This window comes from Phacochoerus africanus, chromosome 1 (genome assembly GCF_016906955.1).
Source record: "Phacochoerus africanus isolate WHEZ1 chromosome 1, ROS_Pafr_v1, whole genome shotgun sequence".
Classification (NCBI taxonomy): Eukaryota; Metazoa; Chordata; class Mammalia; order Artiodactyla; family Suidae; genus Phacochoerus; species Phacochoerus africanus.
The window spans coordinates 174092588-174336380 of NC_062544.1; the positions used below are offsets into that span (position 1 = coordinate 174092588).

At 36.6% G+C, this 243793-nt stretch overlaps 1 pseudogene; it reads left to right on the top strand.

The window, feature by feature from the left end:
• Positions 1-84831: 84831 nt before the first annotated feature.
• On the top strand, positions 84832-241455 carry LOC125110782 (gamma-secretase subunit APH-1B-like; annotated as a pseudogene).
• The last annotated feature ends 2338 nt before the right edge of the window (positions 241456-243793 follow it).

Consider the following 243793-nt stretch of genomic DNA (forward strand, 5'->3'; position numbering starts at 1 on the left):
AAAGCGAGACTGTGGATTTAGCACACTGTATATGTTTTGCTAACAGACTAAAAGGTTAAACAAATTTAAACTGTTGGAATGAAACTAGTCCCCTAAGCTATTTCAACTTAATTTCTCTGGCAAGGCCAAAGAGAACAAAAATGCTAGGCAATTCTTTCTTTCATTATATTAGTACCTTTGCATTTTTGTAGATGTTGATTCCTAAATAGTTGTTATTTATTCTTTTTTTTTCTTTTTTGCTCACCCCTAGTATCCTGATAATGTTAAGCTATTCATTCTATCAGATCTCTATTACTTGAGATGGGAAAACACTCAGAATTCAAGTAAAGGAGATTTTATATTTTTAGAATTCTAGAGATAAGGTTTTAAATTTTCTAATAGAAAACCTTTATTTTGGATCTGTGTGTTCTTTTTTTCTGAACATTTTTATCATATTTTTATTTTTATAAAATTTGCACAAAATATTCCTTCCATTTTATCAGTACAAACTGTCCATTGACTTAATTCATTAGAAGTGCTATTCTCTGAATTTTTGCTTATTTATTCCATATGCCTCATAGAACCAAACTGTGACTTTTGGGATAATGGGTCAGCTTGAAGAATTATTATAGAGTAAAATTTTGTCTCCAGCAACCTAATCTCCTTTATCTTCACTCTTTCTTCTTTTAAGCATTCCTTTCAACTCCCTTCCCCCAACACACACACTTTCCCAACTATGTGCTCCCCTTCACGTAGACAATGTGTAAATGAATGGGAATAGTTGTGTTCCAGTAAATCTTTATTTATAAAAACAGACTGTGAGCCTGATATGACCCATAAGTCATAGTATGCCAACCTCTTCCATAGACCCTTGGTGATATAGCCAATTAGCTGTGCTCATTCATTCACTCATTCAATCACTTACTCATTCAGTAAATGAATATTAGTCACCTACCATGTGTAAGTTACTTGACAAGGCTTATTACATATTGATACAAAGATGACTGAGACAGTCATTTCTTGTATGGCCTCAGAGTCCCAAGGGAAAGACAGATTTGGCAAAAAAAAAAATCATAAATTGATGAGGTAAGTGTGTATCATTTTATATCTGTTGTTTTTGTTGATAGGAAACGTTTCCCAAATGGGTTTAAGCAGAAGATATCCTATTGAGTCATGTAAACTAAACTAAAGAAAAATTTGATAAAGGGTTCTAATCAGGGCTCATTTCTTATCTCTACTTTTCTGATTGGACTCCATCTTCAGGCTCCATGTGGGATCTCAAAAAGATTCAAAGTCATACCACCACCACACTTCATATCAGAAGAAATAATCTGGTTTTATGATAACATAAAGTTCTGGGTTTAAGTCTTCTTGGCTCTCATAAAATAATTTGAGTGATATGCCTATTCTTAATCAATCACTGTGGACGTGGATATGGAATATGCTGGCTGATTTAGTTTATGTCAGCAACCTGGAAAATTGAGGAAAGCTTCACCCAGAGCACAGGGAATGAATGGAGAGGGCTGATATGCCCCAAGTAGAATTGGGTACTTTTATCATAGCATATGATGTTATGTGGCCAAAACAGCCGGTGTCCACCTCAAAGTAAAAATTTAGCATGGGCAAAGAGCTGTTTTTTGTCATTCTGCTAGGATGATCATTGCCTTCTTCTGGGCAACTAGGATACTGACTTGTACCCAGTCCACCAAGAATTAGATTCTTTCCCTGTCCTTTGTGCGACTGTTCACTGCAAGCAGTTTACCTTCCCAGACTCTCTGTGGGTGGGACTGCTTCTCTTGACTTTAGTCCCATGACTAGGCTATTGACATACTCTGCCAAACCTCCCTGGCATGAGTTGACTGTTGCCCAGCATCCACAATTGACCAAATCATAGTCTGTCCACCTATTGGGATGATTATTCACCAGGCTGGATGTCCTTAATTGTCTGATCCAAAGATGATGTAAAACTGACATGATTTCTGGCCACTCTTAGCCCTCTGTGGCCATGCCCCATCTCCATAGTCCTAATAGGGACAAGTTACTAATGTATAATTTCAGACATCCATAAAAGTAATTTAATTGGCAGGGGAAAATCTCATCTCAGTAACCAGTATGTTATATCATAGATGCAGCTCCTCAATTATATGTGCATAGCCCAGTCTTTTTTTTTTTTTTTTTCTTTTTTTCTTTTTAGGGCCGCACTTGCAGCATATGTAAGTTTCCAGGCCAGAGATCAAATAGGAGCTACAGCTGCCGGCCACAGCAATGTGGGCAGGATCTGATCCATATCTGCAACCTACTCCACAGCTCACAGCAACACCCGATCCTTAACCCACTGAGTGAGGCCAGGGATTAAACCTGCATCCTCATGGCTGCTCATCGGATTCATTTATGCTGAGCCAAACGGGAACTCCTTTCTTCTGTTTTTTTATTGTTTTTTGTTTTTTTGCTTTTTAGGGCCACACCTGAGGTATATGGAAGTTCCCAGATGCATAAGCCCATTCTTAATCATAGAATTAATGTCAACAATGTAAACGTAACAGTAGTAGTATGTCATTAATTAACTGCTTACCCAGGTTAAGTTCTAAATGTATATGTTAACTCTTAATCCTCACGACAACACTGCAGATATGATATTACCCTTACTTTATAGATGGAGATCCTGGAGTAGAGAGTGTTTAAATACCTTACTTATCTAGAATGGGCACAGTCAGGATTTGAACCTAGGCAACATGAGTTTTATCTCTGTGTTAGGATTCTGCCATTGATATATTGTAGGGCTGTGTTTCCAATCTTTTGTGAAACCACAGTTTTGCAGCTTTAGCATCATGTATATTTTAAGAGATTCAGGATCACCAGCTGCAGAGTAAGAAGTAAACCCCCTTTTGTTCAGAGATTATGCCCATGTCTAGTTGTCCTAAATTCTAACAGCATTTTCATAAACTGTGCTACATCATGCCAGGGCATTTCAGTTTTCTCTCATGCCTTTATGAGCAACTGTTAAATGGGAATAACTATTCACCTACCTTTAAAAAAGACTTTTAATTGAAAATTAGAATGTGATATCTATCTGTAATGTAATTTGATTATTTTTTTCCATGGTGAGTTTACAACTATGCTAAATAATTGTATTTATAAATCAAGCGCCTAATAGGAAATGATAGTGCCTCTGAATTAGGTAAAATTCAAATCTAATTTTTCTTCTATCTTACTTGTAAGGATTTTTTTAAAAGGGCTTATGGTTGTTTTTTGAATTTTAACAAAAAAAAATAATGCAATATAAAATGCCATCTTAAAAAAATTTTTTTTAGTAAATAATTATTCCTGTAAATTATAGTTGAAAGTAATTTGTGGCCTGGCTTTTAAAAGTGTGTATGTGTTTGTGTGTCTTTGTACATGCACACACATTTGTGATGTCTTCTGTGGTTTGGAAATGTAAGGGATTTTATTTTTATAAAATTAAAATACAACTTAGTAGGAATAAAATATCCTTAACAAAACTATTGAGTAATAATTCTACCAAAGCACACTTGGAAGTTTTTGCTATTAAATTACTCATGTTGTTTTTAGTTTATTCTGCTCCAACATGAATATCTTTTCACTTTGGACTTTTTAATGCTAGAATTGCTTGATTGTATTTCATATATCTCTCACTGTTTTCCTCTTCAGTAGGGCATTCAGATGAATATTAAGCAACTGTAGAGCAGGAATGAATCCACCATTCATTTCTAAATGCATATAATAGCCGAAGATTTATGAGAGTATAAAGAGTTAGGGGGGTAGTATTGGCCAATGAGGGTGGAATTGTTTCAATTTTAGGAATTTTCTTTTTATGTTTATTGATTTTTCTGTTATCATAATAAAACTGATGCTCATAAAAAAGGTGAAATAGTACAAAACAAAGGTTTTTTTTGAAAAAATAGATAATCATTTCCAGAAAACATGGAAATATGAGTTAATGCACCTTTTATCCAGTTTCTGGTTGTATATATTATTAAAACCTCTGCTTTCCTCCATTAATGCAGGCTAATTGAGAATTACACTGTCTTATATGCTATTTTCAAAAATATATGTTAACATGAAATGTCTTCAATAAGCTTTTTACTCATAATACCAGCTAGTGTTTGAGTTTTTAATAGTCACTATTCAAAGTGACTAACAATGATTAGTCACAGTTTTACGAGAAAGTTACTGTTATTATTCCTGTTGTTTGGATGGGGAATCCGAGATACAGACTGGGAAAGTAACTTACCCAAGGGGCATACAGCTACTAGGTGATAGAGCTGGCTGAGAACCCAGATAGTCTGACTCCAGAGTATACATAACAATTCACTGTTTTGCACCCATCAGAGAGAATTCTGCTGAAAAATTAGTTGAAATACTCTTATTTCTGGAGAATATTTACAGTATAGCCATAGGGTTCATGCAGCTACTTTACTGCTCTGCAGTTGATATCACACTGATCAAATAGCAATATCTATTAAGCATTAATCTTCTTCAGTCTTTTTCTAATATAGTACTGATTTCTTTTCTTATATGTGCCTCCTAGGATTTGCCCTTACACATTTAAAGATGATAGCACAATTCCTATTGAAGTTCATAGTTATATTCATAAAAACACTCTTGGAATTCAGTCCATGTCCACTATTGTGCAGAAGATATCCCTATCTCAAGTCCTAGACATAGCTGATTATACCAGAGGTGGTCAAATAATAGGTGAAATCATAGGTTATGACCTACCCTGGCAAAAAAGCTCTGCCCATAAAGGGATGAAGGAAACTGAATGAACCAAATAGATTTCATTTCATGCATTCGAATGTGAGATACAAGCATGCTTAGTTTGAGGAATGGGAAGGCTTTTGAGTTAGCACCATATACAGCTTCTTATTCAAAATTCCAAACCTGGTTTATTCAAGGTAGCTCAAAAACAGTTTTCCAAAACTTTGTACCCTATTACCCATTTTAAATTGTAATATACTGTTTCGATGATAAATTTAAATAGTTGCAAAGGATACATTTTCTAGCATTTGTAAATATTGGAATTTAAAAATAAGAAGTCTGTCCTTTAAATGAAGTCAAATCTCAGGCATGATTATGAGGAACCCTGCATATCACAAAGGCATAAGATAAAAATTCATTAAAAAAAAGTGAAAACAAAAAACCTCCTAGGATTCTGTATTATTCAGGAGCTGGCATGTAACACTCACACAGATAGGACCTGTAACTTGGGATATCTGTTTTCAATACAAACACTGTTCTAGCTCAGGGAATTAACTTTGCACATTTGTGGGCCTAGTACAGCCCATGGAAAGACTGCATCTCAATGTCATGAAAGCTCAGAGGATGTGCTGTTATTGATGCCTGAGCCAGACACTGCTTTGGAGAATAGGGCAAATTTGGATAGACAAAGTGCTTAAGTAAGAGAAGAACAAATTAATTAATTTATCAAATCCCTGTGCCAGATGGCATGGCTATAACATATTCTTGTAAGAACAAAGTAATATTTTCTATAGAGTCAAATGCCCATTTTCTTGCCTTTATTTGATTTCTGATTAAAGCAATATTCAAAAGAGTTGCACGTAGTAGCTGAGGATTATTTATCAATAATAAACAATTCATCTTACCTTTGTATTTGCATATATGGATATCTAGACCATTTTTTTTTTGCACTGGCAGCTAAATGGAAATTGAGTAGTAGAAGTGCCAATGACTTTCTTTTCATATACATATTTAATAATGTAATTCAGTGTTCAAAAATTAATTTTAATATAAATGTTTAACATTCAGTGTTTATAATCTATACATCTAATTTTTTTTTTTGTCTTTTTAGGGCCACACCCATGACATATGGAAGTTCCCAGGCTAGGGGTCGAGTCAGAACTGTAGTTGCTGGCCTACGCCACAGCTGCACCAGTGCAGGATCCGAGCCATGACTGTGACCCACATCACAGCTCACAGCAACAATGGATCCTTAACTCACCTCATGAGCAAGGCCAGGAATCAAACCTGCATCCTCATGGATGCTAGTCAGATTCATTACCACTGAGCCACAATGGGAACTGTTGTACACCTAATTTTAATGAAATTTTTGAATATTTAAGTAAAATAACTATTCAAAAACATGTATTATTATTGTATTAACATAGATTTTATAAACATATTTGAAGTTTTATGAACTTTGATTATAACTATTTTATCCTTAATCTCTGGATTTTTATCATCAATAAAATACAAATTATATGAAAATTTTGAATAAGACAACATAATGAATTATTTACAAAATAGGGGCAAAAATGAAATTTATGGAAGAACACATAGCATTTATATAATCTGTACATTTTTATTTTTTTATGTATCCAAACACAGCTAATTCCCGAACGCAATACCCAAACATGCCCAATAATAAAGGTATTCAGTCCTAATAAACATTTCGCCAACTTTGAAATCTATAAAAAACAAAATTTTACATATTTGGTTTTCTGTCACATTGACAGTACATTATTTAAGATAAAATGGAGGATGGTTTACTTTAAATTCTTTGCTTAACTTGTAACTCCTAAATATTTAAGCATGTAATAGATAGGCCTCTATTTGTTCTATGGTCCAGGCACCACTAATGTTTGGGGCAGCCCAATTGGAATGTGTCTGATAGAATCTAACTACCATAGTGATTTTTTTTAAAAGAGAACTCAGAGTTTATACATGATAAAGATGATACTACAAATAAAGGGAAAGAGAATTACTTAATAGATAGGATTATTTCACTAATTGGAACAAAGATCAGATCTTTTATTAGTTTGCTTGAGCTGCCTTAACAAAATACCACAGACTTTGTGGCTTAAAAAACAGAAGTTTACTTTTTGCAGATCTGAGGCTGAAAGTCCAAGATCAAGATGCCAGCAGGGCTGGCAACTGATGAGTGCTCTCTCCTTGGCTTGTGGATGGCTGTCTTCTCGCTATATCCTCACATAGTCTGTCCAGTGTGCTCACATAGGGGTAGGAGTGGCAGAGGAAGAAAAAGTGGGATGTGGGTGGGGGTCATGCTCTGGAGTCTCTTCCTTTTCTTAAAAGGACAGCAGTCCTTTTGGATTAGGACCCCACTCTAAAACCTCATTTACTCTTAAGTACCTCCAAATATAGTCACATTGGGGGTTAAGGCATCAACATGTGAATTTTAGGGAGACACAATTCAGTTCTTAACACGTTTCTTTCTCACACCATATATAAAAGTAATTTACAGATGGATTAAAGAATAAATATTAAAAATAAAACTGCAAGATTAATAAATGAAATGAAGATCTTTCTGATCTTGGAGTGAGAAATTCTTTTAATTTTTTATTATAGTTGATTTACATTGTAGTGCCAATGTCTGCTGTATAGCACAGTGTGTGTGTGTGTGTGTGTGTGTGTTTGTGTGGTGTGTGTGTATACCCACATTCTTTTATTTTTAATCCATTGTGGTCTATCCCAGGAGATTAAATACAGTTCTCTGTGCTGTAGAGTAGGACCTTATTGTTTACCCATTCTAAATGTAATAGTTTTCATCTATTAACCTCAAAATCCCAGTCCATCTCATTCCCTCCCTTCTCCCCCTTTTCAACAACTAGTCTGTTCTCTATGTCTGTGAGTCTGTTTCTGATTTATAGATAGGTTAATTTGTGCCATAGTTTAGATTCCACATATAAATGATATATGGTATTTGTCCTTCTCTTTATGACTTCACTTAGTATAATAATCTAGTTGCATCCATGTTGCTGCAAATGATATTATTTTGTTCTTTTTATGGCTGAATAATATTTTGTTCATATATGTACCACATCTTATTAATCCATTCATTTGTTGATGAATATTTAGGTTGTTTCCATGTCTTGGCTATTGTGAACAGTGCTGCAATGAACACTGGGGTGCATGTATCTTTTTGAATGAAAGTTTTGTTCAGATATATGCCCAGGAGTAGGATTGCTGGATCATATGGTTAATTACCATAGTGATTTGATGCTCACCTTTTACCCATCTTAAAAATTAATCATCACATTTTTCTTAAAGGGTCAAAAACTATCATTGTTCCTCTCTTTGTGCTCAGATTTCTATTTCACTGCCCCACAGTTGTTTATCTTAATGCAATATTCCTAGTAAATATATTTTTACTCAAATGCCTGTTGTTAGCCATTCTATCAATCTTTTCTGCAAAAAAAAAAAAAAGTACATAAATTGAAATCATTTTTATAATCTTGTGGCCTTAAGACTTCACAGGTTAAAAACACATTTGTGGGAGTTCCCATCGTGGCGCAGTGGTTAACGAATCCGACTAGGAACCATGAGGTTGCGGGTTCGATCCCTGCCCTTGCTCAGTGGGTTAACGATCTGGCGTTGCCCTGAGCTGTGGTGTAGGTTGCAGACGGGGCTCGGATCCTGCGTTGCTGTGGCTCTGGCGTAGGCTGGCGGCTACAGCTCTAATTCGACCCGTAGCCTGGGAACCTCCATGTGCCCCGGGAGCGGCCCAAGAAAAGGCAAAAAGATTAAAAAAAAAACAAAAACACATTTGTGAACTGAGTGTTACTACTATCATTATTAATATAAAAATTATGAAAGTCCTATCAAAAGTTTTGATAAAGATATTGAACACAAAAATATATCGCTTATGTGGAGACATTTTAATTAGTTCATGTATCCATGGATGCATATTACTTGTTGCTAGGATAGAGTTAGGTTTTAGCATCAACTCTATTCTATGTTTTCATTTTTTAGAGCAATAAGTTTTGAGAGACCTTCTTTACATAAATAAGTAGGGGGAATGGAAGAAGATTTTAATTCTCTATCAACCATATCTGCCTTCAGTTTTCTTGAGAAGAAAGGATTTGAATGTAACAATTTCTTTCTGCTACCACTACCCTGGACCACCCACTAATCCCCTCTTGCCTGGATTATTACAACAGGATCTTAATGGGTGTCCCTGCTTCCATCCTTGCCCTCTGTCAATACATACTTGTCAATATATATTATTTTATAACACTTATCATGAATCTGTTAAAATAAAAGTTAGGAGTTTCCTGGTGGCCTAGTGGTTAAGGATCTGGTATTGTCACTAGTGTTCACATTTGATCCCTGGTTCAGGAACTTCTGCATGCTGCAAGCTCAGCCCACCCCCCCCCCCCAAATTCTCTGTGGTAAACAAAGGAAAAAATAAAGTCAAATACTATCACTTTCTTGCTTAAAATCTCCTTTGGTTCCTCATGTCACTCTGAATAAAAGGCAAAAAAAACAAAAAACAAAAAAACAAACCTTCAAAGCTCTGCATCATCTGCCTCTGGTCTCCTTTTCCCTCTCAGACCTCATCTCTTACTCTCCATCCTTACCTAGTATACTGCATGGCCGACATATACCCCCAACCCTCTACCTGGTCTCTGACAGTATGGGCCAGTCTGGGCCAGTCTGAGTTTTCCTCTCTTCCTTCAACATTGTCAGTTACCTTCCTCGGTTTTTTGTTGTTGTTGTTTGTTTTTGCTTTTTTTTTTTTTTTTTTTTTTTTTTTTTTTGCTTTTTAGGGCCACACCTGTGGCATATGGAAGTTCCCAGGCTAGGTTTTGATTCGGAGCCAGCCTACACCACAGCCACAGCAAAGCGGGATCCAAGCCACATCTGCGATCTACACCAGAGCTCACGGCAACGCCAGATCCCCAACCCACTGATCGAGGCCAGGGATCGAACCAGCATCCTCATGAATATTAGATTCATTTCTGCTGAGCCACAATGGAAACTCCCACCTTCCTTCTTATAAGACCCTACTTCTAGGTAAACTAACCTTTCAATACCTCTCTCCACCCATCTCTGAACTTCCAACAAATCATTTCCCATTTTCCTACTTGAATTTTTTTCTAACAGCAGTCACTAACATGCTAGATATTTTATATTTTAAATTGTTTATGGTTATTCTACCAACTAAAAATAAGTCTTATGAGGGGAGAGATTTTGGAAGGGTCATTAAAGACTGTCAGTGTCTGGAATATAGTATATGCTCAGTAAATGCTTTTTGAATTGATTGCATTGGTTTTCTATGCTGTATAACAAATTACCACAAATGTAGCAACTTAGAACAACATAACATTTATCATCTCAGTCTCCTTGGTTTGGGAATCTCAGCTGGCTTAACTAGGGCCTCCACTCAAGGTCTTTTCAGACTGCAGGAATCTTATTAGATGTCAGCAAAGTAGCATTATTTCCTGAGTCCCACAGTCCTTTTCTGAGGTGGTGGTTGGCAGAATTCAGTTCCTTGCAGCTTTAGTACTTGGTTGCTGGCCCTTAGCTCATAGATGTCCACAGTTCCTTGGTCCATGTTGCCCTCACAAGCCCTCTCAGATCATGGCAAATTACTTCCTCAAGACCAACAGGAAAATCTCTCCCTCTGGTATGTTAAGATAGTTCTAACATACTGTAATATAATCTTGGAAGTTGGCTATCCCATAATAGCTTACTCTCTCCAGGGGAGAGAATTATACAGAGTGTTGTATTTCAGGGGTTGGGAATCTTCGGGACCATCCTAGAATTCTGCTTACCACAAGGTCTGAATAAAAAAAGAAAAGATAACCTTTATCTTACAGTGTCTTGATTAAAAAGACTTTAAAATACCATTCTTTTAAGTTTCTCTATTATTTCAAACCTGGAGGCTTCTGTATCCCAAAAGAAGTTTGGGTGGGAGTAAGAAGGAGAAGGACACTTGTGAAAGAAATAGGAGAACATCTTGACATAACTCAGACAGAGCAGTCTTGGGAAGTGTACCCATGAAAATTAAAACACTGGAAACTGAATTCCCTTAAAACTGTCTGTGTCCCTGGAAAGTCTCTGTGTACTCTCCAGACATAAATACTCTTTGTTTTGAAGACTACTGGTACCATCTATTTTAGATGTGTCACTTGTGTAAAACATTGACAGTCACTTGACCTCATGACTTGCCTCCAACCATAAACTACCTTGAGCTACTGTGACAAATTGTAGTTGCTCAAAGGAAAGGACTTCTACCCACCCACACCTGATACCAGATTATCTCTGCTTCCTAATTCCTTGGCTGTTTTGTTGAAAGCATCTTAATTGCTTACCAAACTTTCATCTTATCTTTCAGCATACATTTATATCCTTCCCCCTCTTTTTATTTTTTTGCTTTAGTTTTTATAACAGATCCAGCACTATCATTTTTATATATCTTGTCAGGCATTAAGGGTCAAAATACATGACAGAAGTAAAAACTGAGAGTTGGAAACTACATTTTGCAGAATCCACTCATCTCTGATGAGGAGTGTGATGGAGAAAGCTCATTGGCCAAGTGTTAAAGTGATGTAGGACTAACTTTCATTGGCTGAAAACACATGAATAGTCATATCATGAGGAAATATAAATAGATGTGAATGTTCTCAAATGAACATATAATCAATCTATTGTGTTGGAATGTTTTCATTAGGATTTATGCACATGCACACACACACACACACACACACATTTGTGTGTGGGGGGGTGTCTGCATGTGTGTTTGAGGAATAATTTGATAATAGTAACGTTATAGCAAATCAGGCTTGCATGGGTGGTATTAAAATAAGTGCTTGTGTTTAGGGGGAAGGATAGTTGAATTGGAAGTGGCAAATGATAATTAGACACACAATGGGGAAAAAGATGAAGCTTGTCACATTAGTGGAGCAGTGAGGAAATCCAAAAGAAGAGTACATGAAGCTGAGAAAATGTCAGAGCTACCTGATCATTAAAGTTAGTCTGAAACCTGAAAGATCTTACAATTCGTAAACACTGGTGCCATGGCCCAAATTCTGGTTGTTCTATGTTCTGGAAGGATTTGCAGCTCCCTCACTTCTATATGAATCCTTAAAATAAATTCTCAGGTTTGAAAGTAACTTCCATCAATTTCTCTTCCTTCTAACAAGGATATTGCCTTAGAGTTTTAGATTAGTTTTAAAAATAGTATTCTTAATATGCTTTGTTTGTACCAATATAGCAAAATTTTATTACTGACTGTATATTTTAAATGATTAATATCTTAACCTACTTAATAGAAATATGATTTCATTTTTAAAAATTTGTGTTTGTGTGTATGGAAAATTGTCTGAAAATATGCCAAAATTTCATCCATAGTTAATTCTGGGATTATGAGATTTTTTTTAACAGAAGCATTTCCCTTTTTTGCTATCTGTATTTTTATTTATTTACTTATAACAATAATATCTTCAGTTCTGCCTGAAAATCATACCTGTGTGATTTTGAAATGAGAAGTTATTTTAAAAAGCTACTCATGAAAATATCCAGAAGTACTCTGTAAAAATATGCTTCAGAGAGAAATTATGTATTTTAAAAAAACATTCTAACAATAGATTTATCCCATTAGATTGTAAGCTTCCAGCAAAAGGTCCTCTTCCATGCTATTCATCAGTGTGTTCCCAGTATCTGGAAAGATACTTGGCACAAAGCGGTTGCTTAATGAATATTTGTTGCATGAATAACTCTCCTCACATGAAATAACTGAAATATTAATATATCTACTTATTATTACCACAACTGCACATCTCCTTTTAATTTCTAAATAATTTGAGAGGAAAGACTAGTATAGAAGGACTTTTAATCTGTGTCTTTGTATTCCATTCTCAAGTATGTAATGCAGTATAGGAAACAATCTCAAATAAATAAAATATAACTAATAGAAATCCTTAATTAACCACTCTCTTGTGTTCTAGTTTATGAAGGCAATCTTGGTAAGAAATAAGTCAGTAATAAGGCTACATTTCTCAGGACTGCCTGTCATTGTCCATAAAGAAAAGGGTTTATTATGGACAGCATTGTGTAGACCAGTTTGTGGGCCACTACATCTCAGAATGATTTAAACAAGAAATTAAACATGGGAGTTCCCGTCATGGTGCAGTGGAAAAGAATCAGACTAGGAACCATGAGGTTGCGGGTTCAATCCCTGGCCTTGATCAGTGGGTTAAGGATCCAGCATTGCCATGAGCTGTGGTGTAGGTCGCAGACACAGCTCGGGTTTGGCATTGCTGTGGCTGTGGCATAGGCCAGTGGCTACAGCTCCAATTCGACCCCTAGCCTGGGAACCTCCATATGCCACAGGTGTGGCCCTAAAAACACAAAAAAGACAAAAAAAAAAAAAGAAAGAAATTAAACAGAAAAGGACTACCCATTGTTTACCCAGAAAAATCATGAACAAAACTGTTAGGGAAACTCCACACATGATAATTAGTTGCCATTTTGAAGTCCTAAGTGTAAAGGATGATGGCTACCCACTATATATAATCTTAAAGTTTATCAAACATTCTATACTATCCTATTTCATAAACCAGCCCTCGTTGAAAAAGCTTGTTTGCCTCGGTTTAGTTGGAAGTGAATATGAACACTTACCTACTAGGAGAGTGGTTCTTAACTCTGGCTAGATATTAGAATCACAGGACTAAAAAATACTAATGCCTAAGCCCCATCCCAGACCAGTGAAACCAGAATCCTGGGGGTGTGAGCTGAGGACTGTGCATTGTTGTTTTTTAATCTCTGCTATAATTTAGTGTGTAGCCAGGATGAAGAAGCTCTGTGAACTATTAGCTTCTTGATCTTGTGTACCATCTCATTTGCCTTTTATTCTAATGCCTGGTATGCATTGGATTAACTCATAGTGCAGTTTTAAGCTTTAATAACTTTAGAAGTTTAAATGACACTGACAGGAAGCATCATTTGAAAGTTTAATTATATTTCAGTTTCACATACACTTATTTCTAGGACATGGTCAATAGACTTTAAAATTTTTTGCTTTAGTCCTTTCAAATTAAGGTGGCAAAAGTTGTCTGAAAATTAATTAAGGTTAAAAAATAGATTTATTCAAAGCGTAATTGATTTTGAATAAATTTGATTGATTTAACAAAATCAAATAAGTATAGATGAAATAAAAGTAATTAATCTTTTCAAGTTTTCTTATTTGTAAGTTTGTAGCATTTGTATGTGTGTGTGTGCATAAATATTAAAATTTTACATGACACTAAAACTTCTGGAACTACACTAAAACTTTTGGACTATGTTACATAGAGATCAGTAATTGTACAGTAGAATTTGTCTGGAAATGTTGAAAACTGCTATCTATTAAAGGTCTTGTTTCAAGTCTATTCTCATGTAAATGTAGAAATGCTTTTGGATACAGCTAGAAGAAAATAGTGGCTTAGAGAGAGAGAATTTGTCTTCACCTAACAAAAAGTCTGGAGTTAGGCAGCTTCTGATGTTGATTTAGCAGCACTCAGCCTTTCCTGAGGACAGCAAAATGACTTTCATAGCTCCAGGCTACACATGTAAATTTATGGCAGAAAATGTGGGGTTTAGCGTACTACCAGGGGCTGCTAGTGACTGATATTTTTATTAGGAAAAAACATCTCCTTTCCTAAAATCCCCCCAGCACATTTTCATTTAGGTTTTATTAGCTAAGACTATGACATGCAGCCACCCTCTAGTTACAAGAGTTATTGGAATATTGAGTATTTAACTTTTTCATCTTCTATTTTTTTGGCAAGCAAGAGAGAAGGGTTGGACATGGTTAGCTAGAAAAAAGTTTCTCTTATCCCTCATCTTATAATGTATTTTTCACTTTCTTTCTTCCATGAAGTCAAAAACTTCTAAAGCTGATGGTCTGTCAATTATTAGATAGTATTCTTGTTTCTTCTAAAAAAAGTAAAAAATATTTGGAAAGACAGAACTTTTCTTTTAAGACTCCCTTTCTTAATAGTAAATTTTGCTATTGAAATATGCTTTCTCAATTCACAAAGAAAATTTTATTCTCCTCTAATGATCCCCAGCACAGTGGGTTAAAGTATCTGGCATTGCTACAGCTGTGGCATAGGTCACAACTGTGGCTCGGATCTCACCCCAGGCCTGGGAATTCTGTGTGCTGCAGGGTGGCCAAAAAGGGGAAAAAAAGAATTTTGCAAAATTACTAATTTTCATTCCTTATTGGGAATAGATAAATTAGTTGGTTGTTGAGATTTCTAGTTATCTAGGTGAAAAGTGAGAGTTACTTGGACTGAAGTAGTAGCCATGAATACATGAAGAAATGAACAGATGCTTTGGAGACACAATTGACAGGTCTTGTTGAAAGACTGGAAGTGACTATGAGGAAGAGACAGGAATGACCATTGACTATCAGGATTCTTGCTTGGGGAGGTCAAAACACCTCTTGAAAAAGAGATCAAGAATTTAATTTTGGGAGTTCCCATCATGGCTCAGCAGAAACAAATCTGACTGTATCCATGAGGATGCAGGTTTGATCCCTGGCCTTGCTCAGCTGGTTAAGGATCTGGCATTGCCGTGAGCTATGGTGCAGGTTGCAGGCACGGCTCAGATCTGGCATTGCTGTGACTGTGGTGTAGGCCAGCAGCTACAGCTGTGATTTGACCCCTAGCGTGGAAACCCCCATATGCAATGGATGCAGCCCTAAAAAGACCAAAAAAAAAAGGGAATTTAATTTTGAAAAAGGGAGCTAAAACACTTAATCCGTGCAACCTCTTGTAACTTATATATCAAAATTGGAATAATGAAAATATTAGGATGACCCTTTTGCAAAATAAATAGTGTACTAAAAAAGTAACATCAAGTGCATTACTTTATACATAAATTAATGCAAGTCTCTTACAGAGGATAAGATACCAAATTGGGTTAAAAAACAGTTATCTGTTATGTACTACAAATATACTTAATGTGATAAATAGAGTTAGAAAATATAAGCATGGTCAAAAAGATACTAAGAAGTTCAAATTAAAAATCAGGACTGGAAAATGTTAGTCAACATGAAATATAAGGACAAATAACTAATTAGGACAGAAAGACAATAAGTTATGATAGAAGGAATAATTATGAACCAAATATAATAGTCATAAGCCCACAACATAGTAACTATTAAGACACAGAGACCAGACAAAAATATTTTATTACATCTGTATTATCTATTCAAGAAAATCTTATTCAAAAACCAAATATTACATGCACTGCTTGCACTCCTCCAGCAAACAAGCTCCAAACAGCCTGAATCCCTGACCTCATCTGACTTACTTTGTCCTTGGACAAATACAGACAGAAGGCATTGCCTACAATCCACTTCAGGATTCAGTGGTATTACCAATTATTTCAATGAGGGAATATATTCTAACTTGTTTTGTTAGCTTTCTTGGAGCAGAAACCAAGGACCAAATGACATCAAATTATAGTTCTTAGTTCATTTGAGGCCAGTTCAATGGTGACATCAAATCATGACATCCTTAACCTCATTTGTGTGCCAGAACACAAAGTTTTTTTCTCTCTTCTCTAAAATAAACTTCAAGTAGCAAATATATATAATTGGCTAGACAAAGAGATTTCCCACTGGAATTTGTAATATATGGAATTTGTCTTCTATCCTTGTTACAGTATGTATAAATCATCTGTGGGAAATGAATGAGAAAAGGGCATGGGGTCTTTTTACAATTTGGTTATTAGTCACAACTTATTAATACCATATTCTTCCCAAGAGAGATGAGTAATGCCATAGCACTTTGGTATCAGAGCCTAGGGAGGGACTTCTGTAACATAGAATACTGCAAGTAGAATAAAAGGAACTGAGCTTTGTGTACCAATGAAGGAGAAGATGAGGGGCTATTCATAATCCTATCATGCCACATGCATAGCATGTTTTCTTTTTCTCTTATAATAAAAGGCCTTAGATACTTCCCCCCCACCCATACACTTAAAAGAGCTTTAAAAGTGGGAATCATATCTTACTCTAGTTAATCAGTGTTTAGTGAGTGAATGAATGAATAAATGAACTTTTATTTTTGTGTGGTAAAAATGTTTGAATAGAGATTTTTCAGTTTACACGTTTTAAATATATATTTTTATTACCTTATTCTTGATAGAATTAAATGACATAATTTTAGAGGAAAAAAGTAAGATAATGATAAAGTCAAGATATAAATCTAGGTCTTTTGAATCCAATTAGTTGACATTTTTATTCTGTTATTTTGTGTCTTTGGAAGAAAGAGAAATTAGAGCAGAGATGTCTTAGGTTAGAGAGGAATGATGTTTATTAAATCATCCATGTAGATCATTTAATAAGGCGGCTAAAGTCAGTGGAAGCAGCAATAAAGGCAGCTAAAGTCAGTGGCCAATAAAGGCAGCTAAAGTCAATGGAAGCAGCAACTCATTTAGCTAAACCCCAACTATGGTTTTCTTCCTCTTGGTCCTGATGCTGCCTCAGGCTCCAGGGGCTATATGACTTCTGAATCCATATGCCCAAAATCTGACTACCTGTTGTGTTATCCATTCTATGACATGAAGACTTTGGTTTTCTGATTGCCTGACCTGTCACCTCATAAAAATTCTTAAGACCTTGTGCAAACTCGTATTGTGCAACCTACATATCTAAAGCCATCCCCAATTCTACCTTAAAGTAAGAAGAATACCTGATTCCATGTCCCTAGGCCATTCCTTACTATTATTGCCTGTAATTATAACTGCCAAATGTTAAAGACCTACCTGTGTTCTAATTATTGTGCTGATTCCTTTAAATGTTTATTAATTCTCTACGATGCCTCTGGCATTTATATGATAATTCCCATTTCACTATCAAAGGAACCAAGATCAGAAAGATAAGGTAATGTAGTTATAGTCGGTGACTCAGCTAATTAGTGTTGGCGCTGCATTTCACTTGATCTTAGCCAAAAGTCTGAGAAGCGATGGAGCTGCATTTCAGTCTCAGCTCGAACTGATGACAAAGCCCAGGTTCTTCCATAGCATTAGACACTTAGTACAATTTCAGGAGTCTTTCTTACCCCCAGTGACTCATGGTTCCTATCCTGCCTTGTTTTTCTTCATAACACTGATTATTGACATATTGGTTTGCTTATTATTTGTCTCCACTGACTATAACTTACTCTTACAAAGAGCAGGGACTAACCATTTTTGTCCCCTGCTGACTTCTCTGGTATGTGGACCAGAACCTGGTAATAGTTGTCTGTCAATGTTTTTTTTAATATATGAATGTACAGTTATATAGAATACTCATTCTTCACTTTCTAAGTATACTTAATATTTTCTCTGCAAGAATAAAGGTAAAATTACACAGAAAAATTGAGAAACAATACCAGAGGCAATTGAAGCAATGCTGAGCAAAAGGAGAATTAGCCAATGTTTTTGACATTGTGCATTTATTTACATGTAAAGGTATTCCAACCCTGTATTACTGACAGATTACTAGTCAGCTTATAATGCTGCAACAAACATTCCCCCAGTTTCAGTGGTTCACAATGACAAACACTTGTTCACCTTACAGGAAGGCTGTAATCAGCTGCAGATCTGCTGGTATTGACTTAGTTCTACATATCTTCACACTCTAAGTACCAGGCTAGAGGACAGCCACTATCTGGGATATGATGTTCTCATAAAGAAAGCAGATGCTCACAGAGGGACACAGACAGTCCATACAAGCAAGCATGTTCAATACCATGTCTACTCACATTCCACTAGGCAAAACTAATGATATGGTCAAGTCCAATGTCAATGGGAGACACAATGCCTATAGGAATTCAGGGCATGGTCAGGGAGATAACTGAGTAACACAATACACAAGTATTATATTTCTATATACTGTTGCCTATCTTTCCTTCATATAAGATCTTTTCCTCTGCTATTTATACACATTTTCAAATGACCCATCTTATGTTTTTTTTAAAACGATTTTTATTTTTTCCATTATAGTGGGTTTACAGTGTCCTGTCAATTTTCTACTCTACAGCGAAGTGACCTAATCACACATACATGTAATACATTCTTTATCTCACACTATCCTCCATTATGCTCCATCATAAGTGAGTAGATATAGTTCCCAATGCTATACAGCAGGATCTCATTGCTTATCCATCTTATGTTCTTTGAAGTTTTTTTTCTTCCCTATGTAGAATATACCTCATTTATTTCTACTGAATGTTTTCAGTTTTTTCAATTTAGTACAGACATTGTAATTTTTCATGTATATTTCTAAGTCACTAACTTTCAAAATTAATTGTATTGACAAATGTAATCTTTTTTTTTTGTCTTTTGAATTTTTAGGGCCACACCATGGCATGTGGAGGTTCCCAGGCTAGGGGTCTAATCAGAGCTGTTGCTGCTGGCCTATGCCAGAGCCACAGCAATGCCAGATCTGAGCCGCATCTGTGACCTACACCACAGCTCATGGCAACGCTGGATCCTTTAACCCGCAACCTCGTGGTTCCTAGTCGGATTCGTTTTGGCTGCACCACGAAGGAAATTGCAACAAATGTAATCTTATTCAGTTAAGTCCATGACAGACCCAGGTCACTAGAATGACCCTATTTTGGTGAACATAAAAATCTCATGATATGATTTTTCTGTAAAAAAAACAAAACAAACATAATATTTGAATCTTTAGTAGTAAAATACCTTATCTCTTTAGTCAGAGAAAATACAGTCTTAAAGATTTTGTTAAGTATCATATCAATTTTGCTGTTCTTAGAAGAACTTTATCAATATTTCATCATGATACTCTTCTCTGTAGGAGAACCTAAGAAAAATATTCTATTAATCATGATGATATTAAAGCTGTCACTTGTAGCATGCATATGCAATAAAGTAATCAGATAAAACTGATATCAGAGACAAATGGCCCACATTAAAAATGTCTGCTTGAAGTTCTAAAATTGCTCCTTTTTATGATGATCTCAATAACTAAACCTCTCAATTTGCAAATGAAGGTAAATGCTAAGATAATTCTTAAACTCTGAACTGTGAAACAGGATAAAGAGAGGCTAAAAGTATAACAGCTCAAAGAAATGCTTTAGAACATTTTGAAACAAATATTTTTATTACTAGCTATTTTCTTGGATATTGACTTCAAATTTTCAAAATTATACTAAAAATGAAACTAATGGAAGCATAAATGTGAACTTATACAAGTTTATTACATATTTGGGTTTCAGTTCTTTTAAGTGTATATGTAAAGAGACTAGAATCAGTGTGTCCCATATGTCCTGAGAGATAGTCCATTTGAAAAAAAGGAAGGAGTTGGATGAGGGAGACATCAACAATATAAGTTAGACAATGCTACATGACAAACACTGTTATTTGCCTCATGATATCCATACTTTGCAAATTCCCAACCAATGAGATCCTGATTTTGTTCAGAGTGACAATGTTCCTGATTTAAAATCTCAAAATCTCATTTCCACAGACAGCAAACTTCCTGAGAGCATATAACCTAATTTTTGTATGAAATTTAAGTAAAACCCTACTGGGTGAGACATCTAGGAAAGCAATTGTAATGCAATGCCTAAAGATGTAGGATTCTTCCTAAAAACTTTAGGTGGAAAAATCACCCAGTAACATTGGCCAAGCAGGAAGATAGAAGGAGCTCAGGATGTGAAGACTTACTGAAGCCACTGAGTCAGGCCTGGACTGCCTACCCTAGACCCGAGACTTCTTTTTATGTGGGGGGAAAAAATCTCTCTTTAGTTAAACCAGTTTAATTGTATTTCTGTTATGAGCAGCTGACCCAACCCCCTCAATCTTAAAAACCTTCTCTTTGCCATTTGTCAATTCATTAGCATAATAAAAACTCTGAAAAACCCCGCAATAAGGAAATCCACTTAACTTTAACACACAATTTTTCAAACTTACTTGATCAGAAAATACCTGATAATCACCCTATGAATCAATATCCTAATGCTACACACTTTAGTAAAGTGCCACACTCGCAGTAAACACTTGACTGAAGATCTCAAAAGGCATGTAGAAATATAACATTCCATAATTACATAGTTAAAAATATAAAAGATTATGTCCATAGCCATAATTGCCCCTGAATCCCAGATATATTAGGAATCATTGCTACCAGTAACAACTATTGACATAAGCTGTTACTCAGAGTTAGCATCCCCTGTCTCCATAGGTGTTGGATACACCAATGACTTTAGAGGGCTTAAGTTAAAAAAACTCTGAAAATTGTCTTTCTTGTTTACTCTGATTTGTCCAGGGGTGACTGCTTGTAAAAACTTGAGGCAGATGATTTAATTCCTAAAGAAAAAAATAAATGAGAGAGAATTAAATGCCATTTTGGAATTCGGGTTATGTTCCCCAAGTTACAGTGTTGTGAGCACTTGGTCAGCATCCTCTTACTAGTATTTGAGTTCTCTCTCCTTTCCCTCTGCCTTGCAATCAGTGGAGAACAGTTATTCAACTTTCTCTTTCATATATGTGAAAGCATTTATGTCAATCTAGTAACCATGATTGTTTTAAACTAATAGACTGAAGTAGTAAACACTGGAAATGCTTTATTCATCTTAATGCTTTTCAAATAAGTATCTGCATCTAAGAGTGAAGGTCATCATCGCCATATATCACAGATACCCTCTTTTCAGAGTTCTATATTGATTACAGATGAGCCTCAAAAGAGGTAAAGGCTTTGACTCTTATTCTGTTTTCTAAATAAAGAGAAGTGCATATACAAAAGTAATTGGGGAAAGTGGTGCTTTATCATTTGTTCTTAGAAATGAATGGTAAATTTCTGATTTTTATAACTTCATATTGCTTCAATAGTAGGTTTTTTAAAGAGAATTATATTTAAGCCATTAGTCTTTCAGAATATTTACATTCTGACAAGGAAATAGACTGGAAATAGGGTAGTTATCAGGATGGTTCTGAGCATAGCCTGATTATTATTATTCCCTTTGTCCTTTAAGCCAGACCAGCCTGTACAAGCTGTTGCCTGATTTCTAGGGCTAAGGAGTTGCAATAAAGAAGGAAGTAAAACCTAAAAGGGTAAAAACCAAACTGCAATATAAGACATTCACTATAATGGTTCTACTTTCTGCAACAATGGGAGATGGGCCCAATCACTGCAGCAACAATAGCAAGTTGCTTGGCAACCGTGCAAGAGAGTACACTTAGCACATAGAGCAGGATCCTTGATGTGGAGATTCAGTAATCTCAGGATACACCTGAAACAGCAGCAGAATCTTTAGTGCACATGGTCAGCAAAGTTGCTACTTTGGAGTCAGCAACAAGAGGGACTATCAGCACCACTAATAAAGGAAAAAAGGAGAAAAGGGATGTGTAGGTCATTCAAGACAATCTCCTGAATACATGTGAGGAATCTGAAGGGGATTAGAGTTCTTGGAGGATTATAGGTTTGTAACCTTGTTTTTACTCTAAGAACCCTATGGTGTAAAAAAAAAAAAAAAAGTGAATAATACCAGCAAAAGACACAACAATATATCAAAAATAATTTTTTAACAAATAGATTGTGGTGGTCTTGGGAGTTTATAGACGTTATGTGAGGCTGTGGTAAGGTCAAATTTTCCAAAGAAGTTGATTAGACATGGAAATAAGTAGAGAGGGATAAAAAAGAGAGTAAATCAAAGATAGATAGATAGATACTTATCAGAAGCATAAGTCCATTAAGGCATTTCCATCACTGGAAAAAGCTATGATCAAGTGATCAAAATCTCATAAATGCCTATAAAGCACTTTCTTTAAATTCACACTAGACTAAGCACTACAGAAGCGCAAATAAAAGACAGGTACTTTCTTCTCTAGCCTTATGGGTGATAGCTGAGGCTGGTTAAAGTTTCCTGAGGAGCATACAGACTAGAAAGCATGATGAAACAGGGCAGATTACAAAGAGAGTAAAAATAGAAAAGAAAAATCTTGTCACAGTAAGGTCAGGAAATATGAACTTCAAAAGATAGGAAAGATAAGGTATTCTTGAAATATATAGACCTTACATATAAATAGTTGGGAGCTTTTTGTTGTTATTAAATATCGACATTCTTTTAGTCCTTTTTATTCCCTATCTAAACAAATGCATTACTGAGTCACTATATAGCTCAAATATATAAAGAGATATCTGACAATTTGAAGACAAGTTGTATTAATAAGCTTTCTAATAGATAGGTAACAAATTAAATATGAAAAATATAGAGTGGTTAAATTTTATATGGCATAAAAATTATGAGGAACAAAAATAAAATCACAAAGCAATTATTAATATCCATGAGGAGGACTGAACTTTGGGCAAACTAACAAAGATTTATTTCAAAAGTTCTGTCAATCTAATTGAATCTCCTTTTATAAAAGTACCTGGGTTTTGGGGGGTTTTGAGTTTTTTTGGCGAACATTTGTTTTAAGTTCAGCAAATATGTTTTTGGGCCTTTTAAAACAGGATTGGCAACCCCTAAACTGGTGTGGTAAAATTGTAGTTCCTGACTATAGTACATTGGAACCAAACAATACTTTCAAGCATAATTATGGTATTTTTAAATGTTAGAGTACACAATATATTTCAGCTTCATGACCTCCTTTAAATGTACAATATGTTTTTAAGTAGGCAGCCCTATCCTTCCCACTAACTAGGTGGAGCAGGAATTTGAGCTAAGCCAAACTCTAACCACAGAAACCTAGAGGCGTAGTCTCTAATCCCTCCACACAGGGTCACCCTCACAAAGTAATGAGGATGCTAGTAAGGCAGGCAAACTCTTCCTCTAAAAACATTGGCTCATCTCTAAAATACTCTCTATTTTTCTTTTTACATATTTCTGTTTCAAACGCTCTTTTTTATTTTATTTTATTTATTTTTTGTCTTTTTGCCATTTCTTGGGCCGCTCCAGCGGCATATGTAGGTTCCCAGGCTAGGGGTTGAATCGGAGCCATAGCCGCTGGCCTACGCCAGAGCCACAGCAACGCGGGATCCCAGCCGCATCTGCAACCTACACCACAGCTCACGGCAACGCCGGATCATTAACCCACTGAGCAAGGGCAGGGACCGAACCCGCAACCTCATGGTTCCTAGTCGGATTCATTAACCACTGCGCCACGACGGGAACTCCCTCAAACGCTCTTTTAATCGGATTTTATTCATTGACACGTCCCTGATGATGGTGGAGAAAACTCTACTTTGTTTCCCTTTCTGCAAAAAAGTAAATGTATATTATCATCCCATTATAAAAGATTTGTAGAGAATCTTTACAACATCAGAATAAAGCCCTTTGTAACTAAGAATCTTCATAAGCCCTGTGGAGTTAACTATATCCAGCATAGTTAATTACTGAGAAGTTTCTCCTATTGTTAGCCACTTTAAGTCAAGATTACATTAGAGTGAATTTGTTGCAATTTCATAATTTTTTCAATTTTTTTATTTAATTCTTTATTAAATTAACAAATGGATTTGGGTTATTACATGGGAGCTTATATTTTGTAACTATACTTTGTAAGATTTCCTATCACAGCAGTCTTATGTTTTCAAGAAGAGAAATAATGTTACTTACAATGAAAAAAATAATTAAGATTTTTAAAGATTTTCCAATGCATTTGAATAATCCTCTAACATTGTTTTTAAAAATCACATTTTTATACCTCTAGTATAAAAGATGGTACTATCCTAGAAAATAAAGAGAACAAGCAATATACAAATTTTACTTTTAATAAACATAGGCACTTCATCTGTGAATCAGAATAACAATGATATGAGTTAGAACTTTCAAATTTAGAGAAGGTAAAATAGTGGGAGGTAATCAAGGAAAGATGGATACTTGTGGCTGCAGATCTCAGATTAATTTGGCCGAATTTTGAAATGAGTAACATAAGTCAACATCTCTCAACTGAAACATAAGAATGTGTATGCTAATGACTGTGGGAACTTCCATGAACTAATATGGCAACAAAAAATCAAGATAAGTAAGGCTAACCAAAGAATCCCACTGATATGCCATATTTTCAGGAAGCATTTAGTTGGTGAGGCAGAGCAAAAGATAATGATATAAATGGAGGTACACCCGCAGCTACTTATTTATGTTGGATGGAAAGAAGAACTACCCAACAACACTATAAGCTGTCCAATCCTGTAATTAACTTCCTATAAATAAGTGGTGCAAGATGGAAACCATACTCAAATGTAATGCATCATCAAAAACTAATCTGGGAGTTCCCGCTGTGGTGCAGTGGGTTAAGAATCCAACTGCAGCAGCTCAGGTCACTGTGGAGGTGCAGTTTTGATCAAACACTGGGGTTAAAGGATCCGATGTCATCACTGCTGTGGCATAAGTCACAGCTGTGGCTTGGATTTAATCCTTTGCCTGGTAAGTTCCACATACTGTGAAAGTGTGGCCATAAAATTTTTTAAAAAAAGAAAAAAAAAGGAATTGGCATTGCTTCCTATCAAATATAACATTATATGAAGAAAGAAAGAAATAGGAAAAGCAAGTAGCAAAGAACACTCACCAAATAATTTTTCTGTAGAGCAGATGACCAAAAATATTGTCATAAATAAAAATATTTAAAGTGGTTAGATATGTAAAGCAATTACCCAAATAAAAAGCAAAAAGATCACAGAACATGAGACTGTAGAAAGATATTAGGAAAGTAATAGAATAGAAACTAAAACCATCATAGAAATGAAGGCTATGTTGGCCTTATCACATAGGACAACATTCTCAAGGAACATGGAGCATAACATTGAGACAAGCAAACAAAATAAAATGGAAATGAAGAGTTAAAGAGGAGTTGCTTGCACCAAGATGACAGAGAAAGAAGACTGTGAGCTCACCTCCATCCACTGGCACACCAAAATTACAGTAATTTAAAGAGCAACTATCAGTGAGAATGACCTGAAGACTAGAAGAGAAAATTTTCCACAATTAAAGGCATGAAGAGGGAATCATAATGAGACATGAATGAGGGTACAAATATGGTATAGTCAAAATCCATATCTCAGGTTAGGCAACCTACAAATGAGTGGATAATCACAATTGTAGATGTTCTCCAAAAGGTCAGGGGTCTGAGTGCCACATCAGGCTACTTAGCCTAGGGAGCTTGCACCAGGAAGATGAGCCTCCATATCTGGCTTTAAAGGCAAGGCAAGTGGGGTGGTGGGAGGGCTTGTGTTCTGGAGAGCCAAAGGGCTGTATAAAACAAAGACCTCTTAAAGAACACATGAAAAATCTCTCATGCTCTGAGACCCACCCCAGAGCCAGTAATTAAAAAAAGACTTCAGGTCTTACTCGCTTGCTGATCTTGGAGAGGCAGGAGGTAACTGGAGCTCTCCTAGGGATAAAGACACTGGTTGCAGCAGTTTTGGGAAGATTGTTCTATCACAAAGACACTGGTATTAGTAAGTGCTATTATGGAGACTTCGCTGTAGCCTGTTGGCACTGGCAGCTTATCTGCCCACCAGTGGTCCAGCACCAGTCCTTGCACTCTCTGGGCTTTGCAGCCAGGTGCTCAGAGACCTGGCTTCCCACCAGTAGTTTGTCATCAGTCCTAGACACCCATTCTTAGGTATATATCTGAAAATGATGAAAACATTAATTTTAAAACATAAATGCACCCCAATATCTATAGCAGCAGTATTTGCAATAGCCAAGATATGGAAGAAACCAAAGTGTCCATCATTAGATGAATGGATAAAGAATCTGTAGTGTATATATACAATGGAATATTACTCAGACATAAAAGATAATGAAGTCTTGCCATTTGCAGCAACATGGGTGGACCTAAAATGAGTCAGACAGAAAAGACAAATGCCATATGATTTCACTAATATGTAGAATCTAGAAAACAAAACAAATGAAAAACATATCAAAACAAATAGACTCATAGATAACAAAGAGCAAATATGTAGTTTCCAGGGAGGAGAGGGGGGAGGAGAAGGAAAGAAACAGGTAATAGAGATTAAGAAATACAAACTTATAGGTACAAATTAAATGAGTCATGGGGATGAAACCTACAGTGTAAGGAATATAGTCAATAATATCATAATAACTTTGTATTATGACAAATGGTAATTAGATTTACTGGGATCATTTTGTAATGTACAGAAATATCAAATCGCTATGTTTTGCACCTGGTAGGAACATAGTGTTTGGGTCAATTATACTTCAATTGAAAAAAAAATCAGACAGAACATGTAATGACAATATGCTAAAAAGCTTTGCAGTGAACAATATTTACATTGTTATAATGATGGAAGCACTAATTATGATATAATTAAAGGTGTGATAAAATTTCAGGAAGAAGATGTAGAAGTATTAAATCTTTATCTCTATAAATTTAAAAATTACTTTCTTATTATATCTATGAGATGATAAGTATTTTCTAGACCTCTTGTATCTTTTTTGTCATTATTCTAGAAGGTGGATCAAAAAATATGTTGCTGGGATTTATATCAAAGAGCATTCTGCCTATGTTTTTTTCTAGGAGTTTTAATGTATCTGGCCTTACATTTAGGTCTTGAATCCACTTTGAGTTTATTTTTGTGTATGTTATTAGATAGTGTTCTGTTTTCATTCTTTTACTTGTAGCTGTCCAGTTTTCCCAGCACCTTTTATTGAAAAGACTATCTTTCTTCCACTGTATGTTCTTGCCTCCTTTGTCATAGATTACTTTGCCATAGGTGCTTGGGTTTGTTTCTGGGCTTTCTATCCTTTTCCATTGATCTGTATTTCTGTTTTTGTGCCAGTACCATATTGTTTTGACAACTGTAGCTTTGTAGTGTTATCTGAAATCAGGAAGCTTGAATTCCTCCATTTTCATTTTTCTTTTTCAATATTGCTTTGGCTATTTGGGTTCTCCGGTGTTTCCATACAAATTTTAAAATATTATATTCTAGTTCCGTGAAGAATGTCCTTGGTAATTTGATAGGGATTGCATTGAATCTGTAGATTATCTTGGGTAGTATAGTCATTTTGACCATATTGATTGTTCCAATCCAAGAGCATGATATATATTTCCATCTGTTTATGTCATCTTTGATTTCTTTCATTATCATCTTATGGTTTTCAGAGTATAGGTCTTTTGTCACTTTAGGTAAGTTTATTCCTAGGTATTTTATTCTTTTAATGCAGTGGTAAATGGATGATTTCTCTGATTTCTCTTTCTGATATTTCATTGTTAGTATATAGAAATGCAATTGATTTTTTTGAATTAATTTAGTAGCCTGCAACTTTGCCAAATTCATTGGTAAGTTTTCTGGTGCTGTCTTTAGGGTTTTCTAGGTATAGTATTATGTCATCGGCAAATAGTGGTAGTTTTACTTCTTTCCCAATTTGGAATCCTTTTATTTCTTTTTCTTCTCTGATTTCCATGGCTAACACTTCCAAAACTATGCTGGATAACAGTAGTGAAAATAGACATCCTTGTCTTGTTCCTGATCTTAGCAGAAATGTTTTCAATTTGTCACCATTGAGAATGAAATTAGCTGTGGGTTTTTCATATATGGTTTTTCCCTCTATGTCCTCTATCTGGAGCGTTTTTATCAGAAATAGGTATTGAATTTTGTCAAAAGCCTTTTCTGCATCTATTGAGATGATCATATGGTTTTTATTTTTCAGTTTGTTGATGTGGTGTATCACATTGATTGATTTGTGGATATTAAAGTATCCTTGCATCGCTGGGATAAATCTCATTTGATCATGGTATATGATCCTTTTAATATATTTTTGGATTCAGTTGCTAGTGTTTTGCTGGAGATTTTTGCATCTATGTTCATCTGTGATATTGGTCTGAAATTTTCTTTTTTCATGATATCCTTGTCTGGTTTTGGTATCATAAACCTTCTTCACAGAATTAGAATATAATATTTTAAAATTTGTATGGAAACACCAGAGAACCCAAATAGCCAAAGCAATATTGAAAAAGAAAAGTGAAAATGGAGGAATTCAAGCTTCCTGATTTCAGATAACACTACAAAGCTACAGTTGTCAAAACAATATGGTACTGGCACAAAAACAGAAATACAGATCAATGGAAAAGGATAGAAAGCCCAGAAACAAACCCAAGCACCTATGGCAAAGTAATCTATGACAAAGGAGGCAAGAACATACAGTGGAAGAAAGATAGTCTTTTCAATAAAAGGTGCTGGGAAAACTGGACAGCTACAAGTAAAAGAATGAAAACAGAACACTATCTAATAACATACACAAAAATAAACTCAAAGTGGATTCAAGACCTAAATGTAAGGCCAGATACATTAAAACTCCTAGAAAAAAACATAGGCAGAATGCTCTTTGACATAAATCACATCTTGTTTGATCCACCTTCTAGAATAATGACAAAAAAGACACAATGACACTTAATTAAACTCAAAAGCTTTTGCTCAGCAAAGGAAAAAACAACCCACACAATGGGAGAAGATCTTTGCAAATGATGCAACAGACAAGGGCCTAATCTCCAAAATATACAAACAGCTTATACAATGCAACAACAACAAAAAAAACAAACAACCCAATTGATAAATGGGCAGAAGAGCTAAATAGACAGTTCTCCAAAGAAAACATATGGATGATGAACAGGCACATGAAGAAATGCTCAACATCACTAATTATTAGAGAAATGTAAATCAAAACTACAATGAACTACCACCTCACACCAGTCAGAATGACCATAATTAACAAATCAACGAATAACAAATGCTGGAGGGGGTGTGGAGAAAAGGAAACCCTCCTTCACTGTTGGTGGGAATGTAAATTGGTACAACCACTATGGAAAACAGTAGGGAGATACCTCAAAAAAATAAATACAGAACTACCATATGACCCAGCAACCCCAGTCATGGGCATATATTCAGACAAAACTTTCATTCAAAAAGATCCATGCACCTGTATGTTCATCACAGCACTATTCACAATAGCCAAAACATGGAAACAACCTAAATGTCCCTTGACAGATGAATGGATTAAGAATATATTGTATATACATATAACAGCCATAAAAAAGATATACTAATGCCATTTGCAGCAACATGGATGGAACTAGAGACTATCATACTAAGTGAAGTAAGCCATAAAGAAAAAGACAAATACCATATAATATCACTTATTTGTGGAAACTAATGTATGGCACACATGATCCTATCTACCAAAATATCAATAGATCACCACCAAAGAGAGCAGACTTGTAGTTCCCAAGGGGGGTGGGGAGGAAGTGAGATGAATGGGCAGTTTGGGATTTGGGGATGCAAACCATTATATTTGGAATGGATGGGCAATGGGGCTCTACTGTACAGCTCAGGGAACTGTGTGTGATTGGGTCATTTTGCTACACAACAGAAATTGAAGAAACATTGTAAATCAACTGCACTTTAGTTAAAAAATAAATTAACTTATTGTGGTAATCAGTCCAGGATGTATGTATATCAAACATCAAGCTATATACCTAACACTTACACATTGATACATGACAGTTATTTCTCAATTAAAAAGGGGGGAGTAAATAGCTAAAGAGGAATACAGAAAAATAATTACTATGGACCCTAACATATAAATAACTGGAACCCCTAAAGATGAGAATCAAAACAATGACATAAAAATATTTTAAAATATAATGGAAAAAAATTTTCAGAAATTAAAAAAATAATAAATACAGAGATAGGGCACAGCATGTACCAGGGGGAAAAAAATGGATATAAAATATCCAATTTTATTATGGAATGGTAAAATCACTTGACTTCAAAGGCAATAAAAATTCCGTTAAATTATAAGTATAAACTTCAAAATACAGATAAATGGTAAAAGTCAGGCTAGACTCCAAAAATTCCACAGGAACAATAGGAGATAGTGGAATAATGCTCACAATGTTTTCAAAGAATGAGATTGAAACTCAATTTTATACCCATTCAAATTCTCACATAAGAATAAAAGCAACAGGAGATGGGATTAAGATGATGGAATAGAAAGACTGGAGCTCAACTTCTCTCCTAAAAACAAAATTTACAACAAAATCCTGAGCAAATCTTCAACCAAATGGACCAGAAACTTTCAAAAAGATGTCCTAATCCAGAAGACAAAGAGGAGGCCACATCAAGAGGTAGGAGGTCCAATTATGTGATATAAGCAAACCCATACCTCCCGGGTGGGAAGCCCCACAGACTGGAAAGCAACTGGCTCACAGAGACTCAACTACAAGAGTGAGAGTTCTGAGCCCCACAACAAACCCCCACTCATGGAGACCTGGAACTGGGAGAAAGAGCCCCCAAGCATCTGGCATTGAAGGCCAGTGGGGCTTGTGCACAGGTACTCCATGGGACTAGGGGAAACAGAGACCCCATTCTTAAAAGATGCACACAGACTTTCACGTGAACTGGGTCCCAGGGCAAAGCAAAGTCTCCATAGGAATCAGGGTCAAACCTTCCCAGTTCTTGGAGGACCTCCTGGGAAAACAGGAATGAATGTCGCTTGTTGTCAGGGAAGGACATTGGAAGCAGACTCTTGGGAATATTCATCAGCATGCCTTTCTCTGGAGGTGGCCATTTTGGGAAAATCTGTCCCCACCCACCAGTGCTGAGAAGACCCAGGCCAAACAACAATCCAGGTGGGATCACAGCCCCACCTCTCAGTAAACAGGCTACCTAAAGACCCCCCAGGAACACAGCCACCTCTAATCTCACTGAGAGACAAACCCCCACCCACCAGAGGAATAGGAATCAGCTCCACCTACCAGTGGGCAGGCATCAGGCCCTCCCAGGAGGAAGCCTACAGCAAGCCCCCATACCAACTTTAGCCACAAAGGGGGCAGACACCAGAAGTAAGAGTGGCTACAGCTCTATTATCTGAATAAAGGTCACCACACCAAAAACCTATAAAAATGAAAAGACAGAGAACTGTAACTCAGATAATGGAGAAAGAAAAAAAAAACCAAAAAACAGGTAAGTGATCAGGAGATTCTCAGCCTCCAGGAAAAAGACATTAGACTATTGATGCTGAAGATGATGCAAGACATTACATCTGGAGGTAAAGATGGATAATTTACAGGAAACACTGAGCAAAGAGATACGAGATATAAAACTTAAGAAGAAGAGATGCAGAATACAATAAATGAAATTAAAAAATTCACTAGAAGCAGCTAACAGCAGAATACAGGAAGCAGAAGAACAAATAAGCAAGGTGGAGGACAGATTAGTGGAAATCATGGATGCAGAACAGAAAAGAGAAAAAAGATTGAAAACAAATGAAGAGAGTCACAGAGAACTCTGGGACAACGTTAAACTCACCAACATCCGTATTACAGGGGTGCCAGAAGGAGAAGAGAGAGAGAGAAGGGGACAGAAAAAACATTCTAAGAGATAATAACCGAAAACTTCCCTAACATGGGGAAGGAATCACTCACTCAAACCCAGGAAGCACAATGAGTACCCTATAAAATAAACCTAAGGAGGAATACCCAGAGACACATATTAATCAAAATATGACCTAAAATAAAGACAAAGAGAAAATCTTGAAAGCAGCTAGGGAAAAGAAACAAATGACATACAAGGGAACCACGATAAGGATATCAGCAGATTTTTCAGCAGAAACTCTGCAGGCCAGAAGGGAGTGGTATGATATGCATAACATGATGAAAGGAAAAAACCTCCAACCAAGATTACTTTACCCAGCAGGGCTCTCATTCAGATGTGCAGGAGAAATCAAAAGCTTCACAGATAGGCAAAAGCTAAGAGAATTCAGCAACACGAAACCAGCCTTACAACATATACTAAAAGAACTTCTAAAGACAGAAAAGAAAAGGCCACAACAGAAACAAAAATACCACAAATGACAAGGCTCACCAGTAAAGGTATATATACATTACAGATATGAAATCATCCAAACAAAATCATGCCACCAAAATCACAGATTGTGAGAAGAGGAGGGTACAAATGCAGGACACTGAGGATACACTTGCAATTAAGAGACCAACAATCTCATAGATAGATAGATAGATAGATAGATAGATAGATAGATAGATAGATAGACAGACAGACATACCAAAACTGCAGAATAACTGCAAACCAAAAATATACAATTGATACACAAAAAATTAAGACATAAGCTCAAATACAACACTAAAGATAGTCATGAAACCAGAAGAGGAGAGAACAAGAGAAGAAGGGAAGAAAAAAGAGCAACAAAAACAAATCCAAAGCAATTAATAAAATGGCAATAAGAACATACACATCAATAATTACCCTAAATGTTAATGGACTAAATGCCCTAACCAAAAGACATAGACTGGCTGAATGGATACAAAAACATAGACTGGCTGAATGGATACATATATATGCTGTCTTCAAGAGACACACTTAACTTCTAGGGACACATACAAAGTGAAAGTGAGAAATTGGAAGAAAATATTTCATGCAAACGGGGATCAAAAGAAAGCTGGAGTAGCAATACTCACATCAGACAAAACAGACTTTAAAATTAAGAATATTATAAGGGACAAGGAAGGACATTACATATGATCAAAGGATCAATCCAAGAAGAAGATATAACAATTTTAAATACGCATGTACCCAACATAGGTTCACCACAATATATAAGGCCACTGCCAACAACCTTAAAAGGAGAAATCGACAATAACACAATCATAGTGGGGGACTTTAACATCCCACTTACAGCAATGGATAGACCATCCAGAAAGAAAATCAATAAGGAAACACAGCCCCTGAATGATGCATTAGACCAGATGGACTTAATGGATATTTCTAGGACATTCCATCCAAAAGCAACAGAATACACACTCTTCTCAGGTGCACATGGAACATTCTCTAAGATTTATCATATCCTGGACTACAAGTCAAGCCTTGGTAACTTTAAGAAAATTGAAATCCTATCAAGTATCTTTTCTGACCACAAGGCAATATGACTGGAAATCAACAACAACAACAACAAAAAACTGCAAAAACCACAAACACGTGCAGACTAAACAACATGCTACTAAACAACCAATGGATCAAAGAAATGAAAGAGGAAATTAAAAAATACCTAGCTGCAAATGACAACAAAGATTCCACACTCCAAAACCTGTGGGATGCAGCAAAAGCCGTTCTAAGAGGAAAGTTTATAGCAATACAAGCCCACCTCAGGAAACAAGAAAACGCTCAAATAAACAAGCTAACTTTACATCCAAAGCAGCTCAAGAGAGAAGAACAGACAAGACCCAAAGTTAGTAGAAGGAAAGAAATCATAAAGATCACAACAGAAATCAATGAAATAGAAGCCAAGACAACCAAAGAAAAGATCAATGAAATGAAAAGCTGGTTCTTTGAAAAGATCAACAAAATTGATAAACCATCAGCCAGACCTATCAAGAAAAGAAGAGAGAGGACTCAAATCAATAAAATTAGAAATCAAAAAAGAGAAGTAACAACGGATATCACAGAAATACAAAGGATCATAAGAGACTACTACTGTATATACATGCAACTGTATATACCAATAAAACGGAAAACCTAGAAGAAATGGACAAGTTCTTAGAAAAGTACAATCTTCCAAGACTAAACCAAGATGAAATAGAAAAGATGAACAGATCAATCACAAGTACTGAAATTGAAACGGTGATTAAAAAACTTTCAACAAATAAAAGTCCAGGACCAGATGGCTTCACAGGCGAATTCTACCAAACATTTGGAGAATACCTATCACCTATCCTTCTGAAACTATTTCAAAAAATTGCAGAGGAAGGGATATTCCCAAACTCATTCTATGAGGCCACCATCACCCTGATACCAAAACCAGACAAAGATACCACAAAAAAAGAAAAATACAGGCCAATTTCACTGGTGAACATCAATGCAAAAATCCTCAACAAAATACTAGCAAACCAAATCCAACAATATGTTGAAAGGATTGTACATCATGATCAAGTGGGATTTATCCCAGGGATGCAAGGGTTCTTCAATATCAGCAAATCAACTAGTGTGATACATCACATTAACAAACTGAAGAATAAAACCATATGATCCTCTCAATAGATGCAGAAAAAGCCTTTGACAAAATCCATCACCCATTTCTGATAAAAACCCTTCAGAAAGTGTGCATGGAGGGATCCTACCTCAACATGATAAAGGCCATATACAACAAACCCAGAGCTAACATCATTCTCAATGGTGAAAAGCTGAAAAAATTCCCACTGAGATCAGGAAGAAGACAATGATGTCTGCTCTCACCACTACTCTTCAACACTGTTTTGGGAGTCCTAGCCACAGCAATCAGAGAAGTAAAAGAAATAAAAGGAATCCACATTGGAAAGGAAGAAATAAAACTATCACTATTTGCAGATGATATGATACTATACCTAGAGAATCCTAAAGACTCTACCAGAAAACTGTTAGAGCTCATCGATGAATTTGGCAAAGTCGCAGGATACAAAATTAATACTCAGAAATTGACTGCATTTCTACATACTAACAATGAAAGATCAAAAAGAGAAATTAGGGAAGCAATCCCATTTACCATTGCATCCAAAAGAATAAAATACCTAGGAATCAACCTACCTAAAGAGACAAATGATCTGTACTCGGAAAACTATAAGCCACTGATGAAAGAAATCAAAGATGACACAAATAGATGGAAAGACATACCATGCTCTTGGGTTGGAAGAGTTGATATTATCAAAATGATTGTACTACCCAAGGAAATCTACAGGTTCAAAGCAATCCCTATCAAATTACCGAGGACATTTTCCACAGAACTCAAACACAATGTTTTAAAGTTTGTTTGGAAGCACAAAAGACCCAGAATGGTCAAAGCCATCCTGAAAAAGAAAATGGAGCTGGAGGCATCAGGGTCCTGGACTTCAGACTATACCACAAAGCAACAATCATCACAACTGTATGGTACTTGCCCAAAGAGAGAAATATAGATCAGTGGAATAGGATAGAAAACCCAGTATTAAACCCACACACCTACATCCAACTAATCTATGACAATGGAAGCAAGAATATACAATGGAGAAAAGACAGCCTGTTCAATAAATGGTGCTGGGAAGACTGGACAGCCACATGGAAAAGAATGAAATTAGAATACTCCCTAACACCATACACAAAAATAAACTCCAAATGGATTAAAGACCTAGATGTAAGACCAGACACTATGAAACTCTTAGAGGAAAACATAGGCCAAACACTCTCCAACATAAATGACAGCAATGTCTTCTCAGATCCACCTCTTAGAGTAATGACAGCAAAAACAAAAATAAACAAATGGGACCCAATCAAACTTAAAGTTTCTGCACAGCAAAGGAAACCCTAAACAAAATGAAAGGAAAACCCACAGAATGGGAGAAAATCTTTGCAAATGAATTGACGGATGAGGGATTCATCTCCAAAATTTATAAACCCCTCCTACCACTTAATACCAAAAAAACAAACAACCCTGTCAAAAAATGGGCAGAAGATCTATACAGACCATTCTCTAAAGAAAATATATGGATGGGCAAAAAGCATATGAAAAGAGGTTCAACATCACTCATTATTAGAGAAATGCAAATCCAAACCACGATGAGGTACCACCTCATACCAGCCAGAATGGCCATCATCCAAAAGTCTGCCAACAATAAGTGCTGGAGAGGGTGTGGAGAAAAAGGAACCCTAGGACACTGTTGGTGGGATTGTAAACTGGTGCAACCACTATGGAAAACAGTATGGAGATTCCTCAGAAAACTAAAAATAGAACTACCATTTGATCCAGCAATCCCACTCCTGGTATCTATCCAGAGAAAACCAATACCATGATTTCCAAAGACACATGTACTCTGATGTTCATTGTAGCACTATTTTCAATAGCCAAGACATGGAAACAACCTAAATGTCCATTGACAGAGGAGTGGATCAAGAAGATGTGGTACACGTACACAATGGACTATTACTCAGCCATTAAAAGGAATGAAATACTGGCATTTTTAGCAAATGCATGGACCTAGAAATTATCATGCTAAGTGAAGTCAGCCATACAATGAGACACCAGTATCAAATGCTTTCACTGACATGTGGAATCTGAAAAAAGGACAGAATGAATTTCTTTGCATAGCAGATACTGCCTCACAGACTTTGAAAACTTATGGTTTCCAAAGGAGACATTTTGGGGATGGGGGGATGCGCTGGGGGTGTGGGATGGAGATCCTATAAAATTGGAATGTGATGATCATTGTACAACTATAAATGTAATAAACTCATTGAGTAATAAAAACATAAAAAGAACAAAAGCAACAAACTAAAACTGCAAGTACTCAGGATATATAATGCATATGAATTCTTTTGAAGAAAACAATTCAAGAGTAAATTTAAGCCAGCTAAGAAGTAAGTTATGAGACAGTGGCAAAATAGACTGGTGATGAATATTAATTCCCTGTAACTCTAGGACCAAGACTTCACAGTTATAGAGAACAGAGTTGCAGACAAAATATGAAAGTTGTCCATCCTGACATGATTCTTTCACTTGCTTGCACCCTGTATTAAATAAAAGCATGTCTTCCATCTGTAGAAAATCCTATACATCAACGATGAAGAAGCAGTGAGATATGTTAAGATAGAGTTATAAAGAGGTCATGTTCTGTTTAGATCACCAGAAAGGAAATAAGGTCTGTAGGGCTCAGTTTGGAAGCTGTTACCATAAATAAAGCCTGCGTATTTGTTGGTTGTCCTATGTACTTTTTCTCAGAAACTGAGCCTGGTGACAGGTTCAGGGGGTAAGGTCCCCTTATAAAGGAATTTTGTAGAATACAACTTGCTCAGTTGTGAATATATGCTACTAATGGTTGTCTCCAGGGCTTAAGAGAAAAAATATTCTAATTTACTAGGGATCCAAAATTAAGTGGCCACTAGTTGCATAAAATGAAGTTAATATAGTTAAATATAATTGAATCCTCTGTTAAAACCACATGATTTTAAACATCAATTTTTAGTAGTTTTTAAAGTTATATTTATGAAGAAGTCATGAGGATAAATATTTGCTGATCCTAGACTATCTAGGAATTTCCTAAGTTTTTAAAATTAATGTACACTGTAAACCAGCTATGATGGAAAAAATAAAAATCACTTAAAAAATAAATAAAATTAATTTACTCTCAGCACTTTTTTATGTATCAATTTTTTCCATTGCAATATGAATCTTAATTAATACATATATTCATTATCCTGATAATGATTATATTTATCAAGCATTTGCTATATGCCATGCATTATTCCAAGTGTGTATATGAATTATTTCTGTTAATTCTCTTCTTTGTAAACCCATTTAACAGATGAGGAAAATGAAGTAAAAAAAAGGCATAGAAAAATGTGGTATACAGGGTGAAAGTGTATATGAAAACAATTTTGAAGAAATTGTTTAAACTGAGCTTTCAGTAGCGTTAGTTATAAAGTAATAATAATGATCATTATGTTAATAATGATAATAAAAATCAATGTTTTGAGGATTAACTCACATAATCATAAAGCATTATACTAAGTTATCAACAATTATTGTTAGTAATAGGTGGTAAAAATTCTCTATTTGGTCATCTTATTTTTAATTAATATTATGCATGACTTTCACATTTTTAAACTCAACAGGGTTATACTGTTTTTCAATATAACTAAAAACCACTAGTTCCCTTTTATAACATGTATCTAAAATTCTGGTTTCTGAATGTTCCATGGAATGAGAGTTCAGATTACCCTCTTAAGGGATCTTTATCTCAGAGATGTTAAGGACTGTTGATAGTGGAATGAATTGCCTAAGCAGTTGTCGGAGGTAGTTTTTAAATCATAGGAGCTATGGATTTTAAAAGCATGTGCTAGCAAATTCAGATTTATGTTATCTGCATTGTCTATTCGTCCCTTGACTTTTCTCTCTTTCCTAAAATAACTAACTGTATGGACCTAAGAGCAACCCCAAGCATAAATAATTCAGACCAATTCATTAGAAACTGTTTCTCATGCTTACATTTTGAGTCCAAAATATTTCAGCAGGCAAGCTTTTCAAACATTTTGTGGTTTCAATTTATGAGATTTATAGGAGTTTTTTACCTTTGTTTTGAAGAATCATTTATTTTTCTCTTGTCTCCTAAGATATCTTTCTTTAAAATGAAGTCATAATTCTAGATAAATTTGAGTGCTTCATCCTTTTTTCCTGCTTAACTTTATTCTTTCTTAAGCAGGTATTAAGGGGAAAAAGCTTGCTTTTCTGGGAGTCGGGGGACGGGAGGGGGGAGCGACAGCACATAAGATTTCCAAAAGCATTACTAATACAGAGTGGATTTAATAACTGGGAGGGATAATTGTAGCATTGCCTGTCAAGCCTGCAAATATTTAGCAATAACAAGCAATGGAAGGGTAAGACTCAGGCTCCTTTGTTCTGAGAAACTAAGTCTACATCTCTAATGTGATACTAGCTTCACTTTATTGTATTCCATCCTCATGATTTCATGATTTAGATTATACAGCTTTGATCTCTACTCTTTTTCCCCCCCAACTCTTGGGTATATCTTATATGGGCATAAAATCCCCAGACAAACACCCTTTTAGTGGCTGACTGCCAGGACTAGTTTTCAAACCCTTGAAATTTTTTTTCCAGTCTCATGCTTTGAATTTGGAAGTGAAATCCAATTGTTTTAGCTTGTTCATTTGTTTTCATTGGCCTGATACAGCTTAAGTGCCATTAAGTGTTTCTGTGATGCCTAAACAAGAGGGAAGAAGAGAAATGTAAGACACATTACAAGCAAAGAGGGAAGAGTAGTGTCACAGAATTCCAGAATGCCATCACACACATCATACCTAATATATTCCTCTCCACTGTTTACCATGTACCTTCAACTCCTTTTAGGACATGCCCAGTTTTGCCTTCACTAATGGGTTCTTATTTATTTCTAATTAAAATAAAAATATAGGAGTTCCCATCATGGCACAGCTGAAACTAATCCAACGAGGAACCAGGAGGTTGAGGGTTTGATCCCTGCCCTTGCTCAGTGGGTTAAAGATCCAGCATTGCCATGAGCTGTGGTGTAGTTCACAGACGTAGCTCAGATCTGGCATTGCTGTGGCCGTAGCACAGGCTGGCACCTGTAGCTTGATTAGACTTGTAGCCTGGGAACTTCCATATGCCACAGGTGCAGCCCTAAAAAGCAAAAAATAAATTAATTAATTAATTAAATTAAATTAAAATATAATGTTAAAATATCTATCATAGCAAAACTGGCATCTTAATATTAGAGAAAATTTAAGGGCTTTCTTTTTTATAATTAGAATTATCATCCTTATTCTATTAAGATGAGTCTTACTTAAAAACCTAATATAAAATGTTCAATAGATTGATTTCACTAATACCTCCAATTTTCACCTCTCCTTTCATTCACCCTCTTTGCTTTATTGACTTTGCATGTCTTCCCTCAAACAAAGGTGAAATAGATTTCCCTACCCCTTGATTCTGAACTCAGCTGTTTGATTTTGCTTTCCTCGGCAGGAGGCTATCAGCGATGGTACATTAAAGCCTTGAACAAAAAATCACTTAAGTGCTTGCTCTTGCACTTGTACCATTATGAATATAACCAGGCTAGTTGCTGGTGGTGAAAGACATGTGGAACAGGACAACACTACCCTAGTATTTACAGCCAAAGCCATCACACATCAGCCAAAACCAGTTCATCCCCAACATGAGAGTGAGCAGTTATGATAAGCAGAGCTGTCTTGTCACTCCGCCTGATGGCAGGTGTACGAGCCAGCCCCGCCAAGAGCACCTGAGCAGGTTAGTGTGAGATAAAGAAATGTGTATTGTTTCATTACCTCAAGGTGTCATAGTTGTTCGTTATGCAATATTTTTGTAATGATATATAATTGTTGTGTAAAGACATAATATATACACATATATAAACATATGTATACATTATAGTATAAATACTTAGGAATGTGTTGGAGGGTATAAATATGTTTCTGAATGGTTACGTACAACATTTATGTATATGTGAATAAATTTTATTACAGATTTAGAAGTTTATGGTCATAAAAATAGACCATATTTTCTAAAAAAGTACCTAAAACTCCTTTGCCTAAAAGGAATTTTCCAAATATTCAAACCCCCTTTCAATACATTTGGGTATATTTGAATGATTTATTTTTTATTTTTGACATTATGAGAAATTTTTAGTATTTTCATTATTTAGGTCTAGGAATACTTTTGTATTAATTTTTTATACTTAATAAATACTAGATTTATAACACTAGAAAAGATGAAAATATTTTAAGGTGTTATTTTATTTTTTATTTTTTTCAATTTTGAGTATACACTTAGCTAATCAGAAAAAGAGTCTTCTTTCATCAGTTAAAAAAAAGACTAGCAATCAAATCCACCCAATAATACTCAATGGAGAAAAGCTGAAAGCCTTCCCACTAAAATCTGGGATAAGAAAAGGATGCCCACTCTCAGCTCTGTTATTCAACACATTATTGGAAGTCCTAACCACAGCAGTCAGACAAACAAAAGAAATAAAAGGCATCCGAATAGGAAAAGAAGAGGTAAAACTGTCACTGTATGCAGATGACATGATACTATATATAGAAAACCTTAAGGACTCAACTCACAAATTACTTTTAAACTGATCAACAAATTCAGCAAAGTAGCAGGATATGATTAACATTCAGAAATCGGTTGCATTTCTGTGTACTAACAATGAAATATTAGAAAAGGAATACAAAAATGTAATACCTTTTAAAATTGCACCCCCAAAAATCAAATACCTGGGAATACACCTGACCAAGGAGGTAAAGGACATATATGCTGAGAACTAGGAAACATTCATCAGGGAAATTAAAGAAGATGTAAAGAAATGGAAAGATATTCCATGCTCCTGGGTTGGAAAAATTAATATTATAAAAATGGCCATACTACCTAAAGCAATCTACAGATTCAATGCAATCCCTATCAGATTACCCATGACATTTTTCACAGAACTAGAACAAACAATCCAAACATTTATGTGGAACCACAAAAGACCCAGAATTGCCCAAGCAATCCTGAGGAACAAAAACTAAGCAGGAGGCATCCTATGAATTGTTTTGTAGTTCTTTTTTTTTTTTTTTTTGCCATTTCTTGGGCCGCTCCCACGGCATAAGGAGATTCTCAGGCTAGGGGTCCAAACGGAGCTGTAGCCACTGGCCTACACCAGAGCCACAGCAACACAGGATCAGAGCCGCGTCTGCAACCTACACCACAGCTCACAGCAATGCCAGATCGTTAACCCACTAAGCAAGGGCAGGGACTGAACCCGCAACCTCATGGTTCCTAGTCAGATACGTTAACCACTGCGCCACGACGGGAACTCCTGTTTTGTAGTTCTTAACCCTGTGTTTCTCCATGGAATAAATCTACTGAAACATTTTAATCTCATGTCACATGCTTTGAAACTGAAACATCTTTAATCTTTCAAAAATGAAGTATTTCAAATTAAGTAGTGTTTTAATTTTTCAAAACAGATACAATGGGAAAAGAAATAAACAATTATATAAAACAATCCTAACAATAAAAATGCTATAATTATGATAAACATGTACTATAAATATTTCTAAATACATTAAGCATATTGAAAATAAACTAAAACTTAGTTTTCCTTATCTTGTCCTTCCACCATCAATGTGTTCAAGAGAACAAGTTGGGAATTAGAAAGAATTATGGACGTGGTGCCATTTATGTTCAGTTAATGTCAGAAAATACTAAAATGTGATGCAAAACAGAAAGGGAACAAAATAAGTCCTTAACTAAAAGCTCAGGTAATTATTTCACAACACACACACACACACACACACACCCTCCCTGGGAAGAACACAAAGTTCTCTTGTAAATTAGACAAGGAAATATATAAATTCATTCTTTTTTGTCAGGGTAAATAGAAAAGCCAGCTGATGCCCCTATTCAGAACCCTGTAATCTCTCTTTCCTTACTGTGGCTCTTCATGGGGCCAGATTGTTTCCACAATGGAAAACTCTTCTAAACTATAAAATGCTGTAAAGGTGTAGCTTTTTCAATTTGCATTGGATTATGGATTATGAAATTTAACCCTAAGGTACTTTGAGCTTTCCTTCTCCTGAGGGATTGGTACAATATTGAAAATAAGAGCAGAAGCACCAGTAAGTGTTGGAAAAACAATTCCACTTAAGCCCATGTTACATGGCAGCGTGGTCTGAAATACTCTCATCATCTGATTGAAAATGCTCATGAAAGGTATACTAAATGGCAAAAATATATCCAATATTATGAAAAATGAGGCTTAGAGAAAATAGCCCTGAGATTGATTCTGGGGAGTTCCACCAGATGAAGTATATGTAGGGTTAGATTGAAAAAAACACAACTGAGCCAGGAAGCTAACTGAGGCCGTGCCAAAGAAAGAGTGCTACAGCTCTGTTGTAACAAATCAGGCATTGATGGAGTTGATAGGCTTTCCAGGTAGAATTACTGATATAAATGCTAGAATATATTTGGTTACACTCCCCACTGTAGTAGACAGTGCTCACAACATGCTTCACTAGTGCCACCCTATCCTGTGTGAGTGGTTCTGCAATTCACATAGCCACTGGCCTATACCACAACCACAGCAACGCAGGATCGAGCCATGTCTGTGACCTACACCAAAGCTCATGACAATGCCGGATCTCTGACCCACTGAGCGAAGCCAGGGATCGATCCCACGTCCTCATGGATACTAGTCAGATTCGTTTCTGCTGCACCAGGATGGGAGCTCCCAAGAAACTAGATCTTAATTGTTCTCACCACAGAAAAGAGATGATAATTACATGACCTGATAGAAGTGTTAGCTAATGCTGTGATGGTAATCATACTGCAATATAGAAATGTGTCCAATCAGCAGGCTGTATAATGCTGTATGTCAATTATATCTCAATAAAATAAAAAAGAAGACAACAGAGAGGAAAATGACTAGAAAGAACTAGGGAACATTTTTTCTCACCATGAAAACAAGTAAAAAGGACTTTTAAATATATTTTGAACAAGACTTTAACCTTGTGATTACCTCTAACCTTAGTGATTAAGACTAACACCATATAAGCAATGAGTGACAGAAAGATTGTAAAATAAAGGATAATTTCAAGTAAAATAAATACTATGTAATATTTAATACATCAAATAAATTACATAGTTTAAACATAAATAAGTAGGCAGTTCATTAATTTAAAAATTAGGCCCTTTCCTGTCTCCATGAAATAAATATTAAGCAAACATTTGAAAAATATTTATTTGAAATGATAATAAGTCATTAGCCTGTTCAATGAAGTGCCATCTTCCAGGAAGACTCTCGGTGTAGTTCTTGACTAAGCATGTCCAAACCTCTGAACCAGGATAGCAGCTATGACTGTAAATAAGGTACATGTATTTAAAATCAATAAAATACTGAGATCCTATCTTTTTTTTTCAATAACTATCTCTAGCTCAGGAGTCTTGTGGTTGTTCTTGCCACAAAATAAAAATTTTTAAAAATCCTCTTTCCTACATGGGTGGTATTTTTAAAACTGTCATTCAAAGCCTATAATCACTCGGGTACATAAATAATAAAGGTGTGAGCAATTTTTATCTTGGGATATGGAGTCACTTAAAAAAAGTGTTTGCAAGGGCAGAATAAAAGCTTATATGGATGGAACAATTATATAAACAAACACCCAGACAAAATAAGATAAATATAATCTAGGCACCAAAATTAAGGCAAAGATCTGCTTCACACAATGGCCCTTCCAAATAAAAATCTGAGAAATGAAACAGTCAAGGGGCCAGGGATAGGGCTAGGTTGCTGCAGTCATTATATATGTTAGCAAAAATAAAATAAGATATAAATAAAAGTAAAATAAGCCTACATGACATCTCATTGTTCAGCTATTAGAAGCAGAGAGTCAAGGGAAAGGGAACATTAGATGGAAAGAAAAGATATGCTTCTGAAATGATTTATTCAATGTTAAGTTTAAAATTATGTTAAACTTCTTGGGAAATCAGAATTGTTATTGCTTTGCATAGTGAATAATTGCTTAGAGTTACGTAGTTACCATTTTGTTGCTTTTCATCTCTTCCTCATTTCCATGTTTCTATTTGGAATCATTTCCCTTTAGTATTGCACACTTTATTTCTTGTAGTGCTGGCCTCCCAGCGATGAATTCCCAGAGTTATTGACTACAAATATTTTCATTTTACCTCTATTTTTGAAGAAAGAATAATTCTATGTTGGCAGTTTTCTTTCTTTCAACACTTTAAAGATGTCATTCCATTATCTGACTTGTGTTGATACTCTTGAAAAGTTAGTCATTAGTTTTACTGTTGATATTGTGATGGTTAATATGTGTTTTTGTGTCGCATTTCTCTGTTCTTTATATTTTTTCCCTATGCTTGATTTGAAACAGTTTTACAATGATGTATTTGCATGGTTTTGTTTTGGTTTGGTTCCCAATTTATCCATGCTTTGGTTTATAGCTCTTCATTAATCTTTAGCCTGATTAACTCTTATCACTTTTGAAGTATTCTCAGTCATTCCGTCTTCTAATCTTGCTTCTGCTCCATTCACAGTTTCTCTTTCTATTATAAAAATTACATATATAGGAACTTTTCATTGCATCTATGTAGCTATGGTGCTCTTTTTATATTTCCCATTATTTTACTTTCTATATTTGTCCTTCTTGGCATATATCCTTTTGTCAGTTGTGTTAATTTGCTGTTAAACACACCTATAGCATTTTTATTTCAAATTATATGTTTAGTTCTACAATTTTCATTTATGGATTTCAGTTCACTGATTATATTGCCTGTCTCACCCTCTATTATCTCTGACATATTAATTATCATAAATTTAAAGTCTTGGTTTTCTGTTGCAAAGAGCCTGGATCAGCCATAGGGCTGATTCCTATTGTTTATCTTTCCTCTTAGATATGTTTCTTGGTAACTCTGGAAATTATTTTGGAATACAGTAATTGTACATAAAAAATTCTAGAGGCTCTGCATGGCAATATTTACCTCCAGAGATTCTTACCCTCATTTTCTGGCAGCCAGCTAGAGTAATGGTAGATTGTCTCAGTCTAGGTGACTTAAGGCTGTATTTCATACACAATAAGGTTTGAACACTATGTACTAGCATATAAAACAACCACTCCTCTCCCCAGAGGTTCTTTACTGAGAGTCTAGGGTATTTACCAAGGTTTTTCCATTTGGGATATTCTTAACTCCAATTTTTGTCTCCCCAGCAAAGTGAGATGACTGAAATCTTTGCTTGATTTTTAGTGTTTGCTTAGTTTTGGATCTCTTGCCTTGTGTAGTTTACAAATCCACAAATACCTGAAGGGCAATAGCCCACTGCTCTCTTAGCGCCTTCTGAAACACTTCCTTGTACCTCATTTATCTCCAGAATTTTGAACCCTCAAGTCCTGGCCTCCCTCACATATCTGTACTTTTATTTTTGTTTCCTAAACCCCATGAGATTGCCAAAAGTCCTGCTGGTTTTGGTGCCCTTGGCATTTATCCTCAGCTTCTCACTCTACCAAGCTTAAAAAATGACACATGGACCAAGAGTATTGCAACATACAGAATTTGATTGGCTCACATCATTAAGTGTTTTATCTCTGAAGAGCTCATGACAAGTCCTTGATTCTAAGAAGCTTTACAGAACCTTTAAACAGGTTGTATTTTGAATATATGTATAGGTGTTGTATTCATTTTCTGATTCTTCTCAGTGGGGCATTCATCTGCTATAAATACCTCCATAATAGCCAAAAGCTGAAGTTCCAGATTTCTTGTGGGAGGTACTTGTGACACAAATTAGAGGCAAGAGAGAATGTGGATGGCTACCTAAAAACTGTGCAAAGGAAAGAGAGGTATATGATAGCAATTTCCCTCAAACCTCCTACCCAGTGGTGAAGATTATAATCTTTGATGTTACGTTGTGCCATATCAGTTACTTGACTGATGGGCCGATCCCATCAATTAATTAGGGATTTCTGATTTAGGTATTTGTCTGCCTAAGTAAACAGCTGGAACAACAACAACAAAAATACCTCCTAAACTCCCTTCCAACTATGAAGTGTGTTAACTAATGACGGTTATTTAATAAATTTTAGTAAAACTACTACACATGCCATATGCTAACAATTTTAAGATCCTTGTTGGGAGTTCCTGTTGTGGCTCAGCAGGTTAAAAAGCTCCCGACATAGTGTCCGTAAATATGTTGGTTTGATCCCTGGCCTTGCTCAGTGGGTTAAGTATCTGGTGTTGCCACAAACCCCAGCATAGGTTGCAGATGTGGCTTGCAAAGGCATTGCCATGGCTGTAACATAGGCCCACAGCTGCAGCTCTGATTTCAACCCCTAGCCCAGGAACTTCCATATGCCACAGAGGCAGCCATTAAAAAAAAAAAAAAATCCTTGTTAATCAAACTATGTAACAGTGAGGAAAAATCTCACCTGCTCTCTTGACTCTTAATACTTTATTCATGCAATAGGAAATTGTCTCTAAGTGACATGCTGTGAGGATGCTTATTTATTATTTTCATGAAAGCAGCTTTATTTTCAAATAAGTGGGAATAGAAGAGCTACATTTTTAAAAAGACAAAATTGCATCCATTTTGCAATTTTGTGGTGGAATTATAATGCTTTCTTCAAACAGCTGTCATGTAACCTAGATTCAGAATTGCTTCATTCATTCAACACTTTGAAAACAAATTTCACTAAGTAACCTGTTACTCTCTGGTAACTTAAGACATACATTCACCCAGTCAGTGGAATGATTAGTGGAACTATAACCATGAAATTGAAATTATATATGTAAAAATATGAACTTCTTTACAAGTTTTATCACTGCTCTGGCACTTGTAATCTACTAAGCTATCAGGAGTGTCTTTCTTTTTTCGCTCTTGCTGCCAGTAGTATCTCACTGAGATACTTTCATATTTTCTTGATACTATACATTGTCAGATTTTCCTATACTTTTATTTAATGTTTAGAGAAGTATGTTTAGAGAAGTATGAAAGTGCCTATCTAAGTCTTATGAGGAGATATAAAATAGCTCTTGGTGTTTTAAGCATGGTTCAGATATCTTCCTTTTTCCTTCATCTGTAAAAGTCAAAGTCATATATTTGTTTTGTCAGATAATATAATGATGCTCTCTACTCAACAGCTTACTCCCATCACCTAAATTTGCCCCTGCTTTGGCTTCATTTTTCAACAAAGAGAAAGGGCTTACTATTTCATACTCACTGAGCATGGACACGACATTTCTGAATTTTTCAAGATCTCTATCCTAATTTGTCACTAAACACATAAAAGTGTTAAATCTGTTGACAAAAAATCAATAAACAATCAAGTTAAGTAAAAAGGGAATTTTATTTGAGCTAAACTAAATATTATAACCCAGCAGATAGGTTCTCAGAAAATTCTGAGAACTATTCTGCCTGTTAGAAGTAGAAGGCAACAGGAGTTTCTGTTGTGGCTAAGTGGATTAAGGACCCAGCATTGTTTCTTTGAGGATGCAGGTTCCCTCCCTGGCCTCATTCAGTGGGTTAAGGACCTGGTGTTGCCACAAGTTTCAGTGTCGGTCACAGATGCAGCTCAGGTCATGTGTTGCTGTGGCTGCGGCATAGGCCATAGCTGCAGCTCTGATTCAACCTCTGACCCAGGAACTTCCATATTAAAAAAAGAAAAACAGAAGTAGAAGCCAACAGTTATTTATTTTCAAAGACTAAGGATTGTACATCAAAATGACATATTTTGAGGATGTAAAGTTCACTGAGGTTACATAGTCCAGATAAGCACATACTAACCAAGCAGCAAGTCACCATTACTCACTGCAGAGTTGGGAAAGAATCTTATTCTTTTAAGAAGTTACACTGCTAACATCAGAAAAAAGAAAAAAAATTATCTTGACTGTTGAGCAGGCACTCCCATCTTCAAGGAGTTCTGATTATTGTGTAATTCAAATGTACACTGTACACTAGAAAGTTAGGGAGGAGGCCCAAACAAGCACAGAGAGAATTTTATGTTTAAATTTTCTTTTCTTGCCTTAAAATATAAATTTTATTTCATCTAGCAAAAACTTCATCATAACCACTGCACACCTATTTGAATGGCCAAATTCTGGAACACTGACACTACAAGGTGCTAATGAAGATGTAAAGCAACAGGAACTCTCAAACATTGCTGGTGAGAATGCAGAATGGTACAGATACATTGGAAGACAGTTTGGCAGTTTCTTTCAAAACTAAAATGGTTTTACCAAACAACACAGCATTCATACTCCTTTGTATTTAGGAGTTGTTCCAAGGAATTGAAAACTGCAGATAAAAGCCTACATATGGTTGTTTATAGTAGCTTTATTCTTAATTGCCAAAGCTTAGAAGCAACCAACATGTCTTTCAGTAGGTGAATGGATAAATAAACTGTGATACATGCAGACATGAAATATTTGGCACTAAAATGAAATAACCTATCAAACTATGAAAGGATGTGGAGGAAATTTAAGTGCATATTACCAAATGGAAAAAAGCCAATATGAAAAGTCTACATACTAGCCTATGATCCCAACTGTATGACATTCTGGAAGACAAAATGAAGGAAGCATTAAAAACATAGGTGGTTCCCAGAGGTGCTGGGGGCAAGAGGGAGATGAGTAGGCAGAAGACAGAGGAGTTTTAGGATAGTGAAAATAATTTGGATGATATTTTAATGATGAGTATATGTCATTATACATCCAAACCACAGAATATAAAAATCAAGGGTGAATTCTAAGGTAAACTATGGACTTTGATTGGTAATCTGTGTTAGTGTAGGTTCATCCTTCATCTTCGGTAAAAACCACATACCATTCTAATGATGATAATGAGTGGTACTATGCATGTGTGGTGGCAGGGGGTACATGGGAAATCCTCCCTCCCAATTTTGTAATAAACCTAAAACTTATCTAAAAAATATTCTTTAAAAAGTGCACTATACTATCTTTTTAACTGGTACACTATTAAGCTTTTATGTTTCTAATCTTGCCTTGTACCATTGTCAATGAATATTTTAACACTGGTTTTATTTTTTTTTATTTCTAGCAATAGGATATATTAGATTAAAAAAATTTTAATATCCATCCTATATGTGTTAGAGGAAAAATAGGTTTATAGTAAATATCTTTATAAATATAGAGCTGAGATCGTAGGAATGTAATGGAAAATCCCCAAAAGCCTAAAATGAAGAGCTAACTGCAACCAGAGTGATAAGCACTGAGCTTAGGTTGCAGGTATCTTTAGGAATTTTATTAGCTATAGTAATGAGTTTAAGTCCTTACCAGAGCTAGAAACAAGACAGAGAGCTAGAAAAAAGAGTCCCCATAAAACTGAAACCCCTCTCTCCCTCAAAAGTTGTGTCTTCAGTGAAAGAAAGAATGAGAGAAAACTCAACCACCGTTATAGGGAGACAACAGGGAATTTTACCTCGGCAAAAGGAGATAAAGCCTCCTGAACACTGAACATCTTCAGTGCTGTACTTCATGCAGTTTTGAGATTCAAATACAAACTATCTGCCAACCAAGAAAGCGACATAAAGACTTGGTACTATTTTAAATAGAGTTTTCATCTATGATCTCATTGAATGGCACTCAGATAAAGACTTGAAAAAATTAAAAGTGAATCCATGGGATACCTAGTATGTTAAAGTTAGAGAAACAAGAACTCAATCCCCTGAGTGACCTAGAGCCCACAATGAGTGAGGACTGGGCCATCATCTTCAGACCACTACACTGAGGGCTTCCTTCTCACTTAACATCTTTTGCCCCACTTTTGTCTTTCAGATGTGTAACAGGTCACTCACTGGCCCATGGAAAGGAATACTGGGGAACCAAAGAGCATATGAAAGTTGGTGACACCAGACTCATCAACAAACTAGAACTGGGACATCAGATACCAGGTTTGGGCTGAGTATTACCAAGACAAGACTGCTCAGCAGGGCAACATCTTCTCAAAGCACACCACCCATTTAAGCATTGATTCAAGCCCTTCAGCCAGGTCTGTTGTTATATTCAGAGACACAGAACACAATGAGGTGTTCTAACATTTGTCTCTCAGGAGCTGAATTTTGAAAATATAGAGAAAATGGCAAAAGATGATATTTGAATGTCTGAGAGCTTCTGAAAATTGATTAGGCATAAAACCATAGGTCCAAGAAAATCAATGTCAGGAACTGACTAATAATAAATTCAAACCCAGATGTGTAGTTTAAACAGTAGAGTACCAAAACCATAGAGAGAAATCTTGAACAATAATGATTTCAAACAGTCATTCACCTTGCTTTAAACTGACAAATAGTTGTCATTACTTAATAGTAACAACTAAACACTCAATCCTGAAATGCGTAATTGTTCTCAACCTGCATCAGTTCTGTCTGAACTTATTTTTTGCCATACCCAACAAGTACATCTACTCAATTCCTGAGTGTTTATATCTCATATGTATTGTGAACTTTGTCTTCACATTTGTCTTCTTCCAGAGTGCCCTGTTCTCTGTCATCATCACTTAAAGTCTTGCCCATAGTATAAATCATAAGGTAGTCTCACCTCCACCTTGGAACCCTCCCTGATCCTGCCAGCCCACATCTGTGCCACTCACTATGTCACATAATTACATAATACCCAGCACTGTTCCTATTTATTATTTATGGATGTGTATCTCCTTGCTCTCCTTGCTCAGTTGAACTATTGTCTCTCTCTTTCTCTGTTTGTTTTTTTTTTTCTTTTGGTCTTTTGTCTTTTTAGGGCTGCACCTGCAGCATATGGAGTTTCCCAGGCTACAGGTCCAGTTGGAGCTACAGCTGCTGGCCTACGCCACAGCCACAGCAACGTGGGATCCAAGCCACGTCTGCAAACTACACCACAGCTCACGGCAACACCACATCCTTAACCCACTGAGCGAGGCCAGGAATTAAACCCAAAACCTCATGGTTACTAGTCAGGTTCGTTAACCACTGAGCCACTACAGGAACTCCTGAACTACTGTCTCTTAAAGGATATGTACAATGACAATGGTTTAAAGCTGTAGTTCTCTAACTCTTAGAGCTAACATATTTATAAAATTTGGAAGGGTATATAGCATTTCCAGCTCTTCATTTTGCTGAGAACACTTTAAAAGCCATCATATACTATCCATGCCATATCATAAGAGAAAGGACATTTTAACAACAAAAATATATTAAATAGGATGTAATGTCATGTAAATTTAATAAATTTATCTTAAAATGAAATTCACTAGATTGTTATTAATTTTCATTAAAAATAACTAGTAAAGGAGTTCCCATTGTAGGTCAGCAGAAACAAACCTAACTAGTATCCATGAGGATGTGGATTCAATCCCTGGCATCACTCAGTGGGTTAAGGATCCAGAGTTGCCAGGAGCTGGAGTATAGTTCACCTCTGGATCTGGCATTGCTGTAGCTGTGGCATAGGCCAGGAGCTGTAGCTCCAATTCGACCCCTAGCCTAGAAACTTCCATATGCTGCCCCTGCGACCCCCCCCAAAAAAATTAATAAAATCTTGATCAACGGCAGCCCCAATTGATTCTAGACTAGTATTTAGAAATCACTGCTCTACTTTGAGTTCTCTCCTTCCTACCTCTAGATTCATAGTAGAGAAATGATAAATATTTGAATAAGTAACCAAATTTGAACTATCTTTATTTCCTCACATTTTCTTATTCTCATTATGGATCTTGTCTATTTCTTATTCTACATCCCCAGTCATATACTTGAGAGTTTTGTTGAAAAAAGTTACTAATGCAAAAAACCATTTTGTCTTAGAACTTTTAACTGAAAGATTTCTGAACATTTTTGTTGCAGAAGCAGTTTTTATTTGTGATTCTACTAAAAGTATCTAAAAGTAAATGTCAAATCTCTTCTAGTTTCCCTTTATTGTCTTTTATATCGACCATTATTTCTTACTTTTTTTATTGTAACTTCAAATTTATTTATTATTTTCTACCACTCTTTTTTCTTTAAGTTGTCCAGGTTTTTACCTCTGTGCTTTTTGCAGCCATACTTAGATGCTTACATAACTTTAATCATTTATTTCTATCCACAATTTTCTCATTTACAAAAACATTTTCCCTTATGCACTAAGAATGCATTATTTTTTGTTAATTTAATGCATTGTTTTTAAGTTAATAATTTTTAAGTTATTAATATTATTAAAGCAATATTAATTATAGAATATTTTAATTTTTTTTCTTTTTAGGGCCACACCTGCAGCACATGGAAGTTCTCAGGCTAGGGGTCAAATCAGAGCTATAGCTGCTGGCCTACACCACAATCATAGCAACGCAGGAACCAAGCTTCATCTGTGATCTACACCACAGCTCAGGGCAACAATGGATCCTTAACCCACTGAGTAAAGCCCTGGATAGAACCTGCATCCTCATGGATACCAGTCAGGTTTGCAACCCACTGAGCCACAAGAGGAACTCCCTAACATGTTTTTAAATGAAAGAAAATCATTCACAAATCTTACTCCCCAAAATAACTATTGCCAACCTTTTGATGTATTCCTTATATTCCCTCTTCTCTTTTACTGAGTGTTAACACTCTTCTCTTTCAGTAGAAAAAATATATATATAAATAGATACATATATATAAATAGATACGTACATACATATAGACAGATAGATATAAAATAATTGACAGAAGGATATTTAGAGGTCCTAGATGGAAAATAATACAAAGAAAGAATGTATTTGCCTATAATATCTACCATTGTTGGTGTGTTGCCACCATTAGAAAATTAGATAAAAACATCAAATCACACTATTTGAATTTTGAAGATGAAGAAATGTATGGCCTAAGGTCCTTGACAATCAAATGACCATTCCCTTGATCTATACAACTCTGGTTTTGAGGACAGCAAAAGAAATATTTTTGGCTTAGTAAGTTTCCTAGCAGTGTCCCTACCATGAAAATAATTGTCTATTGTTATGAAGTGCACCACCATATCACAAATTATTAATTTTAGAGGTTGCAGTCAGTATATTTGACAAGGCATTTGCATGCCTTGTTATTAGAAAGTCTGCATCCCTGTGGACTCTTGTGGGGGTCATGTAACCCACCTACCATTCCCTTTGAACACATGTCACACATATGTCTCACCAGCCACTGCTGATAGGACCATTTGCTAGCACCAGAACTCAAAGCCAATACATAAAGTGGCTTTCTTGGTTTGTTTTTTGATTTTTCCTAGAAATTGGACTTAGAGAATGAGTCCCACCAGGAGTGGAGGCCAAGTAATCATGTAGACTCAAGGGTGGAGGTCTCTACTTAGGGTTTTAATATTGGACCATATGCAGAAATAAGCAATGACAAAAGAGTAATAATATAGCCTTAGAAAGAGAAATATCTTTGTTTTCCTTGACTGATGACTTTCTGTTACTAGACCCAGTCTCATCTGCATGAAATCCTCCTTTTTTCCCTATCTTGGATTTCCATGCTCTGAATACCATTCACTTCTTTTTCGTTACGGAGCTATTTTCATTGTATTTTTTTATCCTTGCAAGTAATGACAAGGTAGGAAAAGGGTAAGAGTTTCTATCTGGTTTGTAGAAAAATGAATAGGCATTCAAGAAACTATTTCAAGGAACTGGCAGAAGGGGGTAGGGTTGGGGGAGACAAGAAGAAAAGAAACACTTCCTACATAGGTAAGCTTTGCCCTGGACTAATAACTTCAATAAGGAAATACCTGCAAGTTTATTGTTGCTGTTTGTTTGTTTGTTTGTTTTAAGCCAGCAGTTAGTTTGGTTAAATACAAAGTACAAAATTCTGTTTCCCTTCCGTGGGTAGCATCTTAAAATTTAAGTTCAGTTCAGTTCTTGCAGCCCTAGCTGAGCTACCAGAGATTTGGACAGAGTTATACATAGAATCTGCAGCTCCCTCTTTCCAGCTTTCTCCTTTTTTGATATTTTCCTCCCTATATTCCAGTGGCTGCAGTTAGTCACTGAACCCTGTCTTCTGGTTCTTCAAAAAAGTAAAATTGTACGTTTTCCATCAGTTTTAACTGTCCTTGGAGGTGCAAACTGGGACATGCACCCAGGCTAAATGTTTTATAAATAAGAAATTCAAAAGAATCCTTTCTCTTCCTTCATATATCATCTCTCCTCCAATTTTTACCTATTCAGGCCATCAAGTAGTTGTTTCATTTATGGTTTTCAAGAGTTGATAGTTTTTATCCATCCCAGGAGAGCTGGTCTGGTAAGAGCTACTTGGCCCAATGGAAAAGGAATGCAAGTATTTTTATATATTTTTATATTTTTTAAAATATTGAGTCTTTCTTTTATTTTTAACCTCTCAGTCAGATGAAGTACCCCTTTGAGTAATTTTTTTCATCTCACACACACACACACACACACACACACACACAGGCTCACATACACAGATATATAGATAAAAAGAGATGATAGATAGATAGATAGATAGATAGATAAATAGATAAATAGATAGATAGATAAAGGAAGCACCTTTTCTGAATCTCTGTATGCCAGAAATATTCTGTTCCCTTCCAACCCAAAAAGCAACTTGGCCAGCTAAATGTGTATGTCATGAACTGGCACTGAGTTTTGCAGAGGAGAATATTAGAGAGTTAGACAACAGGATAGGAAAAATTCCTATTTGATTCTAACAAAGCCATACAATATGGAAACAATAAATTCAAGCTATGATCTGGAAATCAGAACTGACTGACACATTTAAAGACCACGTCCAAGGAAACTCCACATATCCTTTGACTGCTCTAGATAGATCACTTCCCTATCAAGAATGAGGGGAAAAAATAGTGGAAAATAAAATCTGAAGTGAAAGCTCTACTAATCAGGACTCAGAAAAGAACAAACAAATAAAACTTAACATAAGAAATAAAAAAAAAAACTTGATGAGGGGATTGTTTTTCCAAGGTTTGGGCAGGGAGAAGAGATACGTACAAGGAAGGATGTGGCAAATCCCCAGGGTTCACCACCTTCGGGAGCCATTTGTACAGACCAAGTCTGAAGGGAAGAGTTCTTAGAATCTAGAGAGGGTAGCCTAATGATCAGGTCCCTCCCAGGTGCTGTGCCAAGTCTCAACAAACTAGAAGGAATGAAGATAGGGAAATAAATATTTCAATCTCATTGTCTTTCTGACCTCCAGTCTCCTGCAGGTGCTCCCATTCGTTGAGCTCAACTGGAAGCCAGAAGACTCTCCAGTCTGTTGATGGCGTCTATACATATTAACTTCACAGTGAGTGCCCACAGGGGTAAAGGAGGGTGGAGGGTGGATTTAGAGGGTCAACTTGAAGAAGACCCCGGTGAAGAACTTAGGAAAAATTTACTGCAGATGAAGGGGGAAAGAACTTCATCCTAAAGCAAAAATGAAGTGCAGACATCAGAAAAGCGTATGAACTACATGAAACTATATAAACTAGCATAGTTTTTAAAAATAGGTTTGGTATTCTCAGTAGGATATAAAAAGAGGCAATCTCTATAATCAGATGCAGAAGGCTTAAAGAAACAAGAACAGATTAAGATTTGTTACATAAAATAATGGTTTCTTTTAAAAATTAGAGATATAGAAGCAAAAGAAGTAAGAAGAAATACTGATTTGTTAGAAAATTAAATGAGTTCTAGTGAATCAGAAAACTCAGCTGAAGTAGAAAACTTCAAACATAGAAATGACATATTAACATTATATTGATAAAATATAACCAATAAAATTTAAATTCAAGGCCAAGCTTAGCAGTAAATGAGAAATCCCTGGTGCCAGAAAAAGAGGAAAGTGAAAACTGAAGTGCTCCATAGAGTATATGGATTGAATATCTGCCTAAGTGACTGGATTTTAGACTCAGCTTCACCAAAATGCTTGTGGTGGCCGTGGGCCTGGTGTCTCGGAGATGGAACTGAGCTTCCTAAGGAAGGAGAAGAATCTTCATGAGCTGTCCTGTCTATGCTAAAGGACCAGAGAGACTACCTGATGGACTTAGGATATGGAAAAGTGCATGGAATCTCCATGGATCACTGGAAGAATAATTGGAAACTGAGGGAAAGAGAAAACCCAAGATTGTGGATATGATGTCTGAATTTGCACATTTACTCAATACACAGAGGGAAGCATAGAGCCAAAACATTTCCCTAATGGCTGAAAAGGCCTCCTCACACTTTAGGCCACTCAGTCCTCCAAAAGGAAAATAATTTCCACTGACCGGAGTTCATTTGTATAAAATTCATATCCCATAAATCCCTTTAGACACATCTAAAAGGATATGTTATTAAACAGGATAAGCAATGAGATCCTACTGCACAGCACAGGGAACTATGTCCAATTTCTTGGGGTAGAACATGATGGAAAATGGTACAAGAAAAAGAATGTGTATATATATAAATATGGATGGCTGGGTCATCCAATTTCTGATGCTATACATCAGAAATTGACACAGCACTGTAAATCAACTATACTCTAATAGAGGTAAAAAGTAATAAAAATAAAAATAAAATATTCATAGATTAAAATAATATTATCAAAATTCAAGAATAAACATTATAAGGAAAAGAGAGGAGTCAGATATAAAGAAGAAAATATCAGTTCTAGAGTTCAATAATGTAGTTCATTAACATTAAAAACTCAAATGTTTAAGTGGTTTTGTTGGACACTGCTAAAGAAAAAAACGATAAAATGAAAGATAAATATAAGGGAATCACTGAGACTGAAGCACAGCCAGATAAAGGGATGGAAATGTGAAAGATGAGATTCAAACCAAGAATGAGATATTCCAACTTATTTCTACTAAAGTTCTAGGAGAGATTTCAGAAAATGAAGGGAGGAGTTCCTACCGTGTCTCAGAGGAAATGAACGTAACTTGTATCCATGAGGATGTGGATTTGATCCCTGGCCCCTCTCAGTAGGTTAAGGATCCAGCATTGCCATGAGCTGTGGTATAGGTTACAGACATGGCTTGGATCTGGTTTTGCTGTGAGCTATGGTGTAGGCCAGCAGCTGTTGCTCCGATTCAGCCCCTAACCTGGGAACTTCCATATGCCATGACTGTGTTCCTAAAAAAAAGAAAAGAAAAGAAAATGAAGGGAAAGCAATATGTAAAGAGGTAATGTTGGAAAATTTTCTTCGAGTTGACGAAAGGTTGAATACTCATGTTAAAAACACTTACCAAATCCTAAGTAGGATCATTTAAAAACAAATCCACTTACATAATAACATGTCATAAGGAAACTACAGAACATCAGAGATGATGAGAAAATACTAAAAACTTAGAGGATACAAATCATTTCTCAGTAAAGATCAGCAGACTTCTCATGAGCCAAACCCAAAAGGAGTAATATCTCCTAATTGCTGTGGAAAAGTAACATCATCCTTCTAACCCAAACTCAATTATTATTTAAAAGTAAGGGTAAAATAAACATAGTTCAGATACAAACCCAGTAAGAGACTTTATACTTATAGAAAATACCATTTCTGAAGAAAGTACTTTATCAGAAAAGGAATTGAATTGACAAGGAAGGAGTTCAAACACAATATTTTAAAGTTGTCATCTTCTTTGAGCCAAAGCTATGGTGTAATATTAAGCTTTGTTAAGACATATGTGTACATAAAAATTTATAGATAATCTTTAAAACAATGGTCTTCAAATGGGAGTGAGTTTCCCCCCATGGGATATTTGGCAATGACCCGAGACATTTTTAATTGCCATAATTCTAGGAGAGGGTAGAGGTCAGGCATGCTGTTAAGAGGCATCCTCAGGCTCTCAAAGCAAAGTAGTATCCATCCCCAGAAGTCATTTGTATTGTCGTTGAGAAACTCTGACTTAAATAAACAGAAGAGAAAGTATAACTTTGAAACCAGGAGCAGAAAAGGCAGAAAAAAAAGATGTTATGCAAAGAAGGAATGAGCCAAAGAAGTGAAGGACTTAACATGATCAAGGAAAAAATGGTAGGAATGTAATCATAGTGAATATAAGCAAAATGAACTTATTTAAAAGGCAGATATTCTCAGGTTGAATGAAAAGTAAGAAAACTCAGATATTTACAAATTCATATTTAGAACTTAATGGCATAGAAAGTTTTTAAATGGAGGAATAGAAAATGATGCTAACCAGGAAAAGTAGTACCAATTAGAGTAACTAGAATTCAGTTAAAAGCATTATTATATATAAATATAGACATTACTTGATGATATAATAATTTTAACCTATATTCAACTAAAAATATGAACTTAATATATAAAGGGGAAAGTATCAAGTATATTTCATAAGAACTGATAAATTTAGCAGATAAAGTGAGTAAAACTGGGGATAATATACTTAAAAACTTGATTGATCACCTATAAAGATAAAAGAAAGAAGTAGCCTGTGCCCTAGCTCTATTGACATAACAACAATATTAAATATTTATAAATATGTATGTCCCTGGACTATATAGCAAAGATCCGTGTCTTTCTGCTTTGCAACTGACAAGATTTTCCATTTTTGTCTGAGCATAAGAACACTGCCTGGAGCCAAAACCTAAACCTAGGATGTGTATATGTGTGTGTGTGTTTAACTCCAAATACAGTAGTTTTTCTATTCTACTATATAGTGGATATTAGAAAGGCACATATTTATCACTTTAAAGGCTTTTGTAAGACCTCTATGTTTCTTCAAAACGAATGATTAAAATTTTCAGTCCAGTTCTCTGAGACTTAAACAATATATGTAAAATAATTGCTGTAAATTGTATGATTAATCCTCCCCCTTTCTCTCTCTAATTCTCCCCCAAAACTGTAATACTTCCTTGCTTAAATATAAAATTAGACTTTGAAGAAAACTGAATTACCACTTACAGACATTGTAAAAAGTTGATTGTGGTTGAGGAAATTTACTCTGGAATCCTAAGTAAAATCAGCGTTCAAATATTTCCTGAGGAAACTGGAAAGTACCATAAACCATTTTCATGCTTTCCCCAATTTTAAATATATTCGTATAATGATAATTAAAAAGTTATGCCATGGAGTTCTCTTGGGCTCAGTGGGTTATTGTCAGTTCAGCGGCTCAGGTCACTGCTTTGGCACAGGTTCAATCTCTGGCCCAGGGACTGCCACATTACTGCAAGTTTGGCCAAAAAAAAAAAAAAGTTATGCCAAAGTTCTGTCAGGGTTAAGTATAAATTTTACATGATTTATATATGACTGTAAGACATGTTGATATGCCCACAAGCATTTTATAGCTGATGTCAGCACTCACTCAAACACTGCAGTAAGCTATTTAAAATGCATGTGAAACAAAATTATTGAATTGTTAAGTTTCATGTGAGGTGATAAAAGTAGACTAAATTTTAAATTAAAACTGTATAAAACTCCCATGGAAGAAAAAATCATGCTGAGAAAATTATTTTCCAAATAAAATAATTGTAGTTATTAATTATAATAATTTATAATAGCAAAATTCAATGAAATTGGAAGCTATAGTTGTTTGAAGAGAAAGATAATACTAAATACACTGAAAAGTAAAAGAAAATATAATAATGTGTATTATTCTTCCTTTATCGTTTGTATGATTGCTTAAAGTACCCAGTATATGTTTGGACTCCAAGGACAGAAAGTCATATTGAGTATTTTTACTAGTATTAATCACTGATACATCAACACTACTTCCTTCAACTGCAGCCACAGCATTAGAACACTGTTTACTATAAACTGAGGGGAGGGAGAGCTTCTGATACCAAAGACGTGTTTAAAATGTGACAGTTCGATCCAGTTGAAAGAGAAATTTTTTAATCGGTCCTGGAAGTTATAACCCTAAAAATCGAACAAAAACTGCACAAAAGAGTAAGAGAGGAGAAAATACTAAAAAACTGTACAGAAATAATATTTTAGCAGTATCTTCCAAGCAATATAGTATTTAAAAAATATTGACTCTATGTTCACATAATTTGAATATTGTAGCTTATCCTTAGTTATGTTGTAAGAATCCTTACAAATTTACAAAAATCCTCATATACTATGTTCCAGTATTAAAGTTATTTTACTTTCTACTTAAATTTCTTCAGTAAAATGGTAATATGCATTTTACGTGCATTTCTGAAGCATTGACGTTCTCAGGGGATATATGTGAATACCTTGGTGAATCCTTCAAATTTTAAGAACAAAAATATGTGTTATGGCTGACTTGCTTCTTTATTAGCACTTTGACTTTCCCCTGCACATCTAACACTAAAAATTAACTACATTTTACCAGCATCTTTTTCTTATTTAATGACCATTTTTCATAAAAAAGAAAAGTTTATAATATATCACATAGGATAATATAAAAAATAGGTAGTGACAAGTGAGCACTAAATTGTGTTGTGATTGCTTATTGGCTAGCTAAACAACTTGCTAACACACACCAGAATTTCAGTGTGCCAATAAAATCCATGAATTGCCAATATTATAATTCCTATATGCCCTGGAATTCTTAAATCCTAGTGGAAACTGTGAATGTTGAATCCTCAAGTATTAATTCTGTGTGTGTATGTGTGTGTGATACAGGTTGACAAATTTTTTTATAAATGTCCAAATAGTAGATATCATAGGTTTATTCATATACACACAAATATATGTATATTGCAATATGTATAAATATGTAGACTATATGTATGTACACAAGTATAACATACATTTATTGGTTTATGTGTCACTTTTCAAATATTTCAAAATTCTCTTTTCCCATATTATGTCATAGTATTTTAAACTAAACACTGAATTTTGAGATAATTGTAGGGTCACATGCAGTTGTTAAAAATAATACAGAGTAATTCCCTTTTCTCTTTACCTGGTTTTATCCAGTGGTAACATGTTGAAAACTGTAGTACAATACCACAATGTGAATACTGACTGATGCAATCAAGATACAGAACCATTTCTAACCCAAAAGGATTCTTCATATTGCACTTTTATAGCTGAACATACTTCCCTCTCAGCTGTAACATCTTCTTAAGCTCTGGCAAGCACTAATCTGTTCTCCGTTTCTGTGGTCTTGTTATTTCAAGAATCTTATATAAATGGAATTATATACCATGTAAACTTTTGCAATTGGTTTTTCTAATTCACTGTAATTTCTGTAGATTCATCTAGATTATTGCAGGTATCAATCATTTATTCCTTTTTATTGTTGACCAATATTCCATGGTATGGATGTATGGCAGTTTGTTTAATCATTCATTGAAGGACATTTGGGTTTTTACCTTTTATGGGTTATAAATATTCATGTTTAGGGTTTTATGTAAACATGAATCTTAATTTCTCTATGATAAATACCCAAGAATGCAATTGCTGAATCAAAATTTCAAGCTCAGCTTTTAAGAAATTGCCAAAATATTTCCAGAATGACTGTAACATTTCTCATTCCCACTATATGAGTGATCCAGTTTTCCCATATCCTCACCAGCATTTGGTGATGTTACTTTTTATTTTAACCATTCTATTAGGTGCATGGTGCTATCCTACTGGCTAATAATGTTGAACATCTTTGTATTTGCTTATCTGAATCTGTATATTCTCTACAGTCAAATATCTGTTTATACCTTTGCTCATTTTCTGTTGGATGGTTTCTGTTTTTACACTCAAGTCTTGAGAATTCTTTATGTGGTGGAGGTACAAGTTCTTTCTCAGAGAGACAATTTATAAATATTTTCTTCTAGTTAGTACCTTCTCTTCTCATTATTTTATCAGAATATTTCGAAGGGCAAAAAATAAAAAATTAATTGATATATAGATGATTTACAATTTTATGAAATCCAATTTATCAACTTTACTTTTCATAGATTATCCTTTTGGTATCAAATCTAAGAACATTTCACTTAGTTCTAGATCTGAGAGATTTTCTTTTATGTTTTTTTTAGTTTTATAGTTTTACATTTTTTAATTAAATCTGTGACCCATTTTCAGTTAATTTTTGTTTAAGGTGAGATCTAAGTTGAGTTTCAATTTGTTTGTTTGTTTGTTTGTTTTTTCTGTTCTGGATGCCTAATTGCTCCAGGGCCATTTGTTGAAATAGTCCTTTCCTCCATTTAATTGCTTTTACACTTTTGTCAGAAATCAGCTGGATATGTTAGTTCTATTTCTGGGTTCTCTTTTCTTTTCCATTAATTTATATGTTTTTCCCAATGCTAGCATTATACACTTGGATTGCTGTAGCTCTAGAGTAAACTTCACAAAATGAATTGGAACGTATTTTGTCCTCTTCTATTTTCTGGAAGAGATTGTGTGGAGTTGTTATCAGTTCTTTTTTAAATGTTGAGTGTTTGAGTTACAAATTCAATTTCCTTAATATTTATAGGGCCATTCCAATATTGAGTGAGTTGTGGTAGTTTAGGTTTTTCGAAGAATTGGCCATTTTGGTCTAAATTTTCAATTTATGTATGTAAAACTGTTTTTAGAAATTTATGCCTTTACTTCCCTTTTAATGTCAGCAGAGTCTCTGAACTGACACTGTTTCATTCCTGATATTGGTCATATATGTCTTCAGCTTTTTTTCTTTGTCAGTCTTCCGAGAGGTTAACCAATTTTATTCATCTTTCTTTGTCTCATTGATTTTCTGTTGTTTACCTATATTTGATTTTATTGATTTCTTTTTAAATAACTTCCTTTATATTATTTTAGGTTAGGTCTGCTGATAACAGATTCCTTAGTTTCCCTTAATCTGAAAATGTATTGATTTCCCCTTCATTACTGCTGTATTTTCACTGAGTATAGGATTCTGGTTAATAGATACTTATTTTCAGCGATGTTTCCAGTTCCTCTGGCCTCCATGATTTCTGATGAGAATCCACTGTCATTGGAATTGTTTTTCCCTTTTAGGTAAGGTGTCATTTTCCCTCTCCACTTTCAGTTTTTTCTTTGTCCTTAATTTTCAGGTGTTTAATTATATTTCTTGGCATAGATTTATTTGGATTATCCTGTTTGAGGGTCATGCAGTTTCTTGAATCTGTGGAGTTTTGTCTTTTACCAAATTTAGAAAGCCATTATTTCTTTGAGTACTCTTTCAGGGCCTCCTTGTTATTTTCTCATCTTCTGGGAATTTGATAATATGAATGTTAGATCTTTAATTATATTCCCACAGTTCCCCAAGTCAGACCCTATTTATATTTTTTGCAGTCTGTTTTTTTCTCTATTATTCAAAATGGATGATTTCTATTGCTCTGTCTTTTAGTCTGCTGATGGCTTCCTCTATCCCCTCCACTCTGCTCTTTAGTCCATCCACTGATCTTTATATTTCGGTTATTGCATTTTTCCACTCCAAAATTTCCATCAACTTCTTTACATCTTCTATTTCTTTGTTGAAAGTTTATGTTTCTTTGCTCAGGTTTTCCAATTTTCATTTATTTTAAACATTTTTCTTATTTTAGGGGAAACGTATGGACTCATGATAAAGGGAGATTTCATTTTTACACCTAGGCAGCAGACTTAGACAGTAAACAATCCTAACAATTTCAAGAGGATAGAGGATTCCAGAAGGAATGTGTCAAGAAAAAAAAAAGTGAAACCAGCAAATGTGTTTGAATGTATCATTGGGAGTTTTGTAGTTTTATAGTTCTGTCATAGAGTTGAAATAAGCTAAATAATTAGAAAACTAATTTTTAAAAGATAACTAAAATATCCAGAGAAAATAAAAATTATATACAAAATAAAATGTCTCATAATATATGACATAGCTCATCCATAAATGTGTATAATCATAGTATTGTCAATGAATATTAATTTCACTCAAATTATAACATTTAAAATTAGGGGAGGGTAGTGCGTATAAGGGATGGTAATTGGGGAAATTATCAATTTAATGGAGCTAAAGCTTCATTCTTCTTAGTGGTAAATCAATATATAATATCTAAAATGAAAATGGAAAAAGAACTATAAGCAATTAAAGGAAATTTGAAGGTAAATATGGAACAGAACTGTTCAGAGAGTTAAACGGGTTTGGCTCTTGAAAATAGAAATTATAGATGGGAAGGACAGAGTGAATATAGGACTGTGATTTTGTTCTTATTGTAATAAGCCTGTATGACTCTAATAAAAATGAAAATTACATTCTTAGAAACCATGTAGATTTTAACTCACATTTTAAATGTGCTCTCCCATTAGTGGAGTTGGTAACTAATAAACCTTTAGGTGGCCTAGAAGAAAGTTCCTTCTGTTGTGCAGTGGATTAAGAATTCCACTACAGTAGCTTGGTCACCGTGGAGGTACAGATTGAATCCTCGCCCAGTACAGTGGTTAAAGGATCCAGCCTTGCCACAGCTGTGGCATAGGTCACAGCTGTGGCTCAGATTCAATCCCTGGCATGAGAACCTCCAAATGCCATGGGTACGGCCATAGATTTTTTTTAAGTGGCCTAGAAATGTGTTGTTTGTACTTGGAAGGACTTCTGAATTGTGAGCCACTTTTCCATAGTTGCAAGTTCAACAATGATATTTATATTAGCTATCCCATAATATTCTGTAAACTGTAAGAAATTATTTGTATAATTTTTTAAGACTCTTCAGCTAAATCTTCAAAGTTTCTCTCCTCTAGTTTCTCTGGTATCAAATTGGAAGGAAAGGAGGAAGGGAGGAACAGAGGAAAGAAACTTTTAATGTAACAAAAATAGTTTTAATAAACTACATCAGTAGAAGATTGTCACAGGAAAAACTTGTGAATGTTTTAGAGATTTCCTTGTCCCATCTACTAGCTTCCTTTCCCTTGACTTAGTGTCCTCATAAATGCCTTTCTGATTTTTCTTTGCTTTTTTTCTGACAAAACCTGCTGAAAGGAAAGAAGATGATCTGAATCAGTCATACTTTAGAGTAACCAAGTCTTAGTAAGTTAAGTTCAGTTATGATAAGGTGATAAAGGCAAAATCTCAGTGGCTTGACACAGTTTCTTTCTCAGCACCACAAGGTCTGCTGTACGGTTTGGACAGTTCTTGAGAGCCGCTAGCCTCCCATGTTGTGATTCTGCATTCCAGGCCTCTTTAGACTTTTGGCACCACCACATCAGTGCATGCTTCTACAATCCCTAAAACAGAAAAGAGACCAGAGAAAATCGTGAACCAGCACATAAATATTTCTGCCTGGAAATGATAACTGCACTCATATTTTATTGACCAAATCAAGTTACAAGCCACATCTTATTTCAAAGTATGCCTGCAAGGAAAGGATTTCTAAAAATCAGCGTCAGCAATAATAATGTCCACTGCATAATGTTGATGCTCATAAAGTCATTTAAATTTAGGTATTAACGTTAGTGACGAAATGCAAGATTTTGCTCCCATTAAAAGAATTTCAGTCACTAGTGAGGAAAGAGGAAAGAGGATGTTTAGGAAAGAGACTTTGTCTGATGTTATTTAAAAATAAACATCCATGATATGTTCTGTCTCTGAGGAAGACAAGCACTTCAGAATCTGTGAGTGAGAAATTGTCCTAAAATTATATAATGTTTTTATTTGCAGTCTGTGTGTTGCAAACCATTGGGAGTAATATCTCACATTCATATTTTACCAAGAAATGTCCATAGTTTGGAGCAATAATACATCTTGAATTCGTTTGTGTTAATATTTTACAAATTATGAGTTTGTTTCAATGTTAAATTCTTAGCTACTTCATGACATTGCCTTAACTGGTGAGAGCTTTCTTTGGAGACATATCCCCCTATTATTGTTAAGAAAAGTTTAAATGATGCAAAAGATGGCTGCACATCCTTGGTTATTATGCTAATGATTATCTGGCAAACTCATTATATTTCCTTTCTAGGGAAGTATAAGTTTTGGGGGGCTTACTTTTTATTACTGATTATGGCTCAGACATGTAACAATACATTAAAGTTAAATTTCAATGTGTAGAAAAGTGATGAGATACAATTTTTTTTATGATAGCCCCCATAAGATATTTCCCAGATCTCCCTCCAGAAATGAAGTTCTTCTTACCCCAAAACTACCAAAAAACAGTCCTCAGTTGGAGTTCCCATCATTGTGGCACAGCGGAAACAAATCTGACTAGGAACCATGAGGTTGCGGGTTCGATCCCTGGCCTCGCTCAGGCTCAGTGAGTTAAGGATCTGGTGTTGCTGTGAGCTGTAGTGTAGGTCGCAGATGCGGCTCGGATCCTGTGTTGCTGTGGCTGTGGCGTAGGCCAGCAGCTGTAACTCTGATTCGACCCCTAGCCTGAGAAACTCCATATACTGTGGGTACAGCCCTAAAAAGAAAGAAAGAAAGAAAGAAAGAAAGAAAGAAAGAAAGAAAGAAAGAAAGAAAGAAAGAAAGAAAGAAAGAAAGAAAGAAAGAAAGAAAGAAAGAAGAAGAAAGAAAGAAAGAAGAAAGAAGAAAGAATACGAACTCCCTCCCAACACCCTCCATAATAAAGAAGAAAGACAAAGAAAGAAAGAAAGAAAGAAAGAAAGAAAAGGAAGGAAGAAAGAAAACTCAATTATGAGTCCACTTTGGGAATTGCCTCTTTGAAGAATACTGGCACTATGGTCATGCCTCCTCCCAAGAGAAAGCAGTTTCCTATGACTGGTCAAGTAATGTAAAGAAAGGGACATAAAAGTTTAACTTCCTCCTACCAGCTCAAGAAAACAGAACTGGATTAACTGAGCCCTCTCTAGAACAGGACCACAACTCAGATTCTTCTGCCCAATCATGCTTTCTTATCCTCTCTTCCATAGGTTAATTCCAAAATCATTCCCTAATAAATATTCTACACATCAAGTTTAACATTGGAAGTTGTTCCCTGTACAAAGTAAGTGACTTTGTCCAATAATGATAAAAGAAACTTCTGTCCAGGAGAGAAGGCAACTCCAAAAATTTTGTTTTTATTGCCTTCATGGAAGTAACAATTTTTGTATTGATTTAGCAATTTTATCCCAGAACCATATAAAGTTCTTTCAAGGACTTTATATATATAATCAGTTTCTGATATCATCCATTGAACCAATTTTGTCATCTTTTTTATTTCCTCATTGATAATTAACAGTTTGGCATGTTTACTATTTATTTGTATGAGAACTAGTTTTTTTTAATATTTTAAAGTTTATACTGTCTTTCATAAATTCTGTAACCTTTAGTCCAATGTTTTTAAGCCCTAGAAGCCTCAGTTTGCTCATCTGCCTCATAGAGTTTACCGCAAAGAATTTATTGTGATAAAGTTTATTGTAGAGTTATTGTAAAGTGCCTACCACACAGTAAAAACTCAATATGTAGCTGTCACCCATATTTTCTACATGAATTTTTGTTGTTTTTATTTCAAGTGAATAATAAAAATATACATACTATAATATGAACAATTAGAAGAGATATTTCATGCTAAATGCACATCTTCATACTTATAAAAGCTAGGAACTAAGGAGTAATTCTAGAACGTCTTATATGATGTAAAACTCCTCCTCAAACCTGTCTGAACATTCCAGTGAAGGAGAACTCATTATCACTCAAAATGTATTATTGAGACATTCCAACAGATCAGATTCTTATATTAGAAAAGCAAATATTTACTCAATTTACCTCCAAATGCTAATCTTTCCTTTCTTCCACTGCATTACAAAGAAGAAAGACAAGCTAATACTAATTGATCATGTGCCACGTACATCTCTCTGTACATACATTGTATATTTTCACTTTCATATCAACCCCCTGTATCAGAAGGGTTGATAATATTTTAAATTCTAGATGATAAAACTGAATTTAGAGAATTAGACAACTTTCCCAAATCACACAATTTAAAGCTAGGACTTGAATACAGGTGTCAAAGTCTTTGCTCTACTCATGAAACAGTATCTCCTCTTTTTTATATATTGGTTTTCCTTCTAGCAAACCCCTGCTACTGCTTCTTACCCATTCACTTCAAATCCCCAGTACCCAACAGGTAAGACCTCTCAGTCCCTTGTTTATCCCATGGTTCTGAAGCTCATAAACCCAAAAACTTCATTAAAATTTTCTCCCACATTGTACCCTTCAACATTTGAAGATAATTATTGTATCTCCTTCAATAATTTGTTTTCTCTGTGCAGACATCCTTCCATTATTTCATTTGACTTTCTATAACAAGATTGCCAAAACATATACTCTACTTTTTGCCTTCAACTTAGCATACTGCTAGACATAGACTGTACCTCTTAATCAGTACTCTAGGCTGAACATAGTCTGAAAAATATTTTAATGTCCTTATGATGGACTCTTATTCTGACTCTAAGACTCTGAAAGGTAGCTCAAATTCTTAGCTTTTTGGTGGAGAGGTCATGCTTAATAAATCATAGTGACCTTCCAGTGAAATGTGATGGCTAAGATGCTTTCATATGAACATCTGTTCTAATGGAGATTCTCTTTTACCTGTGCAGTTGATTTCTTTTTAAAAATTTTTTATTAGAGAGTAGTTGATTTAGTGTTGTATCAATCTCTGCTGTATAGCATAGTGACATAGTCATGTGTGTGTGTGTGTGTGTGTGTGTGTGTGTGTGTATTCTTTTTCTCATATTATCTTCCATTATGGTCTATCCCAACAGACTGGATATAGTTCCCTGTGCTATACAGTAGGACTTCATTGCTTATCCATTCTAAAGGTAACAGTTTGGATCTACCAAGCCCAAACTCCCCATCCATCCCACTTCTTCCCTCCCGTCCCTTTGGCAAACACAGATCTGTTCTCTATGTCCATGAGTCTGTTTCTGTTTTCTAGATAGTTTCATTTGTGCCGTATATTAGATTCCTCATATAAGTGATATCATATGGTATTTCTCTTTCTGACTCACTTCACTTAGTATGAGAATCTCTAGTTGCATCCATGTTGTTGCACATGGCATTATTTTGATCTTTTTTATGGCTGAGTAGTATTCCATTGTGTATAAGCACCACATCTTAATCCATGCATCTGTTGATGGATATTTAGGTTTTTTCCATGTCTTGGCTATTGTAAATAGTGCAGATATGAACATATGGGTGGATTATCTTTTTTTGATGAAAATTTTGTCTGGATATATTCCCAGGAGTGGGATTGCTGAATTTCTTGAAAAAAGTGCAAGATATTCTGTCATTTCCTATTAATTTTGCCTCGTCTGTTTTGGTCCATTTCTTCGGCTTGTCGCGATATCTCTCAGCCTTGATTCTGTTTTCAAATATGTCATTTAAACTCAAGCAATTTTGGATAGTAACAGTCTTTATTAAAATGTAGGTCAGGTAGAACTCTTAAAGTCTTACTGACTACCACTGCTGGCCTTTTTTCATGTGATAACACATATTTTGGGAGTATAAATTTTAAGAAAGCTTTCTATCTACCCAGATTTACTATCATCTAAGCTATATTCTTCTATCATACACAGTGCTAATACAATCTTTGGCAAATAATATGGGTCTAATAAATATGTCTTAAATAAATTAATGTATAAAGCACATCAAGAGGTATTTTGGTAAATGTCTCTCTGAAATTAATATATACTATTTCTAAAGAAGTTTGTTGTTCTATCCAGTTCAAAACTCTTGTCAGGAAATGTGATAAATCTGATGTGATTTGATCATAGAAAAACTATGCTGATCTTCACAGAGCTTTGCTTTTTCTAAGAGCTTACAAACTGCCATTTAATAATCCATTGCAGCATCTTTCCTGTGGTCATATGATGCATCTGTTCTAAAGCTTGTGGAATCCAACTTCTTAATTGTTTCAAAAATTAGGGTCTTTAGTCACTGTTTTCTATAATTTTTCAAAATAATTTTATGATCCTCCATCAATTTCTTCCAGCTTTACATGAAAATATTGACTTGTGGCTAAGATGTGAAGTTATTCTACACAGATATTTGCTCAATTTCTAGCTCCTTATGTATCCTGAACCTCAGTCTCTTCCTATAGGTTCTGTTTTTCCTATGATGTACAGCTTTTAAATTATTTTAATTAATTAGGAAAATGATAGCAGAACAAATGATTTCTGTTTTCTTCATGGAGTTGTGCTTTCTTTCAGGAATTTCTTAACATTTGTTTCCTTGTATTTTGTGGAGTGTGAGGTATGTGAGCAATCGGGATTGTAGGGCAAAGAATGGGTGGAGTTATTTAAATTATTTAAGATAATTTATGAAGTTGACATTTTGGATAGAACATAAAGACTAAAATTGGTTTACTCAAGAGGCCAGCAGACCATTTTACTTATTGCCATATGGGAGAGTAGAAAATAGAACATCTGTTGACTGTGATATTGTCATGATACCATCTCAGCTACATGGGCTTTCCAGTTGGCTTTGACTCATCATGAAGAAGCCAGATGAGTCCAGCACATATAAACATTCTGTGCGCTCGGGGTATTAATATCCAGGAACCAAGTCTTCAGAGATTATCTAGTCTAACTCTAATGTTATATCATTTCTTGAGGGCACCAAAGCAGCTATAGTCCTAGGAGAAAGAAAGAGATGAATAAATGGATGTGTCATCACCCCATACTCACAACTTGACTTGTTAGGACTTTCTGGTGTCCACTGATGTGTGACAGCCAAACTGTATTTATCCATGAGTTTTAAAATTTCCTCCCTTTACTTCCATTATCACAGATATTATCAAGCCAAAAAGAGACTGATTAGTTTTTGTTCTCCCCTTTCTTATGCTAGTTAAACTTTAATAAAAGGTAATTAATATTTATAGTCTGGCAAATGCCATAGATACATAAGTATGTCTACATATAAGTTATATAACTAATTCTTATAAGAATATGATTTTTTGTGTGTATTTATTTCCCTTTCAGAGGTAAAGAAACTGAAATACTTAGGATAGGGATGAGTAAGTTGATTAAGCCCACAAGCTAAAAACTGAAAGAGCTGGGACTTAAGCCAGGTCTATTGGATTCCAACGTGTTCTTTTAACTACCAAGACACATTTCTTAAGAGAAGCAATAAACAGCAAGAAAAACAAGTGTGGCAAATTGGCAGCAAATAAGAAATCACTGTGATGGAATAAGAATATTTATTTAACCAAAAAAAAAATTCTGGCTAATTTACAAAATAATGATCTTCAGGCTTTGAGAAATACAGAATCAGTGCACATGGGATATTGTGATATGATTTTGTATGATTTTAAAGTAATGTTTATTTGCTTGTTTATAAAGCTTGTAAGAAATATACTTTATTGTGTAATTTAATAAATACCTAAATATAAAGCAGTTTGAATGTGTCTGTGGGAGATTAACAAGACATAAGTACACAAAAATGACAATAAAAAATTCTGTCACCTCTATAACTGCTTGGCAAAAAAAGTTTGTATAATCCTACTTAACACATGACCATATAATATTGTTTATAACTGTTTTTTGCATTATTTTTTAAATTTTATTGAAATTTAGTTGATTTTCAATGTGTTAATTTCTGCTGTACAACAAAGTGACTCAGTTATTCATATATATGTATATATTCTTTTCCTTGTTGTTTATCCATCCTACATATGATAGTTTACTTCTGCTAATCCCGCATCTTCTTAATCCATTCATCTGTCAATGGACATTTAGTTTGTGTCCATGTCTTAGCTATTGTAAATAGTGCTGCAGTGAATGCAGGGGTGCATGTATCTTTTATAGTTTTGTCTGGGTATGTTCCTGATTGATGGATCATATTGCAACTCTATTTGTAGTTCTTTTAGGAAACCCCATACTATTTTCTTTCTTTTTTTATTGTTATTTCCCCAATACAGTTTTTTTACTACTGTACAGCATGGTGACCCAGTTACACATACATGTACACATTCTTTTTTCTCCCATTATCATGCTCCATCATAAGTAACTAGACATAGTTCTCAGTGCTACACAGCAGGATCTCATTGCTAATCCATTCCAAAAGCAATAGTTTGCATCTATTAATGTCAAGCTCCTAATCCTTCCCACTACCTCCCGCTCCCCTTTGGCAACCACAAGTCTATTTTCTAAGTCCATGATTTTTTTCTGTGGAAAGGTTCATTTGTGCCTTATATTAGATTCCAGATGTAAACGATATCATATGGTATTTGTCTTTTTCTTTCTGACTTACTTCACTCAGTATGAGAGTTTCCAGTTCCATCCATGTTGCTGCAAATGGCATTATTTCGTTCTTTTTTATGGCTGAGTAGTATTCCATTGTGTATGTATATCACATCTTCCTAATCCAATCATCTGTTTATAGACATTTGGGTTGTTTCCATGTCTTGGCTATTGTGAAGAGTGCTGCAATGAACATATGGGTGCATGTGTTTTTTTTTTTTTAAGAAGAGTTTTGTATGATATATGCCCAAGACTGGGGTTGCTGGGTCATATGGTAGTTCTATGTATAGTTTTTTTGTTTGTTTGTTTGTTTTTGTTTTTGTTTGTCTTTTTACCTTTTCTGGGGCCTTACATACGGCATATGAAAGTTCCCAGGCCAGGGATCTAATTGGAGCTGTAGCTGCAAGCCTATGCCAGAGCAACAGCAATGCCAGATCCAAGCTGAGTCTGTGACCTACAGGACAGCTCACAGCAATGCCGTATCCTTAACCCACTGAGCAAGACCAGGGGTCAAACCCACGACCTCATGGTTCCTAGTTGGATTTGTTAATGACCGAACCATGACAGGAACTCCTGTGTAGTTTTCTAAGGTACATCCATACTGTTCCCCATAGTGGTTGTACCAGCTTACATTCTCACCAACAGTGCTCCACACCCCCTCTAGCATTTGTTATTTGTGCACTTATTAATGATGGCCATTCTGACTGGTTCGAGGTGGTGTCTCATGGTAGTTTTGATTTGCATTTCTCTAATAATCAGTGAAGTTGAGCATTTTTTCATGTGCTTGTTGGCCATCTATATATCTTCTTAGGAGAAATGTCTATTCAGGTCTTTTGCCCATTTTTCAATTAGTTGTTGGCTTTTGTGCTGTTGAGTTGTATAAGTTGCTTGTATAATTTAAAGATTAAGCCCTTTTCAGTTGCATCATTTGACACTATTTTCTCCCATTCTATAAGTTGTCTTATTGTTTTCTTTTTGGTTTCCTTTGCTATGCAAAAGCTTGTCAGTTTGATTAGGTCCCATTGGTTTATTTTTGCTTTTATTTTATTTTTTTTGTCATTTTCAGGCTGTACCCACAGCATAAGGAGGTTCCCAGGCTAGGGGTCTAATTGGAGCTGTAGCTGCCAGTCTACACCACCACCAGAGCAATGCCAGACCTGACCCTCATCTGCGACCTTCACCACAGCTCACAGCAACTCCAGATCCTTAACCCACAGAGCAAGGCCAGGGATCGAACCTGCAACCTCATGGTTCCTAATCGGATTCGTTTCTGCTGCACCACAATGGGAACTCCTATTTTTGCTTTTATTTCTGTTGCTTTGGGAGACTGACCTGAGAAAACATCTGTCAGATTGATATCAGAGAGTGTTTTGCCTATGTTTTCTTCTAGGAGTTTGATGGTGTCCTGTAGTATATTTAAGTCTTTCAGCCATTTGGAGTTTATTTTTGTGCATGGTGTGAGGGTATGTTCTCATTGAATTGCATGCGGCTGTCCAAGTTTCCCAGCAATACTTGCTGAAAAGACTGTCTTTTCCTCATTTTATGTTCTTGCCTCCCTTGTCAAAGATTAATTGACCATAGGTGTCAGGGTTTATTTCTGCATTCTCTATTCTGTTCCATCGGTCTATATGTATGTTTTGGTACTGGTACCACACTGTCTTGATGACTGTGGCTTTGTAATATTGCCTAAAGTCTGGGAGAGTTATGCCTCCTGCTTGGTTTTTGTTCCTCAGGATTGCTTGGGCAATTCTGGGTCTTTTGTGGTTCCACATAAATTTTTGGATTATTTGTTCTAGTTCTGTGAAAAATATCATGAGTAATCTGATAGGGATTACATTGAATCTGTAGATTGCTTTGGGTAGTATGGCCATTTTACAATATTAATTTTTCAAACCCAGGAACATGGAATATCTTTCCATTTCTTTACATCTTCTTTAATTTCCTTGATGAATGTTTCATAGTTCTCCTCATATAAGTCCTTTACCTCCTTAGTCAGGTATATTCCCAGGTATTTGATTTTTGGGGCTGCAATTTTAAAAGGTATTATATTTAACTCTTTAACATATTTAGCAAGGTAGCAGGATACACGATTAACATACAGAAGTTGGTTGCATTTCTTATAGTAACAGTGAAATATCAGAAAGGGAGTGTAGACAATCACTTTTAAAATTGCATCAAAAAATAAACCTTACCAAGGAGATGAAAGACTTACATGCTGTGAACTACGAAACATTATAAAGGAAATTGAAGATTATTCAAAGAAATGGAAAGACAGCCCATGCTCTCAGATTAGAAGAATTGATATTGTTAAAATGGCCATACTACCCAAAGCAATCTATAGATTTAATGTGAACTCTATCAAATTACCCATGACATTTTTCATAGAACTAGAAAAAATAATCCAAAAATTTATATGGAACCATAAAAGGCCCAGAATTTCTAAACAATCCTGAGGAAAAAGAACAAAAGCAGGGAGTTTCCATTGTTGCTGACCAGCTTATGAACCTAACTAGTATCCGCAAGGAGGCAGGTTCAATCCCTGGCCTCACTCAGTGGGTTAAGTATCCTGCATTGCAGTGAGCTGTGGTGTAGGTGACAGACATGGTTTGGATCCCATGTTGCTGACTTCCATGCACCGCAGGTGCAGCCCTAAAAAAAAAAAAAGAAAGAAAGAAAAAAAAAAGGCAAAAAAAAAGCAGGAGTCATAACCCTCCCAGACTTCAGACCATACTGCAAAACTACAGTAATCAAAAGAGCATGATATTGCCACACACACACAAAAACAGACATATGGATCAATGAAACAGAATAGCGAGCCCAGAAATAAACCCACATACATGTGGACAATCAATTTTCAACGAAGGAGGCAAGAATATACAATGGGAAAATGACAGTCTCTTCAGCAAGTTATGCTGGGAAAATTGGACAGCTGCATGTAAATCAATGAAGGTAGAACACTCTCTCACACCATACACAAAAATAAACTCAAAATGGCTTAAAGAGGGAGGCAAGATGCTGGAAGAGTAGGGGGACACACTCGCCCTCTCCCACAAACACAACAACAAAAAAACACATCTATGGGATAAACGACTCACACAGAACAGCAACCAATCGCTAGCAGAAGAACCTAAACTCCAATATTGGCAAGAATTTCATGACATTATTAGGTAAAACAAGAGAAAAGAGGAGAGTGAGAGAAGGTGAATCCGAGCTGGACGGGCGCTCCTGAAAGAGGACCGCAGAGGAGAAAGGGATCCCACACCCTGAAAAGTCACCTACTTGACTGAAAGATCAACTGAACTGGAGGAATCTCCAGTTGCAGAGAAGAGTATAGCAGTAAGTCGGAGTTCTGAAAAGCAGATCGAGAACCAAACAGATCATCTGAACAACAGGCACAGTCACCAAAAATTGAGACGCCTGGGTGGGGGCTGGGCACTGAGACCTCGGCTCCGGAGGTTAGTCCCTGGGAAAGGGCAGGGTGGGGGGGGGGTGTGGGGTGGAGCAGAGACTGCTTGGGAGGTCTAGAAACTGGTCTGTCAAGTTTGATGGGCAGAGACTGACTGGGAGACTAGAAAGCAGAGTGTCACAGGGGGAGGGAGCAATACGCTAAGGGCTGGGAAGTGAAAAGCCACATCAGAGGGAACCTGGGAGAAGAGCTGGGTCTGCACCATTGTTGGGGAGAGGAGAGAAGAAGGGGTGGGCCCCCATAGAACACTCCCCACACCACAGTGAGCTTACTGGCCTGCTAGCTATCAGAAAGCTGTGCTTCAAAGTGCATCCCTTCCCCCCCACCACCCCTTATGCACATGCCAGACCTGGGGCTGCCTGCCATCCGGGAGGGCTGGCCTCAACAATTGCTGGAAGCCTACCACCACAGGGGTTGTCCCTGCCCTGGCCTGCTTGCCCTTTGGAGGGGCTACACCCCCACGGAGCAGCACCAAACACCACCAGCCCCCAGGAAAAGGCCTGCAGCCCAGAAAAGCTAGAACAAGTTTGACCGGGCCATGAAAAGATCTGCCTAATTCTCAGACAGTCCTTCCGAGTCGGGCTGCCCTGGGGAAGAGCCTCTTGGGTTCGCAGCAGCCCAGCTAGCTGCTCCAGCCCTCAGGGGGTGCTGCGCTCCCACAGAACAGCTGCCCAGCACCGTCAGCCCCCTGCAAGAGCCCCCACAACCCAGAAAAGCTAGAACAAGCTTGGCCGGGCCGTGAAAAGATCTACCTACATTCTCAGACAGTCCTTCTGAGTTGGGCTGCCCTGGGGAAGAGCCTCTTAGGTTCTCAGTGACCCAGATAGCTGCTCCAGCCCTTGGGGGGTGCTACACTCCTGCGGAACAACTGCCCAGCACCGCCAGCCCACTGCAAGAACCCCACAGCCCAAAAACACCAGAGCAAGCTCTGCCCGCCCGAGGGAAATCTGATCCCATCGTGGTGTGGACCTCCCAGTCCTGTCTGCCCTCAGGAAGTCCTCCTTTGCTTCAGAGAGACCCTGTTAGCCCCATCAACACTCCAGAAAAGCCACACTACCTCAAAAAAGACTGACCAACAACACCAGCCTTCAGGAAACATTCCACAGCAGTGACAAGGCAAACACTGCCCGGCCATGGAGAGTACAACTCCACCAGGAAAAAGAAAACAACAAGCAAGATGAAGAAGCTGAGAAACCACCCCCAGTTAAACCAACAGGAGAACTCACCTAAAGCAGTCAACAATGAAACAGATCTCTTCAGTCTGACAGACCTGGAGTTCAAAAGAGAAATAGTGAAAATACTAAGGAATTAAGAGAAGATATGAATGGTAATGCAGACACCTTCAGAAAGGAACTAGAAAATATAAGGAGGAGCCAAGAAAAACTAGAACATTCATTTGCAGAGATACAAACTGAACTAAGGGCAGTAAAAACCAGAATGAATGATGCAGAAGAACGAATCAGTGATATGGAAGATAGAATAATGGAAATCACCCAATCAGGTCAGCAGACAGAAAACCAAATCAAAAAGCAGGAAAGCAATATAAGAGACCTATGGGATAATATAAAGTGGGCCAATCTACGCATAATAGGAATTCCAGCAGGAGTAGAAAAAGATAAATGAATGGAAAATATATTTGAAGAAATTATCACAGGAAACTTCCCAAATCTAACGGATACTTAGTTCAAGATACAGGAAGCACAGAGGGCCCCAAATAAGTAGAACCCAAATAGACCCACACCAAAACACACTATAATAAAAATGGCAAAAGTTAGTGATAAAGAGAGGATCCTAAAAGCAGCAAAAGCAAAATGTTACCTACAAGGGAACCCCCATAAGATTATCAGCTGATTTATCTACAGAAACACTACAGGCCAGAAGGGAATGGCAAGAGATATTTAAAGTGCTAAAAGGAAAAAATATGCAACCTAGAATACTCTATCCAGCAAGAATATCATTTAAAATAGAAGGAGAAATAAAAATTTTTTCCAACAAACAAAAGCTAAAAGAATACAGCAATACAAAACCCAGGCTAAAAGAAATCCTGAAAGGGCTTCTCTAAAGCAAAAAGAAAAGAAGGAAAGAAAGGGAGGAAAAAGAAAAAAAAAAGAAGAGGAAGAACAAGGATTGAGGAAACCGCAATCAGAGAGCAGTCACTCAAATAAGCCTGCATACAGATTTAATCATGAACATATTTCAAACAAAATAAAATTAAAAAGAAAAAAAAAGAGTCGTAAAAATCATAAAATGTGGGCAAGGGATGTTAGGAAATAAATAGACCCTTTTCTTTTGTTTGTTTGTTTCTCTTCTTAATTTTAATATAGTAATGAAGTGTTTGAACCTACAGGACCATCAGGCTAAAACACAAAATTATAGAAAGGGGTTAGCATACTTAAAAAACAGGGCAACCACAAGCCAAAACTAAACATTGCATTCGAAAAAATTTTAAAAAAAGCAGATAATAACCAGAGACCATCCAACCAAAAAAAAGAAACAAAGAATGGAGAACCATAGAATCAACTGGAACACGAGGTTCAAAATTGCAATAAATAATCATCTATCAATTATCACCTTAAATGTCAATGGACTGAATGCCCCAATCAAAAGACACAGAGTGGCTGAGTGGATAAAAAGGCAAAAAACTTCAATATGCTGCCTACAAGAAACTCACCTTAGGACAAAGGATACATATAGATTGAAAGTGAAGGGGTGGGAGAAAATATTTCACACCAATAGACATGACAGGAAAACAGGATTTGCAACACTCATACCAGACAAAATAGACTTTAAAACAAAAGACATAAAGAAAGGCAAAGAAGGACACTACTTAATGATTAAGGGATCCATCCAAGGAGAGGACGTTACTATCGTCAACATATATGCCCCAAATATAGGAGCACCCAGACATACAACAAATATTAACAGACATAAAGGGAGAAATTGATGGGAATACAATCATAGTAGGAGACTTTAATAACCCACTCACACCAATGGACAGATCCTCTAGACAGAAAACCAATAAAGCAACAGAGATCCTAAAGGAAACAATAGAAAAGTTAGACTTAATTGATATCTTCAGGACATTACATCCAAAAAAATCACAATACACATTCTTCTCAAATGCACATGGAACATTCTCAAGAATCGACTACATATTGGGACACAAAGCTAACCTCAACAAATTTAGGAGCATAGAAATTATCTCAAGTATCTTCTCTGACCACAACACCATTGAATTAGAAATCAACCATGGGAAAAGAAATGAGAAAAAACCCACTACATGGAGACTAAACAACATGATACTAAAAAACCAATGGGTCAATGAGGAAATCAAGAAGGAAATTAAAAATACCTTGAAATAAATGATAACGAAGACACAACCTCTCAAAATCTATGGGATGCTGCAAAAGCAGTGCTCAGAGGGAAATTTATAGCGATGCAGGCCTTTCTCAAAAAAGAAGAAAGATCCCAAATTGACAACTTAACCCTCCACCTAAACGAATTAGAAAAAGAAGAACTAAAAAGACCTAAAGTCAGCAGAAGGAAGGAAATTATAAAGATCAAATAAGAAATCGATAAAATAGAGATTCAAAAAACAATAGAGAAAATTAATAAAACTAAGAGTTGGTTCTTTGAAAAGGTAAACAAAATTGACAAACCCCTGGCCAGACTCACTAAAAAGAGGAGAGAAAAACCTCAAGTAAACAAAATTATAAATGCAAAAGGAGAAATCACAACAGATACTGCAGAAATACAAAAAATCATAAGAGAATACTGTGAACAACTATATGCCAACAAATTTGACAATCTGGAAGAAATGGACAATTTTCTAGAGTCTTAGAGCCTGCAAAAACTGAATCAAGAAAACACAGACCAACTGAACAGACCCATCACTAGAAATGAAATTGAAGAGGTCGTAAAAATACTCCCTACAGGAGTTCCCATCATGGCACAGTGGTTAACGAATCCGACTAGGAACCATGAGGTTGCAGGTTTGATCCCTGCCCTTGTTTAGTAGGTTAATGATCCAGCGCTGCTGTGAGCTGTGGTGTAGGTTGCAGACACGGCTTGGATCCCATGTTGCTGTCGCTCTGGCGTAAGCTGGCAGCTACAGCTCTGATTGGACCCCTGGCCTGGGAACCTCCATATGCTGTGGGACTGGACCAAGAAATGACAAAAAAAACAAAACAAAACACTCCCTACAAATAAAAGTCCAGGACCAGACGGCTTCACAGGCGAATTCTATCAAACACATAAAGAGGAACTGGTGCCCATCCTCCTTAAACTCTTTCAAAAGGTTGAAGAAGAAGGAATACTCCCAAAGACATTCTATGATGCCACCATCACCCTCATTCCAAAACCAGACAGACATACCACCAAAAAAGAAAACTATCGCCCAATATCATTGATGAATATAGATGCAAAAATTCTCAACAAAATCTTAGCCAACCAAATCCAACAACATACCAAAAAAATTATACACCATGACCAGGTAGGGTTCATCCCAGGTTCACAAGGATGGTTCAACATACGCAAATCAATCAACATCATACACCATATTAACAAAAGTCAAAAATCATATGATCATCTCAATAGACGCAGAAAAAGCATTTGACAAAGTCCAACATCCATTCATGATCAAGACCCTCGCCAAAGTGGGTATAGAGGGAACATTCCTGAACATAATCAAAGCCATTTATGAGAAACCCACAGCAAATATAATCCTCAATGGGGAAAAACTGAAAGCCTTCTCACTCAAATCTGGAACAAGACAGGGATGCCCACTCTCACCACTGCTCTTCAACATCGTTTTGGAAGTCCTAGCCACAGCAATTAGACAAACCAAAGAAATAAAAGGCATCCATATAGGAAGAGAAGAGATCAAACTGTCACTGTATGTAGATGACATGATACTATACATAGAAAACCCTAAGGACTCAACCCCAAAACTACTTGAACTGTTTAATAAATTCAGCAAAGTAGCAGGATATAAGATTAGCATTCAGAAGTCAGTTGCATTTCTGTATACCAGCAATGAAATATTAGAAAAGGAATACAAAAGCACAATACCTTTTAAAATTGCACCTCACAAAATCAAATGACTCAGAATACACCTGACCAAAGAGGTAAAGGACTTGTATGCTGAGAACTATAAAACTTTAATCAAAGAAATCAAAGAAGATGGAAAGAAATGGAAAGATATTCCATGTTCCTGGATTGGAAAAATCAATATTGTAAAAATGGCCATACTACCCAAAGCAATCTACAGGTTCAGTGCAATACCTATCAAATTACCCAGGACATTTTTCACAGAACTAGAACAAACAATCCAAACATTTATATGGAACCACAAAAGACCCAGAATCGCCAAAGCATTCCTGAGAAACACAAACCAAGCAGGAGGCATAACTCTCCCAGACTTCAAGAAATACTACAAAGCCACAGTCATCAAAACAGTGTGGTACTGGTATCAAAACAGACAGACAGACGAATGGAACAGAAGAGAGAACCCAGAAATAAACCCTGACACCTATGGTCAATTAATCTTTGACAAGGGAGGCAAGAACATCAAATGGGAAAAAGACAGTCTTTTCAGCAAGCATTGCTGGGAAACCTGGACAGCTGCATGCAAAGCAATGAAACTAGAACACACCCTCACACCATGCACAAAAATAAACTCCAAATGGCTGAAAGACATAAATATACGACAGGACACCATCAAACTCCTAGAAGAAAACATAGGCAAAACACTCTCTGACATCAACATCATGAATATTTTCTCAGGTCAGTCTCCCAAAGCAATCGAAATCAGAGCAAAAATAAACCCATGGGACCTCATCAAACTGACAAGCTTTTGCACAGCAAAGGAAACCCAAAAGAAAACAAAAAGACAACTTACAGAATGGGAGAAAATAGTGTCAAATGATGCAACGGACAAGGGCTTAATCTCTAGAATATATAAACAACTTATACAACCCAACAGCAAAAAAGCCAATCAATCAATGGAAAAATGGGCAAAAGACCTGAATAGACTGTTCTCCAAAGAAGATATACAGATGGCCAACAAACACATGAAAAAATGCTCAACATTGCTGATTATAAGAGAAATGCAAATCAAAACTACCATGAGATACCACCTCACACCAGTCAGAATGGCCATCATTAATAAATCCACAAATAACAAGTGCTGGAGGGGGTGTGGAGAAAAGGGAACCTCCTACACTGTTGGTGGGAATGTCAACTGGTACAGCCACTATGGAGAACAGTTTGGAGATACCTTAGAAACCTATACATAGAACTTCCATATGACCCCGCAATGCCACTCTTGGGCAACTATCCTGACAAAACTCTACTTAAGAGAGATACGTGCACCCGCATGTTCATTGCAGCACTATTCACAATAGCCAAGACATGGAAACAACCCAAATGTCCATCAACAGAGGATTGGATTCGGAAGAGGTGGTATATATACACAATGGAATACTACTCAGCCATAAAAAAGAATGACATAATGCCATTTGCAGCAACATGGATGGAGCTAGAGACTCTCATACTGAGTGAAATGAGCCAGAAAGACAAAGACAAATACCTTATGATATCACTTATAACTGGAATCTAATATCCAGCACAAATGAACATCTCCTTAGAAAAGAAAATCATGGACTTTGAAAATAGACTTGTGGCTGCCTGCCAACAGGGAGAGGGAGGGAGTGGGAGGGATCGGGAGCTTGGGGTTATCAGACACAACTTAGAATAGATTTACAAGGAGACCCTGCTGAGTAGCATTGAGAACTATGTCTAGATACTCATATTGCAACAAAACAAATGGTGGGGAATAAATGTGTACATGTAAGGATAACTTGATCCCCTTGCTGTACAGTGGGGAAAAATAGTTAAAAAAATGGCTTAAAGACTAAAATATAAGACAGGACACAATAAAACTCCTAGAAGAGAACATAGATAAAATATTCTCTGACATAAATCTTACAAATATTTTCTTAGGGCACCCTCCCGAGCCAATGGATTTAAAAGCAAAAATAAACAGATTAGACCTAATCACACTTACAAACTTTTGCACAGTAAACTACAAACAAAACTAAAAGACAACCTACAGACTGGGAGAAAATATTTGAAAATTATAGGTTTGACAAGGGCTTAATTTCCAAAATATACAAATAGACAGCTCATATAAGCTCAATATCAAAAAAAAAACACACACAAAAAAAAACAATTGAAAAATGTACAGAGGGCCTATACAGATTTTTCTCCAAAGAGGACATACAGATGGCCAATAAACACATGAAAATATGCTCATCATCACTAATGATTAGAGAAAAGCAGATCAAAACAACAATAAGGTACCAACCCACACTGGTCAGAATGGCCATCATTACAAAGTCTACAAATAATAAATGCTGGAGAAGGTGTGGAAAAAAGTGAACCCTCTTATACTGCTGGTGGGAATGTTTCTTGCATTATGTTCTTTCTTCTTCTTTAAGTTCTTTGAGGACAAGATGTGATGTTATGTGTTGTGTTATGTTATGTTATGTTGTTTTGTGTTGTGTTGTGTTGTGTTGTGTTGTGTTATTTTTTGGCTGCACCCATAGCATATGAAGTTCCCAGGCCAGGGATTGAATATGAGCCACAACTGTTACTCATGCCACCGTTGCAGCAATGCCAGATCCTTATTCCACTGTGCTGAGCTGGGGATTGAGCCCATGCTGCTTCAGAGACAACAATGGATTCTTAACCTGCTGTACCACAGCTCTGAGGATGAGATTTTAAATTTCTTTCTTGGATTTCAGATACCCGGAATAGTACATGTCACATTTAACACCCTATTAATGATTAATATTTCTGATCTCTCTAGGGCATACAGTGCTAGTCATACTATAAATGTCCTGATTTGATGGTTTCTATGTATGAATGTTTCTGACTATGACATGTGGTACAGGTTATTGAGATTATTACAGCTCAGCTGCATGCTCTGTGATAACAGAATTTGACCTTGCAGATGTTTCCTCTTTGCCACCACACAAGACATTAAACATTGTCTATAGAGTATGCTAGAGGGAGATTTGGGAGAAAAGGATTTTCTTGGTTCTCTTCCCAGAGTACTTTTTTTTCCAATGCTTGCCCTCCTGTGCTGAGTTTAAGAAGAATACATCTTTCCCCAATATCTAGCTATAGTACACTTTTTATAGCTCTCAACTCAAGCAGTAGTGGAATAGCCAGGAACCCCAGGCAGTGCAAATTGATGCCCCACCTAGGTATACTGATGCCTAGAACCGTGCAAGTTTTGTCATCTAGCAACCCAGGCAGCTAACATTTATTTTGTCCAGATAACCTGAAAGTGCTCTGGTCCAGGCCACACACAGAAGTAGACTAGACTCCTTCTTAGGGCAGACTCCCCAATTCCAAGTTGCACCAGCATCTGGTGATCAGTGGTTAATATCCCCAGCAGCTTGCAAGTTGTGAGGCTTGATAGTTCTCTGTAAGCAGCCTTCTCGGACAAGCTAGAGGGAAGATCTGACAAGTCCTACCAGTATACATACCTCCACAGTGACTTTTCTGCATGTAGCAGCCGTCCCAGTCCCTGAAAGGAGGCATGGATCTCAGCCTGGGTGGGACGAGGGTCATTCCTTGGACACTGTATCTCACCCGAGAGGTGGTGGCCATTCCTTATATCTGCTACCCCTGTATCCTTCACAATTCTCTGTAATTTTCACAAATTAACTCTATGCTACTTCATTCAACTATTAATAATTCTTTGTATTAAACTTTCCTTGTTCAAAACACTTTGTGTTTTCTGTCTTGTGATTTGATGCTGATTAACACAGACAATCTTAGTCAAGAAACCACTTATGATGTGGGCCTTTTTTTACCAATTGAAAGTGAGAGAATAAATGTAAGTCATTTTTAAAAAGCCATCTAATCTATATTGTGTACTTATTACACATATGCATGATGCTAAGCACATGATGGACATTAGTCTCTTAACTCTCACAAGGTGGGCCTTATCAATGCTGTATCACAAATGCAGAAACTTGTTCAAATTCCCACAGCCAATGGTGGCAGGAGTAAAACTTGAATCCCAGTGTTTCCAACTGTAGAGCTCTGATTTTGAAAAAAACAATATATAGCCCTTCAAATTACATGGTATCTTAGACCAACATATAAAGTGTTCTCTTAAGTATTAAATGTTCCTTGTGATATTACATCCTAGATCTTAAAACATCCCAAATTTTAATAAATGAGGTTATTTTATTAGTATGCCTTGGCTTCTATAACAAAACACCATGGACCAGGTGGTTTAAGTGACAAACATGTATTTCTCACAGTTCTGGAAGCTGGAAATTCCAAGATCAATATGCCAAACAATGTGGTTAATTGTGAAAACCGTCTTCCTGGTTTGTAAACAGAAACCTTCCCTCAATGTCCTTACAAGGCAGAGAAAAGAGAGTGCACTCTGGTCTCTCTTCTTAAAAAGACACTATTCCCCCATGGAGGCCCTGCCCGCATGACCTTATCTAAACCTAATTACCTCCCAAAGGCCCCCATGTCCCAATTTCATCACATTGGGGGTTAGGGCTTCAACATGAATTTTGAGAGGATACAAACATTCAGTTCATAGAAGCAATGGAGGAATTAAACATTGATGTCATTTTTATACCAGTTCCTCATTTTTATGAAGTAATTTTTACATGATAGGGTTAAAGGAGAGAACTCAAGGTCATCTAGGTCAATGCCTAGATTTCAAGTTTAATAATCATATAATTCAGTAAAGAATTGAGAGTGTAGAATTGTTACTTTAGCTAGTATTTCTAAGATAATTTGCCTAATTACTCAGCAGTTATAAATCCTTATTTAGATTGTCCTATTGCTATTTATATTATACCCATGAAAAAAATAGTATACAAACTAACATTTATACGATATAGTGTAGTCAAACACAATTTTCTATATCTGTAAAATTTTCCCATTATTATCTTTTAATCTTCAAACTGATATTCTAATTGTAGAATTTTAAAATCCAGGATTATCATTCAAAAAGAGTGATGAATTAATTATCCTACGCAAAACTAGAAAGGGAAAAAGTACAATGAAGGGAAGAAAAATGTAAACTCTTCAGATTAATTCTCTAAAACTTATTTCTGTAAAAATAAAATGAATGAATCACAAAAGGTACTAGCCGATTCTAGTGTGTCTGTATGTGTATGTACAACTCTGCCAATTTCTCAATTCTACTTTCATTATAGGGATGTGAACTTGGGCAGATTTTTAAAGCCCCTTTAAACTTCAGTTTTCTTATCAATAAAATGAGTATAATAAAAACTATTTTGCAGATCGTTGTGGGTATAATTGATAGTAAATAGACACATGTGAAAACCTCAACAAATTTATCTCCTCTGTCCCCCTTCTCAGGAGACCAATGAAAGATGTACTCCACTTGACAAAGAAAAGGAAGACATGAGCTTCAGGAAACAAGAAATCCAACAAAGGAGAGAAGTAGATTCTTCTGATATGGTAAGGAAAGAACCAGAGTAACGACTGCCTCAAAGCAGGAAGATTGGAGAGGGGAAGGTGTGGAAAGGTAGCACAAACTAACCAAATCTGATAATTATCAGATATGTTTGAAGAAATCAGGATCACATAAATATGTGATTGATACATAGAAAAAGTAAACAAAAGTAATAGATAAGAATACTCAGCATTGTACAACAAAATAAAATAAAAATATGCCGCATGGCTCAGCTGTAAATAGTATTTATCTCAGTATACTGTCTAAAACAGTATTGAGCTAACCAGAATATATTAAGATAATGGGAGAAGGGCCATAAGAGAGATAATTCCTCACCTTCCAATAATGAGAAACCATGAGATAATATATAAAACGGAAAAAAGTCAAGAAATTGAAGTATAAGCATATTTCTTGATAATGGTGATAAATACCAGAAGAAATAGGTAGAGTCAAATCATTCTACAAAGTGTACAACAACAACACAACTACAGTCCCCTGCCCATCCATTCCTTTCCGTATCTCCCCTTCCCAGAGGAAATTACTTCTACATTCTTAGCAGTTTCATCTGGTATTTACCACCATGTTTCTACAAGTTAAGCTTAAGTTTGGGAAGAGACAGACTACAGGTTTATATACCTATCACAAGGTCCAGTCCATGGTAAGCAGCTACTCCTACTTCTGTGTAGTTGTTGCTATTACATGAAGAAAGCCATTGACGCTGTGTTACAAACATTGAGATCATCAGGAGACACACCATTAGGACCATCAAAGATTCCAAAGTGCTTCCCAAGGAGCCCTTTGCACTGGACTCATTGTTCTTTATCCCCCTAATCAAGAACAGAGAGGAAATTAAAAGTAAAGGGAGAAGGGAGAGTTGAAGAATCTGCACATTCTTTTAACTTAAAAAAGATCAGTAATCCAGAACTGTCCTTTAAAAAGAAAGAAATACTTTGGAAATACCTGCAGTATTTCAAGTATGTCAGAAAATAATAAGCAACCCTTACATTGGACTTATTATCAACCAGCACTATTCAAGAAAACAGACATATATTAATTCAATACATACAGACAACACTATGCTGTAAATATACTATTTTTATCCCCCATTTTACAGATGAGGAAATTGAGACACAGACCAAGTAATTTGCCTGAGTTTATACAACTAGTAAGTGAAAAGCCAGGTCTGAAACTCACACAGCCTGGCTCTGAGCTTCCTGCTTTTTACTACTCCATGAAATAAGGTTGGTAGAAACCCATGCCTGGGGCTGTGTCTTAGAACAATGAAAGGAGAAAGCTAGGCAGAGGAAGCTGGGTGTGGAACTCTGTGTATCAGGGAATGTCTGTCAAGGTTGGAGGTACTTGCTCTCTGGTAGAGGAGGGAAATCAGTGAGAATGAGCTGGTTGGTATCAGATAGCATTTGAGGTCACTGCTGTGCCAGTCATCTACCCTGGACCCAAAGTTACATATGAAAGGTCTATGCCATTCTTTACCACATTACCCCTTCCAGAAGCCTAAATGCCACTTCCCAGAATGGAGACCCTCTGTGACATGAAGAGGAAAGGAAACTATATCAGAGTCAGGTCTAGGAAGTAAGTTATTTCTTCTTAGGAGCAGGAAAACTAAACCACGGGGACTTCAAAGGCAGAGTGTTCAAAGCCAGCCAAGAATGACTGTGCTGAATGTGCCCTGCTCACCGAAAATTTAGATAATGAGAAGGACCAAAGACAGAACCCTTGGCAAGAAATGCCCTGAAAGGGGTTCAACTGTAGTGAACCTTAATGGAGTTTTAACAAGAAAAAAGAATTTCTGAGAAGTGAAAACACCTGTACTCAAAGAACTTGATCATTAGGGACCAGAGTAAAGCAGAACTTCCACAACTCTGTTCAGATTTTATTATCAGTAAAGCTGTTCCAAAGTTTGTACACCTCCCTAACTCTCACCTGAGGAGACTAGAACATGTTTTAAGGTCCCTGGAGAGTGACTCAAGAGTACATTTTCGACACCTTTGGAATACAAACAGGACTGGTTAGTGAAATATCTCATTGCAGAGCAGCTTGAATTCCTGCTCTTTCCCAGCTATCTCAGGCCCTTGGCTACCAGCAGAGATAAGAGTCAGAGAACCCCAGAGACCCTGAGTCATTGTGGGTCTTTGCTGAAGGGAGTTCATCTTTCAAGAAAAAGATAACTATTGTCTGAGCTCATCTAGTTTTTGTAAAACAAAATAAAAAATCACACAAGAATTTACTTGTCCTAGTTATTGAGCCTAAGGCCATCTAGGAATGTTGATATTGTTAAAGGCACTCGTGGACCCACTTCTGGGACTCTGTGGATCAGTCACAACCACTTTCTAGTGTGAAGCTTGGTTTGCCAAGATCAGCCTTGGATGCCCACCACACACAATGTCAGAGGCAGGCAGGCCCTGCTCCCTTAAGCACATCCCTCCACCCCCACATCTTTTCAAAGTGGAAAGCTCCTTCACTTTTTAAAATGGCCTTTGGTTATTGACATCTTTAGACACTAGTGCTTGATAGAAACTCTTCACAGAGGAGAGAAACCAGAAAATCTAAAGAGGACTCTATCTTCCAAAACCCATTTCAATCAGTAATAACAAGGGGGCAAGAAATTAAAACATTGCACTGGGCCTTTATAAGGACAGAGTCCTAAGGAACTTACTCTTAGGGTGTAGAAATGATCAAAGGAAAAACAAGCTATTATGATATCTTAATGTGAATGTTTTAAGATATGAGATCTTTTTTTTTTGGGGGGGGGTCTTTTTTTTTTTTTTTTTTGCCTTTTCTGGGGCCACTCCCGTGGCATACGGAGGTTCCCAGGCTAGGGGTCTAATCGGAGCTGTAGTCTCCAGCCTACGCCAGAGCCCCAGCAACGTGGGATCTGAGCCGCGTCTGCGACCTACACCACAGCTCACGGCAACACTGGATCCTTAACCCACTGAGCAAGGCCAGGAATCGAACCTGCAACCTCATGATTCCTAGTCGGATTCGTTAACCACGGAGCCATGACGGGAACTCCGACATGAGACATTTTTAATTCCATCACTAGGTTATGAAACACAGTTTTTGGCTGCTTTGAGTAATTAGGAGGGTTTTGTTCCTGTAAGTCACCATGTGTCTATAGTAAAAACATCTGTCCAACATCTGCCAAGAGAAAGAATGCATCCACTGAGGAAAATTGCTTTTGTTCATGAACAACAAACCTTCAATGTCATTTGACAAAAAAGAAAAAAGTCTAAGCTTTTATTTTGTTGAAATTATGTTTCTGATTTCTGGCATCACAAAAGTATTTAAAATGTAAATTGATTCACAGTGGTCCTGTTAACTGAGGCCAGCTGTGCAGACAATACCATACATCATTTGGTCTCATATTACCTGTGTTTCCCTTCCCTGGTTTCCTCCACAGCCACCCTCCCAGGGTGAAAATACACTCTACTATCTGCTCAGGTTGTTAAAGTGCAAACAAATGAAACTGATTTGTAATTTATAGATCCCTGGGAGAAATGCTTCCCATGTTTCATAGATGGGAGATCAAACTTTTAATCTATTAAAATTTTAAAAATGTATAAATCCTATGGCCCAGCACATTGTTCCTCATTACCTACCTGTGTTTCCTCAGAGAAGCAGAACCTCTAGGATATAAACACATATATTTGGGTTTTATCTAATGAAATTTTTGGAGCTTATTTCACAGTCGATGTGTGGTTGTTATTTTTTGTGTCTGGTCCTGGAGCATGAAATCCACAGGGCAGGCAGGCAGGAAGGGAGGATGGAAGTAACGTGGGGGGAAGAAAGAATGAACTGGAACCTGGGAGTCTGAGACTGAAGCCACGAGGAAGGTGGGAATCTGCGTTAGACTCTTAGCAACACCAAACCTCTCATTTGGGTGATTGGGGTGTCCTAAGGGAGGAGCCAGCACATGCCATCAAAGACTAAACATACACTTTTCCCAGGAGGTGGAAAAGCTAAAGCAGGTGGTCTGGCTGGGCTGGCCTAACGTGGCCCAGCTTCTATCCCAGGGCAGTCCTGGGAGCTGGAAGATAAGCTGCAGGGTACATGAGCTGAGGCAGTACCTGGTGCTAGAACTACTTTCCAACAGTAAAAACAATATGGCTCCTGCTAACTTTCACCTACCAAATCTCATGAAAAATGCTTTCTATGTAAGAGAAGGAATTCCAGGAAGTAGAATTCCAGCTTAGCAAAGGTTAAAAAATGTAAATCTCTTTACCCTAAAGAAATACACTCCCATACACCCAAGGAAGCAGACACAGAACATGCATGCTACATTGATTTTTATTAAAAATTGTAAATAATTTCAAGGTCTCAATACCTGAGCTATATCCATATAAGATATACTGCAATTCCAACAAATGAGGTTGAGGAATGCAAAATACTAGTAAAAAGTTTCATGTGTACCTTTGTTCATTTATTTAACACATATTTATCATCTACTATGTGTCAGATACTCAGTTAAGCACAAGGCACATAATTAAAAAAAAAAAAAAAAAAAACCCTTTGCCAGAGCTCTCATTGTGGCTCAGTGGGTTAAAGACCCGATGTTGTCTCTGTGAGGATGGGGATTCAATCCCTGGCCTTGCTCAGTGGATTAAGGATCCTGTGTTGCTGCAAGCTACTACATAGGTCATAGATATGGCTCAGATCCAGTGCTGCCATGGCTGTTACACAGACCAGGCCCTGCAACTCCAATTTCAACCCCCATGTATAGCCATAAAAAAGAAAAAAAAATTAAAAACAAAACCCTCTGCCCTCAAAGAGCTTACATTCTAGTTGGGGAGACAGACAATAAAAAGTAAATTAAAAAAAATGTCATGGCTTAGTTGGTGGAGAGTGCTACAAAGGCAAAGAAAGCTGATAAAAAGAACAATGCACATTGGGGGTGATTGCAAGTTTAAATGTGGAAACCAGGGAAGACCTCACTAAGATGATAATTTTTAAATAAAAGTTTGAAAGAGATGAGAGAGCTATCTGTGTGGATATCTAAGGTAAAAATGTTCTAGGCAGAGAAACTAACAAGTGCAAAAGCCCTGGGGCATGAATGTGGCTGGTGTGTTGGAGGAGAAATGAAAAGGAGGAGCAGAGTAACCTGTAAATCAAGTAAAGCAGAATCTTATAGGGCATAATACAGAACATCCTGGCTGCTATGTTGAGGCAAGACTGTAGAGAGACCAGAGCAAAAATGACACCAGTTAGGCAGCTGCTACAATAATCCAGAGGAGGCATGGGGTGGCTTGGAGCCAGATGGTGATGATGAAGTGGATGGGTTCTAAATACATTTAAAGATGGAGCCTGCAGGATTCTCTGAACACTGGAAGTGAGTTGTGGAAGAGGAGTCTAGGATGACTCTAAGCAGAGCTTCTTAGCCTGAGCAGCTGAGGTAGGGTAAGCCATGATAGGAGATGACCTTTTGGACTGGTTGAGTCTGAGACAATTACTAGATATCCTAATGGAGATATTAAGTGGCTTCTTGTCTTTTTGAAGCCAAAATATTCTTGTACCCATATTAAAAATAGGCCTGGCTTTTTTTGAAGCTGCGTCTCCTGATAGACACTGCTGCAACATTGAGTGGTTCATGTATAATCCCTTGAAGTTCAAAAAGTACTTCCAAGGCACCAAGGTTGTAAAGGAATATAGCTTACCTTCATTTTTTAATCTTCTGGCTTATATCATCCACAACAGAGCAAATCCAATATGCCACACAAATACTGGGAGAAAACTGAAATAGAATTTAGCTAATAACCTATTTGAATTAAATCTTTTTTTCTTTCTTGTTAAAGATAACCAGTTGTCTGGCTAAATTTTTTTCAAACGTTTTATTGTGCTGATGTAACTCATTTTTGGCTTTGTTTTATTAGACTTATATGGGGAAACAGTGATCTACAAACTCTGTACCATCGTTATCCTTTTATTTCACAACAATTGTCTAGGTTTGTGAATATTTCTTTCCTGAGATAAACTCACAGAAATTCACTGTGGAAGTAAATAACCTCTAGAAGTTTAGCACTTCACTTGGATGAATCTAATTTCATGGACACAGTACAAGGCTAAAATATCTTACTTTGAAGCATTTAAAAGACAGATGTTTCAAATATGGATAGGTGGTATGAATAACAAGAACATTTTTAAAAATCAGATTCTTATGTTACTATTTTTAATTTTGTGCTATAAACTGCTTAAACTAATTCATAGGCAATTGTTTCCACTCATATCAAAGAATTAGCTTATTTTCTTTCTTTTTTCTTTGATTCCTATGTATGAGGGACTGTGAGACTAAATAAATCGTTATATATTCCACACGCAATTCTCCTGCAACAGCCTTTCAAAAAATAATTAGGAAGCTTGAATATTAACGCTAACAATCCATGACTAGGATAAGGTCAGTTTCAAGGATAAAGACATTTTTGATTTGAGTAGTTGGTTACACTTGCATAAGAACAATTTCAACAATAAGGCTTTGTTATTGTGTCTAATTTATGAAGAAAGTCATTGCTCTCCAGTAACTTCACTTAAAAAGAGAGAAGGTATTATACATTCTCTCTCTACTCCTTCCTCTCTCTCTCCCTCTCGCGCTCTCTGATACACACGCGCACACACATATATCACTGAATTGAATGTCAGTGGCTTTTTAATTCAGATAAAACACACATTTTTATGGAGAATACAAGCAAAGCTAATCTGTTGGTAATGTTCTGAAGCCTTCCCTTGTGGCTTCTATTTTTGCATTAGTATTGATTTGCCAAATTTAAACTGTCACCATTATCAATGGCACAAGCCTTTATGTGAATATAATTAACTTATACTAAATTATGTGTTTCAAATCATAAGCCAGCCTAACTGGACAACTCTTGTTTGGACTATTAAAATTACATATATATTTGGAAGTGACAAATTGATTTTTACCTACCAATTTCTATGCATTTATTCATGAAGCCCCTATGATATGAATAGTTCTAAAAGTACACAGAACTATCATTGTTGTTGAGAACACATGATTATGTACTTAGTGTTGTTAGATGTGATAATGCATTTTAGTTATATAGCAGTATACCCATATCTCAGGAGCAGTGGAAAATTGTGATGTCTGGATGCTTTAAAATACTTCACAAAAAGGCAACAATAAAGCTCATGTGCAAAATCTTGATAATGGATGATGTGTATATGAAAGTTTATTTAACCATATTCTCGTACGTTTTGAAATTTTTCATAATAAAACAGAAAATCAGTGCACTTGCTTCAATCAATCAACTCCTTTTTTATAAATAGTAAAATGAAATTCCAAAAGCAGAAATGTGATTTTTTTTAATATTGTGGTCCCTATATTAATGAAAATATGCTGATATAGGCTGCATATCTAGGCTGACTGGATCCACAGAAAGGGTAGGAGAGCTAACAATCAGAGAAAGGTACTTTTTTCCGGTTACTTTAGGCATGATAGCATTTAACCCACATGACTTTCTGTAATTTCTATATTGCTGAGGGAAACACTGAGACCTAGAAAGAAGTTAAGTAACTTGCCAAATTCACATAAATAATAAGTCAGGATATGAATCTCGATTGGATTGCCTCTAAATAGTGTCCTCTCTTAACCAGATTTTTGGGTCTTTAGAGTGAATTTCTGAAGAAATTTCAATCACCACCAGAGATGTTAATTAAAAAAAAAACTAAAGCACAATTCTAATCCTTTGTCTTTGCTTCTAAAAGACTTAAATGCTTCCTTATTAGCTAAAAGAGAACAAAAAGTCTTAGAAGTCTTTCCATGTGTGCTCTTAAATGACTCCAGCCCTGCCCACTCAACTTCAATCCCCACAAGCCCCTCCATACACACTGCAATGTTAGTTTTATGTGTCAGCTTGACTGGGTCATGGGGTGCTCAGATATTTGGTTGAACATTATTCTGGGTGTGTCTCAGAATATTTCTGGATGAGATTAGCGTTTGAATCAGTAGACTAAGTAAAGAGATTGCTCTTCTCAGTATGGGTGGGCTGCATCCAATTCATTGAATGTTTGGATAGATTAAAAAGGCAGAATAAGAGAGAATCTGCTCTCTTTCTGAGTGTCTTTGAGTTGGGACGTTGGTTGTCTCCTGCCTTTGGATTTGGACTTGTACTGGAATTAAATCATTGGCTCTCCTGGCTCTCAGGAGACTAGAACCCTACCATTGGCTCTCCATGGTCTTCAGCTTGCTGACTGCAGATCCTGGGGCTTCTCAGCCTTGATAACTGTGTGAATCAATTCCTTATAGCAAGTCTCATCATACATTATTGGTTCCCAGACTAAGATTTGGGTACTGAGTAGTGGGGTGCTGCTATAAAAAAATGCCTACAAATGTGGCAGTCGCTTTGGAACTGGGTAATAGAGTCTGGAAGAGTTTAGAGGAGCATGCTAGAAGAAGCTAACATTGCCATGAAGGGTAATTATTTTAAGAGCTCAGAAGAAAAAAGGAGAGCTGGAAGGAAAGTTCCCTCCTTCTTAGAGAATATGTAAGTAATTATTAACAGAATATTATAGACATATGGACATTAGGGGTGAGTTCTGGTAAGGTCTCAGGTGGAAACATATTACTGGAAATTGGAGGAAGGGCAATTCTTGTTATAAAATGGCACACAACTTGGCTGAATTGTGTTCATGTTCCAGTGTTGTGTGAAAGGTCTAACTTCAAGTGATGAAACTGGATATTTAGCTGAGGAGATTCCTAAACAGAATATTAAAGTTGGTTCCTCTGACTGCTTGTGATAAAATGCAGGAAGAGAGAGGTGAAATGAAGGAGGAACAGTTTGTCAAAAAGGAACCAAAACGCAAGGATTTAGGTTCTTATCCTGTCCACATTGCAAAAAATGAGAAAGCACTTTCAGAAGAGAATACCAGGGGTCAAATTATCACTCAGTAAAGAGATTATGGGACTATATGAGAGGAACCTTGTCAAATTGGATTGAAGAAGATAGACAGGAAGTTTGTATCAATACTATGAGGGTTGAGGTCATCCAGAACCATGGAAGCAGAGATACCGGAAGCCTAAGGTATAAGATCCCTGCCCAGCAGACCTTGGAGGTGCAACCCTTGATGAGGAGAACCATGGGAACAGGACTGCTGCCCCAGTGATTGAGGAAGGTGGTTCCTTGAACCAAAGGGGCTTAATCTTGAGTCTTGGGAGGTGGTGGAGTTTACCTTGCTGGGTACTGAATCTGCTTGGGACCCATCACACATTTCTTTCTTATAATTTTTCCCTTTTGAACTGGAAATGTTTATCCTTTGCCTGTCCCACCATTGTATTTTGGAAACACAAAACTTGTCTGATTCCACAGTGTGATGTGATGATTTATACTAATAAATATATGTATCTTCATCCCCATTTCTGGCACAGAGCTAATATAATCCTTGGAATTGTCTGTGATAAGAGTTACAGATGTATCTCTTACTATGTTAATGAGGTGACTTTTGGACCACACCTAAGAATCAGAGGCCCTTTACCAGGGGAACAAACCCGGGGTAGAGGGTTAAAACTTTCAGTCCCACCCCCTGATTTCCAGGGAGTGAAGAGGGACTGGAGGTTAAATCAGTCACAGATGGCTAATGATTTAATCAATGCAGCCTAAGTAATGAAGCCATAAAAACCCAAAGGACAGAGTTTGGAGAGCTCTTGGGTTGGTGAAGACATAGAGATTTTGGGAAAGTGACACACCTGGAGAGCTCCATGCCCTTTCTCACATACCTTACCCTATGCACCTCTCTCATTTGGCTATGTCTAATTGGTGAAGACATCGAGATTTGGGGAAAGTGACACACCTGTAACGTTCTATGCCCTTTCTCACATACCTTACCCTACGCATCTCTCCCAATTGGCTATACCTAAATTATGTCCTTTCACAATAACCTAGTAATCTAGTAAGTAAAATTTTTTTCTGAGTTTTGCAAGACCCTGTGGCAAATTTGTTAAACCAAAGGAGAGGGGATTGTGGAAACCTCTAATTTATAGCAGGCCAGACATAAGTTCACTAATAATCTGGACTTGAAAATTGCATCTGAAGTCTGAGGAGGTGGTCATGGGAACCTCCAATCTGTAACCAGTTAGTCAAAGTCACAGGTAACAACCTGGGCTTGTGACTGGTGTCAGAAGTGGTAGGGAGCAGTCTTGTAGTAATGAACCTTTAAACTACCCCTCACACACACATATTGGAAATTGGATCTCAGAACACCTGTTTACCTAGGTTCACAGCTGGAGAAATTTTGCCTCGGGACAAATCATGCCTTGAGTCTCCTTCATGCCTGCTTTAGATAATGTTTAAATGAGACTTTAAACCTTAGACTTTAGAGTTGATGCTGGAATGAGCTGTTGGGATGAAATAAATGTATGTTGCATTCAAAAAGAATGTGTATTATAGAGGGCTAGAGGCAGAGCGTTGTAGACCAAATTGTGTCCCTCCAGTATTCGTGTATTGAAGCCTCAACCTTTGATGTGATGGTATTTGGAGATGTGGCCTTTGGAAGATAATTGAAATAGGGTGATACCATGAGGGTGGTGCCTTCATCATGGGGCTGGTGCTCTGATGAGAAGAGAAGGGCTCTTTCTCTGTCTCTACCAAGTAAAGACACAGCAAGAAGGCAGCCATCTGTAAGGCAAGGAAAGAGAACTCAGCAGAGTCTGATTATGCTAGCACCCTGACCTTGGACTTCTATTCCCCATAACTATGAAAGATAGAGTTCTTTTGTTCTTTTGTCTGAGCCATCCAGTCTGTGGTGTGTGTTATGGCAGCCTGAGTAGACTAAGACACCCATCTACCTTCTTGCCACACATTCTTTTGTTCCTCTTATACATGCTATCCATCTACTTCAAATGTCCTGATCCTCTGGGAAAAACCCACTCATTCCTCAAGATTCAGTTCAAATGCCACATTCTCTGGGAAGTTTTCTAAACCTCCCAGGAAAGGTTAAATGCTCCTGCCACCAGGTTACCATTGGCTCTGTATAACCGTGGGCAGAGTACTTGGCGCTTAGTAAGTGCAATCATATATTGTCTCTTTCTTTTCACAATTCTTATGATTCTTAATAAATCCAAGGATCTTTACAGTAAACAGTGTGGAGCCCATACTCCAAGCAAGAGGCCATGGAGGCCTGAATTGTGCTAATGCAGAGGCAAAGAATATAATGAACTCGTGCAAGGGAGGTTTGGAAAGGAGCTCACCTTTTAATCTTGTCCAGACATCCTTTTTCTGTCTATTAATTTAACCCACTACCATCTGGCTACTTGCCCCCACCTCTCCAATGATATGCTTATAAATGACCTAATTGCCTAATTTGAGTTTTTTGTTTTTTGTTTTTTTTTTTTAGTTTTTATCCTCCTCCATCTCTCTGCTTCATTTGACAATATTAAAAACCAACCTTCTCGAAAATATTCTTTTCATTGATTTCTGTTACACTGCAGGTTCTGGCTTTCCTCCTCTGCCATCATTTTGGATTCCTTTTACTTTGACCACACAAGGATTTCACCAGTATTTAGAAGTTCTTTTTGGGGGCGCCCATGCTTCTCTCTTCATAGTCTCTTTACTTATCTACCATCTTTGTTTCAGTCACCATCTAATGATGCTCACATCTGTCTCTCCAGCTTCAAACTCATAGATCTAGCTATTTGAATGTCCTGCAAACAGCGGTCTTGCCATGTCTGAAACTAAATTAATTAATAAAGCCCCAATGCGAATGCTACTCTTATCTATTATTTATCCCTTTTCATGGCCATGCCATTCATACCAGATAGAAATCTGTGTCACCCTTGATGCCATTAAGAATAGCAGTACTTCCCATATATCTGTCAGAACCTGCAAATATCAATCATTTCCATGATTCCTTCCTTTCCTTTACTCCCATATTCCATCAGCCTCAGTTTTTCTGATCTAAATTCTATGATCTAAAATTCTAAACACTTCTCCAGTCTACTCCTTTCTCTCCAAACCTAATAAATCCTTATTAAAAGAAAGTATTTCTGCTTTTTTAGCCTAGACCTCTAAATCCTCTCCTTCCTTCTGTCATTGCTCCTTCAAATAGACCTGTCACACAAACACCAACACGGATCAGTCTAAAACATGTATATAACCCTGCCTAAAAGTCTTCAATAACACCTCAAACTATAGGGGAAAATCCAAGTATTTTAGGATACTGTGCAGTACTTTCCATGATCTTGTCAAGCGGCCTTCAAACTTTTTTAATAAGGCAAGAGAAACATTTATATTATGACTTAGTACACATATGCATTTTAGTAACTGAAACCATTCTTACCTTTACTACTTTTGATGTTGATATCTATTCTATTTCTTTTTTGTCAGCCCATATTGAATTGAAAACCAGGGGTACTAGCCTACCTCTAAAGTCTCATTTTGCTACTTTCTGACACATATATGATTCTTGAGCAACACCAAATTGAGTGAATGGATGAATGAATGAATGATGAATGAATGAACAAATTAATGACCCTTCAGAGATACATAATATTTGAAGATGCTGAAATTTGATTATTTTGAAAAACCTAAGTTGGAAAGTGGAAATAAATAATTGACTTACCAAGGAGACTGAATAAATATAAAACTCACAATCAGGCTACACATCAAATATCTTTAGCCGTCTAACAAAATCATCCCAAATTTTAGGGACCAAAACAACATGATTGTTTATTTCTCACAAATCTGTGGTTTGGTTTGTGAGAACTAAAGGTGATTTCACCTAGGCTCACTCACACACGCTGCATTCAGCTGGGGGTTCAGCTGAAATACAAGATCTAAGATGACCTCTCTCAAATATCTGGTGATTGATTGACTCTTGGCTGAGGTGTTTTAATTCTTCTCCAGGTGGCCGCTCACCTTACAGTGCCTTCCAGTAAGCTAGATTAGCTTTTTTGGGGGGCAGGAGGGAGCGGTGCTGCAACCTGGGCATGTGGAAGTTCCCAGGCCAGGGATTGAATCTGAGCCACAGCTGCAATCTACTCTGCAGCTGTGGCAACACCTGATTCTTTAGCGCATTGTGCCAGGCCAGGATTGAAACCAAATCTCTGCAGCAACCCAATCTGCTGCAATCAGATTTTTATCCCACTGCACCACAGTAGAAACTCCTAGACTGGTTTTTTACCTGGAAATTTCATGGTAGCAGCTAAAACGGGAAAAGGAAGGAGTTGCAACTCCTTTTGAAGCCTGGCCTCTGAATTACATACAATTTTACTTTCCTCAAAGCAAATCACAAGGCCAGGGCAGATGCAAGGGGTTGAGTATATAATCTACCCCAGGCTCCTAAGTAATCAATTTACCAGTCCTCCTAGTCCTATTGATCATTCTCGTTTATAATCAGGTATCCTTCTCCTTTTCCTTTTGTCCTTTGCACTGTGGTGTGTATAATCTCAGAGTGAAGAGCAGGCAGGTTCTTGAATATGAGAAGATACAGAGAAACAGAAAGGAAAGGAAACTTCCTTAAAACAAATAACCAAACAAATAGAAACAAACACCATCAGTTGAAATCCAGTTTATCAGTTGAAATCCAGTTTATCTTAGATTTTTTTTTTTTTTTTTGCCATTTCTTGGACTGCTCTCGTGGCATATGGAGGTTCCCAGACTAGGGGTCGAATTGGAGCTGTAGCCGCCGGCCTAAGCCAGAGCCACGGCAACGTGGGATCCGAGCCGCATCTGCAACCTACACCACAGCTCACGGTAACGCTGGATCATTAACCCACTGAGCAAGGCCAGGGATCGAACCCCCAACCTCATGGTTCTTAGTCGGATTCGTTAACCACTGAGCCACGACAGGAACTCCTATCTTAGAATTTTTGATGTTAGAATTTGACACCCTTAATTTGGGGAGTACATGTCTGAGTTGAGAGACTGTAACCTTCCACAAACTGTGTTTGGTTTACATTCTCCTGGAGAAGAGTTAGGCCTTGAGCACTGAGGCCAAACTTCTTTGCAAGTATTGACTCCTCATTTCCCTTTCCTCATTAGACTGCCCTCACTTAGACCAACCTCATCAGTAATTGAGCTCACTTTTTGTCTTATAACCTGTCTTAATTTGGCCTCCACTAAATGTTGTACCTGTAAGGACAGTGAAGGAAAGTCTGTGCACAGTCTGATGAGGCCAGCCTCTCAGCACCTGCTAATTTTGCCTACAGCTGTGATTAAAAAATATATATATATATATATATATATTTTGCATAGATCTCTGAAAACAGAAAAAGCAAAATTTCTGTGCTTGCCAAGTACCTTCACAGTGATCACAGGTTATTTAACACTCCCTGTTTCAATCAAAGTCTCAGTTTCTGAAAGTGCTAGATTATCTGTTACAGAAGCATATCAGATATGCATAGTTGTGGATGCCTAATTCAATATTGATTTTACCCTTTAAATTAATTAATCTGCCAACTCAACTAGTTGCGATGCTAAACTCTCAATAAAATATGCATTTCCCTCTTCTTTAATGCATAAAGAAGAAATTTAAGAATCTAATACAAGTTTCAGAAAGCCTTTATGAATTTAGCTTTTATTTATTCAATAAACATTCATCTATTATTTATTTACAAAATTGTATATAGTGAGCACCTATTCTGTGCCAGGCACTGTTCTAAGTGGTTAAAGGAATAACCATGAGCAAAACAAAGTTCCTGCCCTCTTAGAGCTGATGTCCTATAAGAAAGACAGTGTAGGAGATACAAAAATAAATCAAGTTTCTTAGATTCTGGTCTTCAGGCACTTTCAGAGACTAGCTAGAGAACAATAAGTGCTATCAGACCAAACAAAATATGCTTTGGGGCTTCAGAAGAAGCAGTGATTTCTTCTAAGAGGCAGAACAAAAAAAAGATTCAAGCCTTTAAACTGAAATTGAAGAATGGATAAGACTCACACTTGCAAATAGGATGGAAAAAGCTTCCAGGACAAGAGAAGAGTATGAGCAAAGATGCAGAATTAGAGAGCTGACCCCTGATTCTGTGTGGCCGGCGACTGGTTCCAAGAAGAAAATAGTAGAAAAGGTCAGAAAGGTATGTTGTGGCCCAGGGCCAGTCACAACCTTTGAGGCCTTAAGCACTCAAAAGGAAATGATTCCCCACCCACCATGAAATAGATCATTAAGAGCAACACAAAAGGGAAAATTTACACTTTTCCCTTCAAAATTCTGATTTTTCCCATGAGGACTCCTATAATAAAGTATCTGATTCAATTTTTGATGCTTGATTACAGACAACTTTTAAGTTTTACCCCATCCCTCATACCTTCTGCCCCCCATCTGGGCAAGCTAAGAAAGCCCAGGTGCTCCTTTCTTTGGCACCAGTGGAAATATTCAAACCACACAGGAACCCTCAACTGGACCCCAACTGCTAACTGCCCCAGAGTCTCCAAGAGTCCTTTCCCTATTCTCTGAGTCATTTCAGACATGCCTGGGAGCTTAGTAATAAATACTTTGGGTGTACAGGGGGCATCGTCAGTCTTTACATCAAACCAAATTTTGGATGGAGCCCATCCTATGTCTGTAGAGTATCTACAACTATTTTGATGCTGTTCTAAAAAGGTAATATCTTTTTCAAAATAATTCAAGGCCTCTGTGCTGTTGTGCCCATTGAGAGACACAGCAATTTGAGGACAGATCATAGAAGGTCTTAGGCACTAAGATCATTGGAACTTTAAAACAGTTTTCTCTCTAAGTTCCACATTTCTTGCAGTTAGGTGAAATACTTGAATATTATGCCTAGTCTAAATACACAATAGACACTTAATGGAAGGCTATTTCAGCAATAGTTGTAATGCCAGTGGATATTTTGATAGCTTAAAGGAAATCTTAAAAAATATACAGTAGAGGAGTTCCCATCATGGCTCAGTGGTTAACGAACTCAACTGGTATCCATGAGGACATGGGTTTGATCCCTGGCCTTGCTCAGTGGGTTAAGGATCCAGCGTTGCCTTGAGCTGTGGTGTAGGTCACAGACACAGCTCAGGTTCCGAGTTGCTGTGGCTGTGGTTTAGGCCGGCAGCTACAGCTCTGATTCAACCTCTAGCCTGGGAACCTCCATATGTCGCAGGTGCAGCCCTATAAAGACAAAAGACAAAAGACTGTATATGTATATATATATATATATATATATATATATACACACACACAGTAGAGATATGCATTTCACCTAAAATGAGTAATAGTGAGGATATGAGAATTTTTTAAATTATTTAGTAACTGTTTATCAAGCATTTACCACTTGCAGTGCACTCTATTTGTCCCTAAGGATGCAGAAATGTTTTCAGTATTGTTGTTTTCTTGTAGTTACTTTATATGCAGGCCTAACACATGCATTCAAACAGGTGCACCTCAGGTGGTTAATTTGTTTAACCAAAGTTGAAATGACTCGATGAATGATGAAGATGAATTAATTGTCACTTAGCCCATAATTAGTCACTTATACACAAGCCATTCATGGGGAATTAAGCTCTATTCTGGAATGCATTTCATGTACAAGTTATTACTTGCAGAAAACAAACTGCCTTAAAAAAATTTCTAAAAAGCCAATGATTCTAGATGATGAATAGCATTTTTTTAAACTACCAAATAAAAGCTATTATAAGGCTACTAACATGATTCTCATAATTACATATATTTGACAGTCATACTCAGAGTATTTTATCATTGATATTATATTACATCTTTCTGAGAATTTTATGGTCTGTGGAATGAACTAATATCACCTTTTAAAATATGAAACACTTTAAAAATTCTTTTCTAATAATGTAATCTAGAAAATTAAGTATTATTATTTATAAACGTATTGTCAAAGGAAGGTTCTCAGTTACTATTAGAAAGAAAAGGACATAAGCTGAACAAAAAGAACAGGAAGAATGTGTGAATTAAAATATCAGAGATATTCACATATATGCCCAGGGATAATTGAAATAGATTTTTTCTTTGTGAATCCAAAGTTATTAAGTCATTATCAAGAATTAAAATTACTAAAAGATTATGCTAACCTCAATTCCAGAATAAGATATAAGCATTGAAAGAGAAGCCTAAATAATACCACCACAATGTGTAATAATAAAAGAATATTTACTTCAGAGTTGAAAGCTGAGATGCTCAACTTAATCAACACACTGGTACAAAAGATATTGTCAAATCATCAATCAGGTTTCCATCAGAAGTGGCAAATTTGGTCAAAACTGACTCAAGCCATTTGGCATGTAGTAAAGACTGAACTGACATAGAAAAAGCATGGAAGTAAAATGCCATTACCTCTTCCAATGGCGATACTAATTCTAAACATGGAATAATTGCCACCCAGTTTATGACAAATCTTTCTAATGTGGACATATTTCTTAAAAATAAGTGATAATCCTTTGACAAAATCTTCCTAAGTGTGGGTGTATTCTTGATAAAGATGCCTTAAAGGCAAGAAGAAATTGTCTTAAAGAGAGCAAGTTAGATAAAATGAACTGAACTAGGTTGAAAATGTGTGTAATCTTTTCTTATAGATGTAAATTGTAACAGCAAAAAAGCTACATTTCTTCAAGTAATTTCAAATTCCAAAATCAGAAGTCCCTTTTAAATCTAAGAACTATATTCAACTTGTGTAGAGGGACTCAAGGTCAAATATGAAGGGGGAACTCTGTTCCTGTGCTTTGGCCTTTAGGCAACAGTCACCTTACAAACTCAAAATTCATCAAATATTCTTTCAACAAATATGCTAAGTGTTGACTATGCACCAGCCTCATCCCAGACACTTGAAAGACATCTGGAAAATAGAATGACAAAGATCTCTGAACCAACAGCTTTCCCACTCTATGCAATGACTATTTCAATCTCCTCAATCTGCCAAGCCCCTCTTCCTCTCAGTGGGGCAGATTACCTCACCTTCTATCCCTCAAAACAATCAGAAACCGTGAAATATAAACTCCCTCAAATTCCTGGCACCAAGTATGTTCCTTCACTGTTTGCTCCTCCTTGCCTGCTATATCCCAGCACTTTTATTTTATTTTATTTTATTTTATTTTCCCACTGTACAGCAAGGGGGTCAGGTTATCCTTACATGTATACATTACAATTAATTTTTCCCCCACCCTTTCTTCTGTTGCAACATGAGTATCTAGACAAAGTTCTAAATGCTATTCAGCAGGATCTCCTTGTAAATCTATTCTAAGTTGTGTCTGATAAGCCCAAGCTCCCCATCCCTCCCACTCCCTCCCCCTCCCATCAGGCAGCCACAAGTCTCTTCTCCAAGTCCATGATTTTCTTTTCTAAGGAGATGTTCCTTTGTGCTGGATATTAGATTCCAGTTATAAGTGATATCATATGGTATTTGTCTTTGTCTTTCTGGCTCATTTCACTCAGTATGAGGTTCTCTAGTTCCATCCATGTTGCTATAAATGGCATTATGTCATTCTTTTTTATGGCTGAGTAGTATTCCATTGTGTATATATACCACCTCTTCCGAATCCAATCCTCTGTCGATGGACATTTGGGTTGTTTCCATGTCTTGGCTATTGTGAATAGTGCTGCAATGAACATGCGGGTGCATGTGTCTCTTTTAAGTAGAGTTTTGTCCGGATAGATGCCCAAGAGTGGGATTGTGGGGTCATATGGAAGTTCTATGTATAGATTTCTAAGGTATCTCCAAACTGTTCTCCATAGTGGCTGTACCAGTTTACATTCCCACCAACAGTGTAGGAGGGTTCCCTTTTCTCCACAGCCCCTCCAGCATTTGTTATTTGTGGATTTATTAATGATGGCCATTCTGACTGGTGTGAGGTGGTATCTCATGGTAGTTTTGATTTGCATTTCTCTTATAATCAGCAATGTTGAGCATTTTTTCATGTGTTTTTTGGCCATCTGTATATCTTCTTTGGAGAACAGTCTATTCAGGTCTTTTGCCCATTTTTCCATTGATTGATTGGCTTTTTTTGCTGTTGGGTTGTATAAGTTGTTTATATATTCTAGAGATTAAGCCCTTGTCCGTTGCATCATTTGAAACTATTTTCTCCCATTCTGTAAGTTGTCTTTTTGTTTTCTTTAGGGTTTCCTTTGCTGTGCAAAAGCTTGTCAGTTTGATGAGGTCCCATGGGTTTATTTTTGCTCTTATTTCTATAGCTTTGGGAGACTGACCTGAGAAAATATTCATGATGTTGATATCAGAGAGTGTTTTGCCTATGTTTTCTTCTAGGAGTTTGATGGTGTCCTGTCGTATATTTAAGTCTTTCAGCCATTCTGAGTTTATTTTTGTGCATGGTGTGAGGGTGTGTTCTCGTTTCATTGCTTTGCATGCAGCTGTCCAGGTTTCCCAGCAATGCTTGCTGAATAGACTTTCTTTTTCCCATTTGATGTTCTTGCCTCCCTTGTCAAGGATTAATTGACCATAGGTGTCAGGGTTTATTTCCGGATTCTCTATTCTGTTCCATTGGTCTGTCTGTCTGTTTTGATACCAGTACCACACTGTTTTGATGACCGTGGCTTTGTAGTATTTCTTGAAGTCTGGGAGAGTTATGCCTCCTGCTTGGTTTTTGTTCCTCAGGATTGCTTTGGCGATTCTGGGTCTTTTGTGGTTCCATATAAATGTTTGGATTGTTTGTTCTAGTTCTGTGAAAAATGTCCTGGGTAATTTGATAGGGATTGCATTGAATCTGTAGATTGCTTTGGGTAGTATGGCCATTTTTACAATATTGATTTTCACAATCCAGGAACATGGAATATCTTTCCATTTCTTTCCATCTTCTTTGATTTCTTTGATTAAAGTTTTATAGTTCTCGGCATATAGGTCCTTTACCTCCTTGGTCAGGTGTATTCCGAGGTATTTGATTTTGTGAGGTGCAATTTTAAAAGGTATTATATTTTTGTATTGCTTTTCTAATATTTCCTTGCTGGTATACAGAAATGCAACTGACTTCTGAATGTTAATCTTATATCCTGCTACTTTGCTGAATTTATGAATCAGTTCGAGGAGTTTTGGGGTTGAGTCCTTAGGGTTTTCTATGTATAGTATCATGTCATCTGCAAACAGTGACAGTTTGATCTCTTCTCTTCCTATATGGATGCCTTTTATTTCTTTTGTTTGTCTAATTGCTGTGGCTAGGCCTTCCAAAACTATGTTGAAGAGCAGTGGTGAGAGTGGGCATCCCTGTCTTGTTCCAGATTTGAGTGAGAAGGCTTTCAGTTTTTCCCCATTGAGGATTATATTTGCTGTGGGTTTATCATAAATGGCTTTGATTATATTCAGGAATGTTCCCTCTATACCCACTTTGGCGAGGGTCTTGATCATGAATGGATGTTGGACTTTGTCAAATGCTTTTTCTGCGTCTATTGAGATGATCATATGATTTTTGACTTTTGTTAATATGGTGTATGATGTTGATTGATTTGCGTATGTTGAACCATTCTTGTGAGCCTGGGATGAACCCAACCTGGTCATGGTGTATAATTTTTTTGGTATGTTGTTGGATTCGGTTGGCTAAGATTTTGTTGAGAATTTTTGCATCTATATTCATCAATGATATTGGGCGATAGTTTTCTTTTTTGGTGGTATGTCTGTCTGGTTTTGGAATGAGGCTGATGGTGGCATCATAGAATGTCTTTGGGAGTATTCCTTCTTCTTCAACCTTTTGAAAGAGTTTAAGGAGGATGGGCACCAGTTCCTCTTTATGTGTTTGATAAAATTCACCTGTGAAGCCATCTGGTCCTGGACTTTTATTTGTAGGGAGTGATTTTATGACCTCTTCAATCCCAGAACTTTTAAACTTCCTAGAAACTTAGGCCATTGATTTCCCTCTTTTTCCTGTGTCTAAATGACTCCCATCACTGAACACTTACTATGAATATTTATGTTTAATCTAAACTAAAATTTTCTCTTTTAAATGAGCACACAGGACCTCCCATTGTGGCTCAATGTGTTAAGAACCCGACATAGTCTCCATAAGGATTCAGGCTGGATATCTGGCCTTGCTCAGTGGGTTAAGGATCTGGTGTTCCCACAAGCTGCAGCTTAGGTCACAGATGCAGTTTGGATCTTGTGTTGCTGTGGCTGTGGCATAGGCCGGCAACTGCAGCTCCGATTTGACCCCTAGCCTGGGAACTTCCAGATGCCACAGGTGCGACCATAAAAAAGAAAAAAAAATGCATGCATACATATACATACACATACATATGCACATATACATGTACCAAGATCTTGTATCCCTTTTACCTTTAGCCACTGCCCTATCTTCTCCCAAAACCAAACTTCTAAAATTCTTACTTTTAATCTTCCTTATTTCACCAGTCCACTCATTCCAATACACTCATTGCTCTCTCCACATCACTAAAGTTGTTTTTATAAGCTCTTCAGTGACTTTTATGTTACTAAGTCTAATTAACATTTTTCATTTGTTATTTTACTCAGCTGTATTAGACATGTTTACTCTCTGGAAATCTTCTCTTCCCTTAGCTTCTGTCACATTATCTCACATCTTCTAATGTACCTCCTTCAACCTTTCTGCCACTCTTCCAATTTCACTTTCCTTTCTTACCTGCTCTTTAAATATTGGAGGTATTTGGAACCCAGTCTGAAGACCTTATTCCCCTCCTACTCTTTTCTACCCAGCCAAACTCACTCATTCCCACAATTTCAAATTCTACTCCTATAATATTGACCTCAGAAATTATAGTTCTATCCTGATCTCCCTATGAACTACAGAACTATGTTTCCCATTACCAACTTGGTATAGCCTTTTGGATGCCACAGAGGCCCTCAAATTCAGTGTATCCAAATCAAAGCCACAACTTTCCCTCTAAAACCTGCTCTTCACTCAGTACTCCTTCATTGCCGAAAATGGCACCACCATGCACCCTCTTATCATGACAGTCTAGTGTTAGCTCTGTCCTCTTAATCCTACCTCTTAGTAACTGCAAATGTGTTCTTATCTATTCATTTTCACTGACACAAGTTTAGTCTAAGTCACCATTATCTTCTTCCTGAAGCTTCTTATTAACCTTTCTGGAGACTCTTGTATCCCCCCAGTCCTTTCTTCACATTGCAATGGAACTCTTTTTTTCTTTTAAAATCCACATTTATTTAAGACATTGTCCTATATAAACCCATCACTAGCTTTACATTACTTTTACCATAAAGACAAATGTCTTAATCTAGCCCTCAACACCCATCAGGATCTGACATTTGACTGCCTTTCTCCCCCTTCTTGCACTGCCTTCCCCTCTTGCTGACTTCACTCCAGCCACAGAGACCATCCTGCCTCAGAGCATTTACACATGCTGCTGCTTCCATGTGTAACTCTCTGTCCATGCTCCTTCTTCTCTCATTCCTAACTGGATCTCAGCAGAAATCTTACCTTTTGTATAATCTTCAGCAAATAACCTAACCTCTCTTTGCCTCATTTTCTTTGTAAAGAAGGGTAGCTGTGAAGATAAGGAGAGTTAATACAAGTAAAATGGTTACAGTGGTGCCTGGAAAACACTAAATACTCAGTCGATGTTAGCATTGTTATTTTTAATATGGTTATTATCATTGCCATAACTATCTTGCTTTTCAAATACCTTCTCTGATTCCCCACACTATATCAAATCCCTTCAGAATATGCTTTCCTGGGATCCCAGACTTTTCCTTCGCTAGATTTAAGTCAACAGTAATCAATTAAACACTTGTATAATCCCCTTCAAATCCCCTCCAGACTCCATGAGGGCAAGTACCACATTGTTTTTTCATCACTGTGTAGGCAAGTTCGGTGTATGTCTGACAAAGAGTACATTTACAATGTGCTATAATGCTGAATGAATGAATGAATCACACTTCATTAATTTATTTTTTGTCTCAAACATCTTGGAGCACTCATAGCCTATTAATGTAATTGACTTAACCCCTAGGTAGAAGGCTAAGAAGTAATCTGTCTCCTTGGGTCCTGTGAATTGAATTGTGTCTCCTTAAAAGAAATGTTAAAGTCTCGATTCCCAGTACCCATGAATGTGAATTTATTTGAAAATATGATCTTAGCAAATATACTCAAGTTTAAGATGAGATCATAGAGTGGGCCCTAATCCAATATTACAGTGGTGTCCTTAGAAGAGGAAAAGTTGGACACACACACACACACACACACACACACAGGAGAACACTATGGTGAAGACACAAACATATAGGGAAAATGACCATGTAAAGACAGAGGCATTAAATTAGAGTTATGTTGCCACAAGCCAAGGTCATCTGGGGCTACCCAAAACTGGAAGAGGCAAGGAAGCATCCTCCTCTAGAGACTTCAGAGGAAGCATAAATCTACCAACACTTTGACTTCTGGCCTCCAGAACTGTGAAAAAATATTTTAGGTTGTTTTAAGCCACCCAATTTGTAGTACTTTGTTACTGCAGCCCTAGGAAACTAGTACAGTTTCTTCCAGAAAAAAAAAAGTAATTTAGAGGCAGAGGCAGGTAAACTGAGACCCCTGGGTAAGTGGACAGACAGCAGAATCATATCGGTTTGCCCCTCAGTGATTTTTCTTGCCTTTTTGTCCCATTATACATGAGACTCACTGATAAATGAGCCATCTATGGAGCCCACCAGGTCCTGTACCTGGCTCACAAAGCAATCAGGGATTTCATACAGGACAGCAGTCCTGGTAACTCCTTGAATAATGCCCAATCAATGGAGAAGGTTAGAATGATTCTTTTAAAAAAGTTATTTTTAGTAGGATATTTTGGGCATTGTTTTCTTCTTAGCTAAAAAAGAAATATGCTCTTATAATGTATTCAACACAGCTGATTATGAAATGACTAATTCAATATTAAACAGCATTCTTTCATTCTGCAAGTCAAAAGCCATGATGAGTCTGAAAATGTGTAAAAGTCCAGCTCAGAGAATGGTGTGTTTTTCACCTGTGTTTTCTAAAGCATGCAGCAATAATATACATTTAGTCAATGGATGGAAAGAAGGTGTTTGTCCTGTCAGCTTTTGCATGCTCAGTGATTACAGGACTGGCAACATTTTTATTCTTGCCAGCTCACATGACTGCTTGACAACCTCTTATATATTTGCATTTTTCAGTGATTTTCCAGTGATGTAATTGTGAAGCTTTACGATCACACAAAAGTGGAAGGCTAGAGAAATCTATGGATACAATCTATATTATTTTGAATTATTGTAGCTGCAGTCTTATTGCCACTGATAGGCCTGAATGCAAATATAATCAGAGCCATCCATTAAATACAAATAACATTGTATGTTTATGTATTTTGATAGACTTGGCACAATAGCAGTAAAATTGAAAAGTGATCTTGTTATTTCTACCCAAAAAAAAAAGAACATTAGAAATAGTCTTGTGATACCTTTTGAAAGTTTTTAAATAAAATTTTCATGGTATTTTCATTATTAAAGGAACAAAACAATAACTCAGTGTTAAAAATTAGAATTCTTTGTATTGAACCTTATATGAATAAAATATCTAATGATAATAAGTGAGTGAACTTCAAGAGCTCTAGAAGAGTCTGACAAAAAGACATTTCTACCCTAAGAAAACATTGAGCCACTTTCATCAGTTTTCTTCATAGGTCAAAATATATTGATCTTCTCCTTGAAAGAATAGGGTTCTGAAAGTCAGAAGTAAAAGCACCATTCCTCATGAAAACATAATACAATCTTAAAGAAATAAATGCAGTTCCATCCAATTCATATAAAATTAGGTCTTACTTGAAATTCTATTATCAAGTCCACAAAAGTGCTTAGATGTTTGGATTGGATAACTGCGTTTGTGAAAGCAGGAGTGCCTCCGGGAATTGTATCAACTCATTTGTTTACACACCTCTGCAAGTGGTAACTGAGCACACTCACTCAACTTTCCACTGCAAAATTAGCACTGTAGTGGTTCCAAACTTATGAATCTTTGACCCTAGGAAACCATTAATTTATTAAAACATATCTGAATATCCATATGCATCCAAGCATTTTCTGTAGTTAGAATAGATAGTCATACAAATGATGTTTCAAATGTAGATAAGCCTGCTATAGTTATAATAATTTTTTAAATTACATAATTCATAGCAGTTATGAGTTTATTTTCTAAATTCCCAGATTTAAAAAGCAGTTACTCTCCTGTAACTGTATTGGAATATCTCAAAACTACATGTAATTAATAATAGCTACCAATTATTGAGCGCTTATTATGTTTCAGAAATTATGTTAAGCATTCGATCATTATCTCATTCAGTTTTCACAGTAACACATTGTGGCATTAATACATCACAAATTATTGAACACAGCCAGAAGTGTTATTCTTCCAAAGTCACACTTCACAAAAAAATGGGGCCAGAATTCTAAACTAAGATCATCACAACCCTTCTCATGCACTGTTATCATATCATATAGCTGGAGCTGCCCTCATGGGCCTATACCAACTGTTAAATATCCAGCAACTTTGCAAGCCAGTTGTTAAAATCTGATAATTTGTACTTGGTTGTGGTGGGAATGTTTGCACCCCGGAAATCAACAAGCACTCTAAATAAGGGCTTCTTAGATTTCCTGTCATGGCTCAGGGGTAAAGTACCCAACTAGTATCATGAGGATATGGGTTCGATCCCTGGCCTTGCTCAGTGGGTTGGGGATCTGGCGTTGCCTTGAGCTGCGGTATAAGTCACAGACTTGGCTTAGATCTGGCGTTGCTGTGGCTGTGGTGTAGGCAGCAGCTGTAGCTCAGATTCAACCCCTAGTCTGGGAACTTCCATATACTGTGGGTGTGGCCCTAAACAAAACAAAACAAAACAGATGATAATAATAAATAAGGGCTTATCCCTTACCCTCGCCACCCCAGAGAGTTGTTTACTAGCACACCATTAGATATAGCAAAAGATTTTAACTATTATTCCACTTTCACTTTAGTTCAAATGGTTCAAAATAATATATATCCTCAAGAGTCTATTAAAATGGGGACTTGAAAGGGGTCATAGGCATATTTGAAAGTAAAGAAAATTTACCCGCAGTTATAAATTCCAATATCCCACCTCTGTGTTCTGCAATGCAGAGGGCTTTGAAAACACATTCCACCATTTCATAATGTCCACCATTCACCCACCAAAGCCCAATGAGTAAGACCAACACTTATATAATCTTCAAGTAACCTCAGGCCATAAAACCTACTCTATATATTTTCGAAAATTTTACTACTCTGCGTTTTTCCCCAGACTCAAAAAGGTTTTTTACCTCAGTCATAAATTATTTGAGGAGTTCCCATTGTGACTCAGTAGGTTAAGAAGTGAACTAGTACCCATGAGGCTGCGGGTTCAATCCCTGGCCTCGCTCAGTGGGTTAAAGCTCTGATGTTGCTGCAAGCTGCAGTATGTGTTGCAGATGAGGATATGATCTGGCATTGCTATGGCTGTGGTGAAAGCCGGCAGCTGCAGCTCTAGCCTGGGAACTTCCATATGCTACAGGTGCAGCCCCCCCCAAAATAAAAGAAAAAATAAATAATAATAAATAAATCACTAGGAGTTCCCATCAGGCACAGCGGAAATGAATCCAACTAGGAACCATGAGGTTGCAGGTTCGATCCCTGGCCTTGCGCACTGGGTTAAGGATTCAGCGTTGCCATGAGCTGTGGTGTAGGTCACAGACGCATCTCAGATCTGGCATTGCTGTGGTATAGACTGGCAGCTGTAACTCTGATTAGACCCCTCGCCTGGGAACCTCCATATGCCGTGGGTGCCGCCCTAAAAAAGACAAAAGACCAAAAAAAAAAAAAGATAGTATAAATAAATTACTTGATAAGGGTCAGAGTCTAGAATAGATATTTCAGGTCAATCATTTTCTCTGGGTTCCATGGCTGCCTTCTGCTCAGTTCTTTGTAAGTATCAGAAAAGTTGAAAGTAACCTGCTGAGTAGGGCCAATGTCACTGTAACATCAACATTTTGAAATCTTCCCCAAAGGTTCTCCCTCAGTCAACTCAATCCTTCTCTTATAGACATGCTTATTGTCAAAGAGACATTATTATTAAACTATCGCTTTATGCTACCATAAATTCCTGAGAACCATTTTGGTTTTAAATGAGATACTTCACTTGTGCACTCATCCGGTTAAAGCGAGATGCCCATCACAGCTCAGTGGGCTGGATAAGTTTAGCAACGTGCATCCTGTCCATCACTATCCCCGAAATCTACTTTCTTTTGTAGTTTTTTTTATGCACAAGCAATTTTTTTGTGATTAATGAGGAATAGCTTTAGCACAAATAAAACCTGCAGAAAACCACCCAGTCACCAGTGAGCAATATTCTTCAGCAGCTCTGTTGTTAAATAATAACTCACTTTCACAAGCAAAGGAAAGACATTATAGAAATTTAAGTGTTTATTTAGTGAGAGTACAGAAAAAATAACTGCTATAGAAGTCCCTGCAATAAGAATGAAGTGATCAATATATCCTTAAAACATGCTTTAATATGTTATGCTCTGATTCTTTCCCTAACCCACCACAAATATCTATTTAGGCTACAAATTTATAACATTAGTAGCTATTTTTTATAACTTAATCTAATTTTAACAAGACTCCCAATTTCAGCCATGATGGGGTTGACTGATCCTGAATTATACTTCCTACTGTAGTAACTAGAAAAATAGTTAAAATATATTAAAAGTTTTTTTAATATGCTAAACAGTAGGATTTTGGTCCACGAGAAAAAGAAAACAAATAAGAGGAACCCCCAAACTAACCCTATTTGCTTCACAAAAGCACTTCTAGAACAGAAGAGGACAAAGCAAAAATGAAGCAGAGTGGCCCCACTGCAATTAGGAGACAGAGATCAGAGGTAGGAGAGGTGAAGACACCTGGAATTGAGGGGCAAAGAGAGAGCCACACAGAGAAAGAGTCCCAGAAATCAAACTGAGTCCTCTTATATCTTTTATGAACACTAAGTTGCACATGTCTAGGGTGAGATTACATGAAACTAGGCAAAGAAGAACTAGTGGGGTACGAACAACTACCTGGAGCAATAGCCAGAAAAACCACCAGAACTGGCATAGGGCTGAGAGACATTTGAGTTCTGACTAATCAGATGCTTTTTAAACATCTAGGGTATTCAGAAGAGACTCCAGAAAGACAACTGCTGAAGAGTAGGGCTAGTTCAGCAAAATCTACTTTAAACTTGTCTCAACAGAGCTTAAAAAAGCCCCAGTAGGATCAAGCTGATCTTGAAAGATGTTAAATATCCAATGTACTACTCAACACAAGAAAGGAAAGAACATCTAGACCTTCATAAACACAGCATTCGCAATATCTAAGGTTCAATAAAAACTTTGTAGACATGCAAAGAAGCAGAACAAAATGACCCATAATCAGGAGGAAAATCAGTAAATAAAAATAGAACCAGAAATTACAAAAGTGATTCAGTTAACAGACAAGGACCCTGAAAAAGAGCATTATAACTATGTTCATGTCCAAAGCCTTCAAATAAAACATGAGCATAATGAGGAAATAGATAGACACTTTCAATAAATAAATACAAACCATACAAAAGAATCAACTGAAATTATACAGCTAAAAATATAAAGAAAATGAAAAATTCACTATAGGGACTTAACAGAAGATTAGATACAACACAAGAAAAAATACTCAATTTCAAAATCAGGCATGAGAAGCAGCACAAACTGAAGCACAGAAAGAAAAAAATGAATGTAAGAAATGAAGAGAGGCTCAGTGATCTCTGAGACAGTACCAAACAGTCTAATCAATATGTATTTGGAGGAGTTCCTGCTGAAGCACAGCAGGATCAGCGGTGTTTCTGGAGTGCTGGGATGTATGATCAATCCCTGGTCTGGCACAGTGGGTTAGGGATCCGGCATTGCTGCAGCTGTTGCATAGGTTGCAACTGCAGCTTGGATTTGATCCCTGGCCTGGGAACTCCATCTGCTGCAAGGGGGCCAAAAAAGAGAAAAACAAAAACAAAAACAAATCTCGTTGGGTTGATGAAAATGTTCTCTGTCTTAATGGAGTAGAATTCTGCATTTGTCGTCATTCATTGCACACTTAAGGACTATACATCTCTATGTATATAAATTATACTTCAATAATCTAATTCTACTGAGATTTTTTAAATGCCTCTATGTTCAATGAACACTTGGAAGGTATGGGGACAAATAATCTGAAAATATATACACACTCTGACCTTAAGTTTACAGTCATATGAGAAACAAACATTAAAACAACTCACCATAATGAAACTCAAAGTAGTGCTTAAGGATTAACAGCTTAAGGACAGAGTGCTTTTGAAGCACAGTGTAAGAAGTTTTTCATTCAGCTCAGAGGATAAGACAAGAATCATCTTTTATTTAGAGGAAACAAACATTTTTTTGAGCACCTATAATAAGTCATGTACTAAAAGTACAAAAATAAATAATATGTATTTTGTTGTTAATAATAATAAATACATGTAGCCAGCATCTACCATGTGCAGATACTGATCTCACTATGACATTATCTCACTATAGCATAGTAGTTACAAGTTAAGCAAATTTGGGCTCAAGTTCAGGCTTTGTCACTTGCTAGATATATAACCTTGGGAAAGTCACTAAACTTTCATGAACTTTAAATTCTCAGAGGTAAAGTGATGATAATAATTAAAATACTATATTTACTGAAATAGACAAAATCAAGACAACAAAGTCCTAAAGAATCCAGCAGGGGAGGCCTATAACAAATAATGTCATTAGTGTGTTCAATAGGACGTCATTGGTGCTATGAGCATACAACGAGGAAGCAATCTTATCCCAGGAGAAGTCTCGCTCAGAAAGACGCTTAATGGAATCCTAAGGAAAAACAAAATTATTCAGCAGACTTAGGGAATACATAAGCTCCAAGCAAAGGAAACATCATACACAATCTCAAAAGTAAAAATAAAAAATTATAATTGCAGAAATGCAAAACAACAAGGCATATAACATAGGATAGATTCACAGGAACCAAGTTTTATAGAAGGCTTTATATTGCATATCAAGGAGGCTGAGCTATACTCTTTAGGCTCATTGATCCACTGAAAGGTTCTAAGGGATAGCAATTTTGCATTTTAGAAACACAGGTGGCTCAATGGAAGTTTTATTTGAAATTGGCAAGGTGTAAGAGAGAGCCATTAGGAGGTGGTCACAAAATATGCACCTGTAGAGGAATGGAGATGATAGGAAAAATCTAAGAAATTCTAAGGAAGTAAAACTGGCAGGTGATGGGACATGAAGGGTGAGGGAGATAGCACTCAGATTTGTTTCCCAAGTGATGATACTGTGATAAAGATTACAGAAGGAGGAGTGCATCTGGTTTTGAGCATGTTGAATCTGAGATGCCTGTAGGAATCCCAAGGGGATATGTGTAACACAGATGAATTCGCATCTGGGACTCAGAGGAGGGTTAAGGAAGAGTGATGTGGATTGGAGAGCCATCAGATTGGGGATTTGGGGTTAACAGATGCAAACTATTGCCTTTGGAATGGATTAGCAATGAGATCCTGCTGTTTAGCACTGGGAATTATGTCTAATCACTTATGATGGAGCATGATAATGTGAGAAAAAAGAATGTATACATGTATGTGTAACTGGGTCACCTTGCTGTACAGTAGAAAATTGACAGAACACTGTAAACCAGTTATAACGGAAAAAATAAAAATCATGATAAACAAAAAAAAAAATTGCTGAGAGCATTTAAAAAGAAGACGAAAGAACAAACTGTGGTGAGGCAAGGATATAACCCCAGGATACCAATCAAATCAGTTGGTAAATGAGGAGACTGGCAAGAGGGCAGAGAGAAATAGCAAGCAAACAGAGAGAGTAATATCACAGAATAAAGGGGATCAGAATATTGGCCTTGGAGTGGAGAAAGAAGAGAAGGGTGTATTAGGTAGAACAAAAACCTGATAGTTCCACGCTTTGTTATGGAATCTATCCATACATAAAAAATACAGTGTGAAGTGAACTAAAAGGTTAGGATCAGCTCAGGGAGCATCTTGAAGTCAATTTTACAAAGTTCGGGTTTTATTCTTTAGTGTTGGGAAATTTTTTTCCAGCTTTATTGAAAAAAATTTCAATAAAATTTGTCAATTTTTATTGACAAATAAAAATTTTATATATTTAGCCTATGCACATGAGGCATGATGGTTTCATGTACATATACAGTGTGAAACTACTGTAAATCATTTAGGAGAGACATTACATAATCAGTTATTTATTTTAGAAATGAAACTTTAACCTTCATGTAAAAGAAAGACTGGAGAGAGAAGAGATGCTGGAAGATATTTGGGAAACACTTGGGAAGTATGGGAGTTGAGAGAGAGAGTCTGCATTAGGAGATGGGGAAGTAAAAACAAAGTCAAGCTCTTTCCTGGGGAGAACAGGCAAGTGGGGAGTTGTTAGCAGTGACGCAGGCAGGAAACGTCGTAGAAGGACCTGGTTTGGGGAGGCGATAACTGAGATCATCTGTGTCCACTTGACTTAGACAAGTCTGGAGACCACTTGTGTCAACATGATATAGTTCTTTGTCCAGAGAAAGATAAAACTGTACAGCAAAAAATAACTCCAATTGTCTTAGGAAATTTCTGTAGATAAATTTATTAAAGATAATAGTCTGTTCACCTGAGCATGCAGTCCACTTACCAAACAAAATTTTGCATATTAAGACTTTCTTCAGGAGAGTTTGTGCAGCCCCAATTTGTTTCATCTTGAGGGAACCACCTTACACTTAAGCCTAGATGCCAAAATTCTGTAAATAAATATTCCTCCTCTGAGACACTGCTAAGACTCTTGAACTCTGTCAGGTTCATGTTTTTTCTTGAAAGAAGTACAAATTAAGTTTTGCTTTATTAACAGCCCCACTGGTGATAATTTGGGGCATTCAATAGAGGGAATATGATGATTGCAGTGTGGGATGTATTTCGTTTGAAAGATCTGTGAGACATTGGCAGGCACTTGAATATTTTCACAGAGAGCTAAAGATATGAAAAAGATGATATTTAGTAAGGCTTCCAATAAATCAAAGTCATATCATTCAGATGAATTCAGGCCAAAAGGTTGTAAACTAATAATGATTACTCTTCTGGAACTTCCCACATCAAACTTCAGGACCACTTTTTCCTACTATATAAAGGCCTGTTGTGCCGAGCTCATTATCAGTTCCATGATTTGGTTCATGCTGCTTCCTCTGCCTGGAATAGTTTTCCTTTCCTTTCGAAGGTTTAAATCTCTTAGGGCCAGCAGCCTCCCTCCAGCCCTTAAAGCCTTCTCAGAGGCAGCTTTAATTCTCAGTGTTTGTTCCTTCTCTCTTCTGTATTGCATCAGCTGCTCTCCAGTCCATTCCCACATGTTTGTTTTGTATCCCAGAGCACACTGGAATCACTTTCAAGAGGGATCAGTTCTTAGACTTTATTTCTTTCGGCCCCCATATTATTCCTGGACATGTTATAAACCTTCAGTAAATATATTTATATATGTAGTATTAAACTCAGGAAATTTGAGGAAGTTGAAACATGTTTGTCTCTCCAGAAAAGAATATTTAACTAGCAGTTATTTAGTTAATACTCATAATTAATCATTAGCTTAATCATACATTTGTTTGATGCAAGCTTAAATTATGAGTGATTAGGAAAGAATGAGAAAGAAACCAGAAATTTTATTCAAGTGAAAAAATCTAAAAGATGAAACTTTAAAAAATTTGTTTCTGAAATACGGATGTTGAATGTTTGAATCGAATGTGTGTCTATATTTGGAAATATGTGTATGTATATATTTGAAAACACTATACACCTGTGTGCATGTCTGGGAGGATATAGACCCAAATGTTTATAGTTGGTTAGCTTAGGTGTAATGACAGCAGGAGAAAGGATTACAGGCAATTTTTTTTCTTTACTTTGATCTTAATTATTTATTTAATTTACTCAGGAGCAAACTGGTATTTGTCGAAGTTGAACAAAATTTTAAAATATTAGTGTGCATTGTCCAAGTTGTCATATGGAGTGTGGCATAAAAAGAAGCTGGCATAAAAATTCATCCTCAAAAGAAAACAGTGACTGAGTAGTTAGTTCTTTGTTCTGTCTGTTAGGCCAGAATTGTTATTGCTGAAGCCATCAACTCAGATGCTAATTATAATGATGAACTGAACATACTGACTCTCTGCAAATGCCTATGATACTGATACAAACCAGAAAGTCATTTTTATTGAGGGTCTTGGTGATCAAATAAAGACAAAATTTGATTTAAACTTGAGAACTTTAGATTTACAATTTAATATTCTTACTCATTATTTTACACCCTGTATTATCCAGTACCCAAGGTAGGTCAGTAAAATAGAATTGTTTTGGGACCTAAGATTAATGTGCACACACTTCCCATTCAATACATGTCTGATTGGCACATACATCCAAATTTCCATGTGTTAGAAGCCAACATGAACAGCAATTACCAAATATGAACTTGGACACACAATTTAAATTTGGACTTTTGCCCCTGAATATAAATATTGCTCTCACCATCTCCCTTTCCCACCCAATCACTTTTTATTATGAGCTTCTTTTCAGGCTAAAATTTTTTTCTCTAGTAGGAAATATCTTGCATGAACCTGACTAATTCCAAATCAGTATCTATAATGCTTTTATCACTTTAAGAAGTAAATGAATAGAGAGGCATTTGAGGGGAAAAAAGAAAGAAGAAAAAAGGCCTAGTGACAGAATATATTAGGCTAGTGTCCTACAGTTAGAAAAGCTTTCTACCATCCTCACATCTCAATTACATACAAGAGCAAAATCATTATTCTAAATAGCCACATAAGATGGCACATTGGTTTATCTATTTTTTGACTGACTTGACCATTAATGTTAAGTCAGTAGGGAAAAGTTAAGCTATACATATAGATAAGTTGTCATATCAGATACTGATTCTGTATTTCTTATGATCTATTTCGTCTTTAACTATTTTTCTGACTTTTTATTTTAGTAATACAATTGTTATTGTTATTCACTTATAAAAGTGAATGCCTGAAGTTGTAAATAAAATAGAAAATCAATTAGTAAAAAATTAGAAATTGGTATGTATACAGCACTGTAAATTTTCACTCTCTGCTTTATGTCAGTCTAGTTTGCCTTATGGCAATATAAGCCATAATTAAACTTTACTGCAATATAAATGTTAGCAAAATGGACTGTCGTAGTCAATCAATGTTTAGAAAAAATTAATCAAATCCAATTCCTTTTTCTAATGAACTTCTTCATGCATTACTAGCTCACACATCCAGTTCTATGTGAGGCTGAGCAGGTAATTTGAAAAAGCCCATGGATAGTAACAGTAGTTTTCTCCCTTTGTGCTAGAAAGATTTGGAGTTAAGAAGCAGATGAAAAACTAGCTAAGGGAGAAATCCACATACTTGGTAACTTCAGGAAAAGTTTTGATTTTAAGGGCAGTATAGCATGAGATACTTATATACCAGTGAAAAATAAGCATACTAAAAAAATATATTTCAGGACATTTTGGAAGTTCCTTGTAAACATTTTGTACATCAGAAGGAGGCTTGTTCAGCCCAATCCCTTGAACTATCCAGGTGGGAATGTGTTAAGAAACAAGCTTTAGGGAGTTCATGTTGTGGTGCAGCAGAAACGAACTCCACTAGTATCCATGAGGATTCCATGAAGATGTGGGTTTTATCCCTGGCCTCATGTGGCCCTAAAAAGAAAAAAATAGAAAAGAAACAAGCTTTAGATGCTAAGCCTGGCTCTGCTGCTTACAAAATGTGTGACCTTAAGCAAGCATTTAGCATTTCTGTGCCTCAAGTTTCCTCATCTGTAACATGGAGTTACAAAGCACACAGTAATTTTTTAAAGAAGATAACCATTGGCACACACAGACAGACAAAATATACATTCACAAATATATACTGCATTCTTATAATAGATAAAATTCTTGTATGTAATTCAAGAAGTCACTGATTTCTAAGTTGTTGTCAAGGAATTCCCTTAGGCCTTCCGTCTATACGTCTTCTAGAACCAATTTCCCAAAATTTCCTTCTTCATCTGCTGCAGATTCCAGACCTTGAGTTTGTTTTCCTATCATTTTCTGAGAGCTTTTCTTCTTCGAAGCTGCTACTGTGACTCTCTCAACTGCTAAGGCTGTGAGTAAAGTGCAAAAATCATCTTGCTCAGTTCCCCCAAGGGCCCTCAGGGCTCTTTTCTTTCTTTCTTTTTCTTTACTGCTTAACAGTTTGGAAGAAATTGACTAAGAATAACAAAAGGATATAAATGGGAGAAATTGCAAAGTATAAGGCATCTCTCAAAATCCATTTAGAAGCCGCTTGTTAAAAGGGGGTAGTTTGCATTTCTGAAACCACTTTACCTAGAATTCAGTCTTTGGTGATGTAGACATACACATTCACATATACCTACACACGAACACACATAAATATTACATCCTTATTTTTAAAAACCTTTAACTGAAATGTAACACCTTTTAAATTTATTACCATAGTAATAATAGCATTACTTGAACCTTTATCACTACATAATTTTTCCAGATATCATTTAATGCTTATTGCTACTCAGAAATTAGGGCAGCTAGTAGACCCACTGTAACTCTTATTGCTTGATTTTTCAATAGAAATTATATATATATTACAAATTTGGGTTATTAATATTTTTAATTACCATATTATTGGCTTCCTTTATAATTCTGTGGATTTGCTATATGCATATAAAAATTATACATTTAGTTATTATCTCATTTAAGCCCCACATTATTTTGCGTATGTGCCTTACCATTTTGTTTGCTTCGATTAAGACATGCCATGCAGGAGTTCCCGTCGTGGCATGTTAATGAATCCGACTAGGAACCATGAGGTTGCGGGTTCGGTCCCTGCCCTTGCTCAGTGGGTTAACGATCCGGCGTTGCCGTGAGCTATGGTGTAGGTTGCAGACGCGGCTCGGATCCCGCGTTGCTGTGGCTCTGGCGTAGGCCGGAGACTACAGCTCCGATTGGACCCCTAGCCTGGGAACCTCCATATGCCACAGGAGTGGCTCAAGAAATAGCAAAAAAAAGACAAAAAAAATAAAAAATAAAAAAATAAAAAGACATGCCATGCAGATATGTAGGCCATGATACAACTGATGATTGCAGTGCCTTCAACATGTCAAAATGATACTGAACAGTGGAGTTTGAAGCTAAGAATTTTAAAAAATAAACAATAAAAATGACTTTAAAACCTCCCCATTTAACTTTGGAAACTATTTCTCTAGAGAAAAAAAGAGAGGGGTATACAAATCTACAAAATAATGAGCTATACTATAATTGGCTCCTAGAGTCTAAAAGGCTGAGTACATAATCTGTGACCTGAACACAAAGACATAGTTCATGGAGTTTGCTAACTGAACTTCCCACTCTTGAAGGCATCCTGCTGTACTTTGACAAGAAACACCATGGGTTTTATCATGCAGTCATCTGGTCAAGACTTGCCCTATGTGTGCTTAGGTGCTGCTTCCCAAGCCCACACAAATAGAGTGATTTCCCTTTGTTTTGAGCACATAGTGACAGCTGCATGCTGTCACCATGCTTTTTAGAAACAAATCTAAGCTTTTTCAAAAATCAGAGCGTCCCAAAATTGATGATTTCCTATTATGTTGCAAAATTGCCTCCAAGCATTATTAATACTCTTCATACCCAAACTGTGGCTGCTAAGTAGGCTTTAGAAGGAATTTGGTCACAGTGCAGCAAGATAAAAATTTACTATTTCTCTCTTAAGGAGCTTACTAATGTGAGATAAACATTATATGCCACTCTGCAGAGTCTAAGGATGTTTGTTTACTCATAGAAAACCTTTTACCTGTGGGTCTCAAGGTACGTCTAAAACCTAGTCCAGCTGCCTTTAAATTTGGTCCAAATCTAGAATGTTCTAAGAAGACAAAACCAACAATTATAGTTATCTTAGTGAATAGCAAGTATTATGTAATGAAGAATTAATTCTACCCAAAGAGAGTCTATCTTCTGTCCTAGGCTCTTAGAAGGTAACCTCTTGGCCTCTGGCACATCCTGTCTGGTAGGAGCATTTGTTTGCTGGTGTCTTTGATTACCAGAAAGTCTAACACTGTGGTTTATCATGGGGGCTCATGCAATATCAATTTTGACCTCCAGACTAACTAGAAACTAAAGGTCTAACATCCAGGAAAGTCTGGAAACATAAGGTCAGCCAAAAATGGGCAACATGTTTGAGCCCCAATAAAAACTCCGTACACCAATGGCTCAAATGAGTTTCCCTGCCTGGCAATATTCTCTGTACATCATCACACATCACAGCCAGGAGAAGACAGCACTGTGCATAACTCCATAGGGAGAAGGTGACCAGAAATTCCGTGTTTGGATGCCCCAGACTCTGCTTTATATGTGCTTCCTTTGGATAATTTTAACCTGTATCCTGTCCCTGAATACTCCTAGTAGCTTTCAATGATTTCTGTGACTCCTTGTGGCAAATTATCAAACCTGACAGTGGTCATGGAAATCTTCAAATTTGTAGCCAGCTGGTCTGACATGAGTATAGAACTGGACCCTCAGTTTGCAGCTGGTGTCTGAAATGAGGGCTCTTGTGAGAACTATTTCCTCTAACTGTACAGTTTGGTTAACTCTGGGTAGGGATTAAGAAAGAATCTGTGCAAATTTATAATTTTATATAATTGTAATATTGAGCTTATTAAAGTGACAGCCTTATATTCCAACTTACATGGAACATTTGAGTTGACTTTTGATTTTAAGTAAACTCTTAATTAAGTTTGTTATTGACTACTTAGAACATTAAATTTACTATATTTTAGCTTTAATGTATTTGTTATATGAGTTATTTAAATATTAAGGTTTTGTTTTAGTCAGATATTAATGTACTAAGAAAATGACAGAACAATTAAGTTTATAGAGTTTAAACTGTTTTAAAATATGGGTATATAGTTTGCAAATGACACCAGAATTTATTTGAATACACCTTAAAATTGATTGCAAAAATTTTATATAAATGTAAATAAAATAAATGTCTGAACTAAACTTAAAGTCTCAAGGAGGATCTAGATTCTTGAATTTGAAAATTTAATTAATTAATTAGTCGTTTATAAAACAAGAGTATTTCCTGTCCTTTTAAGTCTATTGATGGAGATTATAATGCAATTTCTAAATTTAGGAAAGGTGAACTGGGAAGGGGCTAAGTGATTGTTGAGTACTAATAAAGGAGAGACAGGATTAATACAGGAAACATTCAGGAAGTTATATATCTCTAATGTCTGATCGATTGTTTTCCCCCTAAACATTTCCTAGATTTGGGAAAACAATATTTGAGGTCCTTTCATATATAAAGTTGTGAAAGCAAATTATATTTTTAGTTATCCCTAAGGGATAAGGGATCCCTTAGTCTTATTTGGAGGGATTTAGACTTAGTCCTCTAATTAAGAGGTTGAGTAGTACTGCTCTGTTGGATTGTGCGTAAGTAGTGAAGTCCAAGAAAGTTAGAAGGATGAAAGGTATCAATTAAAACTCTTTCTTTTGGTTACATGGGACAAAATATCCCATCTAACTGGTCTAAACATGAAAGGTAATTAAGGTGCTAGTGTAACAAATTTCCAGGCACAGATGTCTTCAAGACTCATATCTCAGTTCTTTTTTCTGGGTTGGCTTTCGCCACACATTTTGAAGGTTGGGCCTGCATCTTTCCATGTTTAAAACTAGCAGATGATAACATGCCTCTCCAAGGGGAAGCAGAATTGTCTAGGCAGCATCTCATTGGACCATGTGCCTATTTCTCCCTCAACCAATCACTCTGTGTATAAATCCAACTCTCATCCTTGAAGCAAAGAGGAGGTTCAGATCAGGAACTATGCAAGGAATAAGCGATTCCCCCAGAGGACACTCACCCTGGAGAATGAGTGGATGCTGGATGCAAGTCACTTATAACACAGAATGTTTACATATCCAGTCATTCTACTTTCAAAATGTCTCTCTAGTGGAATCTTTTCCGTTAAATATATAAGAAGTCAAGGAACTTAAGCAAGGGTTAATGGAAAACCTCATTTCTTTGTGGGACTGGATAATGGTGACGCCAATAGAATCAAACCAAAGATAATGTTAGTCTCCACTCATACCCCATCAAGTAGTTCTGTGACAAAAGTTACTTAGTCTTGCTGTTTCACAGCTTCCTTACATGTGAAATGAGGCTACAGATAGTGCCATATCCCAAGTCTTAACATTGATATGAGAATTAAAAGAGATAATTTGAAAAATAAGACTCAAAAGATTTTGTTTGTTTTAGGGCTTCACCCGTGGCATATGGAGGTTCCCAGGCTAGGGGTCAAACTGAGCTACAGCTGCCAGCCTATACCAGAGCCACAGCAACACCAGATCCAAGCCACATCTGCGACCTACACCACAGCTCATGGCAACGCCAGATCCTTAACCCACTGAGCGAGGCCAGGATCGAACTCGAAACCTCACGATTCTTAGTCAGATTTGTCTCTGCTGCGCCACAATAGGAACTCCATTTTTTTTTTAAAGATGTTATTTTAAAATTACAAAAGTTCTGTACAAACGAAAAGTATTAGCAGTATCAATAGTAGTACCATTGTTTTATGTACTATACTAATTGAATTTGAGTGTTACAAACAAGAAGAAGCCATTCTGGACCATTTAAGTAGAAATTTGACGAAGAATCAGGCAGTTCATAGACTTCTGAAGAATCAGGCTTAAAGGCTGTAGAATTAGGAGTAGCACAGGATGGCTCCAGAGGACACTAGGCCTGCATTCTGGGCACAGGCTTTGTACCTTGTCTTTCTAACATCACATACGGGAAGTTAGGCTATGCGCTGTTACAGTTTCTGAAACTGTCTCCCTGCCACCAAATTCATCATCAGAATTGAATCCCCCTTGCACTGCTTTCTTCACATCCCTCTCTACCAACCAGAAAGCTCATATGGTAATGTATGACTGGCAGCATCAAGGTCACATACTTGTACCTTTAGCTGCAATGAGCCTGGAAAGGTTTCTGGCCTTTATCTTCAGAACTGGGATTCATAAAGTAAAAAATTCACCAAACACAGGAAAAGGACTCAGTACATTCCAGATGCACATAAATATCTACTATATGCATAGCAATGCTTTAAGTCTTAAAACATTTAGTATCAATCTACAAATGCAACTTATAGAGCTATAGTCATAGCAGAACACATAAATCCTTTGGCTCTTAGTCTTCTTATGTTTAGGCTTCTTCATCATTTTCTAAAAATAACTGACAATTATTAGACCAACTTTAAAGCCAAAATTTTACATTTTTGTGTTTTTAAGTCATTTTTTGGAATAGCTCAAATGGATATCTCTAGAGTTTATACCTGTTTCAGTCAACCTCAGTATTTTTCAGAACCTTAAACTCAGCTGCCAATCAAGTGGTTGAAGTTACTCATTTATCTGTATCCAAGATAAAGACTCATCTTGTGAACCAAATGTCAGAGATTTTTTTTCTGGGAATCTACCAGAAAATCACTATATGGAAATGTTGCAGAATTGTTTTGAAGTTTGAACAAAGCATTCAACTTATATGTCTATGACAAGTAGAAATTATTGCTTTTTCTTTTCCAAACTGTGTTCTTGTAAATATTCATTATATTATAAGTTTCTCTACCAACAATAGATGTGTGAACAACAGAATGGGAATGGGAATTTTGAGCATTTATTACCTCTTCTCTAGTGAGACATAATACCATCACTTCTTATTGAGGAGTTTTCTTGCATAGCTGATAATGACAACTAGGTTTAAGGAGGTCAATACTTTAATCTTTGTTGTCCATTCCCCTGAAATACTGAGGGAAGATAGGAAGAGAGAATTTTAAATCAAGTCAAAAATATTTGTATAAACTATCTTAGTTGAATTTTTCATGATCTTTATGGGTGACAATGTATGTTTTATAACTCAGTTTTACCTCAGCTATTACTTTCTAATCCAAATTTTGTGTACAAAACCTAGGTATTACATTAAAATGTCATATTTTTGCACCTGAGTATGTGCATGTGTGAGAGAAGGGTAAGTGGGGAGGAAGTATACTGAGTTTCAGAAAGTGTGTGCACCTTGCTGAGAGGAGTGCAATGTATAAAATTTGAACTTCAAATCTGTTACTTTATTTTTACTCCCATTTGTTATCATTATTCCCACTTTGGCATTATTAATGCCAAAACAGAGTCTCAGAGTAACATTTAAATAAAAGTTAGCTTACATCTATAAATTATTTAAAATTTTATCTGGGAGTTCCCTTTGTGGCTTAGAGGTAACGAATCCAACTAATATCCATGAGGATGCAGGTTTGGTCCCTAGCCCTGCTCAGTGGGTTAAGGATCCAGTGTTGCTGTGAGCTGTGGTGTAGGTCACAGGCATGGCTCAGATCTGACATTGTTATGGCTGTGGTGTAGGCTGGCAGCAGCTCCAGTTCAACCCCTAGCCTGGGAACTTCCATTTACCATGGGTGTGGCCCTAAAAGGACAAAAAATAAAAATAAAAAACATTTCTCTGATCCAAATATAAAAAGTGAAAATATTAGCAATATATATCTTTTTAACTAATATGATCTTATGATTATCATTTTTAGTAGAATTTATAACACTTCTGTATTTCCTGTTTCATAATTATTTTATTTTACTAATTAAATGACTACAATTGACCTGTTATTCGATGACTTATCTAAAAGGGAGAAATAAATGCAAAAACTCTGCCATCCAATATGTTCTTTTAGCCAGCACTTCCAACCTGGCCTTGTGGCAGAAGTTGGAGAAGTTAGAGAACCAAAAATACACACCCATAGTATATGGAAATTCCCAGGCTAGGAGTCGAATCAAAGCTGTAGCTGCTGGTTTACACCACAGCCACAGCAACATGGGATCTGAGCTGAATTGGCGACCTATACCACAGCTCATAGCAATGCCAGATCCTTAACCACTGAGCAAGGCCAGTGATCAAACGTGCATCCTCATGGATCTAGTCGGGTTCTTTACCCACTGAGCCACAATGGGAACTCCCTTGGGTTATGTATAAATTAATATACTTCAGGTCATTTCTAGGGATAGCTTTCCTGGGCTAAATGGATGTTTTCTCCTTAGCATGAAAGCATGATGTATGAAGAACTGAATCAATGTTAATATTGTTAAGTTATTAAGAAAAAAATGGATACCAGTTCATTGGAAGGACCCAATGTACTCACTGAACATAAGCATTTTAAAGTGTCAAGAATATACACCTATGACTTTGGTTAAAGATAGCTGACTTGACTAATTGTATATACTTTTTTCCCCTTCCAAAATCTAATTGAAGTAAAAATAATAGACGTTAGCAAGAAAAAATAGAGAGTACCATGATGGGCAACATTTTTTTTGAAATTTATGGAAGAAATTTAGAATCAATAAGAGAGGGAGTGTTTAAAACTCATGCATACACAAACGCACACACATACAAATGCACACACACACACATAAAATGGAAAACAGGCAGAGAGGACTACTACAAAGATAAAAGCCATGCATTCCAATAATCCCCAGAGAAACTCCAAAGAAGTAACTCAATATTCCATAGGAAATCATCCAATTGGTTAATTAGAAGATTACAGAACGACCAAACCAGTTGTGCCCTGCTCCCTCACCTCATTCCCCATTATGCCACATATCCAAGTAATTTTCCCCTAGGCCAAGAACAGAAGGCCCTTTTTGAAGAAGTGTTGACTCTGTGGTGAAATGGGGGATACAGAGCAGGGCCCTAGATAATTCTAGACCTCTGCAATGGAGAAAGATAAAAAGGGATAATTGAAATAAATAAACATGAAATAAATCCACTTATAGAACCAAATCCAAATAATGCAAGACCTAAGTGGCCCTCCTTCCAAGATTCAATTGAACTAACCTGAGAGCAGAATTGACTTTGTTGCACTCCAGAAATACAACCCTTCCCACAAAGCAATCATTTCATGGGAAAACTGAGAAAACATACATATCACATAGGAAAATTTATTTAACTATCACAGATTATAATCATATGCATTTAACTGTTCTCCCTAAAGACACCATCCCTTCATTTACTTTCTCTCTTTTCTGGCTGCAAGAACAACACATTTTCTCTTCCTTTTTATTACATCTGTGCCTCCAGGATTCTTGCTGATTCCAATGTGTTCTTCCTTCTTTCTGTTTAAGTAATTGTACTGGTGCAGTATGTTTTAGTTCAAGCAACCAAACACAAAGTGCTCCCAAGTTCCCATAATCCTATAATTAATTATATCTCTACTTACAAATCCATTTCCAATACTTTTTGTCCTATGTTTTATTTAATTGAACCATTTCCCTAAAGATCATTACTAACCATTACTCTTAAACTATTACATTAGTCTTCCCATTATTTATTTATTTCCCCATAAAATGAGTCCACATTTGCCTTTCCAACATCTGTCTCTTCTCTGCAATATTTCCCACTACAACACAGGATGATTTTTTTCAAATGCACCATGCATTCTTTATCCTGTAAGACTCTTATACAAAAGGAAATGTAATACAAATTGGGTTCCCATATGGAAAGAATAAAGTGAATCTTTGGAGGTTTGTATGATTAGTCTCTATAAATCTTCTCTCCCTATGGTCCAGTTGACATGTACCATCCTAAGATGCTTTCCATCTCACCTGTCAGGCAGTTGTACATTAAGAAAAAAGCCACTTAATGGATTTGCCAGAATTCCAAGAAAGTTGCCTACATGACATTGATTGTAATAGATAAGTCAATAATACCAGTATGGCTTAATTAGAACTTATCAGAATGGCAGCTGGAAAAGTTAATTTCCTTGAGAGGTCAAATGACACCTTTAATGGCTTGAAATTTCCAGACCACTCTCTGCAATTCCACTATCCTGATAGAAGTGTGAAACCTAATTTATTTGTCTTGGCTAATTAAATTCTACCTGTGGCAATAAGTGCCACCACTGCTTGTCTGTAAATTAGAGATGTTAATTACATGAGAATATTCAGTGTTACTATGCTTGGGAAATCTATTACTACAGCCATGTTTTTAGAGGCTTGGCCCAAAGTCACTCTGAACTGACGAGTTCTAATTATTCTGCTGGAATATCAGTGAATCCTGTATATTCAAACCCAGAACAATTACCTGTTCATCTTCTATTCCCTAATTTGTACCTGATACATTAGCTTTAGTTTTCATATATAATACATAATTGTGAAAAACATCAGAAGTATATACCAAAAATAGGATACAAAAATTAAGAGCAGAAAAAAATAAATATCAGTTGATACTAAGACTAAGAGATCAAAGTAGAACAAATACAGAAAGTCCAGAAAGATACATGCATGGCTTACAAATTTAATTCTAAGTTTTTTTTTTTTTTAAATGAGAAAGAGCCCCTCTAAATGTTTCTGGTAGACACTGTTGGTTCCTACTCAAGATCTCTTCCTCTCTCTTCCTTATTAACAAAACTCTTTTATTCAAGTACTATTTAGATTGTGGGTAAATTCTGAATAATCTAAGTCAGCCATGGTCATCTCATTCCTCTGCTGTAGTTGTTCTACCAGTAGTCATTCTAGTTGAGCACCTAATCTGGTTCTGACTGATGAAATGGTAGGACATAACTTGGGGTCCTCTGGAGATGTTTCTTTGAAATTAGCTAGAATACACTGAGAAAGTTTGACATATGTTATTCTTCTGGATGTCACTGTGTGAGGATTTGACTCCTGGTGCTACTTCAACCATCTAACAGCCATGATAGTCTAGCCTGAGAACAAGCTTGACACTGAGGTACATAGATTAAAAAAAAAAAAATCATGAAGTTATGAATGCTGTGAATATCATTGAGTTGCTGAATTAATCACTCTTAAACCAAATTGTCTCCTACAAATTATTAACTGAGACTATACATTTATTCATGCTTTAATAATTGAAGATGGCATTGCAGATAATACTCATTTTCTATGAGTGGCAAATGCCAGTTTTTTAGGAGAAGAAAAAATTCTCTAGCAATTAACAGAAATTTTTCTAAAAACATTTTCTTGTGAAATGTTACAGGGAAGGCAATATGCCTTGTGATGGATAATGTCCTAAAACAACATTCCTACAGCCAATATAGTGGTAGAGTTTTTTTTTTTAATAATTTTATGAGGACATAGTACCAAAAAGGAACTCTATTAGAAGAAACTATTAGGGCTATGCAGTCTAGACATTGCTATAGTTTTCTCCTAGTCTGACTTTATTGCAAAATAAATTCTGACCTATCTAGAGGAGTTTTCCCAAAGAATTCATCAGAGCATAAAAAGTCATTTTAATAGAAACTATCCTGCCAAAAAAAAGGAGAAGGAAGAGTAGCAGATAGGAAATAAGAAATGCAAATGCAGAAAGAGAAAGTGAATGCAGAACAGTCAAATAAGTATAGGAAATTCTGGGATAACCATGTTAAACAATTTTGTGGGATTCCCCTTGTTAAGAACCTGACATAGTGTCCATGAGGATGCAGATTCTATCCCCCCCAGCCCAGGAATTTCCTTATGCTGCAGATGTGGCTGTAAAAAGAAAAAAAAATTCTCAAAGTTCTTGGTATATTCATGTGCGTTAAGAATGTCTACATGATGCATGTAGCATTTCCTACATTATTCTGACCTCAGACCCCCCCTTTATTCACAGATCATATGGAGGGAATATTTTTCTATATTTGTATCATCAGAATATAAAGAAAATCACATTCTATATATTATTGTATATAGATAAAACAATAGGAAACTAAGCAATGAGTATAGTAAAAATTGTCAAAATCATCACAGATATTATTGCTAGGTTTTGACCAGTGCACAGCTAGCTGTACCAGGATTTAGTTTCCCATATACTGTTTCATATGTTTCCTCTTGTAATTGAGACATTAAATTTAGGTAAATAGTAAAGATTATATCCATCTTATGGAAAGGGAGGATGAAAACTCTGCTAGACAGATAAATATCCATGTGTATGTGGCCTTTGAGCTGGAGGACTGGCAGGAAAATGCCATAATCAGCAATTACTGACCTTACTCTAATGTTTAACACCAGTGATAAACGTTTGTTCAAATTTTATTGAGGCAACTCGGGGTGCTCTAATTTCCTTCCTGCTGTGAGAAAAGAAGCAATTCTACTTATTTATTTACTTTATTGGTATCTAGTGGGAACACTTAAGAATGAATGTTATAAACTGGAAAATATTTACTGAAAAAAGCTTGTAACGAACTTTAATCAGATCATTAATTGAATAAAAAATCTCAACCAAGGAGTTCCCATTGTGGTGCAGCAGAAACAAATCCTACTAGTATCAATGAGGATGCAGGTTCAATCCCTGGCCTCACTCAGTGGGTCAGGGATCCAGCATTGTCCTGATCTGTGGTGTAGGTTGCAGACACAGCTCAGATCCCATGTTGTTGTGGCTGTGGTGTAGGCCGGCAGCTGTAGCTCTGATTCAACCCCTAGCCTGGAAACTTCCATATGCCACAGGTATGGCCCTAGGAAACAAACAAAAAAAAGAAAAAAAAAACAAAACTCAATCATATGGTAGAAAGGAGGAAAAAAAATGTATAGTTTTTTTCATCAACACTCCAGACAAATCTGAAAATGAGATTAAAACCTTAGACAGTCAGATGATTCAATCTAGGATGTTAATATGATTCTTTCTGTACCTCATTGTCTCACACTCCACCAATGTGAGTTTATTAAAAAGCTGCATATTTTAAATTGTGACTACAGTTGATCCTTAAACAATATGGGTTGATGTATACCCAGATTTTGTTCAATATAACACTTTACAGTACTACACGATCCTGATTGGTTGAGTCTATGGGTATGGAACTACAGATGTGAAGGGCTTGTGGTGAACTTATACATGGATTTGGACTGTGCAGTATCAACACCCCTAACCACCTCCACACCCCCATTGCTCTGGGGTCAACTGTAATTAGTTAGAGACAGGTTACTCTGAAAATATTGCAAATAATATGATTCATGGAAAAGTGCACTCTTTTATCTGTTTTCTTGGAAGTCTCTTTTGAATTCATTCAAGAAAAAAGCAGTCTATTGTTTTATCTCTACAGCTCCACAGCTAACCCTAACCTTGCTCATATGTCAAGACTGTTCATTCAATAAGAATGTGCTTAATAGAGCACATACTTAGTGCCAGATGCCATGACTGTTGCTGGCAGCACAAAGCTGGACAAGACGTTGTCCCTGACTTCAAGAAGCTCAGTCAAGTAAATCTTAGTATTTTTCTGCCAGAGATTGATGGGTACTTAACTGTTTATAATCCCATTATGATTACAGAACAAAGAGTGAAGAATCAGTAATCAATAGCAATTGCAGCAAAGAGGAGGTGATTCTTGTAATTGGTATGAGACATTTACTTTGAGTAATGAGACAAAGACTCAGAAATTGCATCTACAGAACACTGGCCAATTTGATCATTTGAATCTAAAAACTCTTCAAATTCAATGATTTTGATGTTCTGTCATTTATATTTACATCACGATGTTAAATATGACAAATAATATTGAGTATGTTCTATATTTAGATCCTCTGGTCTGAGTGGGGGTGGGAGAATAGTGCAAGAAGATAAAGATAGGAAGAATAAAAACAAAAGTAAAAAAGAGTTGTCTGAGGGCCCAAGAAATTTACAAAATAGTGGGTTGAATTGACATGTAAATAGTTAATTTTAATAGAAAACCATATCAAAAGGACAAAGAACAAAGTGGTATAGAAAAAGAAAGGAAAACAAGATAGGTGTGGGGTGACTGGAAAAGTTTTATGGCGTAAGCAGTATTTTGACTGGGTACTGAAAGAAAAGTGTGATGTTTATTATGGGTTAAATAGGAGAAGTCCATCCATCACCACAGACATTCTCTCAGCTTTAAGTGTTAATCTTCAGCTCTTCTAAAACTCTGCTTTGCCATCATTCTTAGCAGACATCATTCTTGTTCCACTGATGGGTCTTGAATTTATGGCACTTAGGTACTTATAAGGTTATCAGGAGGAAAGTTACTTTTAATACCAAATTTTCTAGGCCATAATGGGATTTGGGGAAAATCCACCTGTCATGGCAGTTATTTGACTTTAAATTTATATCAGTTCAAAGATGTTTATATCACAAACTCATTCTACATAGCCTGAAAAATAGAATCTATATATCAAACATGATAGCTAAAAGGTACACAGCCAGCATGATGTAACTCAAATTATCTTGAATTTAGAAATGAGAAAACAGGGATCAAAAAATGTTGAAGGAATTGCTGAAGATTACATTGGAATTTCTATAGAAGAAGTACAGGAAATTTAGGACACAGGTGATTTCATTGTTTTCTCTCCATCACACACATTCTTTGATTTTCTTGGATTCACCACTGGTTCAAAAATTCCCATTTGCCAAGCCCCTAGGCTCCACTAGAAGAGATTTGTTTGGGTGTCTATACTGACACTCTATATCTAGGAATTATTGTTGATGTGATAAAGCAGAAGATCGTGTCTTTAACTAGAAACTTACAGCATAAATCCAAAAATGCTTTTATCAGTACCCCATTGTCTTTTTTCACTTAGAGAAAATATACAACTCATATATATTTTCCTGTCAAAAGGAATATGCTTTATGCACAAATTAGCATCTGTCTTCTTCATGCTGAATCTGTGTAATCAGTATAATAACAAGAGAAATGGCTCCTAATTTTTGCCTTATTTTTTTTTCAATTTGATAAATTAAAAAGCAATGTCAAATTGCAGTTGTTGAAGATGCAGCTGAAAAGTATGTTTAACTGCTGCAGCCTCATACAGTCTTTATGGAAAGAAAAGCCACATCTGTTTCTTCTGTAAGCTTGTTCAAGGGATGATGACACTCATGAGGAAACACCAATTCAGGAATTCATGTGATTTTATGAACCAAACCAAATGACAATAACAACAAAAAGCCCAATGTCTTTGAAAAGAAGTGTCCTTGAAGAAAAATGATTTTTAGTTTATCTAGTCTGTGTTGTGTTCTCTGGAAAAAAAAAAAGATGGGCCAGATGATTCTAATTTAAACTATTTAGACTGTTTTCTGACTAATTAATATGCTTAAATATTAACAGTATCTCCATCTCAAGGATTTTCTGCAGAGGAGTATTAAGTTTCAATATTATATCATATGATTCTGTATTTAGTGTTTATAATTCTTATTTAATTTTAGAATGTAATAAGGACATATATGTCCTAACATATTAACATATAGTACCGATGTGGAGAAAATCATTGGGAGATGACTGTAGCTATGGGTAGAATTATAATCATTTTCATAAATATTATGTGATCATTTTTATTGCTAAGTGTGTATGGGCAGTACAGTGACAGAAGGTAGATAAACCCCTAATAGGAAGTATAATAAGAGACCAGAAAAATACATTGTCGATAGAGAGCTTTGAAAACATGAAAACTAAATAAGTCAGGTTGCTAAAGAAATAGCAATATCCCCCCCTGTAACTATGTGAACATATCTAACTAAATTCTTACATTTTAATGCTCTAATATGTGATGAATGATTTAAAACATTACATGTTATAATGGAACTACAATTTGTTCTTTGAATGACCAAACTGTGTGACCTGATTGTGAAGAATAATTTACTGCAATCTTTGGCTGCAATGCTAAGAGTATAATATTCAGAATAAAGGAGATCAAAAGCATTCAAAGCACATCAGGAAAGGCAAAACTGAGAACAGCAAAGCAGAGTGAGAGCCGAACAGATCATCTGCACCACTGCCCCAGACACCACAGCCTGAGACTCTCAGGTGGGGGCTGGGTGCTGAGATTCAGGCTCTGGAGGTCAGTCCCAGGGAGAGGACTGGGGCTGGCAGTGGGGAGATAGCCTCAGGGGCTAAGGAGCAGTGTGCCACAGGCGGAGGAATGGTATGCCATGGGCTGAGAAGGGGAACGCCACAGCAGAGGGAACCTGGGAGAAGGTCTGGACCCACAGGAGAGGCAAGGCACCATTGTTGGAGAGGGTGAGAGGAGGAGGGGCAGACCACCATAGGAAACTCCCTGCACCAGAGCATGCACATGCCCACAGGCTCTCAGAGGGCTGGGTAGCACTGACGCAGGCTATGAATAGCAAAAAGCCTCTTGCTCGTTTAGGGGAGACTGGGCACTTTGTGTGCAGGCTACTGGTGGCCAGGCACCTCTTGGGTGGGCTAAGGGCATCAGGGGGCTAAGTGCAACATGGTGCCTCTTGCATGATCTACAGGTGGTGGGGACAGACTGTGGCAGTTATCTCAGAGGCCAGAGGGAGGCGTGGCTTGCCACATTGGGGGCCTGTGAGTGGGCTCCACCTGAGAGCTTAGTCACCTCAGGGGTTGGCAAAAAAGAAAAAATGAGGGCACTGCAGCCAAGCACCATGAGCTGTTGCTCTCACTCCCCTGGGAACACACCTGCCCTGCAGGTGCCACTGCCAAACAGTCTGGGTGGCACCGAGACACTTGGTCACTGTCCCTTCCCAAGATCCTACAACTAAGAGCAGCTGGTGCAGCACCTCCTCCATGGGCTCAGTGGGACAAGGTGCTTCTTGCATGGTGTGCAGGTGGCGGGGGTAAACTGCTGCAGTTATCTCTGATTCCAGAGGTGAGCATGGCCCACTGTCACTGGAGATACCTGAACAAAAATCGCTTGCAGCCCCAACCACCTCAGAGGGCACCACAAAGAAGGACACTGCGACAGAACACCACCTGTTGTTGCTCTCGCTCCTGTGGGAGCATACCCACCCTGATGCTGCCACTGCCACACACTCTGGGCCCCTTCCCAGGAACCTGCAACTAGGAGCAGCTTGGCAAGCACCTCCTATGGGGGCTAAACAAGACCAGGTGCTTCTTTCATGGTCTACAGGAGGCAGGGGCAAATCACTGCACTTATCTCTAGCTCCAGAGGCAGGAGTGGCTTGCCACCAGTAGGGGTCCATGAACAGACACCACTTGTAGCCCCATTCACCTCAAGGGCACTACAGAGGAGGGCATTGTGACTGAACACCACCTATTGGTGCTCTTGCACCCGTGGGAACACACCCACCCTGCTGCTGCCACTGCCAAATGCTCCTGGCAATACCTGCATGCCTGAGCTCTGTCACTTCCCAGGATCCTGCAACTAGGAGCAGCCTGTGCAGCACTTCCTATGTGGGCTAAGTGAGACGGGTTGCTTCATGCAAGTTCTACAGGTGGTGGGGGCAAACCACTGCAGTTATCACTGATTCCAGAGGCAGTCATGGCCTGCTCCCACTAGGGATCCCTGGACAGGTACCACCTGTAGTTCCAATAATTTCAGAGGAGGGTGCTGCAATCCAACACAAGCTGTTGTTGCTCTCACTCCCCTGAGAACTCACGCACCCTGCTGCTGCTACTACCAAATGCTTTGGTCACTTTGAAGATCTCCCTAGAGCTCATTACCACTTCCCAAGGCCATGGAACTAGGAGCAGCCTATGCCACCTTCCTTGCTGCTGTTGAGAGCCCAATGACCAGGCAATGATGGCTGACTCTACCCATTGCCTCCTTCTCCCTGAAAACAGACTGAGCATCCTGGGGATAACAGCCTGCTCACACTGAAGAAAGAGACAGCAAATATTCCAATGCCCACACCAAAAATAAATAGTAACCCCCCCCCAAATACAAAGGGGTACTCTTGCATAGAAGTAGCCTTACAAGACTACACTTTGGCTTCCCCAAATTCACAAAAAAAGTAAAACTCAAGCAAAATGAAGAGGCACAGAAACCATTCCCAGTTAAAGCAACAGGAGAATTAACCTAAAGCAGTCAAAAATGAAACAGACCTCTGCAGTCTGACAGACATTGAGTTGAAAAGGGAGATAGTGAAAATACTAAAGGAATTAAGAGAGGATATGAAGAGTAATGCAGATTCCTTTAGAAAGGAACTAGAAAATAAAAGGAGGAGCCAAGAAAAACAAGAAAATTCATTTGCAGAGATGCAGATGGAGCTAAAGGCAATAATGAGCAGAATGAATAATGCGGATGAATGAATTAGTGACCTGGAAGATAAAATAATGGAAATCACCCAACCAGGATAGCAGACAGAAAACCAAATGAAAAAAACATGAAAGCAATATAATAGACCTATGGGATAATATAAAGTGGGGCAATCTACGCATAATAGGAATTCCAGAAGGAGACAAAAAAGAAAAGAGGATTGAAAATATACTTGGAGAAATTATGGCTGAAAACTCTCCAAATCTAAAGGATACTGATATCAAGATACAGGACGTAGGGCGGGCCCCAAACAAGTTGAACCCAAACAGGCCCACAGCAAGACATATTATAATAAAAATTGCAAAAGTTCAAGAAAAATAGAAAAAAAAAATAAAAATGGGAGTTCCCATTCGACTAGGAACCATGAGGTTACAGGTTCGATCTCTGGCCCTGCTCAGTGGGTTAAGGATCCAGCATTGCCATGAACTTTGGTATAGGTGGAAGACATGGCTCAGATCATGTGTTGCTTGTGGCTCTGGCGTAAGCTGGCGGCTACAGCTCCTATTTCTAGGGAGTCTGGAAACCTCCATATGCCATGGGTGCACCCCTAGAAATGGCAAAAGTTAAAGATAAAGAGAGGATTCTAGGAGTTCCCATCATGGCACAGTGGAAACAATCCAACTAGAAACCATGAGATTTCAGGTTCAATCCCTGGCCTAACTCAGTGGGTTAACAATCCAGCATTGCTGTGAGCTGTGGTGTAGGTCGCAAATGCAGCTTGGGTCTGAAGTTGCTGTGGCTGTGGTTTAGGCTGGCAGCAACAGCTCTGATTAGACCCCTACCCTGGGAACCTCCATATGCCACAAGTGCAGCCCTCAAAAAGACAAAAAAAAAAAAGAATTCTAAAGACAGCAAGAGAAAAGCAAAACATTAATTATAAGGCAACCCCCATAAGGCTATAAGCTGATTTCTCTACAGAAACACTACAGGCCAGAAGGGAGTGGCAAGATATATTTAAGGTGCTGAAAGGAAAAAAAATGCAACCTAGAATACTCTCTCCAGCAAGAATATCATTTAAAATAGAAGGGGCAATAACAAATTTCTCCATCAAACAAAAGCTAAAATAGTACAGCAATACTAAACCCATACTAAAAGGAATACTGAAAGGGCATCTAAAAAAAAAGTAAGAATAATTAGGATAGAGAAAACCACAATTGGAAAGCAGTCACTTAAAAAAGCCAGCATACAGGTCTAAACATGAAAATGTTAAAAAAGAGAGAGAGAGAGACTCAAAATCATACAATGTGGGGAAGGAAACTAAGAAAATATAGATTCTTTTTTTTACTCTTAATGGTGTGTTTGAGCCTATATGACTATCAGGCTAAAGCAGGCAGATATAGGAAGGGGTTAACATTCTTAAAAAACAGGGCAACCACAAATCAAAACCAAACATTACATTCACAGAAACTGAAAAGTACTCAATCATAAAATAAATGGAAACCATCCAACCAAAAGAAGAGAAGAAGAGAAAGAATCAACTGGAAAACAGGTTTAAAATGTCAATAAATACATATCTATCAATAATCACCTTAAATGTCAATGGAGTGAATGCTCCAATCAAAAGACCTAGAGTGGCAGATTAGATAAAAAAGCAAAATCCTTCAATCTTCTGTCTACAAGAAACTCACCTTAGGGCAAAGGACACATATAGATTGAAAATGAGGGGATGGTAAAAGATATTTCATGCCAATGGACAAAAGCAGGAGTTGCAATACTCATATCAGACAAAGTAGACTTTAAAACTAAGGCTATAAAGAAAGACAAAAAAGGACATTATTTAATGGTTAAAGCATCTATTCAAGAAGAGGATATTACAATTGTCAATAACTTTGCCCCTAATATAGGACCACCCAGATACCTCCAACAAATACTAACAGACATAAAAGGAGAAATTGATGGGAATACAATCATAGTAGGAGACTTTAACACCCCACTCACATCAATGGACAGATCCTCTAGACAGAAAATCAATAAGGCAACATAGATCCTAAAGGAAACAATAGAAAAGTTAGACTTAATTGACATTTTCAAGACATTACATCCCAAAAAATCAGAATATACATTCTTCTCAAGTGCACATGGAACATTCTCAAGAATTGATCACATCCAGGGGCACAAAGTTAACCTCAACAAATTTAAGAGTATAGAAATCATTTCAAGTATCTTCTCTGACCACAATGGCATGAAACTAGAAATCAAGAACAGGAAAATAAATGAGAAGAAACTGACTACATGGAGACTAAACAACATGTTACTAAAAAAAAACATGGGGTAATTAGTAAATCAAGAAGGAAATTAAAAAATACCTCAATGATAATGAAGATGCAACCACTCAGGATATATGGGATGCCACAAAAGCAGTGCTCAGAGGCAAATTCGTAGCAATACAGGCCTTCCTCAAAAAAGAAAAATCCAAATCATCAACTTAACCCAACATCTAAATGAACTAGAAAAAGAAGAACAAACAAAACCTAAAGTCAGCAGAAGGAAGAAAATCATAAAGATCAAAGAGGAAATCAATAAAATAGAGATTAGAAAAAGTCAATAAAACCTTTGGTTCTTTAAAAAGGTAAACAAAATTGACAAACCTCTGGCTAGACTCACCAAAAAGAGGAAAGAAAAAACCCAAATAAACAAAATAAGAAATAAAAAAGAAGTCACAACTGACACTACAGAAATACAAAAAACCATGAGCGAATACTATGAACAATTGTATACTAACAAGTTTGACAACCCAGAAGAAATGGACAACTTTCTAGAGACTTAAAGCCTACCAAAACTGACACAAGAAGAAATAGACCAACTGAACAGACCAATCACTAGAAATGAAATTGAATATGTCCTAAAAACACTCCCTACAAATAAAAGTCCAGGACAAGATGGTGTCACAGGTGAATTCTAACAAACATGCAAAGAGGAACTTATATCCAATCTCCTTAAACTTTTCCAAAAGCTTGAAAAAGAAGGAACACTCCCAAAGACATCTGTGGTGCCAACATCACCCTAATTCCAAAGCCCGACAAAAATACCACAAAAGAAAACTATAGGCCCATATCTTTGATGAACATAGACACAAAAATTCGCAACAAAATTTTAGCCAACCGAATTCAACAACATATAAAAAACGTCAAACACCACGACCAGGTGGCATTCATCCTAGGTTCAGAAGAATGGTTCAACATATGCAAATCAATCAACATCATATACCACATTAACAAAAGAAAAGTCAAAAACCACATGACCACATGATCATCTCAATAGAGGCAGAAAAAGCATTTGACAAAGTCCAACATACATTTATGATAAAAACTCTCACCAACGTGGATATAAAGGGGACATTCCTTAACATAATCAGCAATTTATGACAAACCCACAGCAAATACAGTACTCAATGGAGAAAAATTGAAAGCCTCCTCACTAAAATCTGGAACAGACAAGGATGCCCACTCTCACACTGTTATTCAACATATTATTGGAAGTCCTAGCCACAGCAGTCAGACAAACAAAATAAATAAAAGGCATCCAAATAGGAAAAGAAGAGGTAAAACTGCCACTGTATGCAGATGACATGATACTATGATACTATATATAGAAAAACCTAAGGACACAACCTAAAGATGACTTGAACTGATTAACAAATTCAGCAGAGTAGCAAGATATAAGGTTAACATTCAGAACTCAGTTGTATGTCTGTGTACTAACAATGAAATATTAGAAAAGGAATACAAAAGTACAATACCTTTTAAAATTGCACCCCCAAAATCAAATAACTGGGAACACATCTGACTAAGGAGGTAAAGGATTAATATGCTGAGAATTATGAAATGTTCATCAAGGAAATTAAAGAAGATGTAAAGAAATGGAAAGCTATTCCATGATCATGGGTTTGAAAAATTAATATTGTAAAAATGGCCATGCTACCCAAAGCAATCTACAGATTCAATGCAATCCCTATCAAATTACCCATGACATTTTTCACAGAACTAGAACAAACAATCCAAAAATTTATGTGGAACCACAAAAGACCCAGAATTGCCCAAGCAATCCTGAGGAACAAAAACCAAGCAGGAGGCATCACTCTTCCAGACTTCAGGCAATATTACAAAGCCATAGTCATCAAGACAGTGTGGAACCAGTACCAAAGCAGGCATATAGACCAATGGAACAGAATAGAGAATGCAGAAATAAACCCTGACACCTACGGTCAATTAATCTTTGACAAGGGAGGCAAGAACATAAAATGAGGAAAAGACAGTCTTTTCAGCAAGTATTGCTGGGAAACCTGGACAGCCACATGCAAATCAATGAAACTAGAACATACCCTCACACCATGCATGAAAATAAACTCAAAATGGCTTAAAGATTTAAATATAAGTCAAGACACCATCAAACTCCTGGAAGAGAACATAGGCAAAACATTCTCTGACATCAACCTGACAAATGTTTTCTCAGGTCAGTCTCCCAAAGCAATAGAAATAAAAGCACAAATAAACCAGTGGGACCTAATCAAACTGACAAGCTTTTGCATACCAAAGGAAACCAAAAAGAAAACAAAAAGACAACTTACAGAATGGGAGAAAATAGTGTCAAATGATGCAACCGACAAGGGCTTAATTTCTAGAATATATAAGCAACTTATACAACTCAACAGCAAAAAAGCCAGCAACCTAATTGAAAAATGGGCAAAAGACCTGAATAGACATTTTTCCAAAGAAGATATATGGATGGCCAACAAGCACATGATAAAATGCTCAACATCCCTGATTATTAGAGAAATGCAAATCAAAACTACCATGAGATACCACCTCACACCAGTCAGAATGGCCATCATTAATAAGTCCACAAATAACATATGCTGGAGCGGGTGTGGAGAAAGCTAAACCCTCCTGCACTGTTGGTGAGAATGTAAGCTGGTACAACCTCTATGGAGAACAGTATGGAGGTACCTTAGAAAACTATGCATAGAACTACCATGTGACCCAGCAATCCCACTCTTGGGCATATATCTGGACAAAGCTTTCCTTGAAAAGACACATGTGCCCACATATTCATTGCAAGACTGTTCACAATAGGCAAGACATGGAAACAACCCAAATGTCCATTGACAGATGACTGGATTAGAAAGATGTGGTATATAAACACAATGGAATACTACTCAGCCATACAAAAGAATAAAATAATGCCATTTGCAGCACATGGATGAAACTAGGGACTCTCATATTGAGTGAAGTAAGACAGAAAGAGAAAGAGAAACACCATATGATATCACTTATATCTTGTATCTAATATCCAGCACAAATGAAACTTTCCACAGAAAAGAAAATCATGGACTTGGAGAATAGACTTGTGGTTGCGAAGGGGAGGTGGCAGGAGCAAGATGGATGGGTACTTCAGTTTAATAGATGCAGACTATTGCCTTTGGAATGGATTAACAATGAGATCCTGCTATGTAGCACTGGAAACTATGTCTGGTCACTTATGATGGAGCATGATAATGGGAGAAAAAAGAAGGTATACATGTATGTGTAACCTGGGTCACCATGCTGTACAGTGGAAAATTGACAGAACACTGTAAACCAGGTATAATGGAAAAAAATAAAAATCATTATATTAAAAAAAAAGAACAATTGGTAGACAGTTGTGGGGGTGGCTGTTATTTGAATGTTGACTATATATTGTCATAGCAAGTTACATTCTTAGATGTGTTGATGGTGTGATGGTTATGTGGTAGCATGTCTTTCTTCTTATGGAATATATGCTAATGTATTCAGGGGCAATGTGTTATAATGTCAGCAACTTAATATCAAAACCAGGTAGAAACACATATATTTTTATATGAAAAGAGAAAAGCAAATGAGATAAAATATTAAATATTAAATATTTGTGAATCAACAATAACACAGTCATAGTGGGGGAATTTAACACCCTACTTACAGCAATGGACAAATCATCCAGACAGAAAATCAATAAGGAAACACAGACCCTGAATGAAGCATTAAACCAGATGGACTTAATAGATACTTCTAGGACATTCCATCCAAGAGCAACAGAATACACACTCTTCTCAAGTGCACATGGAACATTCTCTAAGATGGATCACATCCTGGGCTACAAATCCAACCTTGGTAACTTTAAGAAAATTGAAATCATATCAAGTATCTTCTCTAACCACAACGCTATACAACTAGAACAACAACAAGAAAAAATCTGCAAAAAACACAAACACGTGGAGACTAAACAACATACTACTAAACCATCAATGGATCACTGAAGAAATCAAAGAGGAAATTAAAAAATACCTAGCTGCAAATGACAACACAGATACAACACCCCAAAACCTATGGGATGCAGCAAAAGCCGTTCTAAGAGGAAAGTTTATAGCAATACAAGCCCACCTCAGGAAACAAGAAAAAGCTCAAATAAACAAGCTAACTTTACATCTAAAGCAGCTCAAGAGAGAAGAACAGACAGGACCTAAAATTAGTAGAAGGAAAGAAATCATAAAGATCAGAGCAGAAATCAATGAAATAGAAGCAAAGAAAACCATAGAAAAGATCAATGAAACGAAAAGCTGGTTCTTTGAAAAGATCAACAAAATTGATAAAACATCAGCCAGGCTTATCAAAAAAAAAAAGAGGACTCAAATCAACAAAATTAGAAATGAAAAAGGAGAAGTAACAATGGACATCACAGAAATACAAAGGATCATAAGAGACTACCATTGCAACTATATGCCAATAAAACAGAAAGCCCAGGAGAAATGGACAAATTCTTAGTTTTCTACAATCTTCCAAGCCTAAACCAAGATGAAATAGAAAAGATGAATGGACCAATCACAAGTACTGAAATTGAAACTGTGATTTTAAAACTTCCAACAAACAAAAGTCCAGGACCAGATGGCTTCACAGGAGAATTCTATCAAACATTTAGATAAGAGCTAACACCTCTCCTCCTGAAACTATTTCAAAAAATCGCAGAGGAAGGGATACTCCCAAACTCATTTTATGAGGCCACCATCACCCTGATACCAAAACCAGACAAAGATACCACAAAAAAAGAGAGCTACAGGTCAATTTCACTGAGGAACATCGATGCAAACATCCTCAACAAAATACTAGCAAACCGCATCCAACAATACATTAAAAGGATTGTACATCATGATCAAGTGGGATTTATCCCAGGGATGCAAGGGTTCTTCAATATCCGCAAATCCATCAGTGTGATACACAACATTAACAAACTGAAGGATAAAAACCATATGATCCTCTTAATATTCGCAGAAAAAGCCTTTGATAAAAACCCTTCAGAAAGTGTGCATGGAGGGATCCTACCTCAACATATAAAGGCCATATACAACAAACCCAGAGCTAACATCATTCTCAATGGTGAAAAGCTGAAAGAATTCCCACTGAGATCGGGAACAAGACAAGGATTTCCGTTCTCGCCACTACTATTCAACATAGTTTTGGAAGTCCTAGCCACAGCAATCATAGAAGTAAAAGAAATAAAAAGAATCCAGATTGGAAAGGAAGAAATAAAACTATCATTATTTGCAGAGGACATGATACTATACCTAGAGAATCCTAAATACTCTACCAGAAAACTGTTAGAGCTCATCAATGAATTTGGCAAAGTTGCAGTATACAAAATACACAGAAATCAACTGCATTTCTACATACGAACAATTAAAAATCAGAAAGAGAAATTAGGGAAGCAATCCCATTTACCATCACATCCACAAGAATAAAACATCTAGGAGGAAACCTACCTAAAGAGACAAATGATCTGTACTCTGAAAACTATAAGCCACTGATGAAAGAAATCAAAGATGACACAAATAGATGGAAAGACATACCATGCTCTTGGGTTGGAAGAGTTGATATTATCAAAATGATTGTACTACCCAAGGAAATCTACAGATTCAAAGCAATCCCTGTCTAATTACAAGGACATTTTCCACAGAACTCAAACACAATATTTTAAAGTTTGTTTGGAAGCACAAAAGACCCAGAATAGCCAAAGACATCCTGAAAAAGAAAAATGGAGCTGGAGGCATCAGGGTCCTGGACTTCAGACTATATTGCAAAGCAACAGTCATCAAAATCATATGGTACTGGCCCAAAGAGAGAAATATAGATCAGTGGAATAGGATAGAAAACCCAGAATTAAACCCACGCACCTACAGCCAACTAATCTATGACAATGGAAGCAAGAATATACAATGGAGAAAAGACAGCCTACTCAATAAATGGTGCTAGGAAAACTGACAGCCACATGGAAAAGAATGAAACTAGAACACTCCTAACACCATACACAAAAATAAACTCCAAATGGATTAAAGACCTATATATATGACCAGATACTATAAAACTCTTAGAGGAAAACATAGGCCAAACACTTTTCAACATAAATGAAGCAACATCTTCTCAGATCCACCTCTTAGAGCAGTGACAGTAAAAACAGAAATAAACAAATGGGACCTAAACAAACTTTGAAGTTTCTGCACAGCAAAGGAAACCCTAAACGAAACAAAAAGACAACCCGAAGAATGGGAGAAAATCTTTGCAAATGAATTGACGGACAAGGGATTTATCTCCAAAATTTATAAACACCTCCTACCACTTAATACCAAAAAAACAAACAACCCCATCCAAAAATGGGCAGAAGATCTAAACAGACAGTTCTCCAAAGAAGACATACAGATGGGCAAAAAAAAAAAAAAAAAAAAAAAAAAACAGATGAAAAGAGGTTCAACATCACTCATTATTAGAGAAATGCAAATCCAAACCACTCTGAGGTACCACCTTACACCAGCCAGAATGGCCATCATCTAAAAGTCTGCCAACAATAAGTGCTGGAGAGGGTGTGGAGAAAAAGGAACCCTAGGACACTGTTGGTGGAATTGTAAATTGGTGCAGCCACTGTGGAAAGCAGTATGGAGATTCCTCAGAAAACTAAACATAGAACTACCATTTGATCCAGCAATCCCACTCCTGGGCATCTATCCAGAGAAAACCAAAAACACAGGTACTCTGTGTAACATGTACTCTGATGTTCATTGCAGCACTATTTGCAATAGCCAAGACATAGAAGCAGCCTAAATGTCCACCGACAGAGGAGTGGGTAAAGAAGAGGTGGTACATATACACAATGGACTATTACTCAGCCATTAAAAGGAATGAAATACTAGCATTTTTAGCAACATGGATGGACCTAGAAATTATCATGCTAAGTGAAGTCAGTGAGGCACCAATATCTCACAGACTTTGCAAAACTTATGGTTTGTAAAGGAGACTTTTTGGGTGGTGGAATGATGCACTGAGGTTATGGGATGGAAATCCTATAAAAATTGTGATGATCATTGTACAACTATAAATGTAATAAATTCATTGAGTAATAACAAAGAAAGAAAGAAATAGTTGTCACATATGAGGTCTTTTTTTTTTTTTTTACTTAGTTGCTAAGAAAAATCCATGGAGGATGGATGCTCTTTTAAATGAGGTTTCAAGTCTAGAATAGCTTTATGCCACACACACAAATATTGACTTCTTGTTTGTACGATCTATCAAATTTTCTCATAATGAATCTTACCCCTTAATATAAATCCTAGTACTATAACATTTTTTTCCAGTTTTTTATTGAGGTATAATGCAGAAATAAAATGATTACAGTGTACAACATGATGATTTGATATACCTGTACATTGAGAAAGAATTATAATCAATTAACACATTCCTCACTTTATATATTTATCTTTTTTTTTGGTGTGAGAGTACTTAAGTTCTCCTCTCTTAGAAAATTTATTCAATACAGTGTTATTGACGACAGTCACTGTGTTACACATTTCAGACCTTATTAATGATTTTTGATACTTACGATGGAGAATGACAATGGGAGAAAAAAGTATGTATACATGTATGTGTAACTGGGTCCCCATGCTGTACAGTGGAGAAAAAAATGTTGTGTTGGGGAAATAACAATAAAATTTTTTTTTAATTAAAAAAAAAATTTTTTAAAAGTGATCTTTTCTAAACCAACCATGATAAGGGCAATAGCACTGGTCCTATTAAGTAGACTAATAATGATTTAATCCACAGGACTGAGGACCACCTAAGCCTTAAGTGATTTGTGAGACTACCAGAAATACAAACAAAGTCTGGATTTACATGGCCAGGAATAAATGAAGAGGAAATGGTACTTGAACAAGCAACCAACAGGGTCATGGACATATTCCCTATTCCCTCTGTTTGAAATCCCTTATTTTCCTTGACTTCCTTTAGAAGTCTTACTCATCTATCAGGATTTCTCCTTTGGAAAGCTTCCCTAAACCTACAGACTAAGTTACTTACTCTTCTTTGTGCCCACATAGCCTCTCATACATATCCACCTCATAGAACTCACCACATAGGATCATATTGACCAAAACATCTATTTCCATTAAACCGTGAATTCCTCCTGACAGGAATCTACTTACTCTACTCCGTGAGCCAGCACATCTCAGTACTATAGATCTTGTATGCTCTTTGTGAATATTTACAAAAGAGACAGAGAGAAAAACAGAAATCCAGAAGAAATAAAAGAGGAAGAAGGGAAACATTGAAGGCAGAAATTATAATTTTAACTGGTGTTTACATAGGCAGGGTATCAATATTTCACATAAGCATTGAGGATTACCTGGGCAATTTTATGAATATGTTCAACAATTCACAAATAAATACTTAATGCTATTTTTATGTACTCTGCTTTAATAATTCCTTTAATAACTTGCTCTTTGGCAAGGTCACAGTGGCAGTCTCCTCTCTGAAATAGTCCCACACAGAGGTGTGGCTGAGAGGGGTTTGGGTAACAGGGAGAGGAGTCTCCTCAGCTGAATATATTTTCTTTTTTTTTCTTTTTTTTTTTTGTCTTTTTGCTATTTCTTCGGCCACTCTCGCGGCATATGGAGATTCCCAGGCTAGGGGTCTAATTGGAGCCATAGCCACCAGCCTACACCAGAGCCACAGCAACATGGGATCCGAGCCGCGTCTGCAACCTACACTATAGCTCACGGCAACGCCGGATTGTTAACCCACTGAGCAAGGACAGGGACCGAACCCGCAACCTTATGGTTCCTAGTCAGATTCGTTAACCACTGCGCCACGACGGGAACTCCTGAATATATTTTCAAAAGTGCTACCTATGGGACAATGTTTAAGATACTATGTTAATACAGTAGTTGTTAGGATTGTGATAAAAAGATCTTAGGAAAAAAAAAAAAAAAGTATGAAAGCAAGACCATGAGGTATTTGGGGAAAACAACCAAAGCACAAAACCATTCTTACATTTGCTCTCGCAGTAACCAGTAGTGTAGTCTTCTGGCCCATCTCACCTCACCCCATCCCCACATAAGTTTAACCCTTGCTAGGTTTCTTGTTCCCCAAGAGCAACTCACTTAATAACTATTTGTATGCCTACTATGTGTCCAGCACTGTTCTAGACAAGTGGGATGCACAGCTACCAAAACAGAGATAGATCGTTCCTCTTGAGGGATTTACACTCTAGCAGGGGACAGTAAAATTTGGGAAGCAAAAAGATCTGCAGTTGTATCTTGGCGATAGATGACAAATAAACAGCACTAATTTCCAAGAAGAATTATACCTATTCTCATTACCTGGGCTCAGATAAAAGGCATTCAGGGTACCCGTCAATACTCAACCAGTGAAGAAGTATGCTAGCTAAGACAGAAGGGAACCCATCCATCATAATGGTCATTTCCTAACTTGATATTAGGCTTCCCTGAATATGTAAAATAGATGAAGTCATGGACTGTATACATCTGAGGAAGAAAAGATGGAAAAAGACAAAGAAATAAGGGAGTAAGAAAATTAAACAACAACAAAAACCAAGCAGATAGAGCAAGCCCACTTGGCCCTGTGGGAGATGGTATTCAGATAAACTGAGTGTGAGGTTTAACCTACTATATGTAGCTGTCTGGAGGAATATGTGGAAAGAGTTTCCTTCATGAGGACCACAAAAGAAACCCCTTGAAGTGGATTTAACTACTAATAGGTTTTTTGTTGTTGTTGTTTTGTTTTTCTGTGTATTTAGGCCCACACCTGTGGCATATGGAGGGTTCCCAGGCTAGGGGTCTTAATCGGAGCTATAGCTGCTGGCCTACACCAACGTAACAGAAACGCCAGATCCAAGTCGCGAAGTACACCACTGCTCATGGAAATGCCGGATCCTTGACACACTGAGCAAGGCCAGGGATCAAACCCACAACCTCATGGTTCCTAGTAGGATTCATTTCTGCTGCACCACAATGGGAACTCCCCAAACTACTAATGGTTTTTAATGTGATAACTACACATTGAAATCCATATGTAATATTTGCCCACAACTTTGGCATGATTATATATAAAGAAATTATAAATATTGTAAGATGGAATTTCAAAAGAATTTCTAGATCCTCCTCACTAGCTTACTAGCTAGGTAATTTGGTCTGCTCTGGCCAGAACAGATGTTTCTTCTTGCTGTGTTCAGGTTCTGCTCCTCGGCTTTCCACGGCCTCACACATCCAAACAACCAGGGGCTATTACATTAATTCACTTGGTCTCACCATCTAAAATTGCACTCACAGAGTTCCTGTTGTGGCTCAGCAGAAATGAATCTTACTAATATCTGTGAGGACGCAGGTTCAATCCCTGGCCTCGCTCAGTAGGTTAAGGATCTGGCTTTGCCGTTAGCTGTGGTACAGGTCTCAGATCTGGCACAGCTGTGGCTGTGGCGGAGGCCAGTGGCTACAGCTCCAATTTGACCTCTAGCCTGGGAAACTCCATATACTGCAGGTGCAGCCTTTAAAAAGACAAAAAATAAAATAAAAATAAATAAAATTGCACTTACCACCAGATCACTTTACAGATGGTATTTCTCCACTCTATTGCTAGGAAAGCTCTGTCAAGTGCCCACTGCTGGTTGCTTACTACAAAGCCTTAAAGTTCTCTGTATCTTTATCATGTTCATGACTAGATGCCTTTCATTTAGCTTGTGCTCAACTATTCTTTTTGACAGAAGGTTAATGAGGACCAACATGAAGATTTGTCTCTTCTTTAAAAATAGATTCCACTGCACTCCATGTATTCCTCTATCAAAGATCTCTTCTAGCTGCCTCTTCCCTCTTTAGCATGACCATCATCACATAAAAAACAGGATAATCCTAAACTTGGTGGATTCTGAATACAAGTGATGAATAAGGACAAACATGAGGCCAATATTAGAAACACAGCAACTGCAAATTTGGATGTGAGAGATTTAGAAGCATAGAGATAGGAAACAAGGCAGGGATAATCTAAATTTGCAAGTAATAGAATTTGCAAAATAATAAGAAATTTTATCTCATGTTGCTAGAAAGCTATTTAAAGTAAAATTTTCATTTTTACCTAGTTGATTTAATATTTTGTTCAATAACTAATTTAACAAATAGTAAATCAACAAGGTAATAAAAAAAAATCAGTAGCTTGTTGCCATGGGTAAAAAATACAGCCTTTCATATTCCCCCTAATATTTTAGTAGGAATTTAAAGCAGTAAAATCAAACAGATTAAAAAAGAAGTAAAAGTAGTGCCATCCATCAAGGACTTACAGTATGCCAAGCATTGTACTAAAATCTTAATATATTACCTCACTTTTCCTCATAATCATCCTCTGTGGTAACCATAATTAATTTTACAGATGCAGAAACTGAGGCCTGAAAAGTAAAATGCTTATGATGAGAAATCTCTTAGGCAAAAGAACTGGGCTTTGCCCCTGGCTGTCTGATTCCAAGGCCATGCTACCAGTAACAAGCTGTATCAAAGGCAGAAATTGGGAGTCTAAACAGCTGTTTTCCATCTGAAGCAAATCTCCACATTGAGAATGTAGCTCATTTGTGACACTAGAACTCTGACATCCTTAGCTGAACTTGAGGTGTTCTGTTTGTCATACATTTCCTTTTACAGTCAACTTGTCAGTCAGCAGAAACCATCCAACGTGAAAGATATCTTTCCATTGAGTCCAGTGTGTTGCCAAGCACACAGTGGGATACAGACTAAGTTGGAGGAGACTGAATTATGCATCAAAATCCTCAGTCTCTGGACTTTTAGATAAAGTGTTTTTGCCAGGAGAGCTCTGTTCTGTCACTTAGTTGTTCATGTTGGAATCGAGGTGAGTGCCCTACATTGCAGGCTGCCAAACAGCAGATGATGCTGTTTTTGGTCACTGTGGAAACCAGTCCTCTGAGATGAAGGACCCTCTTGGCACTGCTATATAAGCACACATCCAACTGTGGACTATTTCCCTCTTACAGAAATCTGATTTTCCAGAATTACATAAAGAACTCCAATTTTAAAATGTCAGTTTTCCAACATGCTAAAATAGATTATTCTGGATTGTCTAGGTGGACTCAGTGTAATCACAATGTGGGAAAGGGAAATAGAAGAAAAGCCAGAGTGATGTGATGGGAGAAAAACTCAACTCATTGTTGCTGGCTTTGATGATGGAAGCAGAAGATCACCAGCCATGGAATGTGGTGGCATCTAGAAGTTAGAAAAGGCAAGGAAATGAAGTCTTCCCTAGATCCTCCAGGAGAAACATAGCCTGGAACATCTTAGCACAGCCTTTTAGCCCAGTGAGACCTCTGTCAGACTTCTTAGTATAGAACTGTAAGAGAAGAAATCTGTATTGTTACCAAAAGATAATATTAGTGAATACTTGAAGCCCTGTGATTTTGTGAATTTAGAAGTTGTATCTGGGCCAAGACAGCTCCATGGTTAGAAACAGGCATAGGTGTACCAAGGTCGGGACAGAACAGAGAATAACCCTGGGATTAAATAGCACTCTGAAAGCTGATTGAAGGTTTAAGAACAGGGCTTACTCTTCCATGTTATCAGTTTCAGTTACTTGAGGAAATTTCTAAAATTAATATGGATTAGTTTTATTTGAATATGGAAATAATGGATCTTTTACTCTACTTCCTCTGTCTCTATGGTATAGAAAATATTACTATATTGATTTCCCAGATTCTTGAAGAGTATGGTATAATTCATAACATAAAGTTAAAGAGACTCACACAGAATTTAGTATATTCCAAAGTAATAAATTTAATATTAATTTTTTTTCAGCTGATAATCTTTTAGTATCCACCACATTTAAGACACTGATTGATGTACTCTGGAGTATAAATATATATTTCTTCAATTCCTCAAGGAATTAATAATCTAGAATATATTGCATGTACATATATATATAGAGAGAGAGAGCAGGAGAGAAAACACACACATACACACATATACAAGCAATTAAAAGGTAGAAGGTAGGAAAAAAAATACAAAAGATAAAGATAAAAACGTGAGAAGTTACAATGCAATGAACTATATTTGCTGCATATAGCCATGTTTCAAAGACAATCTTTAGCTCTCCCTCTGTAGCTAAGATTAAGAAAATCAAGAGTTCCTGCTGTGGTACAGAGGGTTAAGTATCTGGCATTGTCTCTGTGGCAGCTTGGATTCCATCCTTGGCCAGGGAACTTCCATATGTTGTGGGCGTGGCTGGGGAGGAGGGGAAGATTAAGAAAATCAGATTCAGAAAAGTGACTTACTCAAGGCCAAATGGCTAGGTGGTGACTCTGACAAATTGCTTATTCCAAAAAATAAAAAGAAAAGAAAAAGCTGTTTTCAGTGGTTCCAGATATGTCTCTGGTATTGTTCTCAATGTTTTACATCCTCATCACAACCTGTGAAATGAAGCACAAATGGGTTACATCTCCTCCCCAAAGTCACACAGTAAGTGGCAGGATTTACAACAAAAACCCAGGCATCTTGGCTCTCCAGTCCTTTGCTTAACCACTACCCACACAAAATCTTTGAGCGATTCTTCCGTAATGAATACTGAATGTTTCCTTATAAACTTGTTATAAACTGGAGGCTAAAACATGGCCTGATAGGGAACTGTAGAACTTTTCATTTTTATGGATTTAAATTAATATTATACTCTTTTATTTGGGGAGAGTGTTCAAACAGAAAAGGATCTCTAGCGAAGTCAAAGAATAATTACTGTATTTGTGACAAGAGCCTGAGGCTCTTTGTGACTCCTGCCACGACTTCCTTGGAAAGAAGCCAAGGCTTAAGTCATTTATATTAAAATTCCTAAAGGTTAGAAAACCTCTTGTTAATTTTCTTGGTGTTGTATAAATATTACATGAAACTGTGGTTGCTTGCTTTATTCATAACTTGTTAAACAAAGCACTTTTGCATAAACTTCCTTCTCCTTACATTTAGATCTTAACATTTCTTTGAATTGCCCTCCAAATACATCTGTAGATTCTGCGAATTGGACAGTTGACTAACAACAAAGTATGCGACAAAAATTTTGAGTGAGAAATTCTTTATGTGTCTATTTCTTCACTTCAGACCACTATTATTTTCATCTGTTTGCATTTCCCAGCCTTGTGACAATGTCACAGTGTTTTCACAAAGTGATAATGGGATTTTTCTGGAAGAACTAAAGGGGAAAAACTCATTCATCTTCATCTGGCAGTCTGTGGTTAATTAGCTACTTTTCAATGAAGTATGACAGTAAGAGAGCCTTGCTTTGTTATAAAAGACTGGATTGGTGGTGTAATTTCGGTATGAGGTTATTTTATAATTCTTTCTTTGCTCAGAATGAATGGAAACCCAAACCTTTTATTCTCATTCTAACCTGAAGTTTTGGACTAGAAGCTATAAAATAATAATGTGGACATGGTAAGCACTACAATTGGGCATGAATGAGGAAGGAAAATAGTCATAAGACTTGGCTCTTGGCACTCATGTTCTTACGTAATTCTCAGATAATCCCATTTTGTAGGTAACTTAAACTCACAAAAATTGAAAATTTTGCCAAGTTCACCTTGGTGGTAATCAAAATTCTATCTATCTGCCTCCAGATGAATATTTAAAGTTACTGTATATACCAGGCACTGTTTAACAATATTCAGTTAAAGTAAAGCAAAAGTAAAATTGGAGGTTGTGTTTTAAACTACTGAGTTTATGTCTAAATTAAAATTTAGATTCTACTCATTGCTTGTATGATACTGAATTTAACAATTTCTTTACATGAAAGGTGGGAGCAATATTACATATTTTCAATTTTTGTGAGAATATTAGAGATAGTATATTTGAAATGTCCAACATTATGCCTGATATATAGCAGCCAACAATAGATGGTAGCTATTACGATTAATTTGTAAACTGCTTTTAATTTTGTTTCAAATATGCATAAAATAGTCAATAAGAAAAAAGTGTTTGTACCCTTTGCAAATACATCTGTGTGAGAAGAGTTGTCAGTGAATGGCTAAAAAGGAATCACATAACCAACACCAGGATTGTATAACAGTAGGTAACAAGACTAACCTACTGGTAGGGATAGTCTTTCTGGGTTCATACTGGCTCAGGCATGTGGGCAGAGGTAAACCTGGAGATTAAAGTCTTCCCCAGTCTACAGCAGGGTTGGAGTAGCATTGGGGAAATAAGATTGACTCACTGGAACATTACTTACCCTGCCATGGAACCCAAAATAATCCTCTTAGGTTTCCCAAGATGAAAGGGCTGTATTCCAAAAGACTGTTACCAATTTATAACCCAACAAGTAGTCCATGGATTGCTTATTATGCTCAATTCTAACAAACCTTAAAAATGCTTTTTTTTCTTCAAAGAATTAATTTTCTTGGTTCCTCATCAAGCTAATGCCAAAATTAAAAGACAATAGTGATTCTTCCCTCTGATGAATAAGAAATTAATTGGTCTTGGATCTCAGACTTGAGCTAGCAGGGAAATAAAAAATAAACAATAAATAATGAGACAAATCTTGATAGCAAGCCTATCACTGCAGACCAAAGTAAAGCTGCAGATGCTGGGCCTATTGTTTGTGCTTATTTAGCTTCAAGAAGTAGAAAAGGGAAAAAAAAATCAGGATTCATTATGATATTTCATTTTTTTTGAAGCATAGTTGATTTACAATGTTGTGTTAGTATCAGGTGTACAACAAAGTGATTCAATTATACATATACATATATATGCAATTTCTTAGATTTTTTTCATTACAGGTTATTATAGTATATTGAATATAATTCTCTATGATATATAGTAGGTCCTTGTAGTACATTGATTTTATATATAGTAGGGTATATATATTAATCCCAAACTACTAATTTATCCCTCTCTGCCTCCTTTCCCCTTCGGTAACTATAAGTTTGTTTTCTATTTCTGTGAGTCTTAACATTTCTGATTTGTAAATAAGTTCATTTGTATCAATATTTTTTAGATTCCACATATAAATCATATCATATGATATTTGTCTTTATCTGTTTGACTTACTTTACTTAATATGATAATCTCTAGGTCCATCCATGCTGCTGCAAATAGAATTACTTCATTCTTTTTATGGCTGAGTAATATTCCATTGCGGTGTGTGTGTGTGTGTGTGTGTGTGTGTGTGTGTGTGTGTGTGTGTGTGTGTATACACACTGCACCTTCTTTATCATTCATCTGTTGATGGACACATTGCTTCTATGTCTTGGCTATTGAAAATGGTGCTGCTATTTATATAGGGGCGTGTGTATCATTTCAGATTAGAGTTTTCTCCAGATATATGCCCAGGAGTGGGATTTCCAGATCATATTGTAACTCAGTTTTTAGTTTTGTAAGGAACCTCCATACTGTTCTCTGTAGTGGCTGTACCAATGTACATTCCCACCAACAGTGTAAATGTGTAGAAGGAATCTTTTTATCCATACTCTCTCTAGCATTTATTATTTGTAGACTTTTTAATGATGGCCATTTTGACTACAAAGAGATGATAACTCCCTATAGAAAAAAATCAGGATTCATTATGACTTTTCTTCTTTGCCTTGAAGTGATCCTTAGTGTAATGGAGGTCCCCTCTTAAAAAAAAAGTTGTTGTACAGTAGAAAATTGACAGAACACTGTAAACCAGCTATAATGGAAAAAATAAAATGAAAAGCACATATTCTACAAACAAAACAAAACAAAATGTAGATTTCAAGGCCCAACACTAAAAATTCTGGCCTGCATTTTTTAAGATCCCAGGTGGTTCTGAGGCAGGTAGTTTTCAGAGCACACCTTAAGAAACATGGACCCCTGGCCTCAACTCTGGCTACACATTAGAGCTTTTAAAACCTCTAATGGCCGAGGGCCACCAGTGAAGAGACTTGCAGAGTGATGAAGGATTGTAATTTTTCAACATATTTAAAAGCTTATGAAATGCGTTAGGAGCCTTCAGGACCTTAGAGTGAATTCCATGGTACTTAACGTTTTAGTTACTAGAAATGTATGGTTAACAAAATTCTAGATACCTAGATTTTGTAACACTCCCTACTTTTTATTTTACTAAAACAGGAGAAGGAACAGAATAAACTTCTCAGACTATTCATGGAGAATCTGATAAATATCAGGTTTTATGAGAAGTTTCTCGCTAAAATATAAATACAATTTATTGCTTTTCTGATAGTCTCTTCACATAATTAAGATGAAATTTTATTGTTGTTATTGTGGAGTTATGTCCACAATATGTCCCTGAGTTTGGACCCAGCAAGAGCTTTTCAATTCAGAAAGCACAGATTTATGCCTCTTTTATTGTATTAGACTTAGTGATTATTCACTCAATTATTTTAACAACTTACTTTTAAAAAGCTTAACTCTTCAAGATTCAAGCTTACTTTATTGGTTGTTATCTCTTAGATAAATGATTCATAAAACATTGACAAGTAATTGTTGTAAATGATAAATTTTTTTCTACTACTATCAGTTCCTCTAAAGGTTAATGGCAGGCTTGTCATTTCTCCTGGAGTTTCATTAGGCAGATATTGTCAGAAAGGTATTTACCAGCACTGACATGTTTACAGAATCAATAGTGGTAATGAGCTGCTTTCTTCTGAAAGTGGAAGTGAAATACGAGTGTCATTTTGTTTGTCACATGCCTTGAATCAGTGATCTGGGTCTTCTTGAACTAACCAGTTATGTTATTGGTTATTCACAGGCAGGCAGAGAATTTGGTAAATGACAGCAAACCACATTAAGGTGATGGACAAACAGGTAAGACTTTCAGTGTGTTTCTAGAAAATAATAAAGTCTGTGGCCACAGGATAGGAAAAGTGTTAGTTTAAGGCATAATGAGTCATAAAAATAAACTCTGGAAAACCACATGTCACTTTATTTTCAACAACAAATTTTAAAATAACACATTTAATTGTGTAGGATGGTAACTTCACTAAGAGGATTTGGGATTGAAACTGATTATTCCTATAATTAATTGCTCTCTAAGGCAATTGACTTGCACTAGTTTAGGGCCCTCTAGTTCTGCTCAGTGACTTTAAGAATGTGACTCATTAAACAAAAACTTAGAAGCTTAAAAGAGATGATAAACCTCAGCTGGATAAGCATTTTTACCTGCGTATTTATGAGCTCAATGGAGATAAGCATATATTTTCAAATAGGTGGTATTAAATTTGTTTCTCATTTAAAAGCAAAACACAACAAAAACTGGCGCATTTAGAGGCAACTGTCATTGTTACATTATCTGAGTTCCCCAGAATGCAAGGTAGGACTTTGTTTTATTCACAGCTTTCTCCCTGTAGTATAAAACAGTACTTACCTCAGATTAGGCACTCAATAAATATCTGTTGGATGATGACTCTTTATCCACCCTGCTGATAAACAGACTCTAACACTAAGAATTTACCACATTTTAACAATATGCTGTGTTTATGTCAAAAGGGAGGAAAATAATAACACATTTTTTTAAGTGGGAAGTAAGAAGGCACATGTTGGAAGCTGAGGGAAAAGTATGTGTAAAAAGGGCCCAATAGAAAAAATTTAAAGATCTTCAGGGGAATGAAAAGTTGGATACAAAAAAGAAAGCCTTCATAGTTGATAATATAATTTAGCTGTTAATAATCATAACAATGTAAACACGACATATTGATCTAAGCAAAATTACTACATGACAATTAGAAGGATGTTGTTAGTGAGAAGGATGCCTGCTTGTGGTGTGGGAAAACACCACTTTTCATCTTCCTTGATATAAAATCAATTGATAAAGCTTCAAACTGAGTCAGGAAGTAGCAATACAAGCATGAAAATTTAAAACATGGAAGGAAATCCCAAAATAATTAGCTAAAAGAAATAAAGTGGTTACCAGTGAAGAGGAGAGAACAGTAGGACTGGTTTTATATGCATTTATATCTGTTTGATAACAAAAGTTGCAAAAGTTCTTTAGAATGCTGGAATTATAAGGAATGTCACATTAAGGCTGGTAGATTGGCAATATCATCCTAGGACCATGTTGCTGGTTACCTGACATTCATATGACCTGTGGCTGCACTAAGGGATCTTAATATTAAATCTAGAGCAGGTCCACACCCACAGCCCTGTTCCATGCAGTTCACTCCAGAACACAATGCCAAATAGGTGATAAAAGCAAATAAATCACAGACTATGAAAATAAGATCAGCTGGGGACTTACCACTGAGGAAACTGAGCCACCAAGAAGAGAAGCGGTGTTTTCCAAAACTGAGATTAGAAAATGAGTCTATCACTTCTTGTATAAGTCTTTCTATCCAGTTAACTTTCTCCTTGATGGATGTACCTCAGAATGCTGTTGCTACCTTAGACCCATAGCTTTTGTCTTCCCAAAATTTGTATGTTAAAACTCTAACTCACCAAGTGATGGTATGAAGATAGGGCTTATGGGGTTTACATAAGGTCATGAGGGTAGGGCCCTCATAATGGGATTAGTGTGTGCTCTTACAAGAAGAGACATATCAGAAAGCTAGCTTTTTCCTTCCCTCTCTCTCTGCCCCACCCTCTCCCACAGTGTAAGAACACAGCAGGAAGGTGACCCTGTGCCAGCCAAGAAGAGAGCCTTAGAATTTGGAGACACAGAGCAGGATATTTGGCCCTGTTGTAGATTTCTTCTTTGTGGTACATTTTAAGAAATATCCCTGAAAAGTCTCAATGAAGTATCTACAACAAGGATGTTGTTAAGTGTTTAGATTTTAGGGGCCAGTAAATAAACATTCTTCTTCAAACCCAAGACCTGACTATTTATGAGAGAATCAGAGGCAGCTGATGGATGAAAGTCAATATTGAGAGGGCTGATGGAGGAGAAGTCTGCCTTCAGGCAAAATGGACTCCCTGAAGGACCCATGATTGAGAGAGATTTACCAGCTGAGTCACAGGCCAGGGTAGACAGTAGCAACCTACTCCCATCTCTCTCAGGCTGAGCTGCACCCTGAAAATTGCCCTGGAGCTGCAGCTAATTCAGACCCCCAGAAGACAGAAATTGCTTCCCAGAATTATAAATTAGGAAGGGGTTGAGCTATACACACTCTTTCTCTCAAATTCCTCAATCAGCTGAAGTATTCTTCCCTAGGTAGAGAGGGGGTAAAAAAGAAGCTTCTGGTGGAGGTCTTCCACCTTTCCCTCCTGGAGAGGGGAGTGGACATTCCTTTCTCCATGGAAACATGGGAAAAGGGAGGGAGGAGTCCCTCCCACTAAGATGTAGGACCTTGTTCACAAAGTTCACACCATGTTGTCCTTGCAGAGACTCCATAGGAAAAATATCTCTCAGATTTCACACTAAAAATAGCATGTTCTTATGACATTTTTAAACAATGTAAAATTTTTTTTTTCAAATTAGCTGCCAGAAGTCTGCCTAATTTATGGCCATTGCTAACAAATAAGTCTGTGGCCCACTGCTAACAAATAAAATAGGACAATGGGTAGGTTTGTTGAATACTAACTAACTATAGCCCAGGATTTTATTTTTCCACTCCACCTGATAATCATATACATTTTTAACTTATTCTTATAGTAGTGTATATATATATAGTAGTGTATGTATCTATTTTATTCTTATAGTAGTGTAAAAATTCTTTAGGTACATAAGGAATATTCTTTAAATTATCATCATAATTATGATTTTAGTGATGCATAATTTTCATTTTACTAGGTTCTGAAACCATTTCTGTACTATTTACTTCTTAGGCTATTTGCATTGTTTCACTTTTCTGTATAAACTACAATCTTCTTTATGCAGATAGGTTTTTTTCCCCCTTTAGCATTATTTCCCTAAGAAGAGTTCCTCTGTGTTTGATGACTGGAGTCAAGGGATATAAGCAGTTTTTCAATCCTTTAAATATTTTTCCATACTGTTATCATAAAGAGTTGTGACAAATTATTACTTCCAGAATTGTGGCGCAGTGGGTTAAGAATCTGGTGTTGTTACTGCAGTGGCTTGCGTTGCTGCTGTAACACAGGTTCTTTCCCTGGCCCAGGAACTTCCACATGCCACAGGCACAGCCAAAAAAAAAAAAATTATTACTTCCAATAATGGATTGTTTTTAGCAGTTTCAACACAATTTTCCTAGGCTTGGGTATAAGTGTTAATTTTTTCTATTAGTTTAATAAGTGTAAAATGATAATTTGTTGGCTAATAAGATCATTACTCTTAAAATTTTGCTCACTAATTATATTTCTATTTATATGAAATAAATGCTGTATCATTTACTTCATTATCCTTATTATCTGAATTCTTTACCTAATATAGTGTGGGTTTCCAAAAACTAATGTCAGGGTTTTCAAAAGAAAAAGAACCAATAGTATATTTGTTTACTTATTTATTTATTATGAGGAATTGGCTCATGCAATCACATGGAGGCTGACGTGTTCCAAGATCTACAGTCAGCAAGCTGGAGACCCTGGAGAGCCAATGGTGTAGTTCCAGTCCCAAAATTTATAGACATGAGATGTAGGAACAGCCAGTGTTTCAGTTCAAGTCCAAAGGTAGAAAAAAATCAGATGTCCCAGCTTGAAGGCAGTTATGCTGGAGGAATTCCCCCTTCCTTGTGGAAGAGTCAGTCTTTTGTCTCTATTCACACTTTCAACTGATTGGATGCGGCCAGTTGATTTTATAGGCCCCCACCCCGATTAGAGAGGGCATTCTGCCTTAGTCTACCAATTCAGTTGTTAATTTCAATCATGAACACCCTCACAAACATACCCAATATAATGTTTGACCAAAGATCCCATCACTTTAAAGTCTGATCATGTTGACACATAAAGTTAACTACCACACATTGATATTATACCTCTTGCCTTTTATACTTGCTAAAAAAAGACAGAGTTTTTAATAACATTTTTTTTCTCCTAATATTCCTTAAATGTCAGAATGTACTAAGATTTCATTCCTTACAAGAATTGATCTTTAATCAATTATGTTTTGGTAGATTTACAATTACACACACACATATATGTATATGGCTATTTATAAGTATATACACACACTTGACTCTTTGATATCAACTATAGCATAGGATACAACTTTCTTTTTTTTTTGTCTTTTTGTCTTTTTGCTATTTCCTTGGGCCGCTCCCGTGGCATATGGAGGTTCCCAGGCTAGGGGTCGAATCGGAGCTGTAGCCACTGGCCTACGCCAGAGCCACAGCAATGCAGGATCTGAGCCGCGTCTGCACTACACTACAGCTCACGGCAATGCCGGATCGTCAACCCACTGAGCAAGGGCAGGGACCGAACCCGCAACCTCATGGTTCCTAGTCGGATTCGTTAACCACTGCGCCACGACGGAAACTCCAGATACAACTTTCTAGTCTAGGAATCCTGTTATTAGTAGAATCAAATACCTATAATTAGGTAATTTCTGGATTCTGATTAGAGAAGTGAGAAAGAGCAAGGCAGGAGATAGAAGAAGAATGTCTTAAATGACTTTTTAAAGAAACTAGCTCAGCAGTTGCCAAATCAAACCATTACTGTTTAAGGTAGAGAATTTACCTATTTAGTGGATTTTATATGCATATAAAGTGAGAGGTTGCCTAACCATTAGCAATATGGTTGAACTCTTGGTCAGCAGTTTCAAACAGTTTGTATCTAGGAGGAGTTAATGTGGCCATGACATCAGCCCTCACTCACTCAAGATCAGTAATTTTTTTTACTAGGTGATTCAGAAAATACTGACTTTGTATACTTTATAAGTGTGTATCTATAGAGAGACAAAAGCTATTAGTGAATTGGTATTTTTTTTTTATATTTGTTGGAAGGTCTTTATCAATAGAAAAACTACACTGACTTGTTGAATCCAATATAGAATTGAGTGTTGTCCATTAATATTCTCTTAGGTTTTCACAATATGTTTGGCACTGTAGAGCAGAACCAAAGAAAGTGTTTATGAATTAAACTTTAAGGCCCTTTATAGCTTTAAAGTCTCTTTCTACTCTAGAAGATTTCAGTAGGTATAGTTCATTTATTATGATGAAGCGCACTTGCTGAAGCTGGGACACATGGCTATAACGTTTATAGCCATATCAGTCTTTTTATGTCATGAAAATCTCACAAAAGAATAATTTATGTGGCTTTTCTCACTCATACTGGAGTATCAAAAGGTTCTTTAGTCTATTAAAAATATTTATTGACTACCTATAACTATACTCAAAACTAACATCAAAAAGTTTGAGCAACCTAAAGTTTAGTATCACTCCTGGTTTTTCCCCCATTACTGAAATTGGCACACTTCCCTGGGGCTCATATTCTGAAACTGAGAACTTAGCCATCCAGACACACCAGACTCCAAAGGGGGTTAAGAATGTATCCTCAGCTGGGCAGCCCCATGCCAGCTACAATTCTAAAATTGTGTAAGAACTGGGGAATAGATTTTTGTAGACAGCCAGCTGCTTCAGTGACATCACCTAAGAAAGGCAGACTTCATTTACAAAAACAGACAGTGAGAGAGATGTGGCTCATTGACCATAATTTACTGACCACAATGACGATAGACTGAGATAAGTTAAAGATATATACCATAAACCCTAAAGCAATCATTGAAATAAGAAAACAAAGAGTTCTAGCTAATAAAGTATATAGATTTTCACATTGATATAAAAGCAAGTACCAACTATATGCTCTTACAAAAAATGCACTTTGAATATAAACTCAAATAGGTTAAAAGTAAAAGGATAAGGAGTTCCCTGGTGGCTTAGGAATTCAGGATTCTGCATTGACACTGCTGTGGCCCAGGTTCCATCCCTGGTTTCATGCCTTGGGTGCATCCAGAAAAAAAAAAAAGTAAAAGGATAAAAAAACCATGCTAACACTAATTTCTTGTCTGAATATCAGAAAAAGAGGAGATTACATTCAAATGGCCACAAACAGTTAGATGAATACACAAATTGTGAGAGGTCCATAAAATAAAAAGGAATGAAGTATTGACACATGCTACAATATGACTGAATCTCAAAATAATACTGTGTGAAAGAGTTCAAAATTTTTTAAATGAGCAACTACTGTATGATTCTATTTGAACAAAAATATGAAACAAATGCAAACTAATTAGAGTAAGAAAAAGCAAATCAATGGTTGTCTGGGGACAAGGATGGAGGTGGTATGGAGAGGAGCAAGAGAGAAAAATTTCAACTGGGCACAAAGAAACTTTTGAGGGTGATGCATATGATCATTATTTGATTGTGGTGATTATTTCATGGTTGCATACGTATGTCAAAAATTACCAAACTGCACAATTTAAATATGTGAAGTATATTGTAGTGCTGTTATACCTCAATAAAGCTCTTTTTTTGTTTTTCAAATCCAGGGAGAGTTCACAGTGGGAGTGCATTTCTCACCACTGTAAATCTGTCTGTCTCACCAGTGTATTTGCATTTTGGCTCTAATATTCTTCTCACTTCCACCACTGATTTATCTCAAAAGATGGCTAAAGTCCAAATTCATAAAAAATATTTTATCACACAATCATTCTCCAAGAGTGTGTTCGCAGGAAAATAAATATTTAGCAATTTTGCCTTACTTGTCTGCAATTTTGTGTTACTGAGGCCAGACAACCTATGTCTGCTCAAGGTTAAATCATTCATATATAAAGAATATGATCAATCTTGTTGGCCTTTTTTATTAAAATGGCTCTTCAAATATGACACTAAGAATATGAAGCACTTGGTTTGAACAAAGCAAGAAAAATCAACTAAATTGGACAATTACATGTAATTCTAAGGTCACATCCACATAATTAAAATCACATCGTGTTATTTTATGGGACTAAATGAGGTTTTTCTTTGGCATTAACTTTATGAAGATAGGCTTTATTCAACCTATAGAAACTCCCTTTAGCAACATTATTGAGTTCTCAGGAATAATAATGAAAGTCATCATAAAGTAATAAGTAATTGTGGTATATATTTTATGCTCTTTTACAGTATAACACACTTTCATAAGTTTTATCATTAGAAAATAAGTGATGACTCAAAAAAATGCTTTGAGCTTTGTGGCATAGGGCAGCATAATTTGAAATACAATTTATTTCTCTATCTGATACACATATAAACCGTTGCTATTAAGCAAATTGTTCCAAAAATTTTGTAAATAAGACTTAATCTAAAAGAAAATGCCAGCCAAAACATACAACATGTCTTATGGAAACTGTAGAGAACAGTATCATCAAATTTCTTTGCTCTTAAATAAACTTTTCATTTTATAATAGTTTGAGGTTTACAGAAAAGTTACAAAGATAATATGGAGAGTGACTACATAGCCCAAACCCAGTTCCCCTATTGTTAGTATATTAGTGTCATGCATTTGTCAGAGCTAATCAACCAATACTGATACCTTAGTATTCATTCAACTCTATATTTAATTCAGATTTCATTCATTTCCCCCATACTATTCTCTTCTTGTTTCTGTTACAGGATCCAGTCCAAGGTACAGAGTACATTTAAGTCATCCTGTCTTTTTAGTCTCCTCTGGTCTTAAAAGTCTCCTGTTTTTCAGGACCTTGATAGTTGTGGGGATTTTTTTTTTTTTTTTTTTTGTCTTTTTAGGGCCATACCTGCGGCATATGGAGATTCTCAGGCTAGGGGTTGAATCCGAGCTACAGCAATGCCAGATCTGAGCCACATCTGTGACCTACACCACAGCTCACGGCAACGCGGAATCCTTAACCCATTGAGCAAGGCCAGGGATGGAACCTGCATCCTCATGGATGCTAGTCAGATTAGTTTCCACTGAACCACGATAGGAACTCCAAGACCTTAATAGTTTTGAGGAGTACTGGTCATGTATTTTGTAGAATGTCCCTCAGTTTGGGTGTGTGTCTTGTTTTCTCTCTTAGCCTAAGATAGAAGGTTTGGGTGAAGAAGACCACAGAGGTGAAGGGCCATCTTGTCACATCATTTCAAAGGTACATGGTATCAGTGGGACTTCTCACTGATGATAACATTGTTCACCTGACTGAGATAGCATTTGCCAGCTTCCTTCACTGTGAATTTATAGTTTTTTAAAACTATTTCTACTCTTTGGGAGGAAGTCACTAAGCATAGCTCACATTTAAGGGATAGGGATCTAAGTTTTACCCCCTTTAGGGATTAATAGCTACATAAATTACTTGAAATTTTTTTGTGCAAGAGATTTGTCTCTGCCTCATTTACTTATTTGATCATTTATACTGGTATGTATACATGGATATTTCATACTTTGGGTCATAATCCAATCTTTGTTGTTTATTTTGTTGCTCATATTGATCCAGCTTTGGCCACTGGGAATTCTTTCAGTTTGACTCCCATATCCCTTTGACATACCTCACCCACATTTTTTTCAATTTTTGAGCTTTTTTCTTTCTAGGGCTACAAGATGCTGTAGACTCTCCTTTCTCCAGCCCTAGAATCAGCTATATTGACAAAAATCAGAATTGGTAATGACTTTGCTAAAATTCAGTGATAGATTTTTTACGTAATTCATACTGTGGTCTTTAATAATCATTAATCTTGATCCTTTGAAGTCCTTGAGTAGTTTATAATCAAATAAAAATTTAATAACAAAAATACTTTTTAATAAATCAGCTGTTACCTCTAACTTTAAGCTTCTAAGCTCAATCTTTCACTCTGTTTTGTGACTAAAAGTTCTGTTACTCATGGCTGTTCCTCACTTTTATCACCGGTCCTTCTGATGCTTTGATATCTGGGATTGGTTTTAATCATGGAGTTTAAATATGAAAATGTAGAGATAAAAGGCTTAATGTTAGCTCAATGATAAGCACAGTTCAGTTTTAAATTCCTTTTAAAATACATTGCCACTCACATAAGAAAGAGTATGAAAATTCTGCACTGAAGCAACTAGTCTCAGGGGCCTTCTATTTCATACAATTAGGGTTGAGTTATGGAAAAACTCCAATGGATAATGGTTCTATCAATAGTAGTTATAAATTTCTGAATATTTATTTTAAGGGTAATGTTCTAAAATATCTAGGTATAATCTGGTTATAAAACAATCATTAACAAAAAAATATCTTTAACCAACACTATAGAGTGGTTCCTTTTTTAAATCATCAAAAGTTAAATCATGAATTACCTTGAGGTCAGATAATCACAGCTTCAAAACTGATGCTTTATTGCAAACAGGGTACGGTAAAACCATAATGTGCCGGTGTTGAGAGGGATCTTTTAGATCACACAGGCCCATTTGACAGAAGAGGATATCAATCCTCAGACTATGATAAATACGGTGGTTTTAGTTTGTGTATAGAGGAGGATTTGTGGAATGACTATGAAACCCATTCCAACAATGTTTGATACATGGAATGATCAGGGCAACTCACTAGTTCAATTAATGGATAAAATCATATTAAAGAAAAATTCAACTTTTCCTCAAAATGTATATTGTATTTGTTAGAAGTTTATTGCTTTTAATCATGAAGTCCAAGGTCTGCTTATGTTTTACACCAAATAATTTCTCAATCATCATAAATTAATTCTTTGAAATCCTATTATCTTTAAATCTTTCAACATATTATAATCAGATTTTGAGGACTAGCATACATGATCATGCAGGTTCAATCCCTGACCTTGCTCAGTGGGTTAAGGATCCAGCAGCGTTGCCGTGAACTGTGGTATAGATCACAGACATAGCTCAGATCCAGTGTTGCTGTGGCTGTGGTGTAGGCTGACAGCTGCAGCTCCAGTTTGACCTCTAGCCTGGAACTTTCATATGCCACAGGTGTGGCTCTAAAAAAAAAAAAAAGATCAGATTTTAAGAGTGCACTAGAATGAAAGTCTATAGGCCTGCATTATAGAATCATTTCTGTCAATAACTCTCATGTGCTCTTGGCAGGTGATTTAACACAGCTCTACCTCAGTTTCGTTTTCTGTAAAGCAATGGAGTGAGTCTAAAGAGCTCTGAGATCCCTTTCAGCTTTAACATTCTATGATTCCATTATTTTTATCTCTTAACTTTAAGAAATCACTTCACATTATATGTGTCTGCCTATATACATATGTCTGAATAGCTTGTCATCCCTTTTTATGTTTTTATTCCTGGACTTCTGTTGTTTCTACAAAGCGCTTTCAGTGAAAGAAGGAAATCATCCAATGTAAAGAACTTAGATTCCAGGATATGTGGTTTTATAATCATGCTCTTTGCTTGTTTTCATGTTCACATTGAACAGCTGAAGAGCAGCCAGCAGCAATGCCAGGATGAGAAGAGGGATTTAAAGAAATTAAGGAAATGTGTAATAGATTGCATGTCTTAAGCTATCAAAGTATATTAAATCTTGAGAAAACTGCTATTTTTAAAAATTTGATGTTGCCTTGCTGCCATATGGTCTGTATCTGGCACTTAGTGATAGCAGGCAGCCCATTTCTTATCAATATTATTGTAAACAGCAGGGTGTAAATGGCATGACCTAAAGCAGCTGGACACGAAGGTGTTAACTCCCTTAGTACTTAAATAGAATGTGCACCATATGCATGTGTGTAATTAGCCTTATGCTTCTTATGACCCGACCTTGAGTCTTTTTCTTTTTTTTTAAAGACATTATAATTTAATTTTGTGTTTCTGTAATGATGCCATCTTTTTCAATTGAGAAATGTTAGTTACTTTTTTTTCAATAATCACCCTCATATCTGAGTTCATCACTAGAAGAGAAAAATTGCTTTACATTATCTTGAGTAACATTTGGATGAGCTATCAGTCATCAATTGAAATTAACCTGAACACATCTCCAATGAGATGAAGAACATTTAGGCATGCCAGCTGGAAGGCATTTACAGTTTCATTTTTCTAACTTCCTCAGAAAATCTTTCCAGTGCACATCTGTGAAGGTTTCATAATGATGAGAGTGATGTGAGCTTTGTGTGGCATTAGGGCACTCAGAGCCATTTAAACTACCCTGAAGTGTCAGAAATGCACCCAAAAAATAAAAGCAAGAAGCTTTTCAATTCATACAATGCAAGTCTGCCCTCTGGTTCATGATTGATTTAAAGGCTACTGACAACTTTCTAAAAGGCAGCTCAGAGAATGCAGAACCTCTTTAGTATAGTGTTTGTTCTCTCTGATCCCTTCATTATGGAGATCATTAACCTTAGAACTAGAAGGACCTTGCAGCTCACCTAGTACTACCCAATAGATTTTATAACTGAAGAGACTGGCTCCAGAGAGGCTGAGGGATAAACCAAACCTATACATCTACTTTGTGGCAATGTGAGGACAAGGTCCAGGACTATGCTCTTTCTGCTACATTAGAGTTCTTTCAAAATTATAAATAAATGAATTATGTTGTTTTATTCAAAATTATAAATATATGAATTATGTTGCTAGATTATATTCACATATCTAGACTTTCACGAACCATGATTATAAATGAAAGATGATATACAAAGAAGTATAAACATACTTTTAATAACACAGGAAAATTACCTTTGGTCACTGAAAACTACATTTATCTTGTGATAGACTTTATGATACACATATAGCTAGGTTATTGTAGACAGTGGTCCAAAATGTTAATATCTTGTAAAGAAATAAGAATATTATTTGATAGCTTTAATTACATCAGTATTTCAAATCAGATCTTTCCTGAAATTAGCTTCTGTTTAGGTAAAAGAAGAATTTAGCACCACCTGTTAAAATCAGATTATACAGATTTTGAAGAGCCTCTAAGACAATGTATTCTTTCCCCTGCTTCTAGAAATTCCTATATTTAAACTATTTCAGATACATGAGAATCTACTATGTTTTTAAAAGTTTAACTAAATAGTTGCGGGTTTTTTAAGAATCTTTAAAATTTAATGAAGCATTATTACATGTTTGAATCACACCTGGACTCTATCACTTACTGGCTGTGTGATTTAGCGGAAAGCTCTCTAAGCTTCAATTTTCCCCTAAAGAATGAGAAACTATAAAAAGCCTACTTATTGAGTCATAATGTGAATTAACTAACAGTCCCCTAACATAGGTACTCAAAAAATGCTTCCTCGGTCTCCAAAAGCTTGTGAACCACTCCTATAAACCTTGAAATATTTCAAGGGTCCAATATGTCATCTCTGATACTGCTTATCACACCTGGAAGCAAAATCCTTCTTCAGTCATAATTGCTCATTTTTGTTTGGGTAATACAGTCACTGCACCTGGAAAAAAAAGAGGCTATTGGTGTCAGATTTTAAAAATGATATTTCCACTGTCACTGAGAACAAGTATAGATTAGGAGATGGGCAATGAAGATCTTCTAAAGACCTTGATCTTTAAAACTGACACTGCCTAGCATCTTTTTTCGACCTGGAAATTGCCTGATGGTTTTGTGGGTGCTGGTACTGAAATAAGTTCATGTATACCCATGAGCTCTATAAGACAAAACGAAGTATATTTTTGAGGAAAGCCAAGCATAGAAAAGCTTGAGAGGGGCAGGGAGAGCAGGTCAGCACTTTCAAGTTTAGGGGGACTGTCACACCAACCACAAAGAAAAAAAGAACAAGGGGACCTACACCCTTGAACAAGCCATTTTCCTTATCCAAATACAAATTATTTCTTACCTTCATAATTTAATTGTAGCATAGGAAGTTCACAAATGAATGTATACTTTTAGCCACCAAGATACAATTTTATATTAGTAATTACAAGTATAATTATAAAGGTGGGCATTTAATGTAGCACGTAAACTAAATAAGTCATACCTAAGTACATCTGATTATAAAGATACTAGTTCCCTGAGTGCAGCAGAAATGAATCCGACTAGGAACCATGAGGTTGTGGGGTCAATCCCTGGCCTTGCTCAGTGGTTTTAGGATCCAACATCCTTGTGGCTGTGGCATAGGCCAGCAGCCGTAGCTCCGATGCAACCTCTAGCCTGGGAACTCCCATATGCCATGGGTGTGGCCCTAAAAAGCCAAAAAAAAAAAAAAAAGGATACTAGTTCCCAAAATAGAAATGGTAGTTTTTGTGTTGTTTTACTTTGTTTTTGTTGTTCTATTTGTGACTGTCTAAATAGTACCTTTTACTTCTTGCGTGTGTGTGTGTGTGTGTGTGTGTGTGTGTGTGTGTGTGTGTGTGTATGAGAGAGAGAGAAAGAGCAAGCACCCCATACTGAGTAGGCTAGCCAGTGCCACTGGTATTTATTCACATACTTACAAAACTCCTATTGCTTGTCTTTTCGGTAAATGTTTTTCCTTACTATATTGAGGGAGATTTCAGCATGACTTCTGGGCCTGAAAAGATCTGCTCTCTCTATATCAATTAGTATGGAAGATGTAAATAAATAATTAACAGTTATGCTTAGTACTAGCCGGTACTGTGCTTAGCACTTTTCATGCATTATCTCATTTAATGTTTACAGCCTTATGAGATAGGTTTTATTGTCAGTGTAGTTTTATTTTTTTCAGATAAGGAAAACTAAAGTGTAGAGCAGTTAAGTAGTTTGTTCAGGGTCACAAGGTAATTATTAGAGCCAAAATTCTAATCCAAGTGTAATATGACTGCAAAATCAGTGACATTAATACTTTTCATTATACATAATGTGTTCCAGAAATTTTAATGAAATTCTTTTGTTCACATGTTCTTCTAAAACAGAAAAAGATAAGCATAACGGAATATCTGAAGTGTGATGGCTGCACTATTGGTCTTAATATAAGGATGGGTAAAACTTAGAGGCTTGAAAGAACAGACATCTATTTAACATTGGTCAAGGAGTTCTCTTATGGTATAGTGGGTTAAGGATTGTCACTGCAGTGGTTCAGGTCACTGCCTGGTGGGGGTTCAATCTCTGGCCCTAGGATCTTCCACATGCTATGGGACAGCCAGAAAAAAAAAAAAAAAGGTTAGAAGTGAAAGAAAGATATGAAGATGTACACATCAGTAATAGTGAGTGGGTAGAGAAATAAAAGCGACCCATCAACATGCAAATTTTTAAGACATTTAGGAAGTTTCCCATGTAAAATGGTTCTAGTTCAGAAAGTAGTGCTTTTCATATTGCCTTGTAAAATGCATTGTCAAGAAAGGAGATAATATGTGTGGTTGGTCTATCAACCCTGAACAGTTGATCATTAGTTACTGGCTTTTTCAAAGGAAAAATAGGAAAAGCATTTGTTTGCCACCACTTTAGATTCTCCTAGTGAAGATTAAGAAGGCAATTTGTCTAGCTTGCTTTAAGGTAGAGATGCTCTATGAGGAAGCCAAAAAGTGCTACTGGAAATATGGCCCAATTACATCTGGAGAGTAATTTGTTTTAGAAACCACCAGCAATATCAGCTTGATCATCAGCAAGACCCAGTCACTGTAATGAAGATATTTGTGTATATAGTCATATATAATTATGACAAACATAATAAATCAACATGAATTCCAATAATTCCAGCATTTTAACATTTCTACAAATTGTTAACTCAAGAAATCAACACCAAATGTCAACATAGTCAAGTGAAAAATGACGTGGACCTGTGACGATGGGTGGAATTTTTGCCACCTACTATAACACCTCAGTCAAGGTCTTCTTCCTGGACCTCAATTTCATCTATAAAGTGAGAATCACTCAAAAAGTCTTTGTTGAACAACTCCTAAGCACTTGGTTCTGTGGTTAGCACTGTAGGATGTTAAAGGAGAGTGAGACAGCCCATACCTCTCCCAGGTTTTAGGATAATCATCTATGTTCTTTCTCCTGCAAAGAGAAATTTCCTCTAGCAATAAAATTATCACCTCACATTTAGGAGATACAGGATTCCCTTAACAAAAGAGAAGAGGTCTTGCCATGTTGCCCAGGCTGGAGTACAGTGGTTATTTACAGGCCCATCCCACTACTGATCAGCATGGGACATTTGACCTGCTCTGTTTCTTACCTGGGCTTGTTCATCCCTCCTTAGGCAACTTGGCCATCCCTGCCCCCACTCCCAGGAGGTCACCATATAGATGCTGAACTTAGTGCAGACACCTGATGGGCATAGCACGCTGCAACCCAGAACTCCTAGACGCAAGCCATCCTCCTGCCTCAGCGTCCCAATTGCTGGGACCATAGGTGGTGCTACTCCACCCAACAGCATGGCATTTTTCCTGTCGAAGACATTAGACCTCACTAACTATGCCCCAGGATAGTGGAAAAATCTTTATTTACTCCTCCTATCTTAGTGATGAATATAAAGATTTAGCTTGGTGGACACATTGCCTCAGGAAAACCTACAGAAAGGTTCTAGGAATGCAGAATTAAAGTTAATGGACTAGCCTAAGTATCACTCCTATATTTCCATTCTTAATGGTTATTAACAACAGCCTCTTGAATCAGACTATTTGGAATCATATTCCAGCTCCATAGCTTACTAACTGTTGATCTTGGGTGAATATGTCTTGATTTTGTCATCTCTAAAATGAAATCATGAACACATTGTTCTTAGAATTAAATAATGCATGTAAAATACTTTAGAAGCAAAGCTGACATATGTGTTTGCCATTATTATTAAAATGAACTTCTTCACACAGATCACTTAAGATGCAAGCCAGTAAGTGACACAAAATAACTGCAGGCAGCTATGAATTTGTCTTTGCAATAAGCTTCTAAACACAGATTAAATTAAATATCTGAGTTACAATTTATCATTGATGCTAAGCCATAAAAATATATTTCTGACATGAGACAAAACAGAGAACAGAGGGCATTGTTATACATGATTAGATATTTATAATATAATTATACAAATATATTTCTATGCATGTGTGTGTCTTCAGACAAAGACAAATGGCACACATACTTAAGCCAAATATTACTATGCTCCTCTCAACAAAATATACAGCCCTTTCCTTCAATACTTAGTAGTATTAACTCCCCAAAGCCATGACAAAACAATACCAAATACTGATTAAAAGCAGTAATATTCACCTAAAATACATGTTTTGTTTGTTTGTTTGTTTGTTTTTAAGAGCACAGAGGAAAAGAAATGGCAGTTCAGGAGGAAAAAGAAGCCAAGTTTATTATTCGACCTTTTTTTTTTTTTTTTTGGAGTTTCTGCTGGAAGCATTGAATTCTATTTAAACTTTTAACCTTTTATCTTCCAATTGAACTTACCCGGAGAGCAAGAAGGAGTTCTGTTATTATATTTTATGGGTTTTAAACCTTGACATGTTACTCCTTTTTTAATACATTAGCATTCAGAAACTCAACACTTTACTTCTAAAGAAGAATCTTGTCCTCTGGTTAATGTGCTGAAGATCTGTACACTTGCTATTATTTTCAAAGAACTATCTCCAGTGCATAATTAGTTGAATATATAAAGGATATTAACTCATCCCCATTATAAATCAGTTCATTCTATTCCATTCCACTCTCCTAAGTTTTTAGAATGGAACTTATGCTGAAGATTTTTACTTCTATGTACAACTGAAACCATAAGTCATGACAAAGCGTCACAGTGAGTCCAATATGATTTTTTTTTCACCAAAAGGATTAGATAGATAAATAGAATGAAAATTTGCCATATACCATGTTAAGCACCTGGGGCTTTATAATCCCCATTAACATACAAAAATCCCTGTAGAGGCAGTTTTAACTTTTTATGAGTTTAACTTTTTTTAGCTCACTCTCTCAAACTCCTCAACTACTGAAGTTTTTCTTGAGGCACCTATTAACATTTCATAGAATTTGTGTCCAGTAGAACACATCTAGAGGAGTAGTAATGACAAACATAGAACAGCCCTGCACATGCCCCTGAAGCAGGCCTCTGAAGTAGCTGCAAAAAACACAGCTGGCACAAAGCAAATGAACCTGAATCTGTGAGTTTTCCCCAGTCCTTCACTCATAACTGTTTCCTGGAGATGGCCAGAGAGGAGAGCAAACGGCAGCATGCAATCACAAAAGCATAGCACAGCAAGGCTATTTATAAATAAGAAACCAGTCTTGTACATGGCAGTACACTGTGGGGGTATATTATGGTATTATAAACCAAAATAATTTATATTAATAACTTTCCAGGGGAAGTCATGTTCAATACCTCACCCTCAAGTAGATAAAGCAAAGTGAAATAAACTTCAGAAATTTTTCTATGAAAAATTAAAATTAGAGTGTTTTAGTGCTTAAGAAAATTCATCTTTATGGGCTCCCTTAATCATAAATGAATAGGAGAAATTTCCTAAAAATTATTATGGTGATTATCTTATGCTGGGAAAATGAACTGTGGAAATCATACTAAATATGTTTAGATTTAGAGCCTGAATATAATTAATTTATGATGTACAATTTAAAATAAATGAGAGAAAATTTTGCATCCATCTGCAGATGCTAACCGTGAAAAAATACTTCAGTTTCTAGTGTTATTAAACTAATCTACACACAAGGTAGTTTATTCAATAAAAAGTGGCTTGCCCCTCCCCTCACTTCTAATGAGCTAGCTGTAGAATACAGTTGCCAGATTTAGCATACAGAAGCACATGATGCCCAGTCAAACTTGGAATTTCTCTAAAAATTCTCTAGAAGCTGAACTTAACTACGTGTCATGTGTTTTTACTAGTAACTCTACTCTACATACAAAATATAATATGTATTAAAAATGGTAACAAAGTGAGTCTCCAAGTTCATAGCTCACGTGAGGAAGAGGGACAACTAAGTAGTTGAATGTTTTAACCAGAAATAGGAGAAATAGATTCTGCAATTGCTGAACTCTGGTCACCAGCTAAGACTAGGCAAAATTTTTTTCAGGTGACACACTAAAACCAAACTTTATTATGTTCTCAGAACAGCAAGACCCAGCAACAGCCAAGCTGTGGCTGCGGAGGAATTACTTTGCATTGACAGCCATCTTGGGAGAAAGTGTTCAGTTTGGGAAGTCACTATCCCAGGAAATCAGGTGAGGACAAGGTGCTGCTTTCTTCCCCATGACAATCAATATGCTTTTGCTTTGAAAACCTGGGTGCGTGACCACTTAATTTATCCACACAGGTGTGTGGAGTTGAGTGGAGACAACTAAATGTTCCTGTGAGCCTGAAGATAGGCTAGGATTTAAACTGAATAAAACACCCAGGAGAAACCAAAGCCACAGTGTCTGGAGTCCAGGTGAAAACAAATGACCACAGTGCATTCCTGTGACACCAGGATTCCTATGACATCAGGATTCATGCCTAAAACTAGGCACTTGGATAGAATAGTGTTCTTGGGCAAATTACCTCTTGTGCCACAGCATCCTTATCTGTGAGATGGATATAGTAATAGCACTCATCACATAAAGTTGTCATGAAAGCTTATACGATTATAGAACAGTACATATCCATAATAGGCTTTCAGTAAATGCTTCTTGTCTTCACAAGAAGATTTTCTTCTGTCTTATTCTCTATTCAACTTGGAGCTTTCCCAGGAAAGGAGGCCAAAACCAAAGCTACTTTCTTAAACCAACTAAGTTATTTGCACTATTGGCCTCACTATAAAATATTTTTTATTCTAATGGCCTGAGGTATTTAGTAGCTTTAGAAGAATCTTCACAGACAGTGATGTAGGTTTTTCAAACATTTAAAAACCTGAGAGATTTGTAATTCAGAGTCCTAACTAAATGTTGACCGAGTCTCTCCTTCAAGCTAGAACACCCCATAGCCCAGAAAAGACTTCCCAACTTTGTCACCAAGTTAGAATCAGGGATAGTATTGCCTGATGAATGTTTTCTGACTTGGACTTCCCTGAACTCCCTGGTGACTGAAATGCATAGGCCACCTAGGAATCGGGATAGTTGTCTTTGTGTAGACCATGAACCACACCTCCTTGAATACCTCTGCTCCCTGTACACCTACTTCCCCTCCCCTTATGGTGCTGAGGTTGTTGAGTTAGCTGGTCCTGTGTTGAGTGTCCTTAAGAAAGTGGCTGCTTTTTTACGCTGCTGCTTAAAGCAGGGCATTGAGGAAGGGCTGAAGTATTTATTCTCGTTTAATACATAGTTGGCACTGTTTGGGTTGAAGAAATAATATGTATATATGGAAACCTTAATTAATTTCCTATTCCTGAAAAGCCTTTCACTAAACATCGCCTGACAGCTTTTACAAACTAATCAGGAGTAGCTGAATGAGTTAATGGAGATTCCATTCTTTCCCTCCCATTTTCTCATAATTCTATAGTCATAGTTCCAAAATTGAGACTTCATCATTGGAGCACCTCTTTGACACAGAAGGTCAGGCCCTCATCCGTGCTGTTTCCAGCACTCCATTATTCATCTGGATTGACAGTTCTCTTAATTAACACCTAGTCTGTATTTACTGCAAGGGTCAGAGTTGGGAGCTAAAGCCAAGAATGTAATGTCTTTAATGTGAATTTGTCCATTCAAAATAGAAATGATTTTATCTAAGACATCAGCCTAATAATGTCTCGAAAATGCACTGGAAGTTGCATTTGCTAGTTATTAATTATTAAAATGAGTTTATCATTACTCATTCCTAACAATTTAGAGAAAAAGCCAAGTAAACTAATACACATTCTCTAAATGTTGCTAAAATGAGGGGCTACAAAGGTAAGGTGGATGCTGGTATTGTTTATAATTAGAAGCTAACTCAATGCATATTCATTGAGCAGAAATTGCATATTTAGCATACTCTTCCAGTTTAAAGGATTAATTGAGTAATTGTATTACATATATGGAATGCTTCTCTTGAGCCACTAAAATGATATAATAGAAATAGCACATTATTTGAAAGAGGTGCAGATAGCAGCCTCAGAGCAAGCAATTGGAGAAGCATTTTCTTCTTTCCTGTTGGTTTCTGCCCTGAGGATTTTCACACCTCAGTGCAGCCCCTTTAACTCTGCAGTATTCATAACAGGCTGCTGATCTCACAGGCATTAAGATATTAATTGCTGTCTGATCCTCCTAATTAGCTTGACTGATTGGTGGAAGGTGGAGCAACACCAGGAGTCTGACAAGGTTACTTGCAGACTGACATTTTATTGTTTCATTTATCACTTATTAATTACTGTTAACTACCAGGTCACAGTGATCTATTTCAAGAAAGTAAAACTACCATTAGTGTACTTTGATTGTTAATACGATTTTTGTTTTCTCTTGTATTATTTTTTATTTACTCATATATAACACAACAGATTTTCAAATCCAGTGACAAGAATGTAGCATTTGGGGACATATAAAAATTGCAGAATAAATATATTTCTGGTTTGCAAAAAATATACTGGTAACATTAATTTAAAGAAAAATGATGAAAGTTTTATAGCATGCCCTTTGCTTGGTTCCATTCACTAGAATAGAAAATTTCTTATAAGTAATTCAAAGCATGCTGTGTTTACAAACCTTAAAATAGCTGAGAGTGTCATCTTCACTCTTTTTCAGAAGCAAAGTCTTTTATGATTAAGTCATTTTACTGATTCATGATTTTACTGAATCAAAAATTGATGTCTACTCTATAATTACTTGAGATAGTTGTCAAGGATCCTCCTTAACTGGAAAAAAAGAAGCAAATCAACATGTTTTACTTCACTGATAAGAAGAAAAAAAAATAAAAACCTAGAACAGTGTGATGATTGGAAAATTACCCTATTTTTAAATTAGTTCTTATGAATTATTAGTAACTTTTCATATGAAGACAAATATTTGATTCCTTGTGAGAGACTGAGTTTACAGACACACAATAGGCAGATCAGATATTAAAGTAGACCCTGACCTACAACTTGCCGCAGCCAGTTCAGGGAACCAAACCACAACCTAGGTAGCAATCAGCCCCAAATGGTCAGGAATTGATCAATAACTGACAGCCCCCCTAATAGTTGCCCCTGCTTCCAACTTAGGATCCGTGGGAGAAAGCCAAACGTGTGACCCTAACGCATCTCATAGGATGTTCTACTTCTAGTTACCTGGCCTCTGGCTTCCCCACACCAACCACCTCCAGTCAGGGCACACCTAAAGCCCTCTCTTTTTTGCACTATAAAGCTGTCCCACTTCTCTGCTTGCCTTTGAGTTTCTGCCAAATGCAAATTATACTGGGTGACTCCCTTGCTACAGCAAGCACTAAATAAATAGCCCTTACTAGCTCTTATTTGAGTGGTTTTCATTTATTTCCACATTTGGGAGTGCACTACATTTTTCTAAGCCAATTTTAAAGTTTATGACTCTTTTTATCAATATATTCTTATATGACTCTTTGGACAGCCTCCATAAGTCAATTGTACCTTCCTAAAAAACATAAACCTGGTTTTTCCATAAGTTGCCAAATATGAGAGTGATTTTTCACCCAAAATTAATTGGGACCCTTGTTTTTTAAAGAAACACTCCTAGTTTACTCAGTATGATATATTAAATAACATTCTAAAATAGAGCCAAGGAGTTATATTACTTATATCTAAAAGGAAGAATAGGGTTAAAAATAACTTTTCCATCAATATCTTATAATAAACCACAATGGACAAGAATATAAAAAAGAATGTATATATATATGTGTGTGTGTGTGTGTGTGTGTGTGTGTGTGTGTATAATCACTCTACTGTACACCAGAAGCTAACACAACATCAACTGTACTTAAATTAAAAATAATAATATTTTTTTCCAGAGAAAATTTTCTAAGACAGAATCGAAAAGTAAAAAGACGTTTTCTATACAATGATGCTTTTATGAGCCTCATAGCTTTCTTAACCATGAAGAGAGTAGAGAGATTAATGTTAAGCCTAGTTTCAAATGATATAGAAATTTATAAATTAAAAATACATAGGGTAGTTCCCTTGTAGCACAGTGAGTCAAGAATCCGGCATTGTCACTGCAGTGGCTCAGGTCACTGTTGTGGTATGAGTTCAGTCCCTGGCCTGGGAACCTCTGCATGTCAAAGGTGTGACCAAAAACAAAAATCCATAGGCAAAGTCCCTAAAGAGAGATGAGTCTAATTTACAGGCACAACTGCTTTGAGGTTTATTTGGAAATTACTATTATGCTGAGCAACTACCATAGTGAAGCTGTGATCACATGACACATTTACACTCATGCTGCATCTAATACTGTTGCAAATGATTCAACCAACAAGGGCTTAATCTCCAAAATTTACAAACTCATACAACTCACCAACAAAAACACAGACAACCCAATTGAAAAATGGGTAGGAGAACTAAATAAACATTTCTTCAAAGGAGACATACAGATGGCCAGTAGGCACATGAAAAGATGTTCAACATCACTAATTATTAGAGAAATGCAAATCAAAACTACAATGAGGTGCCACCTTGTACCAGTCAAAATAGCCATCATTAATAAGTCTACAAATAACAAATGCTGGAGGGGAGTGGAGAAAAGGGCACCCTCCTAAACTGTTGGTGGGAATGTGAATTGATACAACCACTATGGAAAACAGTATAGAGGTTCCTTAGAAAACTAAATATAGAACTATCATATGATCCAGCAATCCCACTCCTAGGTATCTATCCAGACAAAACTATAGTTCAAAAAAATACACACACTTGTATGTTCACAGCAGCACTATTCACAATAGCCAAGACATGGAAACAGCCTAAATGTCCACTGACAGAGGGATGGATTAAGATGTGGTGCAATGGAATACTACTCAGACATAAAAAGAACAAAATAATGCCATTTGCAGCATCTTGGATACAACTAAATATTATCATACTAAGTAAAGTAAGTTAGAAAGAGAAAAAAAAATACCATGTGATATCACTTATATGTGGAATCTAAAATGTGGCATAAATGAACCTATCCGCAAAACAGAAACAGACTCAAAGACATAGGGAATAGATTTGCAGTTGCCAAGAGGGGTGGGAGGAGGCAGTGGGATGGATTGGAAGTTTGGGGTTAATAAATGCAAACTCTTACCTTTAAAATGCATAAACAATAAAGTCTTACTGTACAGCACAGAGAACTGTATCAAACCTCCTGGGATGGAAAATGATGGAAAATAATATTTAAAAAAGAATGTGTATACATCTATGACTGTGTTACTTTGCTGTATAGCAGAAATTGGCACAACATTGTAAATCAACTATACTTTGATTTTAAAAAATTAAAAATAAAGGTCAAAGTTAAAGCCATCTATCAGAAACTCTGTGTTTTTTAGTTCCATATATGCTGGCATAGAATAGTGGCATTAATGGATATACCTAGCTCCTGTCTAATCCAGTCATGCTGTAAACATGTTCTGGAAACACCAACACTCTCTCAAAAACACATTACAAATTCTGGTTAATTGGCATCAAGAGTGCCAAACGTTTTTTCCCTGTTGATTTTCCAATTTAACTGCTACAAAATTATTTCTTGATTTAACATATATATCTTAAGTATTTCATTTTCTTATTCATAGGAAATCAAATACTTTAAGACATATTCAATATATATTCAGCAATTACTCAAAGTTCTATGAAAAAAATTTCAATTTGATATTTATGTCTTTTTTAAAAATTCAATGAATTTTATTATATTCATAGTTGTATAATCATCATCACACCCTAATTTTAAAACATTTCCATCCCAAACACCCAGCCAATCCCTTATGCCCCCAACCTGTCTCCTTGGTAACTATAAGTTTTTCAAAGTCTGTGAGTCCATTTCTGTTCTGCAAATAGTTCTTTGTATCCCTTTTTAAGATTCCACATATAAATGATAGCATGTGATGTTTGCGTCTCACTGTTTGACTAATTTCTTTTAGCATGATAATTTCTAGGTCCGTCAAAGTTACTTCAAATGACATTATTTCATGCCTTTTTATGGCTGAGTAATATTCCATTGTGTTTATGTACCACATTTTCTTTATCCATTCCTCTGTCAATGGACATTTAGGTTGCTTCCATGCCTTGGCTATCATATACAGTGTTACAGTGAACATTGGGGTACATATATCAAGTCATGGTTTTCTCTGGATAGATTCAAGGAGTGGGATTGCTGGATCATATGGTAATTCTATTTTTAATTTTTTACTGTTTTCCATAGTAGTTGGACCAATTTACCATCTTATCAAGAGTGTAAGGTTTCCTTTTCTCTGCACCATCTCCAACATTTATTGTTTGTAGAGTTTTGATGATGGCCATTCTGGCTGGTGTAAGATGGTAGCTCACATTAGTTTTGATTTGCATTTCTCTAGTAATTAGTGATGTTGAACATTTTTTCATATGTATTTTTTGTTTGTTTGTTTGTTTGTTTTCCCCTTTGACCATCTGTATGTCTTCTTTGGAGAATGGTCTGCTTAGATTTTCTGCCTTTTTTTTTTTTTCTTCTCAGGGCCGCAACCGCAGCGTATGGAATTACCCAGGCTAGGGGTCAAATCAGAGCTACAGCCGCTGGCCTATGCCACAGCCACAGCAACATGGGATCCAAGCCATGTCTACAGCCTACACCAGAGCTCACAGGAACACTGGATCCCTGACCCACTGAGTGAGGCCATGGATTGAACTCATATCCTCATGAATACGGGAACTTCTGATTTTATGCTCATTTTTTGATGCGGTTGTTTGTTATTTTGGTATTGAGCTATAGGAGGTGTTTATATATTTTGGAGATTAATCCCTTGTCAGTTGCTTTATTTGCAAAGATTTTCTCCCATTCTGTGGGTTGTCTTTTCATTTTGTTTAGGGTTTCCATTGCTATGCAAAAACTTTTAAGTTTAATTAGGTCCCATTTATTTATTTTTGTTTTTATTGACATTACTCTAGGAAGTGGATCTGAGAAGACATTGCTGTGGTTTATGTCAAAGAGTGTTCAGCCTATGTTTTCCTCTAAGAGTTTTATAGCATCTGGTCTTGCATTTAGGTCTTTAATCCATTTTGAGTTTATTTTTATGTATATGGTTTAGGGAGTATTCTAGTTTCATTCTTTTACATGTGGCTGTCCAGTTTTCCCAGCACCATTTATTGAGGGGACTGTCTTTTCTCCATTGTATTTTCTTGCCTCCTTTGTCATAGATTAATTGACCCTGGGTACATGGGTTTAATTCTAGGCAAGTTATTTTTTTCTTAAGAAAGACCCTAAGTGCATAGCCAATCCCATCTGCTCAAGAGAAACATTTGTATAAGGCATCAGTATTAATCTCCTGAAACTTTATAGCACGTTTATACTATAGATCATTTCATCCACCATTATAATGGAAACACAATGAAGGTCATTCTGGAGACATCAGAGTGTTACAGGAAGAATAAATCTTTGTTAATTTAATTCCATCCAATTTTTTCATTACTGAAGTATTGTTGATGTATAATATTGTGTTAGTTTCAGGAGTATAGTTTAGCGATTCAGTATTTTTGCAGATTATATTCCTTTATAGATTATTACAAGATACAAGAGATAATTCCCTTTGCTATACCATATATTTTTGTTCCTTATGTATTTTTATATATAGTAGTTTGTATCTGTTAATTCCATAATCTCATTTGTCCTTTCTCCTATTCCCTCTCCACTTTGGTAATCAAAAGTTTGTTTTCTATATCTCTGAGTCTGTTTCTGTTTTGTGTATACTTTCATTTGTATTATTTTTAGATTCCACATAAAAGTGATATCATATAGCCTTTGTCATTGTCTCATTTATTTCACTAGACATAGTAATTTTTAGGTCCACCCACTCAGTGCAAAAGTAATATTTCATGCTTTTTATGGTTGAGTAATATTCCATTGTATAGTGGAATGGAGATTATTTATCTCGATCCCACTGTTCTTAAGCCAGTCATCTTTTGATGGGCACATGGGATGCTTCTACATCATGACTATTATAAATAGTGCTGCTATGAATATTAGGGTTCATGTGACTTTTTGATTTAGAGTTTTCATTTTTTTCCAAAAATATACCCAGGAGTGGAATTGCTGGATCATACAGTGGCTCTATTATTAGTTTTTTAAGGAACCGCCATACTGAAACTTCATACAAATAGTGTATGTAGGTTCCCTTTTCTCCACATCCTCTCCAACATTTGTGGTTTGTAGGGTTTTTGATGATAGCCATTCTGACAAGTGTGAAGTGATACCCCATTGTGGTTTTGATTTGCATTTCTCCAATAATTAGTGATGTTGAGCATCTTTTCATTTGCTTTTAGCCATCTATGTCTTCTTTGGGAAAATGTCTGATCAAATCTTCTGCCCATTTCTTGACTGGATTTTTTGGATATTGAATTATATGAGTCATTTGGGCACTAGGGCATTAACTCCTTGTCAGTCACTGCTAATGTTTTTCCCATTCAGTAGGTTATCTTTTCATTTTGCCAGTGGTTTCCTTTGCTATGCAAAGTTTAATTAGGCCCCATTTGTTTATTTTTGCTTTTTTTCTTCCATCTTAGGAGACTGATTCAAGAAAATATTGCTATAATTTATAGCAAAGACTGTTCCTCTTCTGTTCTCTTCTAGGAGTTTTATGGTTACATTTGTCTTTAAACAATTTCGAGTTTATTTTTGTATATGGTGTGAGGAAATGTTCTAATCTCATTGTTTTATATGTGGCTGTCCAGTTTTCCCTGGACCAATTATTGAAGAGACTGTCTTTTCTCCATTATATATTCTTGCCCCCTTCGTCACAGAGACCATAGCTATGTGGGTTTTATTGCTAGGTTCTCTGTTCTGTTCCACTGACCTGTGTATCTTTTTGTGACAGTACCACACTGTTTTGATTACTGCAGCTTTTTAGTGAAGTCTGGGAAAATCATACCTCTGGTGATGGCTGTGTTTTCTCTCAGAATTGCTTTGGCAATTTGGGGGTCTTTTGTAATTCCACATGAATTTTAGGATTATTTGTTCTAGTTCTGTGAAAACTGTCATGAGTGGTTTAATAGGGATTGCATTAAATCTGTAGATTGCTTTGGGTAGAATGGTCATTTTAACAATGTTGACTCTTTCAATCTAAGAGCATGGGATATCCTTCCATTTCTTATAATCATCTTCAGTTTCCTACATCAATGTTTTATAATTTTCAGAGTATAGGTCTTTTACCTCATTGGTTATATTTATTTCTAGGTTTTTTTTTTTGGATGCTATTTTAAATGGTTTTGGTGGGTTTTTTTTTCTTTGACAAGAATGCCCATTCTTTCCTGATTCTATTTTGTTTTATATTTATTTATTTATTTGTCTTTTTGTGTTTTAGGGTCACACCAGTGGCATATGGAGGTTCCCAGGCTAGGGGTCTAATTGGAGCTGTAGCTGGCAGTCTACACCACAGCCACAGTAACACCAGATCCAAGCCTCATCTGTGATATACACCACAGCTCATGGCAATGCCAGATCCTTAACCCACTGCACAAGACCAGGGATTGAACCCACAACCTCATGGTTCCTAGTCAGATTTGCTTCCGCTGAGCCATGAAGGGAACTCCTCCTGTTTCTATTTTAAAAGTTATTGGAAGGTGGAATTAAGATGGTGGATAAGTAAGATGTGGCACTCATCTTCTCCCCTAAACACACACACAAAAACCCATCTACATGTAGAATGAGTTGCACAGAACACCTACTGAATGCTGGTAGAAGACCTTAAACCTCCAAAAATGACATGAAGCCCTCCGCATAACTGGATATAACAAAAGGAGGGGGAAAAAAGAGAGAGAGAGAAAAGGAATCAGGATGGGACTAGCACTCCTGAGAGGGAGTTGTGAAAGAGGAAAGGAACCCACACCCTGAGAAGCCACCTAACTGACGGGAAGCTCAGCCAAGATGGAGGGGCCTTAAAACCTTAGAGAAAAATGCAGCAGCAGGACTGAGGAGGGCAAAGCAGAGAGAGAGCCACACAGACCTTCGGTACCACCTCCTGGGACACCACAGCCTGAGACCCTCAGAAGGGGGCTTGGTGCTGAGACTCGAGCTCTGGAAGTCAGTTCTGGGAAAAGGACTAAGGATGGCTGTGTGGGGCCAGGCTGAAGAACTAGGGGTAGGTGCAGCAAGGGCTGGAGAGCAGAGCACCACAGCTAAGGGAAATGGAGAGGAAGTCTGGGCCTGTAGGAGAAACAACGTGCCATTGTTGAGGATGGAGAGAGGAGGAGAGGTGGATCACCATAGGAATGTCTTTCTCTGAGCATGCGTGGACTCTCAGAGGGTAGGGCTCCAGGTAGTAAAGAACCTCTTGCACAGGCTATGGGCAATGGGGCCCTCTTGCATAGGCTATAGGTGGTGGGGCAAACCATCACAGTCATCTCAGACTCCAGAAGTTGGCATGGCCCACTACCACTAAGGGTTCCATGAATAGGCACCACCTGCAGCCCCAGTCACCTCAGAGGTTGGCACAGAGGAGGGCACTGCAACCAAGCACCACTTGTTGTTCTCACCCTCCTGCTGCCGCTGCCACTGCCAAATGCTCCAGGCACTGCCTACACCTGACTGAGGGTCACTGCCACTTCCCAGGGCCCTGCAACTAGGAGTAGCCTGCATCACCTTCCCACAGGTCCTTGCCACCATCACAGGCCCAGCAACCAGTCACAGGCTTCTAGCCCTGCCCATTGCCTCCATCTCCCTGGAAGCACAGGCGGCACCCTGTCAAGGGAATAACAGTCTGCACACGCTGAGGAAAGACATAGCAGCACCCAAACCAAAAAGCAGCCCTTACACCAAAAATAAATAGTAAGTCCTCACAAAATATCCAGGGGTGCTTTTGCATATAAATACCTTCCAAGACTACAGTAGTTGGTTTCCCTAAACTCACAGAATAAGAAAAATATAAGCAAAATGAGGACGCTCAGGAACCATTCCCACTTACAAGAACAGGAGATTTCCTCTGAAGGAGAAAACAATGAAACAGACCTCTGCAGTCTAACAGACACTGAGTTCAAAAAGGAGATAGTGAAAATACTGAAGGAATTAAGAGTGAATATGAAAGAATTAAGAGCAGATATGAACAGCAATGCAGATTTCTTTAGAAAGCAACTGGAAAATATACAGAGGAGCCAAGAAAAAATAGAAAATTCATTTGCAGAGACTCAAGCTGAGTTAAAGGCACTGAAGAAGAGCAGAATGAATAATGCGGATGAACGAATTAGTGACTTGGAAGATAGAATAAATGTTATTGGAAATCCTAACCACACCAATCAGAGGAGAAAAATAAATAAAAGGTGTTAAGCTTAGAAAAGAAGAGGTAAAATCATCACTATTTGCAGATGGCATGATACTCTATGTACGAACCTTAAAGCTTTCACCCAGAAACTATTAAAACTAATAAATGAATTCAACAAGCTTGCAGGATACAAGATTAATACACAGAAATCTGTTGTATTTCTACACATTCCAATTTTTTTTGGTTTGTTTGTGCTTTAGGGCCCCACCTGCAGCATATGGAAGTTCCCAGGCTAGGGGTCAAATCAGAGCTACAACTGTCAGCCTATGCCACAGCCACAGCAACATGGGATCCAAGTGGCATCTGCAACCTACACCACAGCTCACGGAAATGTTGGATCCTTAACCCACTGAGTGAGGCCAGGAATCAAACCCACATCCTCATGGATAATAGTTGGATTCATTTCTGCTCTGCCACAGTGGAAACCCCCTAAGATCATACACCATGACCAAGTGGGGTTCATCCCAGGTTCACAAAGATGCTTCAGCTTATGCAAATCAATCAACGTCATACACCACATTATAATAAGAAAAGTCAAGGGAAGTTCCCATCGTGGCGCAGTGATTAATGAAGCCGACTAGGAGACATGAGGTTTCGGGTTCTATCTCTGGCCTTGCTCAGTTGGTTAAGGATCCGTAGTTGCCGTGAGCTGTGATGTGGGTCACAGACGCAGCTCAGATCCCACGTTGCTGTGGCTCTGGCATAGGCTGGTGGCTACAGCTCCAATTCGACCCCTAGCCTGGGAACCTCCATATGCTGCGGGAGCAGCCCAAGAAATGGCAAAAAGACCAAAAAAAAAAAAAAAAAGGTCAAAAACCATATGATCATCTCAATAGATGCAGAAAAAGCATCTGACAAAGTCCAACATCCATTTATGATAAAAACTCTCACCAAAGTGGGCACAGAGGGAACATTCCTTAACATAATCAAAGCAATTTATGACAAACCCACAGCAAATATAATGCTCAATGGAGAAAAATTGAAAGCTTTCCCACTAAGATCTGGAATAAGACAGGGATGCCCACACTCACCATTGCTATTCAACATAGTGTTGGAAGTCCTAACCACAGCAATCAGACAAACAAAAGAAATAAAAAGCATCCAAATAGGAAGAGAAGAGGTAAAACTGTCACTGTATGCAGACAACATGACACTATACATAGAAAACCCTAGGGACTCAACTCAAAAATTACTTTTAAACTGATCAACAAATTCAGCAAAGTAGCAGGATATAAAATTAACATTCAGAAATCAGTCATATTTCTGTATACTAACAATGAAACTTTAGAAAAGGAATACAAAAGCACAATGCCTTTTAAAATTGCACCCCAAAAAATCAAATACCTGGGAATACACCTGACCAAGGAGGTAAAGGACCTATGTGCTGAGAACTATAAAACATTCATAAAGGAAATTAAAGAAGATGTAAAGAAATGGAAAGATATTCCACGTTCCTAGGTTGAAAAAATTAATATTGTAAAAATGGTGATACTACCCAAAGCAATCTACAGATTCAATGCAATCCCTATCAGATTACCCATGACATTTTTCACAAAACTAGAACAAACAATCCAAAAATTTATATAGAACCACCAAAAAACCCAGAATTCCTAATCTTATTTTTAAATAAGCAAAATAAAATAAAATGTTTTACAAAAATTCATTCAGCCTTTTTAGCCTTTTCTAGTCAAATTCTGATAAGTCCAATTAGTGGCTAAAAAGAAGCAAACATTATAGTGAATTCTTGGAAGACTGTGTGCTAAGAAAGAACTTTCATAATCTCCTATGCACCCTTTCTCTAAAAGCTGCTGAAAATAGTTTTGCATCAAGTGAGAAGTTAGCCAATAAAAAGAAAGGACATGGAATACAAATAACAGGAGATCCAATGAAAGAAAAGAAGCAAAAGAAATCTCTAGAATGATGCTCAAAGAAACACCAGGATTGCATCTGTGATATAGGTATAGAGAGCAAGCTAGGAGCCCCAGTGAGATATTTCTCTGGAGAAAAAAAAGAAGGAAAATTGATAGAATATCTGAGTCAACTGAAATCTTGATGATTTGGACCAAAGGTTGGCAAACTATAGCCTAGAAGTCAAATCTACAATAGCAGAGTTGAGTAGTTGTGACAGAGACCATAAGGTCTAAAGGATTAAAGGTCTAAAGGATTAAAATCTAAAAGGTTTACGGGTCTTTGTAGACAAAGTTTGCCAAGAAGGTTTGAGGTTGCATTAGCAATGAGAACGTTAGGAAACAAATAAAAGAAGATAAAGAATGACAATTGACTCCAGAGAAATCCATTGTACAGAAAAAGAAAAATAACAGTTTACTACATGGCTCAACTTGGAATTGCATTTTATAGTTATAATAATATAAATATTGAACATTCATTTAAGCAAACTGACGATACTTGGGGAGGTTACTGAACTTTAGGGGAGAAAGAGTTCAATCCTTGTTATACATGGTGGAAATTCAATAGATAATGGTTAAAACTGAAAAATCGAGGAGTAACCATTTTAAAAAGCAGGTTGTTTGGAGTTCCTACTATGGTGCAGTAGGTTAAGAATCCAACTGCTGCGGTCTGGGTCGCTGCAGAGGTGCAGGTTCGATCCACAGCCCAGAGCAGTGGGTTAAAGTATCCAGAATTGCTGCTGCAGCATAGGTTCTAGCCATGGGTTGGATTCAATTCCTGGCCCAGGAACTTCTATATGCCGTGGTACGACCATTTAAAAAAAAAAAAAAAAAAAAGGCATGTTTAAACACACTGACATCAAGAGAGTTAATTAAAGGAGGCAAAAGTGGTTGCTTCTGGGGAAGAGGAAAGAAAAAGAATTGGCACTGTTATTTTGGAAACAAACCTAGTACAACCCTTGGCTTTTAAATTATGTGCATATATAATTTTGCAAAAAATAAATTAAAAATAAAAGGAAAATAATTTGGGCCTGACCTAATATAAAAACAACAGTCATTTCAGAAAGTTTTTAGCCCTGGTGGATGTGCTGCCCACGTGCATTCAGTTCTCACATCAATCCTCAGTGAGGACAATTATCCAAAATGACTAATTCACATGATCTTTGCACCCTAATGAAAAACACTTACTGCTACATAATAATAGTTAAGTCCCACTGATTCCATGAGACTTTCAATGTAATAGATATTCTGTGAATTATTTCCCCAAGAAATTTCAGATAATACTAGCAGTTATTTGTTTGTATTTATACAACAAATAACTTCCTATAAAATGGAAAATGAGAGAGAGAGAGAAAAGAGAAAAGACAGAAATACCCTAAGATTATTATCAAGATAAAAGATAAATAAAAGTTCTTTGGAGCTAGGTACTAAGAAATTTAAAAATACTATATAAAAACAATATGTACATTATAGACCAAGAAATGTATTTGCTGGAGCTATTCTTATTCTCTTCTGACATTTAACAGTTTCATACAATATTCTACACATCTAGACTGAATACCAAGCTATAACCAAAGCATTCTTGTTTTCCTGAAAAATAATTTGTAACTTAGAATACTTTTTCCCATAATCACTGCAGCTATTTGGCTTATACTTAATACTTACAATTTTTACTTTGATAAGTAAATAATATGTATGCTTTAAGACTGCCTTCAGGGAAAAGGAAAGATATTTCTATGTATGATCATGGATATTGCACAAAATCAAGCTTCTCTTTTGTTTGTGTATGTATAATTCAAAACACCACCACATTTCATATTCCCTAATTGTTCTAGCAATAATCTGTCCCTTTCATATTACATCTAAGACTTGATTCATCAACTATGAGATCATTACTATTTGAGTGCCTGCATTCTAGAATGTAAGAGTGATAGAATACAAAGACAATGAGTCTTGTGTTAAGAAACTTTTACAAGCACCAAGGAATGCATGTAATATGAAAGAAGAGATGAGCTCATGCATAAAATGTATTAGTGTGAACTGAGGTATTGAAAATTGGTATGCCTTGATGTCAAATAAAGATCTTTATCTCCCTTGACTCTTTGAATGTAAGTACTGCACGATTGAATGACGTGGTTACAGTTGTCTGAAGTCTATAAATTTTCCAACTTTTAATACTTTTTGTCCAAAGCGACTACTGTAATCAAAAGAAAACATAGAAGAATCAGAGTGCTTTTAAAGATATATATTGTATTGTTTTCAGTGGATTTTTCAAAACTATGCCTACATAATATCATAACATCAGGGTGAAAATTGAATTCAGTCAACCAGAAATTTTTAACTATGTCACACCAGAAGACGGAGGATAACAAATTATAAATCCTAAAGCTTCGCAGAAAACTTTTATGTTTTATTTTTTTGTCCCTACCCTTTCGCCTCCCTAGGCTCCCATTTAATACCACTCCACTGAATCTTTTTACTTTGTACCCTCTCTTTGGAACTTCAAAGTTTCTGAGTGAGAGATTGTATTCCAATTTATTCTTGAGAAACTTGACAAAATTCTTGCTCTGCTTTTGTTTCCTCTTTTCCGGCTCTCATTCTGCTTCCAAAGATTGGTTTCATTGCTGAAATGTCTCCACATCTCTTCAGTCATAGGACACTCCATTTTCCTCCTCCAACTTTAGTTTAAAAAAGGACAAACACTTAAAATAATATAATAATTCAAACCAACTAGCACCTTCTTTCAAGCAGGGAGATTTCATGACTCAACATCTGAGTCACCTAATTTGTCGCTGATTTTGGAATTCCTGCCATTTCAACTGCTTCAACTGAATCATCTAAAATTTAGCTTTAGTTTCAAGATCTCCTTTTCTTTTGGCCTTTCCTCTTGGCCCCTTTATTTGGCTTGTGATCCATTGCTTGCTTGCACGCTTGCTTTATTTATTTATTTTAATATGTCTATGTATCTACCTATCTATCTAATCCCTGTCTCCTATGTGGTTCTTGTTTCTTCACTGATCACCAAAAACTTGTGTTCATTAAATTGAATTATTTATTCAATGCATATTGATTGATTTCCTTTTTGAGCAAGGCACTATGCCAGATTCAGTGAGGAATTTTTTTTTTTAATCAAACAGATAGCTCCAAGGATCTCACTGTATATTAAAGATAAAGCTTGTATACATAAGACTAAAATACAAAAAAAAAGAATTTGAGAATATACAATAAGAGAGATGCAGAAAATGTGAGTCCTGAAATAAGAAGGATTACTGGGATGGGAAGCTTACTTAGGTCATATAATAAGAAAAATTTTCCAAGGAAAAAGTGAAGATGGTTAGGACTTGAAGACCCAAGATATGTGCAAGTTGGGGGTGGGTGGGTAAACAGAGGAAACAGGTTTAGAAAGGAAATCATTCCAATATGGAAACAATATATGTTATATCAGAAATATAATATAATTACATTTGACTGGCACAGAAATATAAGATAATTACATTTGACTGGAGCTCAATCTGAAAGAAAGGAAGACCAATTTTAAAAAAAGAGTAACCACCTCCATGTTCCTTAAAGCCATTTCATTAAAGCCATTTTACTGGTTTAAAGAGTTAATATCTATCTACAAAAGAATCAGGGACTTTTGCCATGTGAAATAAGTATTGGTAAAAACAAGTACATGACTAGCACTTTAGGATCTCTATTTTCTCTGTGAGGAAGGTGTCAAGGCCATCTACTAAGAGTGAGGGGATAGATATATTATCAGGTGTTTGTGGAGAAGATAATTATCACTTAATACATTTCCTGCAATATTAAGGACTCATTAGATGATAGCTATTACTATCATATACACCCTTGACCAGTCATAGTCTGACGATAGTAATTAAATGGTATCTAATTCTTGTTATAGAGTGTGAATTTAGGTTACTCTCAACAGATACTTTTCTTTTACAAGTCTAGAATGAAAGAAATCTTTCAATTATTATTAAACACAAATTCCTTGACCAGACAAATCTTATTTGATTATTAGATTTAAGGTTTTCATATTAAGAATTTCACAATATAGGAGTTCCCGTCATGGCTCGGTGGTTAACAAATCCGACTAGGAACCAGGAGGTTGTGGTTCGATCCCTGGCCTTGCTCAGTGGGTTAAGGATCTGGCATTGCTGTGAGCTGTGGTGTAGGTTGCAGATGCGGCTCGGATCCCACGTTGCTGTGGCTCTGGCGTAGGCCAGTGGCTGCAGCTCCAATTAGACCCCTAGCCTGGGAACCTCCATATGCCATGGGAGCGGCCCCAGAAATGGCAAAAAGACAAAAAAAAAAAAGAATTGCACAATATAAGAAACAATCCTAGGAATTTTTTCAGATGAAAATATATATTATTTTTTAAAAAATTTATTATAGTTGATTTACAATGTTCTGTCAATTTCTTCTGTAGCAAAGTGACCCAGTTATACATTTTATATACATTCTTTTTCTCGTATTATCCTCCATCATGTTTGATTGCAAGTGGTTGGATATCAGTCCCTGTGCTATATAGCAGGACCTCATTGCTTATCTACTCCAAGAGCAGTAGTTTGCATCTACTAACCCCAAATTCCCAGTCCCTCCCACTCCCTTCTGGTTCTGCCTTGGCAACCACAAGTCTGTTCTTCTGTGTGTCTCTTCTATGAGTCTGTTTCTGTTCTGTAGATAGATTCATTTGTGCCATAGTTTAGATTCCAGATATAAGTGATATTATATGGTATTTTCCTTTCTCTTTCTAACTTACTTCACATAGAATGAGATTCTCTAGTTCAATCCATGTTGCTGCAAATGGCATTATTTTGTTCTTTTTATGACTGAGTAGTATTCCATTGTGTATATGTACCACATCTTCTTAATCCATTCATCTATTGGAGGACATTTAGATTGTTTCCATGTCTTGGCTATCATGAATAGTGCTGCAATGAACTTAGGGGTGCATGTATCTTTTTGAATTATAGTTTTGTCTGGATATATGCCCAGGAGTGGGATTGCTGGATCATATGGTAGTTTTTTGTTTCTTTTTTCTTTTTCTTTTCCTCTTTTTTTTTTTTTTTTGCCTTTTAGGACTGCACCCATGGCACATGGACATTCTCAGTCCAGGAGTTGAATCAGAGTTGCAGCCTCCAGCCTACACCACAGCCACAGCAACACAAGATCTAAACCCATACCATAGCTCACAGCAGTGCCGGATCCTTAACTTACTGAGTGAGACCAGGGATCAAACCCACATCCTCATGGATACTAGTCAGGTTTTCCACCACTGAGCCATGATAGGAACTCCCATGTGGTAGTTCTCTATTTTGTTTTCTGAGGTACCTCCATACTGTTTTCCAGAGTGGTTGTACCAATTTACTTTCCCACCAACAGTGTAGGAGGGTACCCTTTTCTCTACATCCTCTCAAGCATTTGCTATTTGTAGACTTACTAATGAAAGCCATTCTGACTGGCATAAGGTGATACCTCATTGTAGTTTTGGTTTGCATTTCTTTAATAATTAGCGATAACCTAAGAAAACATTTGATGTCACAGAATGTTTTGCTTATGTTCTCTTCTAGTTTTATGTTGTCCTATCTTATGTTTAAGTCTTTAAGCCATTTTGAGTTTATTTTTGTGTGTAGCATAAGGGTGTGTTCTAGTTTCACTGATTTACATGAAGCTGTACAGTTTTCCCAGCACACTTGCTGAAAAGACTGTCTTTTTCCCATTTTTTATTCTTGCCTCCTTTGTCAAAGATTAACTGACCATAGGTGATCAAGGTTTGTTTTTGCCCAGGTGCCCTGCCAGTTACTCTTTCTCATATTTTACCTCAATGACTCTGACAAATGTGTGTGTGTGATTTTTTGTTGTTGTTGGCCTCTATTTCTTTCTTTCTAAAAATTAACCATAAAATCCCTAAAATTAAGGAGATCCTCTGCATTTTACAGAGTGGTGAAAAAGGAAATGGAAAATGTCAGAGATAAAAGGATTCTGACCCCATGGAAGCATATTTGGAGAAAAGAGAAGGCCCAGGAGAGATTTTAAAAAATAATTAAGCTGAGGAGTTCCCATTGTGGCTCAGCAGGTTAAGGACCTGATGTTTGTCTCTGTGAGGATTTGGGTTCAAGCCCTGGCCTCACTCAGTGGATTAAGGATCCAGCACTGCCGTGAACTGTGGCTTAGTTTGCAGATGCAGCTTCTGGCCTGGTAACTTCCATATGCTGTAGGGGCAGCCATTAAAAGGAAAAAGAAAAAAAATGAAGCTGAAGTTTAATTCCTGAGATCTGTAGGACATTGTAAAGAGCAAAGTGATGCCACAAGCTATCTGAGAACTGGTCTGGGGGCTCAGGAGGCATTAGGCAAAGAATGGAGCCTTCTCACAGCTGAGATGGGCATCGCCTACATCAGTGCCTGTTCCAGGTCACCAGCTTTATCTGTGCCTCCTTCTTTGGATATTATGGGCTCCAAAATAAGCATAAGACATATATGACTTGTCAGAAAGAATAAAAAGAAAACAAAAATTTGCAAATCTGTCATCTATTATCACTTTAGAAAAGAAATCAGTGTTTAAAAGTTTAATATATAACACATTAGACACATTTGAGTGAAAATTAATTTCTACTTAAATATACCATTTCTACTAGTTTTTGACAGAGAAGAGAAGTTCTTAGGAAAGAAAAATTTTTAAATGGTTCTTAATCCTGTTAACACTTTATTAAAGCATTCTATAAACTTGTAAGCTAAGAAGATCTTATTTTTCATGAAATAATGGCTGAGAATTAGCTTCATAATCATAGTTTAGAGTAAAATTCAACACCAGAGAAGAAAAATAAACTTTGTCACCATAGGACTAAATTATCCCTAATGTCACCTCCAGCTATAGGTGTAGGACATATCTGAGTGCCTAAAATTATTTTTTCAGACAGTTCTTTTAAGAAAAGACCATGCTTTAATGGTTATAGTAGCTATTTTTATGGTTTGCTAAATAATTAATCTGATTCACAAATAGGACATATTCTGAAAAGTCAGCTTTCATCCCAGTGGTATTATTGCTGCATTTTATAACTTTTCAGAATACCAGGTTTACAAACATTTGCTAGTGCAATGGAGCGGCAAAAGCCAGGGCATAGATTTGGTGGAAAGAAATGTCAAGTATGTAAGAGACATCAAGAGATGAAAGAGAACTAAAAGAAAATAATCCTAACGGATGAATGTTACAAATTTATCTAGATAACTGGTGGGTCAAGCCAGGAGTATTGCTGAACATTTCATTCTGTTACACTTTACAGTCACTTTTTTGTAAGAACTTTTCAATATATTCAGTAAGGATTTACCAGGACCCTTCCTTGTGGCCACAGCACACAAATGGAAGACATGGTCAGATAAAGAGATAACGACAATACAGTGCAGAAACACAGTGTTCTGTTTCAGTACAATTCAGCTCTGATCATAGGCAGGGCATGAAGTCAAAGAACCAGCCTTGGTATGTCTCATAATTTCATCTGGGAATGAGGATAATGACATACAACTTGGCCCATGTCATTCAGCTCAAGTGAATAACTTCTAAATCTTCAATAATAGGGCGTAGTATACAGCTTGCTGTTTAGTTATCTTTAATACGGCCAGAAACTATGTAGAAAGGCAAAATTAACTTGACCTGATGCACAAAGCAGTCCAGAAGAACAAAGCAGCGATGGCAGAAAGAATGCTGGTCAGGGCCACACAGGCAAAGCTATCTGCACTGAAATGTGCATGGCTTATTCGTAGAACCATTTGGTTGTGCTGGCTTCCTCTTCCTCTTCCTACCGCTTCCTCTCTGTGTTCTCTGCCCTTCACTAAGTTAGCTCACCTGATCTTGTTAAGAAGGAGGTAGGATAAATTTGCATTGATTGACCTTTGTTCTAGATTGCTCCTGGCCAATTGCCTGTGTGACCTGTTTGATGTAAGTTCTCAGAAGTTCACTTTGTACAGCATAAGGATGAATTGTGCAGCCGCTAAGGTTTGGCCTCACGGAGTCTGAGATGTACTATTTTTTAACTAACTTAAATCAATCAGTTGGTTCATAGCTCACAACCTCTTGATACTCTGGAAGTTCAAGACAATATACTTTTCTTTATCCTCACCCGCACTGTACCTAAAACCTCTTGCTTGAAGTCCCGCATACTTTTCCTACCTCTCTCTCATTGTTTCCTTATACATGCCTCCTCCACAGCTTCCTGCATTCCCACTGCTTCCCTTCTCATCCTGACATATCATATGTGTTCCTGCCTCCCCATATTGGTTTAAAAAGGAAACACAGCTCAACAAACCTCCCAGATCCTTCCATGCCAATCTGAAACCTACCTCATCAGGGAGGTCCACTCTGATCTCTAGACCTATTACTCCTCTCCACAGATTACTGATTAGGGAGCAGGGCTCTATCTGGTTTCAAACCCTGATTTGGACTCTATACAAACCTTAGGAAAGTTTCCAACCAGTTTGTCTCCCTTTCATCATGTGTAAAATAAAGATATTTTCATTTACCTTATGAAGTCTTTGTATAAAATAAGATAAATAAAGTGCTAGGAGTCATGCCTACCATATCAAGTATATAACTGTTCTCCTATATTAGTAGAAATAACAGTGAACAGCCATAGTTAATTAAGCACTTGCTATCTGCCAGATGCTGTGTCTTTCATAACCTTGCAAGGAAGATATTACCATGATCCATTTACTTGTGAGAAAAATAAATTCCTGAATAGTTAGAAATATACTAAAGGCCACATACCGAGAAATAGATAGAGCTAAGACTTGTAGATAGTTCGGCCTAATTTCAAAAGCTGATACCTTTTTTTGCTTGTTTTTTTGTCTTTAACTTCAGCATATTACCCTCAATTCTTAACGTAAAAGAGGAGGAAAATACATTTATAGAATGCTTTACTGTAAGCAGCCTGCTTGGTCTCATTTTTTTCCAGCTAATTGGGTGTTTCTACATGGAATCCAGATGGCAGCTGAGGTTGCTCTACTCTTTGAGAAATAAATAAAATTTTCTAGAGCTTTTATTCTGCACTTTACCAGAAGGCTAGTTTTACTCCAGGACTGTTTTTCCTCTTGGAAAGTTCTGGCTTAGAGCTCCAATGCTGCGTCTTGACTTCCAACTTCTGGCCCTTGCTGAAACTTTCAATCTCCCTCTTGTCTCTGTCCTCACTTATAGATTCTGTTCCATATACACCCACATATGGAACCCTTTTGTTTCCTCCTAAAACAAGTACATAAGAAGATTATGCTTCTGTGCTTCAAATTTGGAGCATATTTAAATTACAGAAAGACAAATAACTTAATAACTGTTCAATTTCTTTGGTATCAGAACATCTTTAGACTCCCTTCCACTGGGAATAACTCCCTTCCCATTTTTTCCCTAAGGTCAATCATCTTGCCTGGTGGCTTAATTCCCTTTTCTCTCCTTGAAACTCTCCTAATATCCCCCTTTATCCAGAATACTCTTTAAATTTTCTGTCCTTTTATCCCTAAGGGATTTAGAGACAGATTTATTGTCCCACTAAATTTTGCCATCATTTCCTGCTAATGCAAAGGGGAGACGTTGCAAGAGTCCATTTGGATTTCATGTGTCACTGTTAAATAGATATCTAAGTGTACTATTAATTCACACTTTTCACCTGTAGATCTAGCTTGTGGCCACTTCAATCTTAAACTCTTTGAGCGAAAGAGCCTTGTCATACTCCTCTCTCTTTCCTTACAGTATATAAATTCTTGTAGATTAAAGATGACAGCATTTTGGCTAATCTATTAGACATGACTAAAATATGTTGTGGAACCAAAGGAAAAAAAACCCCTCTCTGAAACTCTTTTCATTGATCAGAAACTTGATCAAACCTGGAAATCAACAGTAATGCACTATCAAGAACACACTAAAGAAAAAGAAAATTAAGATGAGAAAAACAATGGAGACGACAGGGAAAAGAGAAGAGTAAGGAGAAATAAAAGGAATGAGATGGAGGTGGCAGTTCAAACCTGTTAGCTTCCTAACCAATACCCAGTACGCTCTTCTTCCTTTTTAAAAAGACTCTTTAAGTTTGTACAAAGATGCATTTAGTAAAAACCTGGGGATAATTCCTGATTCTTCTTCTTTTTTTTTAATGGCCACACCTGTGACATATGGATGCTCCCAGGCCAAGGACTGAATCCAAGCTGCAGCTGTGACCTCTGTTGCATCTGCAGCAATGCCAGATCCTTTAACCCACTGCACCAAGCTGGGGATTGATCCCCATGCCTCTGCAGTGGCCCTAGCTGCTGCAGTCAGATTTATTTTATTTATTTATTTATTTTTAGGGCTGCACCTGTAGGTTCCCAGGCTAGGGGTCAAATCAGAGCTGCAGCTGCCAGCGTATGCCACAGCCATAGCAATGGGGGATCTGAGCCACATCTGTGACCTACACCGCAGCTTTCAGCAACACCAGATCCTTAACCCATCGAGCGAGGCCAGGGATCAAACACACATCCTCATGAATACTAGTCAGATTTCTTAACCCACTGCACCACAATAGGAACTCCTAATTGTTCTAAACCCATTGTAATTTCATTGCCTTTGTCAAATTATGATTTAGGCAGACACAGTTGATGCCATTCTAGCCAGTAAAATGTGAGAATAATTATGCTGGAGATAAATCTTAGAAAAGATTCATCATACTTTTAAAAAGACAAGTACAATAAAATATTTAATTGTTAGACAATATGGCTGGATTGAGACAACCTTCTATTTTGCGAACATTAGGGGATCCAATTTGAGGATACTGGAGTGGAAAATTAAAAGGAAATGGGTTCTCAAATCCATCAGAGAACAACCAAACTGATCAGCCTTGGAACTACTCTATCTCCTAACTTCTGATTATTTAAGATAAATATTGTTATTTAAGGAAATTGTGTCAGGTTTCTATTACTTAAGTAATAAGTAGGTTAACTGAAATAAAGGAGTTTTAAGCAAGGTAAACACACATTCACATCTGCATTTTAATGCAGTTAGGCTGGCTGAACTATCTGGAATTCATCTGTCAGAAGAGGCAAGAAGATCAGTTAAGAAACAGCCATTTGTTGAAGTAAATCTGTGTGGGTGAACATGAAAGTTCAGTGGAAATAGAAGGAAGGAAATGACTGCTGGTCATACTGGAGAAGGAAAATCCATAGGACCTTGATAAATGGTTAAACATGGGAAAGCAAGAAAAAGAGAGGAGACGGGATAACTTAGAATTTCTGAGAATGGGGTGCTCAAATAAGGGAGTCAAAAAAGGAAACTTATTTATAGCTTGAAAGATATGTTTCATACATAGGGTAGAAATACTAACAGGGCATTTGAGCAGAGAAATCCCTCAGGCAGCTGGAAATACTAACATGGAGCTTCCAAGAGAGATCAGAACTGATGTGGATGTTCACACAATGGTAATAGTTGAAGACAAAAGAGAGGAATATGGCTAACTGTACAAAGTATGGGGAGTGGGGACAGGAAGCAGTGATATAAGACAAGAGACAGAGAATTTGGAGAAACACTTATGTTTATGAAAAAGTATTAAAACGTCAGTTAAGGATGTAGAAAAAGAGAGAAACTAGGGTACAAAAATGTAATGGAAAGTGAAGGAAGAGAGCTTTTCATGCAGGAGAGGAAAGATACAAGGACAAATACCCCTGGAAGGTAAAGGAGATCAGCATTGTAAAGATGACAATGGATTCTGGGGTTAGGGGCCATTGATTCATAAGTAAAGGTAGTATAGTAACATGGTAAGAGCTGAAAAGCAGGTTCCAAGGAGTCAAGGAGCAGAGGGTTTAGAAATTGAAAAATGCTACTTTGAGATGTTTGAATTTTAAAAGAAGAAATGAAAAATAAATTAAAAATAAGTAAAATTAAAAAATAAAAGGAGAAAAATGTAATCAAGGTAGATGAAAATTTCATTTATGTATAAAGAGAATCTGAACATTTTGGAAGGCAAAAGATAAATAGTGGAGAAGGTAAGATGAAAGATAAAACTGCCTACTCTATTCCACAGGACCTAAGGTTGTCCTATTTGCCTCTGAAACAATTTACTTAAAGCTTATATATGTGTAAATGTGTGTATATATTCATCTATATTTTATAGATAACTTATATATGTATATATAATAACACACACAAATAATTTATTACAAAACATTGGTAAACAGTCTTTCCAGCTCTGAGAGCTACTGTAGACTCCCAGCCAATGAGTTTTAGTACTTCAAAACCTAAGTTGTCTCAGCTGCCACACCATTCTCAATTGTGGTTTTTGTCTACCACAAGCCCTCTCCCTGACATTTATATTACAGAGGACACCAAATGGCTAGCCCACAGTTTTGACTAATATTGGCTGACCAAAGTGTGCCATTACTATGAAACAAAGAAAAGCATGCCAGATGTAAACATAAACTTTTTGCAACAGTTTCACTTGTCATCAAGGAAATGGCTAAGTTAGGAGAGGATAATAATCAGCAGACACATCCTCAGTAGGGACAGGCCACTGACAATTGAGAAAAGCTTCATAAACTCATTGCAGCCTGAGAGCATTGGCCACCAAGGATATGAACTGCAGCTGGAAGAAAATATGGCTGGAGGCCAGTTATAACTTCAAGGAATTTGAAGAAAACAGAAGATTTTCTTCCAAAGAATGAGTCTGGGAGCAACTTCGAAAGAGACTATACACCACAAATACACCACATAACACTGATTCAGTTGTGCTCCCATTATGAAGAATCCACATTTCAGGCCAATAGCAGTATGTGTAGAATGAAACAAGAGCCCAGAAGAAGGTATATGTATAAACAAGAGAATTTGTTTTGGAAAGGGCAGATTGTTCCTAATTTTATACATCTGTAAAATTGATAACAATACAGAGAAGTTTGTGGATGAAGAGGTGGACTGAGAAGATAGAAGTTGAGACCATGGTTAGATATGGGGTATGAGGAAGATTAGAGATTTGGAAAGAACAGGAAAAAAAAAATGGAGCAGCATTTTGACAAATGCAATAAGAAGACTGCTGCTTAAAAATAGTGAACCATACAAAGGAATTCCCACCTGAATCCCCATCAAATGACAATAAAGGAATGAAAAATGGCAATAACCTACAAATGTAAAGCTAAGTAGAGAGAAGGATAAAGAAGAGACCAGCGATTTTTACCAAAAATTTGAAAACTAGCAGGCAGATGAGTGGATGGTAACTGAATTAAAAATCTTGAGAAAATTGAAACATAAGCTTATAGTGGTAGGAATAAGAGATACAATGTTGTTTCATTCACAGTAAATCTCAGGAAAAAACAAAGATTTGCTGAAAGTCTTTTTTTTTTTTTTTTTTGGTGGGGGGAATATGTTGGCTACTCAGATCCCTTCCACCATGGATGCAGCAAGCTGACCCTCCTTTTCAACCCAGCAGGGGGCTTCCAGGGTTGGGTACATTGATGGAAGCTTCTTATTGCATCAGAGGCAACAGTGTTCTGGGTCAGCCGGAGCAGTAGTGCCCTTCCCAGGTTAACTTTTGCAATGTGCTTCAGGAAGATGGTCCTGAAAATTCAGCCTTAAAAACTGTTTTTCCATTGAATCTGTGAACTATCTGATATCTGTCAATAAATTCCTCCCCAGTTAAACTAGCTCAAATGTGAGTGTATGCAAAATCTTAAACTATGCCTACCCTATGATTCAGCAATGTCACTCTTAGGTGTACACACAGTAGAAAGGAATGCATATATATCTAACAAAAGACTTGTAAACATATTTATAGCAACTCTTTCCATAATAGCCAAAAATAAAATAAATAAAATGTAACATACAGTGGAATACCACATACCAATAAAAAAGAGCAAACCACTGCCACACATAACACATTGGAAGTATCCCATTGACACTGTTGGGCAAAAGAAACCAGGAACAGAAGAGTATTTACCTTATGATTGATTCCATGTAAATGCAGTTTAGGAATAGATAAAACCAATACTAATCTTTGGTGATAGATAGTCAGAATAGTGATTACCTCACCATAGGGCTATGTAATGAGAAGGGGCACAGAAAAGGCTTCTGGGCTTCTGAAGATGTTTTATGTTGTCTTGATTGGTATGCTAGGTATGGAGTGTATAAATATGTTAAACTTCACTGGGCTAAATTTATGTTATACTTCAATTAGCAAGAAAGAAAGAAGGCAGGATGAGAAGGAGGTACAGGAAGGACGGGAAGGGAAAGGGAGAGAGGAAGACTAGCTAGAGTGGATTCTGTAGCTGGTAACCAGAAACACTGACTAAAACAAAAGTAAATAAGAAATGAATAACCATTGAATGTATTAATAGATGGCATGAATTTTTAGTGGGCTTAAATCTGTACTTTCTTAGCAACATCCCTCAGCTCTGTAGTAAAATTAAAGGAGGAGAACTAACACAGTACCTATAGCATGTATTATTATGGGGGCACTTTTCACATGCTTTCTCATTTAAACCATGTAGTCACTATAAGGAAGGTATAGATTCAGAAAAGTTAAATCATTTCTCTGGAGTAAAGAGCTAATTAGTAGTAGAGTTGAAATTTGATTCAAATCTACTGGGCTTCAGTAATCATTTGCTGTCTGTGACACTCTGCTGGGAAAAGTAGGAAGTCTGGCCTTAGACACCAAAAAGCAGATATAATAGAAGGTCAAAGATTCAAAGTAGTCTAAGGGAAAACTCTCTATTGGATCCAGTCTAGGTAGAAATGGAAATGTCATCAGGAGATAAATTAGAAAATAAAGTTATGTTAAAGGACCAAAGGCAATACTTAGTGTAAAGAGCCTATGTAGTGTGAGAAGAGAGGTTAGGGTGAAAGCTTAGAGTCTTAAAGATGGAAAAAAAAATCAAGAGTAAAGAAAATGTTCAACTTGTGGAGGACAGTTTAATATATTAATACTCAAAATATATGGAATTTTGCAAGCCTTTAAAAGCAGATGTTGGAAATGTAGCAGAGCCCTACCCTCAATCAGTTTGTTGGCAAAAAATCAAGAGAAATATACCAGAAATTACGTCTCATAGCTTCATGGAAATAAGGAACAGGCCTGGCTCAAAGAACTCATGGTTCACATGCAAGAAAAAAATGTGAAATGTGAAGGATAGCTTATGAATGGTGAGGACAAGTAGGTCTGTCTTTCAAGTTCGATTTCTGTACATTTTAATTCATGGAACCAACTACCTATTTGATTTTTGTATTTCATTTTGTTTTGGTTCTTCCATAATAGACACCTCTCACAAATGAAATGTTTGAGAAATAGCTGGTCATTGTCCTGGTTTGGCAAATACTGGTTGTTTCATTCTTTCTAGTTGTGTAACTACAAGCAGAGGTTAAGCTGAAATTCTAGAAGCTGATAGAAATGTATTCTGAATTTTTCTCAATTCCTTACTCACCTTTCTATTTCCTTTTTATATAAATATAAATATGAAGGAGAAAGGTAAAAGGGATAATGGGAAATTCCTTTGCAGTGAAGGTCACACAGTCAGAAAAGGGGCATGTTGACTACTTATTACTATTTTAAGTCTTCATTTTATATTTAAGTCTTTCCTCAGTTAGAATCAATATAACATGTTCATAATTGCTTTCATTTTAGGTTAGTCAAAGTGCCAATAAGCTAAACTTTCGTGTACTATCTTGGGTGCTTCCCAGCCTCTTGTAATTAATTCTCTCTAAAAGGTGTGACAAATGATCTCAAGCCTATAGGCAATGAAGAGGCCACTATTTGAGCCTGCAGACCATGTCAGGAAACCAAATTATCTGGTGAGAATCCATCAAAATCGCTGGAGTAAAATGATGGTATATTCTTATATTTGAATAAAACTTCTTTCTGCATCTTTTAATATCCTCCATGAACAAAAAGTGTTGCTCCCTACCACACCTCTACATACACATACTTATTATGGTGAGGTTTGTTTCTACATTCATTACAGTAAGATTTGGATTTTTCTTATTCCTTACTGCCTTCAAGAAAGGAGCAGAAAATATTATGATTATGAAATCAAGCAAATGTGTTTTGTTTTAGCTTTTATGTTCTAAGTAAAGTACAAGGGAACACCCTTGTAAATGGAGCCCACATACATAGTAACTGGACCCCCCATGATTTCGTAAGTGCAGATTTTTGCAATTGACTCACATTTTCAGGCAGAGAATTCTTGCTAGAAATCCAATATCTGAAAATATATCCACCAGCTAGAAACATCCAGAGATAAAGAAATTACTAGAGTGCCACGCTGTGGTGAATTAAAAAAAAAAAAAAATGCTCTATTAACCTCTGCCTCTTACTACAAATAAGCAAATAAAAAGAGGCACCCTTTATCAGATCATCAACTGGTTGCTGACACTTAACATGTATTTGCAGATATAAAATAAAGTGATTAAATGTGAGTCTTTTTGAAAGTGCTCAAGTGCTATATTTTTAAAGCTACATAAGAATTGCATCATCTTAAAACCCCATATAGGCTTCACTAGTGGGCACTGATAGATATGAGAAAGAACACTTAGCTGTTTGACTTTTTGATACAACTGACCAGCAAATTTCTCCAATTAGTCATTTCAGTAGTATCATATTCCATATCAAATTTTCCCCTCCTTTAAAACTGATGAAAGGTATTTGTCTTTTTTAATCCAAGTCATAGAAGGTGAGGCCAGGAAAAACCCAAGGGAGTAATTAAATTGACCATTTTTGGCTTGGCAGTTATGGAAACTGCTGGAGGGTCATTCTAATACCTGGGTTAGTTCCACACCTGAACTCAGGGTTTATTCGCAGGGGCAGTAAAAAAGAGAACCAGGTAGTGCTGGGAGTCTCCAAGGACAATACAGAGAACAAAGCCTGGGCCAGCTCGAGACAGTCTGAACTAGCTTGCTGCGTCCAGAGCTGCAGGGCAACAGGAGATCCTGAAAGAGGGATGGCGAGGTATAACAAAACACAGAAGACTCTTACATCTAGAAAGTGGAGGACCAGGAGGCACTCTGCTCTGCAGAACAAAGACGCCTAGGCTTTAGCCCACATGACTTTTATTAAGGAAGGTGACGTAGGTTTATGAGCAAAATCAAGTGCAGGTAATGATAAAGCTATCTCTTAGTGGTTGTGCTTTTGCACGTGCACCAAATTTGTTTATCGCAGAATTCAGCAGTTTCAGTGGGCTCCAACACTAGCTCAACTGTAGAGGATCAGTGTTGGGACGATGCCTGTTAATTGCCCAAATTCACTGCTTGTTATTTAATTCATGTTAAAGCTTCAGACTTTCAGAAAGGCATTTTCAACTTGGCTAAAAGAAGATTCTGATACATTTTAATATTGTCACTTATTCAAATTCCTTCAGGGAAGAAACTTTGTCTCATTCATTTTATATCCTCAGTACCCAGCACAGAGTCTAGCACACAAAAAAAGATGCTTGGTCATTGTTTATTGATAGAATGGCTATTAAATGCATTTTAATAGATTCATAAATATGATATTCTACCCAATGCCACTGTCCTATTTTTTACTGTTAGATAGTAACACATACATAATTTAGCAAAAATATTTTTTTGATAGACTCAAAAACTTTATAGAATTGCCTCTATTGGACCACTGTCACCTATAAAAATGGCAGTTCCATGTGGATGAACTTCATAGCTTGATTTGGTTTTATAGCATTAATTTTTTTCAAAGCATGTTGTTAGCTGGAAAAAATTCTCCACTAGCTTCTTACAGTCTCCAGCTGAGCCCAAGAAATAAACTGACAGAAAACAGATTAACAGAAGAAAAGCATACAAATTTTGTGAAAATTTTACATGTACATGGGAAACTTCACAAGAGAATAAGATCAAAAGTAACCAGCTTTTATACCTCTTAGACAAGGAAATGATAAATTTGGGAAGAATTGATAAGACAGAGGAGTTTAAGCTAGGGGTAGCCAATGATGAAGAAGTGACTAGCTGATAAGGGTTCCTTTAACAAGATTTGTTTGTACATATTTTTCAATCCCCAATTCCCCATCTCTACAGGTAAGAATGTCTTCTTTCCATACCTTTCATTTGAGAGTTTTTTCTTCTAATTTCAGTAAGAAAAGGAAGATAAGAGTGACTTTCTCGTACCTACTATTTCTTAAGGGCCTTTAATTCAAAATAAAACACCAAAGTGGCATATTTTGGGCAATATATTATGGTTTCCTTGACTATGTGTAGTGCTTAGTTTTTACTATGAGGTAGGTTAAGACAGGAGCATGTTCATTTTACAGATGAAGCCCAGAGAAGTTAAGTGCCTTCCCAAGGTTCCCTGTTTCTATCAGGGACAAAGTTAAAATAAGCTCTCTTGTCTGTCAGTTCTTTCCACCATCCCGGCCAACAGTCCTGGAAGCAAAAAATATATATATATTTTTTTCTCTGTTTCATATAAAATGTTCCCCTAAAGAGCATTAGATTCTGTGTGTTCATCAAGTTGGAAATGATACCTGTAACTTTAAGAGCTGGACAAAGATGCAGTTTGAACAAGGAAAATACATATTCTAACACAGAGCAATAGGGAATGAAGCATTATAACCAAATTGTTATTCAAACCACTTAATAGGCTAAAAGTCCCAAATCCCAACAAGGCCTAAATCACCCTTACCAAAAGTTGGAATCATTTTTAAAGAGGTTGCAGAGACTTGTTTTGTTATTATCCATCCATACATTTGTTAGGTTTCAAAATAACATTATAAAAGATTTTCCACCCCTATCCTCTGGGAAATTTTTGACTGCCTAATTTTATTTTTTGCTCATAGGCACTAAAGTAAATTTACATAAAATATTCTTCCAAGCCCTAAACAATTTAAACATTTTTCCAGAAGTAATCTTGCTATTACTATTTTCTGTTTTAAAAAAAGCATATATACATATATAGAGAGAGAGAGACAGAGATACATACATGCATATTTTCATAGGAGACAATCTCAATGACATCTGGTTTTTAAGGAAGAAATTTCGTCTAAAAATCTGATTAAAGCTCATCAACGTCTGACATAGTGAAAAACAAAACCTAAATACATTTTTTAGGATAACAAATTCAGATAAATCTAGAGCTAATGAGCATTTCTTCATATTTTTCTTAAATTCTAAACTATTCTTACCCCGTGAATATTTAAATTAATAATTACTCAAAATTACACCAAACCTCAAGTTCAGATTTTAACTTATGTCCAAATTCTGTCAAATTCTAAATTGACTAACATTTTCAAAACTGACTTGTCCTGGGATTTCCCATTATGTCTCAGTGGGAACCTGACTAGTATCAGGTTCCATCCCAAGCCTTGTTCAGCGGGTTAAGGATCCTGCTTTGCTGCGAGCAGCATTGTAGGTCACAGACGTGGCTCGGATCCGGCATTGCTGTGGCTGTGGTATAGGCTGGCAGCTGCAGCTCCAATTCAACCCCTAGCCTGGGAACGTCCATATGCCACAGGTATGGCGCTAAAAAGCAAAAAAAAAAAAAAAACTTTCTTGTCCTGTGGATATTCAAAATCAGATTTTTATATTGTATTTTTAGGAGCAATTATGAAATATAGTAGTTCCTAAAAATACCCTAAAGCTCATTATGCTTTTCTTCTTTGAAGGCTGTCTCTGCTGGGCAATACAATTTCCAGAGGACCATTCTAGCAGATAACATACCTCCTAAGTATAGGATACCTTATAGTAACTAATCTTGTGGGTGTGTGTTTTATTCATTAACAACTATTTACTTAGTCCTGTTATAAATATGCTAGACCTATTCTAAGCAATGGAGATACAAAAATAAAAAAGAAAGACAATAGAGCTTTTCCCAGAGCTTATATTCTAGTAGAAGACAGATAACAAGCAAGAAAAAAAATAAGAAAGATAATTTCAGAGATTGTAAGTCATTTAATTCAGTTAGTGATGATTTCTAAGAAATTATTTTACATACTAAAAAAATCTAACCAATGAATTGTTTTCATATATAATGAAAATATGAAATATGAAGGCTAACCTGTCACAGTGTATAAATACTCAGATTTATTCTTTTCCTTTTTACAGTTTCCTTTTCATACTGTGGGGTCATTAATTGCCTCTTCTAGTCACAAACATTTTTTGTAGGCTCCTAAAAAGATCCTAGAGCTTGGGCACTGTGTTCATAGACCCCTGTGAATAAGCAGACTCTCCTTATAGACTCTTTAAAGGCTGTATTTCATGCTGAGGGCGCTGGGAAGATTTACTACATACCAGTAAAGCTCAACCTTCTGCCCCAACATACAAGATGCATACTCCCATTAGTCACAGGGCTCAGTCCTAAGGATATTCCCAACTCAGGGGTTTATCAGCAACTTCAGGAGGTTTGGAGATTAGAAAATCAAAGAGAAGCATACAAATGGAAAGCCCCTAGTGGGATGTGTTTCCATTTTGAAAATTACTGCAAAACACATCTACAGCAACTTTTGTTAAAGTACTTTTTTGCTTGCATGTTAATTGGTGTTGAAATGTTAAATAGTAGCATCCTGAGCTATTGCTTCAGGGAGGGATGATAGTTGATATTGCATAGGAAACATCGTGGCTGTCATGGGATCACCAATGGAGGGATTTATTTTCAGTTGTTCCCCTAATTAGGAAGTTATACTTCTCACAAAAGAAGTAGTTTTAAGTCATTGCTTATCAAAACAGCACTCAGAAAGCAAAGAGGGCAGATACCAGGAAGAAACATAACTTCAAAGGTAACAGGTTAGTCCTTGAAGACAATTCAGCTTTTAGTTCCAGAGTTCAGCTTTTAGTTCCAGAGACCCTCATAGCTGTGAGATCCTGGGCAAGTTTGTCAACATCTCTGAGTCTCAGTTTGCATATCAGCAACATAGGAGGATAATCATCCTTCATGGAGTTGTGATCATTAGGCAAAGTGGCCCAGGTTTGCACCACCAGCTCTATAAATGTTAGCTGTTAGCAGAGAATGTCAGCTTTGAGCAGAAAATGAAGTCTTTGGAGGACTAAAGAATGAAGTAGGTAGCTAGTATTTTGTAGAGTTTATTATTTAGAAATTCTCATATCAAATTTTGGTATTTGAGAGAAATTTTGACTAATAATGTTGGGCCTGACCATTTTTTTCATAATTAGAATTGTGAAAAGAGAAAACAAACTTCCAAATGTGCTCCCTCATTTAAGAATGGCTTTGAATAATACGTTAGAAATTCAGAAGTGGCCTAAGTTTGAGAAGAAGGAAAAAAAAAAAAACAGGAAAAAATAGAGTATAGTTTCTTTCACATCAATTCTCTATAGAAGAGAAACTGAAATCCAGCCACCATGGTGTCATGGTGTCAGAAACCCCATGTGTGTATGTTAATGAGTGGAATTGTACTGTGAATGTAGTTCTCATTCATTCTCAACTAATCCTTATGCTGTATTCTTCAAGTTCTGATTGAAAGATACCCTTAAGTTATTGGAGTTGATAGAAACTTGGCCTGAATAAAATATTCCTGGTGCCCAGAAGGCTCTCGTGTCAACCCAGGCAGGTTTCTAGCTGACTCTACTGCAATCATGTTATACTTCTACATTTGTCATCAGTTTTGTCTGTTCGTTTCCTAATAAGGAAACTGACATTATATAAAAGACCATTATTAAACATCAGCTTAATAGCAGAGACACGATAGAACCCTGGATTCTTAATGGCTTCTGAGAACTCAACCCACCTTTCCTAACTAACTCCAGGATAGGGAAGCATTCCTGACCACATCAATGATGAATTTTCCTGTGGACATGCCTGACTCTAGGGCCATCAGTCAGGTTACAATACAGCTTTAAGCTACATGGGCGTATCGTGATTCCTGGGAAATAGACTGCAGAGCACCATAAACCATACCTCCCTGAAAATAGGGCTGTGTGCTTTCAGAAAGGTTCTGGGAAGCTGGCCAGACATTCATGTACATTTTTTTTTTAATGTGTCAGCTGCTGCACAGGTATTTTGAGAAGCACTTTGGGAAGTCACAGCAGGAACTTGGCTATTGTGTTTTGAAAGTGCCAGCTTTATTGCAGCTCAAACAGAAATAAAAGGGAAACAGCATCATTAGCTGACAGGCTTTTCAGTGCGGTTCCAGCAGGGATTCTCGCTTTTCTAGCTCTAACATGCTTGCCTCCCCAGCTATATGAAATAAGAATGCTATCTGGAAAGAATATGAACCAAACATGAAATGTGGTTTCCACAATTTCATGCCATTTTTACCAGGACATGCTTTCATTGAACATTTTGATTTGCTGAGAACATATGTACCTCTTCTTTTGAGAGAGAGGGAACATTCTTTTACTTGATGACCTTAAGAGCATTTTTACCTCTAGTTGGACGGGGGAGGAGAGAAATGTAATGCCAGTGGAAAAGTAATTGTACATCTCTCTCACACACTTTCTTGCTGAGCTACATAATGGTTCATAAGCTCTTAACTGAGACTTATAAAAGTGTTCCCAATTCTTAGTTCAAGGTCTGTAGTCAGCTTAGAAACTGTTGAAATCTACAGAGTAAATGAGGAAAAAAAAAAAACAGCAGGGAAAGAAATTCTAGGTCATGCTTTTAAGAGATGCTTGCCCAAAAAAAAAAAAAAAAGTTTCAGAGGATGGGAACAATTTCCGTTTTCTATGCCACTGGTTTTTTGGGCACAATAAGTGCATCTCTGGTGTAAATGACTCAGTGATTGAAGGGGGTTTAATTTGGTGTCCTATGAAATGCATATATATTGAATGGTATGGAATCCTGCCAAATGCCAGTATTCCTAGATTGTGTAGTTTATTTTTTTTTAATTTTTTAAATTACTCAATGAATTTACTGCATTTATAGTTGTACAATGTTCATCACAATCCAGTTTTATAGGATTTCCATCCCACACCCCCAGTGCATCCCCCCATCCCCAAACTGTCTCCTTTGGAATCCATAAGTTTTTCAAACCCTGTGAGTCAGTATCTGCTCTGCAAAGAAGTTCAGTCTGTCTTTCTTTCAGATTCCACATGTCAGTGAAAGCATTTGATACTGGTGTCTCATTGTATGTCTGGTTTCACTTAGCATGATAATTTCTAGGTCTATCCATGTTGCTAAAAATGCTAGTATTTCATTCCTTCTAATGGCTGAGTAATAGTCCATTGTGTATATGTACCACCTCTTCTTTACCCACTCCTCTGTCGATGGACATTTAGGTTGTTTCCATGTCTTGGCTATTGAAAATAGTGCTACAATGAACATCAGAGTACATGTGTCTTTGCGAGTCATGGTTTTCTCTGGATAGATGCCCAGGAGTGGGATTGCTGGATCAAATGGTAGTTCTATGTTTAGTTTTCTGAGGAATCTCCATACTGCTTTCCACAGTGGCTGCACCAATTTACAATCCCACCAACAGTGTCCTAGGGTTCCTTTTTCTCCACACCCTCTCCAGCACTTATTGTTGGCAGACTTTTAGATGATGGCCATTTTGGCTGGTGTAAGGTGGTACCTCAGAGTGGTTTGGATTTGCATTTCTCTAATAATGAGTGATGTTGAACCTCTTTTCATCTGTTTTTTTTTTTTTTTTTTTTTTTTTTTTTTTTTTTTTTTTTTTTTTTTTTTTGCCCAGCCGTATGTCTTCTTTGGAGAACTGTCTGTTTACATCTTCTGCCCATTTTTGGATGGGGTTGTTTGTTTTTTTGGTATTAAGTGGTAGGAGGTGTTTATAAATTTTGGAGATAAATCCCTTGTCCGTCAATTCATTTGCAAAGATTTTCTCCCATTCTTTGGGTTGTCTTTTTGTTTTGTTTAGGGTTTCCTTTGCTGTGCAGAAACTTCAAAGTTTGTTTAGGTCCCATTTGTTTATTTCTGTTTTTACTGTCACTACTCTAAGAGGTGGATCTGAGAAGATGTTGCTTCATTTATGTTGAAAAGTGTTTGGCCTATGTTTTCCTCTAAGAGTTTTATAGTATCTGGTCTTATATATAGGTCTTTAATCCATTTGGAGTTTATTTTTGTGTATGGTGTTAGGGAGTGTTCTAGTTTCATTCTTTTCCATGTGGCTGTCCAGTTTTCCCAGCACCATTTACTGAACAGGCTGTCTTTTCTCCATTGTATATTCTTGCTTCCATTGTCATAGATTAGTTGGCTGTAGGTGCGTGGATTGAATTCTGGGCTTTCTATCCTGTTCCACTGATCTATATTTCTCTCTTTGGGCCAGTACTCTATGGTTTTGATAACAGCTGCTTTGCAATATAGCCTGAAGTCAAGGAGCCTGATGCCTCCAGCTCTATTTTTCTCTTTCGGGATGTCTTTGGCTATTCTGGGTCTTTTGTACTTCCAAACAAACTTTAAAATATTGTGTTTGAGTTCTGTAAAAAAATGTCCTTGGTAATTTAATAGGGATTGCTTTGAATCTGTAGATTTCCTTGGGTTGTATAGTCATTTTGATAATATTGACTTTTCCAGTGCAAGTGCATGGTATGTCTTTCCATCTATTTGCATCATCTTTGATTTCTTTCATCAGTAGCTTATAGTTTTCACAGTACAGGTCATTTGTCACTTTAGGTAGGACCTAGGTATTTTCTTCTTGTGGATGTGATGATAAACGGGATTGCTTCCCTAATTTTCCTTTCTGATTTTTCATTGTTAGTATATAGAAATGCCATCGATTTCTGTGTATTAATTTTGTATCCTGCGACTTTGCCAAATTCATCGATGAGCTCTAACAGTTTTCTGGTAGAGTCTTTAGGGTTCTCTAGGTATAGTATCATGTGATCTGCAAATAATGATAGTTTTTAGGATAGTTTTATTTCTTCCTTTCCAATCTGGATTCTTTTTATTTCTTTTACTTCTCTGATTGCTATGGCTAGGACTTCCAAAACTATGTTGAATAGTAGTGGCAAGAGTGGACATCCTTGTCTTGTTCCTGATCTCAGTGGGAATTCTTTCAGCTTTTCACCATTGAGAATGATGTTGGCTGTGGGCTTGTCATATATGCTTTTATTATGAAGAGGTAGGTTCCCTCCATGCCTACTTTCTGAAGGGTTTTTATTAGAAATGGGTGTTGGATTTTATCAAAGGCTTTTTCCGTGTCTATTGAGAGGATCATATGGTTTTATTCTTTAGTTTGTTAATGTTGTGTATCACACTGATGGATTTGTGGATATTGAAGAACAATACCCTGGGATAAATCCCACTCGATCATGATGTACAATCCTTTTAATGTATTGTTGGATGTGGTTTGCTAGTATTTTGTTGAGGATTTTTGCATTGATGTTCATCAGTGAAATTGGCCTGTAGTTTTCTTTTCCTGTGGTATCTTTGTCTGGTTTTGGTATCAGGGTGATGGTGGCCTCATAGAATGAGTTTGGGAGTATCCCTTCCTCTGCGATTTTTTGAAATAGTTTCAGAAGGAGAGGTGTTAGCTCTTATCTAAATGTTTGATAGAATTCACCTGTGAAGCCATCTGGTCCTGGACTTTTGTTTGTTGGAAGTTTTTTAATTACAGTTTGAATTTCAGTTCTTGTGATGGGTCCATTCATCTTTTCTATTTCATCTTGGTTTAGGCTTGGAAGATTGTACTTTTCTAAGAATTTGTCCATTTCTTCTAGGTTTTCTGTTTTATTGGTGTATACAGTTGCATATAGTAGTCTCTTATGATCTTTGTATTTCTGTGATGTCCATTGTTACTTCTCCTTTTTCATTTCTAATTTTATTGATTTGAGTCCTCTCTCTTTTTCTTGATAAGTCTGGCTGATGGTTTATCAATTTTGTTGATCTTTTCAAAGAACCAGCTTTTCGTTTCATTGATCTTTTCTATGGTTTTCTTGGTTTCTATTTCATTGGCTTCTGCTCTGATCTTTATGATTTCTTTCCTTCTACTAATTTTAGGTCCTGTCTGTTCTCTCTTGAGCTGCTTTAGATGTAAAGTTAGCTTGTTTATTTGAGCTTTTTCTTATTTCCTGAGGTAGGCTTGTATTGCTATAAACTTTCCTCTTGGAACAGCTTTTGCTGCATCCCACAGGTTTTGGAGTATCATATCTTCATTGCCATTTGCTGCTAAGTATTTTTTAATTTCCTCTTTGATTTCTTCAGTGATCCATTGATGGTTTAGTAGTATGTTGTTTTGTCTCCACGTGTTTGTGTTTTTTGCAGTTTTTTTCTTCTTGTTGATTTCTAGTTGTATAGCATTGTGCTTAGAGAAGATACTTGATATGATTTCAATTTTCTTAAAGTTACCAAGGTTGGATTTGTAGCCCAGGATGTGATCCATCTTAGAGAATGTTCCATGTGCACTTGAGAAGAGTGTGTATTCTGTTGCTCTTGGATGGAATGTCCTAGAAGTATCTATTAAGTCCATCTGGTTTAATGCTTCATTCAGGGCCTGTGTTTCCTTATTGATTTTCTGTCTGGATGATTTGTCCATTGCTGTAGGTGGGGTGTTAAAGTCCCCCACTACTATTGTGTTATTGTTGATTTGTCCTTTGAAGGTTGTTAGCAGTTGCCTTATATATTGTGGTGAACTTATATTGGGTGCATAGATATTTAAAATTTTTATATCTTCTTCTTGGATTGATCTTTTGATCATTAGGTAGTGACCTTCCTTGTCCCTTAAAATATTCTTCATTTTAAAGTCTATTTTGTCTGTTATGAGTATTGCTACTCCAGCTTTCTTTTTATTCCTGTTTGAACGGAATATTTTCTTCCATCCTCTCACTTTCACTTTGTATGTGTCCCTAGAAGTGAAGCAGGTCTCTTGAAGACAGCATATATAAGAATCTTGTTTTTGTATGCATTCAGCCAGTCTATGTCTTTTGGTTGGGGCGTTTAGTCCATTAACATTTAAGGTAATTATTGATGTGCATGTTCTTTTTTGCCATTTTATTAATTGCTTTGGATTGGTTTTTGTTGCTCTTTTTTCTTCCCTTCTTCTCTTGTTCTGTCCTCTTCTGGTTTGATGACTATCTTTAGTGTTGAATTCGAGTTGATTTTTCTTATTTGTTTGTTTATCAACTGTAGATTTTCAGTTTGCAGTTATTCTGAAGTTTTGATATAAGAGTCTATGTATGTATGAGATTGTTTTAAGTTGTTGGTCTCTTAATTGCAAGTGCATCCCCAGTGTCCTGCATTTGTACCCTCCTCTTCTCACAATCTCTGATTTTGGTGGCATAATTGTGCATGGATGATTTCGTATCTTTACTGTAAATATACCTTTACTGGTGAGCCCTGTCATTTGTGGTATTTTTGTTTCCAGTTGCAGCCTTTTCTTTTCTGCCTAGAGAAGTTCCTTTAGTATTAGGTGTAAAGCTGGTTTAGTGGTGCTAAATTCTCTTAGGTTTTGCTTGTCTGTGAAGCTTTTGATTTCTCCTTCAAATCTGAATGAGAGCCTTGCTGGGTAAAGTAATCTTGGTTGGAGGTTTTTTTCCTTTCATCACATTAAGTATATCATACCACTCCCTTCTGGCCAGATTTTCCCTAAATGGCCACCTCCAGAGACAGGCATGCTGATGAATATTCCAAAAGCTTTGCTTCCAATGTTCTTCCCTCACAACAAGCCACATTCACCCATGTTTTCCCAGGAGGTCCTCCAAGAACTGCAGTCAGGTCTGACCCAGATTCCTATGAAGACTTTGCTTTGCCCTGGGACCCAGTTCATGTGAAAGTCTGTGTCATCTTTTAAGAATGGGGTCTCCATTTCCCCCAGTCCCATGGAGCTCCTGTGCACAAGCCCCACTGGCCTTCAAGGCCAGATGCTCTGGGGGCTCTTTCTCCCAGTGCCAGATCCCCACATGTGAGAGTTTGATGCGGGGCTCAGAACTCTTACTCCTGGAGGTGAGTCTCTGTGAACCAGTTACCTTCCAGTCTGTGGGGCTTCCCACCCAGGAGGTATGCAGTTGCTTATATCACATAATCAGCCCTCCTACCTCTTGATGTGGCCTCCTCTTTGTCTTCTGGATTAGGATATCTTTTTGAAGGTTTCTGGTACATTTGGTTGAAAATTGCTCAACCTTTAGTCGTAAATTTTGGGTTTTTTTAGGTGAGAAGTTGAGTTCCAGTCCTTCTATTCCACCATCTTAATCCCATCTCCTAGATTGTGTAGTTTAGTTAAACTTCCTTTGCATTCTCTCTTGAATAGTGGCTAAAAAAAAGAATTTTGAGTTGAGGTAACAGACAGAGGATAAAGTGATGGCATAGAAAGAGTATTTTATATTTTCATGACAGTCCTAAAACTTTTGAATGAAACCTGAGAAAAACATTGTGGTACCCATAGGAAATGATATGCTTGAGTGAACTGACGATGCCAGGTCAGGATATTGTACTGTGCTGGGACGAAGAGGCATTATCTGCATTGTTTAGAATGCACTGTGTTTTTCTCATTAAACAATGCAGAGGCTAAGGTTTCCCAAAATAAAACATTCCTGTCAACTGTGCATCTCTTCTCTCTCCTTCCTCTGACTGCCCAACTTTGATTAATTTCTAGTAACCTCTCAGAGCCTACTCAAACATCACTTCCTCAGAGAAGCCTTCCCTGATTTGGTCTCCATGGAGTTGAGTGTCTCGGTAATATTTTATCTTCTCTAGTCCTATATAGTACACACCATAGTTGATTTTTTACTTGAATGAGTGTGAATTTATGACTGTCTCTAATTGTGTCCTTAGAGCTCATCCAAGGCCCAGCTTGGTTAGTTGCTAAAGCAGACTGTAAAACTTACTTCTTTCTACTCTTACTTCCATCCATTCCCTAGAAACATAGGGATTTTTATCCACTACATAGCTGCTTGGAGGAGGCTGTAATCTAGAGGCAATTTCAATGAAAATCATGAAGAAGAGTCTAATATCCCATAGATACAAGTAAAACAAACATGGCTGAAGCCATAAGAGGCAGTAAGTAGTCTATATAATGTTCTAGCTCTTGAAATGGCAAATACTAGCATATCACTTGTAATGAAGGTCTGATTCAATGCTCATTTAAATGAACCACCCAGTCCTTACTTCTTTTGGCTCTCTTTTCAAAATTGTTTTGTAAAATAAAGGACATACTATCATGATTCTCAACTTTTTCAGACATGTATAACCATGTTTCATGAATGATTATACAATTTGAAGTACTTCATTTAAATCATTACATTCTAGTTTCCCTTCTGCTTCTTTTTTTTCCCTAAAGACACTGTAACTTTCTTATGTGTCCTAAAGCCCTGTCTTAACTGTTCACAGTTACGACAATCTAAAATACTTTTAGAATCTCACCCATTCAAGAAAACTTGATTAATTCCCTAATTAATCTAGAATTACTGTTACATCTAGAAATATCTTGAGTATTATCTGCAAAATGTATTTAAAATACTCACTTGCTCATTTATTCATTTATCTAATATTTTTTGCAATGGAAAATATATTCACTTCTAGGAGGCAGTGGCCCCAAGTTTGAGTTCTACTCTGGATGGTATAAAACCTTTGTAACAAAACTTAGCATCTCTAAGATTTTTACTCTTTAGAACCAAGGGGTTAGACCAATGCATTGTTTGTTGTGAAGTCTTCTTCCAATTTTGGTATTTAAGTATAACTTACAATAATTTTTTATGTTGATGAGTACAAGGCATTCTGCTTAGCATCTGAATTATATTATCTAATGCTGGAGAGGATGTGGAAAAAAAGGAACCCTCCCTCCTACACTGTTGATAAAAATGTAAATTGATACAGCTACTATGGAAACAGTATATAGGTCCCTTAAAAAACTAAAAATAGAGTTGCCATATGATCCTGCCATCCCACCCCTGGGCATATATCTGGAGAAGACCATAATTCACGCACTCCATTGTTTATTGCAGCACTATTTATAATAGCCAAGATATGGAAGCAACCTAAATATTCATTGAAGGTTGAATGGGTGAAGAAGATGTACACACACTCAGACATATTACTCAGCCATAAAAAAGAATGAAATAATGCTATTTGCCGCAACATGGACGGACCTTGAGATTATCATGTTAAGTGCAGTAAGCCAAAGTCAAATATATGATAACGCTTATATGTAGAATCCAAAAAAGTAATACAAATAAACTTATATACAAAACAGACCCAAAGACATAGAACACAAACTGTGGTTACCAAAGGGGAAAGCAAGACGGAGGGATAAATTAGGAGTTTGGGATTAACAGATACACACTTGTATATATAAAAGAAGTGTGCACAGGGAACTATACTCAATATTTTGTAATCCCTGTAAGTAAAAAGAATCTGAAAAAGAATATATATATATGTATGTATGTATATATATATAGGAGTTACATATACATATATATATATATACATATATATATATGTATATATATATATATACATATATATATATGTGTATATATATATATAGGAGTTCCTGTTGTGGCACAGTGGAAACGAATCTGGTTAGTGTCCATGAGGATGCGGGTTCAATCCCTGGACTCACTCAGTGGGTTAAAAATCCGGCGTTGCCGTGAGCTGTGGTGTAGGTTGCAGATGCGGCTCCGATCTGGTGTTGCTGTGCCTGTGGTATAGGCAGGCGACTGTAGCTATGATTCAACCCCTAGCCTGGGAACTTCTATGTGTTGCAGATGCAGCCCTAAAAAGTAAAAACAAACAAAGAAACAAAGAAACAAAAAAAACCAGTATATATATATAACTGAATCATTGTGATATACACTTGAAACTAACACTACATTGTAAATGAACTATACTTGAACTTAAAAAATAAATAAAATAAAGTATATTAGCTCACTCAATCTTCCCAACACGTTCTATGAGATAGGTGCTGTTTTAACATTTTACAAATGGAAAAAGGAGGCACAAACAGGTCATAAAACTTTCCTAAGATCATTCAACAGGAAGCAGTAGAGCTGGGTTGGAAATCCAGGTCTGATTTAAATTATTCTGCACAATGTCTAAATCAGAGGTCATGGGAGTGGAGCTAAATTTACTCAAATGTTAATTTCAGTCACTTTAGAAAGTGTCAGTGGTATCCCTGGTTCTGAATTATTATAGATTATTATGAATTATTCAGTCACATAGAAACAAGTAAGAATATTTTATGTCTCTAGCTCTGTCTGTATGCGCCTAAGTTATACTCTAACCACAGAGGGTCCCCTCACTACACAGCATCACATAAATATACAGGCCCATATTTGTACATGTATTTGTGAACATGTATACACACAGTTCTAGATGAAGGATGCCTCCCTACCCTACATCTATCTTAAGTAATGATTTTTTGTAAATTTACCCTTATATAATGAGATTAATGTGTTTGAAAATGGAGCTTTATCTAGATAATAGTCCTTTTCATTTTATTTCCAGGAAATACCTACAGAGACAACTACACACATAACAAAGTCATTGCCTAAAACTACTTGACCTACTTTCTTATTTCAAAAAAAAAAATTCCCTTAAAATTATTTTTGCTTAAGGCAGCAATAGAAAAGAATAAAAAATATTCAATGTTATAAAAATCAATTAAATAGGATACTGAGCTAAAATGTGGGTGATCCTTATTTTTATTCCTCATTCATTAATTTTGAAAGTGGTCTCCATGGTCTGTTAAAGTGTTGCAATACAACACATTCTAACTTAAAACTGAAAAGATATGGGCCAAAAAAAAGTGTAAAATTTCCAGTTACTAGCTTAAACAAATAACTTAGCTATTAGAGTGCATATTTTCATTATATTCTATAGTAAATCCACAGTCAACCTAACATATTCTCATTTTATGTAAGTAATTTCAGATTTAATCAAAGAAAAATAAATAACATTTTTTTTTCTTTTTAGGGCTGCAACTGTGGCATATGTAATTTCCTAGGCTAGATGTTGAATTGGAACTCCAGCTGCCAGCCTATGCCACAGCCACAGCAATACTAGTTCTAAGCCCCGTCTGTGACCCACACCACAGTACCAGATCCTTAACCCACAGAATGAGGCCAGGAATCAAATCCACATCCTCACAGACACTATGTGGGGTTCTTAACCCACTGAGCCACAACAGGAACTCCAAAATTTTGGATTTTAATAAAATGATAAATTTAGTTGTCCCTTAGGCAAATATTTAAGTAATAAAGAGAATTCCATACTCAAAATGAAGTGAAGAAATGGTACACACATATAGAAATATATACATAGGTATATAAATTAAATCAAGCATATAAAAAAACAAAATTTTTTAAAAACTGAATATTTGTCAGATCTCTAAAGGAAACTTCTTCCTAAGTTTAAAATCTCATAAAATAAATAAAGATGCAAAAATATCATAAAATAAAAGTTGGGGAATTCCACTTTCAAAAACAGTGAACTAAGTAATTTGGCCCAGCCTCCTACTGAGAACCAAAAAGGCAAAATAAAATACAAAACATATACTTGAAAGCATGGAAAAACCAAAAAAATAGTAAAGAATTGGATGCCTAGCATCTGGGGAAATAGTGAAATTAAAAGATATGAGCCTGTGATTTGAGGTCACTTTTACCTTTGCTGATGCAGCTCAAAGAATGTGTGGCATCTTTGAAAATTTCATAAGTTTAGGGAGCAACAGTTGAAGTACAATAGCCAAGGATGAAAGTCCTGATATAACACTTCCCTTTAGCTAAGAATCCTGAAGGGCTGTATCCTAATAATCAGGAAGGGCCAGAGTAACAGTTGGCATAGAATACAGACCAGCTTTCCATCATTCAGATAACTCAGAAAATCTTATTACTTGAAGTTGAACTGAATAGTATCTAAGATTGCTGTTGAACTAAAACTGGAAGAATCAAATGAAACATTTCTCTCTGTATGAAGAAAATATTACTCTAGGACTCACATTGTATCTACAAACAAGTTTTCAAATACCATATCGTGTACCATCAGGGAAGATAAACTGTGAATGAGATACATGAGGAGAGAAACCACCATGAATGACAAACAGTAAAAACAACAGTTAGTAGAAATAGATCTGCAGAGGTTCCATAAATTAGAATTATCAGGCACAGACTTTAAAATAACTGTATTGACTACATTCAGATACATAAGAAATATTGTGGCCAGAATTTCAAACTATACAAAACTATATAGCCAACGTGAAAAAGAACCAAGTGGTAGCTACATAACCAAAAATTATAATAACAAAGATTGAGAAAGAGTTTGGCTTCATCAGTGCTCCTGTCATGGTGCAGCAGAAATGAATCTGACTAGGAACCATGAGGTTTCAGGTTTGATCCCTGGCCTCACTCAGTGGGTTAAAGATCCGGCATTGCCATGAGCTGTGGTATAGTTTTCAGATGCAGCTTGGATCTGGTGTTGCTGTGGCTCTGGCATAGGCCTGCAGCTGTAGCTCCGATTAGATGCCTAGCCTGGGAACCTCCATACGCCACAGGTACAGCCCTAAAAAAGACCAAAAAAAAAAAAAGAGAGAGAGAGAGAGTTTGGCTTCAACAAACTTGGCTGAAGAATTCATGAACTGGAAGATAGCTCAAAAGAAAATTTCTAGAACGAAGACAAAGGATTGGAAAACATAGAAAAGTGCTTGAGAGACAAAAGGGATATAGTGAAAATATTATATACAATAATTAGAATTTTAGAAGGAAAGTGATAAATGAATGAATCAGGAAATATATTTGAAGATAATACCTATGAAGTTTTCAAAACATGAAATTGTATAATTCACTAATTAAAGACTGATGAATTCCAAGTTGCACAAAACATTCACCTCTAAATACATAATAATGAGACAAATCAAAATAAAAGACAAGAAATATTAAAAGTAATATTACTATAATATTAATAAATAAATATTAGTAAAAATATTAATATTTGTTGGAGCAGGCAGAAATCTGAGATGACTTCCAAGATTACTACTCCCTGGTACACATTACCATGTATGATCCTCTCCAACTGAATGAAAACCTGGGAATATTCTGGAATAATCTTCCTTTCATTAGGTTATATTACATGGAAATGGTGCTGGATAGCCACACCTGTAATTATGTTAAATTATGTGACTCATTAGTAGCAGACTGTGGAAAGTGGTTCTCCTACTGGACTCGAATAAGTAAGCTATTGCCATGTTGTGAGATGGCCATGTGGCTAGGACCACATGGTCTATGGGAACTGGGGGCAGTCCTAACCAATAGCCAGTAAGAAAACAGGGAATTCAGTCCTATAATTGCGAGGAACTGAATTCTGCCAAAACTCGAATGACCTTGGAAGAGGATCCTGAGACTCAGATGAGATCGCTCCCCCAGCTTCCCCTTTGATTGCAGCCTTGTGAGACCCTGAGCAGAAGACCCAACTGAACCTTGCTTAAACCTGACCCATAAGAACTGTGAGATAATAAGTGTTTTATTTTAATATAAAAGGTTTGCAATAATTTGTTACACAGCAACTGCAACTAATACAGGAATGGTTCAGAGATATTGCAGGTCAGTTCCAGACCACTGAAATAAAGCCAATACTACAATAAAGTGACTGACATAAGTTGTTTTGGTTTCTCAGTGCATATGATAGTTATGTTTACACTGTACCACTATCTATGAAGTGTGCAGTAGCATTATGTCTAAAAATAATAAAAGTACAGACCTTAATTTTAAAATACTTTATTCCTAAAAAATGCTAACCGTTATCTGAGTCTTCAACAAGTCATACTAGTAACATTAAAGATCACCAGTCACAGATCATCATAAAAATATAACTCTAATGAAAAAGTTTAAAATTTTGCAAGAATTTCCAAAATGTGACACGGAGACACAAAGTGAACGAATGATCTTGGAAAAATAGTTTGATGCAGTGTTCCCACAAACCTTAAATATTTAAAAAATGCAATATATGCAAAGTGCAATTAAATAAGGTGTACCTGTATAGTACTCAAAGATTATTTTCAAAGGAGCAATAGATTTGATAACCATCTCTGAGAAATGATGGAAGCCAGAAGACAATAAATATACAAAAAGAAAGTAACTGCAAAACTAGAACTCTTCACCCAGCAAAAAATATCTTTCAAAAACTAATTTGAGGAGTTCCTGTTGTGGAGCAGTGGAAACGAATCCAACTAGTAACCATGAGAACGTGGGTTCGATCCTGGGCCTCACTCAGTGGGTTAAGGATCCAGCATTGCTGACAGCTGTGGTGTAGGTTGCAGATACAGCTCAGATCCTGTGTTTCTGTGGCTGTGGCTGTGGCTTTGGCCAGCAGCTGTAGCTCTGATTCTGCTGCTATCCTGGGAACTTCCATATGTATGGATGCAGCCCTAAAAAGCAAATAATAATAATTTTAAATAAAAATATTTTCAGACACACAAAAACAGAAAATCTTACAGGAGAACTACATTAAAGGAAATTCTAAAAAATGTTAATTGGGCAGAAAAAAAAAGTGATTCCAGACCAAATGAAAACTAGAAGCTACAAGAAGAAATAAAAACTAAAAGATAAGTAAATATGTGGGTAGAACTAAATGCTTGATAAATCAAAGATGCATGTTGAACTCCCTAGATTTCAGCTCTGAAATGCCATCACTGCAGTGAATAAACAAATAAATAAATATTCATTCCTATATATAATTGGAATTATTGATTTAATACCTTATCTAGAGCTCTACTTCACTTCAAATACAAACTAGTTCTGCTTTCCTCTATCTAACCCACCACAGCATTAAATGAATACCTTTTCCTAACTCACTAAAATAAGTGATAGCATATCCTTAAAAATTTACTCTATGATCATGGTTCATATATGTATTTGATGCACATTACTTAACAGATCACAAATAAATGCAAACACCTCCATTTTGACCTTATTGCAACTTTCATAAAAAGAGATGGCATATTTGGAAAATGCTTATACTACATGACAATTAATTTCCTAAATAAATTAAATGCTCTTAGAAAATCAATGTTTAGTTTCATAAAATTAAAGTTATCAAATTTTTCTCTTATGGCTTCTGAATTTTGCGCATTGCCCAGAAAGTCTTACCACTTAAAGATTATTTTTTAAATTTTTTATATATTTTCTTATAATATTTTTATGGTTCCAATTTACTTTCACATTTAAATTTTGACCCAAATGAAATTTGGTGGGGAAATTAGTAAAGATTCATCTTTATTTTTTCCAATTTTCTTAACACACTTTATTGAATAATTTATCATTTCCCTTGCTAAAAATGTGTACTTCATTATAGATTGAATTTTCATATATATACATGTCTATTTATTGATTCAGTTTTATTTACTCTATCTCTGTCTCTTGCACTCATACCAGACTTTTTTACTCACTGGAACATAGTGCTCTGATTAAGAGCGTAGACTCTGGGGCCATATTACCTGGATGCGAAGTCTGGTTCTTCCAATTAACAAGCTGTGAGATCTTGAGCAAATTACTTGACCTCTTGGTGCCTCAGTTTTCTTATCTATAAAATGGGGAAAATAATATTATCCTCTTAGAAAGTTTGTCATAAGAATTATAGAATATAATACATATAGTATTATATAAGTATATAAACAAAATATAATGTATATAATATCAATATATAATATAAATATATGTTTATATTTAATATATTTCATATAATACAATTATATATGATAATATTTATATATAAAACACTTGTTAGCATGTATGACACATAATAAACACTATTAAGTAAAATGAGCACATTTTAACATCTGGCATAACTAAAGCTGCCTTATGTATTATTTTCTTAATTTTCCTAGCTATTCTTCTACAGTTGTTTTTCATGTGAATTTTAAAATAAAATTGAAGATCGATATGTTGGAATTTTACTGAGTTCATATTAAATTTATAGCTTAATTCATGCAGTATTGATATTTTTATAATAATGTCTTTCCAAGAACAAGGTATATATATCATTACATTTGGTCACACTGTCTTGGGCCCTCAGAAGCAATTTAAAGTTATTTTCACATAGATTTTACAAAATTTGATAAGGTTTACTCAGATATTTTGTTTTGCTGGTTATTATTATAAATGTAACCCTTTTGCCAAGTTTTTTTGGGTTTTTAATGTTGTGTAACTACTGTGTTTTTTTGCATATTAATTTGTTGTAGTCGGCTACTTTAAAGAGTTGGTACCTATCATGTCTATTATTTTATCAGATGATTATTTGCAATTTCTATATATATAGTTATTATGGACTGAATTTTATTCCCCCCTAAATTCATATGTTGAAACACTTACTTCCAAGTGATGATATTTGGAGATGGGGCTTTGGGAGGTAATTAGTTTTAGATGACATCATGAGGGTGTGGTTTCATGATGAGATTAATGCTCTTACAAAAAGAGACACTAGAGAGCTTCCTTACTCTCTCCACCACATGAGGACACAGCAAGAAGGTGGCCATTTGCAAGGCAGGAAGAGAGTTCTCACCAGAACACTACCATGCTGGCTTCCTGATCTCCGACTTTGAGCCTCTAGAACTGTGAGGAAATTAATTTCTGTAGGTTAAGCCACCCAGTCTACAGTATTTTGTTATGGCAGCCTGAGCCAGTGAAGACAACAGTTAAATCATCTGCAAATAATTGTCATTTGCTTCTGACCTTCCTATTTTTAATATTTCATATCTTCCCATTTAATTGCATTAGCAAGTACTCTCAGAAAAACATTAAATAATAACAATGATAGAATGGCTGTAATATTCCAGAATTAAACATTATGTCTAAGGCTTAGTTTTAATTTTCTATATGATATAATTTAAAATAATAATGGGAGTTCCCGTCGTGGCGCAGTGGTTAATGAATCCGACTAGGAACCATGAGGTTGCCGGTTCCGTCCCTGCCCTTGCTCAGTGGGTTAACGATCAGGCGTTGCCGTGAGCTGTGGTGTAGGTTGCAGATTTGCAGATGCGGCTCGGATCCCGCGTTGCTGTAGCTCTGGTGTAGGCCGGTGGCTACAGCTCCGATTCAACCCCTAGCCTGGGAACCTCCATATGCCGCGGGAGTGGCCCAAGAAATAGCAACAACAACAACAACAAAAAAAGACAAAAGACAAAAAAATAATAATAAAATAAAATAAATAAAATAAAATAAAATAATAATGACAATAGCTAAAAATTATTGAATGCTATGCGTGTTCTATGCCCTTCAGAGAGTGATTGAGTTAATCCTCACATTAACTCTTTAAGGAGGTTCTGTTATCTCCATTTTACAGATTAAAATACTGAAGCACAAAGAGGTCATGCAAAATGTCCAAAGTCGGAGTTCCCGTCGTGGCGCAGTGGTTGATGAATCCGACTTGGAACCATGCGGGTTCGGTCCCTGCCCTTGTTCAGTGGGTTAGGGATCCGGCGTTGCCATGAGCTGTGGTGTAGGTTGCAGACGCGGCTGGGATCCTGCGTTGCTGTGGCTCTGACGTAGGCCGGAGGCTACAGCTCCGATTCGACCCCTAGCCTGGGAATCTCCATATGCCGCGGGAGCGGCCCAAGGAAATAGCAAAAAAGACAAAAAAAAAACAAAAACAAAAATGTCCAAAGTCACACATCCTTTTCCCATAACTAGCCTTCCACTAACCATAACAATATAGTTATTGTATCTTGTAGCAAATCACTCTCCTTACCATTCTGTACTTCCAGAGGGTTGGAGCTCTTAAGACAAAGCCTGGATTACATTAAACATTGAGTAAATTCTTTTTTTTTTTTTAGGTCCCCAAGTGTAGCATACGGAAGTTCCCAGGCTAGGGGTCAAATCAGAGCTGCAGCTGTCGGCCTGCACCACAGCCACAGCAACGCCAGATCTGAGTAATGTCTGTGACCTACACCATAGCTCACAGTAATGCCAGATCCTTAACCCACTGAGCAGGGCCAAGGGTTGAACGCGGGGTTCATTTTCACTGAGCCAAAATGGGAATGCCAACATTCAGTAAATTCTTGATTGGGGAAGAGATGAAGAAGTTGGTTTCTAAAGAAAAATAAAAATTCTGTTTGGGATATTGACAAAAATGAGGTGCCTGCAGAAATTCTGGGGCAATGTCCCTATAGACAGCTGAATAAATACATTTCGAGCTGAGGAAACATCTTGGCTACAGCTAAGATTTGAAGTCACAACTTCTGGTTTAATTACAATTTTGCTCACAGTTCCTAACATTAATTTTACACTACTAGTCAATAGAGAATTTCATATCGTAGGGGCTCTGAATTCATTAGAATGGTCAAGAGTACACATGGAGTACATATAAATAAGCCAAAAAGTTGAGGAAGGGGCATGGGCTACTTCCTGTCAGTGCCAAGAATATGGCTACAAAATATGCCCAGGAAATAGGGAGTGTAATTTCATGCCCTCACATTTTCTTAATAGATTTTCTCAAGAAAAGTTGTATATATTTTTAAACTATTCTAGTCTGAACAAAAATAAATTGTCTGGAAAAGAAACTCTTTCTCAGCTCCACAGGCACACCTTATTATCGTATTCTTCCCTTCAGTGATCCTTATTGTTTTTCCCACTGTTGATATTACTTAAGCAACAGCAAATGCACTTACCTATTGCTTTATTTTCTACTGCATTATCTAAAATTGCCCCTAGTGTCTTTAGTATTCCTTCTTTGACACAGATAACCAATTCCTATCTTAAAACCACTGAGTCATCCAAGTAAATTAAAACATGAAAAACCCTGGCATGCAATAGGGTTGCCTGCTCACTGACAGGACCAATTTTAATGAGAGCAAATGGTGCAAGGTGCAAGCCAGATGTCAGGGACTGAGAGTCAAGGGAAATAAAGATATAAGGAACCAGGCACAATTACAGAGTAAACTGGCAGACGCATGGCTCTAGGGCCCTGTATCAGTTTCTCCTTCTCCCTGACAACACTAAATTCCAGCACGTCCTCCCCATAATTCCCAGAAAACTTGTTTCTCCACAGCTGAGTTTAAACCCAGAATAGGATTAAGAGAATTCCAATGTAAAATCTAGGATTAAAAAAAAAGTGTAATGAACTGCTATCTGTATTTACACCTATAATGCCATTTTGTTTGTTTGCTGGGCTTTGGGGGGATGGGGAATGCTTTGGGGGAATTTTTGCTGAAAATAACTGCAACCCCAATTAAGACTGGGTTAAGCAATAAAAACTGGTTTTCCTACATTACATAAGAGCAAGTCTAAAGATTGATTCACCAGCCTGGTGATGTTAACAAAGATACAAGGTCACTCCAATTTTCTGCTCTTCTGGCCTTGCTTTTCCCTTCTCTCTGAAGCTAGTCTACCTCATAGTGGTGGCTTGCAGGGAGCAGGAATTGGGGCAAGGGGCTTCCTAAAACATATGCTGCAGGAGGCGAAAAAACATCTCCCTCAGCTGGAGAATGTAAGATGGTCATTTTGTCGAATTGGGCAAACCTGAGATGCATGTACCAATAAAAGCCATTAGGTGTGTTCTAGGTGCTCATCCTCATTTAGACAAATCAAAGTCCATTCCTAGGATTTTTTTTTTTTTTTTGAGTAAAGGTGAAATGGAAAAATGGAGACTAAATGGGAAAGAGATCAGGTCCTCTACATCCCATCAGAAAACCTGAGGTAACTGTTAATAGGCACAGAGTTTGCTGTTTCCCAACCCAGTATATTCCGTCCTTTCATTGCTATATATAAATTACTTTAATTGCACATTAAAAAATAGTTTGAGTATCTTATCATAATACTGATTTTCCTTTAAAATAGAACTGACTATGATTGTATTGCATCATATTCATAGAGTCCATATGACCAGAAAAAAAAGCAATTTTTTTCTAATGAGGCTCATTGTGAAATCCAGCAGAGATCCAACAAATAAATAATCTCTCATGTTATTCATATGCACTTCTGCATTATGGAAGGTACAAAGATAGAAAATATTTTTAAATAGCCACTATTTACTGAGTCAATCAATGACATATTTTATTTGTTTAAATATTCTTGTGGCGACTATACCCTTTATCAGTAGTTTTCACAATGATTTTAGCACAGAAACATTTTTTGAAATGAAAGCTAGAGTGAAATGCTAGTATGTACGACAAGTCAAGAGTGGAATTGCTCCAACTGAAGCAGGAGTCCCATCTACTTTATCTGTTCCTTGTTTTGTCACCACCTCTCACCATGGTGAAAATCCATGTGGTGGGGGCAACTGGTCTGTGAAGCAGTTTGAAAACAATTGCCCTATATTATTGCCAGTTTTAATGGAAGGGAAAAAAATAGAGAGCTCATGGAATTGAAATGACATTGCCAATAATGCCAACTTTTCTATGAACACTCAGACGCACATCTTTCCTAACATTAATTTTACATTTATTATTAAAGATGGAGAAATGCTGATCAATAGAGAAATCTGTTTAATAAAACACCACATTGTTATCAAGAGGATGCTGCAGTGTGAACCAAATATATCATAGTAAGCAATATTTGCATTCATGGTAAAGAAATATGAAAAAACCTAGTGAAAAAGAGTGATTTTTTGCAAATGCATCATTATACACTTTTATATGATTATCTTCTTATTATTTTATCTTATCAATTATGTGCTGCAGATCAAATTCCTTCCAGTTTAATTATGATTTTAATTACACACCTGCTATTACCAAATCAATACAACAGAGTATAATGCATTATAAGCAAACATGCTAGGAGCTCCCGTCATGGCACAGCAGAAATGAATCTGACTAGGAACCATGAGGTTGCAGGTTCCATCCCTGGACTCGCTTAGTGGGTTAAAGGATCTGGCATTTCTGTGAGCTGTGTTGTAGGTTGCGGATGCAGCTCGGATCTGGCATTGCTGTGGCTGTGGCATAGGCTGGCAGCTGTAGGTCCAATTAGACCCCTAGCCTGGGAACCTCCATATGCCACAGGTGTGGCACTAAAAAGCAAAAAAAGAAAGAAAGAAATAAGCAAACATGCTATTGCATGATTGGTTCTCTAGAAAATTTCAAATAAGCCATTTGTTGGAATCACCGTAATTCATCTTTAACATGATAGTTTAGTTTATCCTCATGTTATAGATATTTTGTGTGGGAGCTGGGATGGCCTTTCATATCTGTCAGGATTTAAGGAGAGCAGTTCAAGACATTGCATACACTTCAAACCAGTGACCAGTCGTTGGGTCTGTTTGTCCACAATGTGCATAAGGTTGAATAAGACAGCTCCTTGTGCTGCTGATATTCCTAAGGAGGGGTCAACAACTGTGAGCCAACAGCATCCAAACGTCCCCACAACTAGGGTAGTGAGTGTCTCGGTTCTGCAGGGAGATTGGTGATCCATGACAGAATCAACTTCTGACTCCAGCTTTTTCCTCTGAGAACTGGTCTTTAAAAACAAATCACCAGGCATTTATCCTGTTTTTTGTTTGTTTTGTTTTTTAAAGTGAACTAGCAGAATAACAACACAGCAGTAATGGATGAGGGGAAGTTCTCTGTAAAGAAGAATCTCAGCTAACAAATGCAAAAGAAATAGAGCCGACAATTCGTAACCCCTAACTAAAATTTTGATTGAGACAATGGTCATTAATAGATGCCAAAATTATTAGAGGATATGCTGAAAGAAAACTTTATAGTAAAAGGATCAGAATGTCATCATCCCCTGAAAGTCATGAATTAATCTTAGTGTCATAAAACAGGGACATTTTCTGCCTCCCAAATTGGGCAATTTATGAAGTATTTTGGTCCCAAAAAAATAGAATCTGACTTTAGATCTAATTTTAAGTCTCTACAATAAGAGAAACAAGTTAAAGTGCACCACGAAGAAGCAACAGAGTCAGGAAGTGAGGCTTTGTATAGGTCAATGGGCTTGAAAAAATGAGTGGGGGCAATGGGAGGAGGGAAGCTTAAGATAAATAATAATTATATGTGCAAACTATCTTGCTTAGGTCAAACTGTAAAAAGACATTTTTAAGAAAATCAATGAAATTTGAATATGGCATGGTATTAAATAGTATTAGGGAATTATTTATTAATTTTAAGTAGCAGCAATGTTAGAAAACATCTAATTTTTTGGAAACTAATTTTAAAATATTGAGAAGTGAAATGACACGATGTTTTGTATTTATTTCAAACTACTCCAACCAAAAGAAAGAAAAGGTGGGGTGAGGTGGCAGGGATGGGGAAAGAGAGATGAAATAAATATAGTTGATTGTTGACAATCATGAAAGCTGCATAATCAGTACAGGGTACATAGGACTATTGGCTCTATGTATTTGTACATTTGGAAATTTTCGTAATTTTTTTTTCCATTTCTTTTTAGGGCCACACCTGCAGATGTGGAAGTTCCCAGGCTAGGGGTCCAGTCGGAGCTGCCACTGCTGGCCTATGCCACAGCCACAGCAACGGGGGTAGGGGTCCAATCTGAGCCACATCTGCAATCTACACCACAGCTTCATGGATCCTAGTCTGGTTCTTATCCTGATGAGCCACAACAGGAACACCCATAATAAATTTTTAAAAACAAAAAAATTATTTTCCAAGTTTCATGACATGATGTTTCCGGGAAAGAAAGGAAATATTGGAGAATTTATGTTTGAGACCGTGAATACAAACTAGTTCAATTATAAATGTAGCACATACCTCTAAATTTATTCATAATTAAATAAGAAATATGTAATAATTTAGAACTTTCATTATGTCAAAAGAAATTCTCCTTATTCCTTTCTTGATGTATATGTTGACTATTCAGTGATACCAGTGTTGTATAAACATAGAGTAAATGATGGAAGAATAGATTTCCTTTAATAAAACTCTATTATTCTGTTTGTAAGAAGGGACTGTACCTAAGCTTCTAGTCCCAAGATGAAACTGTACAGCATCATAAAATTCTAGCCCAATATGCTTTTTAACTGAAACTCCCATTAAAATATGCAGGGAGAAAATATACTTCCATAATCTACTTTATTGCATATCAATTTCCAAGGATGAATCCTCCGACTATATATTTGTACTAATTTCTACAAATCTAGAAGCATGGTCAAGTTGTAGGCTTAGATTAATATAATATATATGCTTGAATACTTTGATTGGATTTTTTAGATAAGAGTGTCATAATATTGACCAGAAACATCACTGATGTCAAATTTGGAGAAGAAGAGTACAAGATAAATAATACTGAGTGTCACTGGATTCACATATTTGGGCAAAAGGGAAGTATTAGACTACTGGCATCATAAGCTTTTCATTTCTAAGATGTTCACCATAGCAAAGATAACTCAGAATCTTGATATTCTCCTTTAAAGCCAGGGATGCACAGGTAAACCTTCCCACCCTACTTTCTTTGTCTACATTTTAATGCAGTTTACACTCTTGAATAAACTCCAGCTGTCATTTAGAAGCCTACATCTTTTCTCCAGCTCTGGATTTTTTGTGTTTCTGTCTCAATTATACCACTTGTGGCAGTCTCATAGTCAGTAATAAATTAGATTTATGGAATAGTCCTTAATCATTTTAGGGTTATAGACCCTTTTAAATATTTATGCCTGTTGGAGTTCTACCTACAAGCAACAAAAGCCTATTCTGCCAACTCGAAGTGAAATATCGATTCATTAAAGAGATATTGGGTATTTCACAGAATTTCTGGGCATGGTGATTAAACACCTTTGGGGCTATGCAAACAGAAACTATATCCAAAATCTTTCTGCAGAGTCAGTGCCAGTAAGGACAGCCCTGAGGCCAATTCTGACATCCTCCATGGGCTCAGGACTCACTCTTGCCATGACTGCCCCAACATCAGAGTGTTCCCCACTTGCACCTCCACCCTATGTCTTCCTCTCTCATTCCCAATTCCAATTCAGGAACAGAGATAAAGAGACAAGTGTTCACACCCAGCTCTGCAAAGGGGGGTGGGAAAGCATATGTCTAGTATTTTTAGATTCAACAGTAATAAGTGAACAAGGTTATTATTTCCCAGGCATATGAAGAAAAATTAAAAGAATAAATATCAAATACAAAATCTCTAATGAATGTAGATTTTTCCCAGAAAACACACACACACACACAACATAATATTATGCATTTCTGAAGGTTCTTGAACCTTCAAGACCCATCCATTGGACTGCTAGAGATAAAATGAGTCCTGGTGGCAGTGGCGGTTGTCATCGTTATTTGAGAAAATACATCCTGCTACACAATATAAAGCCTATAGATAATTATCTCTAATTTTCTAAATCAAATATTTAGAACTCGTTTATATAACAGTTTGAGTTCTAGATGAGACATTTGGGTATGGTTGTGTGTTTAAAGTGAAAAGAATTTATATAAATAAATTCATATAAATAAATAACCTCTTTCCTTATGAGTTTTTATGTCTGTAAAAAAAGGAAAGGAAATTTTTATTACTGTCCATGTAACCACAGCATTAGTCAGGGCCCCATATATCCTGTCCTCAGCTGTGAGTCATATCTATATCTATCTCTGTATGCAATTCAGCTCTCAGAACTAACTTCAAATGAATTTCGATTTTTTAGTTACATCTCTCAAGAAATATTAAGGATCTAATTCACAATATTTGTGATAATACTTGCTAAAATCTGCTCTCCTTAACGTCCTTCAATATTTCATATCCTCTAGATTCTCTGGAGCTGTGCTGTCCAATAAAGTATGTACTAGCCATACATGGCTATTTACATGTACATTAATTAAAATTAAGTGAAATTTAAAGTTCCTCAGTCACGCTATCTGCATTTGTGTATTCAGTAGTCCTGTGTAGCTAGTGGCAATGTTGTTGGACATTTCAGATAGAGAACAATTCCACAATTGCAGATCTTTCTATTGGACAGTGCTGCTCTAGGGCCTCACTTCAACAAACCACCAAACTTTCCAACACCCATCCAAGTTGCCATCTGTCACCTCCAACTTCCTCAGCTCTTTGAAATGAAATAGGAAACACTCTGTTTCAAGTCTTTCTCCTTTTCTTCCACAAGTCAGATCACCTCCTTCTCTACTATTTTTTAAAAATTTTACATCACAAATAGATTGAGGGACTATGCTGACAAAGACAGAAAGCTCTTTAAGAGAGATGTAAGCTTGGAGTCAAGAAGGAAATATTTACATGTTAAGAAGCCTTTTCACAGTCACATCAATATAATTACTATTATGTACTAAACGTCTTCTGATGCACTCATTTCTAATGCTCATAATAATCCTTCAGAATGAAATTAATTTCATTTAAAATACAAAAACCCAAGGCTTGGAGAACGTTAATCAGTTACCTACAGTGGTACAGCTAGCGAGGAGTTAAGGCCAGAGGTAGATACATTATTTCCTAAATATAAGGCTTACATTCTCTCTGCTCTGTCACAATGAAAAACAGTATCTCTCTGAAGATATAAAAATGGACATTCCCATGGCAACACAAGAAGTCAAGGGTAAAAATTCCCAAAGATCTCCCTTAGATAAACTAACTGAGAAGCCTTTGCCACATACATTTTAAAATAAACTCCTTAAGGAAAGAAAAACCCACTTGATCATATCCTGGCATAGTCTGGCCATGGGCACTTTAAAAATTCAAAATTCACTATGAAAATGACTAAGAAATGTTTTACATTTTAGACTTCAATAACACTTTCCAACTCTAGTTTGACCTTAAAAATAAGTACAAAATGTATAATCAAATGAGCAGATGGAAAAATGCCAATTTTACCCTCATTACTGATAGGCTGTGCAAAACCATCTGATTTTAATCTCCCCACTTGATTTACCTCATGTTTTAAAAATTCGTCCAGCCAATAAGGAATAAATGCAAAATGAGTACAGTATTATATTCCAGGATTTGCCAGAAATTCAAGTGTGGGCATACTAGTTTGCTATAAAAATTGAGGTAGGAGGTATTTTAATTCCACAAGCAGGAGCAGAATATGGACTTATTTCCCCATCAAAAAATCACACTCAAAAAAGTATTTTCCTCTTCTGAGCTTGGCTTAGAAAAATAAAATGATACATATAGAAGAGGAAAAAGGGAAGATGGACCTTACTAATCTCTCCATTTTCCTTTTTTCCCAGTTCTTCAGCACATTTCCATTTTGTCAACAGCAAAATTATTTTTTAGAGTGAAATTGGACCAAATTCTAGCCCAGAGAATTGGTATTTGTCTCTTCCTGGCTTAGGAAGTGCATGTGTATCTCCAGACAGAATTTCACACACATTATTTAATCAAGCTATACAACGGTTTTGCATGTAAAGTGATTTTGGGAAATTATATTCACTAATGTCTGAGAGCTCTTTACAAGCACCATATGTGGTTTCAAATATGAACAACAACTGTTGAGTGGGGGATAATATTGTTTTCAAATACTCTAACTGTTCAGTGAAGAAAGTATAGATTAGATTTTACTGAATCTTGATAGACTAAAGAATTAATTTATTCCACTTTTAAGTGTGGATTATCATAGAACTAAGACAAGCAAAAGAGACTTAAACACAGAAGAGATTGCTACAGGGACTTTCAGGGAGTTACAGCTCTAGCTGTCTTTTTTGTTTTTTAACGTAAAATATTTTCCAACACTACTGCTCTGGTTTTGCACTTAGCAACGCATTAAATCCTCAGGTGTGTGAACAACCTTTCTAATTAGTTCACAAACTATAAGATGGTTCTTATAGTGGTCTAGTATTAGAATTAATAGAATGTCACCAAACTGAAAGTCCTCATTTACTTACCTCCACCTCCTTTCCAGGTCCTATTCAAATGTCATCGCCACTCTTCCCTGACACCCACATCTCCTTCCTTCTGATCTTCCATTACTATGTACACCAAGTCTAATGAACCCATGAAGAAAAGGAGTTTATTTCCAGCAGGAGTATAAGAATTGACTGGAAAGCCAGAGATTCATGACTCAGCAAAGATCAGCAATAAAGTCAGCCAATGGGATCAACAATTTTATGAACAATTTCAATCTTCGAGTCATTCTGGAAGACAAGCTGGTGGGCATGACCTGGTTCACAAGATCACTCCTCAGCTAGAGAAAGTCAGAGCACCTGAATTTACATCTCCCCAAGACTGCAAGGGAAAGATAATTCCAAAACCAGAATCAGGCACTGTCCTGAAAGAAGGAGGAAAGGCAAAATGAGCAGATATCCACAGCACCATTCACTTGGCAATTCATTGATCTCTGCCTACCAATGCCCTCCAGTGTTCATTTTCAAACCTTACTTAAGTTGCATTTTATTATGTAACTTCTGATTCATTTACTTACATTTTATTTTTCCTACTAAACTGTCGGTACCTCAAAGGCAAAAATAACATACGTTTTTAAATCACCTACAGTGCTTTGTACAAAGCAAGTGCTCAATAAAATTTTATTGATTTAAGACTAGAAGCTATAATTTCTTTTTTTTTTTTTTGTCTTTTTGCCATTTCTTGGGCCACTCCTGCGGCATATGGAGTTTCCCAGGCTAGGGGTCTATTCGGAGCCATAGCCACCAGCCTACGCCAGGGCCACAGCAACATAGGATCCGAGCCGCATCTGTGACCTACACCACAGCTCATGGCAACGCCAGATCCCTAACCCACTGAGCAAGGGCAGGGACCGAACCTGCACCCGCAACTTCATGGTTCCTAGTCGGATTCGTTAACCACTGCGCCACAAACGGGAACTCCTCTTTCTTTTCTTTTTTTTTTTCTTTTTTTTTTTTTTTTTTGGTCTTTTGGAGCATGTGGAGGTTCCCAGGCTAGGGATCAAATTGGAGCTGTAGTCGCTGGACTACACTACAGCCACAGCAACATGGGATCCAAGCCACATCTGCAACCTATACCACAGCTCACCGCAACACCTGCTCCTTAACCCACTGAGCAAGGCCAGGAATGGAACCTGCATCCTCATAGATACTAGTTAGATTCGTTTCCACTGAGCCACAATGGGAACTCCAAGAAGCTATAATTTCTTAAAGTTTTGTTTAACATCACCATAAATCACCTTCTAGGTTCTTCAAACATTTATTGTGGAAGCCCCTTAAAAAGCCAGTTTTTTGTTTGTTTTGTTTTGTTTTGCAGCTGTTTTTTCTTTCAACAATATTTGGTATTTCCTTGGCAAAAGAAGCTGCTGAACAGTTGCTGAGTATGGGAAGAATGTGTCCACAAATGAGGAGCTTAGCATTCACATAGGGCTTATTTAAATCTTAAAATATTTACTTCACACTCTCAAGATACCAGTTATTGCCAAGTAATTGCCAAGTAATGAGAATATGCCCAATAAACTAAAAGATCTGAGCTTCAAGAGTCAAATTATGTCAGACACTCAATTTTCGGCTGAAAATATTGCAAATTAGACCAGGTTCTAACCATTTAGGAACAAAAGGCTCTGCACAAGTGGCTATCAACCAGAACCCCGGAGGCTGTCTTCCACAGCTGTCCTTCACAGGCGCTCGCTGGCTGCAAGGCAAGCCATGGAAACGTGATGCCTGCTTTTTCCAATACCTGGCTTTTTCACTCTAGTTATTATTCACTCGCTCTGGTCTTCAGCTTTCTCTCCTATAAAATAAAAGTGCTGCATTAGAACATATCTGTGGTCCCTTCTAACTCTCCTGTTCTTTGAATCTATGTATCTATGTCTCTCATCTGCAAACGAGCATTGAAATATACTTTATACTTAATAACTATAATAATAATAATGTCTAGTATTTACTGAGTCCACACTATGAACTAGGCTGAAAGTTTACACTGCTGTTATCATTATTTACCATAATCATATCAGGTAGCTACTCATTATCACTATTTTCTACTTGAAAAAAAAAGACAACTAGTATCTCTAGATGAGACACCTAGGCTGGAGCTAAGTAGCAACTTACATAAAATCACAAAAATAAAAAGTTTTAGGGGCAAGGATTTGTATCCAATTTCATCTCACTCCAGAGCTTGAGCTGTTAATCTCTGTAGTCTTGGAAATGTCCAGGTACCATACTTTCAGCCATGTTAAATAAGTAGAGGAGAGAGTATCTACCTAAGCTACTGACTGGAGGCAGTGTTTCAGAGCATTGAGCATAGATTAATCAAATATCCACAAATATTTTAATGCCAGAACATGGATCATTTTTTTTACCATACCACTATCATTACTCATACCACTATCATTACTCATACCACTATCATTACTCATCATAATTCCTTCACTCATCACCACCATTTCCAAATGCATGGATTGTAAAAGAAGAGTATGTGAGAAACCATCACTCAGTCCACCATCATTTGTGGAATGTCTGTTTCCATGGGCTGTATCATTTAAAGGAGTGTTTGGTCAGACTCACAGACATAGAAAACAAACTAGTGGTTACCAGTAGGAAGAAGCAAGGGAGGAGGAACAAGATAGAGGTCAAAGATAAAGAGGTATAAAATAAATAAGCTACAAAGATACACTGTATAACATAGGGAATATAGTCAACGTTTCATAAATAAAAGTATAACCTTTAAAAATTGTGAACCACTATGTTGTAACCTATTAATAAATAATGTTTTACATCAGTTATACTTCAATTTAAAAAAAAAAACAAAAAGAGAAAAAGCAGAGGTTGGTTTATGCAGGTGATTCTCTGGAAGGGAAAATCAAGTCTGTGTTTGATTATTCTATTGGCTGAAGCAGAAATCTTACCGCAAGCAAAAATGTACAAAAGTAAGTTTGTTTTTGTCACCTGCATTTTCTCAACTCTGCTCATCTCACACCTCCCTCTTTCAACAGTGAGTCTTCCTCTTTCTTTTCATGCTTTATACCCTCACCCTCTCTGCTTTTCAAAACCTCTTCTTGAAAACTATTGAGGACATAGCCGCCCAAAGTATTTAAGATGAAAACAATTAAAAGGTGTAAGTGCTGAGACATCTGTGTTAAGGTGACTTAATTAAGAATACAGATCAGCTGAGCCTCCTGGGTCAGCTTCCGCTGTTGTCATGACCTTGGCTAGGTTCTTGGATCTTCCGAGACACCGTCCTTGCCCCCGCACCTGCGCTCTCCATCTTCCTCGTCAGCGGAGCTTTCTTCTAGTTGGTGTCTCAGCTGCTTTCCTCCTTTGTTTGGTTCATGGCAGACTTTCTCCTGCTTTTTGCAGTGTTAGCCTCAGTCTGTATCCAAGAAATGTTCTGGTTTGCATATTTTAAACTTTTTAAGAAAGCCAGTGAGCGTTTGAAGAGTTTAAACCCAGGTGAGACAGCACTCTATGCAACTGCTGGCCTGTGTTTCTGGCTTAGACTTTGGAATCATGAGTGGAATATTTTCCTTTATAAATACCCAGTCTGACTCCTTGGGGCTGAGCACAGTGGGAACTCATGGAGACCCTCCCCAGGGATTCCCAAATTCAGCTTTCACGTTGATGGTGATCCTAGTGCTGCATGTGTTCTGGGTGGGACCTTGTGGGTTTTGATGGCTGTGAGAAGAAAAAGTGATATGCCAGTCTTGTAGTTCTCCTCACCTGTCTGCTGGTGTCAGCCTTGAGCTTCATAAATCCTCCTCATGGATTAAACACGGTATCAGCATACTTCATCATGGTGCTCACAGGACATCTGGGCATTCTTCATTCTTGGAGGCAGCTACTGAGGCCTGAGACTCTGCCTGCTGGGTCAAGACAAGGACTTCTGTCTCTTCAGGCAGCGCTCCAGATAACCTCCAAGGGCTTCTGAAACAGTAAGTTGACTCTTTAGAGGAAGCACAACTTTTGCCTTTTTTCTAAAAAGCCCTTTTCCTGATGAAATTTAGAAAAAAACAAAACTATCTAGATACAGTATGTTTCATGCAACCACCTTCTGAAAGGGATGCATCAGTGGTGTGCAGCCTGGCTACCCATAAAGTCACCTGGGGAAACATAAAGAATAGTAATTCCTGGGTTCCACTGTGCAGATTTAATTGGTTTGGGGACTTGGTAATTTTTTAAAGCTTCCTAGATGACTCTGATTTCCAGCCAAGATGAGAACTATTGGTGTCCAAATAGGAACTTTCAGAGAATACTATAAATAAATGAGATGTTTAGCTATCTCCTAACTCAATTTGTGTTGAGCAAGTAAATATCTGAATATCAAATCCCAGTTAGCCTTTGTTTTTAAGTTTTGAAGTCACAAAAGATAAAGGGCTACGGTCTCTCTGAACTGTTTTCATGTACTTCGCTAGCACCCTGTTGAATGAGAACCATGCTTCTAACTACAATAATAAATTGCACTTACTATGACAATTTAACCAAAGTAATCTACTGATTAATAAGCTGTATTTTTCTAATGTTTTTCCATTCTGAGTTTTGCATTTTTTGAAACATTACATTGTTTTGAGCATAGATTCCATTTCCTTAAATAAAAACCAATCATTTCTGACTCCCTAGGAATATAAAAAACCAACAATGTTTGTGCAACTTCTGTTAAGTCTTTCCTTGGTTTAAGGCTTTTTATGGACTCTACCCTAAGGCAGTGTTTACCTGCTGAGTGCTAGTTGCTGGACTAGTGAATTCCCTTGTTCTATCTCATGGGCCTGTAGGTTGATGAGTGATGCTTCATTGGAGCTGATGGAAGTTTACTAAAAGCATCAGGAAAACAAGTCAGTAGGGTGGTATTGACACTTATAATTGTTCCTGTAATACTAACATTTCTGCCCAAATGGTATAGTGGAAAATTGGTAATATGTCTTAAACTGCCATATTCATGCTTTTACATAATCCACATAATCTTTGGATTTAGTAAATGTCTCTGGGTTTTGGTAGCAGATACAACATAACTTGATAGGAATATCTAAGATTTTTTTTTAGCTTCCAAACAACCCTTTTGGTTTCCTTTTATAAGGAGAAGTTGTGCCTTTACTAACTAGAAATTGTTCCCAGTTGATGGTTTTTAGGAAGTTGATGTCATGAAAAAGAAATTCCCTACATGCTAAAGTGAGAACTTCAGTGAATCTCATATGTGCAAGCTAGCCACTAAAAGAAGTAGAAGTAGCAGTTGAGGGGGCTCACCAGTGACATGACAGATGGAAGAATTTGTCAATACTGTGCTGAGGAAGGATAATGGACGTTTAAAATGGAAACACAGCTGGGCTAGCCACACATCTTTCCAGAAAACAGAACCTTACATACAAACTAGATCTTTATTATTGAAATCCCTTCTCAGGTTTAAATTATTAAAAATTTTCAATCTAGAGGTTCAGGAGGATTATAGTAAGACTGTAAACATAGGCAATTAGAGTTATTCCCTTAAAGTTTACCAAAACACTCATTCCGATGCTTCCACTCTGTTCTGCCATTTTCCACTTTTATACAAGATTTTCTTCAGACTAGGTAAGTCATAGAGTCAAGGACATAGAGAATGAATAGTTAAATTCACTGTGCAAAGTTGAGGGACACAAGTGGGCTTCATTCCTTTTGGAACGTGGTGTCTTTGATGAACAGGATAAGAAAAATAGAGAGTTGGTTATTACTACTGACTTACAAATCACTTAAATGGATAGCCTAATAAATGCTTGGGTATCTATAAAGTGTATAAAAATCTAAGAATACTATTATTACTCATACTTAAGTTTTGGGGATGTCCTCAGTGCATTAGTAGTTTAAATTTAATAAAGAATCTGGTATACTGTGAAATCTTATTTATAGAAACATTTTGAGAAAATTTTCTTTGATGGTGAGACTATTGTCTTAGTTCAGGAAATTACCTGGAAATAAAGGAACTTTGCAATCCTTATTTCTCTAGTGAAATTGCCATAGTCAGCATAGGCACTGCTGTTGCAAATAGCCTTGCTTTGTCTGATGCCAGGAAGTCCAGAGTGAGAGTAGTAGTCCTCTATTGCTGTGTATATATTGAAATGCACTTTATTTTATTTTTATCTTATTGCATTGCATTGTACTGCATTGCATTGCATTTGTTATGGATAATGAGCTTTCTCAGTCCTCAGTGTTTGGGGAGGAGGTGGTGGGATTAATTTTATGCATTCTCCTCCACACAGGCTTTCTCAGGTTGAAGGGAAGTGT